The following is a 286,596-nucleotide window of genomic DNA, read 5'->3' as shown; positions in this document are numbered from 1 at the left end:
TGAATAAAATTTTTCATACAAAGTCATACAATATACACTAGTCACAATAACTGGATATGACTTGCATAACAATGTGGATGATATTTTGTTAAGCAAAATAAAATTACAGAAAAAGCAATTAAAAACTTATTCAGACAAATATATACATTATGATTCCAAGTATGATATAAGGTTCAAAAACAGGCAGAAAATTCTTTTATTCCAAACGAATTTTAGAGTGTTTTATAAAATGCTTAACAGTCAGCAAGACAAGTTGGAGCTGTTAACCAAGAAGTGTAAAATATGTGGAATAACAGGTATTCTTTTCATACTGTTTATATTAGCTACCACAAGTAAGAGAAAAATTTATCTTTTTGGGTCTGAGTTACCTCCCTAAGCATAATGATCTCTGCTTGCATCCATTTTGTTGGAGATGTCAGGATGTTTTATGGCTGAGCAAAATCCCATCAGACATGTTCAGCACGTTTTCTTTATCCAGTCGTCAGTTGATGGATATCTAGGTTGATTCCCTATCTTAGCTGTTGTGAGCTGAGCTGCTATAAATATGGGAGTGCAGGTGACTCTTGTGTGCTGATTTCATTTCCTGTGTGCATATTCCCAGGGGCGGGATAGCTGGGCCATATGGTAGATCAGTGTTTAGTTTTCTGAGGAATCTCTGTACTGTCTTCCATAATGGCTGTACTGGTTTCCATTCCCACCAGCAGTGAGTTAGGGTACCCTTATCTCCATACCTTTGTCAGCATTTGTTATTTTTTAATTTTTGGATGATACCTCATTGTGGTTTTTATCTACATTTCTCTGATGGCTGGTGATCCTGAGCATTTTCTCATGTGTCTGTTGGCCATTTGTATTTCAGCCTTTAAAAGATACCTGTTCATGTCCTTTGCTCATTTCTGAACTGGATTGTTTTGTTGTTGTTGAACTTCTTGACCTCCTTCTATATTTTGGAGATTATTCCTTTATCAGATGCATAGTTTGCAAATACTTTCTTCCCTTCTCTTGGTAGCCTCTTCATTTGCTTGTTTCCTTCACTGTGAAGAATCGTTCTTAGTTTCATGTAATCCATTTTTCTCTTTCTGCTTCTGCTTCCTGTACTTCTGGGGATTTATCCAAGAAGTCTTTTGCCTAGGGCAATGTCTCACAGTGTATCTCCTATGTTTTTCTTTAGTAATTTGATGATTTCACATCTTAACTTTAGATCTCTGAGCCATTGTGAGTTGATTTTCTTTTAAAGATTGTTTTATTCATTTTTGAAAGAGTTACAGCAAGAGAGAGAAAGAAAGGGAGAGACAGAGAGAGAGAAAGAGAACTTCCATCTGTGGGCTTACTTCTCAGATGTCCTAGGCCATGCCAAAGCCAGGACCTTCATTCAGATCTCCCACATGGGTGGCAGGGGCCCAAACACTCAGACCATCTTCTGCTACTTTCCCAGGCATATCCCAGGGAGCTGGATTAGAAGTAGAGCAGCCGGGAAATGAACTGGAACCCATATGGGGGTCAGCATCGCAGGTGGCAGTGTTACCCACTACACCACAGCACAGCCCCTGTGAATTGATCTTTGTATAGGGCATTGTGTAGGAGTCTTGTTTCAAATTTCAGCATGTGGAAATTTAATTTTTCCAACACCATTTGTTGAAGATACTGTTGAGTGATTTTAACTAGTTTGTCAAAGATTAGTTAGTTATAAGTGTGTGGATTAATTTCTGTGAAGTCTATTCTGTTCCAGTGGTCTACGTGGTTTCTCTTGTACCAGTACCAGGTAGAGCCATCTAGTATGTCTTGAAATCTGGTATTGTGATGCCTCCAGCTTTGTTTTCGTTGTTAAAATTGCTTTGGCTATTCGGGGTCTTTTCTGTTTTCATATGAATTTTAAAATTGTTCTTTCTAGATCTGTGAAGAATGTCTCGGTATTTTGATTGGGATCACATTGAATCTGCAAATTGCTTTGGGCAGTATGGACATTTTGATGATATTAATTCTTCCAATCCATGAACATTGAAGGTTTTTGTGTGTGTGTATCTTCTGTTTCTTTCATTAGTGTTTTGTAATTTTCATCGTATAGATCCTTGGTTAAATTTATCCCAAAGTGTTCAAAAAAAATTTTTTTGTAGCAATTGTGAGTGATACTGATCTTACAAGTTCTTTCTCAGCTAAAATGGTATATAAGAATGCTATTGATTTGTTGTGTGTTGATTTTATATTCTGAAAGTTTGCTGAATTCCCTCTTGAGTTCCAGTCGTCTCGTAGTGGAGTCTTTTGGTTCTCCTATATAAAGGGTCATGGCATCTACAAACAGGGATATTTTAACTTCCTCTTTTCCAATTTGTATCCCTTTAATTTCTTTTTCTTGCCTAATGGCTCTGACTAAAACTTCCAGGACCATATTGAATAGCAACGGTGAGGGTGAGCATCCTTGTCTTTTCCCAGATCTTAGTGGAAATGCTTCAAGGTTTTACCCATTCAGTGTGATACTGGCTATAGGTTTGTCATATATTGCCTTGATTGTGCTGAGGTATTTTCTTTTTATATCAAAATTTTAAGGTTTTTATCATGAAAGGACAGTGTATTTTATCAAATGCTTTCTCTGCACCTTTTGAGATAACCATATGGTTTTTGTCCCTCATTTTGTTGATTTGATGTATTACATTGATTGATTTACATGTGTTGAACCATCCCTGTGGGAAAAATCCTACCTGGTCTGGGTGGATGATCTTTTGCATGTGTTGTTGAATTCAACTTGCAAGAGTTTTGTTGAGGATTTTTGCATCTATGTTCATCATTATGCTGGTCTACAGTTCTCCTTTTTGGTATCTTTCTCTGATTTTGGACTTAAGGTAATGCTGGCCTCGTGGAGTGAGTTTGGAAGGGTTTCCTCCCTTTCAGTTGTTTTGAATAGTTTAAGAAGAATTGTGGTTAGTTCATCCTTAAAATTTACTACAATTCAGCTGTAAAGTCATCTGGTCCTTGGCTTTTCTTTGTTGGGAGGGTCTTTATTACTGATTAAATCTCAGCCTTGGTTGTTGGTCTATTCAGGTTGTCTATGTCTTTGCGCTTCAATTTTGGTCCATTGTATGTATCATAACTTTTTTTCTAGATTTTCCAATTTGTTGACATGTATCTGTTTGTAATAATTCTTGATTTTCTTTGTATTTCTGTGGTATCAGTTGTAACATCTACTTTTTTCATCTTTGATTTTATTAATTTGGGTGTTCTCCCTTTTTTGCTTAGTTGGGCCAGCAGTGTATCAATTTTGTTAATTCTTTTAAAAAACCAGCTCCTCAGCCGGCGCCGCGGCTCACTAGGCTAATCGTCCGCCTTGCGGCGCCGGCACACCGGGTTCTAGTCCCGGTTGGGGCGCCAGATTCTGTCCCGGTTGCCCCTCTTCCAGTCCAGCTCTCTGCTGTGGCCAGGGAGTGCAGTGGAGGATGGCCCAGGTGCTTGGGCCCTGCACCCCATGGGAGACCAGGAAAAGCACCTGGCTCCTGGCTCCTGCCATCGGATCAGCGCAGCGTGCCAGCCGTGGCGGCCATTGGAGGGTGAACCAACGGCAAAGGAAGACCTTTCTCTCTGTCTCTCTCTCTCACTGTCCACTCTGCCTGTCAAAAAAAAAAAAAAAAAAAAAAAAAAAAAAAAAAAAACAACAACCAGCTCCTCATTTCACGAAGATTTTTTTTACAGTTTTTAAAATTTCTATTTTGTTTTTTTCTTCTCTAATTTGCATTATTTCTTTCCTCTTTCTAATTTTGGGCTTGATTTGTTTTTGTTTTTTTTTTAAGGTCCTTGAGATGAGTTGTTAGATCATTTATTTGATACCTTCCCAATTTTTTGATGTAGGCACTAATGGTATAAGCTTTCCTCTTAACATTGCTTTTGCTGCATCCTGTATGTTTTGATACATTGTGATGTTATTTTCATTCATTTCAAGGAATTTTTGGATTTCTCTTGTGATTTCTCCTATGATGCACTGTTCATTCAGGAGCATTTTGCTAAGTTTCTACGTGTTTGTGTATTATCCAGAGTTTCGTTTCTTTTCATTTCTGGCTTCATTCCATTGTAGTAAGAAAAGATACATGATATGATTTCAGATTTTTTGGATTTGTTGAGACTTGCATTATGGCCTAATATATGGTCTATCCTGGAGAATGTTCCATGCACTGAGGAAAAGAATATATATTTTGCAGTTGCAGGATGAAATGATGAAATGTTCTGTAGATATCTGTCGAGTCTGTTTGGTCTATAGTGTAGATTAACTCTGGTTGTTTTTTTTTTTTTTCTTTCTGATTTTTTTGTCTCATTAATCTATCCATTGATGAAAGTGGGGGTGTGAAGTCCCCCAGTATTATTGTATTGGAGCTTAGGTCTCCCTTTAGATCCATTAACATTTGTTTTATAAAACTGGATTCTGTGGGGAGCAATCCGGACTAGACTGAGTTACTGGAATTAAGACTTATTCTATGCATCTGCTCTCCCACAATACGGCGCTGGGAGAGAAGTAAACAGCTTCCGCACAGCTGCCTCCAGTTCAACCAATAAACTGTAGGACTTGCTACTGATTGGAGGAGAGCAGCGTACTCGGCGTGTGGGCAGCCGAGTTAGGATTGGCGGAGGAGGACTATAAAGGAGGAGAGAGACGGCATGCACCAGGAACATCTAAGGGGAACATCTAGCTGAAGGAACACCTGTGCAGCCCCCGAGAGAGCCGGCCGGCGGTGTGCCGCTCCCCTGCGGAAGTGGGGAATGCGGCCAGGGGGAACTGCCCTTCCACGGAGGTGGAAGGGATAGTAGCCAACCCAGGAAGAACCAGCAGCAAACCCGGGGAGGGCCGAGCAGACAGAAAGAACAGCGCAGGGTCCTGTGTCGTTCCTCCACGAAGAGGGGGAGCGACATAATGGTGCCGTGACTCGGATATGAAGCCTAGGCAGAGCTTAGTGTCGTTCCTCCATGAAGAGGGGGAGCGACATAATGGTGCCGTGACTCAGATTAGGAAACCTAGCTCGGATAGGAAACCTAGGACGGATAGGAAACTTAGGATGGACAGAAACCTAGGAGGGAAGAAACGGGAAGAAACGGGAAGAAATGGGAAATTACCGGAGAGAGAGACTAGCAAACAGCCTAGGGAAAAGCCGGACGAAAAGGGTGCCGGAAGAAGCTATTGAAAGCCTAGGCATAGACTCAGATACGGACTATGGGGGGAAGCTGGGAGAAATCTCTAAGGTCAAAAGCGAAAGTGAAAGCTAGAACAAACAGACTCGGATGCGGACTGTGGGGAGAGGCCAGGAGAAATGAGGGAGGAATATCGTTGGAGGAAAGTTTGGGGAAACATACCGGGTAGAGAAAAATGTTAGGGAAATTGAAGCCGTGGGGGGCAGGCCAAGGCAGACACGAAAGCCACTTTGGGGTTCTCAAGTTAGCCCGGGAATAGGGGGCGAAAAGTTGAAACCAGAAGCTGAAACGTAAGCCAGATTGGGATCCGTCTGATTAGCCCGGGGAGCAAAGGACGGGAAGCCAAACCGTGGGGCGGAGACGTATGCTGGGTTGAATTCGCCAGGCTAGCCCGGGGAACTTAGATTGAATGCTAGTGGCGGACACGTAAGCTACGCTGTGTTACTCGCGGAAGCCGCCGCGTGCAGAGAGAGCGTGCGGGGCACAAGTAGATAGGGAACGGGGCTGGCGCGAGGCCGTGGTGCAGACGCGAAGGGCGTGGAGACCGCGGAGCACGCGAAGCCAAGCCGCACAAAGCCGAGCCGCGCAGATGAGAGGCTGAAGCGGCTCAGAGCCGGCGAGGCGCCGAGAAGCAGCCTCGGGGCGGGGCGAGGCGCCGGGAAGCTGCGCGGAGCCGTGAAGCTGCCGGCAGCGCGAGGCGCCGGGAAGCTGCAGGGATAAGAGAAATAGAAGTTTAGAAATAAAATGAGAGAAATAAGAATGCTGGGAGATAGAAGTAAAATGGGAGAAATAGGAATGCCCGGAGATAGAGAAATAGAAAGGCCTCCCCTCAACATGGCAACGAGAAAGTTTGGATTCGGTCTGCCTGATTGAGGCGATGAGCACGATGAGCACCTGCGGGCAGCTAGCAGCTTATGCGCCGCAGGTCACCGAAGACAGGCACGAATTAACATCAGTAAGGCTTCCCCACAATACAACAATGAGAAAGCTTGGATTCGGTCTGCCTAATTAAGGCGGTAAGCGCCAGCAAGCAGCTCGACCAGAGTATGAGCTGCAGGTCACCGAAGATAGGCACGAACCAACACTAATAAGTCTCCCCCACAATAAGGCAATGAGAAGGCTTGGATTCGGTTTGCCTGATAGGGCTTGTAAGCCCCTGCAGGCTCGACCAGAGCATGCGCTGCAGGGCACCGAACACAGGCACGCATCAGCGCCTAAAAACCTCCTCACAACATGGCCAAGAGAGGACCCGGATTCGGTTTGCCTGATTGATAGGACTTGTAAGAGCCTGTGGCAACTCTAGCAAGTAGAGCAGAGTGTGTGCCACGGGACACCGAAGACAGGCGCGTATCAACGCCAAAAATAAAAAGAAAGGGGGATCTGTGGGGAGCAATCCGGACTAGACTGAGTTACTGGAATTAAGACTTATTCTATGCATCTGCTCTCCCACAATACGGCGCTGGGAGAGAAGTAAACAGCTTCCGCACAGCTGCCTCCAGTTCAACCAATAAACTGTAGGACTTGCTACTGATTGGAGGAGAGCAGTGTACTCGGCGTGTGGGCAGCCGAGTTAGGATTGGCGGAGGAGGACTATAAAGGAGGAGAGAGACGGCATGCACCAGGAACATCTAAGGGGAACATCTAGCTGAAGGAACACCTGTGCAGCCCCCGAGAAGAGCCGGCCGGTGGTGTGCCGCTCCCCTGCGGAAGTGGGGAATGCGGCCAGGGGGAACTGCCCTTCCACGGAGGTGGAAGGGATAGTAGCCAACCCGGGAAGAACCAGCAGCAAACCCGGGGAGGGCCGAGCAGACAGAAAGAACAGCGCAGGGTTCAGTGTCGTTCCTCCACGAAGAGGGGGAGCGACAGGATTCCCTGGCACTGGGTGCATATACATTTACTATAGTCACATCTTCTTGTTGAATGGATCCCTTAGTCATTATATAATGACTTTTTTTTTGTCTCTCTTTGTCTTAAAGTCTATTTTGTTTGATATGAGAATAGCTACACCTGCTCACTCCAGATTCCCTTTTGGGTGGAAAATCTTTTCCATCCTTTCACTTTTAGTTGCATGTATCTTTATTAATGAAGTCTTGTGGGCAGCATATACATAAGTATTTTTAAAAATTATTTATTTTGAAATTCAGAGTTAGAAAGAGTGAGACAGAGATCTTCCATCTGCTGTTTCACTCCCCAGTTGGCCATGACAGCCAGCACTGGGCCAGGCAGAAGCCAGGAGCCAGGAACTTCATCCAGGTCTCCCACATGGGTGGCAGGGACACAAACATTTAGACCATCTTCTGCTGCTTTTTCCAGGCTGTTAGCATGGCACTGGATTGGAAGTAGAGCAGCTGGCACGGGAACTGGCAACCATATGGGATGCCGGAATCACAGGCGGTGACTTGACCCACTATGCCAGCCTGTGTTCTTGTGTTTTTATACATTCAGCCAGTCTGTATCTTTCCATTGGAGAGTTTGGTCCACTTACATTCACAGTTATTATTGTTAAGGAATGATTTGGTCTTGCTGTTTTCCCATAAATCTCCCTATTGTTTGTTCTGAGTCTCCTTTGTTCTTTTCCTAGGAGGTTTTCTCCATCAGCCTTCTTTCATGATGCTGGATGTCTCTAATTCTGTGTGTGTTACATCCTTAAGTGTCGTTTGTAAAGCTGGCTGGCTGGTGACACATCTTTGAGTTTTTACTTGTCTACCAAGGTCGTTATTTCACCTTCGTTTGTGAATGAGGGCTTCACTGGGTTAAGTATTCAGGGTTGGCAGTTTTGTTTTTTTTTTTCTTTTGAAGCTTGGACTGTGTCTCTTCATTCTCTGCTGGCTTGTAGTGTTTCTCTTGAGGAATCTGCTGTTAAACTGTTGGGAGTCTTTTTTTTTTTTTTTTTTTTTTTGACAGGCAGAGTGGACAGTGAGAGAGACAGAAAGGTCTTCCTTTGCCGTTGGTTCACCCTCCAATGGCCGCCACAGCCGGCTCGCTGCGGCCGGTGCACCACGCTGATCCGATGGCAGGAACCAGGTACTTATCCTGGTCTCCCATGGGGTGCAGGGCCCAAGCACTTGGGCCATCCTCCACTGCACTCCCTGGCCACAGCAGAGAGCTGGCCTGGAAGAGGGGCAACCGGGACAGAATCCAGTGCCCCGACCGGGACTGGAACCTGGTGTACCGGCGCCTCAAGGCGAAGGATTAGCCTAGTGAGCCGCGGCACCGGCTGGGAGAGTCTTTAGAAGTGATATGGCATTTTTCTCCTATAAATTTTGGGATATGCTTTTTATGTTTTACTTTTGAAAGTTTGACTATAATGTCATTGTGTTGAGGATCTTTTTTAAAAAAATTATTTATTTTATTTATTTGTTTCAAAATGCCTGTAGGAGGGCCCGCACTGTGGCGCAGTGGGTTAAAGCCCTGGCCTGAAGCACTGGCATCCCATATGGGCGCCAGTTCTAGTCCGGGCTTCTCCTCTTCCAATTCAGCACTCTGCTGTGGCCTGGGAAGGCAGTAGAAGATGGCCCAAGTGCTTGGGCCCCTGCACCCACATGGGAGACCCGGAGGAAGCTCCTGGCTCCTGGCTCTGGGTTGGCGCAGCTCCAGCCATTGTGGCCATCTGGGGAGTGAACCAGCGGATGGAAGACCTCTCTCTCTGTCTCTTCCTCTCTGTAACTCTGTCTTTCAAATGAATAAAATAAATCTTAAAAAAAAAAAGTGTCTGTAGGGTTTCTCTTGAAAACTCTGTTAATGTAAAGGGAGATCCTTTAAAAATGATCTCGCATTTCTCTCTCACAAATTTTAGGATATTTTCTTTATGTTTTACTTTTGAAGGCTTCACTATAATGTGTCATGGTGAAGATCTTTAAAAAATTTATTTGTTTATTTTTTGAAAGGCAGAGTTAGAGGGGGAGAGAGGGAAGGGAGGGAGAGATGGAGAGATGGAGAGATGGAGAGATGGAGAGAGAGAGAAAGAGTTCCACCATGGCTGGGCCAGTCCAAAGAGAGGAGCCAGGAGTATCTTGTGGGTCTCCCATGTGGGCGGCAGGGGCTCAGTCACCTGGGCCATCTTGTGCTGTTTTCTCATGCCATTAACAGGGAGCTGGATCAGAAGGGGAGCAGCTGGAAGACAAATCGGTAACCATGTGAGATACTAGCAGCATTGGCTGCAGCTGAACCCACTGTACCACAGTGCCAGCCCCAGTGCGGATCTTTTCTAATCATCTTTATTTAGATGTTTATGTATTTTCTCTATTTGGATGTCCATATCTTTCTCCAAATAGGGGAAATTTTCTGCTGTTTTATGTCATTGAATAGGTCATCTAAGCCATTCTTTTTTCCTTCAGGAACTCCTAAGATTCATGTATTTTGTCATTTGATGGTAGCCCATAGATCCCAAGCACTGGTTTTGGTCTTTCTAATTTTTTCTTTTTTTGTCTGAGATATTTCCTTTAAAAAAAAAAAAAAAATTGGCCAGCGCCGTGGCTCAACAGGCTAATCCTCTGCCTTGCGGCACCAGCACACCAGGTTCTAGTCCCGGTCGGGGTGCCGGATTCTGTCCCGGTTGCCCCTCTTCCAGGCCAGCTCTCTGCTGTGGCCAGGGAGTGCAGTGGAGGATGGCCCAGGTGCTTGGGCCCTGCACCCCATGGGAGACCAGGAAAAGCACCTGGCTCCTGCCTTCAGATCAGCGTGGTGCGCCAGCCACAGCGCGCCGGCTGTGGCGGCCATTGGAGGGTGAACCAACGGCAAAGGAAGACCTTTCTCTCTCTCTCTCTCTCTCTCTCTCTCTCTCACTGTCCACTCTGCCTGTCAAAAAATAAAAAATAAATAAATAAAATTAATTTATTTATTTGAATGGCAGAGTCATGGGGGTGGGGATGGGGGGATCTTTCATCCTCTGGTTTACTACTGAAATGGCCTCAATGGCCAGAGTTGGGCCAGACCAAAGCCAGGAGCCAGGAGGTTCTTCTGGGTCTCCCACGCAGGTGCAGGGGCCCAAGGACTTGAGTCATCTTCTACTGCTTTCCCAGGCCATAGCAGGGAGCCAGATCAGAAGTGGAGCCACCGAGACTTGAAGTGGTGCTCGTATGGGATGCCGGCACTGCAGGCATCTGCTTTAACCATTAAGCCACAATGCCAGCCCTCGAGTGAGGCATTTCAAAAGACTTTTCTTCTAGATCGGATATTCTTTCTTCTGCCTCACAGTCTGTTGTTAAGGCTTTCCACTGTGTTTTTTACCTATTGACACTTCATTTCTGATATTTCTATTTGGTTTTTCTTAAATATCTCTGTCTCTTTGCAGAATTTCTCATCCATGTCATGTACGGATATTCTTATTTCATTTAACTGTTTCTCCATGTTTTATTGATCAATCTTTTTTTTTTTAAAAAAAGGTTTTTATTTATTTATTTGAGAGGTAGAGTTACAGACAGTGAGAGAGGTCTTCCGTCCTCTGATTCGCTCCCCAAATGGCCACAATTGCCGGAGCTGCGCCAATCCGAAGCCAGGAGCCAGGAGCTTCTTCCAGGTCTCCCACGTGGGTGCAGGGGCCCAGGGACTTGGGCCATCTTCTACTGCTTTCCCAGGCCATAGCAGAGAGCTGGATCAGAAGTAGAACAGCCAGGTCTCGAACCAGCACCTATATGATATGCCAGTGCTGCAGGTGGAGGATTAACCTGCTGCACCACAGCACTGAGCCCTTGAACAATCTTATAATAATTCCTTTGAATTCCTTTTCAGGTATTTCTCAATCTCTCCTTCTTCATAGTCCAATATTAATAAATTATTGTGTTCTTTGGGGGGAATCATTGAATTCCTTGTTCATGTTTCCCGTGTTTCTACATTGATTTTTTAAAATTTTATTTCAGTTATACAAGTTTCATGTATCTCATCTATACATATTTAGGAATATAGTGTACTTCCCACCCTACCCTCCCTCCCCACCGCCCATGCGCCAACCCTTCTTTTATACACTTGGGGGATCACTTGTTTCTGTCTCCTCCCAGGAATGGGTTTTTTGTTTGATTTGATTTGATTTGATTTGATTATTTGATTTGATGTTAAGGGTTTTGTTCCTGGACTGTGTCCCTGTGGCTCAGTGGCATGCCTAGGGCTTACTCAGGAGTTTCAGGGGTGTGGACTGGGTGGGGCCGTGGAGTTCTGGCCAACACCGGTGGTTGAGGCAATAGTCCAGAATGACTCCCAAGTCGGGCATGGCAGAGCCCCTCGGGCTACAGTCCGTGGGGAGGGAGGATCTTAGAGCCCGCTGGTGCGCTCACAGTTCCAGCCCTTCTGCTTGTCAGGGTGAACCCGTTGATTCACAGCTTGGAGCGAGCTCACAGTGCCTCTGTGCCCCACTCACCGGTGCACGCACTGTACCAAGCACTGACCCGCTCCACGGTGTGGCCCCAAGCCCATCACAGGGTCTGTCTCCAGGCTGTAGAGAGCTCTGCCTTTCTTGCAGCCAGGCCACGAGCGTGCACAGGAAGCCAGCCACAGCCCGTGACCCTGCCGGCTCTGCTGCCCACGCCTAGAATCCTCACAGTCCAGGACACCGGGCACCTGCTCCACCCGACGAGCTCCCCCGTCCCTGGTGCAGGCGTCCACCGTTCCCCCAATGAGAGCAGAATTTGCCTGCAGCTCCACCTCAGCAAATGGGGAAGAAAGCAACATGGGTTCACACAAGGAGCAAAGTAGTTGCCCTGACCCCTGACAGCTCCCCAGGCCAGTCTCAAAGCCACTGGAGACCACAGAATTCTTCCTCAGTCAAAGCCACCAACTGTAAGGGCGCCAGCAACCTTGTCCCCCTTGCCCTTGGAAGATGGTGCTTCCCAGATGGCAGCCAGCCACGTAGAGGCAGGAGTGACAGCAGCGGGGTGTCTGTCCGCTTTCTGACTGGTCCACAGAGTCTCTGTTCTGGTCCGTCCATTCTCCACCGGAAATTCCTCTCAGTCAATTCCCTGGGAAGGTGGCTCCTCGTTCTGTGCACGCGGTCAGCGTGGCTCCTTGCTGCTCTGCCTTCTTGTATTCCCCTTGAGTGTCGCTTTTTATAATCGCGTCGTCCCCTCCACTTTGATTACTGACAGAATCCACCGAACCTCTCACTTTAAAACTGCATTTATATTGGCTTTCCCCCTTAGAAAAGGAGGAAATAACCGATTCTGTGTCTCACCTCTACATCTCCCTTTCACATCCATATTTTGCTACCTGCTACGAATGTTGCATCGTTAGACACCTCCTGGTATTTTCCATATTGATGTATCAACTTTGAACCACATCTGTTAACTTTCCTTATGGAAGATAGGGAAATCGGCAAGCTTGTTTATCTTCTAGATAAAAATCTCTATCTGGAGATGAAATTTTATTAGCTATTCTCCAATGAGTCCCTCCTTGTTTAACCTTAGTTTCCCATGCAATGGTTTCAATGTCATTTGTTATTGTGTGAACCAAAGTATTTCTGTTCACCATTTGGGTCACAGTATTTCAGCTGGTACTAATTTGTTCAAGAAATATACAAGAGAACTGCATTTGAAGATTCTGCCATCGAACTTGAATGGAAGCTCAGTAAAAATATTCGCTCCTTCTTCTCCTGTCTAGAAACACTGCATTGTCCCGCAGAAGTGAGATGCTGGGCTGATTCTCCTTCGGGGGGTCTGCATCGTCTCCCCACTGCCCACCCCATTCAGCCTTTGTGTCCTGCCGCCTTCTCAGTCCACCAGAGAACAGCACAGGGTGGGCTGGCAGGTTTTTGTCTTGTGTTCTGCACATCAGAGTCACTGATTTTGTGTAGGCCGACTCTCAGCTGTCCGTTTTCTATATATCGTGTTATATCCATGTCTGTTCATTTACTTAAGGAAACATGGCGTGGCGTCAGCAGTATCTATTCTCTTCGCTGCTGCAAGTAGTGATTTTTATTTTCATGATCATTTTGTTTTCCTCCTTTTTACCAGATCTCTCCTAACTTATCTTTATTTCCTTCTATTGTCTCATTTCTTTTTATGGTTCTGTATTTCTTCTTTTAACTGATTTTTATGGAGAAAATTTCTTCATTAAGTTATTTTATTTTTATGAAGAATTAATTATTTGAATATCATTTTTTACCAGATCATGGGATAATCTTTGCTGGTGTGTGTATTTTTTCTGCCTTTTAATTATCATGATACTTTTTTTTAGGATTTATTTTTATTTATTTGAAATAGTTACAGAAAGAGGTAGAGAGGTCTTCCATCCACTGGTTCACTTCCCAAATGGCTGCAATGGCTGGAGCTGTGCCAATCCAATATCAGGAGCCGGGAGCTTCTTCCAGGTCTCCTGCATGGGTGCAGGGGCCCAAGGACTTGGGCCATCTTCTACTGCTATCCCAGGCTATAGCAGAGAGCTGGATCAGAAGTGGAGCAGCCGGGACTAAAACCGTTGCCCGTGTGTGATGCTGGCACTTCAGGCCAGGGCGTTAACCCGCTGTGCCACAGCACCGGCCCAAGTGATACTTTTCTACTTTTCTCTGCACTTGACCTTAGCCAGAAAGCTGAGAAGCAATTCATTCTTGTTTCTCTTGCATTTTCACATAGATCCCATTATGAGTTTTGTTTGGTAATTGTTGCCCACCTTGAACTGAGGGGGAATTATTCTTGGTCCAGCTATTTGCCAAAGGACAGCATAGGGGCAGGTTCAGGAGCAAGAACTGGAGTACCCCGGAGCTTGTTTGGTTTGTTGGTTTGTTTGTTTTAAAGATTTTATTTACTTGAGAGGCAGAGTTACAGACAGAGGGAGAAAGAGAGAGAGAGGTCTTCCATCTGCTGGTTCACTCCCCAAATGACTGCAATGACTGGAGCTGGGCCGATCTGAAGCCAGGAGCCAGGAGCTTCTTCTGGGTCTCCCACCTAGGTTCAGAGCCCAAGCACTTGGGTCATCTTCCACTGCTTTCCCAGGCCATCAGGAGTGAGCTGGATTGGGAGTGGAGCAGCCAGGACTCAAACTGGTGCCCATATGGGATGCCAGCGCCGTGGGCAGATGCTTAACCTCCGATGCCTCAGTGCTGACCCCTTGGTTTTGTTCTCATAACTATACAATTCAAGTATTTTTAGTACATGTAGTGGGTTATGTAAGCACTAACAGTCTGTAGAGGACTTCCAGCAGCCCAGAAATGTTGTAGTCAGTTCTCACCCTCTGCTCTGCCTTCAGGCTGTACCGATGTGCCTTTCCTGGCTGTTTCATGCAGATAGAATCATAAATACGTGGTCTTTCTCTGTTGGGCATTAGCATAATTTTTAGATTAATTCGTGGTGCAGCATGTATCAGCAGTTCATTCTCATTTATTGCCGAGTAATTGTCCAGTTTCTGCCTATTGTAAATTATTCCACTACAAACATTCATCTAGAAATGTTTGTGTGCATAGAGGTTTGCATTTATCATGGATGGATACCTAGGAGTGAGCTTTAAATTTTTGTAAAATGTATTTATTTTCATTTTAGTTGAAAGACAGGGGAGAGAAAGAGGAATAGGAGGAGGAGAGAGAGATCTTCCGTTTGCTGGTTCACTATCCAGATGCCTGCAACAGCCAGGGCCGGGCCAGGCTGAAGCCAGGAGCAGGAGCCTGCAACTCAGTCTTAGCTTCCCACATTGGCAGAAGGGACCCTCGTGCCTGAGGCATCGCTGTTGTCTCCCAGGGTGTGCGTCAGCAGGAAGCTGTATTGAAAGTGGAGTTAGCCGCCGCCGCGGCTCACTAGGCTAATCCTCCGCCTAGCGGCGCCGGCACACCGGGTTCTAGTCCCGGTCGGGGCGCCGGATTCTGTCCCGGTTGCCCCTCTTCCAGGCCAGCTCTCTGCTGTGGCCAGGGAGTGCAGTGGAGGATGGCCCAAGTGCTTGGGCCCTACACCCCATGGGAGACCAGGAGAAGCACCTGGCTCCTGCCTTCGGATCAGTGCGGTGTGCCGGCCGCAGCCATTGGAGGGTGAACCAATGGCAAAAGGAAGACCTTTCTTTCTCTCTCTCTCTCTCACTGTCCACTCTGCCTGTAAAAAAGAAAGAAAGAAAGAAAGAAAGAAAGAAAGAAAGAAAGAAAGAAAGAAAGAAAGAAAGAAAGAAAGAAAGAAAGAAAGAAAGAAAGAAAGAAAGAGGAGCAGGGACTCAAGCCACGCGCTCCCATGTGGGATATGGGCGTTCCAAGCAGCTCCTTCATCTGCTATGCTTGCCGTATACCCAAGGTTCTCAGAAACTGCTAACTGGTCTTCCCACGTGCATGTCTACCATCTTACATCCCCCAGCACTGTGTGAGGTTGTGGCGTATCCACACGCTAACCAGCACTTGAGAGTGCTCGATTTTTCTTTTCCTTCAAAATTTTATTACAAAATTGTTCAGGTGTACAAAGATGTCTCCTCTGTTTTTGCATGCTTTATGCCTACAGGTACAGATAAATCTTGGATGACTAATGGATGAATAAGTTAAGGAAGTATCTATTTTTAAAATGACAGTGTTTTCATAATAAAGCAGTAGTGCCTTACTGCGGTTTTATTCTACATTTACCTAAGATGTCAGCTATCTTATTGTCCATTTGCTGGTCTTTAGTGAAGTTGGATTGCCACCATCTATTGCCCATTACTTAAGTGTTCTGTCTTATAGGTAAGTGCTAAGAGTTCTATATATAGTCTGGATCCACCTCCTTTATCAGATATGTGACTTGAAAATATTTTTTACCAGTTTGTAAGGCTGTTTTGAAGAGTAACAGTTTTACATTTTGACAAAGCGTGTTTTTTTCAGTTTGTTCTTTTATGGAGTATGGTTTTGGTGTCATGTCTACAAAATCTTCATGTCACAAATTCATTGTCACAAAGGTTTCCCCCAAAACATGCCAGAAGTTTTTGATTTTAGCTTGTATTTAGGTCTGTGATTTATTTTGAGCTGATTTCTGTGTGCCGTGGGTTTAGGATCCTAGGTTGACCTTTTTCCCTCAGGACTAGCTGTTGAAAAGACTGTTCCAATTGCCTCTCCTCTGAACTGTCTTGGCATCCTGATTGAAAATTAATTGACTATAAGTATAAGGATTATGTCTCAAGTATGACTTTCAGTCCTGCTTCACTGGTGTGTGTGTGTGTGTGTGTGTGTGTTAATCCTTACACTAAAATCACTCAAGTTTCACATTTATAGTAAGTGTCAAAATCAAGCATACAAAAATCCTATAGTATTATTTTTCAAAATTGTTTTTGGCTATGTGAGGCCCTTTCATTCCACATACATTTTGGAAACAGCTTTTCAGTTTCTGTTTGAACACTTGTTATTTGAATGGGATTGCATTGAATGTATAGATTTAGGGGAAAATTGACACCTTGACAATACGGAGTCTTCCAATTCATGAATATGGAATATCATCCCATTTATTTAGCTCTTTTTAAACTTGGCAGTGTTTTCTAATTTTCTGTGCACTAGTCTTTCATTAAATTTGTTCCTAAGTATTTTATTCTTTTTGATATTATTGTGAAAATAATAAGCTTCTTGATTTCACTTTTGGGTTGTTTTTGTTGGCAAAATTCAGTTGAGTTTTTCATATTGATCTTGTATCCTGAAAACATGCTAAATTAACTTATTAGTTCTAGGAAATTTTTAAAGACTTTATTATTTTGACATTATATAGGAACAAACACTCTTTCACTTCTTCCTTTTCAGCCTGTATGCCTTTAAACTATTTTTCTGGCTTCATTGAATTGCTGCAGTACACTGTTGAACAAATGGACAAGAGCAGACAATCTTGCCTTATACTTGATGTTAGTATTAGAGGGAAGAATGCCTTTCATCATTAAAAAAATGTTGGCTGTCGTTTTTTGTAGATGCCTACTTATAAGGTTGGATGATTTTTCTTCTCTTCCTATTATATTGAGAAGTTAAAACTTTAAAAAAATTTTAAATGATCTATGTTTATAAAGTACCATGTGATACTCATGTATGTGTACATTGTATAATGTTCAAATAAGCATAAACCTATCTGTCCCTTCAAATATTTATCATTGCTTTATGGGTAAAATTTTCAAAATTCTTCCTCCAGTATTCAAAATCCAGGGACAGGTATTTTGGTACAGTAGGTTGGGCTGCCACTTGGGATGCCCATATCCCAAATCAGAGTGCTGAGATCAAATCCTGCCTCTGCTTCCGACCCAGCCCCCTGCTAATGCACACCCTGGGAGGCAGCAGATGATGATGGCTCAAGGGCTTGAGTCCCTGCTGCCCACAGGGGAGACCTGGATGGAAGTCCAGGCTCCTGGGCTTCAATCTGGCCCAGCCCTGGCTATTGTGGGCACTTGGGAAGTCAACCAGAGGATGAACAATCTTCTCTTTTGCCTCTCCTCTCTTCTCTCTCCCCATGTCCCCTGTCACCTCTTCCCTCTTCTCTCCTTGTCTTTCTGTTCTCTCTCTCTCCCTCTCTCCCCCCTCCCTCTCTCACTCTCTCTCTCTCCCTCTCTCTCTCCCTCCTTCCCTCTCTCCCCCTCCTTCTCCCTCTCCATCTCTCCCTTTGTGCTTTTCAAATAAAATAAAAATACAGTAAATACAATTTAAAATATGCAGTCTAATATCATTTTCTATGGTCTCCTTACTGTGCAATAAAGTACCAGCAGTTCTTGTTCCTGTCCATCTGTAACCTGGCGCTTACGAGTCAACCTTTCCCCATCCCTGTGCCACGACTTTCCAGGCTCTAGTAACTACCATCCCCTTCAAAAGATTTTAAAAATTTTTTACTTAGGGAGGCGGAGAGACATAGGGACAGGGAGAGTCCCAGTCCCACCAGTTCACTCCTTAATGCCGCAGTAGCTAGAACTAAGGCCAGGCTGCAGCCAGGAGCCAGGAGCTCAGCGCAGGTCCCCACATAGTGGCAGGGACCCCGCTACGTTAGTCATCCCTGCTGCCTCTCAGGGTGAGCACTAGCAGGAAGCTGGATTCAAGAATGGAACCAGAACTCAAACCCAGGTGCTTCGGTGTGGGACGGGGGCAACCCCAACGCCGGACCGTACGCATTCCCATTTTACTCCCAACTTGTGGGGAACGAGCTTTGTCAGATTCCACCCGAGTGCGACCTTGTGATGCCTGTCTTTCTGTGTGTGGGCTCCTGAACGTAGTGCCCCATACTTCCTTCCACCTCGTAGTAAATGGCAAGATTTCAGCCCTTTCTGTGGCTGACTAGTTGTCCAGCTGCTATGCATATGTCTTCTGTACTCTTCTCAGCTGATACACACTTCGATTGTTTCTATGTCTTAGCTGTAATACATGAGAATTTATTGTTGTTAAAACGTTTTTATCTAGTCCTGTTAAAAGGATCGTAGGGTTTTGCACCGCGGCTCACTAGGCTAATCCTCCGCCTAGCGGCGCCGGCACACCGGGTTCTAGTCCCGGTTGGGGCGCCAGATTCTGTCCCGGTTGCCCCTCTTCCAGGCCAGCTCTCTGCTGTGGCCCAGGAGTGCAGTGGAGGATGGCCCAAGTGCTTGGGCCCTGCACCCCATGGGAGACCAGGAGAAGCACCTGGCTCCTGCCATCGGATCAGCACGGTGCGCCGGCCGCGGCGGCCATTGGAGGGTGAACCAACGGCAAAGGAAGACCTTTCTCTCTGTCTCTCTCTCTCTCACTGTCCACTCTGCCTGTCAAAAAAAAAAAAAAGGATCGGAGGGTTTTACCTTTTATTCTACCACCGCGGATTATCAGTTGATTTCTGAATGTTAAATCAATGTTACGCTGCTGGGATAAGTCCCATCCAGTCGGGATGCATGATCCTTTTTCCAGGTTGTTGGACTTGATTGCTTAATATCTGATGAAGAATTTGGGGTTCTGTGCTAATGAGGGATGTTGATCTCTGGCTTTCTTAACATGTTTCAGTATGGCTTTGTAATTGAGATGATACCAGACTCACAGAACTCCTAGGTCCTGGCTTCGGACTGGCGCAGCTCCAGACATTGCAGTCATTTGGGGAGTGAACCAGCTGATGGAAGACCTCTCTCTGCCTCTCCCTCTCTTTCTGTAGTTCTGCCTCGCAGATAAATAAAATAAATCTTAAAAAAAAGAATACATTTATATCGACTATTACACCTATATGTGTTTTTTTTCTTGTTTGTTTGTATTCTTTTTAAACTTTTTTATTTTATTTGAAAGGCATAGAGAGACAGAGAAAACGAGAGGTCTTCCATTGCTGGTTCACTCCCTCAGTGCCTGCAGCAGCCGAGGCTGGGCCAGGCAGAAGCAGAAGCCAGGAGCTGTCTGGGTCTTCCACAAGGTGTCCGGAACCTCAAGTGCTTGCTTCCCAGGAAGCTGCTTGGAAGCAGGGGATCCGGGCCTTGAACCAGGCATTCCAATAAGGGACATGGGCAGCCTACGCAGATTCTTAGCTGCTGCACCAAATGGCCACCCCTTTAGAAGTGTTTTTTTTTTTTTAAATTTTTGACAGGCAGAGTGGACAGTGAGAGAGAGAATAATAATGTTTTAAATCTACCACTACAGAATTAAAGTTGTTTTAAACAGTGTTACATCTTTTTTTTTTTTTTTTTTTTTTTTTTTTTGTACAGGCAGAGTTAGACAGTGAGAGAGAGAGACAGAGAGAAAGGACTTCCTTCCATTGGTTCACCCCCCAAATGGCCGCCGCGGCCGGCACGCTGCACCAATCCGAAGCCAGGAGCCAGGTGCTTCCTCCTGGTCTCCCATGCGGGTACAGGGCCCAAGCACTTGGGCCATCCTCCACTGCACTCCCAGGCCACAGCAGAGCGCTGGACTGGAAGAGGAGCAACCGGGACAGAACTGGCACTCCAACCGGGACTAGAACCCAGGGTGCCGGCGCCATAGGCGGAGGATTAGCCTAGTGAGCTACGGCACCAGCTGTGTGTACATCTTTACATGCATTCTATTTGCAGTATCTGTAGGTTAATCTTTTTTTTTTTTAATCAAAGCTGATACACTTTGCCCATCACTTCTTTGAACATCTTTCTGCCCCTTTACTCCTCTGTCTCTTTTTTGGGATTTCATGGCACAGATGTTGGGAGAGAAAGAGGTAGAGGGAGGGAGAGAGAGAAAAAAAGAGGAAGAAGAAGAGCACAGTTTACACCATGTTAAGAGGATGTTTAAGGGAGCTGGCGCTGTGGCATAGTGGGCTGAGCCTCCACCTGTGGTGCTAGCATCCCATATGGGCACTAGTTCGAGTCCCAGTTGCACCTCTTCCTATCCAACTTTCTGCTGTGGCCTGGGATAGCAGTAGAAGATGGCCCAAGTGCTTGGACCCCTGCACCCATATGGGTGACCCAGAAGAAGCTCCTGGCTCCTGGCTTCAGATTAGCTTAACTCCAGCTGTTGTGGCCATTTGGGGAGTGAACCAGTGGATGGAAGACCTTTATCTCTGTCTCTCCCTCTCTCTCTAACTCTACCTCTCAAATAAACAAATAAAATCTTTTTTTTAAGTATGTTTCGATAATTATTAAATAATTAACATAATTGGTAATTTTAATTCTCTGAATAATCTTTTAAAGCCACAGCTGCCTATTAAAATAACAAGTTAAAATGTGGTTTCTGGACATGAGTAGTATTAAGTGCTTATACCTGTGTGACACATACGATGTCCCCGAAGTAAGCTGCTTTCATATCCAGGACTCGCATCAAGCAAGCATTCTTTGGAGAAGCCACCAGAACTACCTGAATCTGCCAGCACTGTGTGACACTCACACCAAGCACATGATTTTTAGAAATGGGTCTTGTAGTTCAAAGGGATCATGCAGCAAGTGGGTCTTTCCGCCGTACCCACTCACGTAAACACTCCCAGAAAAGCGGCTCTTCATCTTGGAGTTGCCAGCTGAAACGTGGGGTGGAAAGAACTCCTTGAGCAGGGAACGGAAGGAGTCTGGGGGACCTGGCCTGGCTCCAGGAGCTCGGAAACCACACTGCCTGCGGATGGGCAGACAGCTTCCTTAGAGCGGACATGAAGGGGCTGGGGATGCTTCCTTTGGGGCAGAAGGGCCCAGCGACCTGGACAATATCTCTTCCTGGATATTGACATCAACAGCGTAATACTAGCTTACTACAAGGATCAAAAATACCACGCGAACGTTTCCAGATAAAAGAGCTAGATGGTGTCGATTTGACTTCCAGATGCCAGGCCTGCGTTAAATCGCGCCAACCCAAACACAGCCTTGAACGGAACTCATGCATCCATCAATGTGCTTGGCCTGATGTTTTATCTCGTTTTTCCTCTTTGCCCCCCCCCCATTTACTGCGAGCAGCTTCTCTCTCCCTCGCACATATCATTAAGTCCCGCTCAGCACGAGAGTCCATGCTGCCTCTCAGATTTTAATTGTTCACTTTTTCCAGAACGTTCGTGTAGTTGACGAATCCTCTTGTGAAACATTGCAGTGCGTGCCGTCTCTCTCGTGCTGTGGTCCAGTGTCCAGCTCGACTTTTGCCGGCGTCTACATCGGCCTTTGTACATCTCCCGGACTCTCTTCAGCCATTCCCAGGTTCCTTTTGCTGTTTTCCCAAGCTCTTTTCTTCTTATGCAGGCCGTGTCTTGCAGGTCGCTGTCTGTGTTCATTTTTCCTTGCATAATCCCGGGTTCATAAATCAGCACAGAGCCTGCTGTCTTGCTGCCACCAAAATGTTTACGGAGTCCAAATGCAAAGACTGCGCCTGGTGCTGTCTTGCACATCCTGACTTGTTTCTCCTGAATTTCTGTCTCATTCCTTTCTGTTGCCCTTCCAAGATAAAGGACGTCCGTGATGACCGTTTGTGTCCTTGGAATGAGTTCATTGTAAACATACACGCGGATGCTTTTCTATGCGTAGAATAGTAAGTGTCTAATAATTGCATCAAGGGGGAGAATGGGGGAGTCTGGATAAGGCCCAACAGTCTGTGAGTATACTGGCTGTGTGGAAGGCGTGAGGGCTGTAACCAAACTAGGGAGAAAAATCACATTCTATCAGGTTGTGAGAGACGGCACTCGGAAGAGCAGTGTTTCCAGTCCAGAGCGCCCACGTTAGCTCTCCAGGTGTTATCTCCTCTCAGGTGTCTTCCCATACCCGGCTGTCGCATGTGCCACTGTTGGGCTTTCTGTGTGAGGCTTCAACGCTCTATGACCCCCTGTCCATCTGCCAATGGCCCGCCTGAGTTGTTAAGCAGGGGGTGGCATTTCAAAGCACTGCTTTTTAAGTAAGTTAAATAAATGCACTTCCAGGCAATCTGATTGGAACACCACCAGCAAGCAAGTCCTGATCCGTCCAGGCTGGGCCCTGGGCCCAGACGCCGCAATCCACTCTCCAAGATGGCGGCAAGCTGGCCACATTGTGAACTCGTTCCCTTCGCAGCTCCTCTGCTTGTGTGCTGACCTAGTGAGAACTCTGAAGCAGCCATGGTTTCATTAAAGCTTTTAAGGTTTTTTTTTTTTTTGTCTCCGTTTTCTTTCTTAAGTTTTTCTAGTATGTTGAATAACTACAATGTGTGGTTAAGCCCAATTATAATAGAAGGGTAGATTCTTTTCCCAGTAAAAATAAGCATGCTGATTTATGGCTGCCTTGCTTTGTCCTGAAGTCGGTCTAGTGTCTGAAGAGAGCTCTTCCAACAGGAGAGGGCCCAAAGAGATGGCACAAAGACAACGCACTTTGTCTTATTTTGTGTCTTCTTGGTTTTTCCTGCACTTTGAGGGTGGCGAGGAAGTATAAAAGATGGCAAACATTAAAATGTTTCTGTTGATTTATTGGCTGACCCATGCTCTCCGGCGTTGGAAACAGTCCTTCTGCAGTCAGTAATTGAATCTTTCTAATATGTCCCTGTAACTGTACATTAATTTGCTCTTTTAAATGAATTTGAATCTCTGTGTCCAGAAAAGACAGGTGTGGCTTTGGGAAATTGAATAAAACCCATTAGAAGAATCAGGACGGTCTCACAGCCATCTTTCCGGGATTCCTCACACTGGGAACGTGAAATTGTACCCAAGAGCTTCTCACCCGGTCCTGAGAAGGCTGATTCAGAATTAGGTCAAACGAGCGCTTCTCAGCTGAGTCATCAACTCCTTTCTCCCTCACAAGCAGCCAAGAGCTCCATGCTGACACCAGAGGAGGGAGGAGCAACCTGCAGGAGCACCATTTCGCCATCAGTCGACGCCCCAGAGAGCGGCTGCGGCGGTTCCCAGTGCGGCTCCTGCCGGCAGCCTCGGCATCACCAGAGCCCAAGAGGAAGGCACCTTCTCGTGTCCCTCCTCAGCCCGCATGGATCAGGAGCCGCGGGGACAGCAAGTCCTCCAGGCAACCGGGGACACACACGAGTCTGGGCACCCCTATTCTATTAGTTAGTTAGATAGATAGAGATAGGTAAGTAGGTAGGTAGGTAGATAGATAGATATAGATAGATAGATAGATAGATAGATAGATAATAGGTAGGAAGCTAGGTAGGTAGGTAGATAGATGGTAGATAGATAATAGGTAGATAGATAATAGATACATATATCGATATATATGAAATATACATATTTATTCTGGGATATGATTTTGTATTCTGGGATATGATCATGTCAAAGAGAAAGTAGCGGAAAAGTGAGTTTCAACTAAGAAGACAGAGGAGATGATGGAAGAGATGCAGGATTGAAGGCCTGTGTCTCGGGTGCCCGAGCAGCTGCTGCATTCTATTTTTAGACCTCCTCAGTTATTTTTTGTTTCTTTCAACCTCAATATGTTAAGATTAGGTTTATCATAACCAGAAAGGGGTAACGGGGATGGGTGTTGTGGCCCAGACTGAGTTCCAGGCTCCTGGTCTTGGACTGGCCCAACCCTGGCTGTTGCAGTCATTTGGGGATGAACTAGTAGAAATCTCTCTTTTCTGTGTGTGTGTGTGTGTGTGTCTCTCTCTCTGTCACTCTGCCTCTCAAATAAATAAATAAATCTTTTTAAAAAGGGATAATATTCATACAGAATTAGTAAAGCCATTCACAAGCTAGCATCTGATCTGATTGGCTGGTGCACAGCCAATCTGTTGGGGAGACAGATCTGTCTCCCCAAACGGGGGTGGTAGAGAGTACGAACACCCTCATGGAGTTTAATTTACAATTAACGTAAAGCACAAGCGAAAGATGTATTATGAAGGTACCAGGGCAGGGCGCAGCAGAAAGAAGAATTCGCTCCAGATGATGGAAATGAGGAGATCTTGGTAACAGGAAGGGAAGGTTTTAGAGGCGTGGGCGAGATGGAGGGACTGGATTAAGTAAGGCCAGGGACCCAGAGGTGAGCAGCAGTGAACAGCCAACAGCATCCTTGGGTGGAAGAAAAGGAGAGAAGATAGGATCACTGGGCAAGATGCTGGCCCCACAGGGAGTGTTTCCATGGAATGTGCCAGTCGCTGCCCAAGACACAACTCTAAAGCACGGAAGGGGGAAAGAAAGATTCTGACACGCCCCTCTCTCCACTCTGCAGTCCCCTGCCTCCTTCCACTTACCAGGCTCAGCCAGAAGCCAATGGCAAGGGAGCTGGGGTGGTAAACCCACCAGGGTCCAACTCCCAGGCCATGGAGCAGGGTGACTGGGATGTGGAGACCAGCAGGTCAGCAATGGCTGAGGCCTTGGCTCTCGTTAATTCTACTTTGTGGGAACAAATGTGTCATAATAGGTAGCTTCTATGTTGAACTCCGGTTTTTAAAGGTCTCTAAATAAATATTTTAATATTGCATTCCCTCTAGCATCTGGGATCAAATTTACTAACCAGCATTATCAGAGACTTTGCTAACTTTTGAGGAGGAATGTCACTGGAACAATGCATGAAGTTAATTAGCTCTAAAACATGGTTTGTATTCCATGAGAACAGCTTGTAAAGGGCATTAGCATATTTTAATTGACACATTCTAGTAGCACAATTATATTTGTATTTGTTATCCTCCTGTTAACAGATAACTTTCAGACACATTTGGAACCCTGCCAGAGCGTTTTATTTGATATAAAACAGCTACAGAATTTGGCAACATGCATAGAGAGTTCTGTGTCAAAAGTCACATGTCAAGCTCCAGCTTGGGATTCTGGGGGGGGGGGGTGGATGAGTGGGTGAGCAGCGTGGAGGAGGAACCCATAGCCACCTTCTGCTTTGTGGGCAGGGACCAGCAAGGCCCACAGGGACAGGGCAGGCCCAGGGGCAGGCTGAGGCTTAGGATGCTCCGGAGAGAGCCGAGTCGCTGTTAGTAACTTTGCATGGATGAGCAGAAATCTGCCATGGTGGGAGTGCGAACATCACAGAAACTGTGAAAGCTACAAATGAGGACCTTACTTATTTATATATTTGTTTTATTGATTTACTGATTTAAACCCAGGGGCCTAGCAGACATTCCTGTGATGTGTTTTGTTTAGTTTTGCTGCCTGCACCTTGCTGAGGATGGCCCCTGCCCCTATGGTTCCCAGGGATTTAACTGTCAGAATCAACTCCTTGTGGGGGCTGATGATCTGAAAGTTTGTCTTGTATCTCCAGTCGGTACCTGCCTTGTCCTGCAGGGGGCGCCTTGCCAGGTGCCTTTCGTGTCACTATACTCTTGGCCCCTCAGCTGCCCATAGCAGGAAGATGCAGCCCTTGGATGACACCAGCCCAGGGGTAGAACTCAGCCTGCTCCTGCCCTGTGCCCGAGCCACTGTCCTCCTCCTACTTCCCTCTCCTTCTCCTGGTCTCCGGAAGCGCCCCGTGCTGCTTGACTGGCTCTCCCCAGGTTCCTGGTGCCAGAGGTCCCGATTTTCACTCATTTCACTATGTACCTCGTATTTGATTATGCCATCCCGCAGCCTTGACCTCTCACCCTCATTTCACTCAAGGAAAGAGAAAGAATGAAATCCAGTCTACCTTCAGGAGCCACGTCCACTGTGGCCACAAGCCAAGAGCCCAACTTACCCTAAACCACACTTGTTCTCTTAATACTTGGGACTTTGGCAAGTTCTGGGCTGCGTGACGGACAGACGCCATCTGTCCCAGGCTGCAGAGGCCATCATTGTCTAAATAAAATCATGTCTGAAATGAAAAGTCAGCTCATTGAACTCTTCCACGCCATTGTAATTCAGCATCCTTGTGAGCCATGGCACACCCTGATCATGATGATGTTTCTATTCAACATTGTTTTTTCTTACCCTTAACCCAAATATCATACTATTTAGCCAGACTCAGATAACAGGGACATAGAAGTCTTAAGAAGACATTACTTTCTGTAATCTTGACTAAAGATGAGCAGCCACACCGCCCCCTGCAGGTTGGTTTCCTGCCTTGCAAAATGGAAACCGTGGTGGTTCCCACCAGGAGAGGTTCGGGGAAGACCTAGAACAGAGCTTGCCGGGGGCAGGTGTCGCCGCACACCCATCTGCCACCTCCTCGGTATTCCTCCAGTGGAAGCCCCGGGTCCCCTTTCAGCCCCACTCTGAGGACCCAAGATCTGCCCGAGTTCAAACAGAGCGTCTTCGTGCCACTGGGCTCTCCTCCCTGCCTTGCAGGCTGGGCTTTGCGGTGCTGTGGTTGGACGTTTGTAGAGAGGGCGTGCGAACAGCAGGCATATTCACTCGGAGTGGCTCTCGGTCCTAGCTCTGCCGGGTGAAGCCCCCACCCCCACCCCCGATGCTCCGCGTGGTTTCACAGCCTCTCCCTCTGCCTTCCTCCACAGACCTGCAAACACACTGAAGAGGTTGCTGTTTGAGAGGCTGAGGTTGAAAGCAGGACAAAGAGAAACAGAACCCCAAAAAGCAATCACTGATTCACTTAAATGAACGTGTTCCCTTTATTTAAAAAAAAAAAATTTAAAAGTTTAAGGAAGTAAAAAATCATCATGCACGGACCTACCGCGTGGCAGCGTCATGGTGTAGCTGGGTGGATGTTTTCCTGTTCTTGGGCCACAGCGCCAGCCCTTAGCTCGGTCTTACTCCCAGGTTAGCACTCTTCCTCTCTCACAGCTTTCTCTAGCTTCAAGCTGAAACTAAGACTGCAGGCTCATCTACATTTTTATTGGTAATAATGCATTCAGTCACAGAGCAATTGACAACGTGTACTTCCTAAGCCTGAGGACAAAAACCCATTTGTCTGAATAGAATCAACCAGATGAAGGGAATTATAATTCGAATTCTGCCTTGATGAAGCAATACCAATGAGCCAAGTGTAGGCTGCTAGGACCAGCATGCTAGTGTCTCATTCATAGAGCTCTTTAACTTTTTAGATTTTATTTTTATTTATTTGAAAGGGTGACAGAGAGAGAGGGATCTTCTATCTGCTATTCCACTCCCCAAATGGCTGCAACAGCCAGGGCTAGGCCAGGTTGAAATCAGGATCAAGAACTCCATCAGGGTCTCCCACGTGCGTGGCAAGGGCCCAGCTACCTGGGGCATCTTCTAATGCTTTCTAGCTGCATGAGTAGGGAGCTGCATTAAAATTGGAGCAGCTGGGACTCGAACCGGTGTTCAGACATGGGATAGCAGCGGCGCAGGCGTGACTTACCCCACCCCCAGGAGACCTATTAAGGTCCCCGGTGTTCCTAAGTATTTCTTCCTCCTCGAAACATGGCCACTGAGAATGTGGTAGTGACCTCAAGGTGGACTGTGGAGCAGCCTCTTCACCTCACAGCACAGAGGGGCTGCACGTTCACTGGGCTACAGCCCTGACCCCTGGGGTGGGGCCGGCCCTTGTTGGAACTCTGGGCATACACGTAGCTGTGCACGGCCTATGCAGGCCATCTTGTTAGCTCTCCTAATGATCTGTTCTGTTTGAAGCAGGGGTAGGGGAGAAGGGCCTGTTACCTGGGAGGCAGACGGACCAAGCGTGCTTTCGACAAACTGGCAGAACAACCAGGAACCGCCCGCGGGAGCAGGATGGCAGGGTCCCGGCAGGTGCCGGCTGTGGATGAGTGATGGGCACCTCCTCCCCATGCGGAGCACGGCAGCTGGGTGCACACTGCCCTCAGCAGCACGTGTGTCACCAGGGGTATCCACACAGAAGGCCCTCCTTTGCCGAAAGGAGTCCAGAGCATGGTTAAATATAGCATCATCAGTAAGGAAAGAGCAGGTATTCTCAAGGTTAAAAAAAAAAAAAACTTACAGGTGTTTTTGGATATCAATGCCGAAGTTAAGAGTTTGTTTGTTTGAAAGGCAGAGAGATAAAGAGAGGAAGAGATCTTCATCTGCTGGCTCACTTCCCAGATACCCACAACGGCCAGGACCAGACCAGGCCAAAGCCAGGAGCCCAGAACTCAATCCATGTTTCCCACGTGGCTGGCAGGCGCCCAGCAGCAGGAAGCTGGGAGTGGCAGTAGAGTCAGGACTGAAAACCCAGGCTGCAATGCGGAATGCAAGCAGCCCATCATTGCTGCTGTGCCAGACAGCTGCTCCAGGAGCTTTTCTCTTTGGACAGAGACTACTGCTATGGGAATTTGCAGGATAAAATGGTAAACCAGGCAACAGGACCAGCTTTGAGCAAACCTGGAAGAGAAAGACCAGAATTAACAGGAAAAACTGTCCCCCCGAGGAAACAGCTACTAAGGTGGCAGCCTGGAGCTGGGGAGGAGCGCCCAGCATCGTCAGGGAGACGTCAGGGTATTTAATCCGTGCAGCAAAGGCAGGATCCCATAGAAAAGGGGCATCGGTAAATTAGAAGGGGATTGTCAAACGGAAAGCCAAGGCAGGCACTGTGGCTCAGCAAGTTGAGCCACCATTTGCGATGCCTGCATCCCATGTCCGAGTGCTTCTTCTTCTTCTTCTTCTTTTTTTTTTTTTTTTTTTTTTTTTTGACAGGCAGAGTGGACAGTGAGAGAGAGAGACAGAGAGAAAGGTCTTCCTTTACCGTTGGTTCACCCTCCAATGGCCGCCACGGCTGGCGCGCTGTGGCCAGCGCACTGCGCTGATCCGATGGCAGGAGCCAGGTGCTTTTCCTGGTCTCCCATGGGGTGCAGGGCCCAAGTACTTGGGCCATCGTCCACTGCACTCCCTGGCCACAGCAGAGAGCTGGCCTGGAAGAGGGGCAACCGGGACAGAATCCGGCGCCCCAACTGGGACTAGAACCCGGTGTGCCGGCGCCGCAAGGCGGAAGATTAGCCTAGTGAGCCGCGGCACCGGCCTCCTCTGCTTCTGATCCAGCTTCCTGCTAATGCACCCTGGGAGGCAGCAGGTGATGGCTCAAGTACCTGGGTCCCTGCCATCCATGTGGGAGACCTGAATGGAGTTCCTGCCTCCTGGCTTCCACCTGGCCCAGCCCCAGCTGTCACAGCCATTTGAGGAATAAACCAGCACATGGAAGACTTTCTCTGTCTCTGTCTCTCTCTCTCTGTCTCTCTTTCTCTGCCTTTCAAATAAATGAATAAATCTTCTTTTTAAAAATGGAATAACAAATTAGTGTAAGACTTGGAAAATGCAGCCAAGAAATTCTGAACAAAAGTGAAGCAAAAGGTCACAGAGCTGGAATGTGTGAATGGAAAACAGTAGGTGCTGACGTGAGTTAGGAGAGTCTTGTTCGGCAGCAGTATTCGAAAGAAAGCGGAGAAAATGGAAGAAAAGAAACCATTAAGAGCTACTGAACAAAGAAAGAAAACAGGACACAATTTCCCAGCATAGAAGAATATTGGGTTTAGTGCTAAAAAGGGGGGCGGGCACTGAATTGTATAGTGGGGTTAGCCACCACTTGGGACGCCTGGGTCAAGTCCCAGCTACCCTGCGCTTCAAATCCCGCTTCCTGCTAATGCGCCTGGGAAGCAGCGGATAATGATCCAGGTACTTGGGTTCCTGCCACACACACACACACACACACACACACCCGCCCCGGGGAGACCCAGGTGGTGTTATTGGCTCCTGGCTTTAATCTGGCTTAGCCCAGCTGTTGAGGGCGTTTGGGGAATGAATCAACAGATGGAAGCTCTGTGTGTGTGTGTTTCTGTCTCTCCCTGTCACTCTGCTTTTCAAATACATAATTTTTCTAGAAGACCTCCTTACACAAAAAGGACCCAGGTGTGTACAGGCCCTTCCTTTGTCCCAGCAGCTCCGGGTCGTGAGCCCGATCCATGTCTTTTATTGAATTCTCTCTCCCCAGACACCAAGGCCTCCCTCGGATTTTAAATAGTTTCCCACCACACAGAGAAAATCCAGCAATAAGAAAATATTTTAAAACTACACTGAAACCATAGTGCTGCCCAACCAAAGGGTGCCCTGGAGACAGAGACATTTAAAAAAAATTAGTCTGTTCTTTCAATAAACAAAAGCTTTTCTTTTGGAAAAAAACACTTTTACCAAACTTATGCTGAAAATAAACATAAAATAGGGTGCTTCAGAAAGTTTGTGCAAATGAAATTAAAAGATGAGTTTATTTTGGTGTAAAACATTTTGAAGTCCATGCATACAGGGAATCTTAAAAAGTTCATGGAAAATGAACTTTATGAAAAAAACTATCCATGAACTTCCAAAAATTTTGCACCAAAACAAACTCCTTTCTAAAATAACATTTTATTTATTTATTTGAATGGCATAATGATAAGAGTGGGAGATGCAAAGAGCTCTTCCATCCACTGGTTCACCCTCCAAATGCCCACACCAACCAGGGCTGGTCCTGGCCAAAGCAAGGAACCAGGAAGCCCATCTGGGCCTCCCACATGAAGGCCAGGGACCCAATTACCAGGGCCTTCCCCTGCTGCCCGCCAGGTTGATTAGCAGGAAGCTGGGTCAGAAGTGGAGTAGCTGAGACTCGAACCAGCACTCAGTATTGGATGCCAGCATCCCAAGTGGTGGTTTAACCTGCTGAGCCACAGTACCCACCACCCAACAACCTCCAATTGTATCTCTGCAGACTTTTTAAAGTTCAAACATGTATGTATGCACATATATATTTAGTTAATTGCATCACTCTAAAATGCCCTGAGAAGACGGAAATGCAGAGGACTATGGGAAAAGGAAGTGGGGGACTGGAGTTCAGACGCACTTTTCCTGAATTAGCCACGACGTGGAAAGCACCACAGAAAACCAACACACCAACCATGAAACAGTGCCTCGAGGACTGGGCGTTCCTGAGATACAGTCGATGGCTGCTTTTTGACGCGTGTACCAGAAAGCAGACTCTCAGGATAGCTCCCAGCTGTGCTCAGAATGAGCTTCAACTGGGACCCATCCCCTTCTTTTACGACTGCTTAGCAGTTACAGTGCTCTGACACTCCTCTGCTGGTTTCTTTGCGCATTGTAGCTTCCCTAAAAGCTGAGACTTTGTGTGTGTCTGGTACGTTGTAGGTGTGCTCTTGATATTTACTGAATGAAGCCTACAGATCCACCTTTGTATCTTAAGAGACTCCTCTGTCCATCCTGTCAGAGTTGTGTTGATTGAGTTTTGCATAACTACTTAGCCCTAAGCCCAGATTCAAACTTCTAACATGAGCTTCTTTCAAAGGTCTCATTCCTATTGTCAGCACCATTAGCACAGATATAAAAAGGAAACGTTGAGGGCCAGTGTTGTGGCATAGCAGGTAAAGCGGCCACCTGTGACACTGCACCCCATGTGGGCTTCAGTCTGCGTCCCAGATGCTCCACTTCTCATCCAGCTCCTTGCCTGGGAAAAACAGTGAAAGATGACCTGAGTGTTTGGACCCCTGCCACTCATATCGGAGACCCAGATGAAGCTCTTGGCTCCTGGCTTTGGCCTGGCCCAGCCCTGGCTGTTGTAGCCATTGGGAAACGAACCAGAGGATGGAAGATCTCTCTCTCTCTCTCTCTTTCAGATAAATAAATAAATCTTTTTTTTAAAAAAAAAGACAATATTTGTTACAACAAAATGCAAATTATTCATTGGCAAGTGATGCAGAATGTTGAAACTTGAAGGGGCCAAAAAGTAATACTGCTCTGTTTCCTTCAGAAAAGGGTTTTCTTTATTATTTGTTTTTGTTTTTCTAAAAATTTGAGAGGCACTGAGAGAAAGGGAGGGAGCCCCAGAGCTTCCACGTACTGGTTCGTGCCCCCCCCCCCCGGCCTCCGCCCCCCCCCCCCAGCCCCCGCCCCGACCCCATGCCCACAACGGCAAGGACTGAGCCAGGACAAAGCCAGGAGCAGGGAACCCAACCCAGGTCTCCCCTGTGGGTGGCAGGCACCAAATGACCTGAGCCGTCGCCTGCTGCCTTCCAGGGTGAAATGGAGACCACAGCTAACACACAAGCCCAGGCAGGCGCTCTGGTATGGGCGGAAGCAGCGTCACTGTGACTGTCCCGTGGGTGTCACTCATCAGACCCCACCCAGTACCACAGCCACTCAGAGGTGTCCCTCAAGCCAGACCCAATGCCGAGAGGGAGCCACAGCCTTGGCCACTGAGGGTCATCCCTGTGAGCTTTGTCAGCACCAGCCTCAGCTGACAGCTGCATTGAGAGCCCACAGCTGCACAGTCACTGGTGCCAAATCGACTTCGCCCCATCTAGCGCGCGCGCACACACACACACACACACACACAGCCAAGTGAAGGTCTTTCCACAGAGAAACCAGTGCCTACAGCCTGGAAGAGAGGAGACTGCTCCATCAAAGGCACAAACATCTACAACACAACAAGAAACACACAACCCAAGAAGACAAAACACCAAAGAGGATTACAGCAGTTTCGCAGGAGCTGACCCCAAATGAAATGGAGATCCACAAACTTCCTGAATTCAGAATAATTATTTTCAGGAAACTCAGTGAACTTCAAGGAAATTTAGAGAAACAGTGCAACAAGATTGGGGAAAACAGTAAATGTAAACTGAGAAATTCAACAGAGAGGTTGAAATAATTCTAAAAATCAAACTGTAATCCTGTAGGTGAAAACTACAATGAATGCAATGGGAAAACTGCAATAGAAAAACCAAGAGTAGAATTAATCCAGCAAAACAGAGAATTTGTCAATTAAAAGACAGGTTATTTGAAAATCTACATTCATTGAGGGTTGGCACTGTGGCATAGCAGGTAAAGCTGCCGCCTGCAATGCCAGCATCCCATATGGGCGCCAGTTCGAGACCCGACAGCTCCACTTCCAATCCAGCTCTCTGCTGTGGCCTGGGAAAGCAGTAGAAGATGGCCCAGGTCCTTGGGCCCCTGCACCCACATGGGAGACCTGGAAGAAGCTCCTGGCTCCTGGCTTTGGATCGGCGTAGCTCCAGCTGTTGCAGCCATCTAGGGAGTGAACCAGTGGATGGAAGACCTCTCTCTCTGCCTCTCCTTCTCTCTCTGTGTAACTCTGACTTTCAAGTAAATAAATAAATCTTTTTTTAAAAAAAAGAAAATATACATTCAATGAAAAAAAAGTGAAAAGAAATGAAGAAAGCTTATGGCATTTTGAGACAGCATTTTTAAAAAGCAAGTAGTTGAACTTTTCAAATTTAAGTTTAAGAAGGAGGAGAGAAGACAAATGGACCTAACATATGTGTATAAAATATTCTATCCAGCAGCTTCTTCTCAAGTGAACATGGATCATTTTTCAGGATAGATCATATGTCAGGCTACAAAACAAGTCTTGACAAGTCTTTAAGAAGGCTGAAATCACATTAAGTATATTTTATAACCATAATATGGAGCTGGCACTGTGGTGTAGTGGGAAAAGCCACCGCCTGCAGTGCTGGCATCCCATATGGGTGCCGGTTCTAGTCCCGGCTGCTCCACTTCCAATCCAGCTCTCTGCTATGGCCTGGGAAAGCAATAGAAGATGGCCCAAGTCCTTGGGCCCCTGCAGCCACATGGGAAGACCAGAGGAAGCTCCTGGCTTTGGATTGGCGCAGCTCTGGCCGTTGAGGCCAACTGGGGAGTGAACCAGTGGATGGAAGACCTCTCTCTCTCTCTCTCCTCCCTGTCCTTCTCTCTCTGTGTGACTCAGACTTTCAAATACATAAATAAATCTTTCAAAAAAAGAAAACCATAATATGAAACTAGAAACCAGTAACAGAAGGAATCCCTAAAATTGGCAAATGTGGAAATCAAATGCCAATCAAGTGGGCAGCATTGTGGCACAGTGGGTTCAGCGGCTGCTGTGACGCAGCATCCTGTATAAGTGCAGGTTCAAGTCCCAGTTGCTCCACTTCTGATCCAGCTCTCTGCTCAAGTATGCGGGAGACCCGGATGGAGCTCCAGGCTCCTGGCTTTGGCCCGGCCCAGCCCTGGATGTTGTGGCCATTTAGGGAGTGAACCAGCAGGTGGAAAATCAATCTCTCTGCTCTCTCTGTAACTCTGCCTATCAAATAAATAGATAAATCATTCCCCCCAAAAAATGCCAATCAATGGGTCAGAGAAGAAATTAAAAGGGAAAAAATACCCTGGGACAAATGAAAATGGAGACACAACATACCAAAACTTAAGGGATGCAACAAAAGAAGTTTTAAGAAGAAACCTTAGGGCCCCGCGCTGTAGTGCAGTAGGCTAAGCCATTTGGCATCCCAAATGGGCACTGGTTTGTGTCCTAGCTGCTCCTCTTCCCATCCAGCTCTCTGCTATGGCCTGGGGAAGTAGTGGAAGATGGCCCAAGTGCTTGGGCCCCTGAACCCACGTGGGAAACCCAGAAGAACGTACTGGCTCCTGACTTTGAATCAGCCCAGCTCCGGCCATTGTGGCCATTTGGGAAGTGAATCAACGGATGGAAGACCTTTCTGTCTCTCCCTCTGTCTGTAACTCTACCTCTCAAATAAATAAATAAATAATATCTTTAAAATAAAAAAAGGAAAGCTTATAGCAATAAACACCCAGATCAAAAAAGTAAGATCTCAAGTAAAAAGCCTAACTTTACTACTCAAAAAAAAAAAAAAAATCTAGAAAAAGAAGGACAAACTAAGCCCAGTAAGTAGAGGAAGGAAATCGAAAAGATCAAGAAACAAAATGAAATAGAGACTATAAAAGCTAAAGAAAAAAACAAATGAAAAGTTGGGTTTTTGAAAGGGTAATTTAGCTAGACTAAGAAACACCTTTTAAGAAAGATTTACTTACTTGATGGGCAGAGAGCGACATCTTTCCTCTGCTGGTTCACTCCCCAAATTTCTGCCACAGACTGGGCTGGGCCAGGTCAAAGCCAGAGCCAGGAACTCCATCCAGGTCTCCCACGTGGGTGGCAGGGACCCAGGTAATTTAACTGACACCTGCTGCCTTCCCGGCGCACTAGAATAAAGCTGGATTGAAAATACAGAGGAGCAGAGACTGGAACAAGGCACTGCCATATGGGATGCAGCTTCCCCCTGACTGACCCTGCCGAAGCACAGTGCCGGCTCCAAGAGACACTGAGGTTCCTCGGAAGAAGCCAGTAAAGCAAACCAGAGCTGGCTGTTGGGGTGCAGTGAGTTGACCTGATGCCCAGCCGTGCTCTTTCTAATCCAGCTCCTTCTAATGTACCTGGGAGACATCAGTTGAGGGCCCCAGGGGCTGGATCCCTGCCACGCATGTGGGAGACCTGGGTGGAGCTCCTGGCTCCTGGACTTGACCTGGCCTAGCGTGGGTTTGGTGGGCACTAGGGGAGTGAACCAGCTGGTGGGAGACCCCTCTCTCTCCCCCCCACTTCTCCTTCCCCTCCTCTCCCTCTATCTTGCTGTCACTCTGCCTTTCAAATAAATAAATAATTTTTTTTAATTTTCAAGAAACAAGCCCCAGACTGAGAGGAAAGGCCTTATATCTAGAATATATAAAGAACTAAAAATTTAAAAATTTAAAACTCAAAATTTTAAGTGTGCAAAAGACTTGAGACACTCCAAAAAGGAAATACACAGATGGCCAAGTGTCACCTAAAAGGATGCTTAACATCATCAGTGATCAGTTAAATATACATTAAAACCATAATAAGATGTTATTAGATGAAGTCCAAAAATCTGTTATATTTTTGCAGACTGCCAATAACTATATGGAAACTACATTTTTATAGATCTTCCAAAAAGAAAAAAATACAAATAAATCAAATAAAATATAGCATTATTTTAACATAACACAACATTACATTGTATGTGGAAAGCTACAAAGCACTAATGGAAGGAACCAGAGTAGATCTAATTAAATAGAGAGACGCACGTGTTCATACAGCTGTGAGTGCTCCTCAAGCTGATGTACAGATTGAATACAATTCCTATCAAAATCCTAGAAATTTGTTAGAAGATAAACAAACTATTGCAAAACGTATATGGAAAGCCAAAGGAGCTAGGGTAGATAGCTAAGACAATTGGTGAAAAAGTAGAGTAAGTGAGAGAAATTTCTCTACTCCACTAAAGATTTACCATGTAGCTATGGTGGGCCAATTTGTTACTGGTGGGCAGATAGGGACACATCGATCAGTGGAACAGAACCCACAAACAAAGGTGCAAAAGCAAGGGTAGCCTTTTCTACAATCATGCAGGAACAATTGGATAGCTACAGGCAGAAATAAGTAAGTAAACCTCAACCGAAACCTCGTAACTTAGACAGAAGTTAACCCAAAATGGATCATAGAGTGAAATGTAAATGATCAAACTTTTTTTAAAAATGGGAGAAAATCTGTAGGACCCCGAACAGGGGGAAGAGTTTTTAGACATGATGCCCAGTGATGAGCTTTAAAAGAAGAAACTAGCAAGCAGAACTCCATCAGTGATGATAATTTTGCTTTGTGAAAGACTAGATAAAAATCTGTCCTGTGTGCTAAAGATAGAAGATTACAAAAAGATGTGGTGTAAGACGCTGAATGAGCTCTTTTCCTGCCACCCTCGTTCCTGAACAAACAGGGACCTCGAAATCTGTGGCCAAGTTTGAGATGCACATTTTGTCAAGAAATTCTCAACAGTGGTCTGGATTGGCTTAGCCAATGCAATAATATGAGAGAAAGAGTTAGGAGGCAAAAGTATTCAAAAAAATTAAAAGAAATGAGTAGATACACCTGCCATGACTTATATTTGAATAAAGTTGGGTTTTATTTGTCCTCTCATCATTGGCTTGGGAGAAAATCAGCACCATTCAGGGTCTATAGAAGTACAGCAGAATGATCACCCTCAAATGTTACCACGGAGAAAATTAGCCGAGAGAATTACTAGGAAGCCATTTGATAATATCTCTCATGACCCTGTTTGTGTCCCAGCTGTTCAACTTCCGATCCAACTCCCTGCTAATGTCCTGGGAAAGCACTATTTGGGCCCCTGCAACCCAAATAGTGAGAGATCCAGAAAAAGCTCCTGGCTCCTGGCTTTAGCCTGGCCCAGCCCTGGCCGTTGCAGCCACCTGCAGAGTGAACCAGCAGGTGGAAGACCTCTCTCTGTGTCTCCACCTCTCTCCATATAACTCTGACTTTCGGATAAGTCAATAGATCTTTAAAATAAGTAACCAACAGAAATAGATGCAGACAACTTGAATGTTCAGAGGTTAGAGAAATAATCAATATAGTACAGTTCATCCTTACTTCAGAAGACTGTGTGGCTGTTCAAATCTATTCATATGAATATCCCAGACTGGAACAGAGGTTACTCTGGGGAGGAGAAGAATGTATTTTACCAGAGATGAAAAACGAAGCTGCTTTTCTGAGCTGTTGGAATTGTGTTAAGGAATACGTGTATTTTTGTGTGTTTAAACAGTACCACTAATGGGATCTGAAACAGTAGCTATAATCTTCAAACACCTGAAGAAGGTGAAAGTAAATAAAAATATAATCCATATACAAAAATAAGTAAAGGACATTCCAGGAGGGGAACATTAAGCACCATAACAGAAGACACGGTATTTTCATTAAAATAATAAAAAGTATAACTGAACCATTTATAAGGTTAAAAGTAAAGCAATCAGGCCAGCGCCAGGGCTCACTAGGCTAATCCTCCGCCTTGCAGCGCCAGCACCCCGGGTTCTAGGCTTCCTTCCCCTGGTCCACTTCCCAAATGCCTTCAAAGGCCGGGCATATCTGTCAATATATCTCTGACAATTGCTTTACTTTTTTTTTTTAACAGGCAGAGTGGACAGTGAGAGAGAGAGAGAGAGAGAGAGAGAGAGACAGAGAGAAAGGTCTTCCTTTGCCCTTGGTTCACCCTCCAATGGCTGCTGCGGCCAGCGCACTGCAGCCGGCGCACCGTGCCAATCCGAAGCCAGGAGCCAGGTGCTTCTCCTGGTTTCCTATGTGTGTGCAGAGCCCAAGCACTTGGGCCATCCTCCACTGCACTTCTGGGCCACAGCAGAGAGCTGGCCTGGAAGAGGAGCAACCGGGACAGAATCCAGCACCCCGACCGGGACTAGAACCCAATGTTCCAGCGCTGTAGGCGGAGGATTGGCCTATTAAGCCGTGGCGCTGGCCATTATTTTCTCTTTTTTTAAAAGACTGATTTATTTGTGAGGCAGAGTTACAGAGAGAGGGAGAAACAGAGAGGTTTTCCATCCACTGGTTCATTCCCCCAAATGGTTGCAGTAGCTGAAGCTGTTCCAATCTGAAGCCAGGAGCCAGGAACTTCTTCTGGGTCTCCCATGTGGGTGCAGGGGCCCAAGGACTTGGGCCATCTTCTACTGCTTTCCCAGGCCATTAGCAGGGAGATGGATCGGAAGTGGAGCAGCTGGGATTTGAACCAGCATCCGTATGGGATGCCAGCGCCATAGCCAGAGGCTTAACCTACTACACCACAGTGCTAGCCCCAGCTGTTATTATTTTCAAGAGCTTTTCCTCTAAATCCACACAAAAAAGATGTAAGTATTTTAATACCAGCATTATTGTGTTAGAGTGTTCTGAGTTTGCCTGTGTGCTTGTTTCCACCGGTGCGTTTTATATTTTCCTGTCTTTGTGTTACATCTTAGCATCCTTTGCTTGCAGCCGGAACCCTGTTTAGTATTTTGCAGTAGGTCTGGTGGTGATGCACTTCCATGGTATTGTCTGTCTGGGAGAGAACTTATCGTATCTTCATTTTTCAAGGACAGCTTTGCTGAGTAGAGTTGGCCTTCCACATCCATGGGTTCTGAACGAGTGAATTGAACCAACCATGGATTGAAAATAACTAAAAAAAAACCTTAGTGTCTGTGCTGACCATATATAGAAATTAATCTTGTCAGTATTTTCTAAGCAATATAGTATGGCAACTATGTGCATGGCTTCTATGTTGTATGAGGATGCTTCAAAATGTTTGTGGAAAGTAGAATTAAAAGATACATGTGTTTCCTGATGGCTGGTGATGTTGAGCACTTTTTCCTATTTTTGTTGGCCATTTGTATTTCTTTCGAGAACTGTCTATTTAGGTCCTTTGCCCATTTCTTAACTGAATTGCCTGATTTTTAAGTTGCTAATATATTCGGGATATTAATCTTTTGTCGGATAGGTAGCTTGTAAATATTTTCCCCCTCTCTGTTGGATGTCTCTTTACTCTATTGATCATTTCCCTTGCTGTGCAAAGTCCCGTTTGTTGCCTGTGCACTGGGGGTCTTGTTCAAGAAGTCACCCCTACACCAATGTCTTGGAATATTTCTCATAAGTTTTCTTCCAGTAACTTTATAGTCTCAGGTCTTAAATTTAGGTCTTTGATCTATCTTGATTTGATTTTTGTGTATGGTGAGAGGTAGGGATCTAATTTCATTCTTCTACATATATAAACCCAGTTTTGCCAGCACCATTTGTTGAAGGGATTATCCTCACTCCACTGTATGGTCTGAGCACCTTTGTCAAAAATCAGTTGGCTGTGTGTATGTGGATTAATTTCTGGGCTCTCTATTCTGTTCCTCTGATCTATATATCAGTTTAAAAAAAAGATTGATTGATTTGAAAGTCACAGTTACAGAGAGAAAAAAGGGACAGACAGAGGTCTTCCATCCGCTGGTGCACTCCCCAAATGACCACAATAGCTGGGGTTGGGCCAGCCAGAAGCCAGAAGCCAGGTGCTTCCTCCAGGTCTCCCACGTGGATGTAGGGTCCCAAGCACTTGGGCTATCCTTGGCTGCTTTCCCATGCACATTAGTAGGGAGCTGGGTCAGAAGTGGAGCAGTTGGGACTTGAACTGGCACCCATATCAGATGCCACCTTTGCAGGTGATGGCTTAACACAGTACATCACAACACCAGCCCCAACATGCCGGTTTTTATTACAGTACCAAGCTGTTTTAATTACTATAGCTTTGTAATATGCTTTGAAGTCAGGTATTGTGATGCCTCCAGCTTGATTTTTCTTTTTTAGGATCACTGTGGCTACGCTGGGTCTTTTGTGATTCTGAATGAATTTTAGGATTGTTTTTTCTAATTTTATAAAGAATGTCATTGGTATTTGGATAGGGATTTCATTGAATCTGTAGATTGCTTTAGGTAGTATAGATACTTTAATGGCATTAATTCTTCCAATCCATGAGAGAAGAGTATCTTTCCATTTTTGTGTGTGTTTCCTTGATGATTTCTGTCAACAATACTCGATAATTTTCATTGTAGAGATCTTTCACTTCTTTGGTTAAATTTATTCTTAAATATTTGATTTTTCGTGGCTATTGGGAATGGGATTTATTTTTTGATTTCTCTTTCCATGAGTTCTTCATTAGCATATAAACAAGCCACAATGATGTTGCCTCAGCCCTGTGAAAATGGCTAAAATCCAAAACACAGAGAGTAACAAATGCTGACAAGGATGTGTAGAAAGGGGAACACTTACACAGTATTGGTGGGAATGTAAATTAGTGCAGCCACTGTGGAAAACAGTGTGGAGATTTCTTGAAAAACTAGAAACAAACTTGCCCTATGATCCAGCAATCCCACAAACTGGGTTTGTACCCCACAGATATGGCCATATTGTATCAGAGACACCTGCACCACCATGTTTGTAGTAGCACTGTTCACAATAGCCAAAATTTGGAGCCAACCAAGGTGTCCCTCCTCAGATGAATGGATAAAGAAAATGTGGTATATCTACACAATGGAATATTACTCAGCTATGCAAAAAATGAAATTCTACCATTTGCAACAAAATGGGCACACCTGGAGGGTATCATGCTGGGTGAGATAAGTTAAACCCAGAAAGATAAATGCCACATGTTCTCCCTTATATGTAGGAGCTAAAATTTAAAAAACAAACCAACAAACAAAGAAGAAATGCCTGCATGTATAGTATTGCTGCAAATGTAGTTTTGTAGAACTTTGTTTTATACCTTTGTCAAACCACTGGTTAGGAGTGCTATACTACAGGGGCAAGCACTGTGGCACAGTCAGTTAGAGCCCTGGCCTGTAGTGCCAGGATCCCACATGGGCGCCAGTTCAAGTCTTGGCTGCTTCTATCTCCCTGCTAATGAGCCAGGAAAAAGCAGTGGAGGATGGCCTGAAACCTTGGGCCCCTGCACCCACGCAGGAGACCAGGAAGAAGTTCCTGACTCTTGGCTTTGGATCGGCTTAGCTCCAGCTGTGCGGCCATTTGGGAAGTGAACCAGTGGATGGAAGACCTCTCTCTTTCTCTGTCTCTGCCTCTCATTGTAACTCTGTCTTTCAAATAAATAAAATCAATCTTTAAAAAAATATACTACTACTATAGTTTAAATGATCTGTGGTCATTTAAAATTTACTGTGTATGGGTGAAATGGTTATTTTTTCCATTCAATTGCTGTTTGTAGCCATTGTCTATATTCCCACTAAATTAGGGTCTTTTTGCTTTTTACTTGTTAAACATTCAGGGAAATATTAAGCCTTTTTATTGTAATGTAAGTTTAAAATATGTCATCTCAAAAACTAAAGAAATAAAGGGAGAAGGAAGAAAGGTGGGGGGGAGGATAGAGGGAAGAAGGGAATAGGATTATGGTCTTAGAATTATCTACAGGGGCTGGCCCTGTGGCGTAGCAGGTAATGTCGCCACCTGCAGCGCTGGCGTCCCATATGGGCACTGGCTGGAGTCCTGGCTGCTCCACTTCCAATCCAGCTCTCTGCTATGGCCTGGGAAAGCAATAGAAGATGGCCTAAGATCTTGGACCCCTGCACCCATGTAGGAGACCTGGAAGAAGCTCCCGGCTTTAGATTGGCCCAGCAGGAGCTGTTGCAGTCATTTGGGGAGTGAACCAGCAGATGGTTCACTCTCTGCCTTTCAAGAAAAAAAGAAGAAAAATTGTAAATCATATTGAATCTGTTAAAAACTAATTTAAAGGCCAGCGCTACGGCCCACTAGGCTAATCCTCCGCCTGCGGCACCGGCACCCCAGGGTTCTAGTCCTGGTCGGGGTGCCAGATTCTGTCTTGGTTGCTCCTCTTCCAGCCCAGCTCTCTGCTGTGGCCCAGGAAGGCAGTGGAGGATGGCCCAAGTGCTTGGGCCCTGCACCCACCTGGGAGACCAGGAGGAAGCACCTGGCTCCTGGCTTCGGATCAGTGCGGTGTGCCGGCCGCGGTGGCCATTGGGGGGTGAACCAATGGACAAGGAAGACCTTTCTCTCTGTCTCTCTCTCTCTCATTGTCCACTCTGCCTGTCAAAGAAAAAAAACTAATTTAAAATTAAAATAAAAAACATTTTAAAAGATACTTATTTTGATGTAAAAATTTTAAATTCACGTATAATATTTTTATAAGACATATTTTCCATGAACTCTTTTATTTAAGAGATTTATTTATTTATTTGAAAGTCAGAGTTACAGAGAGAGAAAGAGAGGCAGAGAGAGAGAGAAAGGTCTTCCATCTGCTGGTTCACTCCCCAGATTGCTGCAATGGCTGGAGCTGCGCCAATCCGAAGCCAGAAGCTTTTTCCAGGTCTCCCATGTGGGTGCAGGGGCCCAAGGTCTTGGGCCATCCTCCACTGCTTTCCCAGGCCATAGCAGAGAGCTGGATCAGAAGTGGAGCAGCCAGGACTCGAATCAGCGCCCATATGGGATGCTGGCACTGCAGGTGGCAGCTTTACTGCTACGCCACAGCACCAGCCCCTCCCATGAACTCTTTAAAGTGCTGTTGTATTACATATTATGAGTAAGGAAGAGATGATTTAAAGATATAGAAGAATATGGGGGCCCAGCACTGTGGCTCACTTGGTTAATCCTCCGCCTGAAGTGCCAGCATCCCATATGGACGCCAGTTCTAGTCCCGGTTGCTCCTCTTCCAGTCCAGCTCTCTGCTGTAGCCTGGGAGGGCAGTGGAGGATGGCCCAGGTGCTTGGGCCCTGCACCCGCATGGGAGACCAGGAGGAAGCACCTGGCTCCTGGCTTCGGATCAGCGCAGCGCTGGCTGCAGCAGCCATTTGGGGTGTGAACCAATGGAAGGAAGACCTTTCTCTCTGTCTCTCTCCGTAACTCTCCCTGTCAAATAAATAAATAAATAAAATCTTTTAAAAAAGATATAGGAGAATATGCATGGGCCATATGCAAATACTATACGATTTTATGTTAAGGTTCTTGGATATTCCTGGATTTTAGTGCTTGCAGGGGGTCCTGGGGCCCTTCTGCAGTGGATATCAAGAGACGACCAGATAGTATTTCTGTTTAAGAGAATTTTTTCCTTTCAGGACTTTAAATATATCAACAAAACGGCTGTCAGTAATTACCTTGAATGTAAGAGGACTAAATTCTTCAGTCAAAATAAGTAGCAAGGCTTAATAAAGTGAAAAGGAGCCCTGAGATCCAATTCTGTACTTCCTACAGAGACTGTCTTTACCTTTAAGGATGTGCAGCGACTGAAGATCCAACAGGAAGATAGATCTCAAATACAACCACCAAATATCACGTCTCAAAGAACCAGGAGAAAGAACATCGTATACTGAGCCCGTGGTCAGTAGATGTGTCCATTGACAGATCAGTGAGAAAGCTGTGGTTCACATTTGACGTCTACGCAGTGCAGTCGTCTTCAGCCTTTGAAAAGAAATCCTGTCATTTGTAACAACATGAATGAGCTGGTGCAATGTTGAGAACTGTTATATCAATGTGATGAACTTTACACTCAGGGAAATAAGCCAGGAACAGAAAGAAACCACATTACCTCATTTATTTATACATGGAATCTTAAAAAAGTCAAACTCGGGAGCAGAGAGTAAAGTGTTTGTTACTAGGGCCTGGGTAGGGGAGAGTAGGAGGCAACTGAGATACAGGTCAGAGCATACACACTTTCAGTTAGGAGGAATACCTTCAAGAGACCGAATGTCCAACAAAGTAACTATGGTTAATTGAAACTTGCTGTTGGAAAATTTGATTAAATGCAACATCCATTCTTGATTGAAACCTCTGAACAAATGAAAGATAGAAGGGACATACCTCAATACAATAAAGGCTGTAATGACAAACCCACAGCCAACATTCCTGTTGAGTGAGGAAGGCCTGAAAGCATTTTCTCTGGGATCTGGAACCAGAGAAGAAAGCCTACTCTCGTTGTTTTTATTCAATATAGTGATGGTGGTCCGAGTACTTGGGTCCATGCTACTTACATGGGAGACCCAGAGGAGTTGGGGGCTCCTGGCTTCATCCCGGGCTGGACCTGGCTATTGAGGGCACTTGGGGTGAAGCAGTGGGTGGAAGATCTCTCTGTATGTGTCTGCCTGTCTCTCTGCCTTTCAGATAATCTGAAAATTTTAAAAACAACAGACATATGGACCAATGGAATGGAGTAGAGCTCCTGGGAATTAATCCATACATCTGCAGCCAACTGACTCACGACGAAGGCACCAAGAACATACAATGGAGAAAGGATGGTGTCTTCAATACATGATGCTGGGGTCTGAGCATTTCATGCAGCTATTAAAACTCCATTTGGGACATACACATCCCATGTTGGAATGCCTGGGTTTGAGTCTCGGCCCTGCCTCCATTCCACTCTGTTAATGTACGCATCACCCTGTGTAGCAGGTGGTCGCCCAAGTATTTTGGTCCCTGCCACCCATGTGAGAAACCTGCTTGCTCCTGGCTTTGGCTTGGCCCAGTCTCACCTGTTGTGGGCATTTGGAGACTGAACCAATGGATGGAAGATTCTCTCTCTGTCTTTGTCTCTGTCTCTGTCTCGCCTTTCAAATAAAAAAAAATGTTGATTCTTTTTATTTTAAGAAGTACAGGGAAAACTGGATATACATACACATAACATTGAATGCCCCCATCTCTCACCCTACACAAAAGCAATTCAAAATGGATTAAAGATCTAAAGGTAAGACCTGAAGCTACTGGAAGAAAACAGGGGGACACTTCAAGACATCAGTGCAGGTGCCACTATGTTGGATAAGACTATCAAAATACAAACAACAAGACCGGCACTGCGGCTCACTAGGCTAATCCTCCACCTGCGGCACCGGCACACCAGGTTCTAGTCCCGGTCGGGGCGCCAGATTCTGTCCTGGTTGCCCCTCTTCCAGTCCAGCTCTCTGCTGTGGCCCGGGAAGGCAGTGGAGGATGGCCCAGGTGCTTGGGCCCTGCACCCACATGGGAGACCAGGAGGAAGCACCCGGCTCCTGGCTTTGGATCAGCGCAGCGTCGGCCGTGGTGGCCATTTGGAGGGTGAACCAACGGAAGTAAGACCTTTCTCTCTTTCTCTCTTTCTCACTGTCTAACTCTGTCTATCAAAAAACAACAACAGCAACAACAAAAGCAGAATTAGACAAATGGGATTATGTCAAGCTAAGAAGCTTCTGCACAGCAAAAAAAAAAAAAAAAGGCAGTCAATAGAATGAAGAGAAGCCAACAGAATGGGAGCTTATTTTCAAATTATGTGTCTCTCAAAGGATTAATGGAATATATAAGGAACCGAAAAAACTCAAGGGAAAAAATGAAGCCATCCAGTTACAAAATGGACAAAGAATCTAAATAGACAAAAGAAAAATAGAAGTGGACAACAAGTATATGAATGCGTTCTCGGTATCCCTAGGCGTCAGGGAGGTGCACATCAACACCTCCGTGAAGGATCACCTCATTCCAGTGAGGATGGCTATTACCAAGAACACAAAAAAGTAACAAATGCTGGTGAGGATGTGGAGAAGAGAGAACCCTCCTGTACTGTTGTTGAAGGCAAGTTAGCACAGCCTGTGGGGAGCAACTGGGAGCAACTCGGACTAGACTAAGTTACTGGAATTAAGAATTATTCTATGCATCTGCTCTCCCACAATATGGCGCTGAGAAGGGAGAAACAGCTTCTACACAGCTGCCTCCAGTTCAACCAATAAACTGTAGGACCTGCTCCTGATTGGAGGAGAGCAGCGTACTCGGCGTGTGGGTAGCAGAGTTGGGATTGGTGGAAGAGGACTATAAAGGAGGAGAGAGACAACATGCACGAGGAACATCTAAGGGGAACATCTATCTGAAGGAACACCTGTGCAGCCCCCGAGAGAGCCGGCCGGCGGTGTGCCGCTCCCCCGCGGAAGTGGGGAAAAGTGGCAGGGGGAACCGCCCTTCCACGGAGGTGGAAGGGTCGGTAGCCAACCCGGGAAGAACCAGCAGCAAACCCAGGAATGGCCGAGCAGACGAAAGAACAACGCAGGGTCCTGTGTCGTTCCTCCACGAAGACGGGGAGCGACACAGCCAGTGTGGAGAACAGGATGTGCCTCAGAAAACGCAACACAGATCTATCACACTCCTCTTGCCCGCTGCTGGCTGTGTATCCAAGGAAGTGAAAGCAGGCTGCCCAAGGTGAACCTGCACTCCCAAGTTCACTGCCGCACAATTCACAGTGGCCAGTAGGCATCCGGGTGTCCATGGATAGATGAAAGGATAGCATATCCTAGCCATAAAGAAAGAATCAAGTCCTGACGTTTGCAGCAAAATGAATGCAATGGGAGGGGACTGTGTTAAGTGAGGCAATCCTGACACAGAAAGACAAATACCCTGTCTCTCCTTCTTACGTGGACGTTTTGAAGTCTACATGGGGAGTGGAGCTGAGCTTATCTAATCAAGAAGCACAGTTATGGGATAGGCTGGGTCCAGTCCATCCGTTTAAATCCGGGCAAGCTGCGTTCCATAGCAGGGGACTTTTGGCAGAACTCCCACTGTTTGCAATGGACTCTGGATAAGCAAGATTTGTTGACAAAGTGCCAAAAGGACTTAAAGTTTCTCTCAGAAGAAGAGTATTAGAAATTACAATTTTTTTGCCACTGTTACCCAAGCTTAGATGAACATCTTAAATTAAAACAACAAGTTCTTACCACTGCTGTGGCCCATTTCAAGAGATCCTATTACAGCTTTTCTCTTCAAAGTCCAGTTCCTGTATGAATGGCTCTATGTGTGTGTTGTTGGCCTCCAAGGTAGAGAAACTTGGAGTAGTCTCAAATACAAGATTGATTTCTGCTGCTTCTTCTGTTTAAACACTAGATTCTCGAATGCCTGTTCAAAGGGATTTTCTTATGGGAGAAAGCATACACTAGAATGTGAATTCTGTTATAACCAGTGGGCTGTTGTATCTCTGTAGACCCTCGCTCCAGTATGTGCGGGACACGGCCTTCCCTTTGCCTGGAAGGGGTGGATGCCACCCGTAGGTAGACAAACCTATGCTTCCTGTAGCTTCCCCTCCCAAGTGCCTCAGCTTGCCCACATGTAGCCCTGTTGTGCTGTGGAAAGGTGCCCAACGGTGCTTTGCTGGGTTTTCTGCAGATGTAGTCAAGATTTTGAAGACTGTCAGAGTTGTTTGTAAAACTGTATAAGCAGTGGAAGCATTTGAAGGTGAGGAAGGAGATGGCAGAGGTTCTAAGATGCTGAAACCAAAGCCACCTCCAAGGATTAAGGAGAGCACGGTCCAAATGGAAGCCAGAGCTCCAGCTACGGCCAATCTTAAAGCATTCCAGAGAATTCCATAGTGCACTACTGGGAAATAAAGTGTGGGATAGATGTCAATAGTGTCTTCGCTGGAACACAGATGAAAGTAAGCTTCTGTCAAGCGTGTTGGAAAGCGATTCTGTTTTTGCAAGATGAGTTTTTCCTTACCCAACTGTGGTGGAATGAGGTGAAAAGGTCATATCAAGATGGCCGCTGAGGTGAAAAGTTCATGCCAAGATGGCCACTGACAACAGAAACTGCCTGGCAACAGGCTGTGATTGGATGGCTTCGGAAACCACATGACAACAGAGCCTGACTGACAGCAGGCAGTGATTGGATGGTTTCAGAAACTGCCTGGCAACAAGAGCCTGACTGCAACAGGCTGTGATTGGATGGCTTTGGAAACTGCCTGGCAACAGGCTGTGATTGGTTGGGGCATAAACCGCCCCTTGACCGGATTGGCTGTGTTGGCTACATAAGAAGCTGTAGCAACTGAAATAACCGAGTCTGCCGGCTGCTCGCCTCTGGCCTGCTTTCACCCGACTCCCAGGGTCTGTGTGGTGACTCTGCGCCTCTTGCCCCCACCACGCTCCTCCTCTCAGAATGGACAAGAAATCAACAGCAACACTTAAGTTGATTCTAGTACATCATGGATTATACTATCCTGGTTTTAAAGGTTTGGAAAAGGGGCCAGACTTGTAATGTAGAAGAGTAAGCCTCCACCTGCAACATCGGCATCCCACATGGGCACCAGTTTCCAGTTCCAGTTGCTGCACTTCCAATCCAGCTCCCTGCTGATGCATCTGGGAAAGCAGCGGAAAATGGTCCGAGTGTTTGGGCCCCTGCACCCATGAGGAAGACCCGGATGAAGCTCATGGCTCCTTGGCTTCAGCCTGGCACAGCCCATTGGTTGTGGCCATTTGTGAACCAGCAGATGGAAGACACCTCTCTCTCTCCTCTTCCCCCTCCTCTCTGTAACTCTGCCTTTCAAATGAATAAAAAGTTAAAAAAAAAAAGTTTAGAAAGATTCTAAGAAGACCTACAGACAGACATACCGATACTTCAAAATGAATAGTTTTTGATTAGTATATTTCTTAATTTGGGTAATAGAAATTGTAGCAATTATTAAGCATAATTGTTTAAAGTTCTCTTTGGTCATTGAGAGACCCATATAGGCGCTGGTTCGAGACCCAGCTGCTCCACTTCCAATCCAGGTCTCTGCTCTGGCCTGGGAAAGCAATGGAGGATGGCCCAAGTCCTTGGGCCCCTGCACCCATGTGGGAGACAGGGAAGAAGCAACAGGCTCCTGGCTTCGGACCAGCGCAGCTCCGGCCATCTGGAGAGTGAACCATCGGATGGAAGACATCTCTCTCTCTCTCTCTCTCTCTCTCTCTCTCTCTCTCTCTCCTTCTGCCTCGTCTCTCTCTGTGTAACTCTGACTTGTAAATAAATAATCTTTAAAATAAAAAAAATTAGGCCGGCGCCGCGGCTCAATAGGCTAATCCTCCACCTAGCGGCGCCGGCACACCGGGTTCTAGTCCCGGTCGGGGCGCTGGATTCTGTCCCCATTGCCCCTCTTCCAGGCCAGCTCTCTGCTGTGGCCTGGGAGTGCAGTGGAGGATGGCCCAAGTGCTTGGGCCCTGCACCCCATGGGAGACCAGGAGAAGCACTTGGCTCCTGCCTTCGGATCAGCGCGGTGCGCCAGCCATGGCGGCCATTGGAGGGTGAGCCAACAGCAAGGGGAGGACCTTTCTCTCTGTCTCTCTCTCTCACTGTCCACTCTGCCTGTCAAAAAAATAAAAACAAATAAAAATAAAAATAAAAAATTAAAACTTACAAAATCCTGGGAGATTTTTTTAAAGCTTTTGTTTTTTATTTATTTGAAAGTCAGAGAGAGAAGTCTTTCGTCTGCCAGTTCACTCCCCAAGTGGCTATGTGGACAGGGCTGATCCAGGAGCTTCATCCAGGTCTCCCCCATGGCTGGCAGGGGCTCAAACACTTGGGCTATTCATGGCCACTTTTCCCAGGTCATTAGCAGAGAGCTGCATAGGAAGTGAAGCAGCTGGGACACGAACCAGTGCCCATGTGGGATGCTGGCACTCAGGTGGTGGCTTTACCTGCTATGCCACAATGCTGGCCCCTGAAAAATTTTATTTAAAAAAAAATTCTACATGAAGATGTTGGTAACGCAATCAGGAAACCAGGTGTTTTGTAAGCTTCATTGGAGAAAACACCATCATAAGGGTGAAATTTAGCATAGCTTTAATGTTACTTTTTATTCAGCTATGAAAATGCTTTTATAAGGTATACACACCCTAGTTCAATGCCGTTTCTCAGTGTGGAGTAGCAAAGGGACTACAGACGCCCGAGCCAGGAACACTGCCAGGTTTCAGCCAGTCTGCTCCCAGCTCCTTGTAATTCCCATCTGAGTGTGGACTTGAGGCTGAGGGTTACATCAGCCGGGCTGGACTGTCTGTGAAACCGCATGAATTAATTGCTTTTTTCAGACTTGAAACAGAGTGGTGAATAAAATTCAGAGCCATAGGCTATCAATGAACAGGTTAAGGATTAAGTTGGGTTCTTTTTTTTTTTTTTAAGATTATGTATTTATTTGAAAGGCAAGGAGAGGTCTTCCATCCGCTGGTTCACTCCCCAATCAGCTGCAATGGCCGGAGCTGCGCCGATCCGAAGCCAGGAGCCAGGAGCTTCCTCCAGGTCTCTCATGCAGGTGCAGGGGCCCAAGGACTTGGACCAAATTCCATTGCTTTCCCAGGCCATAGCAGAGAACTGGATCGGAAGTGGCGCAGCCGGGACTCGAACCATCACCCAAATAGGATGCCGGCACTGCAGGCAGCGGCTACATCTGCTAGGCCACAGCACCTGCCCCGGTTTTGTTTTGTTTTAATAAATCAATTGTGAACAATGGATTGATTAAATTAAATGTCTATGTGTATGTGTTCCCCCCACCCCCATCCCCAGTAGTATGTTCTCTAGCTTTAAAGAAACACTGCCAATTTGGACTTAGAGTGATGATTACCAGAGGCTGGGAAGGTGGGGGTGGGGTGGGGAGCTGGATAGAGAGAGCAAGTGGGGTGACTGCGGTGCACTGTGCCCCGATGGAAAACTCAGAGAGCAGAGCCGGCAGGCTGCAAGCATAAGAAAATATAAGGAACTGGAAATGCTAATCGCCTGCCTTGAGCAGTTTCTGCTGTATACATATGTCGAAATGCCACCCTCGGCCTCATCCAGACCCGTATTACATGCTAATCAAAAAAATTTGAGAATTTTAAAGTTACATTCCTATAGCCATTCCCATGGTAATTAGTCATAAAATAATGAATTGAGAAAAATACAATTGTCAGTTCAATAAAAATATACAGTCGTTAGAAACAAAGCTTTAATTGGAAGTACTGGGTTCTAATATGAAAATGCTTACATTTAATTGAGAGAAGACAGAAGAGGATTCAAAGAAATGGAGCTATTCTAGATGGAAAGACAATTTAGTGCTGATATCAGCTCTCACCAAATAAATCCTTTTACTTCCCACAATCTAAATACTAGCAGGGTTTTCAAGACTGAATAGAATTATTCTAAAGTTCATCTGAAAACATAAAATGGGAAAATCTCCAATGCTATTTTGAAAACCAGTAATAATCTTGTATTTAGTAACACAAGAAACATTTCCAAATCTATTCTTTAATGCAGATTACAGAATACTATGAGCATACAAATAAATTTTGCTAAAAATAAATTGGGCTTGAAAAGGGCTTGAGTAGATAGAGTAAACACAAGTGATATCTGGCTCAAAAATAGGTAACTTTTTGGTTTTTTTGGTTTTTTTGTTTGTTTGTTTGTTTGTTTTTTGACAGGCAGAGTGGACAGTGAGAGAGAGAGACAGAGAGAAAGGTCTTCCTTTGCCGTTGGTTCACCCTCCAATGGTTGCTGCGGCCGGCGCACCGCGCTGATCCGATGGCAGGAGCCAGGAGCCAGGTGCTTCTCCTGGTCTCCCATGGGGTGCAGAGCCCAAGCACCTGGGCCATCCTCCACTGCACTCCCTGGCCACAGCAGAGGGCTGGCCTAGAAGAGGGGCAACAGGGACAGAATCCGGCGACCCGACCGGGACTAGAACCCGGTGTGCCGGCGCCGCTAGGCGGAGGATTAGCCTAGTGAGCCGCGGCGCTGGCCAAAAATAGGTAACTTTTAAAGCTCATCCGTATGTCTGAAATTTTCTACAGCACACAGATATTGACAGTGTGCAGGGGAAAAGCTAAAGCTTTCACAGAAACTCAGAGCGCACCCTTACTCTTTCAGGAAGTCCCCCCGTATTTCACCCTCACCAGAGCCAGGCTAGGCGGCTTCACTGCTGATTTACTATCGCTGATGCAGTACTCGTACATCCTAATTCTTCAGCCTTCTCTGTTTTGTCTCTGTGTCTCGACCACAAAACCTAATAAATGAGCCGGCGCCGTGGCTCAATAGGCTAATCCTCCACCTTGCGGCGCCGGCACACGGGGTTCTAGTCCCGGTTGGGGCGCCGGATTCTGTCCCGGTTGCCCCTCTTCCAGGCCAGCTCTCTGCTGTGGCCAGGGAGTGCAGTGGAGGATGACCCAGGTGCTTGGGCCCTGCACCCCATGGGAGACCAGGAAAAGCACCTGGATCCTGGCTCCTGCCATCGGATCAGCGCGGTGCGCCGGCCGCAGCGGCCATTGGAGGGTGAACCAACGGCAAAGGAAGACCTTTCTCTCTCTGTCTCTCTCTCTCACTGTCCACTCTGCCTGTCAAAAAAAAAAAAAAACTAATAAATAGCAAGTCCTCAATAAGATTTATTGACTGAATAAATAAGAAAAAAATTCAAATAGGAAAAATTGCAACCTCGTTATGTTACCACTAGAGGACACCACATTCCTACCAAGCTAGCTCTAGGAGCTTAATGGATTTTTTTTCTTTTTTTAACAAAGCTGTTCCAATCTGAGAAACCTTCCAAAAGGCATTTCCAAGTCCCCCCCCCCCCCACCCCTCAAGGGGGAACTGAATTTAAATTCTTCATAACAATGAGGTATCTGTTCTTAGATAGTCCCAAGATACTCCACCTCATCCAAACTCGTCGTGTTTAATATCTGTTCCATCCACCTTGGCACTAATCAAAGGAATTTTTTTCGGTTGCCAAATTGTAATCTATGTCTCTGTCTCACCTCCAGGACAAGACGCAAGCTCACGGTGAAGCTCACTTTTCTCGTTAGCCAGCTCAGTTCCAATCACCGAGGGTGTGCAAAAAGTTACTTAATTAAATTAAAATGCTAACATTCTCCCTTGCACCGTGCGCCGCGCCAAGAAAATCTAAAAGGCAAAGTTCCAGACTTGCAAGAATTATGCGATGATTAAAAGAACATTTTCAGATTTATGGATGGTTTCAACACAGGATAGAAAGCCTGGGCAGAGACACTGCAAACGTGATCTTTGTTTAGAATTAAAGTGACCGTCACTTCTGTGAGAGGCAGGTGGCTGCTGATGGGGCGGTGGGTGGGTGCAGGGGTGCCTCCGGAGCAAGGTGCGACTGGTGTGCGTTGGATGGCGAATCGGAACAGGGAGAGCTGTTTGCACAGCTGCTGTGCTGTAAGGGCTGTGAGTCAGACCAGGGGTCTTGTAGCATCCCACGCTAAATGTGCATTACAGAAGAATCAAGCAGAAATTTCCCGGAACGTTCGTGTCAAAATACGCTTCTCTCTGAATTCGATTTTCCCGTGCGCTTGGGGAAGATCCCATGTACGTGAGGGGTCCCCGGTGTGTTCTTGTAGAATCTAGTAAGAAGGGTGCCAGCCCTGGCTCAGATCTCAACCCCACCCCCGAGGAGCTTGTGTGACCTGGAGCGAGTCACCCAACTCCACAGCGCCTCGGACCCCTACTGCAGAGGGTGTTCCACAGGAGTCCCTGAGGTGCTGCAGGAAAGCGCTTAGCGTGGTGTCCGCTACAGATGCCCACTGGTGCTGCCGACTCAACCCCTGGCTGACACAAACAATGTCCGCCTGCCGTGCCGGGCACAGAGCAGGTGCAGTGCTAATGGGGGCTGTCACTGGGACAGCAGAGAAAGACCCACACAGCTCCTCAGGGCTGTGATCCCTGGAGGCCTGCAGCTCCACCCTGCACAGTGAGGACGTGGGGTGGGGGAGCCTCTGACCCCCTCCGTCTGCAGGGAGCCTCTGTTAGGAAGTCAGTAAACATCTTACCAGGGAGGAAACGTGCAGGCACGGGGCTCCCACTGTGACCACCAGGCCACACCCAACAGCTTAGCGTGCAGAATGAGGTCCCATTTGCACTCAGGATCAGCGCGGGGGCTGCACGCCCCTTTCTGACCCAATTAGCAGGAGTGATGACTTTCTAGGCATTCCCCCCCCCCCCATCAGTATGCTTAAGGAAGTAGGGTTCATTCAATTCAGCCGGATAGTTTTTATTAAGTGTCAGCTGTGAACCAAGCACAGTTCAAGGCACTGTAGTGAACACTCTTCATGTACGCTCCCTGCATGCACACCTTCCCCGAGTCCTGGAAAGCCAGAGCTCTCTCTCCATCGAGGCCAGGGAGCCCTGTGGTCCAGCTCATCCCGCTCCGAGGCTCCCCCAAACCTTGGGTCTGCACCCTGTGGTCACAGAACCAAGCTTCCTCCCTCCTACAGCAGCAGCATCCGCCACCTGCTACATCTGCCCGTGATGAGTAGACGCGGTCCTCGGTCTTCGGTCCTCGGTCTTCGGTCCTCGGTCCTCAGTCCTCGGTCCTCGGCTCTCAGCCCAGGAGGTCAGCCCCGAGGTCTGTGGCGTGCCCGCCCAGCCCTGCCAATAGAATCCTGGTTCAGAGATGAGGAAACTTATCTGTGAAGATCCAGAGAATGTATTTTTGGGGTTTACAAACCATATAGGTTTCTGTCCAATATTCTTTTTATTTTACAGCCCATTAAAATATATTTTTTTACGTTCCTAGTTCCTGAATTGTCCTTAAACAGGTCTCAGACCACAGTTTGTTAACCCTAGCCCCAATCAGCTTACTAGTTACTTACATTAAAATGAGTAAGTTGTTCTCATGGTTTTATAACAGTCTGTTGTTGGGTTCTTTTTGTTGTTTTATTTAGCCTTCATGCGATATGATTACCTGCTATGTCCATGCAGAGTCATTGTAAGACCTAGCGCTCAGTGGGCCTAGCACACAGTAGGCAGTTTGTTGCAGGGTGGGAAGAGTATGTTTCCGGAACAGCAGGCACCGTGCTCCTCACCGGGAGGAACTCTTGCCTGGAGGGGAAGACCTGGACAGAGAGGCTGCCGTGCAGGTGCAGGGTGACCTGCACACTGGCTGCGAGGAGACGGAATCGCTGCCCTGCAGGGGATGTGGCTGGAAGATGGGCAGAGAATGGACGGAGAAAGGGGCATGAGGGCGGGGGACACGTGCGGTGATCAGCCTGTGAGGAGAGGATGCTGGACACACGCCCTTAGCACAGGGACCAAAGGCTACTATTTTCTAAAATATTTATTTGAGAGACAGAAACAGAGAGCCCCCGTCTGCTGGTCCTTTCTCCCCAAATACCCCCAATAGCCAGGGCTGGGCCAGGCAGGGCTGAAGCCAGGAGCCAGGAGCTCCACCCACATGTGCCTGTGGGTGGCAGTGATCTGACCACCTGAGCCATCACCGCTGCCTCCCAGGTCTGCATTAGCAGGAGTCTGGGGCCAGGGATTTCTAGAACCCAGGCATCTTAACCTCTAGGTTAAACACCTTCTCCCTTGCTGCCCAAAGACGTCTTTAACCGCCAAGACTGTCTGGTATTCCATTTTATTTGTGTTACTGAAATAAAGCCCCCTTCCAGACCCCAAATACACAGGCTTGTCTTTTCCCTCACTAGTAAGACTGGCTGACTTCCAGACAGCAGGATTGATGGGGAGACGTGGAACAGAGCATAGAGTTAGGGGACACGCTGCAGGGCATGGCTGGGAGACACAGCCCTGGCCGGCCAGCTGGGCTGCGAGCTGAAAGTCCTGTGCGTGGCTGGGAGCTCAGGAGCACCGAGCTGGTGCACACCCTACTGCCTCTGCTGTGTTCGTCACCATCAGAGGAGGGGTGCTTCCCAAAGCACACTGGGAGCAGGAGAGAGACATGGCACAGGCAAAGCAACAGATGGCCCCGACACCTGCTGCACCCACGTCCCTGGGAGTGGCACGTGAGGGATCTGGAAAAGGACAAAGGTCCTTGTTCTGGTCGTGTGCAGCACAAGGCAGGGAGCTGGCACAGGGACAAGCGCTCTGGGGGCTGGGGCCTCCGAGCTCAGTGTGACGCCCAGAGAGGAGCCTCTAGAAACCCACACACATCCCAGGAAGCTGCCGGAGATTTTCCGGAGATGCTGGGAGGAACTTGAGTGGCTCTTGTTACACATCTGGGTGATGGGTTATTTGCTTCCATCCGCGGCTCTGCTGGATCCCTACGATAGAGGGTCAGACCCGACATCTGGGACAGGGACGGCGCCTCCGAGGTCACTGCCTGAACAGCCAGCCAGCCTCAACCAAACAACGAGGGACCCAGCACCCCTCCCATCAGGAGGCTCAATGCTCACACACAGGCCCTAGGGCTTAGAATTAAGAAAGGGTCCTAGGAGATCCTCCACCCCTCCCTTCCTATTCCTGCGCACAGGGGTTCTGAGCCAGTGGGACTCAGGTGTGTTCCCCAGCCCAGCCTCAACAGTTTCAACCTGAGAACTTGTTAAAAATGCTCATACCGGGGCCCCACCCCGACCTTCCAAGTCAGAAAGCCAGGGGGCGAGGCCTGCGGTCAGTATTGTCATACCCCACAAGTGCTTCCGGGCCAGCCGCGACTTCACAGGAAACACTGCCTGTCAGGGCTTTGCCCTGACTCACAGGTGGTTAGGGAAGGGCAAGAGGCTTAGAGTCCACACCGCTTTTCTGTCTCACTTCAGCGTCTCCACTTTCTTTACGCACGGAGGACTAATATCTGACTCCAGTCAACCTGCACGTGGGACCCCTGGTAGTAGCTTCCTACACCCCTGCCCCTAGAACTAGTGCCGCTGTTGCAAGATTGATTTTTTTTTTCTTTGTTTCCAAAAGTCAACCCTGGCTCTGTCATTTTGGCTGTCGTCTTCCTCCGGTCATGTCCCCAGAGGTCCTGAAGCCCATTACTAATGTCCCTTCTCTTCCTTGCGCATGCTAACTTCGGTTCCCCTGTCCCTACTGTCCCAAGACACCTGTTAGAGTGAATGTTCAAGGGGACTCAGGGAAGGCCAGAGATTAACCTGGCTCATAAAACCCTCGACCATTTTCTGTCCTTGTGATGCGAGCCTGCAGTGGGCAGCCTCACCGAGTTCACAGGAAAACGCACACCGACCCTGTTTTTTTTTTTTTTTTAAGGATTTATTTATTTATTTATTTATTTGAAAGTCAGAGTTACACAGGGAGAGAGGAGAGGCAGAGAGAGAGAGAGGTCTTTTCCATCCGCTGGTTCATACCCCAATTGGCCACAATGGCCAGAGCTGAGCCGATCCGAAGCCAGGAGCCAGGAGCTTCTTTAGGGTCTCCCACGGGGATGCAGGGGCCCACAGCGCCAGCGATCCCATGGTTTGTATACATCAACAGCCTTTTCCCAGTGTTTTCTCCAAGCTTCTTCTCTTCACAGCACCACAGCAGTCCAGTTCCCAGGAGAAGCGTTGCAAATGTTGGGAAAGACAGAGTGTAAGCCTGGGACCAACAGGGGAACTTGGTTCTCAGAGGGAGCCACAGTTGTCTTGTTCTTCTCATTGAATTTGCTCCCTGAGACATACAATTACTTCTCATGACTTTCTAAATGCTTTTGGGTCATCCTGAGCCCCCCTGCTCCTCCTGGCTTCCCATGGGATCACCCCCAAATGCCCACTGTGGTAGACAGTAGTTGGTGGGAAAGGGATTACTCGGAATCACCAGGCAGTCCTGTAAGGGAGTCAGCTGTTAGTCGGCTGGAAGACAAAGGTTTAGAGGCAGAGCTGTGCGCCCCAGACTGGCTGTCCACAGCTTCTGTGCATGTGTTCTCAATCCACAGGGCGCCCACGGAGACAGCCCTGACACAGTGACCCTCTAGGTCCTCTGTCATGTTTTTTATACATTTTAAAGCAAAATGGGGATCATTCAGTACTTTGCGATACAATCTGTGTTTTCACTTTATAATTTACTACATATTTTTAGGTTGTTGGGAGGACTCCTACATTAACAACTTTTCACCTGTAAAACCTCCTTGATAACAGATAGGTAGTGGGACAAAACTAACCAGTCCCCTGCATGGGGTCACCTGTGTTCATGCCCATCACTTAGCACTGTAGAAATAGTTACGTTCATCCCATTTGATATTCTGGTCCCAAATGCTATGTTGTCTGATTTATTTATTTATTTATTTTGAAAGCTTTTATTTAACAAATACAAGTTGCATAGGTATAGCTTTAGGAATATAGCAGTTCTTCCCCTCATACCCTCCCTCTCACCCCCAGTCCCATCCTACCTCATATTCCCTCTCCCATCCCATTCTTCATTAAGATGCATTTTTAATTATCTTAAATATAGAAGACCAACTCTGTACCAAGATTTCTTTTTTTTTTTTTTTTTTTTTTTTTTGGACAGGCAGAGTGGATAGTGAGAGAGAGACAGAGAGAAAGGTCTTCCTTTTGCCGTTGGTTCACCCTCCAATGGCCGCCACGGCCGGTGCGCACCGCGCTGATCCGATGGCAGGAGCCAGGTGCTTCTCCTGGTCTCCCATGGGGTGCAGGGCCCAAGCACTTGGGCCATCCTCCACTGCACTCCCTGGCCACAGCAGAGAGCTGGCCTGGAAGAGGGGCAACCGGGACAGAATCCGGTGCCCCGATTGGGACTAGAACCCAGTGTGCCGGCGTCGCTAGGTGGAGGATTAGCCTAGTGAGCCGCGGCACTGGCCAAGATTTCAACAGTTTGTACCCACACAGACACACAAAGTATAAAGCACTGTTTAAAGACAAGTTTTACTGTTAATTCTCATAGTACAACTCATTAAGAACAGAGGTCCTCCATGGGGAGCAAGTGCACAGTGACTCCTGTTGTTGATTTAACAATTGGTGGTCTGATTTTAATATTAGCACACTGCATGGGTTCTCTTGGGCTGCATTTGTCTCCAATGGTTTTGTCACTTACTCTTCATCCTTCTCTGTCGACTCAGTGGTGACTTGTATTCTTTTGTGAGCAACGCCTGACTAAATTTCATTTTGTTCAGTCTCGAGAGCCATGTGCCTCGTGGTAGCATTTTTGAAGCCATTCACACTTGGCCTCCATTCTGTCAGTTCTGTTTTTGCTCTATTTTTAATACCGCCCAGGTTGTTTTTTTTTTTATTTCTGTAGTAATCAAATTGACTTGTTTCCTCTGTTCATGATTTGGAAATTGTGTGTGTGTGTGCTTAATTTAAAATGTATCAGTATATTTATACCTCTTTTTTCATTAATTTAAAAAAGTGTACAAGTAAGTAAATACACTTGTATTCTAGAAGTTCATCTTGGCTCAAAGCACACAGTTTCCTTTGCAAGCCCCTGATACTCCCCCCCCCCCACCGTCCCAAGAGATCCACTGTCTGAACTTGGACATCTGTAAGAGTACGTCCACACCTTTTTTTGGTCTGTGAATATGCAGATTTGTAGACTGAAAAAAATAACATGAATAGGATGAATATGCATGTTTCCTCCGCTCTCTTTTTTCATTAGATGGTTTATTTCCTAGTAAATAAAAGGAGTACTATGCTACTATATACTTAAGTAGGTGTCATTTGTACTGTCAGAATGGTACATGTTGGGGACTTACTTAATTTATCTAATCACTCCTCTGCTGATGGATGTTTAATTTGGTCCCTAATTTCCACTATAATACTGTTCTAATAAAAATATTTTATATACCTATTTGTGCACCTATGCAAGTGTTTTACAATATTAATACCTACAAGTGAAATTGTTAAATCACATGCAAATTTTTGATAGCTACCACTACATTATCCTTCAAAAATTACACCAGTTTATACACTGCGAAACTCTAGGGGAATGCCTGCTGTCTCATTCCTTAGCCCCATCACTAATGTTGGTTATTTAACAATCTTTAAAAGTTTGTCCAAGTGATGATGACATTATTGCTTTAATTCATAGCTCGCTGGTTGAGAGTCCTTTTATTTTTAGTGAGTGATGGATGTTAATCCCTTATCTGGGATAGTTGCTGAGAATGTATATTCACTGGTCAGTGGCATGATTTTTAAATTTGCTTCCTGTGGCTTTCATCCTGTTTTGTAGGATTGAAGTCTGTGGGTCTTTTCCTTCACAGCTTCTGGGTTCCTAACCTACAGAACAATTATATAATTTACACTTTTCACAATTTTAAATACACATTTCAGAATTTACATGCAGTAAAATTCTCTCTGTGGTGTTCCACTCTGAGTTTGAAAACTCACGCAGCCACATAACGAGCACCACCACTTAGAAAACACAGATCAGCTCTAGATGCCCCCCAAAAATTAACCCCTGCCCTCCTACCCACCCCCTCACCCCACCAGCCAGTCTTGGCAAACCCTGATTTGTTTTCAAGGGATTTCGCATACAAACGGAATCCTAAGGTAGGTTGCCTTTCCTCTGACTTCTGGTGCTTTGCCTGGTGTACTTGAGACCCATTGGAGCTGTTGTGTATCTCACAGTTTGGCCCTCTTCCTATTGGTGATTACTTTTCCATGGTGTGGAAGCACCGCCGCCCGCTGTGGGTCCATCCACCAGCTGATGGACGTGTGCGCTGTTTTTGCTTTGGGGCTATTATGAGTAAAATTGCTGTGGATTTACCATAAAGGTTTTTAAGCGAATGGAAGCTCTCATTTCTCTTGGCTAAGTGCCTAAGAGAGAGATTATGGGATCAAGTGGAGGTGTCTGACTTGATGAGCTGTCACCAGCGTCTTCCAAAGTGGCAATGCCTTTGAACCCCTCCCTGCGGTGTGTGAGTACCAGCTGCTCTGGACTTGGTGTCGGCAGCTTTGCAAACAGAAACAAATCCTAATAGGTGGACAGAGCTCCTCCATGGTGGTTTTAATTTGCATTTCCCTACAACTAATAGTAGTGGACATCTTTTTGTACACTTACCATCCCACTGCCTCTTCTGGGCTGAGGTGTCTGTTCAGCTATTTTGTCCATTTTTAAAATCGGATTACTTTTTAGTATTGAATTTTCAAAGTTTCTTATATTTTTCAATACAAGTCCTCAACTATGTCATTTTGCAAACATTTCTTCCCATCAGTGGTTTATCTTATTCTTTCAACAATGTCTGGGGGAGAAATTTTCGATTTTGAAGTCCATTTTTTTTTCTATAACAGCATAGGTGCTTTTAATCTCATATCTAAGACATCTTTGTCCAACCTGAAAGCACCATTTTTTTTGTCTTTTTTTTTTCCCAAAAGTTTTAGGTTTTTATATTTAGGTCTGTGATTCGTTTTGATCATAATTCTGCATAAGGTGCAAGATGAATTGTGATTCAGGTTTTTCTACTCATGGATGTCTGACTGAGAAGTGTCTATGACAAGACCACACATTTCCATTAAACTGTGTTTGCAACTTTGTCTAAAGTCAATTGGCAGCTAGCGCCGCGGCTCACTTGGCTAATCCGGTGCCTGCGGCGTCAAAACCCCGGGTTCTAGACCCGGTTGGGGCGCCGGTTCTGTCCCAGTTGCTCCTCTTCCAGTCCAGCTCTCTGCTGTGGCCCGGGAGTGCAGTGGAGGATGGCCCAAGTGCTTGGGCCCTGCACCAGCGTGGGAGACCAGGAGAAGCACCTGGCTCCTGGCTTCGGATCGGCGCGCCAGCCATAGCGGCCATTTGGGGGGTGAACCAACGGTAAAAAGGAAGACCTTTCTCTCTCTCTCTCTCTCTCTCTCTCTCTCACTGTCTAACTCTGCCTGTCAAATAAATAAATAAATAAATAAATAAATAAAGTCAATTGGCCAATCTGATCTCTTTCTGGAATCTCTCTTCTGTTCTCTTCATCTATATCTCTGTCTTGATTTCACTAGCCCCATGCTGTATAATTAATCACTGTGGTTTTACAATAATTCTTCATACCAAATAATATGAGTCCTCCTGTCACTTTCCCAAATCATTTTCATAATTTTAGTTCATCTATATTTTCGTTTCAATTTTAGGTATGATAGCTACAAAATAAATACCTAGGAGAGAGATTACTAGATCAGATGATGTGTGCTTAACTTTTTTTATTTTTTTAGATTTGTAACTAGCTGGCATTTTATTTTTAGTATGTATACAGCAAACTGATCTATTTTTGCTTTTGGGATTTTTTAAATTTATTAATAAAAAGGGATTGACTTTATAAACTGCTAAGCTATCTTCCAAACTTTTCTTCTAAAATTTGTCTTCCAAAATTTTCCCCCCATAATCCTACTAAGATTTCCATTAGGGTTGCATTGAATCTATGTATCAGTTAGAGGAGTGTTGATATCTATATAATACTGAATCTTCCAATTCTTGGAGGACTCTCCAGTTATTTAGGATTATTGTGTCTTTCATCAGCATTTGATAGTTAGTTACACAGATAACACATATTTCATTAAATGTATGCCAAACATCTCTCATTTTTTATGCTAAATGGTTTTTTGAATTTTTATTTTTATTTGTTCACTGTTAGTATACAGAAATACTACTGATTTTTGTATATAGCCTGTATTCTGAAACCTGAGTAAGATTACTTCTGAGTTCCCAAAACTTTTTAGTAGATGTCTTCGAATTTCCTGGAGGGTCATGTCTGAGACTAGAACTGGTTTTATTTATTCCTTTGCAATCTTTATGCCCTTTATTTAGTTTTCTTGCCTCATTTCACAGGCTAAACCTTCTAATACAGTGTTGCATACTAAAGGAAGGACAAACATCCCTGGCTTATTGCCAGTCTTATTTCAATCTTCCAACAGCCAATCATTGTGTCTTTCACCATTATGTACACTGTAGGTTTACTTTTGTAGCTTCCATTTATCAAATTAGAGACATTCCTTTCTATTTCTAGTTCTCTAAGAGGTTTTTGTTTTACCAGGAAAAGATCTTGAATTTTGCAAAAACATGTGTTTACCTTGAGATTATTCCAGGACTTTAAATTTTGTTTTTATGGTTAAATATCTAGGTCACCTGGCATTTATTTTTTTATTGTATGTGGAAGTGATGGAACTTTATTTTCCTCCAAATGTCTAGCTAACCATTGAACATTCTTTAATAAATTGGCTATCATTTTCCCACTCATTTGAAATAGTAGTTTTAATATATCCTGAACTGTCACATGTAAGTGGCTGTGTTGCTGAACCATTTCTTTTGTTCCATCAACTTGTTGGTCTGTTCTCATGCCAGTACCACACTGAATCAATTGCTAGAGCTTTATATCTTTTAATATCTTCTAGAAAAAGGTCATCCCTGACATTTTTCTCTCCCAGATGAACTTGAATCAGCATGCTGTATTCCAGCTAGAAATTTGTTGCTGCCTTGAATGGAATAGCCCTAAATGTACACATTTTGCTCATAATTGTTATTTTGTAGCACCATGTTTTTCTGTTAAGAAACAGTGTATTTCTCCACTGATTCAGGGGATTTATTTGTGAACTTCAGTTGCATACTTTTCCCCATGAAGATCTTTACAGAGTCACCCTACAAATATTTTACTGGCTCTCAAGTTTTACAGACATTATCTTGGGTTTTTGTTTAGATAGAAGGAAATATTATATGCAAAACTTAGCAGTTCTGTATCTTTCTAATATGTACAAGGAAACTTCAGAAAGTTACAAAATTTTTATACCAAAAAACTTATTTTTTAAATTCCATTTTCCACTAGTGTTAAGAAGTATCCTCCTATCTTTTTCTTGCCCCCCCCCCATTATTGCCTTGAATGGAATTTCTAGTTCAATGCCAAATATTAGCACAGTATACCCCTGGATTATTCCTAATTTTGGTAGGAATTCTTCAAGTATTTCATGGCTAAGCATTGGTTGTTGTAGGTTTTTCGTAGAAACTCCTTTTCAGATATAAGACACTTTCTTACTTATTTACAAGCTTGTTTTTTAAGCCAGGAATATGTGCTGCATTTTATCAGTCACTCTCTTTCTTCCCACCTATTGAGATAATCATGTTTTTTTCTCTTCAGAGAATACAATGAATCTTATTAACGAATTTTCTACAGTACAGCTACCTTTCTTCTGGGAAAACCTCAACGTGGGCACGATGCAGCACACTGTTGGACTTAGAAATATTCATAAGCAAGATTAACTGCTTTTTTGTTTTTTGGATCTCATCTCTTTTTTTGGTTTCAGAACCAGGGTGTCAGCTACCTGTTACGAAAGGCGTTCAATCTGTTTGATGCACTACAGCCATTCGTATAACATGGGAAATATCTGTTTCTCAGTTTCAGTAGCTCTAGGTTGCAAAACTACCCTGGTCTGGTGCTTTTATCTTTTCTTTCTAAAAAGTAGGTCTTTGATTATTTTTATAATAATTTTTTTACATAGTGGCCCATGGACCCTTTCTCCTTCTTATTGAACCAAATTTGATGATCTGTGTTTTTACGGGTCAAACATTTCGTTTTCATTTTAATTGTATTTATTTAAAGCTATACTTAGTAATGAGCTTTTTTCACATTTCGTGTTCCTCATGTTATTTGTCCCTTCTTTTTCTCTTAATCTTATTTGACAAGTATTAATCTATTTTATTGGTCTTGCCGAGAGGTAGTAATTGGTTTTATTCATGAAGTATAATTGTAAATTCTTTGATTTCACTTCTTTCTCCTTTTTCTTATCCTCTTTTCTGGGTGCGTTGTTCCTGTTCTTTCTCTGGCTCTGCAGGCAAACACCGAGCCTGTTTATTTTCCTCTCTCTGTTCCCCGGGAGCACTTCAGGCTGTCAGTGTTTCCTTCTGCACTACTTGCAGCACTCCTAGGGCTCAGGCTGCAGTGCACTCACCTGGTCATTTCTAAGCAGCCTGTCGTTTCCATTTTAATTCCTCAGTAATCCAAGTTAATTAGCAGTGTGCTTTCTCATTTTCAAGAGGAGAGTGTTTTTTGTCAGTTTCTTTAAACCATCTCTTTGTTGTTAAATAGTAATTTTATACACGGAGAGTAGTGAATGGGGTTTGTGTTAATTTCTACTTTATAGACTCTATTGAATTTTTCTTTGGAAATACTTCGTGTAAGAATCAACAGAATATACATATTATTTCTTGAGAATAAAGCTTCTTTATAATGTTATCCGAATTTTCTATTTCCTTATTTTTATTCTACTTGAAATGTCTGTTTGCTTTGCTCTGTGTGTGCACATAATTCTTATATTCGTTCCTTATTTTAAAATTCCTGGATCATTTTATTTTAGATGTTCCAGGTAGACAGCAGGTAGCACTGCAGAACTTGGGGCTTTCTCCCCACTCCCTGCCTTCTACAAACCCCAGTCTGGGGGCTTTACTTTTTCACATTGTGAGTATTAACACTTCAGACGAACGCTTATATTTTGTGTTTTCTATTTATCATACTTTTTAATTATTTCTCTCCCCCTTCCTCTTTGTGTTGAATTGATGGCATTTTCGTCATTTCATATTTTTTTCTCTTAATGGTTAGGAATTTAGATAGATAGATAGATAGTTTATGTGTGTATGTATATGTATGTGTGTATACACATATATGATTTCAGTTTTCCAGTGATTTTAAAATTTTTAAAGCACATACTTTTTTTTCAGCTGACACCACCAATTATTCAATATGAGCCCCTGCCAAAGCAGATCAAGAACCTTTTCATGCCTCTGGTTTCCTTCTGAGCCCCTGCTGCCCCCCAGGAAAGATGGTGAGGGCTTCAGCTCCACACGCTGTTCTCTCTTTCCCTCCCTGCCCCCTAATCGATCACTACTTTAAGTTTCAGCAAGTTTGGTCACCAGCTTTCATGTCCCTTATGCTCTCCTCTTTGACTCATTTTTCATTTCCAGGAATACCTTGTTTATTCTTCCAGAGACAGTCTCGAGTGGTCCATTTCCTGAAGCCTGACACATGGGAGAGTGTTTTTATTTTGCTCTTACACTTGAATGATGGGTTCGGCGGAACACACAGTTCTGTGTTCATGTCATTTTCCCCCAGAAGGCTGAAAGCCTTGCTCTATTGTCTCCCTGAATCCTCAGCGGCTGGGGGGGTCCCCTCCTAATGGCCTGTGTGCCCTCTGCACCCGCCCAGCCTGTGCAGAGCGCAGCGAAGCCCAGCTGGTTGCTCCTGGGCTGCCCTGTCCACACCACCTCTTAATCACTCTTCATTTAGCAGATATGTCTTGTGCAACCAATGTTCCAGCTCTGTTCTCAGCTTTTACCGACTAGAACACCTCACGCACAAGGCGAAAGTATAGAGCAGAATCCAGCAGTCAGCACTGCACTCACCACCCATACTGGTGAATCTTATCAGGTTGTCTTGTTTGCCTCAGTTTTTTAAGATTTAAACAAAACACTAAAGAATCAGTGGAACTCCATTCCCTTTTCTCCCACGGAAATAACCACTGCTCGAAATTTGGTGTTTATCACATCTATTGATGTATTGTTTTTAATGTATGTATAGTCTGTATTTGGCTGGACAGTATACAGGTAGATGATATATAATATGAATATTGTGCTCACTGTATACTAACTAAGTTCTCACTGCACCCAATGATACAGGTACTACTAGTATTGCCTTCTATGAATGAGGAAAGTTTCTTAGTCAACACCCCATAACTGGTAAGAGATGGAACCAGAAGCCGGCAGCCTAGCTGCAAAGACTGTACTGTTAGAAACCACAGTGTATGTACTAACACAGGAGTGGTTCCCACGCATTTAAACTTTGTACAAATGTTATCACATTAGACAAATTCTTCTAAAATCTGTGGAAAACATTATCTCTGAGCCAGCTGGGGTAGGTGGGTCATTTATTTTTACTAGTCTGTAGCGCTGCTGTGTATTTTTATGAATATTTAGATTGCTTTAAAAAATTACAACAAATGCTTCAGGAACATATTTGCAGACGTCTCCTACAGCCAAGTACAGGAGTTTGTCTAGAGGCATGCACCAAAGGATGACATTTCTCACGCGTGGGATGCATAGCGTCGTCTGGACAGGACATTGTCAAATTGCCACACCAAGTCGTATTCCCTTGGTGGGAAAGAGAAAGGTCCTGCATCTCACTTGAATCTGGCTTCTGTGGCTCCGGAGCCTCCACACAGCGCTGATGTGTTGGGCCATGATGCTGTCAGATCCTACACACACCCAGTTTTTTAAGTATTGACACCCCAGTCGGGTCTTTGCTCTGAGTCTCATTATGTCAAAGTCCTCATTATTTATTATATTCTTTTCCTGGCTACAGTTTTTTTTTTTTTTTGAAGCCCACAACACCGTAGGTACTGGACAGAACACATTTCATATTTGAAATCAGTCAGATAAAGGTTTGTTTTGAAATGCATAATATATTATTACCAACTATAGTTACTGTGCTGTGCAAAGGGACATTCATTCCTCCTGAGTGTAACACTGTATCTGCTGATTTAACACCATAACACCCTATATAGCTCCCTTAGGCTGGTAAATTAATAGGAGCCCGAATGTAGCACAAAAGAAGTTCGACTGTATCCAAAAGAAACCTGGCAACTAAGAACACAGGGTGTTTTTTTTTTTTATCAAGAATGGAAATTCAATCTGAAACATATTTAAACTGATTCAACTTTATAAATAGGAGATTTTGACTTTATAGTTTAACACAAAACTGTTAGTTTAATATATTCAGAAATATTCAGATAACCCAACATGATCATTATAATAAAAATTATTAAATAGGTAATTGTGGCATTTTGAAACTGAGAGAATTCCCATCCTCCAGAAATATGCATAGATATTCTTAATAGCTCAATCCTTTTATTTTTTAAAGATTTATTTCTTTATTTGAAAGTCAGAGTTATAGAGAAGCAGTAGCAAAGGCAGAGAGAGAGGTCTTTCACCTGCTGGTTCACTCCCCAAATGTCTGCAACAGCCAGAGCTGGGCCAGGCTGAAGTCAGGAGCCAGGAACTTCATCCAGGTCTCCCTTGTGGCTTCAGGGGCCCAAGCACTTGGACCATCCTCCACTGGTTTCCCAGGCACATTAGCAGGGAGCTGGATCAGAAGCAAAGTAGCTGGGACTCAAATTGGCACCTGTATGGGAGGCTGGCAATGCAGGCAGTGGCTTTACCCACTATGCCACAGTGCCAGTCCCCACAGCTTTTTTATTTTTAATCATTTTGTCTTACTGCTCAGCCAAGAACTTAGGTGGACCTCAAACTGCAAAAGCCTCTGCCTCAGAGATCTAACAGCCCACTCAGCACCTCCACTTAGATGACAAAGGGATCTCAAAGTCTCCAAAACCAGACTCCCAGTCTCCACCTCTTATATCCTGCTTCTTTAAAAAAAAAGAGAGAGAGATTTATTTATTTATTTGGAAAGCAGAGTTACAGAAAGGTAGAGGAAGAGAGAGGGGGAGAGGTCTTCCATCTGCTGGTTCACTTCCCAAATAGCCACAATGGCCGGGGCCGGGCCAATCTAAAGCCAAGAGCCAGGAGCTTCTTCCAGATCTCCCATGCAGGTGCAGGGGCCCAAGGACTTGGGCCATCTTCTACTGTTTTCCAGGCCACAGCAGGGAGCTGGATCAGAAGTGGAGCAGCTGGGACTCAAACTGGCACCCATATGGGATGCCGGCACTGCGGGTGGTGGCTTTACCTGCTTCTTCTAAGGTTTTCCCTGTGTTAAAACACAAAATGTATTCTTGCAGTTCCTGGGCTGAAATCCCTGCAATCATGTGCGCTCTCGCCCTCTCTTCTACCCTACACCCTGCACATCAGCAGACAGCCCTCACTCTCAACTGCCGACAATGCCCTGAATCTGACCATGGCTCCTCACCTTCACTGGCACACTCTGGTCCAGACCAGATCATCTTTCGCTAGGGTCTGTGCAGTGCTTCACCCAGAAACCAGGTGCACCCCTACAAAGTAATCCAGATCATGTCAGTGCTCAGAATCCACAAAACTTCCCATCTCTTCCTGTGTACTGTCTTAGAAAGTCCTCCAAGACCCACCTCTGCCCAGCCCAGAACCTGAGCTCATTCATCTCTTACCATAGGTCCCTTCACTCATTCTGCTTTGGCTGTGTTAGACAAAAGAATGGCTCCCCAGAGATGTCCACATCCGGGATGCCCAGAACTCAGGCAAATGCTACGTTTCATGGCAATGCAGAATTTAGACAGCAGGTGGAATACAGCTTATTAACAAGCTCACCTTGAGTAGGGACATCATCCTGGATAATTCAGGTGAGCTCAGGGCAATCGCCAGGGTCCACAGGTGTAGAGTGGGAGGCAGAAGAGGTCAGAATGTTGCAAAGCAGAGAAACAGAACCACCATTGCTGGCTCCACAGACAGAGGAAGGGCCAAGAGACAGATGCCTCCACCCATTAGGAAAGGGTGCAAGGTCACAGATCCTCAGCTGATATCTGCAAAAAAGAACGCAGCCCTGATGACATCTTGATTTTAGTCCCACAAGGACAGACTGTGGACTTTGAGCTGGAGAACTGTGAGAAAAGAAAGTGCTGTTTTTGGGGCCTCTCTGTTTATGGGAATTTGTTAACAGGAGCCGTGGGAAATGAACAGAAGCCTCTGAAGCAGCCAGTGCCCACACATGCTCCTGCCTTGAGACTTGGGCACTCTCCATCCAGGATGCGCTTCCTTCACGGCACCTTGTCTGAGTGGCCCTGCCTGACCAACTTCCGCAGAACAGCCCCTTCAGAGCTCACTGTCTCACTGACCCCCTGTTACTGCACCCATAGCATCTGCCACACTCTGAAGTACTATGTATTCACTTAGTTGCTTGTTGGCACTCACCTCCGCTGGAATGTCCACTCTGCGATGGAAGACACTGTTCTGCTTGCTGCTCTATCTCCCAGGTCTCAGGCTATGCTAGAGGGAACACAAGCACCCGGTTAACACGAGTGTGTGTCAAATTGAATAATGACTGTATAACAGAAGAAACACAGTGAAACCAGAGGAACCGACTCAGAGCACCCAGTTATTACAGCAGTTCGACCAAAAGAGGATGATGTCTTTATATTAGGTTATTGGCAAGGAAAATCAGAAAAGTGGATGGTCAAAATATATTTTGGAGGTAGAATTAACCAGACGTGAAGACGGATTAGACACGGGGCTGATGGACGAGGAGGCATCAGGCACCTCAGTTCCCTGGTTGAGGAACGGGTTAAATGGAAGTGCTGGGACTGTGCCAGTGAAGAATGCGGAGAGAAGACCTTTGGGATAATGACTGAGAATTCAGGTCTGAATCTATCGTTGGAGATCTCTGTGAGACATCCCGAAAGGATGAGGGAGTTATCACGTAGTCAAATGCATCACCACTATGTGGTATCTCTAGAATAGAGATGAAAGCTAATGATGATGTCATAAGTTGTGGGTTATTCAGCTACAGGTGCATCACAGAAAATATTCAGAAGTACCTAGAAAGAGTGGGTAGACCTGAGACGAGATGGCTTAGGCTAGAGTCCTTCAACACTTTAAATGGTAAAGGTTAGGTTAGGTAAAAGGAGAGGAATGAATAACTAAGACTTAAACTGGTGAGGGAAAGTTCAAAAGATAAAAAAGGCCGGAAGAATGTAGTATCACAGAAGCCAAAAGATGAGAAAGTTTCAGGAATTGCTCAACCGCTGTGAGAGTTCTAATTATGTGAGGATCAGATTTAGCAACAAGGGGGTCAATGTTGGTCTTTTTTTCTTTTTGAGGAATGAGAATTTTCTTTTTAATTATGGCAAAATATGTTTAGCATACAATTGACGACTGTAACCATTTTAAGCACACAGTTGGATAGTGTTCAGTACAGTCACACTGTTCTGTATCAATATTGAATTCAATAAGGATTTCTATAGGAAAGCGAGAGCTGACCGGTAACAGATGGGGTAAGGAAGGAGTGACAGAGAACACACCCACACTTGGAGAGACAGGAGCTTTGTGTCAGGTGTGAGCTGTAGATCCTGAGAAAGCAAGGGGTAATGAGGCTAAAACCAAAATGGACTGGCATTGGCCAAAATGGTGGGAAGGAGACTGGCCCAGAGGCAAACAGTCATCCAGTATATTAGTATTATGCTGATTTTCAAATATCCTTCAATGGCACTTTCTAATGTGTTGATAAAACTCTTGTATGTCAGCTTTTTTTCTAGGTTTTAAGCTGCCAATTTCTGTATTCCTTTTCATTTATTCATTTATGTGGAAGCAGGGGGAGAGAGAGAGATAGAGAGAGAGAGAGAGAGACACCTACTGTGTATACTACTTGTGACCAAAAAGCTCAGCCAGGCAAGACCTTCGGGAACACCTGTGTGACAGTGCTCCTGGAAGCTTAGGGAAGAGATCATCTTGGTGGCATCTAATTCAAGGACCCAGGACGCATCATGCTGAGAAATGCCCCTTATTCTACTTTCCATTTCCAGTCATTCCCAGGTAGACTTCCAGAGCCAGTCCCTGAGAGGTTTACACAATGAGCCCTGGTCACAGAATAGTTCGAGTGACACACTAGCAGGGGAATCCAGGGAAAGCGCCCTTCTGAAGACTTAAATGTTTAACAAAATGAGGAAACCCTTAGAACTCAATGGCAATCAAAGCTTTACTTTTTTTTTTTTTTTTAAGATTTATTTATTTGAAAGACAGAGTTACAGAGAGAAGTAGAGACAGAGAAAGAGGTCTTCCATCCACTGGTTCACTCCCCAGATGGCTGCAATGGCCGGAGCTGCACCGATCCGAAGCCAGGAGCCAGAAGCTTCTTCCAGGTCTCCAACGTGGGTGCAGGGGCCCAACGACTTGGGCCGTCTTCTACTGTCAAAGCTTGACTTTGAAAAATCGTAGAATACAGATGAAACAAAGGGAAATTCTCTTTAAGGGAAATTTATAGCTCTAATTGTATATTAGAAAATGAGAATAATTGGAAATTAATGTTATTTAACTTCAAAATCCTTTTTTAAAAAGATTAACATGTTAGATTCAATAAAAGTGCAGGCAGTTAATATTAAAATTAAATGAATGTTTAAAGACAAATATCAGCAAAAACTGCTTATTTGAAGAGAGACTTTTAGAAGTTTGTCTTAAAACACAGGAAAATATTTGCTACACAAAAATGAAAAAATTAAGAATTCATAAATATATATTGTCAGGAGTGAAAGATAATTTATAACTGTAGATATAGAGAATTTTTAAATATGAGAATTCTATGAGCAATATACCAAAAGTGTGAAGATTTTCATATAATACCTATTGTTTTTTGAAGTGTGAATTATCAAAATTGAATGAAGAAGAACCAGAAAACTCAAACCAACAATTATTAGAGAAATTGAGTTGAATTTTCAAATTATGATTTCACAGATGATATTTACAAACATTTGAAGAACAAATAATGTATTTTTTCACAAACTCTCAGAAAACAGATATATAGGGGAGTTTTCAAATGAATTTTTTATGAAGGTAATTTATAAACTTGATATCAAACATGGGCAAAGGGTAAGAAAGGAAAATGTCATTTAAGAACACAGATGCCAAAATTTTAAAATGAGCAGATTGCATGAAGCAGTGTATTTTTAATATAACAATACATTATGGCAAAGCAGGTCTTAGTGCAATGATAGATCCACATCAGAAAAATCAATGTGAACTGTTAAGATATCAAAGACAAAACCTATAATCATCTCAATAGTTTTAGAAAAACATTTAATAAAATTTCAATATTAATTTCATGGTGTAAAAATATTCCTACTTTAAGTACAAGTGGGTCAGAAGGAAACCACCTTAACCTGATAAAGTTGTTTCCACTACAAACTTAAAACAATCACAAATAATGGGAACAAATTAGAAACAGATACAGAACATAGACAGAAACAGAAAAACAATGTTTACTGTTTGTCTTACTATCAGATGTTAAATTGGAGGTCCCCAACCCATCCAATGAGATAAGGGGAACAGGCATCAGAAGTGTACTTTACAGATAATGGTTATCCAAAGAAAAATATGGATAATCTACAAATAAACTATTTAATAAGAAAGTTCACCATTTTTGTAAATAAAACCACTTTATTCCAGAATCTACAGCAGCAGCAAGAAACTTAAAAATTTAATAGAAAAAAGATCTGAATTTATAATAGCAACAGAAGTCGTACATAGAAAAAAATCTGACAAAGACATACAAGAGTTTTATCACCAAATTAGAAAATGTTTTTGAAGGATATTTAAAAATCAACATAATATTAATATATTGGATGACAGAATTTTATAAAGATGTCATAGCTCCCCAGATTGAACCTATACATTTAACTCAGCAAAATGTCAAAAAAGATCTTCAATGGAACTTGACAAACTGATACTAAAGTTAGTATAGAAGTCCAAAAATAGATGATACAATTCTAAAAATGAAGAAAGGTACACACCCTTCTACATATCAAAACTTTTTATTACACCACAGTCATTAAGAGTGTGGCATTGGCTCCGAATTGGTTTGATCAGTGGAAAAGGACAAACTGGGGACATATCCATGCGTATATGGAAACTGTACAATCATGGGGGCTGTAATACATTCATAGGGACACACTTGGCTGTTTGGCAAACAAGGTCATGACAGGCTTTCCATGAGGGTGAGCGGGAAGAGAAAAGTTAAATTGCTACTTTACACCATTCAAAAAGGTAAGTGCCAGATAGATCAGTTTCATGGGTGGAAAGCAAAACTTTAAAATAAGGAAAAAGAGGTAAGAGGGTATGTGGATGCCTCAGGTGTGAAGAGAGCTGTTTTTTTTTTTTTTTAACAAGGCACAAATGACACAAAGTATTAAAAAAAACACATCAACAAATATGATAATGTTTTAAATCAGCTACAGTGCAAAAGAGATCAGAAACAGTTCAGAGATGAGCTGCAGACAGAGACAATATATCTGGCATTTATATGCATCAGCTCCTACAAATCAAGAGCAAAAGAGAGAAAAACACACACAGCCCACTGGAGAAATGAACGGGGACTGTGAAAAACCCATTACAGCCTTTCATACCTAAATAGCCAATAAATAGAAGAAGAAAACCTCAGCCTCATTAGCAGCGAGGGAAATTCAAATAAAAGCAGAAGATAATGGGCTTTTGCAAACTCACATGGCAAATAAGAAAATTTAAGAAATGAGGAAGGTCTGAGTCTAGAAATTGTGAAAGGTTATGTGAGGAATACAAGGGTTTCCATGCACGGCTAAGGGTGCCCAGATCGAGAACCCCTTGGCAGACTTCATTAAAACTAAAAAATGCATGTGCAGCCATGCAGTTCCCCAGCGGGGCAGATACACAGAGAAATTCTCACATATGTGCAAGGAAAACATGTACAAGTAATTCCAAAATACTGGCAGCAGCTTAAATATTCATCAGGAGGAGAATGAATAAGCACCACACATTCATATGCATGCACCTACAATATAGCAATTAAAATGAATGAACCAAATCTATATTTATCAACAGGAAAAGAAAAAAACAAAAACACACTATGAAGGGAGGGGGGGAGCCACAGGAATGATATGTGCAGTCTGTCACCATGTGTGTAGACTTTAAAAATCACACAGGGCAATAGTCTGTGCTTTATGAGTTCACGTGCAGGAGAAGTGAGAAATCTAGTTTGGAAAGTTCCATACCAAATTCGCGATAGTGTTTGCCTTTGTGGAAAAGGGCGGAGAACGGTATTGGGGTGGAGTACATAGGGGTCTTCAATTGTATCAGAAATGTACAGAGTTCCACATTAAAAAAATAAATATGAAGCAGTTATGACAGAATGTTTACAGCTATTAATGAGGAGACAGACACATGGGTGCTTGCAAATTCTCCCTGAATCTCTGTAATATCGTTACATTTTTTCTAAATAATAAAATGTCAAGGAAAACAGCCACTATGCTGTCTCTGGTAGGATTTTAATGTATAGATTGAGAGTTCATCATCTAAAATTTTGAGACAAGGAACTTCAGCAAACATCAGTTTTAGAAAAGAATCTCTTTAAAAGTAATAAAGCTGACAATATGATTTAAAAACTGCTGCAATGAACAAAGTCATTCTATAGGTATCAACATGGATGATTTTTCAGAAATCACAGGACAGAGGAAAAACAAGTTGCAAAATGATGTGTACATACACTGCTACACTGTAAAAAATCTGCAATACACGAGCATGGATGCATACATATATATGTGCACATACAGGTAATTAAGTAATCAAGGTATAATAAGAAATGCTGGGAGAACACACACTTCATAATCGGGATGATTTAGGGGCACTAGGGAGGGAGGGAGGCGAATCAGACTGGGGACGGTGTAAAAGTGACATTCAACTCTATCTGTAATGCTTAATGTCAACAAAACATCTGAAGCAAACATTTTAAAAAGCAGCATTTGGTTGTTCTCAGCAGTAAACAACACAAACATAAGTTATTCTTGATGTATAGGAATACTTTAATTTTCAAAAAGGAAAGAAAAGTCCTGGAGAATTACAAATAAAAAGCAGATAATTCAAAAATATAGAAGTAAATCTGTGTACATGCAAAACTGTGATATGACAGTTTGTAAGAAATATCCTGTGTGTTCCCCTGTGTGCTTTTATATTTAGATAAGAAGGAGGGGGGAATGACAGCGATGGAGACACGTACCAGGAATTCTGTGACATATATTTGCTCGTAGGAAAGCCAGAGAAACCATCTCAAAACGCCATCTGAACAACTCTGTCATTTGCTGCATTTTCCTATTTTAAATTTTTCCTCCAAAGAAAAACAGAAGATGCTGCCTAATTGGAAACGTGACTTTCTATTATTAAAATTGTGGGAGTCCATTTTAATGTGTTTATCTCGCTGCTAGGCTGTGATTTATATTTCAGCGTGGAAATTTGTTTGTGCGCCTGTGACAGGTTAATGCAGTTTAAACATGCATTTTTCTCTCGCTGCTTGAATAGTTAAATCGTTACTCAAAGGATTTTTTAAGTTTCAATTTCAACCATGAGAGGATTCTTCGCGTTCGCAAGGATAGAGATGTTTCTGGTTGGAAACGCTGTTAATTAATGGCCGCGTCGTGGACCTACTTGGGGACTTGCTGCCGACCCTGGATTAACAGTTCCACTGCTGAATAAGAAAACTTTTTTTTTTTTTGAGGCGGACTTCGGGGATATTTTTCCATTTGGACTGAGAGCGGTGGACGCGAGCGAGACGCCAATTCCAAACCACTCCGCCAACAATCGCAATTACGGACCGAAAAGACAGGTCAGGTATTAGCCGTATATATCTATTTTTTCCCCTTTAAAAAAAAGTTTCTCTCGGAGCCGCCGGAGTCCCGGCTGGCGGCGGCCCAGCGGGCGCGGGGGGCGGGCCGGCCGGCGGCTGCCCAGAAGTTACGACCGGAGTTTTCGCTTTATTACAATTACCTGCTCGCCAGCCGGAGAGGGACCGCGGGAGACAAGACAATTTCTCCGGCCGCTAAAAATGACTTAGCCGGGGGCCGCGCGCTGCCGGGGGTGTCCTGAGGCCCGGGGCGGGTCCCGCCGCCCCCGCGGGCTCCGGTGCGTCAGGCGCGCGTCAGGCGGGGCGGGCTCCGCGCGGGCGGCGGCGGCGGCGGCGGCGGCGGCGGCGGCTGTGGCGGCGGCGGCGGCGGCTGTGGCGGCGGCGGCGGCGGCGGCAGCAGCAGCGGCGGCGGCTGCTGTGGCAGCGGCGGCGGCGGGCGGCGCGCGCCGAGCCCTCCGGCTCCTCGCGCCGAGGCTGCGGGACGGACGCTCCCGGGAACTCTCTGGCCCGCGGCCGGCCGCGCTCGGACGCCGCTCGCCGGCGGCAGCGCGTCCCCAGCATGTCGGCAGCCGTGGCGTGCCTGGACTACTTCGCGGCTGAGTGCCTGGTGTCCATGTCCGCGGGCGCCGTGGTCCACCGCCGCCCGCCGGACCCCGAGGGCGCGGGCGCAGCGGCAGGTTCGGAGGTGGGTGCGGCGGCGGCGATACAGCCGCCGGAGTCCGCTCTGCCGGGTCCGGGACCCCCGGGACCCGCCGCGTCGGTCCCCTCGCTCTCCCAGGTCCCCGCCCCTAGCCCCGGCGCGGGCGGTGGCGCGCCCCACCTGCTGGCTGCAAGCGTCTTGGCTGACTTGCGCGGCGGCTCTGGGGAGGGATCCGGGGACAACTCCGGGGACGCTCTGCTCGCTGCTTCTGCCTCCTGCGACCCGACCCCGAACTCCGGCCCGGCCCCGAGCCCCGAGCCGGGCCCCGCCTCCGGTGAGGCAGCGGTCTCCGGACCGGAGAGCTCCCCCGGCGCGCCCGCCGACCTGAGCGCACCTGCTGACCATGGCGCACCTGCAGTCACCGGCGGGGGGTCTAGGGGGGCCCCGGGGGCCGGCCGCGCCCCTGCTGCGGCCCCGACGCCCCGGAGGAGGCCTGTCACGCCAGCCGCCAAGCGCCACCAGTGCCCCTTCCCGGGCTGCACCAAAGCCTATTACAAGTCATCGCACCTGAAGTCCCACCAGCGCACCCACACAGGAGAGCGCCCTTTCTCCTGCGACTGGCTCGACTGCGACAAGAAGTTCACGCGTTCCGACGAGCTGGCCCGCCACTACCGGACGCACACAGGCGAGAAGCGCTTCTCCTGCCCCCTGTGCCCCAAGCAGTTCTCCCGGAGCGACCACCTGACCAAGCACGCCCGCCGCCACCCCACCTACCACCCCGACATGATCGAGTACCGGGGGCGCCGTCGCACCCCCCGCGTCGACCCCCCACCCCCCGACTCTGGCTCCGGCTCCGTCCAGGCCCCCAGTCTCACCACCTGCCTATAGGACAGTCACTGCTGTCTATTGTCCCCTCAAGGACGATCCCTCAGGCTGCTGTTTTCCTGCCTTTTGTCCGCCCACTCCTCTTTTCCAGGCACTCCTCTACACCCAGGCACAGACTGGTTCTCCACTCCGAGGGCGGGTCCAGGCGAGCTTGTGGGACACGGGGGAGGGACTGGGGGCGTGAATTCTTGCAGCACTCATAGCATCCTGAAAGGGGGTGGGGCTGCCTGGAGACAAGCCCCCCAGGAACTGGTGAGAAGGGATGAACTACGGTACTCGCCAGAGTACTGAAGATTCTCCCCTCCCTGGAACCAGAGGTGCGAAGCAGGAATTCTCAGATCCCAAGGAGCTCTCAGTCTCAAAGGACTCTGGTGTCTCACTAGGGTGGACCTTGGAAAGGGTGTCAGGGGTGGCAGTCTTGGAAATGTCCAGGACTGGGATGGTGAGAGGTTTTTGGAAACAGAAATGATTTCTATTTCTGTAAACAGCAATGTTTACTAATTTATTTTTAGTATCTTTTAAACAGGAATTCCAGGTTGATGGGAAGCTAATGCCCTTCACTTCCCCCAATTGCCCCCAGCCACCTCTACTGGGAGAGAGGCTATTTAAGTATCCATGTGGATGTGTGGCTGGGGGGGCTTCTTGCTGTCTGGGGAGTGGTGTCAGTCTGTTGGCAGGTCCTGTTGCATGACTTGGAACCCTAACTTGCGTCGCAGCCCTTCTACCCTTGCGGTGTCCTGCTTGGGGTTGATAACTTCCTGGCTTGCTTTTGTGGTGAAATCGTTAAAGGTGTTTGAAAATAATCATAAAATATCAGAAAGAAAAGGATGCTTCAGACTAGTTCCCCCTTAACTCAGATGGCAAATGCAAGCAACCTTGGGGGTGGGGCAGGGCCAAAGCAAAACCTTTAAAAACCATTGGTAATATTCAGGGAAATAGGGGCATGTGGCCCAGGCTGACCCTGTCCCACCCCAAATAATCTCCCCCTTTCCCCCATAAAGGAATCAGGCATCAATGGTATTTATTTTTTCTATATATGTCTCTGCTGCTATGGGTGAAATTGTTGACCACTCTGCTTGTGTATGTGTGGAAATATATATTTGTGATTCTTTCATTGGAAATGAGGCTGAAAGGCATTTTCTGTGCTGGTGAAATCCTCGCTTGTCCCCTCCTGAGTATCATGTAATATCAATTACACTTTTGGAAAATGCCATAATCTCAGACATCTGATTAAACAAACCACTTTCACCAATTTTGCAGATGAACATACTAAAGCCTAGATCATCTCAAAGTCATATGCTGAGTGGCTTGCAAGAGCCATGACTAGAACTTCGATGTCTGGCCTTCTGAGTGACTCCTCCCTTCACACTTGGTTACCCTATCTCCTCTCCCCCTCCCCCATCCTGGGACCTTAGTCAAAGGACACCACTCTGCCTTCCTGCCACCGGAATCCCTCCTACCCTATTCCCTCTCACTTCTATATATTTTCAACTCTCTGGTCTTTGCTGGGTGCTTTGCCTGTTGTGTCTAACCCAAAAATTCTTTCCTTAATGAGCTAAGTCTGTTTCCTTCCTCCACACTGCAGACTTAGAATGATTCTTTGGCATCCTGGGAAAGACCTTATCTTTGAACCTGCTAGATTAATTTTCAGTGCAAATTCTCCTTTTCCTGGTCCTGGTCCTGGGAGGGAGGGGTCCTTAGAACCAGAGGTTCTCACCTGTGACCCTGAAGAGGTTCAGTGTGTCCTAATGAGTGCTAAGAAGGGCAGGTGTCATGGTCCTTGAGTTACATATAGGATGAGGAGCCCCTCTCCCCCGCCCCCAAGGTGTGGAGGTCATTGTTGATAGTAGGAAGAGTCCTTTTTCTGTCTGTCTCCTTAGCTGGTGGTAGAGAGATGGGGCACTAAAGACTCTACTGAATGGTTTCCCCTGTTGTCCCCTTTGGTAGATCTGCCATTAAGTAAGTGGACCAAGGAAGCTAACAGACAAGGAATTTCCACTAACCATTCTGGAATTGGGCTCAGGAAATCTTGGCTTTTGCACCTATCCATGGATAAATAACATTTATTCCCAAGCTCCAAAATAGTGTCTGTATTTGAGCTCTTCTTCCATGAGGACTTTTACATGACGATGGCCTCTGACCACCTACAAGTGACATGTATTTCATTGACAGAACTGACTCCTTCAGGGTCTTGGTGTGCTGGGGAAGGAGACACCCAGGACCTCAAAGTAGAAATATGTTGGAGGCGTGATTTTTAGGCTTGTCTTTCTTAATCTGGGTATTGGTGTTAGCCTTTTCACTCCAGTGGCCACATAGTTATTGAAGTGTCTTGCAAGGGCTTTCTTCATTTTATTAGTGTTTATTTTGCTTCATTTTGTTAATCAGATGGAGCTCAGTGAGTGACTATGTCTGGGGTTTGGTTGGGATCAGCCTGAACCTCCAGATCCTTGCCCAGCCCGCGCCATACAAAGATTGGATGTAGGAATGACCTAGTAACAGAATATATGAATAGAAGCCTTCCTGATATCTGGGTTGGAAACTGGAAATTAATTCCGAGTCAGACTTTGGGCATGATTTGAACCCTTTGATCCTGCTGAGAAGTGAAGAGTGTAGGCTTTACTTCCACACCTGAGGCAAGAAAATCAATGGTCCCAATTTCCTTATTTTTCTACACACAGGAGCCACATTAAAATAGCACTCTTGACCCTGTCTCTACCTCTCACTTCTCCCCAAATGAAGATAGCGACATGAGGAGGGTCATTATACATACACATACATGCACTCTTAAATTCCCTTATCAGTTTTGCACCTCCCTACCTGTAGCATGTATGCAGTCAACTCGGATCCTGTTATCATGTGGTAAGCATACCTGCCGAGGCCCAGGTCTGACTTCCAGAAGCAGATCTGAAGAGCATCTCTCCTGCTTTGGGGGCAACTAAGTCCCTTGCCACTGTCTAGGTAAGTATTTCATTTGCATATCCCAAGACCAAGAATTGGAAAGGTTTAGGGAAGCAGTATATTAGCCCAATTTTGATCACGATACAGATTCATCAGCAAAGTACTAATATCTTTATCTTCATTAGTCTGGTCTGTTACTCATTTGGTTGAGAACTTGGGCAGGGAAGGGATATAATTAATTTTCCCCCTAAGCCTTGACACATTTAAATGTGCATTGTCTATTAAGTCTTAAATCAGCACTTCAACTAGAATTAAGGGCCAGAAATAATTTCTATGTGATGGTGGGACATCTGGTATACCAGGGCCTTCATACTTTAATGGTCTTGGGCCCTTCAGTTCTTTGGCCTTTTTAAGTTCTGCCAGCTTAGGGTAGCTAGTGTCTACTGTCAAGCCACTATTCTGTTAGAGGCACTGGGCATAGGCCTCTGCAAAAGAGGGCTGCACAAAACACTGTCGCTGATCTTAATTCCCATTGATACAGCTGAGGCAGGTTTACTGCAGAAGAAGGCACTGTCCCATCAAGTGCATCAATTTGTGCTGTCATTCTCAGCCAAAATTGCTGGTGAGGATTTTCAGATGCAATGTTGGAAGTTCCAAATATCCTTAAGAACAGGAGTGTGTGGCCAGCGCCGCGGCTCACTAGGCTAATCCTCCGCCTTGCGGCGCTCGCACACCGGGTTCTAGTCCCGGTCGGGGCACCGGATTCTGTCCCGGTTGCCCCTCTTCCAGGCCAGCTCTCTGCTGTGGCCAGGGAGTGCAGTGGAGGATGGCCCAAGTGCTTGGGCCCTGCACCCCATGGGAGACCAGGAGAAGTACCTGGCTCCTGCCATTGGATCAGCGCGGTGCGCCAGCCGCAGCGCACCGGCCACGGCGGCCATTGGAGGGTGAACCAACGGCAAAGGAAGACCTTTCTCTCTGTCTCTCTCTCTCTCACTGTCCACTCTGCCTGTAAAAAAAAAAAAAAAAAAAAAAAAAAAAAAAAAAAAAAACAACAACAAAAAACACAGGAGTGTGGAAGATTCTAGCCCATAAATTGTGCAGGCAATGATCAGGTAGCATTAGATCAGTTTTCACCTAACATGATCTCCCTTTATCGTGATTTGAACTGCATCACTTTATAGGGCCAGAGAGAAACCAAGCACTTTATTTCATATGGGATAGACTCACTCTCTAATTATGTACCAAATATTATATTCCACGTATATGGAATGGAAGTACACAGAGATTGGAGGAAAAGAGAAGCAATACTGATAGAATGTCAGGGATAGGACAACATTGTTCCTGGATGCTTCTCTCTGTAGGCATCGGGCCAATGTTGATTAAGCTGGAGGAAGAGAAGAATGTAGAAGAAAGGTTCTATCTTTAGGCGGTAGGATTGTTGGTATGAAAGCAGTATAAGAAATGCCTGGACCTAACTAATCTTAGAGATGAGATTGTAAAATGTGGTGGCATTTTAGTCATTATTAGGTTCCAGGAGCTGATTGGGGCCCAAAGAGATCTACCAGAAGGACAGAAGCAAGTTTTCATAGAGAAAATAGGAATGCCCACCTCCACCCCAGAGCTCAGGTCTGGGGAAACACTGAGAAGTACCTGCTTCAGTTTGCAGAGAAGGCCATGAAAAGTTATCCCTGCAACCCTGAGACAGGTATGCTGGTGGTTACAAAAATGCAGCTAGGATTGTGAACATTTTTTAGTGTTTAGTAATAGTACCATTATCAGTAGGCACTGAGAGTCATGGACTTGGAGATTGTACAGGATTAAGAGAAAAATGTAAGAAGATGTACATGAAATATATCAAGATAATTAATGAAAGGAATAGAAATAGGAAGGAAAAGGCACAATCATCTCAATATGTTCCGAAAGGAATACATATTAAAACTCAGCACCAAATTGTCATTAAAAAAAAGTCTGTAAACTATTGACAAAAAACTAATTTCTTAAATTGATAAATAGTATTTACCAAAAGCCTACTGTAAACATCAAGCTTGAATATTGAAAGATTGTTAGCATTCCTAATGTATATATGATAAGACAGTTTTTTTTTTTTTTTTTTTTTAAGAGAAAGAAGGAGAGACAGAGAGAGGTCTTCCATGTGCTGGCTCACTCCCCAAATGGCCACAATGGCCAGAGCTAGGTGGATCTGAAGCTAGGAGCTTAGTGCCTCCCCCAGGTCTCCCACATAGGTGCAGGAGCCCAAGCACTTGGGCCATCCTCTGCTGCCTTCCCAGGCACATTAGGGTGTGAGATAGAGTTAAAAAAAAAAAAAAAAAAAAAAAAAACTCCAGGCAGATAATAACATAAAAACACAACAAAAATGATGTCACTGAAAATTTGTACTTTTGCAAATGTATATAACTAAGATAAAAGGTGGAAATTAAAAATTTAGAACTTAATAAAGAATCGCCATACAGCAAGCAAACAACACCAGGGGAAAAAGTGTAATTTTTATTCTTAAACTTTTTATTTAGAAAAATATCGAAAGTGGATGACCTAAGTTTTCAACTTTAGAAGAAAAAGACAAAAACACTCAAAGAAAGTAGACAGAGACAGTCTATAGATTGTGCTTTCTCAGTTGCATAGCTATTGCCCCCCAAGAGAGAAAAAATTGTTTTTTATTGGGGAAAAAACACAATATATATCACAATGGTTGTGGCCTCCAAAAGGGCATACTACATCAGTAGATATCCACTTGATGTTTGGTTTAAGATTTTATAAGGGCAGGGGACAAGGAGTGATTAGGAAAAAAAATAATTCTAAATGAGTTATGATGAAAAATATTACCATAAATGAAAATCAGAAATTAATGCAACAGAAGAAATTAATGAGTACAGCTGAGTAAAAACTCTTTTAAAAGCTTTAAAAATGGATTTTTTTTGGCAAATAGGAATTAAAATTAAGAGAGCTGGCACAAAGAAAGTCATCAGGAATTTTAAAATGACAAAATCCTAATCCATGAGTAGATTTTTAATTATGAGACAATAATACAAGTAGCTTAATATCAGTAGAATTGAAAATAGATGAATACTTTTATGAGAAAACTGAAAAATTTAAAACTGGTCTAGAAGATATAGAAAATCTGAAATAGAATTAGTAGTCTAAGATCTGTGCCCTCAAAAGACACTATGTTTGGGCAGTTCTATAGGCAAGTTTTCTAGACTCAGAAGAAGCTAAAAACTTCCCTTTTTTTATAAATTTCTGCTAAAGATAGAAAAATTAATTTGCATAATTAACTCTGAAACCAAAACAAGAAAAAAATGGTCAATTTTCTCTAGGAAAATGAGTGTAAAGATCCTAGGTAAAATTCTAATTCAGAAGGGAGTGAAAGAGTAAAGCTTTATGCTCGTGTGACATTTATGTCAGATTTGAAGATTAATTCAGCAGTAGAGATAGCAACATAATTCTTACATGTTTTAAGAGATTTATTTATTCATTTGAAAGTCAGAGTTACACAGAGAGGAGAGGCAGAGAGAGAGGTCTTCCATCTGCTGGTTCATTCCCCAGTTGGCTGCAATGGCCAGAGCTGGGCTGATCCCAAGCCAGGAGCCAGGAGCTTCATCCAGGTTTCCCACGTGGGTGCAGGGGCCCAAGGACCAGGGCCATCTTCTACTGCTTTCCCAGGCCATAGCAGAGAGCTGGATTGGAAGTGGAGCAGCTGGGACTCGGCGCCCATATGGGATTCCGGCACTGCAGGTGGTGGCTTTACCTGCTACGCCATAGCACCAGTCCCACATTTATTTTTAAAAATCGGGGCGCTGGATTCTGTCCTGGTTACCCCTCTTCCAGGCCAGCTCTCTGCTGTGACCAGGGAGTACAGTGGAGCATGGCCCAAGTCCTTGGGCCCTGCACCCCATGGGAGACCAGGAGAAGCACCTGGCTCCTGCCTTCAGATCAGCGCAGTGCGCCGGCCGCAGCACACCAGCCGTGGCGGCCATTGGAGGGTGAACCAATGGCAAAGGAAGACCTTTCTCTCTGTCTCTCTCTCTCACTGTCCACTCTGCCTGTCAAAAAAAAAAAAAAATCAATTAATGTCTCATGTGCCAGCAATCATCAATCAGAAAATATAGTAGACAAATGATTCTATATATGGTAGTAACAAATAACAAAGAATCTTTATAGAGAAGATGTTAAAAATTTTACTGAATAATATGAAAGAATATAAGTGGATAAAAATATGTATCTGTAGATGGCAAAATTCAATATGATAAAGTAATCCTTAATGCAGTTCCAAACAAAATCCAGAGTGATTTTTAAAGATGTATTTTATTTATTTATTTATTTATTTGAAAGGCAGAGTTAGAGAGAGACAGAGAGAATCTTCTATTTGCTTGTTCAGTCTGCAAATGGTCACAATGGCTGGAGCTGGGCTGATCCAAAGCCAGAAGCCAGGCGCTCCCTTCGGGTCTCCCATGTGGGTGCAGGGATCCAAGGATTTGGGCCATCTTCTGTTCTCCCAAACCATTAGCAGGAAGCTGGATCAGAAGTGGAGCAGCCAGAACTCTAACTGGCAAACATGGGATGCCAGTACCACAGGGGGAGGCTTCAGTGCTTCACCACAGTGCAGCCCCCCAAAAATGATTTTTCAAAGATTTTTCTCTTTTTTTGTCTTAAAGATTTATTTATTTATTTGAAAGGCAGAGTTACAGAAACAGAAGGAGAGACAGAGATCTTCCATCTGCTGGTTCACTCCCCAAATGATCTCAACGGCCAGGGCTGGACCAGGTTGAAGCCAAGAGCCGGAGCTTCTTCCAGCTCTCCCACACAGGTTTTAGAGGCCCAAGCACTTGGGCTTTTCCAGGAGTACTAGCAGGGAGCTGGGTCAGAAGTGGAGCAGCTGGGACTTGAACCAGCGCTCATTCGGCATGCTAGTATTGCAGGTGGCGGCTGTATCTGCTATGCCACAATATCAGACCCTTCACAGAGCTTTTTCAAGAAAATATCACATGGAAAGGAAAGGAAAAATGCTTTTTAGGTACCAAAATATTACAAAGCTATAGTGATTGACACAGTGGTATAGAGCAGGAAGAGACAAATAGATAATAAGCAGAACTGAGCAGAGATCAGAAATAGGCCTGCAAATACAGGAACTGGTGGATGAGACAGAGTTTCCTGTAAGTAAAGACTAATGGATAAATGTTGTTGAGACAGTTGGCTCTTCAAGAGGAAAGAAAACAAAGCACTACTTTCTATTTCAAACCTTTCATAAAAAATAAATTCTAGGTGGAAAATGCCACTCCCATTTTTTTTTTTTTTTTTTTTTTTTTTAGAAACAGTAAGGGAGCTTCCGTCTCCTGATCTTCTCCTCTAGATGCTTACATCAGCCAGGGCTGGTTACAGCTGGGAGCCAGAAACTCAATCTAGGTTTCCCGTTATGGAGGCCAGGGCCCAACTACTTGAGCCGTCACCTGCTGGCCCAACTACTTGAGCCGTCACCTGCTGCCTCCGAGGATCTGCATAGCAGGAAGCCAGAACCGGGAGCCAGAGCTGGGATGGATGTCCAGGTACTCTGGCAGCCAAACACCTCCCCCTAAACCTTTTTTAGGTATGAAGAATATTATCTGAACGTACGGATAACTCTCTCAACCATCGTTGCATCAGAAAAATCATTTAGGACACAAAAAATGTTTAAATAAAAATATAAAGGAAAAAGATTTGATTGCATCAAAATTCAAAACTGTTTTTGTATCTAAGAGCACCCAAAAAATTAAATATCCAGTGACACTCTGAGAAAATATTTAATAGGAATAAGATTCACATTCAAAATACATAAAGAATCAAAGATTCCAGTGATAAAGCCAAAAAAAGAAAATCCAAGGAATAGTAATAATCAATTTAAATAAATTGGTGGTTAGGGGCTCTTTAGCCTTATAGAGAATGCCTTAGACAGAGCTGCCATCTGCTGGCTCCTTCCCAAGATGCCCACAGTACCTGGATTGTGCCAGGCTGAGGCCAAGAGCTGGGAACTCAATCTAGGTCTCCCATGGGAGGTGGCAGGGACCCAGCCACTTGAGCCATCACTGCCTGCCTTCTGCCATCGGTACTAGCAAGAAGCTGAATTGGAGAGCCGGAGCTGGGAATTGAACCTGGGCACTCTGGTATTGGATGAGGGCATCTTAGCAGCTGGGCCAAATGCCCATGCCCAAAAGAAATATGCTGCGGCGGCCATTGGAGGGTGAACCAACGGCAAAGGAAGACCTTTCTCTGTGTCTCTCTCTCTCACTGTCCACTCTGCCTGGCAAAAAAAAAAAAAAAGAAATATGTTCATGTATTTCTTGCAAAAGTTAAAAAAAACACTTTAAGTATGTTAAAGAAACAAAATAATATTAAAAAAAAAAAGGCAGATTGTAGGGTAGGGAATTACATACCAGGCAAATGTTAATAAACACAGGCAAGTGTGACAAATTTAATATCTGAGTGGGAGCCCCCATTGTGGCACAGCAAGTTAAGCCACTGCCTGCAACACTGACAATCCCATATGGGCGCTGGTTAGAGTCCTGGCTGCTCCACTTCCAATCCAGCTCCCTGATAATGTTCCTGGGAAAGCAGCAGAAGATGGTCCAAGTCCTTGGGAGACCCAGATGAAGTTCCTGGCTCCTGGCTTCTGGCTGATCCAGCCCTGGCTGTTGCAGCTATTTGAGGAGTGTAATAGCAGATGGAAGATATTCTCTCCCTCTCCCTCCCTCTCCCTCCCTCTCTCTCCCTCTCCCTCTTCCTCTCTCTCTCTCTCTCCCTCTCTCGTGTCTCCTCCTCTCTCTGTAATTCTGCTTTCCAAATAAAAAATAAATCTTAATATATCTTAGTGAAAATACAATTCCAAGTACAAAATATTAGTGGGACAAACAAAGTTTCACACACTAGGACACCAAAACAATGTTTTTGATGTATCTTTAGGGTGACAGCTTGGGAGCCCTGGTGCTTGTCCTAGGACTTGGGCACAGTCTTCCCTCATCGCTCATGAGCAAATCCGAGACCTGTTTTCCATCGTGTGAGCTCATTGCAGTGGCAGAGATAGAGGGAGTCCAACAGGCGAAACCACGCAGGAATTATGCCCAATCTGAACTCCCTCCTCAGAGTCTCCCTCCACCTCTTCTCCTTCAAAACATACTTTTCTGCTTTTATTTTCCCATAGTAGCTCTTGAGGGTGCAAAGCTTCACCCCTCTCCCCTCCAGTGCCAGTACCCCTTCTGGAAACATTCTAGTTTAGCAAATGGAAAGAAAAGCAGAACCAGGAGGGGTGGCAGGTGTTGAGCATGGCAGTTAAGACACCCCTTGGGATGCCCATATCCCATATCAGAGTGTCAAGTTCAAGTCCTGGCTCCTCCGCTTCCCATCCAGCTTGCCAGGAGGGAGCAGGTAATGGCTCAAGTACTTGGGTTCTTGCCACCCACATTGGAGACCTGAATGCAGTTCCAGACTCTCAGATGCTGCTGGGGGGCCGGGGGAGGGGGGTGGGGAGGGGGGAGGAGGGAGGAGGACGAAGGAGGAGGAGGGGGAGGAGAAGGAGAGGGAAGGAAGGAAAGAAAAGGGAACAGTTGAAATGTACAAACATTTGCAATTCAATTTGTAAGCAAACATTTTAACTTTATTATCTACAGCTGCTTGCTTCTTATTAGCAACTCCCACTCCTGTTAATGAGGGAGGAAAATCCTAAAGCTGTCAATTCAGGTAGCTTAGTTACACTGTAGTTAGTCATTTTCAGTTTAAAATGCCCCCGTTGAATTTCATGCAGTGTCTCTCCAAGCTGCCACCTCCCTGCAGCCTCCGCTCCTTCCCCCACGGGTTCTGAATGCCAGGAGCTCACGCCAGCTTATCACACAGCATAAAGAAGAGCAGAGCCAGGGCAAGTGTGTTGTTCTCTGGTCCTGTCGTTTGACTATTCTGGGCAGACAGGGCTTGGGCTTGGTGGATTGGAGCAGGTGTGTTGTTGGGTTCTCTCGGCCCTCCTACAGAAAGACATTCTGGCTCTCCTCCATACCACACCAAAACCACAGGGAACTGGGGTGCAAAGCCGGGTGCATCTGTGTAGACACCCCTTGGACATGTAAGGGTTACCTCTTGATTGGCACCATGTTGCTGAACATGGAGCGGAAGTGAAGGGCCCGCCCGGAAGTTCAAGTTTCTACCTCAATTTATCTGGGGTTCCTAATGTCGGGGCCATCCACCCCCATTCTGGGCCAAGGCCTGAGGAATGGGGCTGATGGGATCCAAGCACCGAGTAAATCTCATCCCAGCCCCTCTTGACCACCTCCCTTTCTTTCTTTGCCTCTTCCAACCAGGAGAGCACTTTGCTCCCTTCCCTTCCTTGGTGGCAGCTTCTCGCCATCATGCCCCACGTTTGCTCAGCTTATTGCTGATGGTGACACTTTATGACCAGGTTCCACGCCTGCTTCTAATCATAAGATATCTCAGAATTTAGAGTTTCCTTTGCTTTCCCCATGAAGCTTTCCAGACCGTTATTTAGTAACGGGTTTCTGGAGTAACTTACATTCCTACTGTAACAACCATGATGGTGGCCAGCGCCTTGGCTCACTAGTCTCATCCTCCGCCTGTGGCGCCGGCACCCCGGGTTCTAGTCCCGGTCAGGGTGCCGGATTCTGTCCCAGTTACTCCTCTTCCAGGCCAGCTCTCTGCTGTGGCCAGGGAGGGCAGTGGAGGATGGCCCAAGTGCTTGGGCCCTGCACCCCATGGGAGACCAGGAGAAGCACCTGGCTCCTGCCATCAGATCAGCGCAGTGCGCCGGCCGCGGCGGCCATTGGAGGGTGAACCAATGGCAAAGGAAGACCTTTGTCTCTGTCTCTCTCTCACTGTCCACTCTGCCTGTCAACAAAACAAAACAAAACCCATGATGCTGTCTGAGGCAAAAGAGCACCTCTGGTTGGAAAGGGAATGTTGGAGGGAAAGAAAAGAAGAAAAACAAATCATGTTAATAAGCTGCCATGTATATCTCCCTCATGCCAATTTTTAGTCTGGTTAAAGATTATTAGTTCTGAAGGTGGCACCAAGAGCAGGATTTTTTTTTCCAACTAATTTGGTCCTTGTAGAGAAGGCAACAAGTAAAATGAAATAAAAAGAAACTTTAATCTGTCCGCTGTAGCTGCCTAGAATTGGGAACTACTCAAGGGAGAAACAGGTTATGGTTACCACCATGCTGTAAGTAGGGCTCGGCACAAGTAGAGGCAGAGAGGGTACCAGCAGTATCCCATCACTCTGCCAGTCCCCAAGGTGTTCCAGCTCCATTTGTCCCGTCAAGGGAGGGACAGCAATGTGGTCAGTGGGTTCCAGCAGGTGTCAGCAATGGATTGGTCTGGAGCGCATCTCGCAGCCCACGGGCAGGGCTAGCAGTTTCCCCCCTGGGGCTGTGTGGAGTTCCAGCTTTTAGCTGAAAACAAAAACAGAAAACAGGCTTTCATGGGTGGGACATACAATTCAGTAAAGATGTATTGAGCGCTTACAACATGACAGATACTGTTACAGGCACTTGGGAATACAACAAAGATCCATACTTTCATGATTTTATATACCAAGAAAGGATGTAGAAAATAAAGAATAAGTAGATGACAAAATATTTTAGGTGATAGAAGACACTGGCATTAATGAAAAGCAGAACAGGCCAAGTGGAATTATGAGAGCTGTGTGCAATAGGGGTTAGGTTGGGGTAATACATAGGTGATCTGGATGGCCTTCATTGTGCAAATCAGACAGGAGCAAAGACTGGAAGGGAGCTGAGGAGCTGAGCTAGCAGGTAGCTGGAGGAAAAGTATCCCAGGTAGAAGGCACAGTTAAAGAAACAACTTTAGGGGCTGGCATTGTGGTGCAGTGGGCTCAGCCGTCACCTGCAACACCAGCATCCTGTATAAGCACCCGTGTGAGTACTGGCTGCTCCCCTTCTAATCCAGCTCCTTGCTAAGGCACCTTGGAAAGCAGCAGAAGATGACCCAAGTATTTGGACCCCTGCTACCCACGTGGAAGACCAGGGTGGAGTTCCAGGCTCCTGGCTTCAGCTTGACCCAGCCTCGATAGCCATTTGGGGAGTGAGCCAGCAGATGGAAGATCTCCGTCTTTCCTTCTGTTTCTGATTTATCTATCATTAGTGGTATTCCTATCATTGCCACCATATATTTATTTGCACAAAAAAAAAAATCCCATCAGGTGATATAGAAGACAAGAACTGTATGCAAAATATAAGGTAACATTGAGCCATATGTTGGCCACCACCAAGGCAACAAACCACTGCATTTGCTCTGATGATCTAAGTCTTCATTTTTTTTGTAGGGAGAATCAGATATTTTCCCCTATAAAGGCTAATCTACATTATAGGGGCCCCTTCGTTGTTCAGTTATGAATCTTTTTTTTTTTTTGGACAGGTAGAGTTAGACAGAGAGAAAGAGACAGAGAAAGGTCTTCCTTTTCCGTTGGTTCACTGCCCCCACCACCACCAGTGGCCACTATGGCCAGCGCGCTGTGGCGATCCAAAGCCAGGAGCCAGGTGCTTCTCCTGGTCTCCCATGTGGGTACAGAGCCCAAGCACTTGGGCCATCCTCCACTGCCTTCCCGGGCCATAGCAGAGAGCTGGACTGGAAGAGGAGTAACCAGGACAGAACTGCTGCCCCAACCGGGACTAGAACCCGGGGTGCTGGCACTGCAGGTGGAGGATTAGCCTAGTGAGCTGCAGCACCGGCCCAGTTATGAATCTTAAACCTATGATGAGGCTTCCATCTTCCCCGAGGAATTTCCCATTGAACAGCAAAAGAAAAGCACCTACCAAGAGTTTTGAGGTATTAAGTTCTGACTGGCAAATTGTACCTTTCTCCGTAGATGGCAAATACTTCTTTTCCCCAAACCATGTTTAAGGCTGAGCAGGAGGTCGGCGCCGCGGCTCAACAGGCTAATCCTCCCCATAGCGGCGCCGGCACACCAGGTTCTAGTCCCGGTCGGGGCACCGGATTCTGTCCCGGTTGCCCCTCTTCCAGGCCAGCTCTCTGCTATGGCCCGGGAAGGCAGTGGAGGATGGCCCAAGTGCTTGGGCCCTGCACCCACATGGGAGACCAGGAGAAGCACCTGGCTCCTGCCTTCGGATCAGCGCAGTGCGCCGGCCGCGGCGGCCATTGGAGGGTGAACCAACGGCAAAGGAAGACCTTTCTCTCTGTCTCTCTCTCTCTCTCACTGTCCACTCTGCCTGGAAAAAAAAAAAAAAAAGGCTGAGCAGGCATTTTGATCTCCTTTACAACCAGAGTGCCTAAGACAGGCCGGGTCTTCTCCATTTTGGTGACATTACTGTCCTTGCCACAGGTCATCTCGCCTTGTAGCTGGGAGGCCCTGGCTGTGGACTCACCCATAGGCAAAGGATCCCTGTGATTGTGTTCCTAGTCTGACCATCCTGATAGAGTTGCTACGTACAGAGGTGACCGCTGTTCTGGAGCCCTAGAACCATCCCATCGTCCCAGGTGCTTGTATGGATAAAGCAAAGACACTTTTCCCACACAGTAAGTAGCTTATTGGGTGATTGACAAGGACGTAGTGATATTCCCAAGGGATATTCATGCGATGTATCATTAGGACCTCACTGTGGGTTGTATAAATCTAGGATCAGTACTACTGTTTACACCTTGGTGGAGACCCAAGGCACAAGACGCTGTATTGACTAAGTAACAATAGACCAACCTTCCTGATATTCCCCAGAATAGTCCTCACACATTAATATTCCCACCTCACAGCTTAAGTTGGTGCAAGTCCCCTTAATCCCTTGAGTATACTTAGCAGCATTCACTCGATGAGAGCAAAGGAACATCATGCTTTAGTTCCATTTAATACCATTGGTTGGGCTGCTTGCCACCAAGAAGCCCCAGAAACATCCTTGAAGGCTTTCTTTAGTTGGCTCAGTTTTGTTAATCAAGGAGAATATAGGCTGAAAAAAGCCGTTATTGGGGAAAAATCCTGCTTGCTTTCTGGACCATCAAGCCACTGAGTACATGCCTGGACCACATGCTGCTGTCCTACCTGCCTCTCTCTGAGGCACTACCCAACTGCACCTGTCCATGGACACTGCTGGCACAGACCCCAGACCAAATTTCACGTCCAGTGCTTACTGTGGGGGAAGAGAGAACCACCCTCATTCCCACACTGATGTCCCGTGGACCACACCTTGAAACTCCCAGCATGTTGAGTCGAGGACTCAGCTAGAGGCCAATCTCATTGTTCCCCAGTGGGGACAGTGGGCTGTGAGGATTACTGAGTGCCAACAGTTTACACTTGCAACTCTCTGATCTTTCTAGAAGGAATTTGGTGCCCATCTAGGTTTCGTTAGTATTTGGGGTTGATCCCTTGGCCATCTCTGAGAACCAACCTAAGGTTTAGATCCTTGAAGGAAGAGATATTAGAAGCTTCCATTCCCTCATGGAAAAGATTTGTATGTTAAAACCCTTAATTTTTTGGCCAGCGCCACAGCTCAATAGGCTAATCCTCCACCTGCGGTGCCAGTACACTGGGTTCTAGTCCCGGTCGGGACGCCAGATTCTGTCCCGGTTGCTCCTCTTCCAGTCCAGCTCTCTGCTGTGGCCCAGGAGTGCAGTGGAGGATGGCCCAAACCTTGAACCCTGCACCTGCATGGGAGACCAGGAGAAGCACTTGGCTCCTGCCTTCGGATCAGTGCGGTGCACCAGCCATGGCGGCCATTGGAGGGTGAACCAACGGTAAAGTAAGACATTTCTCTCTGTGTCTCTCTCTCTCACTGTCCACTCTGCCCGTCAAAAATGAAAAATAAAAACCCTTAATTTTGCTAAAGCACCTGTTTTTGGTACAATTGCTTTTGGCTGCAAGCAACAGAAAACTCAACTGTAACTTAACCAATACAGATTTGGTTTTCTTCTATAACAAGAAATATGGAGAAAAGTGAGAAAAGTATGGTGCTGGTTTTTGCTCAGTAACTCTGTGCAGCAGGGTCAGAATCCCTTTCTTTGTCATATCATGCTCATAGTTCAGGCAGCCCAGCTCCAGGTACCTTGCTTGCATTTAATTATGGAAGAGAGGGAAGGTGAGACCTCCAGCATCTCTCCCTTTTTACCATGAATGTAGACAAAAGCTCTCCAGAATTGTTCCCGTCAACCCAGCTGGTGGATGGTATTTCCTTTTGCCCCTCAAGGGCAAGAACTGGGTCACATAACTATGTTTAGCTGCAAGACAGTCTGGGAAATTTATGAAAGGACTGTTGTAACTAAAAGCCTAATTGTGTCTCCCTGAACAATACTGAGATTCTCTTGAAAGCAGCAGAGACATGATGTGCAAGGTACTTAAGACATTCATGGAAAATGGTATTTAAAAAGAAGATTACTTGGGTGCCAAAATTTTTTGAAATTCATACATAGGAGGGGTCTTCAGAAAGTCCGTGGAAAATGTGGAGTGTATTATGAAAAAATTGTGCATGGATTTCAATTTTTTTGCACCAAATAAACTTGTATTTTAATTCCATTTCCCACTGATGTTTTGAAGTCCCTTCTTATGTTTTGGGTAGGAAATAGTCCTAGTATCCCGTTGACCTTTTGGCGACATCAGGCCCCACTTATGTGCCAGCCTGAAGTAGTCCTTTATCTTCCTATGGGCTAATGTCCACACCCAAGATTCAGGCTTGTCATCCACCGTATGTAGCCAACTACCAACCTATTTAAAAAAAAACATGCTGTAAATGAGTGTATTCTGAAGCACAAATCCTTTTATTTCCTAGAATGCTTAATGAACCTATAACAACAGTCTTTTGAGTATTTATAATCACTTGAATTACCCTTGCAATTTGAAGCACAGGATTTGGTAAAGCTGGCGAACCAAACAGTAACACGCCTGCTGTTTATTATTACAGACATCAGCATCTGAGCTCTTTTAGAAATTGCACATACACATTGTTGCGACAAATATCAAACAACAATATATTCCCCCTTAACACACTCTTCCAAACAAATAGAGAGCAGGTAAATGGAGAGGGCGGGCACACACGTCTCTTACTTTCTGCAGTCGCTAAGTCCTAAATGATAAGTAGCTTCTCCTCCCTCTGACACCCAGTCAGTGCCTCCTGGGCCTTTAGTTAGGACCTCTTGTTGAGAGGGAGGGTGGCTTTGGGCTCTATATCAAGAATCTTTGAGCAGGGAATTATCAATTTTAAAAAAAAATTTTTTTTAACTATTTAAGAGACAGGGAGAGAAGGAGAGGGAGATCTTCCATCTACTAGTTCAATCCCCAAATGCCTTTGACAGCCAGGAGCCAGGAAATCAACTCAGGTCTCCCGAATAGGTGGCAGACTCACTCACTCCTCTGCTGCTTCTCAGGGTGTGGGGTAGCAGGAAGCTAGAATCGTTAGTGGAGCCAGAATGTGAGTCCAGGCACTACAATACGGGGTGCAGGCATCCCGACCAGCATCTTAACCATCTGGCCAAACACCTTCCCCTGTTACGTCTTAATTGCTGATTACACAAATTTTTTTCTTTTGAAGACACTTTCCCTTTAATGGTACAGAAAAAAAGAAAAATTCTGTAGGCAAACGGCGGCACATAGGAGGTGGAGTTTCTGATAGTTAAAGGGTTGGGGGCCGGAACCAGCAAGGTTATTGAGCTTCAGAATACGAGGAGGCACAGTGACTAGAGTCGCAAAAACCTAGAGCCTTCCTTTGATCGGGACTGGCATGCAGAGGAGCAATAGGAAGAATCAGGGCGAAGAAGCAGGTGGTCTGAGTCTGCACTGTGTGTGTAGATCTGGTACCCAGTAGGTCAGGCGGCTTTCCTCCTGCCCGAGACTGACTCTAAGCTGCAGAGAAGTGAGATTCTGGTTACTAGATAAGAGGTGCAAACATCCTGGCATGGAATGAGGTGAGTTCCATAACACTGATGGCAGAAGGGGCAGTAACTGTCTTATAGGGAAAACTGGCATTGAACCTGGTTAGACTCCTCTGGTTCTAGGATAGGACTCAGGGTTCTCCAGAGAAACCCATAGGAACCAATGGTGGTGTGTGTGTGTGTGTGTGTGTGCAGAAAGAGATCTCTTATCAGGAATTGGCTTGTGCCATCATGGAGGCAGACAAGTCCCAAGATGTATAGTCAGTAAGGGGAAGACCAAGGAGAGTTGACATGGTTCTCAAGGACTCACAAAGTCTGGAGTCGCGAGGCAGGAAAGCCACAGATACCCCAGCTTGAAGGCTGGCAAGCAGGAACAGTTCTGCTGTGCTTGAGAAAGGGTCAGCCTTTTTGTCCTAGTCCGGCCTTCCACTGATAAAAGAGACCCACCCACACTGGGGAGGACAGTCCACTTGACTTAGTCTACTGATTCAAAAATTACTTTTATCCAGAAACACTCAGAATAATATTTGACCAAGTGTCTGGGCACCCTGCGACCCCATCATGTTAATACATAAAATTAGCCATCATGGTCCGTATGTTCTATCCTGAGAAGGGCTCCAAGAAGCCTAGGAGTTTTATATATACAGTTCATCTCACAGTGGGACTCCAGGCAAGCAACTCAGAGACGCAGCTGTGCCACGTGAGCTTATGGAAGGTCCACATTCTCAGCAAACCCTCAGCCTGCTTGAGAAGGAAGAACCTTCCTTAGCCTGCAAAATCCCCAGGGTCTGAAAAACTTTGTCCACACCCTTAAGGTGCCAGAATGTGCAGCAATAGCTGAGTTAATAGCAAACCTGCTCAGAAAGCAGCAGAAGATGGCCCAAGTGTTTGGGTTCCTGCCGCCCAACTCGGAGATGCAGTTGCAGCTCCTGGCTCCTGGCACAGCCCAGCCATGGCAGCCACGTAGGGAGCGAAACAGTGGTTAGAAGATCTCTCCCTGTTTCTCCCTCCCTCTCTCTCTCTCTCTCTCTCTCTCTCTGTAATTCTGACTTTCAAATAAATAAAACATATCTTTAAAAAAAATAAAAAGGAAAGGATCAACAAGAAAAATACTTCCATACCACAAAGTGGTGCAGATCAAGAGAATTCAGGCACTTCTGGGGAGGTATTCTGAAGATGAGCACTGAGCTCCACAAGTGGAAGAGATATTGATGGTTGGATGGTTGGAGTATGGAGAGATCTAAAGGAAATCCTTGGCCATATCAATGGTAGCCAATAATTGTTGTTGATGCCAAGTTAAAGACCTGCATAACCAGGAGCTTGTGTTGTGGTGTAGTGGGTAAAGCTGCTTCCTGCAATGCCAGCATACCATAACGGGCACTAATTCGAGTCCCGGTTGCTTCACTTCCAATCCAATTCCCTGCTAATACGCCTGGGAGAGTAGCAGAGATGACCTAAGTGCTTGGGCACCTGAACCCTCATGGGAGACCTGGATGAAGCTTCGGGCTCCTGACTTCCACATTCCCCAGCCTTGCACTTGTGGCCCTTTGGGGAGTGTACCCAGAGATGGAAGATATGTTTTTCTCTCTCCTCTCTCTCTCTCTCTCTCTCTCTCTCTCTCAACTGCATTCCAAATAAATAATAAAAAGGAAAAAATATTTTTAAAAAGATTTTACTTATTTATTTGAGAGGCAGAGTTATAGGAAGAAAAAGAGAGAGAGAGAGAGAGGGAGAGAGAGAGAGAGAAATGTCTTCCATCTGCTGTTTCACACCAAAGCTGGGCTGATCAGAAGCCAGGAGCCAGGAGCCTTCCCCGAGTCTCCCACACACTTGCAGGGGCCCAAGCACTTGGGCCATCTTCCACTGCCTTCCCAGGCCATAAGCAGAGAGCTGGATTAGAAGAGGAGCAGCCAGGACACAAACTGGTGCCCATATGGGATGCCAGAGCCACAGGCAGAGACTTAGCTTACTACACCACAGTGCCAGCCCCCAAAAAATTTTTTAAAAATTTAAAAAACAAAAGACCTGCACAATCACCTCTGTGAGTCATCTGTGGCCAAGCTCATTAAGAGGCTATGGAGAAATGACCCCTAGTAAAGGCTGTCAGACACAATTGCTGAATTGTACTTCAAAACCACAAGGTACAAGACTTGCCGTGTCATTTAGGGTCCTAACAGAAAACATGGCATGCTTAAATTGGATTAAGAGATGAGGTGGTAACAAGATGATGCAAGCAGAGGTCACACAAGGAATCATTCAGAATCCTGCAGCTAGTAACATGGGGTAAAGAAAAATAATATGAGCTGCCATTGCCCCTCTCTTAGAGCTGTGTGCAGAGGGCCACCTTGCAGGTGCAGGGTTGTAACTGAGGGAATGATGCAAATCTTAACAAGCTTTCAAGGACAGAAACAAGAGGAAAATTCACCAGCTGTCACTCTTTGTTACTTGCTCACCATTGGCCAAATCCAGTGAGAACATTTTGACAAGTTCAGTCTTCTGAGGAAGAAGGAAGAGAGAGCAGAGATAGCTAGAGAATGGGTATGGAGGGTATCAGAAGATACCCAGGAAAATATCAGCAGTTTTAAAGGGAATGCAACAGGCAGAGTTAGACAGTGAGAGAGAGAGAGACAGAGAAAGGTCTTCCTTTTCCCATGGTTCACCTCCCAAATGGCTGCTACGGCCGGCGCACTACACCTATCCGAAGCCAGGAGCCAGGTGCTTCCTCCTGGTCTCCCATGCGGGTGCAGGGCCCAAGCACTTGGGCCATCCTCCACTGCACTCCCGGACCACAGCAGAGAGCTGGCCTGGAAGAGGAGCAACCAGGACAGAACCGGCACCCCAACTGGGACTAGAACCCAGGGTACCGGCACCGCAGGCAGAGGATTAGCCTAGTGAGCCGCTGTGCCAGCCAGTGGCCTTCTTTTTAACACTTGCTTTGATCACGGAGCGAAACATCCTCTATCCACTCAGAACTGGTGAACCTGGAGCCCGCATTCAGAACTCTGTGTCTAAGTTCCCTTCCCCACAAAGAGCACTGACTGTCATGTGGCTCATGTGCAGCAAGATCAAGTCTCTAGTATCACCTCCTACCAGGGAATTCTCTCAACGTTCATTTGTCCTTATTACAGAGCAAAGGCAATATGTCCCATCCCAGAACATTTAGGAAAATAGATAAAAGGAGAAAATAAAACTTTTTGTATCTCATATTATTATTTTTTTTTTTGACAGGTAGAGTGGACAGTGAGAGAGAGAGAGACAGAGAGAAAGGTCTTCCTTTTTCTGTTGGGTCACTCCCCAATGGCCGCTGTGGCCGGAGCCCTGCGGCCGGCACACCACGCTGATCCGAAGCCAGGAGCCAGGTGCTTCTCCTGGTCTCCCATGCGGGTGCAGGGCCCAAGCACTTGGGCCATCCTCCACCTCACTCCCAGGCCACAGCAGAGAGCTGGATATTCTAACAATAATCACTGCTAATGTTATTGGGACATGGTTTTTAACAGTCTTAATCAAAGCTTACATATGGATGTGTGTATTTTTCTACTTTTTATTTTCACATAATTTTAGAATGACAGAGAAATTGCTATCATATTAAGCAGCGTTGTCCTATGCCCTTTATGATGGCTGTCTAAATGTTCTGTATTTATTACATTTGCTTTATACATCCCTATCTCTCTGCATGTGGCCACCTGTGTGTGTATTAGTGCACAGACACACATGCATATGCAAATATGGTTTATACACACTGACATCTTTTTTTTCTGAATCATTTAAGAGTAATCAACTTTAAAATTTCCACAGAGGCAAGTTAAGCCAATAACCTCAAAACATTCACTATCTTTAATTACAATGAGCAATCCTCAAAATTAAGAATAATAGTGACATCAAGCCATTTCCATCAGATCAGAACAGATTTAAGTAGAAAGTAGATATCCAAAGGCTTTTATAAACATTCCAGAATCTTACTGAAATCTTTAGACAGACTGGGAAGGACCCTGGTTGACAAATGCCCTGCCACACTCTTAAGGGGGTGCAGATTCTTCCGAGCGGGCCTGCCCAAGAGAGCTTGGGTAGCCATTGGAGGGCTCCGTAGGTCATCTGTGAGAATGCCCGGAAGTACGGAGCTGGAGCATGGACAGCAAGCCTAATGATGCTCCATTTCAAAGATATTCTTGGGCGGCCTCCCATCTAATTTAGAATCTAGCAGATCATTTTGAATAAAAGTCACTTCCAGGTGTCCAGTTGTAAATGTGCGGTATCAAAGACAGAGGGAACAGGTTGGAAATCAGTCGTTCTGGCCAGAGCATAAACAGTCTCCCCCCACAGTGGAATCACTAGGGAAAGAATCGAGATGAAGGCCTTCTGTTACCTGTCAGGGGCTGATTTAGGTAGAATAATGTGTTGGGACTGGGTTCAATAATTTTTCAGGCATAGCGTATCACCTTGAGTCTTGGCATAAAGCAGAAGCAGATGCTAACGTGCCTTCCTGGATTGTTTCCCCGAGCTGGGCCTGTTCCCCAGAGGTCTACACTTGAGATGATCAGGTTGTCCGTGCTGCAGACAGTCAAACAGCAAAAAGGCTTAGCAACAGGGGTGACACATTACAGGATGACCCGAGGCTCCATGTCAACAGAGAGCGAGTCAGGAGACCCTCTCTCGGGCTTTTCCAAGAGGAGGGCATGCCTACCTGAGCCCACGCTTGGCTGCTTGTCCCCTGCTTTTAAAGAATATTGCATCATTTCCCTTGTAAGCTGAGGCTTAGCAGGCAGGTGGCACTCCAAGGAATGTGTTCATAGCCAGGGGACTGCCAAGAGACTGCCCCTGTGCTTTGGGATCAGGAGAAACACATGAAGAAGGGAGGGTCTGCTGAGGCCAGCAAGGAGGACAGGAGGTGAGGCCTCCTCTCTCGCATGTTAGCAGGAGGAATGGTGTGGGAGTCCTGCCGATGCCTCTGAACCCAAGAGCTCCCTGCACTGGGGCATTGGGATCAGAGGAATGACCTGGGGGACCCCAGCTAGGATTTAGTCAAGGGAGAGGATGGCTTGAGAGGAAGCCTGCTGTGGAGCCTGTTGAAACTATCCCCTTGTTGAGGGGCCGGTGCTGTGGCTCACTTGGTTAATCCTCCGCCTGCAGCGCTGGCATCCCATATGGGCACCGGGTTCTAGTCCTGGTTGCTCCTCTTCCAGGCCAGCTCTCTGCTGTGGCCCAGGAGGGCAGTGGAGGATGGCCCAAGTGCTTGGGCCCCTGTACCTGCATGGGAGACCAGGAGGAGGCACCTGGCTTCAGATCAGCGCAGTGCCGGCCGTAGCGGCCATTTGGGGAGTGAACCAAGGGAAGGAAGACTTTTCTCTCTGTCTCTCTCTCTCTCTCACTGTCTATGACTCTACCTGTCAAATAAAAACAAAAAAAAAAAAAAAAAAAAAGAAAAGAAAAAAGAAACTATCCCCTTGTCTCCATACCATCCCCCTAGAGTAGACAGGGAGCTCGAGACAGGACTGGAATCCCTTGATGGCAATCCCAGAAGGTTTTGACCTTTGCTACCCCTCTTCCCCCTTCCATCATCAGAGGAGCGTGTGTTGGGGGGAGGGGTGACAAGTGAGACTGCCTCCATCCACCCAAGCCACAAGCAAACTGGGGTGAACAAGGGGCTTAGGGGAAGACTTTGCTATATGTAAGACTGAAATTGTCAAATGAGCAGCATCAAGATGTAAGAACTGAAAAGGACTGTTAACAAGAGATGACAGTTACTGAAAATTATCGAGCCGATAGGAGAGGAAGTTTTCGAAGACAACAAGCAATAGCAGTCGCTGGGGAAATTTTTTCCACTTTGCTTCAAACAAGCAAAACCCACAGCAGTGGAGAGGAAAAATGAAAATGTTCAAAGTGGTAAGAGACTATCACTGCAATATTGACCCTGACCCTGGCTCAACTCCAACAGACAAAGTTCTTCTCTAGAACTATGACACTAGACAGGCAGGTGCTTATTACCTCCTCCAAAGACACCCACGCTCCGTATATGTTCCTCCCTCCATTCCTGCCATCTGTGCCCGGCAGTAACCTTATTGAAGAACGAATGCACACTGGCCAACATCGTGACGCCCTTTGTAGCCTGTTTTCCCAGTGGTATGCACAGAGGCCAAATTCAGCCAAAGGCCAGAGACAGCACCACACAGATCAGTTCCCCAGGACGGAGAGTGGATGGAGAGAGGCAGCCAGCACTCATTTCTTCAAAAAGCATTTATTGAGTACTTTCTATGTGCCAAACACTATTCCAGATGCTGTAGACAAAGCACACACACACACTACAAGCTGTCAACTTTGTGGAGCTCACAAAATAAATGATACACATACATAAAATACATTGCACGTTAGATATTCCCAATATCCGGGGAAAGCAAGCTGTACACAGGGAACAGCAAGTGGAAAGACCATGAGGGGTCTGTGTTCCTCGTTAGTAGGTGAGGCCAACTGAGCGAGAGGCACAGTAGCAAAGAGAAGCAGCAAAGGGAGGCGAGGCAGAGGTCAAGCCTTGTGAGGCTTTGTAGGACGTTGTCAGAAATTTGGCTTCTTTGAGGAATGATCTGGAAAACCGGTGGGGAGTTTTGAATGGAGGAACAACCTGGTCTTGCCCGTGTCTGCCTGGCCGTCTTGGCTGCTGTGATGGGACAGACTGGAGTGGTACTGAAAGGAGGCAGGAGAGTGCTGAGTGACTCAGTCATGTGACTATGATGCCACAGACCACAGGGTAGCAAGGCTGTGGATGGTGAAGCTGTCAGGATTTGCTGAAGTGTCAGATGGGGGTTTGCGGAAAAGAAAGGTTGACTCCAAGGTATTTCAGCTACTGGAAAAAAAGTCGTCACTGCTTACTCAGAAGGAATGGCTCACAGAAAGTCTGGGTTTGATGTACGTGTGTGCTGGATGGATGTCAGGCTGTCGGCTTTGGACATGTTTGACATCCCAGAGGAGGTGGGAAGGTGCTGTGTGGATATATATGAGTCTAGGTTTTAGGAGACCTGGGAAGGTTTTAATATGCAGTTGGCAGTATGGAGCCTTGGACACCAAGGAGAGGTACTGTGTGTGTGTGTGACATGGTCATTTTTCCATTCAGTTATTGTTTATAGATAGCCATTGTCTATATTCCCACTAAACTGGGGACTTTTTGCTTTTCGCTTGTTAAACTTTTAATTTGGTGAAGTATTTAGCCTTTTTACTGTAATGTAAATTTAAAATATGTTATTTCAAAAACTAAAGAAAAGAAAGGGAGAAAGAAAGAGGGTAGGAGTGAGAGAAAGGAAGGGAAGGAGAAAAAGAATATTATGTTCTTAGAATTGTGTCTACAAAACACATTGAATCTGTTAAAAACTAATGAAAAATAAAATTTAAAAAAGCTTTTTAAAAAGGATTTGGATCTAAAGTTATCATTAGAAGGGGAAATACACATGACTTTTTTTATTAAAAGATTTTATTTATCTTGAAAGAGTTACAGAGAGAAAGAGAGAGAGAGAGAGAGAGAGAGAGAGAGAGATCATCCATCTGCTGGTTCACTCCCCAGACGGCTGCAATGGGAAGTGCTAGGCCAGGCAGAAGCTAGGAGCCAGGAGCTTCGTCTGGGTCTCCCACATGGGTGCAGAGGCCCAAGCACTTGGACTATCTTCCACTGCTTTTCCAGGCCATTATTAGGAAGCTGGAACTGAAGTGGAGCAGATGGGAGATGAACTGGTTCCCACACGGGATGTTGAAGTCGCAGGCAGTGGCTTTACTTGCTACACCACAATGCTGGCCCTTACACCTGACATTTATAAAGAAGCTTAAGTATTAAGCTGGCTTTAAGTGTGCTTTAAAAAATGCAAGCAGAATGGCTGTGGAGCTGGTGCTGTGGCACAGCGGGTTAAAGCCCTGGCCTGAAACACCGGCATCCCATATGGGCGCCGGTTCTAGTCCCAGCTGCTCCTCTTCCGATCCAGCTCTCTGCTATGGCCTGAAAAAGCAGTAGAGGATGGCCCAAGTGCTTGGGCCCCTGCACCCATGTGGGAGACCTGGAAGAAGCAACTGGCTCCGAATCAGCTCAGCTTGAGCCATTGCAGCCATTTGGGGAGTGAACCAGCAGATGGAAGACCTCTCTCTGTCTCTACCTCTCTCTCTAACTCTGTCTTTCAAATACATAAAATAAATCTTTTTTTAAAAAAGAAATTTTGTTGTAAAGGAGAGAAATAGAGGGGGAACTGGGGTCAGAAGTTTTTAAGACAAGAAATTTAGAAAGTCTCTTTCCTAAGTCTCATGGTCACCAATCCACCAGTCTTACTGTTTCCAAGTCTGACTGTGTGTCCAAACCAATAGGCACTACCATGATTCAGGATAAATCTCTCCTCAAGGATCTGCCTGTGTGGTGGTGGGTTTGCTGCACCACATCATCTCACCTTCAAGATAGTAGGTGAAGGTCTGGCGCCACGGCTCACTAGGCTAATCCTCTGCCTGCGGCACCGGCACCCTGGGTTCTAGTCCCAGTTGGAGTGCTGGATTCTGTTCCGGTTGCTCCTCTTCCAGTCCAGCTCTCTGCTGTGGCCCGGGAAGGCAGTGGAGGATGGCCCAGGTCCTTGGGTCCTGCACCTGTATGGGAGACCAGGAGGAAGCACCTGGCTCCTGGCTTCGGATCGGCGCAATGCGTCAGCTGCAGCACGCAGGCCGCGGCGGCCATTTGTGGGGTGAACCAATGGCAAAGGAAGACCTTTCTCTCTCTCACTGTCCACTCTGCCTGTCAAAAAAAAAAAAAAAAAAAAGACAGTAGGTGAAGACAGCAAGACAATGGGCTGTCCTGCTTGGGGTCCACCCAACTGGACTGTTCCCCTCTCTATCCTGAAAACACTCTGGAAAATTTCCTTTCAAAATTACCCTTGAGAGGGACTACAGTGTCACTGCGTTTTGCTTGTGGGTGGTGCATTTACAGGTGAGGAGCCTCCTATAAAGTAGAGCCATGCTTTTCCTTCTCACGGGACTCCTCATGAGAAGAAACAGGTGTGGGTTGAGGCGGATCCACTTGTGGGGCACAGCTAAAGGGTTCTCCTAAATGCATGTATCCAGAAGTAAAGAGAAGTCATCCGTAAATACAGAGGATATTCAGGTGGCCAAGAGATGGAGAAAAAGTTGCTCAACTTCATTAATCACCAGGGCAATACCAATGAAAACGCAGCCAGATGCCACCACAAACTTACCAGAACAGAGACCATGAAGAACAGAAAACATCAGGGTGCGTCTTAAGATACAGAGCAACGGGAGCCCTCAGCCCACGGCGGAGTGTGTAAATGTACAATCACTCCAGAAACTTGCCTGGCAGTATCCACTAAAGTTGAAAAGACGCACACCCAGGAATTTCATTCTTTTGACATATGCCAAGCAGAAATAAGTACATCTATTCATCAAAAAAGTTATCAACTGCAGCACATTCTGTAATTATTCCGAACTGAAAACTACCTAAATACTTGACAGCCATAGAATGGAAAAAGGTAAATGGTGTTAGATTCTCCCAATTCAGTGTTGAAAATGATATAAGTGGAAAATATACAACTGTATACAAAATATGAATGGGTTTCACAGACCTTAAGTTGAGCAACACAAACCAGACACAACAAGATATGTACTCTAGGGTTCTGTTTTTATGAAATACAAAATCAGACAAAGCTAATCTATGCTATTAAGAATCAGCAATAGTGATTACTCTTGGAGGTGGCTAGTATGAAAAAAAATACATGAGCTAAAAATCCAAGACACTGACAAGGCTAATAGAGAAACAAGACGGGAGAAAATGATAATGACAAGGGCAGAAATCAACAAGTTAGAGAACAGAATCAAAAGCTGCTCACTTGAAAGCATTAATTAGATAAGTAAAAAGAAGGTGTAAAAAAATACAGGGTAGGGGGCAGTGCTGTGGCATAGTGGGTAAAGCCACCACCTGGAGTGCCGGCATCCCCTATGGGCACCAGTTCAAGTCTCAGCTGCTTCACCTCCAATCCAGCTCTCTGCTGTGGCCTGGGAAAGCAGTAGAGGATGGCTCAAGTCCTTGGGCTTCTGCACCCACGTGGGAGACCCAGAAGAAGCTCCTGGCTCCTGGCTTCGGATCACCACAGCTCTGGCCATTGCGGCTAATTGGGGAGTGAACCAGCGGATGGAAGACCCCCCTCTCTCCTTCTCTCTCTCTCTGCATCTCCTCTCTCTGTGTAATTCTGACTTTCAAGTAAATAAATAAATCTTAAAAAAAAATACAGGGTAAAAAAAGGAAATAAATATAGACAGAAAAGATTTCAAAGTATTATAAATTGTTTATACATTTATTAATTCCTAGAAAGATATGAAATGTTAATTTTAGCACAAGAAAAAAATAGAGACCTTAAATAGGTGAATAAATATTAAGCACATTTAAATGACAAAGGTTTCCCTTCTTGCCCCTCAGAGACCCCTCAAATCCACATGTTTTTCATGGGACATTTCTTTTTTTTTTTTTTTTTTTTTTTTTTTGACAGGCAGAGTGGATAGTGAGAGAGAGAGACAGAGAGAAAGGTCTTCCTTTTGCCGTTGGTTCACCCTCCAATGGCCGCCACAGGTGGTGCGCTGCGGCCTGCGCACCGCGCTGATCCAAAAGCAGGAGCCAGGTGCTTCTCCTGGTCTCCCATGGGGTGCAGGGCCCAAGGACTTGGGCCATCCTCCACTGCACTCCCTGGTCACAGCAGAGAGCTGGCCTGGAAGAGGGGTAACTGGGACAGAATCCAGCGCCTCATGGGACATTTCTACCAAAATTTCAAAAAGCAATTCATTTCTGCCCTGTGTATAAAATTTGTTCTGGAAAACAGAAAGTGAGCAAAGCTCCTCATTTGGGCGCTATTTAAAAAATGAGTATAACATAAGAACAGTATGTAGCTATTACATTTACCAACAATAAATAACATTTAAAATAGCCTCTTGGCTGTAATAGAGATTTGAAAAACAATACATCAGGATCGATTAAAATGTCTCTTAGAGGGCAGGTGCTCAGCAGAGCAGGTCAGACGCCCGTGACCCGGGCAGATGCACTGTGCCCAGCTTTGACTCCTGCCTCTGACTCCCAGTTCCAGCTTCCTGCTAATTCAGACCCTGAGAGACAGCAGCAATGGCTCAAGTGCCTGAGCGCCTGTCACCATGTGGACACGCTGGCTTGAGTTCCTGGTGTCTGGCTTCCGCCTGGCCTGCTCCTGGCTGTTGCTGCAGGCATGTGGGAAGTGAGTCAGCCAAGGGAGCTCTGTCTGTCTGTTCAAATAAATATTTAGTCCTGGTCTCAGTGCAGCAGGCAAAAGGGTGACAGGCGAGTGAGTGTGCTGCGTTCACAGCAAATGTAGTGTTGTCTCTGTGCATAATCCGGGACTGTCCCAGATTCACCTGGAAGCCACTGAAATGCCACTGTTGGCCTATTGGGGTGAAGCTGATGGTGGCCATCACCTGTAGACGCAGTTATGTTAGCATAGCGCGTGGAGGAGACTTAAGAAGAGGGAAAGGAGAGTGGAAAAAACTGTTCTACTTGAACTACATTCCTTTTTCAGACATTCTGTGTTATCCTATTTTAGGTGTGTATATGCAAACTGTCCGTGGCTGGGTTTTTAAGAAATTCAACCTAGAAATGGCTTTTTCATAGGTGAGCTTAATTTTACTATGTTTATTGTGGTTGTTGAGTTATTTGAATTTATTTTTATGCATTATTTCACTTTATTCTTTTTCCTTTCTTGACTTACAGTGCATCAGTTTTTTTTAAATACCCTTTTATTTACTTTAAAATTATAAAGTTATTTGCATGCATCTCCTACTTAAGTCACTAATCCTTTTCTGAAAACCAGATGTTATATATAAAAATGCTAAGCCAGAGTAATTTCCTATCATTATAAATCAAAAATATTACAGTGGGCTATTTGTCAATAAATAGCTCTCAATCAATTCCTAAAGCATAGCCCAAGACACCTAGTAATCGTTGATTGATAAGTTATCATGTTAGAAAGAGAAATGTTTTAAAATTGAGTTCTGCCCAGGAACAATGACTATAACTGCTTACAAACCGCTGATTTGATGCAATGGTTTGGCTGCTCAGCTCTAGAAACATCTGAAATTCATATCCTTTGTCAATCCTTACGCTTTATAAAATGACTGCATGTGATTTCCACATTCTGCTAATTATACTTGGAATGTGGATCAAATTATTGCCTGCACATTTTAAAAATAAATGTCTTAAAGTTGTATTGAGTTTCGGAGACAGGAATACAAACTTTCTTAAACAATGCATGAAAACATTGCGTTGAGAGCTATACACCCCTGTGAAATTTAATCTTTAAGGCAAGGAAGCCGTCACAACATTGACAAGCAAGATACTCTGTGGGAAATATTTTATCTTCTTTTAATAAAGTTTTTCCGAGGTTCGTTTCGGGTGAAAAGAGGCAGAATTGGGTCACTGCAGTGACCCTGTAGTTATTCTGTTCTGTTGCTGTCTGGTCCCTTGTGGGGCTCTCATCCCCTTAGAGTTTTATCTCTGTACCCTATTTGGATGTGTTCCTCATGGTGTGTGCGGGTCCTGAGTCCCTGCTTCCAAACCTGGGTCGTCCTGAAACATGTCAAAGCATGCCGGGAGTATTCTCTGGTCACTGCTGGAGCCTTCTTCCTGTAAGCCCAGAGTTCCCATAACCAACTTGAGTAGTCGTCCTCATCCGCAAACGAAAGGCCCCCAGCTGTTCTCATCCAGGACTTGCTGTCTGTCACCATCAGAGGGCGACTATCATTAATTTCCTGGATCTCCCGGGTTCTCTCCGGGTGCGATTCCAAATTGCTGATGTCATTTTTCCTTCTTCCAATAAGTCTGTCTTGGACCCAAGTATTTTTCCAGATAGACCATCTGCAAAAAATGTCTCCTCGGCCCCTACCTAGCCTGGTCCCTAAATGTGAAAGCAGTTAGGTACAGATAGAAAAGCAGAGAGACACCCCCTCTTTTTCTTTTATTTGATGAGTGTTGATGTTTCTCATCTCATGTCTTTCCGAATATCAGTCTCTCTTCATTCATTCACCTGCTGACACATCCCCCTGTTTGCTTTTGGTTGTTTCTCTCTCTCTCTCTCTCTCTCTCTCTCTCTCTCTCTCTCTTTTTGATAGATAAATCAAATAGATAAATAAATCAGATAGATAGGTGTAGTGATTTTTCCACCTTGGGGATGACATGGTTTTATTCTTATTAGAGGAGGCCTCTTTCTGGCTATTGCTATGACAGTCACAAACGTTATCGGGTCATAACCAACGAATGTACCAGGAACAAACTGAGAGCTCAAAGAGGATGGGTAGGGAAGGACATGCCTCACAGGGGCAGTGGATAAGCCCTGTAGTTCCTTTGATGTTGGTTCTGCCTGATTTTTTCTTGGCTTTCATATGTCTTTTGTAAGAACAGGATAAAAAGGAAGAATATTTGAAAGGACCATCAAGTACTACCAATGATGCCTAGCACTACTAAATCTAAAGTAAAACTCACATGTCGTGTTGAGTTCTCAGTCAATCAACAAATGTTTGCTCATATCTACCAAATGTTACTGCTCCAGGCACGTGGGATATTGTAGTGACCCAAAATCTTTGCAACATTGGAGAATACATTCTTGCAAAGGAGATGGATGAATAAATGTGAGATAACTACAGAATAAATAAAGGAGATAAATGCAGAAATGTGTAAGGAGTAAATTCAAAGATTTGGAAGAATAATCAAGCATAATAAAGATAACATGACCAGGAGAGAGAATCTGAGTATTGGGATAGCTAAAGATGGTCTTTAAAAAAGATTATTTATTTATTTGAGAGGTAGAGTAATAGACAGAGAGAGGGAGAGACAGAGGGAAAGGTCTTCCATCCACTGGTTCACTCCCCAAATGGCCACAAAGCCTGGGAGCTGGGCCAATCTGAAGCCATGAGCCAGGAGCTTCTTCCAGGTCTCCCACACGGGTGCAGGGTCCCAAGGACTGGACCACCTTCTACTGCTTTCCCAGGCCATAGCAGAGAGCTGGATGGGAAGAGGAGCAGCTGGGATACAAACTGGTGCCCCTTGGGGCAGGTGCCACAGGCGGAGGCTTAGCCCACTATGCCACAGCGCCTGCTCCTGGAAGATCTTTTTAAGAGTGTGACATTTGAGCAGAAAAAATGAACAAAGTGAGGGAGTATGCAGTAGGAAGTTTGTGAGAACACAAGTAGCAAAAGCCCCATAGAGGGAATGACCTTAACACGTTCGAGGATTAGCAGGAAGTCCATGCTGGCGGGAGTTGATGACATGCCTGGTAGGAAGCGAAATTAGGAGGGAACAGGGAGAACCACCCAAGCCTGTTACATAATGTGGCAAGGAGCTTGAATTTCATTCCAAATGTGATGGGAAAATGTGAGCAGATTTTGAGCAAGAAAATTCTTTGGTTCTTTTTTTTTTTTTTTCTGTTAAAAAAAAAATCCATCTCCAGAAGTAGATTTATTTTCTGTCTGGGCTTACCTAAGTATTCATGAGGACATAAGTAAAGCAGACCCCTCTTGCAAACTCTGGTAAATGGCATTGTAGTCGTCTTCTTAAAGCTTGTAGCTCTCTTCTTAAAGGCCAAGCATCAGATAGACTCCTTTCTTATAAAATGTGTGTGATTGCTTCAGGGACACAGAGCTGGTAAGAAGCTATAACATGCAGTCCAGTTGCTGTACTCTGCAACATCACTTCCCTTTGTTCCCCTCTGCCCCGAAGCACAGTCTTCCCAAAGACAACTACCGCTGGTTGAAGCAGTCCAAGGTAAAGGGAGCTTCAGCTTGGACCAGGGAGGTTGAAAAGTAGTCTGATCTGGAATATATCTGGAAGAGAGACTCAATAGCAGTTTAGACTGGATATGTAGTTTGGGAGAATAAGAAGAATCAGAGCTAACTCCCAATGTTGCTTGCCTAATTAATATAATCTACGGCAGTGCTGTGCACTGAGATAGGAAAGGCTTGGGGGGAAATGGGTTTGCAGGGGAGGGAGAGCCAAGAGTTACTTTGAAGCTGTCAAGTCTGAGATACCCATTTAGTCATTCAAGAGCAGATATAACCTACAGTTGCATCCAGCTCCCAGCCAGAATGTAAGCTCCATGAGGAGACACAATTTGTTTATTCTCAGAACTGAACGAGGCCATGCCACGTAAGAGGGTTCAATAATATTTGTTGAATGAGTGAACAAACACATGAATCAATATTAATGTGAGGCTTTTGTGGTTTGAAGTTCTGGCCCTCAGCCCTTGCTGACCACAGAGATCACTTATCAATACCTGGAACTTAGAGAGCAACCACAGATGGGCCAGTGGCTCTTGCCAAAGAGATGCTAACATGAACTGGGAAACAGGAAGGACCTTTTTCCCCCGTACTCCAAGCTCCCACTCATCTCACCTATTGGCAGAACCTATACAAAGCGCAGTGGTCAAAGGGGTGTGAGAAATACGGTTTGCATCTCAGAATGGGGCTTAGAATGGGGGAGGGGGCTTGGAGCTGAGACACAGTAGGTAGATAACTGACCCAGGAGGCCACTCACATATAGTGTAGAGTCCGGTGGGCCTTCTCCCAACATCTGACCTCAAACCTGTGTTGCAGAAATGGAGGCCAATAGAGTAGAAGACCAGGACCTGAACAGAGAGCAAGTCAACCCCACTTATGTGGACTTTCATTATATAGAGACCTCCCATAAGAGAAAAAGAAAGCCCAAAGAGTGATATGAGTTTCCTTCTTGAGAAAACTCAGAGTGAGAAAGTCAGGAAGAACAATTTCCCCAAGAGCTCCCTCCTCGCCCTGAGCCCCCATCACCCCAACTCTATGAACACTGATATTTGTAAAATTTTTGGTGATATTTAAATTCAATATATGATTTGCTAGGAAAGTTGTGACATTATGACTTTCGTATCAGGGAAAATTCTGTAATATTAGAAATTTGCTTGCCTTGTTAGTCAGGAGCATCTGAGCTGATCACATCTAGTGCCTAGATCATTCTGTGTTACAACAGTGCCCTTGACTTGAAAGCTAGGAAGCTGCCTAACAGTTAAGAATCTGAGGTGTCTTGAATGGGAAAGCACTTCCAATGCTCACTCATACATTTATGTATTTATTTGAAAGTCAGAGTTACACAGAGAGAGAAAGAGAGACAGAGACAGACAGAGAGAGAGAGCGAGGTCTTCCATCTGCTGGTTCACTCCCCAATAGGCCGCAATGGCCGGAGCTGCGCTGATCCGAAGCCAGGAGCCAGGAACTTCTTCTGGATCTCCCACGCGGGTGCAGCGGCCCAAGGACTTCTGCCATCTTCTACTACTTTCCCAGGCCATAGCAGAGAGCTGGATCGGAGGTGGAGCAGCCTGGGCTCAAACCAGCACCCATATGGGATGCAGGCACTGTAGGTGGTGGCTTTACCTGTTATTCTACAGTGCCGGCCTTTCACTCATACATTTGAAACATTTTAGAAATTTCTACAGTGGGACTCCCTTGAGGTTACCTTCTATCTTTTACTGTGCCCCTCATTTTTTTTTATAAAGATTTATGTTTTATTTATTTGAAAGACAGAGTCACAGAGAGAGGTAGAAACAAAGAGAGGTCTTCCATCCGCTGGTTCACTCCCCAGATGGCCACAACGGCCGGAGCTGGGCTGATCCAAAGCCAGGAGCCAGGAGCTTCTTCTGGGTCTCCCACATGGGTGCAGGGGCCCAAGCACTTGGGCCATCCTCCACTGCTTTCCCAGGCCATAGCAGAGAGCTGGATCAGAAGAGGAGCAGCTGGGACTAGAGATGGCGCCCATATGGGATGCTGGTGCTTCAGGCCAGGGTTTTAACCTGCTGCGCCACAGCGCCGGCCACATCTCTTACCTCCACAATTTCCCTGTTGGTTCTTCCTTTGGTCCTTGTTTCCCTAATGGTCCAATAGTAAGTTGAATGGAAGCTTGCAGTCTCTCATACATAGATTTCCCCACATTTTTAGATGTACAGACAGATTTCAGGGCCTGGATTCCCCACTCCCAGATCCCAATCTCTTACTCAATCACCACGTTTCTCCTTTTCTGCTAGTCTTTCTTAGCTCCCTCTAGGTGCCAGAGTGACTCTTGCTATTTTTTATATAAAATTAATTCATTCCAGAAATCACTTTCCATTCATTCATCTCTGAATAATGATAGTTCTTTTTAAAAAAGATTTATTTATTTACTTGAAAGGCAGAATTACACAAAGAGAGGGAGAGGGAAGGGGAGAAGAAGAGGGGGAGAAGAGAGAGAGAGAGAGAGAGAGCGCGCATCCATCTATTGGTTCACTCCCTAAATGTTCACAACAGCCAGGGCTGGGATGGGCTGAAGTCAGGAGCCAGGAACTCCATCAGATTCTCCCACATGGACAGCAGGGGATACAGCACTTGGGGTATCTTCTGCTGCTTTTCTGGGTACATTAGCGGGGAGCTGGATCAGAAGGGGAGCAGCTGGTACTCAGACTGGTGCCCATATGGGATGCCAGCGTTATCGGCAGCAATTAAACCCACTGCACCACATCACCAGCTCCTGAATAAGGCTAGTTAGTTTTACACTTGGTTTTGGTCAATAGATGGGGAGACTGGCTTTATGGACTCTGGTGCCATTCCTTGCCAGTAGATGCAGAGCTCTCTGCTCTATTCTGTTTCTAGAAGGCTTTCATGTTCACTTTGCTAAGGAGATAACTTTCTGAAACAACCATTTGCTACTTCTCTGGTATCTCAAACCATACAGCATATTAAAATGTGAAATCTACAGTTGCATCATTCACAAAATCCAGGATGTTGAAATGTGTAAGGTGCCAATACCATCTCTTCTCCACACAGGTTCCAAAGCAATTAATCAACTTGTGCAAGAATTAGGTAAGTTCATAATAGCAGTTTTTGTTAGAAGCTGGTTTGGAGACTATGGCTGGGAGTTGAACAAAAAATGGGCCTCCTATTATACCCCATAACTGGAAAGACTTATCTGGTCACTAATGAACAACGGACCTCTCCCTAATAGAAGAAAATCTTCACATGTTGCTGGCAGGCTGTTTGAGGAAGGAAGAGCCACACAAGGGAGGAGCTACCCTTGCCCAGCTGTTGCCCGGGGTGTGAAGACTCCATCCAGACATGGGAAGTTGTATAGGAGAAGGGATGGGAGAAGCTGTTCAACACCCAAAGGGCTGTAGGAAGGGAAAACCACTCTGAGGTTTGGTTGATGCAGCCCCCATGTCTGAAAATGAAGACAAGCTGTAGGGATTCTCATTATCGTTATCAGCTGGTCTCTTTCTTCAAGCAAATCCTGACCCTCCCAATGAACTCCATCCTCATGGGCTTTTTCAAGTCTAGATGTTTCTGCCTTGCGGTTGCCACATTGAGTTGTTTATTGAGCTTTTGATTATTTTTGTGATGTCTTTTTTATAGGCCATCAAATCTGCAGTTCAGTTGCTGCTTTAAGCTGGAGGTTTTCTTCATTTTTCATGATACCAACTCTTCCCACAATTCCTGTGGCCACTTCCTCCTGTTCTGCTCCAACCTCTGGCCACTCCTTCTCAGTATCCTTCATCCCATCCACCTCTGATGCTCCTCCTTCCTTCCACAGCCCGGAGCTCCATCCTCAACCTTGGTCTCTTATCAATCCACCATTTTCCTTGCTTGGTCTCATCTGCTCCAATGGCTTCAGTGAGCCTGTATACTTAAGGCTGACTCCCAAATGTGTTAGTTCTATTTTGAGTCTTAGACTATTCAGACAGCTATAACAAAATGCTATAAACTGGGTGACTTATCATAGTGATTTATTTCTCACAGTAGTGGAGACTAGGAACTCCAAAATCAAGGTGCCTGCAGATTTGGGGTCTGGGGAAGACCTACTTCCGGGTTCACAGATGGCTGTCTTTTGCAGTGTCCTCATCTGGCAAAAGAGGCCAAGAGGCTCTCTGGGACTTCCTTTTTTTTTTTTTTTTTTAAGATTTATTCATTTATTTGAAAGTCAGAGTTACACAGAAAGAGGAGAGGCAGAGAGAGAGAGAGAGAGAGAGAGAAAGAGAGAGGTCTTCCATCCACTGGTTCACTCCCCAGTTGGCCGCAACTTCAGGAGCTGCGCCGATCCAAAGCCAGGAGCCAGGAGCTTCTTCCAGGTCTCCCACACGGGTGCTGGGACCCAGGGAGTTGGGCCATCTTCTACTGCTTTCCCAGGAAATAGCAGAGAGCTGGATCAGAAGTAGAGCAGTCAGGTCTCGAACCGGCACCCATATGGGATGCTGACACTTCAGGCCAGGATGTTAACCCACTGCACCACAGCGCCAGCCCCTGGGACCTCTTTTATAAGGGTACTCACCATCTCCCAAAGGCTCCAAACTCCAAATATCCTCACATTGCAAATTAGGCTTCAACATAAGTCTCAAGGGGACATAAACATTTTCTCCTTGTGTCTCTTCCTGGCTACACTGTGAGCTCCTTAAGGTTGAAGACTACATCTGATTTATGTGTTGTTCCCATCACTCGGATGGTATCTAATATGTTGTAAATGTTCAGTAGATATACTGAAAGAAACAAACACTGATTTTAAATGTCTAGCATTTGCAAATATGTAGAAAAATCCAGTTTGCACTTTTTTTTTATTTGACAGAGTTATAGACAGTGAGAGAGAGAGAGAGACAGAGAGAAAGGTCTTCCTTTCGTTGGTTCACTCCCCAAAAGACATGCCCAGAAGAAAAGCCTAAGTAGAACCACAGGATACTTTGTAACAATTACATGCACAGAAAATGATGACTATAGGCAAGAGTTTGGGGTTGGATTGATGTGGAAGTCTTCTCTTTAGAAGAAAGATCTAAGAAGTCTTAGAAAGACGATTCAAATGGTTGAAGAGGTAGGGGAGAGTGTTTTAAGTATGAGGAATAGGAGAGAAATTCTGTAATTCTGTGTTTGAAGAATGGGGTGAACACGTTAGTGAAGGCAGAGGTTCAGGGGTGGTGTAAAGGCCAGTGTGCATGTGTGGAGAAGTTGTAGGTTGGAAAAACAAACAGGGCTTCCAGCAATGTTGTGTGAGTATACCTTGGTCCTTTTTTTTTTTTTTTTTTTGACAGGCAGAGTGGACAGTGAGAGAGAGACACAGAGAGAAAGGTCTTCCTTTGCTGTTGGTTCACCCTCCAATGGCCGCCGCGACCGGCACACCGCGCTGATCTAAAGGCAGGAGCCAGGTGCTTCTCCTGGTCTCTCATGGGGTGCAGGGCCCAAGCACTTGGGCCATCCTCCACTGCACTCCCGGGCCACAGCAGAGAGCTGGCCTGGAAGAGGGGCAACCGGGACAGAATCCGGTGCCCCGACCAGGACTAGAACCCGGTGTGCTGGCGCCACTAGGCGGAGGATTAGCCTAGTGAGCCGCGGCGCCGGCCTGTCCTTTTTATTTTCTGTCTCCACTATAGAACACCTCAGCATTCTAGATTGCTTGTTCATCACCAAGTCTTTGTCTCCTCCAGAATCCAGAAAGAATAATCAAGATATTTTCAAAATGGAAAGTTTCAATACCATGGAATTTTGCTTTCCTCCTTCAACTATGATTTCCTGACTTCCCTAAAGGTATCGTACACCAGATATGTCTGTTCTTCTTTTAAATGTAGTTTTTGTGTTCATGTGAATTTTGTGTTTCCAGCCTTGGCTGCATACAATATAAGACTTGTAACACACAGCCCCCACCCCATTCTGGTGGCTCCCTTTTATTTTGGTTCCAACATATACGCAAACTGGACTTACAATTCCAGAGGAACTAAATGTGGAGAAAAAAAAAAAAAGGCGAAAAGCTTGTTAAAATCTATTTGCCTGGAAGGGACCTTTTAGGATTTAGCTCAGTCTAGTCATAAATTCTAGACAATTATCTTCATGGTTTATGTCTAGATAGTCAAACTAGAAAACAAGACATAAACCCTAAAACAATCACACAGCAACACTATTAGTGCTAACACGGACCTCTCCCTGGAATTTGAGCTAAGAGGTCTTATCAAAATCCTACGCAGTTGTCAAAGGTGCCACAATGTGATCCCATTCTCTCTACCCACTTGCATTTCTTATGGCTTAGAACAACATCAACAACAAGTAATCTTTCCAGTTAGGGAGCGCACACTCCATCCTGCAAAGTTTCATTGGCTTCCCCTTTCTCCAAATGGTGGTTAGATGTCATCAGCTTTTATTGTCCTAATCTAATTGTCAGTATCAAAAAATTTCCCCATTCCTGAACACACTTTTCCCAGCTTCCCAGGCCCATGTTATGGGTGAGCATTGTTGTATTGACAGGAGAGGTAAATTAAAAGATGGCTGCTCCTCCAACTTTCCCCTACTGTTGATACATGTGAATTAATTTTATTTCAGGTCTGCATGTAGGTAAATCTCACCACTTTCAAGAAATTGAAATGTCACCTTTAAATCATTGGATTAATGCTCTTCATTTTAGGGTAGAAGAAATTGAGACCCCTAAGAAAAGAAAGTGACTTACCTAATATGTTGCCATGTATTTGTCATTACCGTTTCACATTATCAATCACATCCTCTCCTCATCCCCCTTTGTCAAATAAACTTAATTCCTTGAGGGTAGGGTTCATCATGTCTGTGCACTTTCTGCATCTATAACAGCACCTGTCAGTCTTCTCTCATTTCCCATACAGGATCAAGAACGGGGCTGGGCACACAGTGTGTGCTAAGGAATGAATGTTTGGATTGAATTGAACCCCCAAAGAACGTGGACTATTCAGAGACACTGAATTTGGACTTGGGAGAATCCCTGCCTCGGGTTGGCCCAATTAGCAGTGAACAGCAATGGGCCAAAAGAGATATGCCAAGTGTGTAGTCGACTAAGTTTTGAATACCACCCTGTACTAACTTACTTAGTAGCCCAGTGCACTTTGAGTAGTGGTAATCACAGAGCAGAAACGCATTAAATTCAATTTTAGTTGGATGGCTGTCCCCAGATCAAAACCCTTGTCTTGTTCTGTGTTTCTTGCAGCAACTGGAGTAGCTTTGCCAAAAAGAAAGTAGCAAGACTGTTCAAGGTGGTCACTGTTGGGCTGAGGAAGTACTTTTCATATACCTTTCTATACCTTCAGTTGGCCTTAAAGAAGAGAGTCTGGAACCCTGTGCTCCCTTTGAGATATCAAAGAATTGTTTTTGAAGAGTGCTACAATAAAGACCATATTGGCGGGCGCCGCGGCTCACTAGGCTAATCCTCCGCCTTGCGGTGCCGGCACACTGGGTTCTAGTCCCAGTCGGGGCGCCGGATTCTGTCCCGGTTGCCCCTCTTCCAGGCCAGCTCTCTGCTGTGGCCAGGGAGTGCAGTGGAGGATGGCCCAGGTGCTTGGGCCCTGCACCCCATGGGAGACCAGGATGAGCACCTGGCTCCTGCCTTTGGATCAGCGCCGTGCGCCAGCCGCAGTGGCCATTGGAGGGTGAACCAACGGCAAAAGGAAGACCTCTCTCTCTGTTTCTCTCTCTCTCACTGTCCACTCTGTCAAAAAAAAAAAAAAAACATATTAGTAATTACTAGATAACTTAAGGCACTAGGACTAGAACACAGACTTGAAAGTGTTATGTTATTTGATGAATTTATTTTGGATAATTTCATTATGGACTATCCACAGTAGGTCTCCTGCAGTTAAGACCTCTGACCTGATTTAATGGTGCGGCTGGTGACTGATAGCAGGTGGAAGCCAGCAGTCCTTGGATAGAATCTGATACTGACTTTGGGAGTATGTGCACCATGATCTAGCCCGTTAACGTGCCAACTGTATAACTTGGCTATTTCTACATTTTTGATGTTGGGTCTTATTTTGCTATCCTCATTTTTAAAGGAAAAGTGTCTCATTGAGGTAGTTGCAGAATTGTTATTAATTTGAGCTAGTGTAATCTGACAATGGAACTATCTGTAAGGAGGAAGCGGGCCATTTACTGTCATCGTTAACCCAATTTTACTGATCAGCATCGTCCACTCTGTTCAGGCAATAAATGGGTTTATAAAGAACCAGTCAGGGAATCCAAAATAATCCATTATTAAACACATCAACTTCTGCTCCTTCTTCCCCCTTCCCCAAAGGGAGCTGGTATGTGAGCAGGAGGAGGGGAACTAAGTGAAAGATCCGAGTACAAAAATATTTGCCATCGATGGTTATTTTCATTCCTCTAGTTCTAGAAGAGAAACCTTGAGATGGGGTCAGGAAGATGAGAGAGCCAGGAATCCGAGCCAGGTGATTAAGAATTGGAAACTAGAGGTTCTGCTGTCTGTATTCCTTCTGAGGAATTCCTTGGCTAACGCTAGCCAATCACTGGCAAAGGCAGGGTCTTTGCACAGAAAAGAGGAGTTGTGTGGGTTGGCATTCAACATAGTAGGTGAGCTTTAAGAGTATTATGAGAGCCTTGCTGTCCCAAAGGATGTTCTTAAGCATAGACTACAGCCCTTCCCTGGGCAGTCGAAACCCTTATTTTAGAGGAAACCAGGGCATCAGAGGACCCCACTTCTCTAACCATTCAAACTGAGGTCTTCTTTCTCCCGAGTATGCAGGGTGGATAATGGGCCCTATTCTTTACACATTCCTTTTGTAATCATCCAAGCCAGACTCTTCTAAGTTAGGCTCCCAAACTTTGTGGAGGGGCACTGAGAACATGCAGCAGGCCAGGACTCTGAGTCAGAAAAGGCAAGTGGACATTCGACCTCTGTTTCAGGTTTGAATATGGCAAACCAAAGACTTCAGAAAATAGACCAGTTAAACAGAAAGGAGTCATGGTCGATGGTGATGAGGTAAGGGAGAGCATTAGCAAATGTTCGTTTATAAGCTTACTTTGGGGTTGCTGAGTACTTTCTTAGCTGGGTCTACAAACTTCCTATTGGAAAGCAAAACGGGGTTAAGATTTATATGGAGAACAAAGTTAACTTATCTAGTTTTATGAAAGGAAAACAGAGGCATAGGAAAAAAGAGGAGTCAAGGACATATCAGCAACAAATCAGGGCATGAAATTCAGGGACAACGATTATAGGGAGTAAGGGAGTTAAACCCTGGCCAATCTAGGCTTCACAATTAACCGCTGGTAGCAGAACTCTGTTGGGTACTTTGGTTTATTTTCCCAGGCTTATCATAGTAAATGGATTTTTCAGGTCTACTTTTATGTCCTTAGCCAGAGATAATGCAATTCAACATACCAAAACTAAAAACAGATTCCAATTTGGACAATCTTGCAGGCTTAGTCAACTCTTGGAGGCTACTTTGGAACAAAGCCGCAGAAAAGTTCACTAGTAAAGGCCGGCGCCGCGGCTCACTAGGGTAATCCTCCGCCTGTGGCGCCGGCACACCGGGTTCTAGTCCCAGTCGGGGCACCGGATTCTGTCTCGGTTGCCCCTCTTCCAGGCCAGCTCTCTGCTGTGGCCAGGAGTGCTTGGGTCCTGCACCCCATGGGAGACCAGGAGAAGCACCTGGCTCCTGCCTTTGGATCAGCGCTGTGCGCCGGCCGCGGCAGCCGTTAGGAGAGTGAACCAAGGAAGACCTTTCTCTCTGTCTCTCTCTCTCACTGTCCACTCTGCCTGTCAAAAAAAAAAAAAAAAAAATTCACGAGTGAAAACATTTCCCCAGGGATTTTTTTCCCTCGAATTAACTTGTTTTAAAGCCTGTAAAAGAAAGTTGGGGGTGAGCATTTGACCTAGTGGGTGAGTCACCCACATGCTACATTCCCCTACCTGGGTTCTATTCTCAGCTCTGGCTCCTGACCGCAGCTTCCTGCTAATGTGTCCCCATGAAGCAGCAGTGGGTGGCTTACACGACAGGTCCCTGCCTCCCACCTGTATGGTAGACCAAGTTGAGTTCATGTTTCCTGACTTTGGCCTGGCCAAGTCCCATCTGTTTCAGGCATTTGGGGGAGTAAACCAGCAGGTGGGAGTGCTTTCTCTCTCTCTCTCTCTCTCAAATAAATAACTTTTAAGTATCTCTTAATAAAAGCAAATTTCACACTTTTCCCCCCAATTAAATTTTTCTTAGACTTCTATGATCCTAAACATCTGTGTCATGTTTGTGAAATAAGTTATTCGTTATATATTTTTGTTTTGAACAAATAGGTTCTGTGTTCCAAAAGGTAGAAAAACTAAGGGTAAGCATCTGGCTTACTTGTTAAGACCCTGCCTCAAATAGCTGAGAACCTGGATTTAATTTCTGTCTCTACCTCCTGACTTCAGCTTCCTGCTAATAGGTACCCTAGAAGGTAGCAGTGATGACCCGAGTAGTTGGGTCTCTGCCTCTCACATGGGATACCTTGATTGAGTTACTGGTTTATGCTGTCTTGGACATTGAGGGCATTTGAGGAGTTAACCAGGGGTGGGAGTTTCTCTCTCTCCTCTCTTTCTCTCCCCTCCCTTTCTCTCCTCTCTCTCCTCTCTCCCTTCCTCCCTCCCTCCCCCCCGTCTCTCTCTCTCTCTCTCTGTCTCAAATAAATAAATAAAATTAAGCTAGAGATCACATTTTAGTGACACTAAGGTGAGGTCAAGAATAGAATTCTGTTTAGCATGGGTGCAATTGGGAACTGCTAACTTTGCTTATTGTCTTTAGAGTTTTGATCCAGTTGAGCCATCAAACTTTGTCCTGGGGAATCTTCAGGATTACAAAATCCATCCAAATTTGGTAGGTAAAGAAGCCGTCTTCCTGAGATGGTAACAAGTTGCAGCAGCAGTGCAGTGTGTCCCTAGGGCCTCAGTGCCCCCCAGCTTCTTGAGCACACACGTCGAGGCCAGGGAGGCTGACCTGCTCCCGGGAACCTGTGCCTGAGACCGAGCTGGGAATCCTGATGGGGGGGGGGGGGCACTGGGAGGACAGTGGTTCCTGCAGCTAATTTTTTTTATAAGTTGAGAAAACGTATTTATAATCAGGGAAAACATGTTTATAACCTATCCTTTTTGCCTTCCCCTTTTTGAGGAAAAAGTAAGTTTGGTGGGACTGCCTCTTCCCCACCCGCACCTTAAGAGATATGTTGGGTTTTGTGACGGCTTTTCCATTTTAAAGCTGTGCTTACAAATACCTATTAAGGTGCTGGTGGGTGGGAGGGTGTAACTAAGGGGAGGTTTGGGTGCTGGACGGTGCAGGCTATGGGAGAATTCCTGGAGAAGGAGCTGTGGGCCTTGGCAGTTTCTTCCCCTGCCTCAGAGGGAGTTGGAGAGAGAAGGCCAATTAGGTCTAGCCGCATAGAAACCTGTCTGTGTGTCCCGCTAGGTAGGACATCGTGTTGCACTAAGTCATCTCCTTGCTGGTGCTGTGGGCAGCGTTCTGTCACATATTCCCAGCCCCTTCATCTGTTTGCAGGGGAATGCTCCAAGGGAAGACAGGGACAGAAAGTTTCAAACAAATTTGGCAGTGAATTTTTCCAACCCCGCCCCAACCCTACAGAAGCAAAAGATTAGTCAACCAATTCTGTTCATCTCCTCTTGACCTAATCGCTTTGTCTCTGGAAATCTCTCTTTCTGCTTAGGCCAAGTACTATGAGCCTTTGAAGCCCACTACACAACAGAAATTCCTGAATCAGAGCAGGAAAACCAGAAACTTCATGTTAAAAGTAACAGAGTACGATCAAGATATGACCTTACTGATTATGACCAACAACCCACCTCCCTACCTGATCAATCAGCAGGAAAAGGACAGCACATCCAAATACTTTTCCAAGGAGCTGCTGCGTGAGGTAGTGGTGCCCCGGGCAGTTCTCTGGAATCCTGCATGTAGACCCTGGAGAATAAGGAGTTAGCTTGGAGAAGGGCACAGATTTAACATGGAGAAATGGTACCCAGGAAACAGCTGGTTCCTTCTTATTCCTGGCCAGAAGTTTCACAAAACAGAATCTGGAGAGCCTGGGAAATTCTGAGTCAGAATTCAACCAGCTTGGGTCATGCAAATTCCGTGCAGAGAGAAAAGGGGTCTTAACTGACAAGTGTTCTTCTCTGGCTGAAGATACTTAGTTTGTAAAGGACAAAGGGTGCAACTCGTCAGGAATAAAGTAGTAGAAGATGAATCAGGAAACGAGGAATAAGGAACACAAGTGAATGTCTGAATGGGAAAGGTGTAAAGGGTTATGGTTTTGCTCTTGGGTATCAGGAGAAGGGAATAGAGAATTTATAATCACGGTAGCCAGACATTTAGAATTCTATTAAAAAGAAGTTTAAATGCCATTCTGTAAGCACCTGCTGAGCATACAGTTAGCTAAGAATCAGACTATAAAGATGACCATGTAACAATCTACCTTGAAGGAATCTAGAGTCTGATGGGGGGAGAGAGAGAGATTGGTAAGTGAGATATATAAAAGTAAGTATCAAATACCAGGATCTATGAGTAGTAGCAGAACATACAAGGTAGTGTCAAATAGAGACTGCATTTGTCTTGGGGAAAAAGGAGCAGTCCAGAAGGTGATCTGTGACTAGAGAATAAGAGAATATTCCAACCAGAGGGAAGTGCAGGGCCAGGGAGACAGGAGACCATGAGAGGCAGCAGGGAGATGTCAGAGAGTAAATGGCAGGAGATAAAAGGATGTATGGAAATTTGCATTTTAGAAAGACCATTTAGGAAGGCGATACAAGGTGCATTTGCTGTGGAAGAGACAAAAGCCACAAAGATTGGTTACAAGGTTACTACAATAGTCAATGTGAAAAAGATTGAAGACATGAACTAAAATCAGTAGCAGAGGAAGTGAAGAAAATTGATCTAAAATATCTCTAGGAATTAGGCTCTAAAAAAAATTCCTGATAGCCTGGAGAGAGGGCTATTTTAATCCGAGAAGAAGAAACTAAATGAGGTAAGTGAAAGTGTAAACCAAAGAATCGAACAGCTATTTGATGCTGGGAGTAGGATTATCTAAAACAGACTTTGTACTAAAACATGGTGAATTTTGAATTAGTGTTTCTTTAGTTGCTAGATGGAGGACAATGAGATATTCCTCTCCAACTGGAATATCTAATACGCTAATACTCAATCGCATTATAGTAATATAAGAGTATTATAGTAATATCTGACAGTGTTATAGTAATATCTAATATGCTAACACTCAATAGTATTCACTGCCAAGGAAGTTAAATTCAGTGCCTCTGGTCTCCTGGGTCTCAGAATTTGAAGGTAAAGTCAGTGGTGTATTCTCTGGATAGTAGCCATAATATACACTGAAAGAGGGTACACGTGTCAGGGCAGGGTTGTCCTGCTCGAGGTGAGACAGGCAGAACAAGGCTGTCCTGTCAGCTGTGTACAAGAGAACTTGATCACTTTCGTGAGCAGATTGCAGTACTAGTTAAATTGTATTAATGGGCAGAGTTAAGGCTTTCATGACTGAAGTCTGGCACCATGGCAACTTTAGGGCACTATTTGAAAGAAACCTAGGACGATCCAAATGCCAAATAGCCACAGTGCCTCTTTAATATTCTTGCTGCATGCCCGTCTTCCCTTGCTGGATACATGCAAGGAACTTTTGAGAACCTAGGATCCTATCCAAGAAAAGCATTCTTTTGCTCTACCCAGGCACATGTATAGGAAGTGTGGGTTCCAGATGGCAAGTTGACAGTGACTGTTGTACTCACAGCATCTTCCAAGTGGAGTCTGCTTGAGAGGGGAATGTCTCAAGGGGTCCTGTTTGGTACAATGTGATCCTGTCTCTACTCTCGCCAGGGACCCAAGGAGGATACTACACACAAGGAAGCCAAGTTAGGAGACCAATCAACCTGCCAATAGCCAACATCCCTCAACCAAACAGATTCTCACTTCCAGACACCCGGGTGGGGAAATGAAAAGATTGAGCATTAGGAATGAAAGCTGAAAGACATACAGAATGAGGCCAGAAAGGAATCAAAGCACGGGGAGGGGGAGTAGTGGTGTGGGGCGCATGAAAATCGAGCATGGGGAAGCTGATGCTATAAGGAAAGTAGAAATAAATAGGCAGATGCTGTAGTTGAGAAGGTTGTACGTGTGACATGAACAAGACAGAGAAAGGGGAAGGAGCAGAGAAGCAGACGGGAGAGATGGAGAGATCTGTTAGTGGTACGCTAAGGTCAACACGTGGCTGAGCAGGGCTGTCTTGGATTCCAAATAACTTGTCAGTATCCATTTTTCTTTTATAAGGCCCAGCTCTGATAAGGTTTCTGCTCTTCTTATGGCTGGATCATTACCTTTGTCTTTGTTTTTGTTAGCTATGGGCCCCAGGCACGTGTGCTCTTGCACGAAACATCCTTAAAACTAGAAGAGCTTGATAAGAGGGATTCAGAATTACAAAGGCATGGTTCAGCAGTGGCAGAGATTTTTAAAAGTGTTTAAAATTCTGAAAGGAAAAGGTCTATCAATTAATTAGATTATCAAGTATATAAAATATATAATTAATATATATCAATTGGGCTTTTTAGTGAATTCTCAAGTTTATTCTTTTTAGTAGAGGTAGTAAGAGTGAGTTTATTTTTTCACCTAGAAATCTTTTATTTAAGGTATACAAACTTCATACATTTTATATATACAGATTTAGAAACAGTAATGCTTCCCACCCACACTCCCACCCTTCTTCCTCCTCCCTCTCCTGTTTCCATTCTTATTTTATACAAAACCCTATTTTTAATTAACTTTATATGCAAAAGATTAACCCTGTATACTAAGTAAATGGTTCAACAAATGGTATGGAAAAGTAAAAAAGAAAAAAATCTGTTCCTAAACAGTCAAGACATGGGCTGTTCAAAATCATCACATCTCAAAGTGTCAATATCACGTCAATAGATTACCTTTTAGTAACTCTATTAGTTACCACAGATCAGGGAGAAAATATGGTATTTGTCTTTTGGGGACTGGCTTATTTTACTAAATATAATGGTTTCCAGTTGCATTCATTTTGTTGCAAATGACAGTGTTTCTTTCTTTTTTTTTTTTTTTTAACCACTGTGTGGTATTACCTGGTGTACATAGACCACAATTTTTTTTATCCAGTTCTTCAGTTGATGAACATTTGGGTTGATTCCATATCTTAGCCATTGTGAACTATTAATTTTTTCACTCATTCAACAAATATTTATTGAGTGCCTACTATTTGCCAGATACTATAGATGTGCTACAGACATAGCGCTAAGCCAATGTTTGCTCTAATGAAGTTTAATTCTGGTAAGGTTGACAGGACACAAGCAAGTAAGTGATCACACAGATGATGTATACTGTGATAAGTGCCCTGACAAAGCAGAGTGATGGACTGTTCCAGAGAGTGATGGGGTTTGAGTGACAGTTTTAGATGGTAGTAGTGGGGGAGGTGCTCTCGGAGGAGACACTGGCTTTTGAATAGACACTTTAATGGGGTCAGGGCCAGGCTGTGTGATTGCTATGCCTGACTTATTGTTTTCATGTGAGATTGCCATACATTAGGAGGAACACAAATTGTATCTTTCTCAAATGAGACAAATTAGGAGGATAAGGGAAGCTGAAGCCGTGTCGTAGGACGAAAAGTTGCAGATAATGATCATGTTTACCCCCAGAAGAGAGCATTTAGGAGGAACATGATGGATTTCTTCAATGATTTTTAGGACTTTGTAGAAGAGGGACTAGATTTGTTCTCTTTGGATTTCATGGTAAAATGTATAGGGTGATTGCTTGGTTGATCAAAGATGAAAACTTTTTCTAACGTGCAAGAATATTGACCACTTGCTAGTGAGATTGTAGACGAGATATGAATAGTTAGCCTGGATGACCATTGAGATTGGTGTCTGAGCCTTTGACTGTTGGGAATGATGAAATTGTTACCTCACAAAACATCCCATTCTATGGCCTTTTCGCTGCAGGCATAGAAAGGCATGTGAATGCAGCAGCCATCTCTGGGAAAGGAAGGTAGTGTCCCATGGTTCTGTTTCCCAATCCATTGCCAAACGTTTGGTTTCCGGGAACTCGGCGACTTCCTCTGTCAACCCTTGCAAAGTCCAGTAGGCGGGTCCGTGTCGTAGGAAACTGACCAAACTTCACACAAGTCACCCCGCCCAGGGAACAGCTTCCTCCCATGCTGGTTGCTTTTTTTATTTTAATTTTTTTAAAAAAAGATTTATTTGTTTATTTTGGAAGTTAGAGTTCCAGAGAGAGAGAGAGAGAGAGAGAGAGAGAGAGACAACGAGCGCACATCCATCTGCTGGTACGCTCCCCAGATGAACACAATGGCCAGAGCTGGGCCAGGCTGCAGCCATGAGCTTCATCCAGGTCTCCCACATGGGTGGCAGGGGCCCAAACACCTGGGCCAACTTCTGCTTTTCCTAGGTCATTAGCAGGGAGCTGCATAAAAGTGGAGCAGCCGGGAGAGGAACAGTGTCCATAAGGGATGCTGGTGTTGCAGGGGGAGGCTTAACCCTGATTCTGATTTCTGAACACCTACCTACTTCCCTTTCTGATGGGTTTGCGGCATCATGTTAGGAGAATTGGAACTTAGTCTTGGAGCTTAGTCCAGCTTTTAAATCCAAACAGACTCAGTGTACTCCCTTTCTTACTCTTTGCTCTAACAGGAAAGTCAGCCTCAGCCCAGGCCCACTGAAAACCTGGGCCTGCCCTTGATGCCTCAGAAAAAAAAGCTAAGATCTGGGATGAAACCAGTCTTCCCTGTGAAGCATTTGGACGATCCCACATCCAAGCGGGAACAGTGGTTCAGGTGAAGTTCTGCCTCTTGTACTCATTTTCTTTCCTGTCCTTTCCTTATTCAAGTTACAGTCCCCTCTCAGTACAATTTAACAGAATGTTTTTGGTTGTAGGGAACATATGTGACATACACTGATACTATATATAGTAATACAATAATGCTATCTATGCTATACATAATGCAATATATACTAATACTGCATGGCCAGCACCATGGCTCACTTGGCTAATCCTCCGCCTGTGGCACTGGCACCCAGGGTTCTAGCCCTGGCTGGGGTGCCAGGTACTAGTCCCGGTTGCTCCTCTTCCAGTCCAGCTCTCTGCTGTGGCCTGGGAAGGCAGTAGAGGATGGCCCAGGTGCTTGGATCCCTGCACCTGCATGGGAGACTGGGAGGAAGCACCTGGCCCCTGGCTTCGGATCGGCGCAGCACTGGCCGTAGCAGCCATTTGGGGAGTGAACCAATGGAAGGAAGACCTTTCTCTCTGTCTCTCTCTCACTGTCTATAACTCTACCTGTCAAATTAAAAAAAAGGGAAATAATATATATTAATACTGCATATACTAATACTACAATACAACATATATTAATGAGACACAGTTTCTCTACATGACCCTCCACTTCATTAATACTCAAATGAAAGAGAAATAAAAGTAATGCAAACCTGAGGTTTTCCACTGCCAAGTTATTTTAAGAATGAAGGGAGCCAGCGCCGCGGCTCACTAGGCTAATCCTCCACCTAGCGGCGCCAGCACACCGGGTTCTAGTCCCAGTTGGGGCGCCGGATTCTGTCCCGGTTGCCCCTCTTCCAGGCCAGCTCTCTGCTGTGGCCAGGGAGTGCAGTGGAAGATGGCCCAAGTACTTGGGCCCTGCACCCCATGGGAGACGAGGAAAAGCACCTGGCTCCTGGCTCCTGCCATCGGATCAGCGCGGTGCGCCAGCCGCAGTGCGCCGGCCGCGGCAGCCATTGGAGAGTGAACCAACGGCAAGGGAAGACCTTTCTCTCTGTCTCTCTCTCTCACTGTCCACTCTGCCTGTCAAAAAATAAAAAAAAATAAATAAATAAATAAAAAAAGAATCCAGAGCCATACCTTTAAAAAAAAAAAAAGAATGAAGGGAAGTACAATGTCCCTTGCTATGGCTGTAGGATTAGTTCCAGGGCCCCCAGTGAATACCAAAATCTGTGGAAGCTCAAGTCAGTGTGATATTTGCATATAGCCCGTGTAATGCTCCCAACTACTTTAAATCATTTCTAGATAGTTTATAATACCTAATAAATGTAAATGCTATGTAATTGTTGTTAAAATGTATTTCTAGGGAATAATGATAAGAAACAAATGTCACGTTCAGTAAAGATAGAACTACCTAACTATAGCACATATCAGCAACACCTTGGGGGTAATATTTTCCATCAGTGCTTGGTTGGATATGCAGATGTAGAATGCCTGGGCATGGATTGGCTGTATTCAAAAGTCTGTGCTTTGAGAAAACAGAAAAAGAATGTCAAGGGTTATAGTACAGGAACAATATGCTATGACAACACCAAGACAAGGAATTTCATCTGCAACTAGTTATATTGGGGCCAGTGTTGTGGCACCATGGGTTAAGCTACAGCCTGTGAAGCCAGCATTTCATATGGGCACCGGCTGGAGTCCTGGCTGCTCCACTTCAGATCCAGCTCCCTGCTAATGCACATGGGGAAGCAGCAGAAGATGGCCCAAGTACTTAGGCCCCTGCCACTCACATGGGAGATCAAGACAGAGTCCTTGGTTTCTGGCTTTGGCCCGGCTCATGCCTGGCCCTGGCTGTGGACAGAAGATCCCTCCCTTTTTCTAACTCTGCCTTTCAAACACATAAATAAATCTCTAAAAAAAAAAAAAAAAAAAAAGAATCTATAGGACAGCCTATACCTAGCTTGATAGGAGATTTTGCAGTTCCTTCAAAGATGTACAGTGCTAAGTTCTGGAAGCATCCCTAGCTACTGAACAATACTTCCTCTCTACACCAATCCACAGCCCCTTGTCATTGTCATCTCTGAGAATGGAACCTAGTGCCACTACCCCCTGACCTAGGATCTGCTAACAGGACTGTCTTTGTTAAGGTTTTCTACTGATGATGACTTCAAGTGTGAAGGGAAGTACTCCAAGATCTATGCTTTGAGGAGACAGAAAAAAATGTACCCTCAGCTCAATTTTGCTCCAGTCTATGAAAGAGAAGCGAGGAGAGATGGTAAGCCCCTCCCCCTAGGCAATGGTTATGAGGCTGAGATGGGCTGGGGTTATGATTGACAGGGATCAGGGATCTGGCAAGCTGGCATCTCCTGCCATGGCTCTAGACTCTCATTTCTGGGTAGCATGGAGGCGAGGAACCAACAGAGTCTCAGGGGGTACTTAGCTTTGAACTCTGTTTAAATCCTCAAATGTCAAGAAAACTCAGTGTTTCCTAAAGACATCACCTGCCACTTTGAGCGTTTTTGCCATATTGTTGCATTATTTGCTCTATTACTTACTTAGGATTTTTCTTTAAAAGGATTTTTAAAAAAAATCTTGTCCTAAATCATACTGTCAATGACTTTCTGGTTTTGATGTACAAATTGTTGTGTTTTTCTTCCTGCCATACATTAAATTGGATTCCCAGTAATTCGATAGTAAAATATTCATCCATGTCAAAGCGGTGTGCATCTTTGTACTTAAATTGCTCCTCATTGAGGAGTAAAGGGTCAGGCCAAGAGTTTCAGAGTCCACAAGTCTCTCTCTGTGGCGGGCTAGAATATGGGGTGGAGGGGGTTGGAGTTGAGGTTGTATGGAAGACGGTCCAGTGAGACTGCTCCTTGCCTATCATCATCAACAACATGTTTAGGGTCCTGTAAGTTATCATGCACTAGGACGAGCACATCTGTTATGTGAGACCGATGGGCTGGAGCGTGAAGGTCCTTGTTACTATATAAATGAGGGCAGCTGGGGCCCACAGAAGGGTTTGAGAGCAGTTTTGTGCAGTGCCTATATAGCTGATAGGCCCCCAGACGTCAGACAAGCGCCGTTTCTTTACTGCTGCTGAGTTTTCCTCCTGAAGCAACGTTGGAGACTCCCGAAGGCATCCTAACCAGCTCCCCGAGGCCAGCCCCACTGATTGCTGAACGCCTTTGCCAGCTGGCCTGGGCCCAACCGGTCTCGGGTGCAGAGCCCCGAGGTCTTGTCATGCTGCCCCTGACCCAGCTCCTCAGACTTCCCTGCTGCACCCCCACCCCAGACTTACTTGCTAACCCACTCCCTCCCTTCCCTTCCCCCTGCCTCTCTTAACTCCCCATGGATGAGCTGACACCAACCTGCGGTACCGAATGCAACTGCACAGGTGTGGGGAAAAGCTGAGGACTGCCAGAGAATACCTTATCTTGCTTTAAAAGGGGGCTACACCCAGCCTTGAAACCCGAGCTCAGTTCTCCCATGCTTCCCAGCAGGCCCAGTGTGGAGGCTGTCCAAGTTTATCTACACTGATCCCCGGTGCAGGCTCCTCCTAACCCTGGAGGAGGAAGAGGGTCTCTCCTTCGCCAAAGCCCCGTTCACTGTCAGGCCTAGAATAAATAAGACATCCATTTCCTTCCAGCGAAACGCCACCTGGAAAGCATAGTTGGAACTCTGTAAGCCGGATAAGGCGAACCTAACGGGTAATAGTACATTTAGTCAAGTCGGAGTTAAATCTTAAGTGATACCATATGTAAGGATAGCAACAGTTCAGCTTAAATCTGTATATGGGGGAAAGAATTAGCTCTAGAATCCAGAATCTAACCTAGACTGAATGTTTTTCATTTTGCCAGGGCACGGATCCCATTAAGAACACGCCCAATTTACATTTCTAAACAGAACATTGACTATCTGCAGCACCTATTAGATTTATGGTGACTTTACAGTTTCTCTCAAGAAAAGCAAGCGATTACTAAGATTACTTATGTATCCATAAGTATCTGGTGCATTTGCTAAACAAAGGCAATCCATCAGGAACTCCAACCGGTGTCTCCACTCCAAGCAAGAAAGACAGCCGGTCCCCCTTCCTTTCCCTAGTAATGCTCCATGTTTAACAGGCATCCAAATAAAGATTAAGTGGAGAACACTTCGGACAGGGGCCAGGAGGCTGGTGAGGAGGCCTTCCAAGAGACTGATAATAGGATATGAACTAAGGTGAGAGCAGTAGGGACAGGCAACAGAGTCAAGGGATATGTAGAAGGCCTAAGGCATCCGGGCAGTGGGCTGAAGGGCAGCAAGATGTCATGATGGAAGCTTCCAAATAACAGAGGTTAAAAGACAATTTGGATAGAGAGAAGCCACGGACACCAAAGGTAGAGTGTCAGAATGATACAGGAGTACGACAAACCAACCTACGCTTGGGAGAGGCCAAGAGGAACAGAGTGAATGCGAGCCCCCTGTTCTGTGTCGGTGTGGTTGCGGGGGGTCGGGGCAGTCATTTGAAGTGGGTGAGATGGAACAAAGAAGACTGAGCTGGCCAGTGTGTCTTCCACTGGGCCTTGAGAAACGGACGCCCTCTGGACGCTCAAGTAGGGCTGGGAGTCCGATGTCCCAGATGCAGCTTCCCGGTGGCAATGGACCGCTGGCCGGCTGGTGCCTCCCTGTGGGCCTCTCCTCACCGCCTCACGTTAGCGGCCCCTGAAGTCCTCCTGGAACCCACATTCGTTCACCATGATGCCCTGTGCTTCGTCCTAGCTTCCAAGAGCGACAGGCCGCCTTCCAGGGTGACGTGGGAACCGCTCACCCTCGCCTCGCTGCTGGAAGACACATGCACCAGGACCGCGACCGGGCCAAGCACCTTCCGCCGAGGCAGGGCCCAGCAGTGGATCGTCGAAAACGTCTCTGTCATTAAGTGAAATCTCACCCAGAGGCCTGCACGAGTCGCCACCCCAATAAAACCACCTTCCTGCTGCAGCGGGCGTGGCCTACCGTAGGGGGCGGGGCGGGCCGCCGCGAGCCGGGGCAGCGCTGGCCCCGCCCCCCGCGTGGCTGCGTCCCCGGGGGCCGGGGCGGACTGCGCGGCCCGAGGCGGGGCGGGCCTTGGCCCGAGTGACGGCCCGACGGCCCAACCGGCGCGAGGGCGTGGGGCTGGCCTTCCTGCAGCCTCTTCCGCTTGCCGGCTGCGGCGCCTGGGACGGTTGCGGTGGGGCGCTTGGGAAGTCGTCCAAGATGATTAAAAAATTCGACAAGAAGGATGAAGAGTCTGGTACGCGCGGGGCTTTTGAGGCCCACCCGCAGATGCGGTGGGGGACCGCCTCCACTCTCCTCCGCCCCCGCCGCCTCTTGATTTCGGGACGGCGGGGCCGGGGGCGTGGGCGCCACTGTGCAAGGGGGCCGGTGTGGGGGGCCGGCCCCTCTCCCGCGCTGCCGCCGGGGCCTGCCATGGCCCCTCCCCCGGGCTCCGGAGCCTCCCCTGGGGTCCCGCGCAGCCTCCGGCTGCTCGGCGGCCCCGCCCCGCACCGCCCCCGCACCGCCCCTGCCCGGGCGCAGTCCCTCCCCGCGGGCCCTGGCGGGGCAGTGAGGCGCGGGGCGCTGAGGCCCCGAGGGGAAGAGCCCGGCTATCGGGCTGGGGTCGACGGGCGCGTGCTATGTGGATGCACTCTGGTGCCGTGCACCGTGCAGCCTTCTTGGGGACCCCCCTCACCCCTACTCACCACCTCCCCGCCCGGCTCTGTGGGACCTCGGGGGCGGGCGCAAGATTGTCCCGTGGGACGGAGGGCGCCTTGAGTCCCCAGGACCGGTCTTGGAGCTGGGGCGAGTGGGGAAGATGCCAAACCGCCCTAGAGAACACGAGCCGTGCGTGAGAAGTTGCTGTCCCCGAAGCGTGGTGGAGGGTTGGGTTTCTTAGCCTCCGGCCTCGCACGGTCAGCTCTCACGTTGTTCTCACTCCCTGCAGAATGCTGCGTGCTTCTGCCTCGGGAGTCAGGGCCGCACACAGGACAGGGCTTGCTCGCAGAGAAGCCAGCAGTGCCCACCGTCACCTCAGTGTTCCACACGTGCAGCATTCTCGGAGACACAGGGCAGGGACAGAAAGGTGCTCATCTGGGGCAGGGGCTTAGGGCGTGGCCGAGTCAGGGTCAGGCGTGTGCCCGAGAGCCACAGGTCACCCCGCTTAGGAGAGCGCTCCCCAGCTTTCCGTACCCTTCCTTAACAAGGAAGTTCCGTGGGACAGCTGCTGAAGACGTTCCTTTGTTTTGTGATACAGGTAGTGGCTCCAATCCTTTCCAGCATTTGGAAAAGAGTACCGTCTTGCAGGAGGTACGGCTTCCCGGTGGAATGTGGGCTTTTCTGTGGTAGGGCGATGGGCTGGGAGGCCCTGCGGTGCTCCCCTCGGGACATCCACAGTAAGGACTCAGGCTTGAGGGAAAAGGAAGGGGGATCACCTGTCGCAGGAGAGTCTAGAACTTGCAGAAATGAAAAGAAATGCAGGCTCCGCCCGGGTCGGGAATTTTTAGTAAACCTTCAGAAGAGGTGTTAAGTGCAAGGTGATTGAACGAAATTAGATACTAAGCTCGTATTCATACGCTCTAGATCGATACGGGGCACCTTATTTGATAGGTGATGCCTGTAACGTTGGAGTGGTTGACCCAAGGGGATGCGTTAGAAAGGAGGAGGGGAAAGCAAGGCCACGTCTCATAATTTACCATATTCCGTAGTACGTTGAGATCCGTGGACGACTAACACTAGAATATTGTGGTTAATCTTTACTGCAGCTGATTAGCTGCAGTTTGTGATAGGGAAGGTGCCAAGCACACTGTATGTGACAGACGTTCTCATGTTTCCATAGGCTCGGTTATTCAACGAAACACCCATCAACCCAAGAAGATGTTTGCATATTCTTACAAAGATCCTTTACTTACTGAACCAGGTAAATCATTTTGGGTTTCTTCAGACTGTGCCCTGGAAGAACATGTAACATGCAGTGAAATACTTTCTGAAAAGTTTACTTACTGATTTTTGAAATTTTTATTTTATTTTTCAAATGGACAATGTCTGGTTAAAACAATCATTCGTGAAAATTCCTAAGCACGAGGACCGTGATGCGGCTTCTTTCTCCTTGAGGTGTTGAAGCAACAGAGCACGTGGATCCTCACCAGATACTTACTGATTTGAGCTTACCCAGCTCTGGTTGTACCACATTGTTCAGGTGTATTATGTCCCACTGAAAATATAGGTCGAAGTCAGACATTTTAAATATTTTAACTTTTCTTTGTATGGTAGTGATGTTCTAAAGCTCTGATTTTAATATCCAGATTTTATATTTTTATCTCCTCTCCACCATCACCAGCCATATGATTCTGGGCAAGTAACTTCAGCATTTTGTGTTTTAGCGTCTACTTCCATAGGTGGGAATTCCGGTAACCTGTATTATAAAGTTGTAATGATTGAAAGAAATAATAAACATGTAGCACTGAAAATAGAGCCGGATATATCATAAGCATTTAGGAATAATTTTCATTCAGTCACTCAACAAATAATTATTGCATACTTGTTGTGTCCTGTGCAATGTTCTCAGCACTGGGTATATAACAGACAAAGCCAACAAAAATATTTGCAGTCATGGAATGTAGATTCTGCTTGCAATATATATTTAATTTTTCTTTTGGCTTTTTGTCTCAGCCTGTTAAAAAAAAAAAAAAAAACTCATGAAATGTCAAGGCCCTTAGAAAATATAATTGTGTTTCAGAGATTCTTCCAAGTTCATGGAAAGTGCATATTACGAAGAAATCACCCATGGGTTTCGAAGTGGTTTGCACCAGTATAAACGGATCTTTTAATTTTGTTTCGCCTTGATTTTTGAAGTCTCCTCGTATACGTTGCATGCCTCAGGTGGTTTCCATGTGATGCTAAGACAGTTACGATTCCTATCTGGATTCTGTGCTTCAGGACTGAAGGCCGCATCACACATTGTGTCCCGATTAGCTGAAGCTATTACCTAAACAGGGTTTTAGAGTCCTCAGAGTTGATGGAAAGTTGTCTCTACTTTCCCATGGCCAATACGGCCTCCACAGGGCAGTTTATGTTGAAACATTTAATTACCTTGATACATTTTCAAGCCTACGATAAACATCTTCATAACAGGTTTGGGAAGAGTCATCTTATCTCTGCCCAATGCTTGGTAGAGCTCTGTGGAAAACTACTTTTAACTTTCTACCAGAGGTAACAAATCCATATATTGTCTGAGTTTCAAGTCAAAAAGTGGGAACTTGAGACTTTCACTGAGACTGAGAGGTACGTGGGCTTCTGGGTATTCAGGAAATACAAATGTTTAGGAAAGAAAGGGAAGTCTGTTGATGAGTAGGTTGGATTCTCATTTAGTTAGTTGCAGACTCTTAAACTTTGTTTTTCATTTCAAACTTTCAGTGTTTGTCATCACAGTTTTTTCATGATACTGATGGCAAGTGGATTGAACTAGTTACATTTTATATGAAATCTGAAGTTCTGACAAGTGAGGCCAGCGTATTCCATAGGATTGCTTTAATGGAGGAAGTGGAGCCTGGCCTGGCAGTGTGCAGGTAGCCTGTGGTCTGAATCGTTTAGGAAGTGAGTGAGCTGGATTACAGACGATCTGTTTTTGCGTCTCAGAAACGTGATTCCCACATCAGCAGCATGCGCATCACTGGGGGCTTGTTGGAAACGTGAAATCTCGGGCTTCCAGGACTGCACTGGATCAGAGCCTGCGTGTGGGCTGCTCCCCAGACGCTCTGTTATGCTCGGTGAAGTTGGTGAAGCTCTGGAACGGAGCGTATTTTAGGGGCTCGAGCCAGCATCCTGTTGTCTGTTGCAGCCCCTTGCACGTTGTTTCATAGGACAAATCTAGTTCCTGCCCTGTTGGTTGGATCCCCTTTCGCCATGTTTGCTGGGATTCCTAATGGAAAGTTCTTTACGGTTGAATATTTATTAGGGTCTTCTGATAACGTCAGGCATCGTGCTGGGCATTAGACTACAGGAACCTGTAAGGTAAGGTCTCTGCTGGCAGGCAGTATGATAAAAACACGCCATTGTGATGAGAGAGCCTGCTTGCTGGCAGTGGTTTACCCCTCATAAGCCACAGTTACTCAGGAACGTTAAAGCAGTGTCTGCCGCAAGGTGTGAAACCTGCTCCAGAGCTTTAAGCACGGCGTGTGATAGAGAAGGGTTTTAAACAAGGAGTGGACAGATAAATGGCCATGCAGGTTTATAAATTGAAAGCCAGAAAAGTTGGAAAGAGGCAGAATGTTTACAAAGAGATTTTTCCCCTGAGTTTCACAAGTTTTACGTAAATCTAGAGAAGGTCCTTTATATATGTATACATGTGTATATATATTTTTAAGCTGAAATGTTATTTTAAATTTTGCTTAGGGTGAACACTTTGGAACTACAGAAGCCACGGAGGCTTTCTTTGCCATGACCCGCTTGTTTCAGTCTAATGATGTAAGTCACTTTTATTCTGAGATGAAAAGCTCCTGATGCGTGTTTCTCTCGGGGAACCTTGGGTATTGCAAATTATGGACAGTTGCTTGAAACATTTAAATTAAAAGCTGTTCATCTTCATAAGACTTTAGAATTGTTCGTTAAAGGGTGTGAAGATGTAAGAATTGCCGTATGTGGTTTAAAGCTTTTCCTGGGGCGGGCATTTGGCACTGTGGTTAAGATGCTGCATTGGGGGGGGAGGGGGGGCAGCGCCATGGCTCACTAGGCTAATCCTCCGCCTGCGGCGCCGGTACTCCGGGTTCTAGTCCGGTTGGGGCGCCGGTTCTGTCTAGATTGCCCCTCTTCCAGTCCAGCTCTCTGCTATGGCCCAGGAAGGCAGTGGAGGATGGCCCAAGTGCTTGGGGCCCTGCACCTGTATGGGAGACCAGGAGAAGCACCTGGCTCCCGGCTTCAGATTAGTGCAGTGCCGACTGTGGCGGCCATTTGGGGAGTGAACCAATGGAGGGAAGACCTTTTTTTTTTTCTCTCTCTCTCTCTCTCACTGTCTATAGCTCTACCTATCAAATTAAAAAAAAAAAAAAAAAAGATGCTGCATGAGATGCCCACATCCCATGGAGGAGTGCATGGGTTTGTTTCCTGGCCCCGCTGGTTTCAACTGCTTGCTAATGTGCACCCGGGCAGGTAGCAGGCAATGGCTCAGGTGCTTGGATCTCTGCCACCATGTGGGAGAACTAGCTTGAGTGCCTATATTCCAACTTGGGGCCAGCCCAGTCCCCGCTGTGATAGGCATCTGGAGAGTAAACCAGCAGATGGAAGACCTCTGTTTCTCTGCCTTTTTTCCTTTTTTTGTTTAGAGATTGAAAGTTAGAGTTATATATTTAGAGAGGGAGAGACAGTGATCTGTCATCTACTGGTTCACTCCCCAGATGGCTGTCATGGCCAGAGCTGGACCGATCTGAAGCCAGGAGCTAAGAGCTTCTTTTGGGTCTTCCACATGGGTGCAGGGTTTCCAAGTATTTGGGCCATCTTCTGTTACTTTCCCAGTTGCATTAGCAGGGATCAGAAGTGGAGCAGCCTGGGCTCAAGCCGGTGTCCATAGGAGATGCTAGACTTGCAGGCGGTGGCTTTACCCGCAATACCATAGTGCTGGCCCTACTCTCTTCCTTTAAAATACATTTTTAGAAAGACTATTTGTATTTGAATAGTAGAGTTACAGAAAGAGGGAAAGACAGAGAGATCTTCCATCTGCTGGTTCACTTCCCAAATGGCTGGGCCAGGCTGAAGCCAGGAGTCTGGAACTTCATCTGGGTCTCCCTTGTGGGTACAGGGGCCCAAGCACTTGGGCCATCTTTCTCTGCCACAGCAGAGAGCTGGCCTGGAAGAGGGGCAACCGGGACAGAATCTGGCGCCCCGACCGGGACTAGAACCCGGTGTGCCGGCGCCGCTAGGCGGAGGATTAGCCTAGTGAGCCGCGGCGCCGGCCTAGATGATTTTTTTAAAAGATTTTTATTTATTTATTTGAGAGGTGGAGTTACAGACACACAGAAGGGGAGAGAGAGAGAGGGAGAGGGAGAGGGAGAGGGAGAGGGAGAGGGAGGGAGAATGAATGAATATGAATGAATGAGAGAATGAGAGAATGAGAGAATGAGAATCTATCTTCCATCTTCTGGTTCACTCTGCAAATTGCGGCAGTGGTTGGTGCAGAGCTGATCCAAAGCCGGGAGCCAGGAGCTTCCTTCTGATCTCCCAAGCAGGGGCAGGGGCTCGAGTTTCTGGGCCATCTTCCACTGCTTTCTCAGGCCATTAGCAGGGAGGTGGATGAGGAGAAGAGCAGCCGAGACAGGAACTGGCATCCATATGGGGTGCCTCTGCTGCAGGCAGAGGGTTAGCCTACCACACCACGGCGCTGGCCCCAGTAGATGATATTTTTTGATGCTGTTGTATTTGTATTGTTTGTTGACAGTGTTTAGAAATTACGTAGATTTTTATATATTGGCCTTATTTCTTATGATCTTGTTAAATTCATTTATTAGTTTAGGAATATTTATGGGTGATTCTCTAGGATTTTCTATATGATTGATCATGTCACCTTCAAAAAAAGATTTGCTTTTTCCTTTTCAATCTGTTTTCCTTTTATTTGTCTGTTTTCTGACTTCTTGCACTGTTGTATGTGGATGATGAAAATGATTGCTGGTAGAGGAGAAACATTTAGACTTTCACCATTAAGTTGGTTGTTGGCTGGAAATTTTTCATAGGTGACTTTTGTCAGATTTAGGAAGTTCCTTTCCATTCCTAGTTTGCTGAGAGATTCTTTTCATGAATGCGTATTGAATTTTGATATTGGATTTCTATATCCAGTGGATTGTCACATGTTTTTTCTTTTTAGTATATCAGTATGGTCCAACGCATCGATTCAGTTTCATGGGGAAGAAATCCCTTGCTATGTGTACACACAGAGACTTGCCAAGTAGTTTTACCTAGGGTCACTAAACATTGATCTGTAGTTTCTTCTTAGGATGTCTTTGCCTGCTCTTTGTTTTTAGATAGTGCTGACCTCATATGAGTTGTGAAGAGTTTCTTCCTCTTCTGTTTTCTAAAAGAGTTTTTGTAGAATCTTTACTAATTTTCCCTTCAGTGTTTATTTGAATTCACTATTGAAGCTATCCTTTTTATGTGTTTGGTTTTTTAGCTTAATTAACTCCATTAAAACATTAGTTATGATGCTACTCAGGTTATTTGTCTTCTGGAATCTGCTTTGGTAGTTTGTATTTTTCAGGGAATTTGTCCATTTCATCTAAATTATTGAACTTGTCATGAAATTCATAATATTCTCTTATTCCTTTAAAACTGTATGTATGTATATATTTATTTATTTACATACTTAATTTGAAAGAGGGAAATAGAGAGAGAAGGACATACAGAGAGGCAGAGAGAGAGCTTCCATCTGTTGTTCACTCCCCAAATGCCCACAATAGCTGGGTTGGGCCAGGCTGTGTGCAGGGTCCCGAACACTTGATCCATCACTGCTGCCTCATTAGCAGGCAGGTGTGTGCACATTAGCAGGCAGGTGGCATGGGAGAGTGGAGCTGGGACATGGACCCAGACTGCTATGGAGTGCGGTATCCAAAGTGAGTGACACTTCCACCAATGTGCCAGAGCTCCTGCCCCTTAATTCTTCTTCTTCTTCTTCTTCTTTTTTTTTTTTTTTTTTTGACAGGCAGAGTGGACAGTGAGAGAGAGAGACAGAGAGAAAGGTCTTCCTTTTTTGCCGTTGGTTCACCCTCCAGTGGCCGGCGCACCACGCTGATCCTATGGCAGGAGCCAGGTACTTATCCTGGTCTCCCATGGGGTGCAGGGCCCAAGCACTTGGGCCATCCTCCACTGCACTCCCTGGCCACAGCAGAGAGCTGGCCTGGAAGAGGGGCAACCGGGACAGAATCCAGCGCCCCAACTGGGACTAGAACCCGGTGTGCTGGCGCCGCAAGGCGGAGGATTAGCCTAGTGAGCCGCGGCGCCGGCCTTAATTCTTTTTAATGTCTATAGAATCTTCAGTGATGTTTCTTCTTTCAATCTGGTATTGGTAAATTCTATCTTCTTTTATTCCTAGGAAGTTTGTCTAGTGATTTGTAAACTTAAAATTTTTTAAGTATTTATTTAAATTTTTTTTGAAAAGCAGAGACAGAGGAAGAAAGAGACAGAGAGAGGTCTCCCATCTACCCATTCACTTCGCAAATGCCCACAACAGCTGGAGCCGGGCCAGTCCAAGAACTCGATTTGAATCTCTCATTTGGGTGGCAGGGACCCGAGTACTGAGGCATCACCTGCTGCCTCTCAGGGTACACATTAGCAGGAAGCTGGAATAGAGGGTGAAGCCAGGGCTTGAACCAGGCCCTCCGGTAATGGCATAGGGGACATCCCAAGCGGTATCTTAACTGCTTGTGCCAAGGGCCAGCCCCTGAAGTTTATTGATCTGTATACAGTACCAGCTTTTTATTTCATTGGCTTTCTTTTCTATTAGCTGTTTTTCTCTTCCAAACTAATTGTGTTAAAAGAATACTAAAAAATCAATACAGAAGAAGGGGACAAAGGGGAGGAAAAAGAACATAGATCAAGCAGGATGAACATAAATCATAGAATAAAGTGGTAGATATAGACCTGAATATATCATTGTCTACACTAAGTGTAAACAGAGAGCACACAGAGCTCTTACAAAAATAAGCTATCACTGAACCATAAAGCTGGGCACAGTGGACTTCAGAGGAGTGGGATCATGGAGACCTCAGTTATTACGTTGTGTTCAGACATGAGGTAATGGGCATCCGAGGGTGGGTTCTGAAGAAGGGGAACAAGCAGGATGAGGCCCAGGAGTGCGCTGCTTCCCTGCCCAGAGGCAGACCGCAGGCCCAGGTCAGCACGGGCAGGCTGAGTAGGAGCCTCCTTCACTCTGAGCTGCCAAACACGGAGAGGCTGGGAAAGCCAGGAAAGCTTGAATTTGCAGGGTGGAATAGCAGAGAAGAGGGAGAAAGGGGGTGGGGGGGAGGGGAGAGAGGGGAGGGGAGGGGAGGGGAGAGGAGGGGGAGAGGGGAGGGGACGAGGGGAGAGGGGAGAGGAGAAGAGAGATCTCCAGCAATCTGCTGGGAACTGTCCTTTGAGTCTTCAGATAATTCCTGATATGTGTATATGTAGGCAAGGGCAAGGGAAGAGTGAAGAACAAATGGCTGAGAATAGGTCACACTCTCACCATTGAGACTGGCGAGACCTCGCATAGTTCTAAGGAGGATATCACCTACTTAATGGGAATATGCTAGTCTGAGGTTAAAGCTTAGAGAGCTTAAAAGTAGGCCGATGTGGGTGATCTCTGCCTGGTGGGGGTCTGCCCACCACCCTCCCCTTGCAGGAGGGTGAGAGGGTGTGGCACACCGTGCCTCCCAGGAAGGACCCCACAGCCTGACCGCTGCTGGTGGCAGACCCCAGGCACGTTCCCCACCCCTGCTCTGTGTTAAAGGGCCCTGTAATTGCATCAGGTGAACAGCTCCCCCGAGTGGCCCAGGGTTAGGACCACCTGGAAAGCTAGCCCAGCTCCGGGACCTTCAAGCTGATTGGAGAAGCGTATTGGTGCCAGTATGGATTCTATCCTATAAAATTAGTGTTGCCCTGAATTAGTTACGCCCCTTCTGCCTGCTCTTTAAAAAAAAAAGCAGACATGCTCACCAGAACTTGTCTCCAGCAGTACACCAGCCTCAAAGGAGAAGAACCGGTGCCAGGTAATTTAACCTCAGGACAGAACAGAGTTCAGTACTATATAGAAGAGTACAACGAAACCCAGCACTTAATATCTTCACTTCACAGTGTATAGCATCTAAGAAAACATTGTCAGGCATACAAAGAAGCAGGAAAATACGAGGGTACCTCACAGACTTCGTGGAAAGTGGAATTAGAAGATTATTTTCCTATAAAACATTTTTTTAAAAAGATTTTTATTTATTTATTTGAGAGGCAGAGTTACAGACAGAGAGAAACAGAGAGAGAGGTCTTCCACCCATTGGTTCACTCCCAAATGGCCACAATGGCCGGAGCTGGGGCAATCAGAAGCCAGGAGCCAGGAACTACTAGGTCTCCCACGCAGGTGCAGGGGCCCAAGCAACTGAGCCATCTTCTACTGCTTTCCCAGGCCATAGCAGAGAGCTGGATCAGAAGAGAAGCCAGGACATGCACTGGCACCCATATGGGATGTCGCAGGCCTAGGCTTAGCCGACTATGCCACAGTGCTGGCCCCAGTGTAAAACATTTTTAAAATACAAGTCATCAAGGCTGGCGCTGTGGTGTGGCAGGTGAGGCCAACACCTGCAGTGCCGGCATCCTGTGTGGGCACTGGTTTGAGTCCCGGCTGCTCCACTTCCAATCTGGCTCTCTGCTATGGCCTGGGAAGGCAGTGGAGGATGGCCCAGGACCTTGGGCCCCTGCACCCCTGTGGGAGACCTGGAGGAATCTCCTGGCTCCTGGCTTTGGATTGACGCACCTCTGGCCGGTACAGCCACTTGGTGAGTTAACCAGCAGATGGAAGACCTCTCTCTCTCTTTGCCTCTCTGTAGTTCTGCCTTTCAAATAAATAAATAAATAAATAAATCTTTTTTAAAAAAGTCACCTTCCCCAAGTTCATAAAAAAATGGATGTTATAAAAAACTATGTGTGCATTTCAAGCAAAATGAAGAATGTCAACATATGGGATAATAGTTTGGAAATTCTTTTAGTGGTCACCCTAAAAATTGGAACATAGGTTTTTGACTTATCAAAGTCTAATATTCATCTTTGTCTTTTCTTTGCTTTGGGGAAGTTGAAGAATCCTAGGGCCCTTTTATTCCTTATATGCATATGAGCTTCTAAATATAAATGTGTAACCATGCATAGACATATACACATTGCCATACATATGAATACTTAAATTTTATAGTTCATAGTTTTGGTGTTTTGTTATTATTGTTGTAAATTGAGATTTATTCAAGTCTTTACCACCTTTTAAAAAACTCTTCATTCCTTGCAGTATTTGTGAGTTATTATTTGAAATAATTTTTCTTGTGCCTGAAGAATATACTTCTATAGTCCCATTCTTCCTAGATTTTATGTACTGTATCCCATGCCGCTGAGGTCATGGACTTCTGCTTTATGGTTGTGAGTGTTTGGTTTAATTTTTGGCATCTGTGAATTTCTTTTTATTTTGCCCTTGGCTACATATTTAAATTTTTGATTCATATTTTGTTTAGCATTGTCTGTATGTTTATGCACTAGGTTATAGTGGTTAAGAAAATATCTCTGCCAATAGTTTGTATTGATATTGTTTTGAGTGCTTGGTATTTTATTGTGTGTGAGATGGTATCTGAAATGTGTGTTGTTTGTTTGTTTGTTTTTTAAAGATTTATTTACTGGGGCTGACACTGTGGCACAGCAGGTTGATGCCCTGGCCTGAAGCGCTGGCATTCCATATGGGCACCAATTTGAGACCTGGCTGCTCCACTTCCGATCCAGCTCTCTACTATGGCCTGGGAAAGCAGTGGAGAATAGCGCAAGTCCTTGGGCCCCTGCACCTGCGTGGGAGACCTGGAAGAGGCTCCTGGCTCCTGGCTTAGGATCTGTGCAGTTCCGGCCGTTGCGGCTAATTGGGGAGTGAACCAGCAGATGGAAGACCTCTCTCTCTCTCTCTCTCCCCCCCTCTCCCCCTCTCCCCCTCCCCCTCTCCCCCTCCCTCTCCCTCTCTCTCCCTCTCCTCTCTCTGTGTAACTCTGCTTTTCAAATAAATAAATCTTTTAAAAAATAAAGATTTATTTATTTATTTGCAAAGCAGAGTTACAGAGAGGCAGAGGCAGAGGCAGAGAGAGAGATCTTCCATCTGCTGGTTCACTCCCCAAATGGCTGCAACAACCGGAACTGGGCTGATCCAAAGCCAGGAGCCAGGGGCCAGGAACTTCTTCCTGGTGTCCCATGTGGGTATAGGGGCCCAAGGGCTTGGGTCATCTTCCTCTTGACTCACAGTGTCAGAGCAGAAGTTTGTCTCTGTAGAAACTCCCATGTAATGAAATTCTTAAATTTTTACTTGTTTTCCAGTGTGTCAGCGCATCCATTATTTATATTTATAAAATAGTTATATTCTTAATATTTTGTCACCTAGATATTTTTACATTTGGGTAGATGAAAGTCTTTTAAAGTACATCTAGATAGATCTTCTTGTGGTCATCATTTCAAACAATTAAAAAGCCTTTTCATTATGTGTAATGTGTTGCCTCTATAAATACTTTTTCAGCAAACTTTGAGGAGAATGTGCTACCTTACCATCAAAGAGATGGCTACTATCTCTGAGGATGTGATCATTGTCACAAGCAGGTAAGTGACCGGCCCGTGTCTGGCATGGATTGTTGGTGTTTGGTGGGATATTTACCGTTCTCTTTCTGTGTTTTGACTGTGAGAATGTCAACAGGAAGTTAGAAGGGTGTCCTGTGCTAAAGCATTCTTCTATAAAATTCAGTTGTCATCATGTGACAGCTCTCCCTGTCTGATAAAGCAAAGAAAGAACTCACAAAGGAAATGCCTCTCATAGATTTGATTGTATTGAAAAGTTGGTAAAGATATGTAAATTAAACCAAAAAGTGATATATATGGAAATATTTACAAGAAACATATCCAGAGTCTAGTATCTTTTGTATAAAGAACTCTTATACTTAAAAGCTGACAGACAATTCATAAAGTAAGCAGTATGAAGAACCCAAGTATCTTTAGTCAGTTATTCTTACTAGGAGCCAAAAAACTGAAATTAAAAATTCAAGAATGAGTTACAGTATTCTTACTCACTTTGACAAAAAAGCAAACAGGCAACATTTGGTATTTTTAAGGGAGTATCACCTTTTTTTATAGAACTTAGAGTAAAAAATTGATTCAGTTTTTCTAGAAGTTGGTGGCATTTGTTGAGTGATTGGAAAGGCTTTATCCCTTTGACTTACTAATACCACATCTGTGGGACTGACCCCAGAAAATAACTGGACATAGCACAGAAAAACTTAGTACATTGATGTGTGCTGCAGCACTGCTTATATTAGCTAAAAGGACAAAACAACTTACCTATCTACTGATGGTAAAATTATTTAATCGGGGACGGCGCTGTGGCACAGTGGGTTAAAGCCCTGGCCTGGAACACCAGCATCCCATATGGGCACTGGTTCGAGACCCGGTTGCTCCACTTCTAATCCAGCTCTCTGCTGTGGCCCGGGAAAGCAGTGGAAAATGGCCCAAGTCCTAGGGCCCCTGCACCTGCGTGGGAGACCCGGAGGATGCTCCTGGCTCCTGGGTTTGGATCGTCGCAGTTCCAGCTGTTGTGGCCAATTGGGGAGTGAACTGCCAGATGGAGGACCTCTCTCTCTCTCTCTCTCTCTCTCTGCCTCTCCTTCTCTCTGTGTGTAACTCTTTCAAATAAATAAATAAATCTTTAAAAAATTATTTAATCAACTTATATTATGAAATATTTTAAGTGTTTGAAAATATTTTTGAAAAATCTTTTATGATATAGAAAATTCCTCAGTAAAGTGCTAAATAGGAGTTGGATTCAATCTGTGTATTTTATAGAGTTTCACTTTAAAAATTACTTTATGTGTGTGTGGTAAAACATGAATTGTAAGTATGAGGGTACTTCCAAAGTTAATGGAAAGTGGAATTAAGAATTTATTTTGGTGCAAACATTTTGAAATCCACACATATGAAGGTTATTAAAAAGCTTAATGGACAATGCACATATGAAAAAAAATTTTTTGCACCAAAATGAAGTTATCTCTTATTCCATTATCCATGAACTTTTTGAAGTTACTGTGTACCCTGACATATTACCAATAGGCTATATATGGATGTTTGGGATTCTGGTTATTTATTTTCTTTTAAGTTTTGATAATTTCCAAGTATCCTTAAATGTGTATATATAATTCATAGTTCTAAAATACATGATAAGTGTCATTTAAAAATACTTGCCTTCTTAATTATTGATTGTAAGTCGTCTCAGTGTATCTGTTTTTTGTGCAACAAAGACACTTGCACATTTTTGGAGGGGAGTGCTTATGTTTAAGCAGCAGTTGTATTGAAGATAGTTCCTATTCGCAAAGCTTTCAGTGAAAAGCTGGTGTGAACTGAGACTTACACGAGATGGGAGTTTGTCTTTCCTCATGAAGCTCAAGTCTGGAGGCCTAGAAGAGCTGGTGCTGGCTCAGTACTTCCGCAGGGTCAGGGCTAGTGTCTTCAGTCCTTCTGGACATGGTCCGTTATTGCAGAGTACATGCCTGCCTCACGGGCAGTGAAGTGCCGTCAGCCAGGAGGGCTGCTGGGAGCGGCTCGGGAGTGCCAGCACCATCTGTCTCTTACCAGGAATGCAATGGCTCTTCCCAAGGCAGTTTTTAGATTTCATTTGGCACAATTGTTAACATGACTCTCCTTAGGAGGCTAGGAAAGTGAGTATTTAGCTTTTATAACCCAAGTATTATGGGCAGGCAAGAGATAATGGGTTAAAAATTGGTGTTGGATTAGTTAACCAACATTGTCTGCCCCAAGTCGGAAACAGAAAACCTCAAGTTGCATGGCTAGGTTAACTAAATAAACAGATCAGTCAACTATTGATTCTTTTGTTTGTTACTTATAGCCATTAATACTTCCCTCTGAGTCTTGTTAGGTCACCTTGACTTATGGTTTACTTTTTGTTTTTGTCCACTTGAAATGATCAGTAGCTGTGGTAGACAGAATCATGGCCCTCGGAGTTGTCCAGGTCTCAGTTCCCAGGACCTGTGGATCTGTTGCATCACATGGCAAAGGGGAGGGAAAGCTGGTGAACAGCGGATAGGGAGGTTGTCCTGGATTATTCAAGTGGGTCCTTTCTTCTTACGAAGTAAACGTCAGAGAGAGAAAAAGTCAGTAAAGAGATGTGAGGAGGCGGCTGGGTTTAAGTGGAGGAAGGTGGCTCTCAGTGACCTCACTTCCTGCTGCTGGGCCTCACCTCTTAAAGTTTCCACCGCCTCAGCACCACACCCTGGGGACCAAGCTTCCCGCACATGAATCCTGGGGGACACCGTCAAGCTGTTTCAGAACCAGAGCAACCCATGGAGCCCCCACAAAGGGATGCAGCTTTGCTGCAATCTTGATTCCAGCCCAGTGAGACCTGTGTTACACTTCCTTCAGAACTGTAATATAACTAAATAAATAGATTTTTTAAAAAGATTCATTTATTTACTTGAGGGGCAGAATTACACAGAGAGAAGTCTTCAATCTACTGGCTCATTCTCCAAATCTCTGCAATGGCTGGAGCTGTGCCAATCTGAAGCCAGGAGCCAGGGGCTTCTTCCAGGTCTCCCACATTGGTGCAGGGGCCCAAATACTTGGGCCATCTTCTTCTGCTTTCCCAGGCCATTAGCAGAGAGCTGGATTGGAAGAGGAGCAGCCAAGACTCAAACTGGTGCCCTTATGGGATGCCAGTGCTGTAGGTGGTTGCTTAGCCTACTATACCAAGGTGCTGGCCCCAATAAATTATTTTTAAAGATTTATTTATTGATTTGAAAGTCAGAATTGCATACACAGAGAGAAGGAGAGGCAGAGAGAGAGCTCTTCCATCCACTGGTTCACTCCACAATTAGCTGCAATGATCAGAGCTGCACCGAACCGAGGCCAGGAGCCAGGAGGTTCTTCCAGGTCTTCCACGTGGGTACAGGGGCCCAAAGACTTGGGCCATCTTCCACTGCTTTTCCAGACCATAGCAGAGAGCTGGATTGGAAGTGGAGCAGCTGGGACTTGAACCAGCGTCCATAAGGGATACTGGTACTGCAGGTGGCGCTTTACCTGCTACGCCACAGTGTCAGCCCCTAAGTGTTTTCTTACGTTATAAGTTTGTGGTACATTTTTACAGCAGCAATAGAAAGCTAATGGAAGTGAGGTGCTCCAGTAACAAATACCTAAAAATGTAGTGTTGGCAGCGAGCACATGCTAAAAGCATTTTGCAGAGTATGATGGGAAAAGCCTAGATTGCTGTGAACAGACTGTTGGTACAGCGATGAATGTTGATGACTCTGACAGGCTCAGAGAGAAGTAAGGAGAAGAGCAGAGAACCTATCCGTCTTTCTCGAGAATACCTAGCTCATTAGAAGCAGACTTGCTGGAAATACGGGCAGTAAAAGTGCTGCTGGTGGAGACTCAGAGGAAAACGAGGAAAGCTGTTGGAGACGAGAGGAAAGGGGGTCCACGTGATTGTAACGGCAGAAAGGGTGGCAGAACTGCGTCCTGTAGTTATGTGAAAAGTGTATGAACTGGCTTTTATTTATGAACAATGAGCTCGAATTTTAAAAAAAAACATTTGAAATACTTTATTTGATAGGGGTGGGCAGTTGGCAGAGTGGTTAAGTTGCTTTTTGGGATGCCTGAGTGCCTGGGTTCAGGTGCCAGCTCTGCTTCTGATCCCGCTTCCTGCTAATGCTCACCCTGAGTGGCAGCAGTGATGGCTCAAGTAGTTGGGACCCTGCCACCCACATGCGAGACCTGGATGAGTTTCAGGCTCCTCACGTCCACCTGGCCCAGCTCTGGCTATGAACCAGGGATAGGAAGAGCTCTCTCTTCCTTTCAAATAGGTAAATTAATTAAAAAGTAATTAGATTGAGAGGAAGAGAGAGAGAGTGCGCGCGTGTGCCCAGCTCCCGATTGATTCCCTAGTTGCCCACAGCTCCCATATGGGATGTGGGCATCCTGAGGGGGATCCTAACTACTAAACAAAATGCCTGGACCCTGAACTTGGATATTTGATTGATGAGATTTCCAAGAAAAGTGTTGAAGGTACAGGTTGGTTTCTTTGCTGCTTATAATATAATTTGAAAGCAGAGGAATAGATTAAGGGAAGACCAGTTAAAAAAAGAACCAGGGCTTGATGATTTCGGGCATTCTCAGCCTACTTGAGTGGCAAAGGGTGCTAAAATCAAGAGGTTAACTTCAGGAAAGTGTTCTCTAGAGGAAAAGCCAAGGAGTCACTGTATAACTTGTTGCTGGAACCACAGAAAGATCCAAAGATCTGCGTGTTCACTTACACAAAGCACTCTGAAGACATTGAGGGTATGACTCATAGATTCCCTCGGCATCTAAGCAGAAGCCACACATAGAGATGGGATTCTCTAGGCAAGATCTGTGGAGGAGCCTCTGGTCTACTGAGTGAGGATGTGTACTTAGACACGAGGTTCTTGAGAACCTTACGCCTGTGGAAACACAGCTAGCTTGGATCCCAGGGGACAGGCAGGGGCTGGCGTGAAAGAAGGCTGTCAGTGCCACAGAGTTCTCCAGGCAGGAGGAAGGGTACCCAGGTACATGCCAGCCACCCTTCCTGGAAAAGGAGGCTGTTGCAGCAGAGGGACAGGCGTGGGGTGGGCTGGGAGCGACACGGGGTTCTCCAGGCAGAAACCTGCTGCGGTTGCTGGTTGGGTTTCAGAAGTGCCCGAGACCATGACTTCTTGCCATTTTCTCTCCTGATCGGGAGTATCTGTAATTCTCACCCGCTGGAAGTCACACCCTTACACTTTGGGACAGGGACTCGTTGTCTATTTTCATAGGTTCACAGATGGAGAGGAGTTTTGCCTCAGGAGGGATTATGCCAGGAATCTCAGTCAGATCTAATTTAGATGACTTTGATAACAGGGTTGGAACTTTAGAGTCAGAATTAGATGAGATTTTGGGCTTTGAATTGATGCTGCAAGGTGTTGTATTGAGTTTTGGGGGGATCTTGGGTGGGGTGAATATATTTTTGCATATGAAATACCATACCTTTGGCTGGTGCCTCGGCTCAATAGGCTAATCCTCCGCCTTGCAGCGCTGGCACCCCGCGTTCTAGTCCTGGTCGGGGCGCCGGGTTTTGTCCCGCTTGCCCCTCTTCCAGTCCAGCTCTCTGCTGTGGCCAGGGAGTGCAGTGGAGGATGGCCCAAGTCCTTGGGCCCTGCACCCCATGGGAGACCAGGAGAAGCACCTGGCTCCTGGCTTCGGATCAGCGCGGTGCACAGGCCGCAGCGGCCAGTGGAGGGTGAACCAATGGTAAATGAAGACCTTTCTCTCCCTCTCTCTCTCTCTCTCTGTCTACTCTGCCTGTTGAAAAAAAAAAAAAAGAAAAAAAAGAAATGCCATACCTTTGATGATACAATGATTTTTAACTCAGTGAAACCTCTACTCTGTGGGACTGTAAGATAATAAATTGTGTTGTTTTAACTCACTAATAGTAATTTTGTACAGTAGGACTGTAACGCTGATACTATAGATGACCATTCTATGTATGTAGACAACTATATTAGATGGTAGGAGACAAGGGAGATTAAGAAAACCAATACTTATGAATGACCAATAAGTACATGGAAATATTAACGTTATTAGTCATCAGGGCAATGCAAATTAAGCCCTTAATGAGATGATATGCCACTAAAATGGTTAAAATGAAAAAATCCTGATAGTGTCAAAATCGAAAAGCCTCTACAGCAATACCAAGTATATAGAACAGTTGGAACTCTCATATGCTGTAGTTAGAAACGTAGAATGGGTACAAACACCTTAGAGGAGATTTGGCTGTTTCTCATAGTTACACATAGACCCACTATGTAACAGTAATACTTGTAGCACTTCTAGAATGGAAACATCAGCTACAAGAAGATTGTACAAGGATTTGCTAGCTGCTTTTTTGTGATTGTCCTAAACTGGAAACAAGCCACGTGCTCATCTTTAGGAGAGTGGGTAAACAAATTGTGGGATAATCAAACCATGGACTGCTACTCAGCAAGATTCAAGCAACAGTGTGGATAAACTTCTGAAACATTGTGTTGGAACAAAGGAAAACAGACACAAAAGGACTCATGCAAGATGCTTCTGTTTGTATAAACTACTTCCAAAAACAGCCCAAGCTCATCAGTGGTGATAGAACCAGAAGTTTGGTGGGTTGGAGGAGATTGACTGGAAATGAGGACACTTTCTGAGGTGATGGAAGTGTTCAGTGTTTTATTTTGGATGGAGGTTACACGGGTGATCATACTGTCAAAACTCGTCTGAGGGGCCGGCGCTGTGGCTCAGCGGGTTAACGCTGTGGCCTGAAGCGCTGGCATCCCATGTGGGTGCCAGTTCGAGACCCAGCTGTTCCACTTCCCATCCAGCTCTCTGCTATGGCCTGGGAAAGCAGTGGAAGATGGCCCAAGTCCTTGGGCCCCACACCCAAGTGGGAGACCCGGAAGAAGCTCCTGGCCCCTGGCTTCGGATGGGCGCAGCTCTGGCCTTTGCGGCCATTTGGGGAGTGAACCAAGGAAGACCTCTCTCTCTCTCTCTCTCTCTCTGCCTCTCCTTTCTCTGTGTAACTCTGACTTTCAAATAAATAAATAAATCTTAAAAAAAAAAAAACTCATCTGAGTGAACACTTGTTTTTAATGTATATAAATTACAACTCCGTTAAAAACAGTGAAGAGATTTAGTTATTGGATTAAGAATGGTCAAATATAGGAGCCAGCATTGTCTTGTAGCAGGTAAAGCTGCCACCTGCTGCATGACAAGTCCTGGCTGTTCCACTTCCAGTCCAGCTCCCTGCTAATGCACCTGGGAAAGCAGCAGAGGACGGTCCAAGTACTTGGGCCTCTACACCCACATGAGAGACCCAGGTGGAGTTCCAGGCTCCTGGAACCAGTCCCTTCTATTAAAGGCCATTTGGGGAATGAACCAGTGGATGGAAGAACTCTGTCTTTCAAATAAAATGAATCTTTTAAAAAAAAAGAAAGAATGGTCAAATATATTGGCAATTTGGCAGTACTGTCCTACCCATTACTAGAAGCCAAACCCCTTTCTGATTGAACTCAGCCCAGTGGAAGTCTACATGTGAAGATTGCTTAGAATTCTGGAATTCTGGGGAAATGATCGCTCACTCATAGTAGAGTAGTGTGGAGGGTGGGTGGTACCAGTGTGTGGTAAGTTACATCTCTGGTCTCTGAAAATTAAATGATCAGTGTGTAGATTCTGATTGAGGAAAAAATGAATGGGTTGTAGAGACAGCACGCAGGCAGTTTTGAAATCAGTTGTAGGGATAATGTGTGAATTTGGGAAGAGGGAGAAAGATACTTTGAGATTCCTGGGGAATCTTAAGTCCACAGACTTTCTTGGTAAGAAAAATACAAGGCTGGGACAACTTTTCTGTCTGAATATGCAGCTGTCCCTGTGTGACTGCTCTTGCAGAGTTTCTGCCAGCACTTGGCTTAGAACAAGAAAGGGGATGAGATACTATTGTCATCAGAGGTAGCAGCCACTGTAGTGAGCTCCTCTCTCAAAGATCTCTGGAAACCTCTCAGTTGCAAAATCTGAATGAAATTTCAGTCCACATCTTCCCACACCTCTGCCCCAGTGTTAGCTTGGTTACACATGTCTTTTTTTTTTTTTAATTTATTTATTCGTTTATTTGAAAGACTTACACAGAGAGAGAGGAGAGGCAGAGAGAGAGAGAGATCTTCCATCTGCTGGTTCACCCCCCAGTTGGCTACAATGGCCAGAGCTGCACTGATCCGAAGCCAGGAGCCAGAAGCTTCCTCCGAGTCTCTCACGCAGATGCAGAGGCCCAAGGACTTGGGCCACCTTCTACTGCTTTCCCAGGCCATAGCAGAGAGCTGGATTGGAAGTGGAACAGCCGGGACTCCAACTGGCGCCCATATGGGATACTGACACTGTAGGCCGCAGCTTTACCCACTACGCCACAGCGTCGGCCCCACACATGTCTTAAAGTTTGCCATTCTTGGCTTTCAAAAACCACAGTCCTCCCGTCTCTAGTTGTTCCATTTTCTGTTTCTTCACATGTTGGCTGCTTTTCTTCTACCAGTCACGTAAATATTGGCATTTCCTGGAGTGCCTATCAGTGTTGTTGCAAGTTCCCAAGCTCCTCATGCTATTTGGTGCCCTGTATCTTTGTCCATGTCTCTCCCTGTGCCTGAGATTGCCGGTTTATATTTTCCACATAGCTCAGATACATATCGCATACGTACTGTCTTCCTGGTGGTTCTTGGCAGATTAGTCATTATCTCCTCTGCTGTTCTTAGAACACTTTAACTCCCATTTTAGTATTTTACATTATACTATAATTATTGTTTTTTTGCTTTGTGTTTTAAACTCTTGGCTGGGACTTGACTTTGCCAGGGAACCAGGAGCCAAGTTTACTTCACCTTTTTGTGCTTTGATTTTTCTTTTGTTTTTGTTTTGTTTTGTTTTAAATATTTATTCATTTGAAAGCCAGAGTTATAAGAGAGGGAGAGGCAGAGAGACATCTTCCATCTGCTGGTTCACTCCCTAAATGGCCATGATGGCTGGGGCTGGGCCAGGCCAAAGCTAGGAGCCAGGAGCTTCTTCCAGGTCTCCCATGTGGGTACAGGAGCCTTAGCTCTTGGGCCATCTTCTGCTGCTTTCCTAGGTGCATTATCAGGGAACTGCTGTCTATCCACGTGGGGTGTCAGTGCTGCAGGCACAGGCTTAACCCACTATACCACAGTGCCAGCCCTTGATTATTTCTTTATACGTTTTTGTTATTGAGAGCAAGAACTTATCTTGGAGGGAGGGGCAGGGCGAAGCTTGGACCATGGGTACACTTGTGAAGGAGAGATGGCTTTCTCTCTCCCTTTGTTATAAAAATGAGAGAATAGCCGGCGCCTCGGCTCACTAGGCTAATCCTCTGCCTCGCAGCGCCGGCACACTGGGTTCTAGTCCCAGTCGGGGCACCGGATTCTGTCCCGGTTGCCCCTCTTCCAGGCCAGCTCTCTGCTGTGGCCCGGGAGTGCAGTGGAGGATGGCCCAAGTGCTTGGGCCCTGCACCCCATGGGAGACCAGGAGAAGCACCTGGCTCCTGCCATCGGATCAGCACGGTGCGCCGGCCGCAGCGACCATTGGAGGGTGAACCAGCGGCAAAAGGAAGACCTTTCTCTCTGTCTCTCTCTCTCACTGTCCACTCTGCCTGTCAAAAAAAAAAAAAAAAAAAAAAAAAAGAATAATAAACTTCAGGTAGCAGGGGAAAAGTAATTTAGAAGACACATATAGGTAGCTTGTGGTGTTCACTCCCATTTGTTGTTCTGGGACGGAGAGATTAGTGAGTGAACCACGACAAGGCAGACGTGGTAACAGCAGTAAAACTAGCTTTGCCTGGTTCTCTGAATGGCGGCACCGAAACTCCAGAGCTCCAGGTGGCAGAGTCATGAAGTGGCCAAGTTTGTTGTGACGTCTCCCACCTCTTCCTTGGCTTCTCCTGTTCTCTTTGTCTTTGCTTCCTCAGGTGTTTGTGGTCCCCATTTGGGATCCAGAGTCTCAGAGCATCTCCTCATTGGTTCCTTCTCAGGGGTTCATTCACCCTGCCCTAACTCCCATCAGGATCCCTGTCACTGCCTTCTGTTTAATTTTCAAAAATTGTTTTATCATAACATACATTTTTATGGGATTCAGTGCAGTATTTCAGCACGTGTATACAGATTAAGGTGAATAGTATCCTCGTTTTCTAATCTTTTCTTTGTTTGGAGTCTGCCAGCTCCTCTCTCTAAGTTCCTCATGTGGTCTTTGATCCATTATTGTGAATTATAGTTGTCCCTTTGTGTGGAACCCTAGAGCTTGTTATCTCTGTCTCACTGTGTTCTGCTACCTGATATTCCCCCTCTCCCCACCCTTCCCAGCCTCTAGTAATCACTATTCTAAGATTTTTTTTTTGAAGATTTTTATTTATCTGAGAGGTAGAGTCACAGTGAGAGGGAAGGACAGAGGAGAGAGGTCTTCCATTTGCTGATTCACTCCCCAGATAGCCACAACAGCTGGAATTGGGCCAATCTGAAGCCAGGAGCCAGGAGCTTCTTCTTGGTCTCCCACGTGGGTGCAGGGGCCCAAGCACCCTGGGCTGTCTTCCACTGCTGTCCCAGGCCATAGCACAGAGCTGGATCAGAAGTGGAGCAGCCGGGACTCAAACTGGCACCCATATGGGATGCCAGCACTGCAGGCAGCGGCTTTACCCACTATGCCACAGTGCCAGCCCGAATTTTTTTTTTTTAACTTGCACAATATAAGAGAGAAGGTGCAGCAATGTCTTTCCGTGTCTGGCTTATTTCGCTTAACATCATGCCCTTCAGTTCATTTTGCTGCAGATGTCAGGATTTCATTCTTTTTTCTGGCTGAGCCATAACCCATTGTGTGTATGTTCCACATTTTCTTCATCCGCTCATCCATTGACAGACATCCGGGTTGATTCCATATCTTGGCTGTTACGAATAGTGCTGCAGCGAGCATGGGAGTGCAGGTGTCTCTTTGATAGGCTGATTTCATTTCTTTATATACTCAGAAGTGAGATAGCTAGGGCTTATGGTAGATCTACTTTTAGTTTTTTGTGGGACTTTGATACTGTCCATAATGGCTGTACTAATTTACATTCCCACAAACAGTGTGCAAGCATTCCTTTTTTTCCATATCCTTGCCAATGTTTGTTATTTTTTGTCTTTTTGATAATAGCCCTTCTAAACGAAGTAAGATAGTATCTCACTCGTTTTGATTGTTATTTGCCTATGGCTAGTGATATTGAGCATTTTTTTATGTATATATTTTTTAAAGTTTATTTATTTACTTGAAAGTCAGAATTACAGAGACAGATATCTTCCATCTGCTGGTTTACTCCCCAAATGGCCTCAGTGGCCAGAGCTGGGCTGATCTGAAGCCAGGGGCTTGTTCCAAGTCTCCCATGTGGGTGCAGAGGCCCAGACATCTGAGCCATCTTCTGCTTTCCTGGGTGCATTAGCAGGGAGCCGGATCAGAAGTGGAGCAGCGAACCAGCACCCATATGGGATGCTGGCACCACAGGTGGCAGCTTAACCCACTATGCCACAGCGCCAGCCCCTGTCCTGCAGTTATAAAAGCCTCTTGGCGGAGTCTTTAGGTTCACTCTATATGGAATCATGCCATCTGCAAACAGGGATAATTAGACTTCCGCTTTTCCTATTTGTATGCCTTTTTGTTTCTTTCCCTTGGCTAGCTGCTCTCAGGCTTCCTGCTATATTGAATAAGAGCGGTGAGAGTGGCATCTCCGTGTGGTCCTAGGTCTCATGATGTGCTTTCGGCTAAGAAGATATCCTGTGTAACTTTAAATCGTCGCTATCTGGAAGAATGCCTTGCACGCATTAGGCGTACAATTGAAGTTTGTTTTATGAGTCACACAAAGGATGATACATTTTCTTTTTCAAGCATGGAGACTATACTCATTAGGATTATTTATCTTTCTCTCCGTCTTGAGAAAGCACGCACACGTGGTCAGAAGTAGAGAAAGGTGGGTTCAGTGGACGATGAGAAACCTTTACATCTCCTCCTTCCCTCTCCTGCCCTGTTTGCAAGCCAGCAGCCCTGATTAACTTGAATTAACACGTATTCTTTTTTAAAATGAAATTGCAGCAGACTTTCGAGGAAAGGTAATGAGGTGATGCCAAGTCATAAAACTTCCTTCTCCAAAGCTTAGTGAAAAGAACATCGTGAGTAAAAGTAAGAGACAGGGAATTTGTTTCCAGCTGAGGTGAAATAAGGCCACCGTGGCCCGTCTTTCCCAGCGATTACAACAGAAACATCTAGACAACATTACAAAATCCAACTGCTGGAGGCATTTGGAAATAATAGCAAGCGTTGGGGAGAGAACACAATGCTACAGGATATCTCCAGTGAATTTCATGGTGATTTTTCCTCTTTGTACCCTGAGTTTGACCCCAAAACCGTTGAACTGGGAACTGTGTTAATAAATGTCGTTGACAGAGACACAGATGAGAGCCGTCTCTCTGGCCTGCACCCTGCTTTTCCCCCCATTGTGCGCCAGTTCAAAAAGACTCCCCTGTGCTGCGATAGCTCACAGGACCTGTTCCTGAGAAAAGGGGCTCTGTGTGCAAGCTGCTGGAAACCACATTGTTACTTTTCTGTCTTCTCCTCCCTCTCTGTCCTGACTGTGGCTCTTCTTGCCTAGAACTGTACAGTGGGAGCGGCAGCTAAGACTCTGAGAATACTCTGCATTTTTGGCTAGAAGAACTGGAAAGGAGTCTTCAACATCCAGCAAGTACAGGGACAGTGACAAGAGGAAAGACCTCACACGGTAGCTCATGTGCAGAATATACCAGGAGAAGACAGCGGCAGCTGTGAAATAGGGACAGACATTTGAACCAGCATGCACAGGCCACCAGGCAGACTTGTAGTCTGCAACTAACTGAGTTGATTTCTTGCTAAAACAAAAAGTCAGTGTTCCCCAGAGGCTTTTAAATAGGACTCTAGGTCTCATGATATATTCAAACTGTCCAGCATCCAAAATCAGTCAACCAGGAAAGTCTGACCAACTCTCAAGGGGAAATATAATGGTTGCTAACCCTGAAATGACCCAATTGTTGGTCATTACTTTAATCCAGCTAGTTCAGCCTTGCTCCATAAAGGTGATTCCTCGTGCAATGTGTAGAAAGAAATTCCTAGCAGTTAACTGTGTGTGTGTGTGTGTGTTTGGGGCAAGAGAAAGAGAGAGAGAGAGAGAGAGAGAGAGAGAGAGAGCCAAATGACAAAGTATAACATGTAAAGTTAAAAAAAAATTAATCAGCCGGCCTTGATATCAGTATTGAGATGTTAGAGGAAGGGTCGGTGAACTTGAAGATAAGCTGGTAGAAATAATATCAAGTGAGAACAGAGAAAAAAGATTGAAAACAAAAATAAACAGCCCTGACCATCTGTATACTGTATCACATGGCCTAATATGATTCATGTCACTGAAGTCCCTGACAAGGAGGAGAAAGCGATTGGTTCAGAAAAAAATAAAGAAATAATGACTGAAAACTAGATAGGATAGATTTAAAATTTCAGATTCAGGAAGTTGAGTGAGACCTATATAAGATAAATTCTGTGGAATCCATAGCAGGATATATAATGAAACTGCTGGGGCCGGCACTGTGGCGCAGCAGGTTAAAGCCCTGGCCTGAAGTGCCCACATCCCATATGGGCACAGGTTCTAGTCCCGGCTGCTCCTCTTTTTTTTTTTTTTTTTTTTTTTTTGACAGGCAGAGTGGACAGTGAGAGAGAGAGACAGAGAGAAAGGTCTTCCCTTGCCGTTGGTTCACCCTCCAATGGCCGCCGCGGCCGGCGCGCTGCGGCCAGCGCACCGCGCTGATCCGATGGCAGGAGCCAGGAGCCAGGTGCTTTTCCTGGTCTTCCCATGGGGTGCAGGGCCCAAGCACCTGGGCCATCCTCCACTGCACTCCCTGGCCACAGCAGAGGGCTGGCCTGGAAGAGGGGCAACCGGGACAGAATCCGGCGCCCCGACCGGGACTAGAACCCGGTGTGCCGGCGCCGCTAGGCGGAGGATTAGCCTAGTGAGCCGCGGCGCCGGCCCCGGCTGCTCCTCTTTTGACCCAGCTCTCCGCTATGGCCTGGGACAGTGGTAGAAGATGGCCCTAGTCCTTGGGCCCCTGCACCAATGTGGGAGACCAGAAGAAGCTCCTGGCTCCTGGCTTCGGATCAGTATAGCTCCAGCTGTTGTGGCCATCTGGGGAGTGAACCAGCGATGGGAGACCTCTCTCTCTGTATCTACCTTACTCTGTAACTCTGTCTTTCAAATAAATAAAAAGAAAAAAAAAAAAAAAAACTGCTGAAAACAGAGGTAAAGGGAAACTCTTAAAGCAGCCAGAGAAAAATGACATGTTGCATGTGGGAGGATTTCAAGTTGGATGACTGTGGATTTCTCACCAGGGAACATGAACATCAAAAAGACAATGGATGGTACCTTAACAAAGCTAAAAGAAAGGGCCTGGGGGCCGGCGCTGTGGTGTAGCAGGTAAGGCCGCCTGCAGCGCCGGCATCCCATAGGGGCGCTGGTTCGAGTCCGGCTGCTCCAATTCCAATCCAGCTCTCTGCTATGGCCTGGGAGAGCAGTAGAAGATGACCCAAGTCCTTGGGCCCCTGCACCCACGTGGGAGCACCCGGAGGAAGCTGCTGGCTCCTGGCTTTAGATTAGAGCAGCTCTGGCCGTTGCGGCCATCTAGGGAGTATACCAGTGGATGGAAGACCTCTCTCTCTCTCTCTCTCTCTCTCTCTCTCTCTCTCTCTCTGCCTCTCCTCTCTCTGTATAACTCTGACTCTCAAATAAGTAAATAAATCAGTCTTAAAAAAAAAGAAGGGGCCTGATGACCTAGAATACTGTGTCCATTGAAAGTATCTTCCAGGAATGAATGTGAAGTGAAGGCTTCCTCAGATTAATGTGAACTAAAGGTTCTTGTTACCATAAAGGAATGTTTTTTTAAATTTATTATTTTATTTGACAGATAAAGTTATAGACAGTGAGAAAGAGAGACAGAGAGAAAGGTCTTCCTTCCATTGGTTCACCTCCCAAATGGCTGCCACGGCCGATGCTGCACTGATCCAAAGCCAGGAGCCAGGTGCTTCCTCCTGGTCTCCCATGCGGGTGCAGGGCCCAAGCACTTGGGCCATCCTCCACTGCACTCCCGGGCCACAGCAGAGAGCTGGACTGGAAGAGGAGCAACCGGGACAGAATCCGGCACCCATATGGGATGCTGGTGCTGCAGGCGGAGGATTAACCAAGTAAGCCACAGCACCAGCCCCTAAAGGAATATTAAATGAAGTTTCTCAAGGTATTAGAGTGATTGATAGAGCAAGCACCAGAACAACAATCTTGATAGTGCTGAAAGAATAACTCTGGAAATATTAATACAGAGTGCTATTCCCAGCAAAAACGTCTTTCAAAAATGAAGGCAATATAAAGGCTATTTCAGACATTAAAAAGCCGAGAGTTCCTTTCTAGCAGATTTGTGTGTAAATATAAAAGGAAGTTTTTCCAGAAGAAGGAAAATTATATTGAATGAAATTATGGATCCATGCAAAGAAATGAGGGGTACTGGAAATGTTAACCTGAGTAGATGTACAAGAAAATTCTCATAAGATTAAAATTTCCTTTAGAGTTAGTTGAGGGCAAGTGTTGTGTGCCACAGTGGGTTAAGCCACTGCTTAGGATGCCTGTGTCCCATATTAGATTGCTGATTTGAGTCCCACCTACTGCACTTCCAATCCAGCTCCCTGTCGATGTGCTTGGGAAGCAATGGAAGGTGGCTCAAGTACTTGTGTTCCTGCCACCCACGTGGAGACCTAGCTGGAGTTCCTGGCTCCTGGCCTTAGCCTGGCGCAGCTCCAGCCATTGCAGCCAATTGAGAAATCAACCAGTGGATGGAAAATCAATCAATCAATCTCTCTCTCTCTCTCTCTCTCTCTCTGCCTTTCAGATAAATTGATCAACATATCTTAAAAGAAAACCAAGTTAGTTGACTTGAGACAGCTAAGACACTGTTTAAAAGCGTGCACATTACATCAGTGGTGTATATTGAGTATATTCTAGTGCTTTTACACCTGTGACAGGGTTAATAAAGAATAGTAGCAGCCAGTGGTCCAACACAAGACTCAGGTCCTTTGGGATACAGACTTGGGTCACCTACTGGACTAGCAGCTACAAACAGAGGAATTGCTGGCTCAGAGGGAGGGAGGGAGACTGAGAATGAGTGGTTCAAGGAAATAATGAGTGTCATTTACAGCCTTAGAATGAAATGTGGCTCCAAGAGGTGTTCCTTTTGTGGGAGTAGTAGATGGTTACCATTACCAATAAATGAACTCTCAGTAGAGGAGACTTGACGGAAGGCGTGTAAAGTGTGAAGGCTGTACGTGGTCTCAGGCCCCGCTTTGGGTTACCTGCGTGGTGTGTTGAGCCCTTCCGTGGGAGATCAGCTCCCTTGGATGAACAGTGCCTGCCTTCAGAATGTGTGCTGTGTTTTGTTTCTTGCCCGCTCAGGTTGGCACTCACTTGCAGTTTACAACCCAGAAGTATGGGGAGTTAGCACTGTGAGGCTTATAGGGCTCAGCCCGGCATGAGGTATATTTCCTAAGACCCCTCAGAAGGTTGTTCATTAAGTAACCAGTGTCCAGCATCAGCGGCCGCTCAGGAAAGCTGTCTTGTGTTGATCTGACCTCCTTCCCTGTTCACTTCCGTGTCCTTCACTTACCCCTCCGAATCTGTTCCCAGGCAAGCCTTTGCTGTCAGTGCAGCCCGAGCTAGGATGTAGCATGCGGGCTTACACTCCGGGCTCCCAGACAAAACTGCTGCCCAATTCTGTAAATAGTTTTATTGGAACGTGCCACAGCCATTTTTAATGTGTTGTTTGTGATTTCTTTTGTGCTGTAATGCCAGAATTGGCTAGTTTCTAGCCGGCGCCGTGGCTCAATAGGCTAATCCTCCACCTAGCGGCGCCGGCACACCGGGTTCTAGTCCCGGTCGGGGCGCCGGATTCTGTCCCGGTTGCCCCTCTTCCAGGCCAGCTCTCTGCTATGGCCAGGGAGTGCAGTGGAGGATGGCCCAGGTGCTTGGGCCCTGCACCCCATGGGAGACCAGGAAAAGCACCTGGATCCTGGCTCCTGCCATCGGATCAGCACGGTGCGCCAGCTGCAGCGGCGGCCATTGGAGGGTGAACCAACGGCAAAGGAAGACCTTTCTCTCTCTGTCTCTCTCTCTCACTGTCCACTCTGCCTATCAAAAATAAAAAAAAATAAAAAAAAGAATTGGCTAGTTTCGGTGAGACCATATACCCTGCAAAATGTAAAATGCTTACTGACCTTTTCAGAAACAGTGTGCCAGTCTTGTATAATAATTTTCTGATGCTGCTGTAAAAAGTTACTACATACTTGGTAACTTAAGCAATGAATGTGGTGGCTTGAAATAGCACAGCTTGGAAGCTTTTTCTGCCAAGGGCCTTTGGATATTTGTAACATCATTTGCAGGCTGTCCAAAATTGCCAACTTAAAAATTAGCCTGCTATAGATACATTGCATTTTGAGTCCTGCCTGCGGTTGCCTTGGCAGGGCCAGACATTCTGCACCCCTGCGCACAGTTCGGGAGGTTAGAAGTCTAGAGTCATTTCCCTGGGCTGAATTTGGAGATGCGGGTAGAGTCGATTCCTTCCGAGAGCTCCGGGGGAGAATCTGTTTCCCTGCCTTTTCTAACTTCTGGAGACTTCTGTGGGAGATGCGCTCCCTTGGATGAATGCTGCCTTCCTTCGGAACCTGTACTTGCACTCCCCAAACCCTAACTCCTGCTCCCCCTTTCAAGCCCCACTCCTGTTTCTGGTGTCAAATCTCCCTCTGTCTTGGCCTTATAAAGACACTGTTATAACATTCAGGACCCACCCAGATAATACAATGGAATCTCTTGAGCTCAAGATCTTTAACTTAATCACATCTGCAAAGTACCTTTTGCTACATAAGGTAAATTTGTATATAGATTCCAGAAAGTAAAGTCCCAATACATTTGGGAACTGTTACCTCCGATCCTCAAAGATCCATTCTACATGCCAAATACATTCACTTTTACATCACATCAATTTAAAGTCTAAAATCCCAATAAATATTCTAGGCCTAAAGTCCCAGATCTCATCATCTAAATCCTGAATGCTGAGTTGTGGGATGTGATTCCTCCTGGAGAATTCCTCTCCATCTGTGAACCTGTCCACCTGTCTACCCCAAGTCCACTCTAGGGAGAGGGAGAGACTAGCAGTTGTAGACATTCCCATTCCAAAGGGAGAAAATGAAATGAAAGCTCCCTTAGTTTTTTTTTTTTTTTTTTTTTTAAGATTTATTTATTTATTTGAAAGAGTTACACAGAGAGGGAGAGGCAGAGAGAGAGAGAGAGAGAGAGGTCTTCCATTTGCTGATTCACTCCCCAGATGGCCACAACATCCAGAGCTGTGCTGATTTGAAGCCAGGAGCCAGGACCTTCCTCTGGGTCTCCCACATGGGTGCAGGGGCCCAAGCACTTGGGCCATCTTCTACTGCTTTCCCAGGCCATAGCAGAGAGCTGGATCAGAAGCGGAGCAGCTGGGACTTGAACCAGCGCCCACATGGGATGCCGGCACTGCAGGCAGTGGCTTTACCCGCTACACCACAGCGCCAGTCCCACTCCCTTAGGTTTTGAGTCTTGGGAATGACCCTCCAGCGCCCGTACGGATCTGTGGGTCTGAGGTGTATCGTGGGTGGCTGCTCTCCTGCTGATACAGCAGAACTGAGTAGCTGTGAGGCAGTGACTTAGCCTGCAAGGCCTGCAACATTCACTAGGCTGTCCTGTATCAGAAAATACACTTATACGGGGCAGGAATCTGCGTCTTTCTCACTAATGTATCTTAAGGGTCAGAACAGTAGCTGACGTGCAGTAGATATTGAAGTACAGAACAGAAAGGAAAATATTAGAGTCATGTAATAGAGATGAGAGGGCAAACCATTTGACATTGTTGAAACAGAAACTCAGTGTGTCGGTGAAGAAAACATTGAGGTAAGAGAAGAAATTTCCTGACAGGTGAAGAAAGAAATGTATACGTTAAAGTATAATATTGTACTCAAATAAAAATTGTAACAGAATGACCAACAGCAAGACGAATCCTGGTGAATTTCTACTGTGGAGAGAAAAACTAATCATCTCACAGTGGAAAAAACCAAGTCCAGCTTCAGCCATTCATGACAGTTTTCAGTGTCAAAAAAGAATAGAGGAGCCAGTGCTGTGGCAGGGTGGGTAAAGCTGCCGCCTGCAGTGCCAGCATCCCATATGGGTGCCAGTTCGAGTCCTGGCTGCTCCACTTCAGATCCAGCTCCCTGCTACGGCCTGGGAAAGCAGTAGAAGATGGCCCAAGTGCTTGGGTCCTGTACCCATGGTGAAGACTGGGAAGAAGCTCCTGGTTCCTGGCTTCGGGTCAGCTCAGCTCCAGCTGTTGAGACTATCTGGGAGTGAACCAGTGGGTGGAAGACCTCTCTCTCTCTCTCCCTCTCTCTCTGCCTCTGCCTCTCTCTAACTCTGCCTTTCAAATAAATAAATAAATCTTTAAAAAAAAAACAATAGGGACAGTGTCCATCAAATTTTAAGAAAAGAATGAAGGGTGGTCATTTGGTGCAGCAGGGAAGGTGCTGCTGGGACACCCACATTCCTTATTGGAGTGTCTGGGGTTGAGTTCTGTGGCTTATGATTCCTGCTTCCTGCTAATGCATACTCTGAGAGGCAACAGATGATGGCTCAAGTAGTTGGATTCCTGTCATCCACATGGGACACCTCCATTGAATTCTGGACTCCTTGGGGGACTCCCCACCTGTTGGGAGCATTTGAATAGTAAACCAATGGCTGGAAAGAGCTGTGTGTATGTGTGTGTGTGTGTGTGTGTGCACGCACGTGCGCCAGCCTTTCAAATAAAATGGAAATACCTATTTAAAAAACACCAAAAAACCAAAATATTCATTCAAAAAAACAAACAAGAAAAAGAATGAAATTCAGTACTTGACTAGCTGAACAAGTTATCATTCAAGTATAGGGACAACAAGCAGTCTTTCACACTTGAAAGAATTCAGGTACCATAGTACTTACAAGTTTTGCTTGAAAAATAAAATTAAAAATTCTAATAGTAGTCAAAAAAATAAATTTATTTATTTATTTATTTTAAAGGCAGAGCTACAGAGAGGTAGAGGCAGAGAGAGAGGTCTTCCATCCACTGGGTCACTCCCCAAATGGCTGCAATGGCTAGAGCTATGCCGATCCAAATCCAGGACCCAGGAGTCTCCACATGGGGGCAGGAGCCCAAGGACTTGGGCCATTCTCTACTGCTTTCCCAGGTCAAAGCAGAGAGCTGGATCACAAGTGGAGCAGCCGGGACTTGAACTGGCATCCACATGGGATGTTAGCACTGCAGGTACCTACTACGCCACGGTGCTGACCCCTCAATTTATTTTGAAAAGTAAGCGAATAATACCTAGATATATCAAAATGGGAAAAGGAAAAAGCTCAATTTGTAGGTTAAAATAAAATGAAAACCAAAATTGCAAGCTATAAAATACTATGATTAAAGAAGTATATGATTTGGGGGCCGGTGCTGTGGCATAGCAGGTAAAACCACTACCTGCAGTGCCAGAATCCCAAATGGGCACTGGTTCGTGTCCCGGCTGCTCCTCTTCTGATCCAGCTCTCTGCTATGACCTGGGAAAGCAGTGGAGGATGGCCAGAGTCCTTGGGCCCCTGCACCCACGTGGGAGATCCGGAGGTGGCTCCTGGCTCCTGGTTCGGATTGGCGCAGCTCTGGCCATTGCAGCCAATTTGGGAGTGGACCATCGAGTGGAAGACACCTCTCTCTCTCTCTATCTCTCTCTCTCTCTCTGCCTCTCCTCTCTCTGTGTAACTTTGACTCTCAAATAAATAAAATAAATATATTTTTTATTTTTTGAAATAAATCTTTATTTGAAATACATCTTTTTAATTTATTTGAAATGAATCTTTTTTTATTTATTTGGAAGTCAGAGTTACACAGAGAGAGGAGAGGCAGAAAGAGAGAGAGAGAAAGAGAGAGGGAGAGGGAGGAGAGGTCTTCCATCCGATGGTTCACTCCCCAGATGGCTGTAACAGATGGAGCTGTACCGATCTGAAGCCAGGAACCAGGAGCTTCTTCCGGGTCTCCTACGTGGGTGTGGGGGCCCAAGGACTGGGGCCATCTTCTACTGCTTTCCCAGGCCATAGCAGAGAGCTGGATAGGAGGTGGAACAGCCGGGTCTCGAACTGGCACCCATATGGGATGCGGGCACTTCAGGCCAGGGCATTAACCTGCTGCGCTATAGTGCTGGCCCGAAAAATAAATCTTTAAAAATAAAAAAAGATGTCTATGATTTGAACTAAAGCTGTATTCAGAGGAGTAGTCATTAGCATTAATAGCCATTAGCATTTAAATTGCCAAAGGATTGCATTGGTCAGAGTTTTGTATTGCTGACAATAAAATCTAGTTCATAGATCCTCCGAAAAATCCAGCAAACCAAGCCTGCTTCCTACAGAACCAGGAAAAGCACATCAGGGGAAGATGCTATAGAACTTTTTTTTTTTTTTTTTTTTTTTTAGCAACACAAAATTGTTGTGACCACCACTTGATAAGCTCAAGACTACATGTCCAAAGTTCCACCACAGTCATACCTGAAAACACAGTTGTCCTTGTCTCAGGACCTTATTTTCTTGCACACTGACCACTTTGTATCCAGGCGAGTCTCACCTGGATCCGCATGGAAGACCCTGGGCCATTTGTGTGTATCCCAGCTACTGAGGCTCTAGGAATTTTGAGTCTTAGTTTTACAGCTAACAAAGGGAAGTGAACAATGTTAGGCTGGTTATAATGTGTCTTCAGTATTCCAACTTACAGAATCTGCTGCAGTTAGAAAATACTAAAAATACTAATAATAAAAAATAATAAAAGCAGGGGCCAGTGCTGTGGCACAGCATGTAAAGCCACCACCTATGCTACATGGGCATCCCAGATGGGCACCAGTTTGAAGTCCTGGCTGCTCCATTTCCAATCCAGCTCCCTGCTGATGGGCTTGGGAAAGCAGCAGGGGATGGCCCAAGTTCTTGGGCCCTGGCACCCATGTGGGAGACTGGGAAGGAGCTCCTGGCTGCTGGCTTTGACCTGGCCCAGCCCTGACCATGGTGGCCATTTGGGGAATGAAGCAGTGGATAGAAGACCTCTCTCTCCCCTGCATCTCCCAACTCTGCCTATCAAATAAATAAAATGAATGTTAAAAAAGAGAAAATAATAAAAACAAATGAATTTAGTATTCTATTTATAAAGTTAGAATTATAAAGTAAGTCTAGGGAAAGCAGAAGGGACAGAATAATAAAGCAAAAATTAATGCAATTTAATATAGAAATATATAAGATTACTAAAGAATAAAGCTTTTTTAAAAAAACTAATATAGAGAAAACAACAAATCTTGCATAAAATTAGAACAAAGGAGAAATTATGACAGATATGGAGAAAATTCATGTAGTTACTCTGAGAATGTTTTGTAAACCTTGATGTGAACAAATTCGAAAAATGTTTGAAGTAAGTGATTTTCTATAAAAATATCAGTTTCAAAACTGACTGCAGAAAAGTTGGGAAACTAAGTAGACCATATCTGTAGAAAAAACTGATTCTATGTAAATGTTTTCTTGAAAAATAGTATTGTAGAGAAAACTACAGAACAATTTACGTGTAATTTCTGATAGAAAAGTCCTAATTAAAATTTTCACAAATAGAATTCATCACAATAATTAGTGTTCATTCCATGGGTTATTTAATAGGAGCTATGCCTGTGAGTGAGAAATAGCCCTTGAGTTCATCATTTCGTTAATTTCATTTAAAATAGTGTCTGGACTGATGGGCTTTTGGCATCTTAGGGGATTTCAGCCTGGGGCTTCCTCTGTGTTCTTTTTTTTTTTTTTTTTTTTTTGACAGGCAGAGTGGACAGTGAGAGAGAGAGAGACAGAGAGAAAGGTCTTCCTTTTTGCCGTTGGTTCACCCTCCAATGGCCGCCGCGGCCGGCGCGCTGCGGCCGGCGCACCGCGCTGATCCGATGGCAGGAGCCAGGAGCCAGGTGCCTTTCCTGGTCTCCCATGGGGTGCAGGGCCCAAGCACCTGGGCCATCCTCCACTGCACTCCCTGGCCACAGCAGAGGGCTGGCCTGGAAGAGGGGCAACCGGGACAGAATCCGGCGCCCCGACCGGGACTAGAACCCGGTGTGCCGGCGCCGCTAGGCGGAGGATTAGCCTAGTGAGCCGCGGCGCCGGCCTTCCTCTGTGTTCTTTATGCTAATTATTAGTGTCTAAAATTTGAATTAGGCGTTTTTGTGAGATTGTTGTCTCTGTTCTCACTAGAGTGTAAGCTCCATGAGGGCAAAGAACATTGTTTTGCTCATCACTGTGTAAGATTTAGCACAGACTTCTACCTAATAGTTTTAGCACTTAACACACAGAATATACTCCATAAATATTTGTTGAATCAGCAGCATTAAGATACTTAGAGGGACAGCTGACAGTCAGCTAGGAGGTTTTGATTTGATCTCATGTTACCTGATTTGATTTTCCTTAGTCTGACTAAAGACATGACTGGAAAGGAAGATGTGTACCGGGGTCCAGCCATCAGGGCCCTCTGCAGGATCACTGACGTAAGTTCTCTGTTCGTGTCACTTATTTGAAGGAACACTGTTTGCCCGTGGCCATGGTTAGAAAGATCTTGTAGTCAGATTTTTTGAATCTTCAATATAAGAGAAACGTGACTACCAGAAAGGCTTTTGTGACTCCAGCTTTTTTTTTTTCCTTCAGATTGTTTTTTCCTTTATTTATATTATTCTGTTTTCCATTTTTGCCCCCTTGAGCCGTTGTGTTCAGAAAACCCTTTTGAAATGGATTAAAGAAAACACCCGAATTGTGGGACACAGATCTCTTGGAATTTGAGATATTCTTAGAGCTAGACAGGAGAGCAGGAAACAGGGCAGCTCTAAGGAACTCAGACAGTCACTGTGCTGATCCATCCTGTACCAGCCCTCAGCCCACTTGTTCAGATGAGCTGGTAGTGTGTGTCCAGCCGGCTCTGTGCCAGGTTGTTAACCTGGGCCTGGTCTGTTGTATCTGGAGGGACGAGACCACGAAGTATCAGACTGTGCTTGTCTAAGAACTCTGAATCGGAAAGGTTGAGATGAAGAGCAGGCCAGGTGTGGCCGAACAGTTTGAATAGTAACTAGATTTCAGGCCCGGCTATAGTTTACGTGTAGGTTTACAACCCTCAGGTTTTGAAGGGTGGTAGGATCAAGTTGTAAATCTGGATCCTAGAAGGAATAATAGAAGTGATGTAATCTTTTTTGCTCTCCTGTTTTGTTTTTGTTGTTTTTAGCATTAACTTGGCAGTGTAAAACTTAACCCTGCCAGTATTAGCCAAAGAACCTTTCTTTTTATCTGAATATCGATCATGGTTATTTACTCATCTTTATCTGCCGCTGCTTTCCCAGTGCTAAGCTTTTTCCCAGTTAAAGTTAAAAAGAGCTTTAGTTTCCAGAGGATCTCATGTTGAGGGTGCATTGTTGTAGCATGTTATCTGAAATAATCAGGGTTTGCATTATTAATTCATATGATTCTCTGGTTCCATACATAAACGTGGAGAGGTAGCTTCAGGGTTTCAAAAGTAGCCTCCATCCCTGTGCGGGAATTTCTTTGTAACGTCCCTGAGAGAGTCAGCCCTGCCCTGTGAATTTCCCTCAGACAGGTATTCTTCACCTAGACAGTGTACTTCACTGTTACATGGATTCTTCTTTAAGTTCAATGGTAAATGTTGTTTCTTGAAACTTCTGAGTGGTTGCCTGGTTCTGTCATCTGGGATATCATTACGGTATTATATGGTAATCTTTTTCATCTAAATGTCTGCATGAAACAAATATATGGCTGGTTTTTGTAAACGATGTTGAAGTAGTAATTTTTTATGAAAATGTTTTGCTTCAAGACCTTTTTCTTTTTGAATGTATTAGGGAACAATGTTGCAAGCCATTGAAAGATACATGAAGCAGGCCATTGTGGATAAAGTGTCCAGTGTATCCAGTTCAGCATTGGTGTCTTCCTTAGTAAGTGAGCAGTTAGCGTTCTCATTTTTATAGGTGGTACAGTTTCTAGTTGCAAAAAACAAAGTATCACTGTGGTTCTTTTATAAATGAAACACTTAACACACGCTTCTGTTTATCCAAGTGTATTCAATCTCTAGGAGCATTGAACAATTAAAATAGGCTGTTAAAAGCATGAACTTTTCATAGATTTAAAGGGTTTTGGGAATCTGAACGTTATATTTTACATAAATGAATGTGTGTGTGTGTGTGTGTGTGTGTGTGTGTGTGTGTGTGTGTGTCAGGGGGAGGGAGGGTGGGTAAGGGCCACAGGGGACGGGGACAAGCCAAGGGTCGTTCTGTTTTAAGATCTTCCTTGATGACTGCGCATGTGTCTGTCCTCTCTTTGCTCATGTCTTTGCCCTCAGCTTCCCTTGGTCCCCTAGGAACCTGTCTGTGTCTTTTAATCAAAGTCTCCTGTAGCACTTCTGGGTTTTTCTCCTGGGAAGCAGTCTTTGTTTTAGTAATAGGTTTTTCTGTTTTTCAACAAAACAAAATTTATTCAGTTAAAACTATTGGTTGTGTTTGATTAAAATCAGTTACCAATGTGGGACTGCATCAGGGTGTCTGAATCAGAGGAGATCCTGATTCCGGAATAGAACTGTTTGAGTTTTACAGCAGGGGGTATATGTAAGGGGACTTCAAAACATTTGTGGAAAAATGAAATGAAAAGTTTATTTTGGCACAAAAAAATTGAAATCCATGCATACTTGTACTCATGTTTGCAAAGTGGTACTGGGGAACGTGTTTCTGGTTTACCAGTTGCCCCAGGAATAGGACTTCATATAGACTACAAAGATACAAAATTTCCTTTCTTTTGGAATATTTCTGTTGATTTTCCAAGAAAGCTGACTCATGTTTCTCTTTATCTGTTGCCACTTCCCCCGTCCTGTGTTTATTAGCACATGATGAAGATAAGCTATGACGTGGTGAAGCGCTGGATCAATGAAGCCCAGGAAGCTGCATCAAGTGACAACATTATGGTCCAGGTACTGTCACCCTCATTCGCTTGTCTCAGGATCAGCTTTCTTTTAAGCCTGTGTTTTAGGGGCAGTGTGTCGGTTCCTCCAGATGAGCGTTATCTAGAGGCACATTCTTTGGCATGTGAGGCAGCCTAATTGTGCCTGTGGTCAGGTAGGTGTCTCACTACCCCTGTCAGGACTTTCGCTGGTGCCAGAGCTGTGGCTCAGGACCTAAGCCACCATGCATGTCACCAGCTTCCCATTTCGTATCCTTGGTTCAAGTCCTCACTGCTCACATTTCTGATCCACCGCCCTGCCACTGCACCTGGAGTAGCAGTAGAAGATGACCTAAGTACTGAGGCCCCTGCACCCACGTGGGAGACCTGGGTGGAGCCCCTGGCTCGTGGCGTTAGTCTGGCCCAGCCCCCAGCTGTTGTAGCCATTTGGGGAGTGAACCAGCAGATGGAAGATCTTTTCCTCTCCCTGTTTCTCCTTTTCTCTATGTCACTTGGCCTTTCAAATAAATAAATCTTTAGGAATAAATAAATAAATAAAATCGTTAGGAAGAGAAAAAAGAGCTTAGAAGGAGCTAGATTACCCCTGTAGGGAGGGAATGTTCAGGACACATTGTTAGATGCAGTAATAGATCAGAGGCTCATTCCCAAGCTCCTTCACATGGCATTGCAGTCTTTTATTTGAAAAATAAATTATGTGTAGGATGTTAATTCCAGGTTTATCAGGCCTTGATTACAGACATAAAAATAAAGAACAGGATTTGTTTTTGTGAAACTTTAAAACCATTTTGTCAAAAAGATATCTTTTTGATATTTATTAGGCTATTCCTTATTAAAATGAGCAAGATTAAATTTTTAACTGACAATTTTATGTACAGTACTCCATATGTATTCAAAAGTGCACTTACTTGCGCCCACTCAATGTTGAAAACTTCTCGTGTCAGCATATTCAGTTATGTGGAAGCGAGCATACTGATTTTTCCTTGGGAAACGTTCACCACCTAATAACTGATCGTTTTGTTCATGCAAAGCATCATGGCAACGGTACTTGTTTAGTCTACTTTAGAAGATTAATCATTGGGCCACTAACATGGCCACAGGTGATTGAAAGCCATTGAAAGAGACTGGAAAAACTTGGTACTGAGAGCCCTTGTGCTAGGGATGTGTGGGCCAATGTTGCACTGGCCAGGGTCATCTTCAGGTTGTGTGTCAGCTTCTGTGTACTTGTTCTGTCTGAAAGTATAACTTCTGAAGTAAATTGGAAACACTTATCCTTTTTTTTATTTATTTATTTTTTTTTTTTTATTTTTTGACAGGCAGAGTGGACAGTGAGAGAGAGAGACAGAGAGAAAGGTCTTCCTTTGCCGTTGGTTCACCCTCCAATGGCCACCGCGGCCGGCGCACCGCGCTGATCCGATGGCAGGAACCAGGTGCTTTTCCTGGTCTCCCATGGGGTGCAGGGCCCAAGCACTTGGGCCATCCTCCACTGCACTCCCTGGCCACAGCAGAGAGCTGGCCTGGAAGAGGGCCAAACGGGACAGAATCCGGCACCCCGACCGGGTCTAGAACCCAGTGTGCTGGCGCCGCAAGGTGGAGGATTAGCCTAGTGAGCCGCGGCACCAGCCACTTACCCTTTTAGTCATGCTGGTGTTTAGTGTGAAAAAGAAATTTTGTTATTGTACATGTGATTTGGTATCTTTTTATTAAACAATCTTTTTTTAATTTAGCCATGTGATTTCTATTTTCTGTTTTGTCTGTTTTCTAATCTGTGTGCTGCGTTCTTTTTCTTGTTCTGTAGTACCACGCACTGGGAGTCCTGTATCACCTTAGAAAGAATGATCGTCTTGCTGTTTCCAAGATGCTGAATAAGTTTACTAAATCTGGGCTCAAGTCACAGTTTGCTTACTGCATGCTCATCCGAATTGCCAGTCGCTTACTTAAGGAGACCGAGGATGGGTGAGTGTTCTGCCCTAAACCTGAGTTATTTTCCACTTGCACGTTAATGCATCTCAGAGTTTACTTCTCTTAAGAATAGTTTCTGAGCAGTGCTGACTTTATAGATGAGTTTGATGTTTTCCAAACTTAAAAAAAGATTCCTAGTAACAGCATTTCTTTTACCTTAATGTGCATCCTCATATAGATGCTTAATAGATTATGGTTACTAATAATACATCAAATTGATATATATCGTAGTATGTACAAATCATTAAATGTGAAGGCTGGATGGGACATGAAAAGTCATGTTGTTTATCCATTATTTTATAAACAAGAATGTTGAAATACTGCATTTAACGGTTTTCCCAAGATGGTCCTATATGTCTGAGGTACATGTGACCTTATCAAGTGTACTTTACCAGCCTTTGGGGAGCCGGGGCAGGGGCAGAAACAGGAGAGGTTTTTGAGGTGTAGGAGGCTGGAGGTGAATCTAGGGAACAAAGACCCCCTTCCAGAGCCGACAAAGCTCATTGCTGAACTTGTACAGAGGTTTCTGTGTGACCTGGAAAGCTGAAGTGTAACTCATAGAATGATCTCTAGACTCTGCAGCTATTCAATACCAGAGCACTGCTGAGAGAGGAAGCCGTCTGTCCTTCACATCACTTATAAACAGTAGAGAGCTGAATCATTAAAGCTGCAGCAAAGTGCAAATCCAGATTAACTAGGATCTGCTAACAGCAAATAAGGACCTGCACTTTTCTAGTGATTAGAGTTATGTGCCTCAGTCTCTGCTTTGTTAGCAGTGTCTGGCAGACAACCAGAAAGAGGTACATAAGCCAGGAGATGTGACCTATTAGCAAGAGAAAGAGAGCAGTCGGTGGACTCTCACTCTCAGACAATCCAGATATTTATAGGCAATGACTTTAAAATAATTGTTGTAAAGATACTAAAGAATATAGTGGACAAGATGGACGAAATGTGTAAGTGGATAAGAAATTTAGCAGTGAAATAGAAACTAGAAAAATACAGTTATTTTTACTTGAAAGACTTAAATGTCGGATGAACATAGCGGGAGATTAGAGAACTTGAAGATAAAACATTAGAAATTGCCCGAACTCAACAAATATGGAAAAAATTAAGTAAAAAAGGAATGGAAATCTGAAGCTTTTAGAAAATAAAAAAAATTCAACATATGTGATGAGTCTCAGAAGAAGAGAAAGAGAATGGAACAAATTTAATATTTGAAGAGATGATAGAATTCTAGAATTCATGAAAAGCATCAGCCAGAGATCCAAGAATATCAGTGAAACACAAGTTAGATAAATAAAAGAAATATCTTAATATATATCCTAAGTAAAAGGTTGAAAACAAAAAAGGAAAGAATAAGCAAAACCTTGAAAATAGTCGAAGGAAAAAATGTTACTTCATATTCAGGGAAGTGAAAACTAGAGTAACAATAACTTCTTATCAGAATGGATGCCAGAAGATAACAGATATCTTAAATTAGGTGAAATAAGCAGCCATCAACCTGGAGTTCATGCCCTGTAAAAATATCCTTCCAAATAAAGGAAAAAATGGAGAAATGTTCAACAGGAAAACAACTTGAAAGGATTTGTGTTGAGAATACCTGCATTATAGAAGATGCTAAACAAAGTATTTTGTGCCCCCACCCCCAAATATATAATAGGTAAATGCCTGGATCTTTGGGGAGGATTTAAGAGCAATAGAAAGGGTGAATATGGATCGAAAGGCCATGGTGGGGGAGCCAATGCTATGGCACAGCGGGTTAAAGCCCTGGCCTGCAGTGCTGTCCTCCCATATGGACACTGGTTTGAGTCCTGGCTGTTCCATGTCTGACCAAGCTCCCTGCTAATGTGCCTGGGAAAGCAGCAGAGGATGGCCCAAAAATCTTTGGGCCCCTGTACCTACGTGGGAGACCCGGAAGAAACTCCTGGCTCCTGGCTTTGGATCAGCTCAGCTCCAGCCATTGTGGGCATTTGAGGAGTGAACCAGCAGATGAAAGGCCTCTCCCTCTCTCTGTCTCTATCTCTCTCTGTAACTGTGTTTCAAATAAATAAAATAAATGTTTTTAAAAAAAAAGACCATGGGAAAATTTTAAATGCACAAAATTATGTCTCAAAATAAAAGTAGATTTGGGGGTTTATAATACATACAGAAATAGATTACAATAATATAAGAAGCTTGTGGGAGAGAATAGAATTAGACATTTGTAAGGTTTTTATGTTGTTCATGAAGGAGTATAGTACAGAGTGATAGGTTTAATGTTGTGATCTCTTAAGGATGAATATTGTAACCACTAAAAAAAAAACTATGAGAGATAATTATTTTAAATGTCAACAGAGAAGATAAAATGGAATACCAAAAAAATATTCAGTTGAGTTTTCTGCTTCCAGTAATGATGATGTAGCTTGGTCAGATTAACTCTCCTATAAATAATGATTGTATCGTTAGTACAAAAACATGCCCACTCCCAACAAAGAAGATGTAGCACTCTCTGAAGGTAGTGGGAGGTGGTTGGTGATGGTAGGCAAAGGTGGCAGGAAGACGTGCCCGGAAGATGGCTACACTCTGTCAAACTTGTATTTTTCCAGTTCTTCTTCTTCTTTTTCTTTTAAGATTTATTTATTTACTTGAAAGATGGGGTGGGGGAGACAGACCAGACAGACAGACACACCTTTTATCCACTGGTTCACTCCCCGCCATGGCTGTGTCTAGGCCAGGCTGAAGCCAGGTGTCTGGTGGCGGGAGCCCGTATACTTGTGTCGTCCTCCAGTGTCTTCCCAGGCACATTAGCAGGAAGCTGGATTGGAAGCAGAGCAGCCAGACCAGCACTCTGCTATGGGATGCCAGTGTTAGAAGCTGCAGCTTAACCTCTGTACCACAGAACCACCCCATGTGACTGTCCTTCTGAGAGCATTCTGTAATTCCTGGGTGTGAGAGGGCGGAAAGCTGCAGTTTTTACTGGACAGAGTGGTCAGAACGCAACTGGAGCTTGGAAGAATGACTCAACACTTAGGATGAAAACCCTAGAAAGGAAGGAGCCACAAAAGAAGTGAGTCCCAAAATTTTAAACTTTGTGGAAAATTATTGGCTGACCACTGAATCGTGCATTAGGGCTCCAGGAAAGCGAGCAGGAAGCAGGAGCTGCAGGCTGAAAGAGCTGATTGGGGCATTTGGCTGCCGCATCCTGGGGCTGGGGGATGTTGGACTTGGAGCCCAGCTAGGCGGCCTGCTAAAGAAACGTGAGTTTTACAGTCTGCGGTCTTTCATTCACAATGCCTAATAGACAGTAAGAAATTACATGAAGTGTAAAGAACTTGACAGATGTGACCAGTTGTCAACGAGAAAAAATAATCATGACCCAGACATTGGAATGAGCAGAAAAAAACATAGTTTTTTTTTAAATCTTTTTATTTTTATTTTTACTTGAGAGGCAAAGAGACAGAAAGAGCTCCTGTTTGGTGTTTTGCTCCCCAGACGCATGCAATGGCTAGAGTCCACTCAGGCTGATGCTGGAAGCCAGGAGCCCAGTTGAGGTCTCCCCTGTGGGTGCAGGGACCTAACCACTTAAGCCGTCACCACTGCCTCTCTGCTCTGTATTAGCAGAGTGCTGGCATTGGGAGCTGGAACTCAACCCAGGTACCTAATGTGGGCGTCCTAATTGGCAGGTCAACATTAGGCCAAATGCCCTTTCCAACCAACAAAAACATTAAAACCTCTATTAGAAATCTGTCCAAGGCTTTAATGGAAAATAATTACCATAAGTGAACAGGGAAAATGGAAACTGTGAAAAAGAACCAAATAGATATCTTAGAGCTTGGAAATACTCAGAATTCAACCTGAGAAGGAGAACTCAGATGATGAAAATATATGAAGAGATTTGTTACAAGGAATTGGTGTGTGCAATATCTTTTTTAAAGAGTTGTTTTACTTCAAAGTCAGTTACAGAGAGAGGAGAGGCAGAGACAGAGGTCTTCCTTCCGTTGGTTCACTCCCCAATTGGCCGCAACGGCCATAGCTGGGCCAATCCAAAGCTACGACCCAGGAACTTCTTCCAGATCTTCCATGTGGGTGCAGGGACCCAAGCACTTGGGCCATCCTCCACTGCTTTCCCAGGCCATAGCTGAGAGCTGGATCAGAAGAGGAGCAGCCGGGACTCGAACTGGTGTCCATATGGGATGCCAGCACTGTAGGGGGCAGCGTTAGCCGCTACGCCACACCGCTAGCCCTGGTGTATGCATATTGAGACTGGTTAAGCTGGTCCAGAGTCCACAGGGTAGGCAGTCAGGAAGGGAAGGCGGGCACAGGCAGAACTACTGTCTGTGTGGGGGACTGCTCGTCTTACATCTTCCTGGATGCAGCAGGATGCTACTGGGGTGCACTTTCATCTTCACAGCCTCCTCAGGTAAGTATCCGAGCTCATTGTTAGTGAGATTTGCTCTCCACCCAAGTGTAGAACACAAATACGTAGCGCAGATCCCCCTCACTCCAGCTCACGGGAACTCATTCTTCACTGCTTTCCGAGCCCTCGCCGCAGCGTGTCCTGGAGGTCCAGGCTTTACAGGCAGTCTCTGAAGCCCCACCAGAAGTGTCCTTAAAGACCAGATTCTAGTAACAGCCTGTTCAGAGCAGTGTGGCTGAATCTGTCCTGTTCCTCAGGAGGCTTCCAGCTTCCACTACTACCTGATTCCAAAGGCAGTTCCACAGATTCATGCACTTCACCCACAGGTACCAACAGCTGGGTGTGTTTTTAATGCTGCCACAATACATTCTCACAAATATGACAGCTTATAATAATGACCTTATCTCAGAGTACTCCAGGTTAGAATTTCACTGTTGGTCCTCTGGAACTAAAGTCAGGGTGTTGGTAGTGTGCCATTGCTCACTAGAACTTTGGGGAAGAATCTACGTCCCGTGTCATTTACATTGTTGGTCTGGTTCATCTGCTTGTAGTTGTAGGTTGCAGGCTTTTAGCCCCAGGTGGTCTGTGCCCATATAGGCCGACTACACTCCTCCTCATACTTCCAGTGAGCTGCCGAGAGACTCCCCTAGTCCTGTGCGTGCCGGGTTCATGTGAGGGAGAAGCTGAGGACAGAGTGGAGAGGGCGCATTTGAGGGAGAAGCTGCAGGTGGACAGAGTGGAGAGGGTGCATGTGAGGGAGAAGCTGAGGACAGAGCGGAGAGGGCGCATGTGAGGGAGAAGCTGAGGACAGAGTGGAGAGGACACATTTGAGGGAGAAGCTGAGGATAGAGTGGAGAGGCTGCATGTGAGGGAGAAGCTGAGGACTGAGTGGAGAGGCTGCATGTGAGGGAGCAGCTGCAGGAGGACAGAGTGGAGAGGGTGCATGTGAGGGAGCAGCTGAGGACAGAGCGGAGAGGGTGCATGTGAGGGAGCAGCTGCAGGAGGACAGAGTGGAGAGGCTGCATGTGAGGGAGCAGCTGAAGACAGAGCGGAGAGGGTGCATGTGAGGGAGCAGCTGCAGGAGGACAGAGTGGAGAGGGCGCATGTGAGGGAGAAGCTGAGAACAGAGCGGAGAGGGCGCATGTGAGGGAGAAGCTGAGGACAGAGTGGAGAGGGCACATGTGAGGGAGAAGCTGAGGACACAGTGGAGAGGGTGCATGTCAGGGAGCAGCTGAGGACAGAGTGGAGAGGGCGCATGTGAGGGAGAAGCTGAGGACAGAGTGGAGAGGGCGCATGTGAGGGAGCAGCTGAGGACAGAGTGGAGAGGGCACATGTGAGGGAGAAGCTGAGGACAGAGTGGAGAGGGCGCATGTGAGGGAAAAGCCGAGGACAGAGTGGAGAGGACGCATTTGAGGGAGAAGCTGAGGATAGAGTGGAGAGGGCGCATGTGAGGGAGAAGCTGAGGACTGAGTGGAGAGGGCGCATGTGAGGGAGAAGCTGAGGACAGAGTGGAGAGGGCGCATGTGAGGGAGCAGGTGAGGACAGAGTGGAGAGGGCGCATGTGAGGGAGAAGCTGAGGACTGAGTGGAGAGGCTGCATGTGAGGGAGCAGCTGCAGGAGGACAGAGTGGAGAGGGCACATGTGAGGGAGCAGCTGAGGACAGAGCGGAGAGGGCGCATGTGAGGGAGAAGCTGAGGACTGAGTGGAGAGGGTGCATGTGAGGGAGAAGCTGCAGGTGGACAGAGTGGAGAGGGTGCATGTGAGGGAGAAGCTGAGGACAGAGTGGAGAGGGCGCATGTGAGGGAGCAGCTGCAGGAGGACAGAGTGGAGAGGGCGCATGTGAGGGCGCAGCTGAGGACAGAGAGGAGAGGGCGCATGTGAGGGAGAAGCTGAGGACAGAGCGGAGAGGGCGCATGTGAGGGATCAGCTGAGGACAGAGCGGAGAGGGCGCATGTGAGGGAGCAGCTGAGGACAGAGCGGAGAGGGCGCATGTGAGGGAGCAGCTGAGGACAGAGCGGAGAGGGCGCATGTGAGGGAGAAGCTGAGGACAGAGCGGAGAGGGCGTATGTGAGGGAGAAGCTGAGGACAGAGCGGAGAGGGCGCATGTGAGGGAGAAGCTGAGGAAAGAGTGGAGAGGCTGCATGTGAGGGAGAAGCTGAGGACAGAGTGGAGAGGGCGCATGTGAGGGAGAAGCTGCAGGAGGACAGAGTGGAGAGGGCACATGTGAGGGAGCAGCTGAGGACAGAGTGGAGACGGCGCATGTGAGGGAGAAGCTGAGGACAGAGTGGAGAGGGTGCATGTGAGGGAGAAGCTGAGGACTGAGTGGAGAGGGCGCATGTGAGGGAGAAGCTGCAGGTGGACAGAGTGGAGAGGGTGCATGTGAGGGAGAAGCTGAGGACAGAGTGGAGAGGGCGCATGTGAGGGAGAAGCTGAGGACAGAGTGGAGAGGACGCATTTGAGGGAGAAGCTGAGGATAGAGTGGAGAGGCTGCATGTGAGGGAGAAGCTGAGGACTGAGTGGAGAGGCTGCATGTGAGGGAGCAGCTGCAGGAGGACAGAGTGGAGAGGGCGCATGTGAGGGAAAGCTGAGGACAGAGTGGAGAGGCTGCATGTGAGGGAGAAGCTGAGGACTGAGTGGAGAGGCTGCATGTGAGGGAGCAGCTGCAGGAGGACAGAGTGGAGAGGGTGCATGTGAGGGAGAAGCTGAGGACAGAGCGGAGAGGGCGCATGTGAGGGAGCAGCTGAGGACAGAGCGGAGAGGGCGCATGTGAGGGAGAAGCTGCAGGAGGACAGAGTGGAGAGGGTGCATGTGAGGGAGCAGCTGAGGACAGAGCGGAGAGGCTGCATGTGAGGAGCAGCTGCAGGAGGACTGAGTGGAGAGGGCGCATGTGAGGGAGAAGCTGAGGACAGAGTGGAGAGGGCACATGTGAGGGAGAAGCTGAGGACACAGTGGAGAGGGTGCATGTCAGGGAGCAGCTGAGGACAGAGTGGAGAGGGCACATGTGAGGGAGAAGCTGAGGACAGAGTGGAGAGGGCGCATGTGAGGGAGAAGCTGAGGACAGAGTGGAGAGGGCACATGTGAGGGAGAAGCTGAGGACAGAGTGGAGAGGGCGCATGTGAGGGAGAAGCCGAGGACAGAGTGGAGAGGACGCATTTGAGGGAGAAGCTGAGGATAGAGTGCAGAGGGCGCATGTGAGGGAGAAGCTGAGGACTGAGTGGAGAGGGCGCATGTGAGGGAGAAGCTGAGGACAGAGTGGAGAGGGCGCTTGTGAGGGAGCAGGTGAGGACAGAGTGGAGAGGGCGCATGTGAGGGAGAAGCTGAGGACTGAGTAGAGAGGCTGCATGTGAGGGAGCAGCTGCAGGAGGACAGAGTGGAGAGGGCACATGTGAGGGAGCAGCTGAGGACAGAGTGGAGAGGACGCATTTGAGGGAGAAGCTGAGGATAGAGTGGAGAGGGCGCATGTGAGGGAGAAGCTGAGGACAGAGTGGAGAGGACGCATTTGAGGGAGAAGCTGAGGATAGAGTGGAGAGGCTGCATGTGAGGGAGAAGCTGAGGACTGAGTGGAGAGGCTGCATGTGAGGGAGCAGCTGCAGGAGGACAGAGTGGAGAGGGCGCATGTGAGGGAGAAGCTGAGGATAGAGTGGAGAGGCTGCATGTGAGGGAGAAGCTGAGGACTGAGTGGAGAGGCTGCATGTGAGGGAGCAGCTGCAGGAGGACAGAGTGGAGAGGGTGCATGTGAGGGAGAAGCTGAGGACAGAGTGGAGAGGGCGCATGTGAGGGAGCAGCTGAGGACAGAGCGGAGAGGGCGCATGTGAGGGAGAAGCTGCAGGAGGACAGAGTGGAGAGGGCACATGTGAGGGAGCAGCTGAGGACAGAGTGGAGAGGGCGCATGTGAGGGAGAAGCTGAGGACAGAGTGGAGAGGGCGCATGTGAGGGAGAAGCTGAGGACTGAGTGGAGAGGGCGCATGTGAGGGAGAAGCTGCAGGTGGACAGAGTGGAGAGGGTGCATGTGAGGGAGAAGCTGAGGACAGAGTGGAGAGGGCGCATGTGAGGGAGAAGCTGAGGACAGAGTGGAGAGGACGCATTTGAGGGAGAAGCTGAGGATAGAGTGGAGAGGCTGCATGTGAGGGAGAAGCTGAGGACTGAGTGGAGAGGCTGCATGTGAGGGAGCAGCTGCAGGAGGACAGAGTGGAGAGGGCGCATGTGAGGGAGAAGCTGAGGACAGAGTGGAGAGGCTGCATGTGAGGGAGAAGCTGAGGACTGAGTGGAGAGGCTGCATGTGAGGGAGCAGCTGCAGGAGGACAGAGTGGAGAGGGTGCATGTGAGGGAGAAGCTGAGGACAGAGCGGAGAGGGCGCATGTGAGGGAGAAGCTGCAGGAGGACAGAGTGGAGAGGGCGCATGTGAGGGAGAAGCTGAGGACAGAGTGGAGAGGGCGCATGTGAGGGAGAAGCTGAGGACAGAGTGGAGAGGGCGCATGTGAGGGAGCAGCTGAGGACAGAGCGGAGAGGGCACATGTGAGGGAGAAGCTGAGGACAGAGTGGAGAGGGCGCATGTGAGGGAGAAGCTGAGGACTGAGTGGAGAGGGCGCATGTGAGGGAGAAGCTGAGGACACAGTGGAGAGGACGCATTTGAGGGAGAAGCTGAGGATAGAGTGGAGAGGCTGCATGTGAGGGAGAAGCTGAGGACTCAGTGGAGAGGCTGCATGTGAGGGAGCAGCTGCAGGAGGACAGAGTGGAGAGGGTGCATGTGAGGGAGCAGCTGAGGACAGAGTGGAGAGGGCGCATGTGAGGGAGCAGCTGCAGGAGGACAGAGAGGAGAGGGCGCATGTGAGGGAGCAGCTGAGGACAGAGCGGAGAGGGCGCATGTGAGGGAGCAGCTGAGGACAGAGCGGAGAGGGCGCATGTGAGGGAGAAGCTGAGGACAGAGTGGAGAGGGCACATGTGAGGGAGCAGCTGAGGACAGAGTGGAGAGGACGCATTTGAGGGAGAAGCTGAGGATAGAGTGGAGAGGCTGCATGTGAGGGAGAAGCTGAGGACTGAGTGGAGAGGCTGCATGTGAGGGAGCAGCTGCAGGAGGACAGAGTGGAGAGGGCGCATGTGAGGGAGCAGCTGAGGACAGAGAGGAGAGGGCGCATGTGAGGGAGAAGCTGAGGACAGAGCGGAGAGGGCGCATGTGAGGGAGCAGCTGAGGACAGAGCGGAGAGGGCGCATGTGAGGGAGCAGCTGATGACAGAGCGGAGAGGGCGCATGTGAGGGAGCAGCTGAGGACAGAGCGGAGAGGGCGCATGTGAGGGAGAAGCTGAGGACAGAGCGGAGAGGGCGCATGTGAGGGAGAAGCTGAGGACAGAGCGGAGAGGGCGCATGTGAGGGAGAAGCTGCAGGAGGACAGAGTGGAGAGGCTGCATGTGAGGGAGCAGCTGAGGACAGAGTGGAGAGGGCGCATGTGAGGGAGAAGCTGCAGGAGGACAGAGTGGAGAGGGCACATGTGAGGGAGCAGCTGAGGACAGAGTGGAGACGGCGCATGTGAGGGAGAAGCTGAGGACAGAGTGGAGAGGGTGCATGTGAGGGAGAAGCTGAGGACAGAGTGGAGAGGGCGCATGTGAGGGAGAAGCTGAGGACAGAGTGGAGAGGACGCATTTGAGGGAGAAGCTGAGGATAGAGTGGAGAGGCTGCATGTGAGGGAGAAGCTGAGGACTGAGTGGAGAGGCTGCATGTGAGGGAGCAGCTGCAGGAGGACAGAGTGGAGAGGGCGCATGTGAGGGAGAAGCTGAGGACAGAGTGGAGAGGACACATTTGAGGGAGAAGCTGAGGACTGAGTGGAGAGGCTGCATGTGAGGGAGCAGCTGCAGGAGGACAGAGTGGAGAGGGTGCATGTGAGGGAGAAGCTGAGGACAGAGCGGAGAGGGCGCATGTGAGGGAGCAGCTGAGGACAGAGCGGAGAGGGCGCATGTGAGGGAGAAGCTGCAGGAGGACAGAGTGGAGAGGCTGCATGTGAGGGAGCAGCTGAGGACAGAGCGGAGAGGCTGCATGTGAGGGAGCAGCTGCAGGAGGACTGAGTGGAGAGGGCGCATGTGAGGGAGCAGCTGAGGACAGAGTGGAGAGGGCACATGTGAGGGAGAAGCTGAGGACACAGTGGAGAGGGTGCATGTCAGGGAGCAGCTGAGGACAGAGTGGAGAGGGCACATGTGAGGGAGAAGCTGAGGACAGAGTGGAGAGGGCGCATGTGAGGGAGAAGCTGAGGACAGAGTGGAGAGGGCACATGTGAGGGAGAAGCTGAGGACAGAGTGGAGAGGGCGCATGTGAGGGAGAAGCCGAGGACAGAGTGGAGAGGACGCATTTGAGGGAGAAGCTGAGGATAGAGTGCAGAGGGCGCATGTGAGGGAGAAGCTGAGGACTGAGTGGAGAGGGCGCATGTGAGGGAGAAGCTGAGGACAGAGTGGAGAGGGCGCTTGTGAGGGAGCAGGTGAGGACAGAGTGGAGAGGGTGCATGTGAGGGAGAAGCTGAGGACTGAGTAGAGAGGCTGCATGTGAGGGAGCAGCTGCAGGAGGACAGAGTGGAGAGGGCACATGTGAGGGAGCAGCTGAGGACAGAGTGGAGAGGGCGCATGTGAGGGAGAAGCTGAGGACTGAGTGGAGAGGGCGCATGTGAGGGAGAAGCTGCAGGTGGACAGAGTGGAGAGGGCGCATGTGAGGGAGCAGCTGAGGACAGAGTGGAGAGGGCGCATTTGAGGGAGAAGCTGAGGACAGAGTGGAGAGGGTGCATGTGAGGGAGCAGCTGAGGACTGAGTGGAGAGGGCGCATGTGAGGGAGAAGCTGCAGGTGGACAGAGTGGAGAGGGTGCATGTGAGGGAGAAGCTGAGGACAGAGTGGAGAGGGCGCATGTGAGGGAGAAGCTGAGGACAGAGTGGAGAGGACGCATTTGAGGGAGAAGCTGAGGATAGAGTGGAGAGGCTGCATGTGAGGGAGAAGCTGAGGACTCAGTGGATAGGCTGCATGTGAGGGAGCAGCTGCAGGAGGACAGAGTGGAGAGGAAGCAGGTGAGGACAGAGTGGAGAGGGCGCATTTGAGGGAGAAGCTGAGGATAGAGTGGAGAGGCTGCATGTGAGGGAGAAGCTGAGGACTGAGTGGAGAGGTTGCATGTGAGGGAGCAGCTGCAGGAGGACAGAGCGGAGAGGGCGCATGTGAGGGAGCAGCTGAGGACAGAGTGGAGAGGGCGCATGTGAGGGAGAAGCTGAGGACAGAGCGGAGAGGGCGCATGTGAGGGAGAAGCTGAGGACTGAGTGGAGAGGGCGCATGTGAGGGAGAAGCTGCAGGTGGACAGAGTGGAGAGGGCACATGTGAGGGAGAAGCTGAGGACAGAGTGGAGAGGGCGCATGTGAGGGAGAAGCTGCAGGAGGACAGAGTGGAGAGGACGATTTGAGGGAGAAGCTGAGGATAGAGTGGAGAGGCTGCATGTGAGGGAGCAGCTGAGGACAGAGTGGAGAGGCTGCATGTGAGGGAGCAGCTGCAGGAGGACAGAGTGGAGAGGGCGCATGTGAGGGAGCAGGTGAATACAGAGTGGAGAGGGCGATGTGAGGGAGCAGGTGAATACAGAGTGGAGAGGGCGCATTTGAGGGAGAAGCTGAGGACAGAGCGGAGAGGGCGCATGTGAGGGAGAAGCTGAGGACAGAGTGGAGAGGGCGCATGTGAGGGAGCAGCTGCAGGAGGTCAGAGTGGAGAGGGCGCATGTGAGGGAGAAGCTGAGGACAGAGTGGAGAGGGCGCATGTGAGGGAGCAGCGGAGGACAGAGAGGAGAGTGCGCATGTGAGGGAGAAGCTGAGGACAGAGAGGAGAGGGCGCATGTGAGGGAGCAGCTGAGGACAGAGCGGAGAGGGCGCATGTGAGGGAGCAGCTGAGGACAGAGCGGAGAGGGCGCATGTGAGGGAGCAGCTGAGGACAGAGCGGAGAGGGCGCATGTGAGGGAGAAGCTGAGGACAGAGCGGAGAGGGCGCATGTGAGGGAGAAGCTGAGGACAGAGCGGAGAGGGCGCATGTGAGGGAGAAGCTGAGGACAGAGCGGAGAGGGCGCATGTGAGGGAGAAGCTGAGGAAAGAGTGGAGAGGCTGCATGTGAGGGAGAAGCTGAGGACAGAGCGGAGAGGGCGCATGTGAGGGAGAAGCTGCAGGAGGACAGAGTGGAGAGGCTGCATGTGAGGGAGCAGCTGAGGACAGAGTGGAGAGGGCGCATGTGAGGGAGAAGCTGAGGACAGAGTGGAGAGGGCGCATGTGAGGGAGCAGCTGAGGACTGAGTGGAGAGGGCGCATGTGAGGGAGAAGCTGCAGGTGGACAGAGTGGAGAGGCTGCATGTGAGGGAGAAGCTGAGGACAGAGTGGAGAGGGCGCATGTGAGGGAGAAGCTGAGGACAGAGTGGAGAGGACGCATTTGAGGGAGAAGCTGAGGATAGAGTGGAGAGGCTGCATGTGAGGGAGAAGCTGAGGACTGAGTGGAGAGGCTGCATGTGAGGGAGCAGCTGCAGGAGGACAGAGTGGAGAGGGCGCATGTGAGGGAGAAGCTGAGGATAGAGTGGAGAGGCTGCATGTGAGGGAGAAGCTGAGGACTGAGTGGAGAGGCTGCATGTGAGGGAGCAGCTGCAGGAGGACAGAGTGGAGAGGGTGCATGTGAGGGAGAAGCTGAGGACAGAGTGGAGAGGGCGCATGTGAGGGAGCAGCTGAGGACAGAGCGGAGAGGGCGCATGTGAGGGAGAAGCTGCAGGAGGACAGAGTGGAGAGGGCACATGTGAGGGAGCAGCTGAGGACAGAGTGGAGAGGGCGCATGTGAGGGAGAAGCTGAGGACAGAGTGGAGAGGGCGCATGTGAGGGAGAAGCTGAGGACTGAGTGGAGAGGGCGCATGTGAGGGAGAAGCTGCAGGTGGACAGAGTGGAGAGGGTGCATGTGAGGGAGAAGCTGAGGACAGAGTGGAGAGGGCGCATGTGAGGGAGAAGCTGAGGACAGAGTGGAGAGGACGCATTTGAGGGAGAAGCTGAGGATAGAGTGGAGAGGCTGCATGTGAGGGAGAAGCTGAGGACTGAGTGGAGAGGCTGCATGTGAGGGAGCAGCTGCAGGAGGACAGAGTGGAGAGGGCGCATGTGAGGGAGAAGCTGAGGACAGAGTGGAGAGGCTGCATGTGAGGGAGAAGCTGAGGACTGAGTGGAGAGGCTGCATGTGAGGGAGCAGCTGCAGGAGGACAGAGTGGAGAGGGTGCATGTGAGGGAGAAGCTGAGGACAGAGCGGAGAGGGCGCATGTGAGGGAGAAGCTGAGGACAGAGCGGAGAGGGCGCATGTGAGGGAGAAGCTGCAGGAGGACAGAGTGGAGAGGGCGCATGTGAGGGAGAAGCTGAGGACAGAGTGGAGAGGGCGCATGTGAGGGAGAAGCTGAGGACAGAGTGGAGAGGGCGCATGTGAGGGAGCAGCTGAGGACAGAGCGGAGAGGGCACATGTGAGGGAGAAGCTGAGGACAGAGTGGAGAGGGCGCATGTGAGGGAGAAGCTGAGGACTGAGTGGAGAGGGCGCATGTGAGGGAGAAGCTGAGGACAGAGTGGAGAGGGCGCATGTGAGGGAGAAGCTGAGGACTGAGTGGAGAGGGCGCATGTGAGGGAGAAGCTGCAGGAGGACAGAGTGGAGAGGGCACATGTGAGGGAGCAGCTGAGGACAGAGTGGAGAGGGCGCATGTGAGGGAGAAGCTGAGGACAGAGTGGAGAGGGCGCATGTGAGGGAGAAGCTGAGGACAGAGTGGAGAGGGCGCATGTGAGGGAGAAGCTGAGGACAGAGTGGAGAGGACGCATTTGAGGGAAAAGCTGAGGATAGAGTGGAGAGGCTGCATGTGAGGGAGAAGCTGAGGACTGAGTGGAGAGGTTGCATGTGAGGTAGCAGCTGAGGACAGAGTGGAGAGGGCGCATGTGAGGGAGCAGCTGCAGGAGGACAGAGTGGAGAGGGCGCATGTGAGGGAGCAGCTGAGGACAGAGTGGAGAGGGCGCATGTGAGGGAGCAGCTGAGGACAGAGAGGAGAGGGCGCATGTGAGGGAGAAGCTGAGGACAGAGAGGAGAGGGCGCATGTGAGGGAGCAGCTGAGGACAGAGCGGAGAGGGCGCATGTGAGGGAGCAGCTGAGGACAGAGCGGAGAGGGCGCATGTGAGGGAGCAGCTGAGGACAGAGCGGAGAGGGCGCATGTGAGGGAGAAGGTGAGGACAGAGCGGAGAGGGCGCATGTGAGGGAGCAGCTGAGGACAGAGCGGAGAGGGCGCATGTGAGGGAGCAGCTGAGGACAGAGCGGAGAGGGCGCATGTGAGGGAGAAGCTGAGGACAGAGCGGAGAGGGCGCATGTGAGGGAGCAGCTGAGGACAGAGCGGAGAGGGCGCATGTGAGGGAGCAGCTGCAGGGAAAACTGCAGTGGAAGGTCTTGGGAAAGTAGTGGAAATGGCCTGCACCTGACTGGACGATGCCGATGCACAGCAGCAAGCGTGGAGCACAAACACCGCAAAGGACCCAGCAGCCTGTTCTGGCGCGCAAGGTGAGGTCGACCGCCCTGGCCCACAACACCGTTACAGCTGGAGGGAGAGCCTAGGAGACTGCACCATGTTTGAGTCCGGCCAGGGATGCTCAGGGGAGCTGGGCGACTGCTCACGCAGAGCGGGGAAAAAGTGGTGTGCTTGCCTCTCTACTTCTTTCCACACCAGCACCCTGTTTCTAGCTGCGAGAAGGCCAGCACCATTCTGGACATAAACAGGTAGCAGCTGTACCAGCTCTGCTGTGTGCACTCAGCAGGTAGTGGGGACTGTTGGCAGCGGCCGCCACAGCAATTCAAGTCAGCTGGTGGGGTCTGACCCACCTTGTCATCAGGGCAACAACACCAGCCCCACTGTGCCACCTGGCAATGCGTGGGGACGGGGAGCCATCCCCACTGAAAGGAAGTGCTGCCCATGGGGACTGTTGTACCCGCCAGCACAATTGTGAAGGAACCACAGGCCTGTGATCCGGGGATGTTACCAGAGGGGAAAATCCATATTCCCCACAGACTTTGAGTCTGGCTGAGGGGATCTGCCTCAACCTGCCCAAGCAAAACACACATGGGCAGTGGCTCTGAGAACCTCTCAGTCTCTCTGTGGGTGAGACAGGTCAGTAGGATGGAGTGGACTCTCTTGCACTTCTTGACTGTGGGAACCCTGTGTGTTGAGACCGTGGAAACACTGTGACTACATGAGAAAGGGCAGGATGTAGCTGGGGTTTCTGGGCAAGCTGTGGGTGCAGAGCCACACTCACAACTCCTTGGTTGCCAGGACAGCTCATTGCAGCTGAAACTGTGCTCACAGGGAGGCCTGCACAGATGATTCACGTAGATGAGTGCTGAACACACTGGGGACTAACACCAGGGCATCGCTCAGCTTAAAGAAGAGGAGGTGATGGAGTGATCACACCAGCAGACATAAACGACCATACCCCCTTCTGTTGATAAGAGGAGAGCTACCAGCACCAACTTGGGTGTCACCTTGGATATTTGCTCCACCCTGGAGCCCTGACAGAGCTCCCTGGACATACCTACCACACACCTCTTGGTATTCACTGAAAGCACAGATATTCCACTAAGCCACAGAGACACCGCTCAAAAATAAAAGCCATGGGGGTGGGGGACAACAAAAATTAACTCCATAAATGCCTAAAAACAAATGCAGAAATTCAAGAAACAAGAATAAGGAAGACACCATGAGCCCCCCACCCAGCAAAGGAACACAATAAAATTTCAATATTAGAATGTGAAGGTGAAGAGACAGATGAAATGCTGGAAATGGATTACTCAAAAGCAGTCAGAAGCAAATCGACAAGCTAAAGAAAAGCATATGTGACATGAGTGAAAATTTTTCCCATGGAATTGAGATTTTAAACAGAAATCAAAATGAAATATTAGAAATAAAGAAATCAGTAGATCAAATAAAAAATGCAGTGGAAAGCCTCTACAGCAGACTCAGTGAGGCAGAAGAAAGAATATCCAAGCTAGAAGATAAATCTTTGGAAAACTTACAGTCAGACCAAAAATAAAAATTAAAAAAAGAAAATGGAAAACTTAAGTGTTGGAGATTTATAGGATACTATCAAACAACCCAACATACTTGTCTTACGAGTTTCTGAAAGTGTGGAAACAGAGAATGGGCCAGCAGGCCTATTTAGTGAAATGATTACAGAAAACTCCCCCAATTTGGAGAAATAAAGGGACATCCCAGTAAACACATAGAACTCCTAACAGACATGACCAGAAAAGATCTTCACCACTTCACATTGTAGTCAAACTCCACAATAAAACAGAAAGAAAAGATTCTGAAGTGTGCACAAGAGAAACTTCAGATTACTTTCAGAGGATCTCCAATTAGACTTAACAGCTAATTGCTCATCAGAAAGTCTACAGGCTAGAAGGGAATGGCGAGATATATTCCAGGTCTTAAGAGAAAAATTTTGTCAACCCAGAATACTGTACCCTGCAAGCTCTCATTTATGAATGAAAATGAAATAAAGACCTTCCATAACAAACAGAAACTATAAGAATTTGTTGCCACTCATCCAGCCCTACAAAAGATGTGTACAGATGTGCTACACACAGAAACACAAAAACACAGCCATCATTATGAAAGAATGACAAGGCAGAAGATCCCCTCATAGAAGTACAGAAGAAATCCAAAGAAAACAATAGGAATATTAATGGGAAAATGGCAGGGCCAAGTCATTACTTGCCTCAACTTCACAAAATTAACCTCTCTACTATTTTCTATAAACATTATAGTTTCAGTTTTCATGTTTCAGTTTCATAATCTACCTTTTTTTTTACTTGGATATGGTATAAGGTATCCATTTGATTTTTTTTCCATGTGACTACTCAGTACTTTCAGTACCATTTATTGAAGTGTGTCTTATCCAATGATATGCACTATCACCTTTGTCATGAATCTGGAGTCTTTGTATGCATTAGTCTGTTTCTGGGCTCCTGTTTTCCATTGCTTTCTATTCATGTACCCAAGCTAACAACATACTGCTTTATTATAGTAGCTTTATAAGAGCATGAATATATGTTAGAGAAAATATTCCTCCCTTATTCTTCCCTAAGAGCCTTTCCCAGCTCCTGGTTTATGTTGGTATGTCTGTGTGTCTGTATAATTTGATGAGGGATTGTTTAGTTTTCCCTCCCATCGACTTTGCCCCTTCCTGGGAGATTCTCACCAATGCCAGTAATAACAACCAATGTGTTTTAACCTGGGCAATCATATCCTCCAGATTTTTCATTCATGGGTCTTGAGGACTGTTTTCCACAAGCAGGTCTATCAGTTTCCACAATGACTGACCAGGCTGCCAAAATGAGTCTTTCACCTTGAATATTTTGATTCACTTCCCAGAAAGCCACAGCAGAAACTTGACTTTATGCCCAATTTGCTGTGACAGTTTGTATGCAATTAAGCACAAATGTGGCCGGCGCCGCGGCTCACTAGGCTAATCCTCCGCCTTGCGGCGCCGACACACCAGGTTCTAGTCCCGGTCAGGGCACCGGATTCTGTCCTGGTTGCCCCTCTTCCAGGCCAGCTCTCTGCTGTGGCCTGGGAGTGCAGTGGAGGATGGCCCAAGTACTTGGGCCCTGCACCCCATGAGACACCAGGAGAAGTACCTGGCTCCTGCCATCGGATCAGCGTGGTGCGCCGGCTGTGGCGGCCATTGGAGGGTGAACCATCGGCAAAGGAAGACCTTTCTCTCTGTCTCTCTCACTGTCTAACTCTGCCTGTCAAAAAAAAAAAAAAAAAAAAAAAAAAAAAAAAAGCACAAATGGCCAAGGCCAAGCAGAATTCACATAGAGCCTGGAGTACTAAGCATTGGGGGAAACTCACAGAAACTGAGTAATACCAGATGCACTGGTCCCCCCATTGCCCATTCATTCTAGGCCAGTGGGAAGAGGTCAGCAAGACAGTTTTCATAACTTGGAAGAGGCACAATGCCCTGGAGCTTTGAGGATTTTAAGTTGAATTAAGTCCAGAAGCTCCAGCTACTTACTTTGGTTACCAAGGTGGGATGCGGAAGCTGTACCAATGTGGCATAATTTTGGCCTCCGCCCTTTTTTGACAGACTAGTATAAATTTTGAAGGGAACTAGTCTGTCATAATCAGGGGTCTGGACCCAAATCTTACACCTACCTGTATGACTGGGCATGTCAGTAGCAAGAATGTTCTGCTTGGACCCCTTGCAGGTGGAAAGGAGCTGGAGTCCAGGCTCTGTGGGGGCCAAGACTGATTGCCTCACACATTTGGCTGAATCCAGTTGTTATGGAGGTTAACAGGGATCCAGCTCATTTTCTGGGAGCCCAGCAGATCCATTTTGGACAAAATGACTCTCACAACTCACCTCTTAGATTCATTTGTTAATTCTCTTAATTTCTTCCTCCTTTTTTTAAAAAAAAATGTTTATTTATTTGTATTTTATCTGAAAGGCAGAAAGGAGACAGAAAGAGAAATCTTAATTAACTGGTTTTCTCCTCAAATGCCACAACAGCCAGGCCTGGGCCAGTCCAAACCCAGGAACCTGGAATTCATCTAGTCTCCCATGTGGGTGTCAGGGATGGAAGTACTTGAGCCATCCTCCGCTGCATCCAGAGTGAGTATTACCAGAAAGCTGGCTCTGAAGGGAAGGTGGAACTCAAACCCAGGCACTCTGATAGGGGATGCAGGAATCCCAGCAGCAGCTTAACATGCTGCACCACGATGCCTGACCATCAGTTCTTTGGTTTTCTATGTACAATTTTGTGTTTGCTTAACGATACATTCTGAGAAAGGTGTCATTAGGTCATTTTGTCATAATGCAAACAACATGTACAGTGCCTGTGATCCAGCAGTTTCTCTTCTGAGAGTCTGCCACAAATACTTGCCCGTGAGTACAAGGAAACAAATAGAAAGGTGTCAGTTCCATTATTTATATCATCAAAGTTGAACTAAGCATAATGGTTTCCAGTTGCATCCATTTGGTTGCAAAGGACAGAATTTCATTCTGTTTTTATGGCTGAATAACATTTTCTTTATTCAGTCATCAGTTGATGGACACCTGGGTTGATTCCATATCTTAGTTATGGTCTAATTGAGCTACAATAAACATGGGGACAAAATAACTTTCATATGCTGATTTCATTACATTTGGGTAACATCCTGGAGTAGGATGACTGGGTCATATGATAGATCTATTTACAGATCTTGACAGATCTCCAAAATTTGGCAACAGCTGGGGCTGAGCCAGGTCAAAGCCAGGAGCCAGGAGCTTCCTCCAGGTCTCCCACATGGGTGCAGGGACCCAAGCATTTTGGCCATGTTCCGCTGCCTTTTCACGTGCATTCGCAGGGAGCTGGATTGGAAGTGGAGCAGCCAGGACTCAAACCAGTGCACATATGGGATGCCGGCAACACAGGTAGCAGTTTCACCCACTCTGTCACAGAGGCACTCCCACTTTGGCCATTTCTTAGCTGGACTTTTTGTTCTACTGTTGTTGAGTTTCTTGAGTTCTTTACAGATGCTGGATATTAATCCTTTGTCAGTTGTATAGTTTGCAAATACTGTCTTCCATTCTGTCAGTTGCTCTTCACTTTGTTGAGTTTTCATCGCAGTGCAGAAGCTTCTTAGCTTGATGCAATCACAGTTGTCTGTTTTTTTCTTTATTGCCTATGCTTCCTGGGTTTTCTTCCAAGAAGAAAACTGCCTATGCCACTGTCCTGCAGAATTTCCCCAATGTGTTCCTTCAGTAATTTGATGGCACCGGGTCATAGATTTAGATCGTTGACCCATTAGAGTTGATTTTTATATAAGGTATAAGGTATGGCTAGTATGGACATTTTGATGATGTCAGTTCTTCCAATTCATGGACATCAAAGATTTTTAGAATGTTTTGGTGTCATCTTCTATTTCTTTCTTTAGTGTTTTGTAATTTTCATTGTAGAGATCTTTTACATCCTTGGATAAATTTATTCCAAGGTATTTAAAATTTTTTGTAGGTATTGCAGATGGTACTGATCTAACTAGTTCTTTCTTAGCCCTAGTGTTTTTTTGCATATGCAAAGGTTATTGATTTTTGTGTGCTGATTTTATATCCTGCAATGTTACTAAACTCTCTTAAGAGTTTCAATAGTCTCTTAGTGAAATCTTTGGCTTCCCCTATATATAGGATCATGTCATTTGCAAACAGGGATAATTTGCTTCCCCCTTTCAATTTTGTATCCCTTTGATTTCTTTTTCTTGCCTAATGGCTCTGGCTAAAACTTCCAGAACCATATTGAATAGCAGTGATGAAAGTGGGCACCCTTGTCCAGTTCCAGCTCTTAGTGGAAATGCTTCCATCTTTACCCCATTCAATATGATGCTGGCTGTGGGTTTGTCATATAACACCTTCATTGTGTTGAGGCATGTTCCTTCTATATCCAATATGCTTAAGGTTCTTATCATGAAACGATGTATTTTACCAGATGCTTTCTTGTATCTGTTGAGATAATCTTACGGTTTTTATTCTTCAATTTGTTAATATGAGGTATCACATTCATTGATTTGCATATGCTGAACCATTCCTGCATACCAGGGATAAATCCCTTTTGGACTGGGAGAGCGAGCTTTCTCATGTATTGTTGTATTAGATTAGCTATTATTTTGTTAGGGATTTTTTTTTATCTATGTTCATCAGGGATATTGGTCTATAGTTGTCTTTCTTTGTTGTATCTTTTTCTGGTTTTGAAATTAAGGTGATGCTGTCCTCGCAGAAGGAGTTTGGGAGGATTCCCTCCCTTTGCATTGTTTTAAATAGATTGGGAAGAATTGGAATTAGTTCTTTTTTTGATTAATTTTTTGAAAGGCAAAGTTACAGAGAAGCAGAGGCAGAGAGAGATGTCTTCCATCTTCTTATTCAATCCCCAAATGGCTGCAACAGCCAGAGCTGGGCCAATCCAAAGCCAGGAGCCAGGAGCTTCCAGTGGTCTCCTCCATGGGTACAGGGGCCCAAGGACTTAGGCTACCCTCTACTGCTTTCCTAGGCCATAGCAGAGAGCCGGATCAGAAGTAGAACAGCAGAACTCGAATCGGTACCCATATGGGATCCCGGCACTGCAGGTGGCAGCTTTGCCTGCTATACCACAGCGCCGGCCCCTAAGCTTCCCTCTTAACACTGCTTTTGCCATATCCCGTAAGTTTTGATACATTGTGTTGTCATCTTCATTCATTTCCAGGAATTTTTTATTTCCCTTTTGATTTCTTCTGTGACTCACTATTCATTCAGGAGCATGTTGTTTAATCTACATGTGTTTGCATATTTTCTAGAGTTTCTTAAATTGTCAGTTTCCAGCTTCATTTCACTGTGGTCAGAAAAGATATGTAGTATGATTGCAGTGGTTTTTAATTTGGTGAGACTTGCCTTATGGTCTAGCATACGATCTATCCCAGGGAAAGTTCTAGCACTGATGAAAAGAATGTTTTTTTCTGCAACTGTTGGATGAAATGTTCTGTAGTTATCAATTAAGTCCACTTGGTCCATAGTGCAGACTAGCTCTGTTGTTCCTTTGTTTATTTTCTGTCTAGTTGATCTGTCCATTGATGAAAGTGAGGTGTTGTCCCCTCTGTTATTGTATTGGAGTCTGTGCTGCCTTTTAGATCCATTAACATTTGTTGTAAATAGCCAGGTGCTCTGGTATTGGGTGCATGTACATTTACTATTGTGACAACACCCTGTAGAATTGATCTCTTAAACATTACTACTATGGCCTGGGAAAGCAGTGGAAGATAGCCCAAGTCCTGGGGCCCCTGCACCCATGTGGGAGACCCAGAAGAAGCTCCTGGCTCCTGGCTCCTGGCTGGTGCAGCTCTGGCCATTGCAGCCATTTGGGGAGTGACTCAGCAGATGGAAGACCTCTCCTTCTCTCTCTCTGTCTCTGTCTCTGTCTCTCTGCCTCTCCTCTCTCTGTGTAACTCTGACTTTCAAATAAATAAATCTTTTAAAAAAATGATAAAAGTCTTAGGATCATGTTACAAGATGCAGAAAGAGCATTCAATAAAACTTCAACATCCATTCATGATAAAAACTGAAAAAGTATATGTTGAGTGGGTGTTAGACACAGAGGTTAAGTTGCTGCTTGGGATGCCTGCATCCCATATCAGAGTGCCTCCGTAGGCAGAGGATTAACCAAGTGAGCCACGGTGCTGGCCCCTCAAATAAAATTTTAACAATTTTAAATTATATAGAAGAAGCATTCCTCAACATAATAAATGATGTGTATAACAGACTGACAGCCAACATTATGCTGAAAGGTTAAAAGCTGAAAGCATTCCCTGTAAGATTTGACAACAGAGAAGGCTGTCCACCCCACCACTCTGAGTAGTAAAGTACTGGAAGTTTTAGCAGAGCTGTTAGGTCCAAGAAGGAAGTAAGAGGCCTTCAGACAGGACAGGAGGACAGTAGGTTATCGCTTTGTGCAGGTGACATGATTCTACAGAGAAACCTGAAGTCCCCACATGGAAACTATTAGCACTGATGAACTAACTGAGCAGAGATGCAGGATGCAAGATCAACCCACAGAAATCACTCAGGTTGTTCTACACCATACCAAACTCACTCAGAAATTTTACGAGCAGTCCTACTCACTATAGCTATAACAAATTACCTTGCAGCAAATTTAACCAGGAGTATGAAAGACCTCTCCAATGGAAATTACAAAACACTGTTGAAACTGAAGAAGACTTAAAGGAGAAAAGTTCTGATGTTTACAGACCATAAGAACCCATATTATTAAATTAAAAGTCCATGTTGAGGCTGGCGCCGTGGCTCATTTGGTTAATCTTCCGCCTGCATCCCATATGGGTGCCAGGTTCTAGTCCTGGTTGCTCCTCTTCCAGTCCAGCTCTCTGTTGTGGCCCGGGAAGGCAGTGGAGGTTGGCCCAAGTGCTTGGGCCCCTGCACCTGCATGGGAGACTAGGAGGAAACACCTGGCTCCTGGCTTCGGATTGGCACAGCGCCGGCCGTGGTGGCTATGTAAGGGGTGAACCCACGGAAGGAAGACCTTTCTCTGTCTCTGTCTCTCACTGTCTACCTCTGCCTGTCAAATGATAAAAAAAAAAAAAGCCCATGTTACCCACAATGACTGACAGATTCAGTGCAATCCCCACAATGTACCAATGGCATTTTTCTCAGAATTAGGAAAAATAGTTCCAAAATTCTTATGGAACAAGGTGCTGGATAGCCAAAGAAGTCTTGAATAAAAGTTGTAGGCATCACAATACCCAATTTGGAGACAAACAACAGATTTCTTAAAACCAGAACAACATGATACTGGCATAAAAGCAGACACAGAGACCAATGGAACAGGATAAAGATGCCAGAAATTAGCCCACATGTCTACAGCTGACTCTTGACAAAGTCACTAAAAAAGCAGATGCTATGGAAAGGAGAGTTTCTCCAGTAACTAACGGTGATGTAACTGGATACCAACATGCAGGAATGACACATCCCCACCTCCCAGTGCACAGGAGGATCAACTCAAAATGAATCAAAGACCTAACTCTGAGAATTGGAACTGAAATTATTAGAAGAAAATACAGGATAAATACTTCAAGATGTTGCCATAGTCAACAAGTTTTTTGGATAAGACCCCAAAACACAAATAGCAGTAGCAAAGCTAGATAGATGGAATTAAACTAAGAAGCTTCTGCACAGTAAGAGACAAATTAACAGAGTGAAGAGATAACTGATAAGAGTAGGAGAAAATATTTTCAAACTATGCATCTGATTATCAGTTCACCAAATATAAAGGATTTCACACAACAATAGAGCAGACAGTCCAATGAAGAAATGATAAAAAATTGAATAGATTTTTTCAGAAGAAATACAAATGGCCAGCATATAATACATGAAAAAAAATGTTGCATATCATTAGCTGTCAGGAAGATGCAAATCAAACCCCAGTGAGGTATCCTCTCACCCCAGTTAGAATGGCTTTTGTCCAAAAGGCAAAATTGGCAAATATGGAGAAAAGAGAACCCTTATGTGCTGTTGTTAGAATTGTGAATTATTTTGGCAGTTGTAGAGAACAGAGTGGCGGTTCTGGGAACAAAGAGTTGGAGGGGAGATAGGGAGAGAGGAGGAGAGAGGCTGGGAGGGAGGGACGGGAAGAAAAGAGGAAAGGAAGAGAGAAAGGAAAAACGAAAGAAAAAATTCTACCATATAAGGTAACACTTCTAGGTATAGATCCAAAGGAAATGAAATCGGCGTGTGAGAGGGATCCCTGCACCCACATGTTCATTGCAGCACTATTCCCGGTAGTGGAGACTGGAGCCCACCTGGATGTGCATCAGGGACTGAATGGGTAAAGAGAATGTGCTCTACCCAGTCAGTGGACTATTACTCAGCCATGCAAGGAATGCTGTCCTCGCAGCAGAATGGATGGAACTGAGGAGCGTGTGAAGTTAAATAACCAGGCGCAGATAGATAAAAGCTGTATATTCTTATATGTGGAAGTGAAAAAAATCTGAAATTAGATAGTGATTACTAGAGGTTGGGAAAGGGAGGGAGAGAGGCTGGAGGGAGGTTGTGTACCAGACATCGACTGAGTCACCTAGACGTCCCAGTGTCCCCGAGCAGTTGCGCAGCTGTAGTACGCTACAGTGTTTTATGTACTGTGTGAAGACCTGAAGAGGCATCTGGTAGACTGCAGACATTGGTTCATTTGGTTCCACTGTGTATACGTGCTGAAACATTGCACTGTACCCCTTCAAATGGGTGAGTATTACACATGAAACATTTAAAAAATAATTTAAAAATGCATGAAAATGGATTTAAATGGGAAGTTTATTTTGGTGCAAAAAATTAAAAATCTCTGCATAGTTTTCTTTTTAATAGTAAGTATTTTCCGTGGCTGTTTTGAGGACTCCCACTAGGCATGTATTTCATAGCTTTTTGCACCAAGTAAACTTACATTTTAATTTCATTTTCCCACAGACTTTGTGAAGTACCTTTGTGTAAGGTTTTTCAGAGTTGCTCTATGTTGACTGCTCTTAAGTGCTGTGCATATCCATATGAATTTTAGGATCAGGTTAGAATTTCTACAACAAAAAGCCTGATGGCATTTTCTAAGAATTGCAGTGAATAGAATAATTTGTCTCTTTTGAGTAAGTGAATTTGGAAGAGTTGCCATCTTGATAATATTGGATCTTCCAGTGTGTGAACAGACTAATTCTTCATTTAATCAGATTTCTTAGAAGGATTTTGTGATTTCACAATAAGAGTCTTGTGTTCTTTTATTACGTTTTTTACATTTTATTACATTTATGTATTCTTATGCTATTATTAAATTTTGTTTTGGGGGTTTATTGCGTTATATATATATAAATATATTGTGTTCATATATATATGTGTGTGTGTGTGTGTGTGTGTGTGTGTGTATACACTTGCACAGAGTCTCAATATCAAGCGTAAGTGAGATTGTGGCTTTGTTGGTTCTTTGCTGGGCATTTGATCATCCCTCCACACGTGACTCCTGGATCCTCTGAAGTACCACAGGAACTTTCAAAGCCCTGACATGCGACTCATTCCCCAGATTCTCCTTCTAAGGATTGTTGCCAGTCTCTTGGTTGCCTCATCTGGAATTGCTACTTCTAGCAGCTGCAGTATTAACCACTTGCCACTGTTGGTTTTGGACAAACTCCGTGAGAATAAGACTTTCCTCACTAAATAAGCTCTAAATTGGGTGAAGTCAGGATTAGCCTTTGAGTGAGGCTTCTCTAGGGCCACCGGGCAGTGAGATAGTGACAGTTCTGTGAGGATGAGCCTGCCTCCTCTGGCGGCTGCTAGGATGCCAGTCCTCACGGCTGCTCTGGTTCTGTAGTGCTGCTTTCTCAGCTCCTAAGGAACAGGGAAGAAGGGGGATGGAAACTGGGACTGGGGCAAGTTAAAATACCAGAAAATTCACCAAGATTTAATAATACTCCTTAGATTGTTGCATGTCTGGTTAATTTCTAGAGTTCTGATAAAGTTTATAGTGATCCGTTTTCTCATTATTATAATGTTTTGAGAAGTGGATTTTCAGTTACTTCATCCACCCTTCCGGAAGTCCTCCTGGATCTCTGTGCTTTTAGCCATCATGCATATATCGCCTGTCTGAATAATGACCTTTGTGTATTTATTGGCAGCCATGAAAGCCCACTCTTTGATTTCATTGAAAGCTGCTTGAGAAATAAACATGAAATGGTTATATATGAAGCTGCTTCTGCCATCATCCATCTCCCTAACTGTACTGCCAGAGAGTTGGCACCTGCTGTTTCAGGTGAGGTGTATGTTGGATCAGTGGCTTTTGCTTTTGTCTTAAGTTCTGTGGATCTGCATAGTAGATATCAAGAATGACTTTTGAACCTCAGATCTGTGTGTATATGTAGCCTTTGGGTTCTAGTAGCTTATATACATTATAGATAATTTGAGTTGTTCTTTATTCTTTTTCTGAAATTTGTATTCCCAATATAATACTGTTGAAACAATTTTACATAGATGACAGATACCATTAATGTGTTCGGTTTTTGGGTTTTTGTTAATGTTTAGAAAGTCCATTTGTGCTTACAACTACCAATATTTCTACCATTTGAATTCACATATTAAGAGATGTCTAATTATTTTACAACAAAAAGCCATTCTTCTATTTTTTGATGATGTGTTTTCATGTGAATTTTTGATACTATGATCTAATTTCCCTTTGCATATTTTGAATATAATTCATGAAATATTTGTTTTTAGTCATGTGATGTGTGATAAAATGAGCAATGAACAGTGGTTTTCTTTGTTTGCCTTAGTTCTTCAGCTTTTCTGTAGCTCTCCTAAGCCGGCCTTGAGATACGCAGCTGTGAGGACCTTGAATAAAGTAAGTGTCCCATTGCTAGGTGCTGACTTGTATCTGTGTTTGATTGAGACACACCAAGTGAGAAGTGCTGGGCTTGTTCCTCAAGGTTAGTGCCTGTGGCTTACGGCTGTACTTCTGTGATACTTCATTTGTGTGTTACCTGAAATTCGGCAATTTTTTATTATGCAGCTGAAATTATAATTCACTTCTGGCCTCTGAGTATTTTATATTCAAAAGCCATGCCAGTGGTAGCTGTTAGCCCCAAGAGATTTTGAATTTCAATTAATTAAAATTAAAAATCCAGGTCCTCAGTCTCCTAGTCACATTTCCTGTGCTCATAGCCACATGTGGCTCTTGTGTTGGACAGTGCAGCTTTTGGAAATGTCTATCAATCATTCACCTATAATGTTGGAGCCAGATAAATCCCACAGTTCAGTTTTTATGAATTTTAGAAAGATGATATGGTGCTATTATATTTGAACCTGAATTAGTACCCCCACATTTCAGATACATTTTACCCCTAAATCATTTGACTGTTCTTGCTAAGTGAGAAATACTAAGACTTAATGTACTTTTACACTAGTTTAGGTTGTGTTTTGCTGTTAAATGAATTTTGCCACCAGTACTTTTCAGAGTGTTTTCAAACGTTCAGAATTATGAGAGGAGATTCTGAGTCAATAGTGGAACAACATCAACAAAAGAAGGAGGCAAGAGAGTGACAGACATATTTTACTGACTACAGATAGTCCAGTTTTGCTGGTTTAAGTATGGATAAGATACTAACAGTCTCTGTTGAGCAGTGTTTACCAAACTCGATCCTGTTCCCAGAGATCCTAATATATAGTAGAGTAGACATACATGGACGCATGTACGGTAAGAAGCACAGTCCAGATTTAATAAAGACAGGCTGTGATATAGTCCTGTGCTATACCATGGCTGTTACTCATTTAACAGTTGATTTATCATACCTTATTAATTGGAAATGCTTTTTACCTATCTGTCCCCTTTGGATTGCCACTGACCTTAATTAAAATTTGAGTGCTGACCTTTATCCACAGCAATTTGCTTACTCTCTGTTTTTCTTGCCCTTCCACAAGGTGGCAATGAAGCACCCTTCTGCAGTTACTGCCTGCAATCTGGACTTAGAAAACTTGATCACAGACTCCAACAGGAGCATTGCTACGCTAGCCATTACCACACTGCTCAAAACAGGGAGTGAGAGCAGTGTGGACAGGCTCATGAAGCAGATCTCTTCTTTTGTGTCTGAAATTTCAGATGAATTCAAGGTAATAGTTTAAACACAATTATGCTTTCCCCCAGTCTGTGGCTTACTCATTTCTTTTGCTAACAGTGTCTTTTGAGGTGCAGACATTTTTAATTTTTCGAAGTCTAATTTGTCAGTTTTTTTCTTTGACATTTGTTAAAAATTGTCTCTTCTAAATAGTGTTTACCTCCATTTCGTAAATATTCTCTCATGTTTTATTCTAAATACTGTATGAGTTTAGCTTTTACATTTTGGTTTATATTACAACCTAGTGTGTTTTTCCAGTATGTTGGCGTCTTTGTCTGAAAAGCAACTAACCATACACCGTCAGTATATTTCTGGCCTATTTATCATGTTCCACTCATCTGATTGTCACTCCAATGTTCGTACCACACTGTACTGATTGATGTAGCTTTATGAAACTTTTTAAATCTCTAGTATGTTCTTCCAAGTTTGTTTTTTTCATTTTTTTTTAAAGATTTATTTTTTATTTATTTGAAAGGCAGAGTTAGGAGGAGAGACAGAGATACAGATAGAGATAGAGAGAGAGAGAAACCTTCCATCCTTAGAGAGAGAGAGAGAGAGAGAAATCTTCCATCCTTTGATTCACTCCCCAAATGGCCGCAATGACTGGGGATAGACCAGGATGAAGCCAGGAGTCCAAAGCTTCTTCCAGGTCTCCTTTGTGAGTGCAGGGGCCCAAAGACTTGGATCATCATCTGCTACTGTTCTAGGCGCGTTAGCAGGGAACTGGATCAGAAGTGGAGCAGTTGTGTCTTTAACCAGCACCCATGTAGGATGCCAACATCACAGGCAGATGCTTAACCTGCTATGCCACAGTGCTGGTCCCATATTTTTTCATGTTTTAGTTCCTTTGCATTTTCATAGAACCTTTGGAACCAGCTTATCAATTTCTATGAAATGCAGCCTGCTAGGATTATGACCAGGATTGTGCTAAATCTGTAAATCAGTTGGGACAGAACTGATGTATAACAAAATTAATTCTTCTAGTCCATGAATATGGTATATCTTTCTCTTTAGGTCATCTTTAATTTTTCTGAGGAGGTTTTTGTAGTAATTACAAGTCTTACATGTGTTTTGTTAAGTTTATTTCTAAGTATTTTAGGCTTTTTAGATATCATTTCATTAAAATTTCTACTTTTTTGTTTATTGCTAGTGTCTAACAGGCACTTTTTAAAGCTTTCTATGCTAACTTGATGTGACCTTTGACTTTGCTGAGTTCCCTTATTTGGAACTAGTAGTTGTAACATGTATCCCTTGGGATTGTTTATATAAATAATCCTGTCATTTGTGAATAGAGGCACTTCTTTATTTCCAATCCAGTTGTCTCTCCCTTCTTTTTCTTGCCTTATTAAAATAGCTAGTATTTAAAATACAATGTTGACCAGAACTAGTAAGAGTTTGTTAGAGATGATCATAAAAATGATGTTAAAATGTGTGAATGTCATGTTGAGTGTGTTGCAGGAAATTATGCCTTGATAGCATTCATATAACTACTACAAAGTAAGCAAAACTGAACAATTGGGGTATATATTAAACTGAAGAAAAGGTAACTGGTAAACCGGGCCAGGAGAGTGATCCTCTCTGAGAAGGAAGTAGTGGGATGTGATCAGGAGCGTGCAGAACTTTCAGGAGGCAGAAGCACTCTTTTGTAAAAGCTGTGTGATAGGGGCTGGCGCCGTGGCTCACTTGGCTAATCTGCCGCCTGCAGTGCCGGCATCCCATATGGGCGCCAGGTTCTAGTCCCAGTTGCTCCTCTTCCAGTCCAGCTCTCTGCTGTGGCCCTGCTTGAGCCCCTGCACCCACATGGGGAGACCAGGAAGAAGCACCTGGCTCCTGCACCTGGATCGGCGCAGTGCACCAGCCATTGCAACCATTTGCGGGGGTGAACCAACAGAAGGAAGACTTTTCTCTCTGTCTCTCTCTCTCACTGTCTATAACTCTACTTGTCAAATAATAATAAAAAAAAGCTCTATGGTAAATGCACATGTGTTTCTTTATGTAATCATATATTAAATATATAAAAGTATTGATGTATCATAAAAAAGTGGGAGAAAAACCATTGCAATTGTTAAACTAAACTTTTCTACACTTGACAGTAGCTCTTCCTATATGACTAATTGGTCTCTCTCTCTTTTTTTTTTTTTTTTTGAAAGATTTATTTATTTATTTATTTGAACGGTGGAGTGAGTGAGAGAGAGAATCTTCCATCCACTGGTTCACTCCTCAGATAGCCAGATCTCCCACATGGGTGCAGGAGTCTAAGTACTTGGGCCGTCCTCCACTGCTTTCCCAGGCACATTTAGCAGGGATCTGGATCAGACGCACTGGTGCTTTGATGTGGTATATCAGCACCTTAACTCACTGTGCCACAATAGTGGTTCTTTGTCTAGTTTTTAACCCTATAAAATAAATCCACCAAATTGCAACAAACCATTTGTTTGCAAACAAACTATTGAATGTCATTTGTACTTTATCCAACTCTTATTTTCTATGACTATATGGAGGTGTTTTTTTTTTTTAAAGATTTTTATTGTATTTATTTGAGAGGTAGAGTTACAGTGAGAGGGGAAGACAAAGAGAAAGGTCTTCCCTGTGTTGGTTCATTCCCCAGATGGCTGCCAATGGCTGGAGCTTTGCCGATCCGAAGCCAGGAGCCAGGTCCTTCCTTCGGTCTCCCATGCGGGTGCAGGGCCCAAGCACTTGGGCCATCCTCCACTGCCCTCCTGGGTCACAGCAGAGAGCTGGACTGGAAGAGGAGCAACCGGGACTAGGACAGGCGCCCGTATGGGATGCCGGTGCCACAGGAGGAGGATTAACCTACTGCACCGCTACGCCAGCCCCTATATGGAGTTTTATTATTCATAATGGTTGGGGTCCAGTACTGTGGTGTGGCAGGTAAAGACGCCGCCTGCAACACTGACATCACATATGGCCAGTGGTTCAAGCCCCAGCTGCTCTACCTCTGATCCAGCTCCCTGCTAATGCACCTGAAAAAGCAGCAGAAAATGGCTCAAGTGCTTGAGCTCCTGCACCCATGATGGAGACGCTGGTGAAGCTCCTGGCTCCTGGCTTTGAACGTGTCTACCTCTGGCCATTGTGGCCATTTGGGGAGTGAGCCAGCGATTGGAAGGTATCTCTCTCTGTGTGTCTCTCTCTTCCTCTCTGTAATTCTGTCTTTCAAATAAATAAATAAATAAATAAATCTTAAAGCCAAAACAAAGTGGTTGATTACCCCCAATATCAGTTTCATTAGGTTTCATTGGATATGCTGCTACCTCCAGCCCTCTCTATATATTTTTCATTTTGATTTGTTAATATTATTTGAAAGGCAGAGAGATAGATGGAAATAGATCTTCATCCACTGATTCATACCCCAGATGCCCACAACATCCAGGGCTGGTGCAGGCAAAAGCCAGGAGCCTGGAACGCAATCTGGGTTTCTTGTGTCAGGGCAGGAACTCAGGAACTTGAGCCATCTTCCACTGCCTCCCAGGGTAACCATCAGCAAGAAACTGCAGTGAAGAGGATATCTATCTGGGGCTCAAGACAGGCACACCCATACACGATGCATACTGCTGCACCACACCACAGCGCCCCCTACTGTATGTTTCAAAAATATACTCCCCCCTTTTTTTTTTTAACTTTTATTTAGTAAATATAAATTTCCAAAGTACAGTTTATGGATTACAATGGCTTTTCCCCCCAATAACTTCCCTCCCACCCGCAACCCTCCCATCTCCCACTCCCTCTCCCATTCCATTCGCATCAAGATTCATTTTCAATTATCTTTATATGCAGAAGATCAATTTAGTATAAATTAAGTGAAAATTTCAACAGTTTGCACCCACACAGAAACACAAAGTGTAAAGTACTGTTTGAATACTAGTTATAGCATTAAATCACATTGTACAACACATTAAGGACAGAGATCCTACATGAGGAGTAAGTGCACAGTGACTCCTGCTGTTGACTTAACAAATTGACACTCTTGTTTATGGCATCAGTAATCCCCCTAGGCTCTTGTCATGAGTTGCCAAGGCTATGGAAGCCTTTTGAGTTCACCAACTCCATTCTTATTTAGACAAGGTCATAGTCAAAATGGAAGTCCTCTCTTCCCTTCAGAGAAAGGTACCTCCTTCTCTGATGGCCCATTCTTTCCACTGGGGTCTCACTCGCAGAGATCTTTCGTTGAGGGTTTTTTTTTCCCCCCAGAGTGTCTTGGCTTTCCATGCCTAAAATACTCTCATGGGCTCTTCAGCCATATCTGAATGCCTTAATGGCTGATTCTGAGGCCAGACTGCTATTTAGGACATCTGCCATTCTATGAGTCTGCTGTGTATCCCACTTCCCATGTTGGATCGTTTTCTCCTTCTTAATTCTATCAGATAGTATTAGCAGACACTGGTCTTGTTTATGTGATCTCTTTGACCTATCATTGTGATCAATTGTGAACTGAAATTGATCACTTGGACTAGTGAGATGGCATTGGTACATGCTGCTTTGATGGGATTGAATTGGAATCCCCTGGCACGGTTCTAACTCTACCATTTGGGGCAAGTCAGATTGAGCATGTGCCAAACTGTACATCTCCTCCCTCTCTTATTTGCACTCTTATATTTAACAGAGATCACTTTTCAGTTAAATTTAAACACCTAAGAATAATTGTGTGTTAATTACAGAGTTCAACCAATAGTATTAAGTATGACAAAAAAAAATACTAAAAGGGATAAAGCATTAAGTTATTCATCAACAGTCAGAATAAGGGCTGATCAAGTCACTGTTTCTCATAGTGTCCACTACTTCCTTCTAAAAACTTTATGCAAACATACACGATTGTTTAGGAAGGAAATAAAGAAGGGAAATGGATATTTTGGGGATGCAGACTTGAGGAGTCAGGGTGCATCCTGAATTTTGAGATATATCAAATAGCACCAAAACTTTTTAAAATAAACCAACTTACTGTAGGGTCTGTTTAAAACTTTGTTTACTTGTTTTTGTTTTTATTTTTTGCCTTTTCTGACATTTGGGAGTTCAATATTGAGTTAACATAAAATGGTTATTGTAACATGGAAATTCATCCATTGGGTATCCACATGGAGAAAGAGGAGGATCTTAACCACTCCTCAGTTCATACACTCAGGTCGGTGCTAAATGCATTGTAGATCTAAACGTACAAAAGCAAAAAACATGTTTTAGAGAAAACATAGGTGCACTAGTTAATGATCCTAGAGCCAGAGAAATATGTCTAGAATAAGATACAAGAGGAGATTCTGAGAACTTCGACCTGGTTGACTAAGCATCTAGAGTCTCAAGCAGACTCGCTATGCAGATAATAACTCACAGTCCTCCAGGAAGCAGAGTCAGAGTCGTGATGCGTGGCACACCACAGACCCTAGAACGAGTGTGTCAGTGATGCCACGTTTGGTGAGGATGTCGTTCCAGGCCCTGTCCTGTCGCCCACACCCAGTACTGAGTGGGAGTGTTAGGTTGTCCAGGCTGTGCACAGTCGCCCACGCCCAGTACTGAGTGGGAGTGTTAGGTTATCCAGGCTGTGCGCAGTCGCCCACGCCCAGTACTGAGTGGGAGTGTTAGGTTGTCCAGGCTGTGCACAGTCGCCCACGCCCAGTACTGAGTGGGAGTGTTAGGTTATCCAGGCTGTGCACAGTCGCCCACGCCCAGTACTGAGTGGGAGTGTTAGGTTATCCAGGCTGTGCACAGTCGCCCACGCCCAGTACTGAGTGGGAGTGTTAGGTTATCCAGGCTGTGCGCAGTCGCCCACGCCCAGTACTGAGTGGGAGTGTTAGGTTATCCAGGCTGTGCGCAGTCGCCCACGCCCAGTACTGAGTGGGAGTGTTAGGTTATCCAGGCTGTGTGCAGTCGCCCACGCCGTGTACTGTGAGTGGGGACGCAGTGTACCCTGAGTGGGAATGTTACATTACTGCAGACATTTTGGAAAACTCTGGCAGTATCTCTTCAATCTAAATGAATCTCAACAGTCTCACTCCGCAGTCTATTTTTGAAAGAAAAATGCACACGTACAAGCAGTTGAGTCAGAAGTTTGGAAAGCAGTCTATGGTGGTTAAAAGAATGACCTCTAGAGTCATAACCTCTGGCTTTGGAGGCCAGCGCCGTGGCATGGCAGGTAAAACCCCCTGTGATGTCGGCACCCCATACGGGCACTGGGTCGTGTCTGGCTGCCCCACTTCCAATCCAGCTCCCTGCTAATGTGCCTGGGAAGGCGGTGGAGGATGGCCCAGGTGTCTCTGACATCCATGTGGGTGACCCTAATGAAGCTCCTGGCTCCAGGCTTCATCCTGGCTGAGTCCTGGCCATCGTGGCCATCTGGGGAGTGAACCAGCGGATGGAAGACCTCTCTGGCTCTCCTTCTCTCTCTATAACTCTGACATTCAAATAAATAAATAAATCTTTTTAAAAATCTCTGGGTTTAAAATCTGAAACACATGTTAGACATGTGACTTCAGGTGAGTCACACAAATTCTTGCTGCCTCAGCTTCCTTAGCTGAACTATGGAAGTGATCACATCCCTCACTGAGAAGTCTAACTGGGATCATGCTGAGCCAGTGTGTTTCAGCTTAGTTTCTGTTGCTGTTTCATGTGTGTAGAGTATACAAAGAACTACACGTACAAAGTGATCTTCTAATGTCTGTACACACAGAGTAGTTGAGTACAGACTGGGCTATTTGCATTCATTCTCTTCTTTTATACCTTTCAGTGCAGTTTACATGAATCTTCGGAAATCTGACCAGAGTCATTTGTTTCAGGTTGCTTTCCCCTGCACATTAATCATTTGCAGATGGACTGCAGATCTAAATATATGAGAGCAAAACCACTTCAGCATGGTGGTTTGCGTGTGTTAATATGTTTACGTGTATTTATTAATGGGACACCGTGTGATCTTTAGATACATGTGTACAATGTGTGACATCAGTGTGAAGTCAGGGTGAGGTGAGTGTGTCCATCGCTTCAAACATTTAACATTTCTTTATGGTGAAAACACCCAAAATCCTGTCTTCTAGATGGCTTGTCTTAGAGAGGCAGATGGTACACGACATCATTAGTCACGCTGTTGTGTACTAGAATGCTAGAATTTATTTTTTAAAGATGTATTTATTTATTGGAAAGGCAGAGTTACAGAGAGAAGGAGAGACAGAAACGGAGAGACTTTCCATCCACTGATTCGCTCCCTAGATGGCGGCAACAGCCAGGACTGGGCCAGGCCAAAGGCAGGAGCCAGGAGCTTAATCCGGGTCTCCCACATAGGTGCAGGGGCACAAGTACTTGGGCCATCCTCCGCTGCTTTTCCAGGCCATTAGCAGGGAGCTGGATTGGAAGTGGAGCAGCCGGGACTTGATCCAGTACCCATATGGGATGCCAGCATCACAGGCGGCAGCTTTTCCCACTGTGCCACAATGTTGGCCCCAAATTTCTTACTCCTGTGTAGCTATAATTTAATCCCCGCTAATCAATCTCTCTCCCCATCTTTCCTTCCCCGCTTACCTCTCCAGCCTCTCATAATCACTGTTATAGTTTTAACTTCCAATATAATATTTTTTGATGTGTAGACCTTTATAATGATTCCAGAAGTCAGAACGATACAAAGAAGTATATTTAGGAAAGCATTGCTTTCTTTCTTTCTTTCTTTTTTTAATTTTTTTGACAGGCAGAGTGGACATGAGAGAGAGAGACAGAGAGAAAGGTCTTCCTTTGCCGTTGGTTCATCCTTCAATGGCCGCCGCGGCCAGCGCGCTGCGCTGATCCGAAGGCAGGAGCCAGGTGCTTCTCCTGGTCTCCCATAGGGTACAGGGCCCAAGCACTTGGGCCATCCTCCACTGCACTCCTTGGCCACAGGAGAGAGCTGGCCTGGAAGAGGGGCAACTGGGACTAGAACCCGGTGTGCCGGCACCGCAGGTGGAGGATTAGCCTAGTGAGCTGCGGCGCTGGCGGCATTGCTTTCTCTCATAGCTCTTCCAGCACTCTCCTAAGTGACCAGCTCTGCTGCTCTCGGGTTTGTAAGGCACAAGGGATACTCACGTGCTTCTTATTCTCTTCTACCGTCAATGGAAGAGAGCATCCTATATGTGCTCTTTTGCACTTTGCCCTTTCAGCACCAACAGTTTATACCGGAAATCACTGTATTCAGTTCACAGGGATATCTCATTGGTTTCACAGCTGCACAGGACCCTGGCAGGTATATGTGATGTCGTTTATTAAACATTGTGCGGTTGTCAGTAATGCTGGTGTGGGTACCGTGTGTGTATGTTTTCTTCTAAAACAGTGGTAGTGTATCCTCATCGCAATTTCATTTGAGTCCATGTGCTAGGTTGAAAGATAAATAAGTAGTTTGTAGAGAATGCCAAGTTCTACCCGTGATGTATGAAGAATGGTGGTTTTCCCATAGTAGTGTATGTTAGTAAGCTCTGGATGTTTTGCCATCTTTTTGGTAAAAAATACTATTTCAGTGTGGTTGTAATATGAATTTTTTTAAATTTATTTATTTGAAAGGCAGAGACAGAGATTGGGGTAGGTTATCTTCCAGGTGCTGCCTCACTCCTCAAATGCCTGCAATAACCAGGGAGGAGCCAAGCTGAAGCCAGGAGCCAGGAGCTCCATCCTGGTCTTCCCAGGTGTGTGGCAGGAGCCCTAATCCATGAACCAACATCCATTGCCTTTCTAGGTGCATTAGCAGAAAGCTGAATGGGAAGCAGAGTGGCTGAGACTCAGACCAGCACTCCAGTGAGGGATGCAGGTGTTCCGAGTGTCGGCTTAACCCGTTGCATATAGTGTGTGTTCCCAAGGTGTCTTAATCTGTTCAAATCTAGTTTTGTGTCTCTGAAGGATGTTTTACACTATCTTTATATTGGTTTTGAGTGTTTTCTAAATACTTATTCCTAAATGTTTTTGCTGTGATTATGTGTATTTAAGCCACTGTATCTTCTAACTTGTATGATTCATGTATGTGAATGTTAGTGTTTTTGTATGTTAATTTTATATCCTGCTACCTTGCTGAATTATTGAGTTTTATCATTGATTCTCTAGGGTTTTCATGTCATCTGAAAATACAGGGTTTTTCTTCTGTTACTTGTTCCTGTAACTTTTTTTCTGTACTTGAATTGACTAACATCTCCAGAACACTGTTAAATACTAGTGGCATCCTTGCACTATTTCTAACCTTAAGAAGTGCCTCTTGGTGTTCCCTATAAAGTAGTATGCTAGCATTAGGATATATACATATATATATATATACACACACGCATATACATATATATTATATACTTTAGCTTATGAAATTATCCATCCATATTTCTGATTTTTAAGAATTGTTTTTAGGATTGGGTGTTAGATTTTACCAAAGCCTTTTCAGCATTTTGGATATAATTAGCCTGTTTGGACTCATTAATATGATAAATAATATTAATCAATTTTCTAATGTTGACCATCCTTGTAATTTTGGTGTAAATCATCATCATAGTATATTATTTTCTAACTGTAGTGTTGGAGTTTGTTAGCTGATCTATTGCTTGGGCTTTTCACATTAATATTTATAAATTTTTTCAGTCTGTAATTTTTCTTTCTGTGTATAAATGCCATCTTTATTAGGTTTAGGTGTCATTGCTTCCTGAAAAGATTATGAACATTTTGTTTTATGATGTGTGCTTTGAGACACTGTGTTTGGATATGCGGCTCTCCGGTTGCTGGGAGAGAGTCCTCAGTTCTCCAGGGGTCTCTGCACTTCTGCAGATCTTGCAAGTTAGGCACTAACTGTCCCTTATTTCCTGCCATCCCCGCCCTGCTCCCTCGGTGTAGTACAAGGTGTGTTCTGGCCTTAGCAGAGAGAGAGACTCTCCCTGAAGTAAAGGGCGGTTTCCTTACAGCTCCAGAAGAAACAGTGCTGTCTCCGGAGCGGACGCAAACGCGCTCCGTAGCTGGTAATGTCCTTCGGAGCAGGGGAGAGCCGTGCCTGCTGTCCACGGTGGACACACCTGTGGCACTCCGCAGGGTTCCTACCTGTGATGCAGCCCCCTGCAGAGCCACAGGCTACCTGGCTTCTGGAAACCAGCCCCAAAGGCTGCTCCTCTGGCTCCCGCTGTTGCTCTGGTTAGCTGTCTTTCATCTCTGACCCAGCATCCATGAAATTTTGGCTGGTAAATTTATTAACTAGAAGAAGCGTAAAATCTCATAGCCCTCACCCCCTTTGACAATGTTCTTTAAGTTGTGCCTAAAAACCATTTTGTGAAGTAATTCCTTGTAGCTTTCTGTATTTCTATGAACGTCAGTCCGTTCGGGCTTTGTATATTTACTGTTCCCTTTAAGGAGTTTTCTATACTTGCTTACTTGGGGCAGAGACATGGGATCTCTTTAATATAATAAACTTCATTTTTAATTTTCTTTTGCGGTCTTCTCATCATCTTGCTTACCTTTCGTGAAGAACCATCACTGTCATTTTAGGTTAGAGTGCCGCCTTGGCTTACAGCAAATAATGGGCAAAGCATGTTTAGCAGCTCGAGTTACAAAGGTGACTGTCTGTTCTGTGTTTGTTTTCATAAGTGGCGGTTGGACAGTGACTACAGATGTGCGTGTTCTGCACCCCTTCCCGCAGGTGGTGGTCGTACAAGCAATCAGTGCCCTCTGTCAGAAGTACCCTCGGAAGCACAGCGTCATGATGACCTTCCTGTCCAACATGCTTCGCGATGATGTAGGTACACTGCTTTCCGACCACGGGAAGTGACTCTCAGATTCTTAAGATTGCTGGGCTTAAGGTTTCACAGTGTTTTAAGTACATTTCTTCACGATCTCACCATGCTGCTCAAGTAGTAGCCTCAATTCTGGTTGCTGTTTCGTCATTACTAGACAGCATGTTGCTTTGCTTGTTTCTTTCATTCAGGGAGAGAAATGAGATTTGAGTTGATCAGTGTGAGCCTTGGAGTGTAAGCACTCCTCTAAAAGTGTCCTTAGAGTGAATGACAGTCTCCTCTTCCCTTCTGCCAGGGAGGCTTTGACTACAAGCGGGCCATCGTGGACTGCATTATCAGCATTGTGGAAGAGAACCCTGAGAGCAAAGAGGCAGGGCTGGCCCACCTGTGTGAATTCATTGAGGACTGCGAGCACACTGTCCTGGCCACCAAGATTCTACACTTGTTGGGCAAAGAGGGCCCCAGGACCCCCATCCCCTCCAAGTATATCCGCTTTATTTTTAACCGGGTTGTCCTGGAGAATGAGGCTGTCAGAGCTGGTGAGTCATTGGAACACTGATAGTGAAGTAACTGTTGATCTTCTGAAATGCTGAACTCAAAAGGATGGTAATGACATTGGAAAATCCAGTTGCAAGATCTGTTTGACAGTAGCATCTTGGAGCAAACTTAGGGCCTAGATATATAGTTTTTTTTTTCTTTTAAATACTTATTTATTTATTTGAAAGTCAGAGTTACCCAGAGAAGGAGAGGCAGAGGGAGAGGTCTTCCATCCGCTGGTTCACTCCCCTGTTGGCTGCAACAGCCAGTGCTGTGCTGATCTGAAGCCAGGAGCCAGGAGCTTCCTCCTGGTCTCCCACATGGGTGCAGGGGCCCAAGGACTTGGCCCATCTTCTACTGCTTTCCCAGGCCATAGCAGAGAGCTGGATGGGAAGTGGAGCAGCTGGGTCTTGAACCAGCACCCATATGGGATGCCAGCACTGCTGCTGGCGGCTTCACCCGCTGTGCCATAGACAGGCCCCAGGCATATATTTATTTATACTACAGTGCCCATCCTGATTTTTGCCTTATATTAGAGATAAAGAACCCTTGGCTTTCCAGATGTAGAATTTGTGTGCATATTTATTTTTTTAAAGTACTCTTCAGCTGAAATCACTTCTTCCCACTTAGCATATGAACCGGTCAAATTCCCATGAAAAATGTGACCCAGGGGCAGGGTTGTGGCACAGGGAGTTAGGCCCCATCTGGGGATGTCTGCGTCCCGATCAGTGGGCCTGGCTTCAAGTGCCAGTTCCACCTCAGCTCCCAGTTTCCTGTTCTTGCACACCCTGGAAGACAGCAGGCTCAGAGACTTGGGTTCCTGCCTCCTGTGAGAGACCAGGACTGAGTTCCTGTCTCCCGGCTTGGAGGCTGTTGTGAGCATCTTGGGAGTGAGCCACTGGATGGGAGATCTCCCTATGTCTGTCTGCGTCTTTGCCTTTCAGATGTTTGCAAAGTAAACCCTCATGTGAGCGTTTGTTTCTCATTTACTACTGACTGCTCTGTTGCCTCTGAGATAAACTTGAAGTTGACTTACTCTCCTCAATTCAATACAATCTGGCCCTTCCCTTTAAAAATCCTCTGAAGCTATTTTTTTTATTACTTACAAACTAGTGGGAAATTAAGCTAGACACTTTAAAGTTCTTATTTTTGTTCCCCTCTTGGTCAGTTTCGAGGTACTGTTGACTAGACACTCCGTAAAACCTTGTCCCCTAGTTTCCCTAGGAGCCTGCATTTTTCTGTCTTTCCTGTTTTACATATGGAGATTCTCTTCCCAGGTTGTTCCCTTAGGTTATTTAGTTGTCTTTAAAGATTTTGTTACACATTATTCCTGGTGCTGTTTTCAGACTCTGCTAATATGCTGTGACATTCCAGTAGTGTCCTGAATTTGTATTTCCAACTACTGAAGGCACCTCAAATTCAGTCTAAGCCAAGCCATAATCCTCACCGCTATATCCACTGAGAAACTTACCCACTGTTTCACAGCTCCCTCTGATCTTCAGCGAAGCTCTGTCAACTCTGTCCCCTTAGCACTAGTTCATCTCCTCTGCTCTGTATCCTCCTGGGTGCTGACTTAGGCTGTCAGCCTTCGGATGCCTGACCCATGAGGCTGCTTCTGCTCTCACAAATATCCCAGTCCATTTTCAGTGCTATGCAGAGTAAAATACTCCTTCAAATACAGTCTGTCCCGTAGTTAATAATGACTGGGGTTAACCACACCCTGTTTCTGTCTTCCCTCTCCTGCACGCAGCCTGTGCAGTCACAGTTCATGCTGTCTGCTCTGAGCAGAGGTGTTTGGACTTGCCGGGCTCCTGCCTCAAATATTCTTACTTTGACTTTTCCCTCTGGCTAACTCTGCTTGTTCTTCAAATTTTAGTGCAAAGAAGTGCCAGCTTCCTCTCTTACTTTTCCACCACCAATTCTGATTTTAATTCTCTTCTGTTCACTCACATAGCATCCTGGATATAGTTCTACCATGGACTTCCTGTGCCATTTTGTAATTATCTCTTTACCTGCCTTTTGCACTAGAATATAACTCTTTGAGGTCAGACACCATTTTACCTTTCTATCCCTGGTATCTAGCACAGTTCCTGACAAAATTAGGTGAGCAGTGAATCTTTGTTGAATGAGAGGAATTTTAGTAGTAGATGTTCTTGGTATGCCTGGGGTTAGTTGTTTGCCTTTAGAGCTTGATAACATTAATTGATTTATTAATGGGGGTGGTGGGATGGCAGTGTAGCTCATACAGAAAATATATATGCTGCTTTTTCCTCAGTGCATGGAGTATTTTCTATTCAGAGCTTTCTTGGGCCTGCAAAATTCTATTTATGCTTAAGTGTGTCAAAGAAGTAAGATCAGGAAACATTCAGTGAAACAAGAGCATTTACCTCTAGCAAACATGGGATGCTTCTGTAAGTCTTTTAAATGCTGTGGCCTCACCCTGAGAGACTAGTACTTATGCTCCTGCATGTATGCTTCGTTGTAGCTGCTGTCAGTGCTTTGGCAAAATTTGGGGCTCAGAATGAGAATCTTCTCCCAAGCATCCTTGTACTCTTACAGAGGTAAGTACAAGACTGTATTTTTTTTAAAAAAAATTATAAGAATTCTACAAAGACCTCAAGGCACCATATTGGATGCATTGCAGGGCCTAAGCATGGAGCTGATGGAGTAAGTCAGGGACAGATGACATACCCTTTCTCTCCCTAGTAATTATGTATGTGCTAGGTACATGCCAAATTTGTCTTTGGATTTCTCTTACATTATTTTGGGAAACTGACTTAAATACATGTACATCAATTTGTAAAACAGAGGCTTAACTTCAAAGAGATCTTAAGCAAGTCATCATACAGAGTTGAAAATATTAGCTTTTCATGATCTGCGTGATTCGCTAGTCAATGGGGAAAAGCCTGGCTTTAGTAAATACTCTGTGATAGGATCTTGTAATTAAAGCAGATAAATCACGGGCTAAAAGCTGGCTGGTAAAAAAAAATGCTTTTGGGTTCTGGATGCTATTTATCTTTTTAGTATCATTGGAAAGTGTGATATTCCCATTTGTTACCTATAGAGAAATCTGAAGTTTCCATCGGGGCCACGTGGTTAGAGTCAGATGGATCCCAGCTGCTCTTTCCTGTTACTGTGCTCCTAGTTGTTCCAGTGCCTGCTTACATACGTGCTGCTGTTCATGGTAACAGGATTTTTTTAGTAATTCAGAACAGTGCCCAAGATTTGTGGAGCGTGCAGGAGCCAGTGTTGGCTGCCGTTGAAGTCTCTTCTAAAGGTGGTATCCGAGGACCTAACCTGTCTGGAGGGTGCTGTGCCATGCTCGTTCTCCCTGGCAGGTGCATGATGGATACTGATGATGAGGTGCGGGACAGAGCCACCTTCTATCTGAACGTGCTGCAGCAGAGGCAGATGGCCCTCAATGCCACTTACATCTGCAATGGTCAGTGAAAGCCACGACTCGACATAAAGATACTTTTGTTCCCCTAAGGTGTTTTGGAAGCATGTTTCACTGTGGTTTGTGAATGAGTTTACTCCGCTAGGCAAACGCTTGGTATTTTGTCTTTGGATGTACTTCCTTTTCTATAGAAACCTGTGTTCACAAGGGTGTTTTCTTATTTGCTATTGGTAATTCGTATGAAACAATCTATAAGGATTTCCGTCCTAAAGTACAAAAGAGCCTAAAGAGTATTGCTTCTTCCAGTGCTCCTTGAAGTCCCCCTTGGATGGGTTAACGTTTTCCCTTTTCTTACGCTATCGTTGCCCCCACATGGCTCACTGATGTTCTTTTCTGGGCGTTGCTTACATTTGGTTGAAAATTTTTATGCTCTGTTACCATGTTTCCTTGAATGAAATAAGACAATTGATAAGTTTACATAGCAGCCTTACACAATAGCCTTTATTTTTAATTATTTAGGCTATAAAACCGATAGCTGTACTTTGCTCTTTGTTCAGAAAGCTAATATTATAGATTTAGACCTGTCTGTATCCAAGGATTGACAGGAGGCTATCATGCTAACTTCTCTGTTTTTCACAGGTCTGACGGTGTCTGTACCAGGGATGGAGAAGGCTTTACACCAGTACACGCTGGAACCTTCAGAAAAACCCTTCGACATGAAATCAGTTCCTCTGGCCATGGCTCCTGTCTTTGAACAGAAGGCAGGTAATGAGGACAGTCAACTCTGCTAGGTTTCCTGTGTGTGAGCAGCTTTTCAAATATTAGCATATTTTCTTCAATACTTATTTTTATTGTCACTCCCCCAAATTTTTTTTTAAAGATTTATTTATTTGAAAAGCAGAATGAGAGAGAGAGAGAAATTCTCCATCCACTGGTTCGTTCTCCACATGGCCACAAGAGTCAGTTGTGGGCCATGCTGAAGCCAGGGCAGTGAACTGCATCCCACATGGGTGCGAGGCCTAAGCACTGGGGTCATCTTCTGCTTCCTTCTCAGGCAGGGAACTGGAAGTGCAGCAGCTGGGACTCGAACCAGCATTCCAGTATAGGATACATGTGTCGCAAATGGCAGATTAACCTGCTGCACCACCATGCCAGCCTCATTCCCAAATATGTTAAGTCTTACGATGACTTTATTAGGTTTTTCTTTAATCTCCTGATTTTTGCTTAGAAGTGAGAATATGAAGAGTGTCCAAAATGGAAAGTTTTTCTTTTCCTGAACGTAGTGCTAGAGCATTAGAAGCCCGTTGCCACTGTGTGTCTCAGAGCAGTAATTGTGCTGTCCCCTCCTATTTCATTTTCTTAATTTTGCTATTAGAGGTGGTTTTCAAAGGTATAGGACAAATATCTGACTTTAAAACAAAGAGGAAGGAAGAAAGTGTCTAGTGGTGAGAATACAGAACTGGGAATGATAGATCTTATGTTTAATTTTCAGCATTTTCAGTTTTTCTTTTGATTCTATATAGTGATATTTCCTATTTTGATCCTGAAAATATTTGTTTTATAGATTGTTCCTCCTTTTATGAGTATTTGCTTTTGGATGTGCCAGTCCATTTAAAGCAAAATCTATGTTAGGACTTACTTCACTATTTCAAAACATATGCTCACTGAACACATTTTAATTTGAATGTGCCCCCCCCCACCATTTGACACAGGCCCTATCGGTATGATTCAGTAATAGCTCAGTATGTATCTGCTGGAAGCTTCTACTCATTGCATACTGTCTGTGCTGTTCACTTGATTGCTCCTATCTGTATTTTATAGAAATTACACTTGTGGCTACGAAGCCCGAGAAGTTGGCTCCTTCCAGACAAGACATTTTCCAAGGTAGGATTTGATGAGTAGAAACATTGATCCTGCGCCTAGGCACTGTCAACACATAGTAAGGTCTTCCCTACGTGGCAGAAAATCGTACGTCATAGCTGCTGAGGCTACCGAGTTCCCGTGGAGGACTTGCTAACTTACTACAACTGTTGTTTTATATGTATCTTGTTGCTGAACAGGGAACGCAAATTCTTAGAAACTGGGAATTTAGTTTTTTCTCTTTTAATAATTCAATGTATAAACTCCTGTACTTAAACAGGTTCTTTAACTGCAGCTTGGGGACATCCGAGTTGAGTGTTCAGCTACAGTGAGGTGATGGAAGCTAAAGCGTTTCAGGCATCCAGAGTAAATTCCCTGCCTTTTGTCTGACGTGCCTTTCCTTTCTCCGTGCTAGAACAACTGGCGGCCATTCCCGAGTTTATGAACCTAGGGCCCTTGTTCAAGTCCTCTGACCCTGTTCAGCTGACAGAAGCAGAGACAGAGTATTTTGTTCGCTGTATCAAGCACATCTTCACCCACCACATCGTGTTCCAGGTGAGAAGCCGCCGGGGCTCCTGCAGGGACCCAGCGTAGACTGGTAAGCTGTGGGACAAGTGTCACTCCCTTTGGATGTATGATTCTAGTTCTTTTGTAGAGAATTAACTTGGCAGCATCTCATATTTTCTCAGCACCAGAGATTGCTTCATAGGATGGGTAACTTGTAATGGTTAAAATCCAGGAGGACATAGAATGGAAATGTCTGAGGTTGGACAACAAAGTATAACCTATTTAAAAAAAAACATTTTATATCAGGGTAAATCAAGTGGATTGATCAGAGAGCTTACTGTTGGGCATCAGATTTGTCTTTAAGTTAAGCTCAGTCTCAGGGAGGAGAAACTGATGAATAAGGTAAAGAAAAGACCTCGAGACCAAGACTATTCATGTTACCTACAGGAAATCTTCAGAGAGACCCATAGTACAGTTCATTTTCCACTTTTTTTTTTTTAAAAAAAGATTGTTATTTACTTGAAAGGCAGAGTGACAGAGAGGGCTAGACAGAAAGATCTGTCTGCTGGCTTACTCCCCTAATGACCGCAATGGATGGGGTTGGGCCAGGCCAAAGCCGGGAGCCTGGAACTCCATCCTGGTCTCCCACGTGGGTTGTAGGAGCCCAGCTACTTGGGCCGTCTTCTGCGGCTTTCCCAGGTGCATTAGCAGAGCGCTGGGTCGCAAGTGGAGCAGCTGGGACTTGAATCAGTGCTCTGATACGGGATGCCAAGCCTCTGTGCCACAGTGCCAGCCCCCCCCCCCCCCACTGTGTAACTTAGAGAAGGTACAGGGGGCACCAGAGCCGAGGCATAGGTTACTAGTGGGAAGGAACAACTTGTTGGAGTCATCTCTTTTCTTCACACCTTTTCCATCTGCCGACTTTTCAGTTTGACTGCACCAATACTCTCAATGACCAGCTACTGGAGAAGGTAACAGTGCAGATGGAACCGTCAGACTCCTGTGAGGTGCTGTGTTGCATCCCAGCCGCCAGCCTCACTTACAACCAACCAGGAATATGTTACACCCTCGTCCGTTTGCCTGATGACGACCCCACAGCAGGTACTAACCCCAGAGGGGAGGAGATACTTCTATGGCTAAGATGGCCATACTTCTTAAGCTCTTACAATGTGGGGACACATGGTCAGGCGTCAAGAATATAGTTCTTTTCCAGAATTTAATGTAGTGATGGTGGGTGGGTGTGTGGGTGTGCGCGTGTACACATGTATGCTTGTAAAACTGGAGGGAATAGTAACTTTAAAAACTAAGTGAGTAAAATTTGCTGAATGTTTAATCTTAAAAGTGAAACTGAATATATACAGTGGTAGTCCAGAAAAGGAACTCGGGCTTTCTGTTGGAACATCAAAACTATTGATGAAGGTTTGCGCCCCTCATGGCTCCTTGAAGGATCCTGGCCTGTTTCTTTCAGTGCATCTAGGAAAACTTCAACATTTAGTAAATTATTGGCAATGTAAAAATACATAGTTTGTGAAGGGTTTGTAGCATAAGGCTGATGACTGAGCACCCGTGAGAAATGCTGTCTTTCTCTACTTGATGCTACCCAGTCGGGGTGGGGAGGGGGAGTGCTGCTAAGAGAGAGGCAGCTGCTGGTGCCGAGGGCAGCATTTACGAATCTGGGGATTTGGGAAGGCCTTTGATCTCTCATATATGTCAGATATTTGTTGTGCTTGATTTCTTTACCCCATTTTCCCAGCTGAGTTCTTCTCTTCCCACATTCACTGCAAAACACAAAATTACGCAGTTTTCATAGAAATAAGCACACGTGTCACATTTATATTTTGAACAATTTTTTACTTCTAATAAGTACAGGAAAGTCGGAGGTTAACAAAATTAACAAACACTGGGGAAGTTACAGAGTTACAAGAAATCAAAAAAGTTCGAGTAAGCCACTTTCCCTGGCCAGCATTCCGTGACATCTGGGGCTTAGCCTGCCTTCTCGTGGCCCTCTCCTGACTCTCTTCTTCGGTGGGGGTTCCTGGGAGCCCCTGCCCAGTCTTGTCTGGATGGGGTCATGGACCAGGCTGCTCAGACTCCAGCACGAGGTAGATTCAAGTTGGCACCATTGCTGAGTCTGAGTCCCAGGGCGGCCCCTCCGGCCCTGGTTGGAGCTGCACGTCTGCTCTGCAGTTCCCTGGCTCCACAGCCCCCGGGGTGGGAAGGCACTGTCCTATCCAGCCTCCAGTGTTTCTCCTGTGAGCTTCATTTAGGCCACCTGACTTTAACCTGTAACTGCCTCCTTTAGCCCTTTGTGAGGTTTTTCTAGTTCCTTTTCCTTGTACCTTCACTTTCTTTCCAGCTCTGTTTCTCTCATTAGATTCGTCTGAAGGGTGCCCACGGGCCAGCAATGAAGCTGGCCGAACATTTAGGTGAAGCTACTTTTCTTTACCCTTGTTCCAGACTAGTACCTGGGCTCAGCCTTAAATGTAGCCCCGTGGCTTCTGCCATCATGCTGGGAGACTCTCTACTTTTTCTTGTAGCCATCTCACCTTTTGAAAAAATTGCTCCCCCTATTTTTAAGTTTGTTTTTTAGGGGATGCCACTACTGAATTTCAGAGGGAGGTAAACTGCTGAACCCATTGAAGAATCCTGCCCTTCCCAGTGGAGAAAACCATTCCCTCCCCCAGGTTCACTTTGATCATGGATAACTCAGGTACTCACAGCCCAGGGAGCGGCAGTAACAGAACCCAACCAATGCAGTTGTACAATACTAAAATGCACAAAACAACAATACTGAAATTACAGAAGTTACATAGACTACTATATTCTAGGAAAACAGCAACAACAGAAAACATGTCCACCGTGAGAGGAATAGAGGAGATGTTCTCGCCCCTCTTCTTTTTAAAACAGTTTTTAGAAATTAGCCCAGAGGTTTCAACCTTTGGTCTGCTGGCTATGGACTCTTTTGCTTGACGGTTGAGTTTTATTTATAAAAATTTGGTGTTTAGAGAATTTTATGTTAAACTCAAAAGTTTCCTGATCAGTGCCAGAATGTAGTTACCAGGTCTTGTCTGTGCGTCTTGGAGGAAAAAAGTAGAATTGTGTTTCAAAACTGGGACCTATAAACTTTGGCTACCAGTTAATTTATATTTCACCCGTCCGATAGCTGTTTACAAACAAACTCCTTTCTATTCTTTAGTTTTAGTCAGAAATCTAAAATTTGTAATCTGTGGCCAATCCAAAGGGTTAGCTTTGCAGTGGAAGAAGTGAAGTACCAGAGCATAGATGGTAACAGGAGTCTTCCCCCTTTCTCTCTGTTTCGCATTTCCCCTTCTAGCCATCACCTCAGACCCTCTGCACTGCCCCTGCAGGGCTCCTCTCAGAACCGCTTTCCTTGTAACCACAGGGGAAACCCAGGTTGTGATCTTTTCTAGCTCGAAAACAGCAGAGTAGAATAGCAAGGAATACTGGTTTTAGCAAGCTATTTGAATTCCTGGCCTGCTGCATGCTACCTGGGACCTTGAACCAGTTATTTGATTTGTGTAAACCTGGTAGGATATCTATAAAGATGAAATGAAATGAAATGAGATGATTAGCATGGCCCCAGACACAGGGTATTTGATCAATCAAAGCTGTTACTGTTTCATTTTGAAACTCTCCGCTTCCTGCCCCTTGTCCTCCTCAGCACATCCAGTTTCCCGCTGTTCAACAGACACTCGCCCTCCAGGCCCCTCAGTTCGCCTTTCCTTCCACGGTGTCCTGAACCTTTGCTGCTCCCATTGATTTATAAATGCACAAAAATCTACCTTGTCTGGAAAACATTTGCTTTAAGTAAACACCATGATATGTGGGCAGTTTGTTGAAAAAGTTGATCTCCTCTCCTCCAAGAATTCCTCACTTACCCGGACCATGTCAGAAAAGCATTCGAGGCGGCATTCCTGTGTCGCATCCACTCTCAATGAGCAGCTCTCCTTCCTGGGCGCTTACTGGGCCGGTCCAGTGTGTGGGACGTTCTGCCAGGGGTTCCTGCAGAGGCCCCTCCCTGTCTAACCGCTCTGTCCCACCTCCTGTGCAGACCACAGAGCCAAGGGCCATTTTTATTATTGGACCATTAGGCTTTACTGCATCATGTTTTTCAGCCTCTCAACCCATTCCAACAAATGCCAGTCGCTCAGTTGGAAGTCTTCCATAGAAGATACCCGTACCGAGATCACCGAGTTTGTTTTCTCTGTTCATTACAAACACTGTCTGTCATGTGACAGTTCATCGTTCTTTCATCTGACTTCAGTTAATGAGCCCATCTCTCCAGAACGTCACTGCACTGTGGTATACCCACGCATTTTCATTTTTTCACCTCAGGGAAAACCCCTGTCCGGTGCCTCCCAGGCACTGTGCACTCTGTCATTGAGTGGACGTGTGAACTCCTTTCCTGACCTGCTGTCCGTGTTGAGAACGAGCGTGTAACACACCTGTGGCCTAGGCCATGGGACTTTCTGAGGACTGCTATTGCGGGTCCCCTTGGCACTGCCCTGCAGAAACGAGCCTTTGTGATCAGGCCTTCTCTGACCACCTGATGCGATGCAGAGCCAACAGCCTCCTTACCGACAGTTTCTTTCCATAGACGTTTGCTGTTTGCCTTCGTCTCCTGCTCTAGATCAGGCTTACATGGTTACAGGACCGGTCTTGTTAACCCTTTCGAGACCCTTCTCTGACGGTGGGTGCTCGCCCTATCTGCAGCCTCATCCCCTTTATCCTCCCGATGCTCTTTGGCTCCCCGGTTCTCTCGCCCACACCATCGGCTCGTCCTCCATGGCCTATTCCATCCGATTCCCAGTCATATCCTACTTTGTGGTCACTGCCAGGCCGTCTTGGCACAGCTCATTCCCTGGCCCTCTCAACATGCCTTCTCCCTCTTAGTTCTCAAGTTACATCTCCTCTTTCTTTTATTCTTACCCACTGGGCTGCCCCCTACCCCCACCTGTCATGCTCTCACCCATCCTGTCCCGCACTCAACTGCTGGGCCCAGGTTGGCAAATCCTGCTGCCGCCTCCTCTCCTGCAGGACAGGCGACCATCACACCTCCCCCTGCCCCCACCCCCAGGCAGCGATGCAGCCGGCCTCCCAGGGTCACCACCTCCTAGACCCATCCCTGCACCTGTCCTGCTGCCAGCGCCACACAGACCCCACTGCATCCACGCACCCCAGCCAGCGGCCCCTGCTCAAGCCCCCGTGGCCCCGGGTGAGGGTTCCCTCCGGCTCCGCACAACCTCACGTTTCTCTGTGGATCCTTTCTTTCCCATTTTGAAAATGCACTCTGGGAGCACCTGCCTCATTTTCTCCCACCCGGCCCACATCTCTCTTCTCTCTCAGGCCCCCCTCGGCCCAGCATCACCTGACACGACGCCCCCTCCCCCCTCCTCACACTCCTCCCTCATCAAGATGCTGCCCTCCCTGTCCCCTCATCCCTGCCTCCCTCCCAGGCACAGCCACCACCGCCCTGTCCTCACCCACACGCCTGTCTCAGCCTCACTGCTCACTCAGCCCCCACCCCTCCCCCACCCCCGGGTGCCTGTCGGCTACATCCACGTGCTCGCTGTCAGCCTCGTCGTCCTGTCTCACAGGCCCTTCCCCCGCGTCTGACAGTCTAGACTCTGGTGCCCCAGCTCCCAGCACCTCTGCCCCCACTCCCCTCCACCAGGGACCCTCACCCGGGGTGCACGGCCCCCAGGCGGCCCATTGCACTCAGCCTCTGGGGTCGGGTGTTGCTGCTGTTTGTGGCTCTTTGGGTTTCAGTTGCTGTGAGCAGGACTCTGTCCCCTCCCCCCCCATGTGTAGCTAGGCCTCCTGGGGCCCTGCCCGCAGCCCCACCCGGGGCATCACTGCTGTGGACGCCACCTCCCCTCCCTGTGTCCCTCTTACTGCATTTGCTCTCCTCACCCCTGGACCTCAGCGCTCCCCTCTGCTGGGGGCCCCTGCTCTGGGCCTGGAGCCTCCTGGCTCCCCCATTCCCTCCCTGCACGCCACTCCACCCCGTCTAAATGAGAATTGTGCTTTGTTGCACATCTGGCCCCAACCCTCATGCCACCAGCTGACTGGACTCACAGGTGTTCACTGTCAGCATCTTTGGCCCCAGCTGGTCCCTCTGGGCACTCACTCTTGTCCCTCTTCCTTAGCACATAGCACTCCTGTCTTTGAACCCAGCAGAAAACTCCTTGGTCCTCTTTTCTCCTGTTTCCTCTGAAGCAGCCTCTGCCTCCCCGCCCCGCCTGAACTGCCTCTCTCGCCTCTCTAGGTGGAATAGGGGGTCTCCGGGCCTTCACTCATCCACCTCAACGCTAGACAGACTGTCCACAAATTCATGTCCTCTCGATACCTACTGATTGGCTCCCACCTTCCGCAACCCCCACTGCTCCTAACCTTGCCTTCCTCTCCAACGCAGGCAGCCCCAACCCCATCCACGCCCCTGTTCCCACCACCAGTCTTCCGCCGCTCGATCAGTAGTGAAGAGCCCGGCCCAGACTTGCATCTTTCCAGCCTCATTCAGTGCTTTGCGAGCACCCATCCCTCCCGCCCACCACAACCAGCCCTGTACTGCCTGTGCCTCCCTGAGCCGAGACCGCCCTCCAGGCCTGTGACCTTGACCTAGTTGCCTACCCTGGGCCCTTCCCCTCCCCTTCCTCCTGCCGCTGCCTGGCCTGTCTCCCGTCCACTGCGTCTTTCAGGGGGTACCTTTTGCAACTCTGCATGCTCTAGGTGACCTCCTGCCGTACTGCGTCATGGCCACACATTCACACTCCCGTGTCCTTGTCACACGTGACCCACTCCCTCCTGCCTGCTGGCCGGCCTGTGACTCCCAGACGCATTGCTCTTGGCTCCGTGGGGTGTGCACTTCTTGGAGCACCCTCCCTGCCTAGGCTCTTTTCCAGCCTCTCCCTTTGCTGCCTTCCCTTCTGGAAGTACCCCCTCCTGTCTCGGGATCTTCCGTCGATTCCAGCCACCCCTTCCTCCAGCTCTCCCGTTCCAACCTTTCCCATCCTTCCCTCTTCCTGTCTCCTCCGCGGGTTCCTCTCCCCATCACTTCCCTTTGCCCCCAGGAGGACCCCTGCCCCCCACGCTCCTCTAAGGCCCTTGCTTCCGCTCACTCTTGGCTGCACTACTTTAACCGTTGCTGTGTTCCAGTCTGAAGACCCCTTCGTAGTAGGGACCACTCTCCTCTTGTTTTCCCTGCTCCCTGTCAAATGGATGAGGCCTGAGAAAGCAAACTCCCCAAACCATACTCCTTCCACTGGGGCCTCCCCTGGGCCAGCGTCCTGGTGATCTCACCTTGACCCTTCTAACCTGTGCGGCCCTCCTCCCTCACGAGTCTGACTGCGGCACCCTTGAAACCAGAAGCACACATCGAAGAGTCGCTCTGAAACGTCCATTCTGCGTTAGTTCCTAATGGCTCCTCTGCCGTCTGCAGGCACACCTCTGCCCGCACGCTGCACTCAGCATGAATCCATCCCAGGCCTGCGCTGACCTACGCGTGCTCTCCGCAGGTGCCGGTGTCGTCTCGGTGAGCAGCTGCCCGGTTTCCTCCCTTTACCCCGAGTCACGCTGGCCTCTGTGCTCTCTCCTAAGGAAAAACTTCTCCAAACCACTAGACGTTTGCTTCTCTAAGGAAAAGCTTTGCCTCTCTTCTGTGTTCTGCTCCTGTACACTGACCTTGATACCACCCATTCCACTGACTTCCCCCGAGAACTGTGAACTCCCTTAATTTGGGAGGCTGGACTCCGTCTTCCCCCTTTCCAGACTTTTCCCTCTACAGAGCTTGACCCACCACAAACTCGTGACATTCTTTGCCGTCTGCAGAGCCTCCTGCCGCTTTGCTTTTCCAGCAAACACCCGCTCCAACTCATAAGCCACACAGCACTCTGGCTCGGCACCCAGGTCCACAGGGGATGCAGAGTTCCCCCTCCCACCACCCAGCTGTCTGTCAGTCTCCAAGGGCCCCTCCTCTATTTGCAACACCCACCGTTCCTCCTGTGCACCTTCACGTGCAGGACAGACGTGGGAATCTCTTCCGTGACAGCGGGTGCATTCCTGATCTTCCCTACCGATGTCACCAAAGCCAGCCGCTCTGTCCCCAACTTGCCGAACTGAACCCAGTTCACCCGTCACTTCTCAGCATGCGCTCTTCTGCCATGGCGTTGCCAGGGTGCCACACCTTGGTCCACGACCGCATCCTCCCTGGGCCTCATCCCCCTCCCGCGTCCTCTCTCGCCTGACTTGCACCGTGCTCTTTCTCCTGTATGCGTTCTGTCGTGCACTGTGCCCCACGTGCTGGACAGTTTCTGGATTCTCTGTTCACCTTCTTCTTGCTCCTCGCCCTGCCTCCCTGGCCCCATGGTCGCCGCTCTCAGCATGCCCTGCTCTCCGTCACCCTGTGCACGGACTGCACACTCACCTCCTGGGCCTGGGATGTTCCTTTCTCCTGCGTTCCCTCCCCTGGTGCCGTAGCTCTCCTATCTGTCGTACCCCGCCCACCTGCGGCGGTAGTGGCCTCGGTGAGTGCCCTGTCCCAAGTTGCTGCCATGGTGAGCGGGGGTACTCGGCTGCACTGCACCGTGGCCTCCCTCTGCTCCAGGCAGCAGCCCCTGCTCTCGTCTCTCTGGCCTCAGGGTGTGAGCCCCATCCCGCTGCCCTGACCTTTCGTGTCTCCTTTCTTCCCCACCCGGGACAGCGCACTGAGGGAGCACCTGCCTCGGACTCTCCCACCCAGCCCACATCTCTCTTCTCTCCCTCCAGGCCCCCCACGGCCCAGCATCCCCTGACACGGATGCCCCCTTCCCCCTCGTCACACTCCTCCCTCATCAAGATGCTGCCCTCCCTGACCCCTCAGCCCTGCCTCCTCCCAGGCACAGCCACCACCACCCTCACCCACACGCCCACCTCAGCCTCACTGCTCACTCAGCCCCCACCCCACCCCACCCCACCCCCGGGTGCCTGTCGGCTACATCCACTTACTCGCTGTCAGCCTCGTCGTCCTGTCTCACAGGATTTCCCCCGCGTCTGATGACAGTCTGGACTCTGATGCCTCCTGGTGCCCCAGCTCCCAGCACCTCTGCCCCACCCCCACTCCCCTCCACCAGGGACCCTCACCCGGGGTGCACGGCCCCCAGGTGGCCTGTCGCACTCAGCCTCTGGGGTCGGGTGTTGGTGCTGTTTGTGGCTTTTTGGGTTTCAGTCGCTGTGAGCAGGACTCTGCCCCCCCCCCCCCCACCATGTGTAGCTAGGCCTCCTGGGGCCCGGCCCACAGCCCCCTCGGGTGAAGGTGACGGCCACCCCCACCTGGGGCGTCACTGCATGGACGCCTCCTACCCTCCCTGTCCCTCTTGTCGCATTTGCTCTCCTCACTCCTGGACCTCAGCGCTCTCCTCTGCTGGGGGCCCGTGCTCTGGGCCTGGTGCCTCCTGGCTCCCCCATTCCCTCCCTGCACGCCACTCCTACACCGTCTGCAGGAGAGTCCTCCCTTGAGTGCAGGGCTTGTGCCCCGCCCACCTCGCTGAGCGGACTCACAGGTTCGCTGTCAGCGTCTCTGCCCCAGCCTGGTCCCTCTGGGCACTGACCTAGTCCCGTTCCCTCAGCGCCTGCTCTCTTCGGACTGCCAGGGTGCCCTGCAGAGCCCACTCCTCCGAGCCTTGCGCCCCTCCCTGCTTCGGCCTGACAGCTCTGTGAAGCGACTGCGCGCTCTGCGTGGTCTTCCCTGCTCTGCTCTTCCTGCTCAGTACAGGACGCGGAGTCACTCCCATCCAGGACATGACACTGTTCTAGTGTCAGCTCTGCCCAGCCCCACCTGTTGCCATGTAAAGTAATGATTGACAGGTGAGAACTTAGTGTTTCTACTTAACACAGGTTGACTCCTTCCGTTCTTTCCCCTTCCTCCTCTTTGCCAGTTCGGACGATCGTGGTACGTTGTGAACCCCCGATATAACCGCTCCTGACCCTGCCCTCCATTCCACCCTCACCAGCCAAACCCTGTCCACACTGCTCCGTGAGCCAGGACTCCTCGCCCTCTCGGCAGCACGGGGAGTCCCCCTGCCCATTGCCGTCTGCCTCTTCTGCTGTCCTTCCGCAGGCTTCGAGCGGCAAGCTGCCGGTGCTTGTACGTCCCCTCATTCCCACCCTGCGCCACTGTTCCCGGCAGGCCCCTCCCTACACCTGCTGTCTGCTGGGCGTGTTCTCCCAGCGCCTCTTGCCACCCTGGCTGTAGGCGCTTCCCTGGGTGCTGACTTAGCTTCCCACACATTCTTCTTCCAGCCTTTCTGTGTCTGACCCATTTCTTCCGTTTGTTGCCTTGACCCAGGGCAGTCTGCCTTCCTCTCTGTGGCTCCTACACTTTCAACTCCCCGATGCCTTTGTCGGAGTCCGTGCTCTTCCCTCTGTGGGGCGTCTACGCTTTGACCTGCCCTCACCCCTCCGTCTCCTCCCGTCCTCTCCACTTCCCGCCTTCCCTGGCAGCACTGACTGTGCCTCATCTGGTCTCCACTGGCTCTAGCCATCGCCTTCCCTTCGCCGGCCTTTTCCTCATCCTCTGCCCGTGACGTCTCTTCCTCTTCCTCTGCCGTCACGTGAGTTCCCACAGACCGGACAGCCCGTCCTGCCACCTCCCACTCGTCCCCCGGTCCTCTCCTCCGTTGGTCTGTCTGCCCAGCAGGGCCCCGTGCAGCTAATGCACCTCTGTGCCCCCGCCTGCCCTGCCGTCGCCCTGGGACCGGGCAGTGTTTCCTCTGCTTGGCCACCGCACTCACCACGCCTGTGCTCGTGGTTGAAGACTCTCCCTCTAAAGGGACCACACTGCAACCTGTCCTGCCTTAGCCTCCCCCTCGTCCTCTGGATCAGGCCTCCCAAACCTGAAGCCCTCATGTCTTCGACACCAGGCCTGCGTCTCCTGCAGTTCCGATTTGCACCTTCCATACTTCCTCCTCTCGGTTCACGGCCCCAACCAACATGTGCTTCGGCGCATTCCTGTGCAGTCGGTCCACCTCGCGTGCCGCCTCCCTCCCGGCAGCCATCCTTACACAGCACAGAGAGGGATCCCGTGATCGCTGCAAGTGTGTCCTCGCCCTGGCCCCAGCGCTTCCCTGCCGTTTGCAAGCAGCTTTCTAGGCACAAGCCGGGTTTGGTCAGCACGAGGCTGCCTGCTGGTGTGCCCCATGCATGTTAAAGATGCCCAGCGTCCCTGCGGCCCTTTCCCTGCTCTCAGGAGGGCCCACTGCTGCTGGTGCCTCCTGCTCCGAGACAGAAGCATCTGCCCGCCTCCTCTGAGCGCCACCCGCTCATCCCCGAGATCACCCTCCGGTGCCTCTGGGTGAAGTGTGCAGTACACTCCCCCTGCCGAGGACCCCGGGGCTGTCACTCACGACGTCCCGCCCCTCACGCACCTCTGTCCTTTTCTGTTTCCAGTCACATCCTCAGCCTCACCTCCAGTGTTTCGGGCCTGATCCGGGCAGTCCCCAGGGCCTCTCGTCTCCGCAGCGACACCTCCCAGGCCAGCGGAGCACAGGGCGTCTGCCCTGGCATCTGCTTCCTTCCTCAGCCGGCCGCACTGCCGCCGCCGTGGCCTGTCCCCCCTCACCTCCTCCAGTACTGAGCCCCTCTGGCGTTTTGACTCCTCCCATCATTGGAGACACTTGTTCCACCTTATGTGCACCCGCTGGGTTTGCACCGCTCTACACTGTCATGACGATCCCGTGTCTGAGGGTGCCACCACCTCACTCTCCGCCTTCTCTCGTCTCCCTTGTTCCCACGCCATGCCCTGTCCTTCAGACTGTCACCTGGTCCTCCGTGTCCGCGGCCTCCTCGCGGGTCCCTGTCATCCCAGACTCTCAGCACACTCTGCTCTCTCAGCTGCTGGGCTCCAGCGCCTCTTTCTCCTCCTCCTTCCCTTGGGAGCCCTCTCCTCGGCCATGCAGGGCACGTGCTGCTGCCAGCTCCCCCGCTCTCCATCTCCTGGGCGCCTCCTCTCCCGCAGCCCAGAGCACTATTGAACCGTCAGTATGGAACCGTTCCCGTCGCCGTTCCTTTACCTGCTTCTACAGACCTTCCACCCCAGGATCTCGCCCCAAGCCTCTGCCCCCCGACACTGCTCCGCCGGGCTGCAGGGACCCTCACGCGGCAGGCGGCAGCCCCTGCTCGCAGCCCCGTGGATCTGTCCCGGGCACTCTCCCTGCCCGCACGGGGCTCCCTGGAGCATCTCTCCTTTCTTTTTTTTTATTTATTTTTTTTTTATTTTATTTTTTTGACAGGCAGAGTGGACAGTGAGAGAGAGAGAGAGAGAGAGAGAGAGAGAGAGAGAAAGGTCTTCCTTTTGCCGTTGGTTCACCCTCCAATGGCCGCTGCTGCAGCCGGCGCACCGTGCTGATCCGATGGCAGGAGCCAGGATCCAGGTGCTTTTCCTGGTCTCCCATGGGGTGCAGGGCCCAAGCACCTGGGCCATCCTCCACTGCACTCCCTGGCCATAGCAGAGAGCTGGCCTGGAAGAGGGGCAACCGGGACAGAATCCGGTGCCCCGACCGGGACTAGAACCCGGTGTGCCGGCGCCGCAAGGTGGAGGATTAGCCTATTGAGCCACGGCGCTGGCCGCATCTCTCCTTTCTTATCACACCTCTCTTTACACTCTTCTGAGTCAGCTCTAAGGGCACAGTGCCTCTGATCCTTCTCCACTGTTCCTGCCCACAGCACATCTGCCTTCTGCCCTCCCCAGGCCCCAGACCCCAGACCAGCCCACCTTTGCACACACGAATGCCCCAGCCACAACCTAACTCTCCTCTATCCCAGAATGTCACTTCCTGGGCATCAAGACGCTGGCGCCCATCTCCCCTCATCCCCTCAGCCCTGCCTCCCTCCCAGGCACAGCCACCACCACCCTCACCCACACGCCCACCTCAGCCTCACTGCTCACTCAGCCCCCACCCCACCCCACCCCCGGTGCCTCTCAGCTACATCCACGTGCTCACTGTCAGCCTCGCCGTCCTGTCTCACAGGCCCTTCCCCCGCGTCTGATGACAGTCTGGACTCTGATGCCTCCCGGTGCCCCGGCTCCCAGCACCTCTGCCCCCACTCCCCTCCACCAGGGACCCTCACCCGGGGTGCACGGCCCCCAGGCGGCCCGTCGCACTCAGCCTCTGGGGTCGGGTGTTGGTGCTGTTTGTGGCTCTTTGGGTTTCAGTCGCTGTGAGCAGGACTCTGTCCCGTCCCCCCACCATGTGTAGCTGGGCCTCCTGGGGCCCTGCCCGCAGCCCCCTCGGGTGAAGGTGACAGCCACCCCCACCCGGGGCGTCACTGCATGGACGCCTCCTACCCTCCCTGTCCCTCTTGTCGCATTTGCTTTCCTCAACCCCTGGACCTCAGCGCTCCCCTCTGCTGGGGGCCCCGTGCTCTGGGCCTGGAGCCTCCTGGCTCCCCCTGGCTCCCCCATTCCCTCCCTGCACGCCACTCCACCCCGTCTGCAGGAGAGTCTGTGAATGGTCCCATTACCCTCCCCTGTTGCACCACCCACACCCCCTGTGTGATCCCAGGCACTCTGAAAATATACTGTGCTGTCATTCTCCTCCTGAGCACGCAGTACTACCCGTTTTCCTCGGTCCTCACCCCTCCTCTTCTCAAACCAAGTACACGGTGCAACTGCAGAGCCAGACCTCTGTCCTCAAGTCCTTGTGTCACTCACACCAGCCCTGAGGCTGATCTACAAGACTGCTTGGGGTGGTTCTCACCATCAACACGCAGCTCTCATCTCGCAGCTACCAGGGAAGCAGTTCTTTCTCAGCGCCTGGAACTCAGCTCATCCCCCCGCTGCACAGAACCACTGCTCACCCCATTCCCTACTCCTTTAATCCCAGCCCTGCCCCCCATCTAACCCATCATCCCAGCCCTGCAGCCACCCTGTGCCGGCCCCCACCATGCCCCCTTTACCACCAGATCCTTAGCAGAGAGCATGGCCCAAACTCCTCGCCCTCACAGAGAAGCTGGGGCGGTCAGCACCCAACACACCCTGCTCCTGCCACTGCCTCCCAGCGCTCTTCCACTTGGCGTTCCCACGCTGAGGCTCTCAGGCCGCCCTGCACGCTCAGCTCCGTCTCCCTCTTGGCCCTTGCTGATGCCATCCGCCCTGCACTGGGAACCCCTCGCCACCATGCCTTTTGTCCACAGGTGTCTCCCCGCTGCCCAGTGTTACTGTCCAAGTCTCATTCTCTCTGTGCGTGGCCCGTTTCTCCAGGCTGGGCCTTTTGCTAAGGGAAGGCTCCCTCTGCTGCTTCTCTTCAGCCCACCCTGTCTGCACCACCCAGTGCCGGTCACTTCTGCACAGTCTCTCCTCTCTGGGGAGTAGGAGCACATTTCTGATCTGCGGTCCCTGGGCAAACTCTGTCCGACCCGATGCTGCCTTCTGCTCCGGAACAGGTTCTGCTGCCTGTGGCCGCCGCCTCCCCTTGGGTTCTCCTTATGTCTCCTGCTCCTTTCTTCCTCTCCCCTTTTCCGGTTGCATCCAGCTCATTCCCGCAAGACTCTACTGCCAGCCCCTCCCCTCCCACACCTCCGCATGCCCCACAAGGGCCCCTCGTGCCTCCTCCCGCCACCCTGAGGCTGGCTGGTTGCTGATGTGTCCCCTCCTCACTGTGGCCACGTGCAGGTTGTCAGCCCAGGTCCCAGGCCTTCACTCTCGTCCTCTGCGTCAGATGACTCAGAGAAGAGCCCTCTGCCCCCAGCCCTGGCGTCTGTCACCCTAGACGTGCTCTCTCCCGTTGGCTAATTTGCTGCTTATCCTTCTCACACTAAGTCAAAGCCCACCCCCCGAGTTTTAAAGGGCTCCCCTGCGACTCGGCTGACAGTGACACACTGCAGCGTTGCCTATAGCACAGGCACACTGAACGTGGGGGACACAGCCCGTGGTCACCGCAGCACGTCTTCACCACAGTGCTTGACCACTGCTCCTCTGCCATTTTTAGCCTTCTTTCCACTCACATGCTGGGCTCAGTCCAAACGAGTCCATCCCCAGTCCCAGAGATGACTGTTAGCACTTCCTGTGTGCGTGCCGGGTGACTGTGCAAAGGGGCGCAGTTCCTGTTTCAATGAGGTCACTTTGGCCACTTAGCGCACTTTCTCCAAAGGGGCTGCTCTGACAGTGCCTGAACTTTTGCTGCTTTCTGTGTTCTACTCCCGCGTTCAGACCTCAGCACCACCCATCCTACAAACTTGCCCCTTGGGATCCGCCCACGACTGCAGAGGGGAGCACACACTTCTTCCCCTCCTCCACGCTGACAGCCTTTTCCAGGGATGAGCAACCCGCAAGTTCAGGGCGTTTCTTCCATCTCCTCCACCCTCTGTCCCATTCCGTCTCATCAACTTCCCTCAGCCAACACCGCGTTCACATTCCCATGGCAGCTGGACCCTAACTTCTCTCTCACCTGGACACTGATTTAAAGCCATGCCGGGCCCATCTCCTGCGTGCTCCCCACTGCAGTCCGGGGACCCTCCTCTTCCCCTCTGCCAGCCAGTCCTGCTTCCCCTGCCACCTGCAAGTCAGCCAGTGCACTCAGCAGTCTGCCTCGACGCCCGCTCCCTTGCTGTCCTGCCCACACTGCTGCCACCATGGCCAGCCTCTTTCCACCACCCTGCGACCCTGAGGCCATCTGCTATATGAACTCACCCCTGCACATCCTCCATTCTCAGTACCACGTCCCCCCACCTTTGAGTGACTCTCAGGCCCTCTGTGGACATGGTGATCCCCGACATTCTGAGATGCCACTCCTGCAGCCTCATTCTCCTTAGTCCCCTCCCACCGCTCCCTGCGCGCTCGCTTCCCCTCTGCCTGCCTCGTCCCCAGTCCTCCATGTCCACCCTGCCCCTCTAGCTTGGTGCAGCGCATTCCCAGATTTCCTCAACACACACTTCTGTCCTAGCTCCCAGGCTCTGTCCTGCATCAAGACGCTGTCTTCAATGACTTCTCCGTGCCTTCAGCCCTGCCTCCCTCCCAGGCACAGCCACCACCACCCTGCCCTCACCCACACAGCCCCCACCCCCACCCCACCCCAGGTGCCTCTCGGCTACATCCACGTGCTCGCTGTCAGCCTCGTCGTCCTGTCTCACAGGCCCTTCCCCCGCGTCTGACAGTCTAGACTCTGATGCCTCCCGGTGCCCCGGCTCCCAGCACCTCTGCCCCGCCCCCACTCCCCTCCACCAGGGACCCTCACCCGGGTGCACGGCCCCCAGGCGGCCCGTCACACTCAGCCTCTGGGGTCGGGTGTTGGTGCTGTTTGTGGCTTTTTGGGTTTCAGTCGCTGTGAGCAGGACTCTGTTCCCCCCCGGCCATGTGTAGCTAGGCCTCCTGGGGCCCTGCCCGCAGCCCTCTCGGGTGAAGGTGACGGCCACCCCCGCCCGGGGTGTCACTGCTGTGGACGCCACCTCCCCTCCCTGTGTCCCTCTTGTCGCATTTGCTCTCCTCACTCCTGGACCTCAGCGCTCCCCTCTGCTGGGGGCCCGTGCTCTGGGCCTGGAGCCTCCTGGCTCCCCCATTCCCTCCCTGCACACACTCCCACGCTGTCTGCAGGAGAGTCCTCCCTTGAGTGCAGGGCTCGTGCCCCGCCCACCTCGCTGAGCGGACTCACAGGTTCGCTGTCAGCATCTCTGCCCCAGCCTGGTCCCTCTGGGCACTGACCTCGACCCTCTTCCTTCATCTCTCCCAGTCAGGTGCCCCGCGCGGTACCCTTTGGTCCTCAAATCCCTCCTTGTTTCCTATAAACCCATCCTTTACTTCTCCCTTCTGGGTCTTGGGTGGATGACTGTTTTCTCCTGCAGGTATTCGTTGGCCTCAGCACTCCACATGTAATTGTTCTCTATCTCTGATTAGTAAGGTTGTTTCTCATACCCTGGAGCTTGGCTCTTATCCCCTGTACCCCCCCACCCCCACCCCTACTTACCCTATCCCCACCCCACCCCTACCCCCACCCCCACCCATCTCCCAACCCTGCCCGCCCATCCCTCCCAATTAACCCTGACCCAAACTCCATCCCGAATCCCACCCCCGCCACCCACCCTACCCGCCGGATCCGTGGTAAAGAGCCTGGCCTAAAATTTGTACCCTTCCAACAACAAGGTTTGAAGAGGCCACTTCCTCCTGCCCATTGCCATCCACCCTTCGCTGTGCCAAGACTGGCAAACTGGCCTGCAGTCTGCGTCCCTTCCTGCCTACTCCAAGGCCGCCCCGTTCCCAGCCCCCATTGCTGTCCAGCGGTTTCCCCTCCACCCTGCGCTCTGCGCTCCACCTGTCCTGGGCGCCTGTTCGCAACATGTCTGCCTGCGGTCGGTCACTCCCTGTGTCCTGCAGTACTGTCCCAGCGTCACAGCCATCTTTGCTGCCTCTCTGCAGGTCAGCCACTCCTTCCTTGCCTCCATGGCCCAGGGACCCTCACTGCCTCTCAGCTGTGTGGGATGGGGCCATCCTGGGAGGCAGTGGTCCACACCACAGCTGCGCCTTCCTCCCCAGCTGTGTGCACTCACCTCTCAGACGCGTTCCGTACTTTCCTAGACCCCTCTCCTGCCACCTGTCTGGATCCTCCATTGATTCCACCATGGCCTTCCATGATGTTGTCTTTTCCTTCACCTGTCCCACCCCAACCTTTCTCTTTGCCTCCTGCTGCACTAGGCAGGTTCCCACCAACTCTGCCACCAGTTCACAGTTTACTGTTCTGCGTCCTGTCCTCTGCACCATCACCTCCATCCCTCTGCAGGTGGCTTCACCAAGTCCTTTAACCTTGCCCTCCCACTGCCCTTTGGAGCCAGCCAGTACCATTCCCTCTCCCCTGTGCAACGCTGCAGCACCAAGTTCTGATGCCGAGAACATATTCACACACAGGAACCGCTCGTCTGTGTCCTGGCCTGCCTTTCCCCCTCCTCTCCACTCAGACCACCTAAAAATGCAGCCCAGCTCCCAGAGCCGTAAGTGTTCACTCCCTTGCAGGCCTTTCCACCCTGACCCTCTGTGCCCACTGGATTCGAGGGGTCCCCACCCTGTACCTCACTGAGCCCCGCCGTACGGCCAGCCGTCTTCACCACACCCTGCCCCTCCATCCTTTCAGCCCCCCTCCAACAAGGGCACAGCCACAGTGAAGCGTGCACACCGTCTCCTCCGCGTTTATTCCCTGCCACGCCTTCACCACCTGCCCACGCCCAAGACTCAGTCAGACTGAGCCCATCCCGGGCCTCGAGGTTGCCTCTCACTGCAGATGGCCAGATTCCTCTGTGCAATCAGACACCTGGGGCCGCTGGCCCCCTTTCTCCTGTGGGCCCTGTTCTGCAAGTACCAAAGCTTTGCTTCCTCTCCCTGCTTTGCTTCCGTGAGACCACCAGCCCACTGACTTGCCTCCCGAGATCTTGGTTTGGGATCTCTACATTCTTACACAAGGCACCTTTACCATGCTGAGCCTCGGCACCGCCACTCCCTAGGGAAATACAGTTCACGAGAATTCACTAGCCTGAGGCACCTCCTACTCCATTCTTTTGTTTTAAAGATTTACCTACTTTTGAAAGGCAGAGAGAGAGGTCTATCTTCCAGCCTCTGGTTCTCTCCTCAAGTGGCCGCAACAACCAAGGCTGGACTAGGAAGAAGCCAAGAGCCAGGAATTCCATCCAGGTCTCCCACTTGGGTGGCAGGAGCCCAAGGACTCAGGCCCTGCCCAGGCACATTAGCAGGGAGCTGGACAAGAACCGGAGCAGCCGTGATTCAAACCGCTGCCGATATGGTATCCTAGAGTCTCAAGTCTCTATGAAACCCTGTATCTAATGGCCGTCCACCTACCACCTTACATGTCAGCCCAGCTCCAGGGGGTGTTGTTCCAGGCTGGATACCAATCCAGTGTCCTGGGCTACCCACTGTGCTGTCTCCTGCTGTTCTCTTCCTGCACTGACACTTCAACATCCCATCATCCTTGCACTGCCACCTCCCTGTCAGTCAGTGGACTGCACACACTGCCACCACCTTGCCATCCTTTTTCCCCAAACGTGCTGTGCTGATGCTGTCTGCTGTCTTAAGTTCAAGGCCAGCCATCCACCTTCTCATTCCTGCACCGTGGAGACCATCCTTTTAAGTCCTGGAGCCATTCCTCCCGATTTTTCCTGGTCTTACACTGCCCTCCATCGCCACGTGGTCCCAGAGTCTGAGCCATCATCATCTCTGCAGTGTCGTGCTCTGTAGGCCTCCGTCACTGCCCCTGGGCTCCCCAGTTCCCTCCCGCGGGCTGACCCTCTCCTCACGTGGCTCCTCGGTTCCCTCCCACTGCACCTTCACCTCTGCCATCGCAGGGCATTCTCCGGTCCTCTGACACCACTCTGATCCTGTACCTGTAAGGCTCCTCCCCCGCCGTACCACCTCTTTCCCCACTGGGTCACGCCCCCCCCCCCCCCCCATGCTCTCACTCATCCTGTCCTGCACTCAACTGCTGGGCCCAGGTTGGCAAATCCTGCTGCCGCCACCTCTCCTGCAGGACAGGAGACCATCACACCTCCCCCTGCCCCCACCCCCAGGCAGCGATGCAGCCGGCCTCCCAGGGTCACCACCTCCTAGACCCATCCCTGCACCCGCCCCTGCACCTGTCCTGCTGCCAGCGCCACACAGACCCCACTGCATCCACGCACCCCAGCCAGCAGCCCCTGCTCACACCCCCGTGGCCCCGGGTGAGGGTTCCCTCCAGCTCCGCACAACCTCACGTTTCTCTGTGGATCCTTTCTTTCCCACTCTGAAAATGCACTCTGGGAGCACCTGCCTCGTTTTCTCCCACCCGGCCCACATCTCTCTCTCTCTCAGGTCCCCCATGGCCCAGCGTCACCTGACACGATGCCCCCTCCCCCTCCTCACACTCCTCCCTCATCAAGATGCTGCCCTCCCTGTCCCCTCATCCCCTCAGCCCTGCCTCCCTCCCAGACACAGCCACCACCGCCCTCACCCACACGCCGACCTCAGCCTCACTGCTCACTCAGCCCCCACCCCACCCCACCCCACCCCCGGTGCCTCTCGGCTACATCCACGTGCTCGCTGTCAGCCTCGTCGTCCTGTCTCACAGGCCCTTCCCCCGCGTCTGATGACAGTCTGGACTCTGATGCCTCCCGGTGCCCCGGCTCCCAGCACCTCTGCCCCACCCCCACTCTCCCCTCCAGCAGGGACCCTCACCCATCACACTCAGCCTCTGGGGTCGGGTGTTGGTGCTGTTTGTGGCTCTTTGGGTTTCAGTCGGTGTGAGCAGGACTCTGTCCCCCCCCCCCACCATGTGTAGCTAGGCCTCCTGGGGCCCTGCCCGCAGCCCCCTCGGGTGAAGGTGACAGCCACCCCCACCCTGGGTGTCACTGCATGGACGCCTCCTACCCTCCCTGTTCCTCTTGTTGCATTTGCTCTCCTCAACCCCTGGACCTCAGCACCTCTGCTGGGGGCCCCGCACTCTGGGCCTGGAGCCTCCTGGCTCCCCCATTCCCTCCCTGCACGCCACTTCACCCCGTCTGCAGGACAGTTTGGGAATGGTCCCATTACCCTCCCCTGTTGCACCCACACCCCCTGTGTGATCCCAGGCACTCTGAAAATATACTGTGCTGTCATTCTCCTCCTGAGCACGCAGTACTACCCGTTTTCCTCGGTCCTCACCCCTCCTCTTCTCAAACCAAGTACACGGTGCAACTGCAGAGCCAGACCTTTGTCCTCAAGTCCTTGTGTCACTCACACCAGCCCTGAGGCTGCTCTCCATGACTGCTTGGGGTGGTTCTCACCATCAACACTCAGCTCTCATCTCGCAGCTACCAGGGAAGCAGTTCTTTCTCAGTGCCTGGAACTCAGCTCATCCCCCCGCTGCACAGAACCACTGTTCACCCCATTCCCTACTCCTTTAATCCCAGCCCTGCAGCCACCCTGTGCTGGCCCCCACCATGCCCCCTTTACCACCAGATCCTTAGCAGAGAGCATGGCCCAAACTCCTCGCCCTCACAGAGAAGCTGGGGCGGTCAGCACCCAACACACCCTGCTCCCGGCATCTTGTCGCATTTGCTGTCCTCAGCCCCGGACCTCAGCGCTCCCCTCTGCTGCAGGCCCGGTGCTCTGGGCCTGGAGCCTCCTGGCTCCCGCATTCCCTGCCTGCACGCCACACCCTCTCCGTCTGCAGCAGAGTCCTTCACAGGTTCGCTCTGTCAGTTGCTTTGCACCAGCCTGGTCCCTCTGGGTACTGACTCGTCCCTCTTCCTTCATCCGCCCTCACCTCTCCCGGTCAGAGTGCCCATGCGGTTCCCTTTGGTCCTCCAATCCTTCCCTGCTGTGTCAAGCCGGCCCTTTGCCTCTCCCTTGCCGACAGCCACGGCAGACCCCCATGTCTCCCAGTGTGGACTCGCAGTCTTTCCCGACTTGTGCGTACCTCCCTCAGCGCTCTCCACTGGCACAGCACACGGGGCTGCTTTGCTCACTGCCTCGGATCGAGTTAGTATTCCTCACCCTCACCCTCACCCCCACCCCCACCCTGGCACTCCCAGCTCCTCCCCGCCACCCAGACCAGCCAGTCCTGACTGATGCCCCCTGCTCACCCTCCTCCATGTTCCCCTCCAGGTCTGTAATGTGGAGTTCAGCCCGAATTCTGACCCTCACAACAGCATGCGGGGTAACGTGGAACTCCTGCCCCTGCCCATTCCACCTGCCCCTCGCCCAGTGCTCTCACTGCGCGGAGCCCTCGTGCTGGCCTGTGCGCTCTGAAGTTCTTCCCCTCCTGCCCTGCCCTCCGGGAGGCTGTGCAGCCTGCTGCCCTGTCCCCTGCCCTCCCTACCTGGTGCCCGTTACAGCTCACCTTCTTTCCTAGGGACTTCTCGTCTCTGTGGCCAACAGAAGCCTCCCTGCCACATCCCTGTGGCCCCATTTCTCCCCTCACCAGTGCCAGTCCCCGCCCGACGAGCTCCTCCTGCCCCATGGGGCGTGTGCACTCTCTGAGCTGCTCCGACCTCTCAGCCTCCAGCTCGCCTTTCGCGCTGGTCCGTATCGCCCACGGATCCCGCAGCAGTCTCCCCGAGGCCGCCTGTTCCCTCCCGTCTCCCCCGAGTGGATCCCCACAGCACTCGGCAGGCGGTTGGCTCACTTTGTCTTTTCCTCTGCTCCTCACTTCGCCTGCCGCCATCCAGCAAGTGAAGCCCTGCTCGGAACATGTAGCTCCCTACTCTGTGGGCCCTTCTTGTTTGTGTTGGCCTCTTGGCCACACTGCGTTACCACCCCCGTGTTCAGGCTTCAGGACCCACCTCTCCATTGTGTCCTGCGTCAGGGCTCTCTTACTCTCTATCAAGACACCCGAAACATACCTCCAGAGCACAGTGACATGTTGATACCTCCTGCCCTAAACCTGTGATGTCCCACTGGGTGCCAGGGTTTCCAGAGCCCCTGCCTTCCCGGTGTCCCTCTGCAGGTTTGTTCACTACAGGCTACACCTCCCTCCTCTCAGCTGTCCCTGAGCAGCCTAAGTAGGGCTTCAGTAAATGCCACCCATCACCGCCTCCTCACTGGTTCTCCATCTCTCTCCACCACTTGCAGCATCTTCCTACCCAGACGCGGGGCTCAGTCTGCCTGAGCCTGTCCCCAAGTCCCCGACACTAACGGACAGTGCCATCTCAGCATGCGGTACATCCTGGTCTTGCCGGTTAGCCTACATTCTCCTGATGGAGCAGTTCTGCACCTACGTGAGCTGTGTTGCTCTGCTCTTGTCCTATGGCCTAGCCTGGATACCACCCATCCCACTGCCCAGCCCCCTGCGATCTGCTAGCACCCCAACTTTGCAAGCTGCATCCTTCCCCTTTATTGGCACCTTCCCGGATGCTCATCCCTTCCCCCTGAAGTCATGTGATGTTTCTGCCACTGTGGTAAGACCTCCAGCCTCTCTTCCGACTCCCCTTGCCTCCCACCTGCCACATGCCCATGGCAGCCAGATTCCACCGTCTCTCCACTCTGTGTTAAACCTCACACAGCCCATCTCCAGCACGCCTTCCTCTGTTGCATGCACCCACATCAGCTGCTGGAGACGCACCCTCGGTGCGCCGCCTCTGCACTCTCTCTCTCTCATTTTCTTGAGTTCATCCTTGGTGCTGCCATCTTGGCCACAGTCACTTCCTGTCTCAGTTGCTCTCCCTGCCCTCTCATTGCCTCGCCACAGCCTTCCTTGAACTGGTCGTTTCTAGCAAGTCCCGGGACCACTGCCTCTGCAGCTCTGCTCCTCGGACGTTCTCCTGCCTCATGCATCGCTCACTGGCCTTCGCCACACCACGTTCTTTTCTCCCACGGGTTTCCTGCATGCTCGGGTGTGCGGCCTCCATGCTCACTCTGCTCCTTCATCCGGGCCGGGTCGCCCTTGGCACAGAGCCTAACCAGATCCGTTTCTCCTTGCTCTGCTCTTTACCATAGCTCCTGCCACTGGGCCACCTGTGTTCCGCCATCAGCTCCAAGAGACTTCAAAGCTCTCACCTCCTCCCCCATCTCCCGAGAAAGGTTCCTTATTTTTGTGGCTTTCCTCCCCTACTGCATAGCCAGGAACCAGCGTGTCCACGATCTGCCAGATCTGGGTGCTGTCCGAGTTCATGAACTTGGGGTCAGTCACTAGTCCTCTCAGGTGTCTTCCCGTCTTAACCTGCCCCGGTCCCGCGCTGGAGCGCTCAGGCAGTTCAGCTCAGAGACTGCACCGAGCCAGGTCCTCAGCAGGGAGCAAGGCCCACAGCCCCGAGCCCTGTAGGGTTCATTCAGCTCTGCACAGCGGTGCTTCCCTACGAACTCCAACACCTTTCTTCCCCACCCGGGACAGCGCACTGAGGGAGCACCTGCCTCGACTCTCCCACCTGGCCCACATCTCCCTTCTCTCTCTCCCTCCAGGCCCCCCACGGCCCAGCGTCACCTGACACGGATGCCCCCTTCCCCCTCCTCACACTCCTCCCTCATCAAGATGCTGCCCTCCCTGACCCCTCATTCCTTCAGCCCTGCCTCCCTCCCGGGGCACAGCCACCACCGCCCTCACCCACACGCCCACCTCAGCCTCACCGCCCACTCAGCCCCCACCCTACCCCACCCCACCCCACCCCAGGTGCCTCTCGGCTACATCCACGTGCTCGCTGTCAGCCTCGTCGTCCTGTCTCACAGGCCCTTCCCCCGTGTCTGATGACAGTCTGGACTCTGATGCCTCCCGCTGCCCCCGCGCCCACTCTCCCTCCCCTTTCCTGACACTGCAGTATTTATCGTTTCCACCCCTAACACAGATCCGTGCCTCTCTTTGCCTCTGTTCCTGTCACTTTTTCTGCATGGCTGTTGACACTTCATTTCAGTTTTGCTTTTCTCGGGGACTGCGTTGGTCCCCTGTGCATCCTAATTTGGCATATCCATTCTGCACTTCTTTCTCTTCTGACATCCTGAACACCGCTTCACCCCACGCCCAGCCCACGCCGCCCCACCATTTGCTGACCGCCGTCTCTGTGCGGCAGCCGCAGTCCTGGCTGGATACGACGTGTGAGTTCCAGTCCCATCCTGCAGCTCCCTGTCCCCACCCTCCCCCTTCTCCTCTGTTTGGCCTTGGACTTAAATATTCCGCTTAGCCTCGCGTTTGCACTCTGTTCCCGAGATTCTGCGCTGACCCTCAGAGCTGTCTCCTGGCCGCTTCCTCTCCATCCTCACCCTTTTTCCCTAAAACACTCTTGGTCCATCTTCAGCCCCATGCCCCCATTCTTGTGCAGACCTCATCGTTGATGGGTTTTCTTACTGGGATGCTGCATAGCCCTGTATTTACTCAAGTTAACTCTGCCATGTGGTTAAATCCCAAAGCACTCTTATCGAGTTTCCTTCTGCATTTTCCCTTGTTCCTCTGATAAGATTACAGTGTCAATTCTTGTTTCTTGTCCATCATCCTCACATTACTTTTCCCATCTAAAGGTAAATTGAACACTGACTTTTTACCCACTTTCTTGGTCCTCCTATTCTGCTCTGGGAGAACCTGTTTTACCAACTGTGCAGACACTGTGTAGCACTCCTGTACACGCACAGATACCCCCCAGTAGTACTTGCTGTCTTGCAGTCTTTCCTGCTCCCATCCTGTTTTGGGCCTGGCAGGCCGTCGGGCGCTGGCCTTACGTCCACTGCACTGCCATCATCTCCACTTTCCTCTGCACGCTGCACTTGTCATGAAAACACACTTTCCTGGCCACTGCCCTGCCCGCGTCTGAATCCCAGTTACCGCTGTTACCTCCTCCCTTTCTTCTAACAGCCACCCCACACGGTCCCATAAAGCCTCCATGCTTAAATAACAATGTCTAGTAGTAAACACGTTGCAGTTCCTTACCTTTGAAACAGCCCTCCTCCTCCGGCTCCCTTTAAAAACCCAACCTGTTTTCTTAACCATCACTAAAACATTATGATAAAAACATTTAAGTATTTTTTTAAATTATTCAAAAGGACAACGGCCTAATTCCTGTAATCTGTCCACTAGCATACACGCATGTGAGTGGTACAAAATGATCCCGACGCAAATGCATACACATCTTCCTAATAAAATATAGAAAGGAATATTCTGGGAATGCTTACTTACCAGTGGGCGAGTTGCTTGAGCTGTCACAACCATATTGTGGGGAAGGCACACGTTGAAACCCTTGAGCATAGGAAGTGAGCCTAGTGGTAGGAGAGCTAGAATCGCAACATACGCATATCACGCACAGCCGTATGTGTGTAAAAACTCTTCACATTATCAGGTATTTAAATTGTGTGAAGGTGGTCTCAAGTCATATTTGCCACTTTACACTCTGCCGATTCCAAACCCAGCCTAATCCATGCACTTTTCCTCTCCATCCAACCCTCTTCTTTTTTTTTTTTTTTAAATGTACAGTCTCAGTTACTTGTCTTACTTTCAGCCACGATTTCTTAACTTCTTGGCCAATTTTGCCTCACACTTGGGTGGGTCTTTAATAGCTGCCTTTGATTATTTCTCCACCAAATTGTCAACATTTCACGTCTTTCACCCTCACACATACATAAATGCCAGATTCTGCATAACGAGGGCCACCTCCTTATGCTCTCAGCCAGTCCTCATGCAGCAGCATTCATCTGTCTGTGTAGAGAGTATCCACGCCACACCCAAACCACCTGACCCGGGGTTGTAAAGGTTTCCACCAGTGGCTGCTCCGCAGGGCTCTCGTAACCTATTGCAGTCTGGCCTCACTTCAGTCCCACCTTGCCCGCCGGGGGCCAGCCCACCCAGCTCCTTCCTCCTCAGACTGCCTGCACAGTCTAGAGCCAATCCTTCCAGCCCAGGACTCTGGTTTCTTTAATCACGTCGTATCCGTCTTGTCATCACAACCTCTCAGCTCCCTCCAATCCATGCCGTGTTCCCCTCACTCCCTTTTTCTTCTGTCGTGACCGTGAGCAAGTATGGAACAATAGCCATTTCTCCCGTCAACCTGTGCGACTCCCTGTCGTAAACAACTTGCACACGGCTTTCTTACTCCTCTCTTCTTTCCCTCGTGCTGCAACTCTGTTCCCTTCCTCTTGAAGCAGGGTCATCCCAAGGACTGTGATCATCTCTTTTGCAAATGTGTGCTCCTAATGCTGAGCCTCAGTATTCCAGCCTCCTCCATGCTCCTTGTCGCCTTCACTCTGGACTGAATCTGTCTCCAGCCTCCACGCAGCCTGCACTTTGCTAGGGCCCCTGCACTGGCCCGTAGTCCACATGACGGTCCCTTTAACCTCTCACTCTGTTGACAGCACCAGTGGCTTCGGACCTCTTTCCAGCAAAGCCATTTGGGCAGTGACGTCTCCTACTCCAGTTCTTACTCCCTCATGTTCTCACCTCCCTGTGTCCTCCCTTGACTGCTGTTTGGTTTTACATACAGCTCTCACTCAACTTCCGATCCTCATGTCGGTCAGTGCCTTCCATCCTGGCCCTTCTTACCACCTTCCTTCCTTAACCTTATACCAAACTGCAGGCTCTGCTCCCTAGCCTAAATCCTACACCTCTTTGCTTTACTTAAATATTAGCTTCAATTTTATCTACTTGGTCCTCCTGTCTTTTTATACATTGACACCCAGTTATATTATGACAGATATGAACATCATACTTGAGCAAGTCCTTCCCAATTCCCTTTGATCATTTGCATGTTCATATGTAGTAGCGCATCATCAGCGTGTCTGTAAGCAGAGTGGCAGACATGCTTCTCGTGAGGTGTGCTCCTCCCACTCTCAATACAGGTCCTCCTCACCCCTGCACACTGCTCACAGCAGTAGTTCCCAGCTTTTTATCAAGATTCTATCCTTTCTTATCAACAAGACTCAAACTTTACAGCCTCCAAATTCACATACCCACTACACTTCTTCACATCTCTGCCATATCTGCTTCAGTTTTTAAAATACTGTGTGTGTAATCAAGACTTTTGTAACACTCCCTACGATAATTTACCTCTCTCCCTTCCAAGAGAAAAATCACTACATGAATTTGATGCATTCTCATACATGTTTTGTAAACTTTAATGAACACTTATATATCCATAAATGTATGTAATGGGATCTTCAAAGACTGAAATGCCTGTGTATGTATTTGAGTTTTCCCATCAGAATTTCAAGAGCTAGTCTGCCTTTAGTCTATAACACAGAATATTTAACGTGTTCGACCCCTGAGCTCTGCCACGTTTCTCCACCCCAGGTTATCTGCCTTTCAGCTCCCTGAGCCCTGAGCCCTACCCTAACTTATGCAGTGCTCACATTATTTCAGATTAAAGTCCCTCTGCTCCTTCTCCCTTATTCTGTTATGTTCTACTGTATCTTCCCTACCTACTTTGGTTTCTATTGTTTTAGCATAGCAGTGGATACCAACACTCTGGAGGTTTGCTTCCTTCATGATTCCCAACCATTCCTCCAGAAATACAAGGGGCCTTTCATGGCCACACCAGCCCCCATGCTCCCTAACTGTACAGGCTTGATGTATTTTAAGGTGCTGGTAATACCCTCTTAGGAAAACTCATCTCAGTAAGACACCTTCAGCTTTCCTGTTAAGCAGGTGTTTGCTGAGAGAGTTGTACCCGTGGAATTAAGAGCTAGTCTACTCCAATCCCCACTGCCAGCCAGGGCCTTCCAACTGTATTAGAGACACCGTCCGTCACCACTGAGCCTCCCCTCCAGTTCTCCAGTGGGAGCCATTTTGAGCTCTTCCTGGTTTCTGTGTTCGGGATCTCTCGTCACCTGACCTGGCTCCCTGCATGTCACTCCCTCTGCCGCTTTTAGCTGGTTTCCTGCAGTAAACCTCGCCTCAGCCGACTCACGCGTCCTTCCTACTCCACCAGAACCCAGGTCCAAACGAGGTACCGTAGACCACCAGTCAGTACCTGGCACTCTTCAAATCGCCCTTTCCCATCAGTGGGCAGCTTCACCTTGTTCCCTGTTTGGCCCTAGAAGACCAAGCAGCCTCATCTTCTGTCTGTGTTGCCCCTGCCTTCAGCTGCTGCGTGTGCGTCGCTCTAGCAGGTCAGGTGGCGGCTCTGGGCTCTTCCCTCGCAGTGGGCACGCACCGCTCAGCCCCCCGCCACTTCCCCTCGTGCCCACCACTCAGCCCACTGCCACTTCCCCTCGCGCCCACCGCTGCTTCCCCTCGTGCCCACTGCCGCTTCCCCTCTCACCGCTCAGCCCACCACCACTTCCCCTCACGTCAGAAGTTCTTTTCTGCGTGCACTTGTTCTCAGTTCAGCCCAGGCTTCCACAGGCTCCTCGCCAGCGGCCGCATCTTCTGCCCTTTCCACCTGGCCTCTCTCTCCCATCTCACTCTGCCGACCACACCCATTACGTGTATTTTTCCAGCAAAGCTTCCAGGACAGCAAAAGCACATGCGCCCAGCTCGCACTCTGCGTCACTCCTGGTTAGTGCACAGTTGTCAGATTCCCAGCTCGTGTTTCCTCTTGTTCCCACTTAGCCCTCTTTGATGCCCGTCTGTACGTGCTCTACTCTCCCGCGTGTTCTGCCCCCTAGCCTGACGCACGCACCCTCATCCGTATGTGCTATCTGGCCGCCATCCTTGGCTTTTTCCTCCTCCTCTGCTGCCTCTCTCACTTCCAGCAAACGCTCCTTATGCAGGGCTCCCTCTACATAGTTGCCAGTCTGTCCTCTTGCCTCGTTAACCATGACCACCTCTGGTGCTGCCGTCTCCCTGCTGTCAGCACCTGCCCGTCTTCAGCTGACCCCATGTTCTCTGTAGGCTCTTCCACTGCTCGCTGTTACCCACAGCACTGCTTGTCATCTGCTGCCTTTTGGCATTCTCATGGATCTGCTCATCTCGTCCCTTCCTCCATCCCTCCTCCCCATTCTCGATACGTTTGCACTCAGTTTAGTCCAGACCTGCACAGAGTTCCTGCCATTGGCCAGCGCTCAGATCTGTCCTGCTTGACTTCTTGACTTTCACTCTGTTGGTCACATTTGTTGCTGTATCACTCACGCAAAGGTTAACAGATGGCGTGCCCTCCTAACACCGATTCTTTTTTTGACAGGCAGAGTTAGACAGTGAGAGAGAGACAAAGGTCTTCCTTCTGTTGGTTCACCCCCCAAATGGCCGCTACGGCCGGTATGCTGTGCCGATCTGAAGCCAGGAGCCAGGTGCCTCCTCCTGGTCTCCCATGCGGGTGCAGGGCTCATCCTCCACTGCCCTCCCAGGCCACAGCAGAGAGCTGGACTAGGAAAGGAGCAACCAAGACAGAATCCGGCACCTCAACCGGGACTAGAACCTGGGGTGCCATCGCCGCAGGTGGAGGATTAGCCTAGTGAGCCGCGGCACCGGCCCACACCAATTCTTAAATGGCCACTTTCTCTGTCTTTGGTTATAATCTAGCTAACTCACATCTCTCTACTAAATATGCAACTCTGCCACTTGTCAGGTTTCCTAATTCTGGCCCTCCTTAATGCCCTTCCCTTCCTAAATTTTGTATCCTGTACCCCAGCCCAAACCTTACTTCTTACCTCATCTTTTTTTTTTTTTTTTTAAGTTTCTAGCCCCCAGCTTCTCTTTCTCCTCCTCTGTGATATTTTCCAATGAAACACCTGTCACTTTTGACCAGTCCTTGCCTAGCAGGTGACTTCCGAGAGCAACGTCAGCAGCACATTGTGCAGTTATACTGCAATGCCATAGCCACCAGTCATCCCTGACATCCACCTCTCCACAGAAGAAACGGAGGCAGAATTTGTTCTCCAGAGGCCCTCCCTCCTCGTCTACCCACTCCCCAGCCGACAGCAGCACCCACTCTCTGGACACACTGCCCGCCTCTCCTCACCCTCTGTGAGCAAGTACAGGCTCTCTGGAGTTGCCAGGATAGTCCTGCGTCAGCACTCGCCCTCGGCGCACCCTCGCGCACTTGGCCTTCTCGTCAGCTTCCCGTCAGCTTCCCTGCGGAGCCTCAAGAGCTGGCCCAGTGCTTCCTCCTGCTTGGGGCCTCCTCATCCTGCCTGCCTCCCACGCCTGGACACCAGGCAGACCTACCTGGGCTGACAGGCTGCCGTAACTTCCGGCTGAGGCCTCCCCCCGTACGATTGCCTTCCTTTCCTTCCAGCCTGTATTACTCCTCTTCCCCAAGGAGTGCCGTCTCCTCTTCCGCTCGAAACCTTCGTTCCTTAGTGACCGACTGCCCGACTGCTTTTCACCCGAGGGCCTCTTCAGTGCCGCCTCTCCCCGCCCCCCCTCCCTGCTCCCCCTCAGCAGTGCCCCCGCCCCGACTTCCTGGGTGGGTGCACACACCCCGTGTTCGGCACTTACTCTGACCGGCCTGGATCTCCTGCACACACACTGCTTCTCTTCCTTTCCACTTCAGCCTGCACTGCTGGGCTCCGCCTGTTCCAGAGCCTTCTATCACCTTCTGTCTCATCTTTTGCCCTGTTGACACACTTTTTCTTTAATCAGTATTTCAATGAACTCTCTGGAGTCGTCAAAACCCCGTGACTTATTTTGTCATGGTCTCCCCTCCAGTGGTGGAGGATGACCGCTTCCACGGGTCACACTGCATGTTCTGTGCCTCAGCCAGGTTCACACGTCTCCCTCCTTACTTAGCTTCCAGCATCCGTAGTTTAATTCTGTTTTCCTGAAAAATCTCTTCAGTAATTGACTCTCATTTTCAGTCAGTCCTCACAAGACAAGCCCCATTTCTGAAAACAATTCTCACGTCAGAACTCAAGACATTCATTCTTTCCTTATCCCCTGTGATGATCTGTGACCTGGCCTTGATCATGAAGCTGACATCGTTAGATCGTGACACTGGATGCAGGGGTGTCCTCTTGCCCTGGGAAGGCCCCTCTGACCTTCTCTCCTCAGCAGCTGGCAGGGTTGTCCCCGCCACCAGTGCTTCTACCCGAGTTCACTTTAGATTCCATACAACCTCTCATTGTACCAGCCAAACCAGTTAACTAAAAACCAGCCACAAAGCTGTCAGAAACAGTATCCCCACTAACACCATTCTACCTAATCCTCATCCATTTCTCTGTATCATGTACATAATGTTGGTGTCTTCGGTCTTACTTAGTCTTTGATCTACCATTCATCCTGATTTTCTCCCATTTCTCTTGCCACTCCTTAACCTGAACCATGCTGGTCACAGAGCTTATTTCTCAGTGTCTGTCCCGATTCGTCACCCTTACGTGACCATGACCTTCCTCCCTGCCATGTCTCTTTCACCTTTTTAACACTTCAGTGACCTGGTCTAATTTTGTATTAAATTCCACTTATCTTTTTCCCTTTTCCGCTAAAGAAAATCCTACCTTAATTTAAACATTGTTTCTTCTGCCCCCTTACCACACAGAAATAATTCTACAGTCTTGATACACTCTTCCTCTTTGGGTTAACCTACTACTCTCATCTGTTTTCAACATGGTCTTCTGAATTCTCACCCGTTCTGCAGTCTTCCCACCAGAGTGTGAATTGGGCAGTATCTTCCTTAGCTCACCTCTGTCTCTTCACTGCTTCAGCTCACCAGACCCCCTTGGAAAATCATTGGAATCAGAGTACTTTGCAGTTTGTTCTCAGCAGCACTTTTGCCTTAACATCCTCGTGGTATTTCCAACCACTCGTGCACTTCCTAGCCACTTCTCTTTTCTACTCCTGTACCTTCCTCTGCTTGCCAAAGATCTGCTGCATTTTTTAAGATCCAATTAAACTGTTGTATCCTTTCACAACTTTTTAATAGTTTTCCCAGGCTCTTCATCCTGCAGCTGTACACAGCACTATACTAAAACTTACATCCTAGAATCTGTGGCATTAAATTGTAATGTCAAATAGATATATGGGCAGCCTGTGTGAGTGCACACTCCCCCCCCCCCACCCCCATACACACAAACCCTACTCTTCAACTCCTTGACAGTCGGGTCTGAGGTAGATAGAAAGATGACTGAAGTGTCTGACACATTACTTTCCACCTTTACATAGTGTCAGCGTGTGCTGACACTGCAGTTGGATGGGTGGGTGGGTGGAGTTTAAAGTTAAAATTCCACGGTTTAAAGTCCGACTGTCCAACCTGACATATACAAAAGGGTCTTCAGAAAGTCCAAGGAAAAGTGAAATTAAGATACATTTAGTTTTGTGAAGACAGTCTGAAATCCAGATTGTTCATAACATACATTTCCCACGTGCTTCTTGGAGACCCCTTGTTATCATACGCTGTCTCCATGGTTCTAGTCTCCTCTCCTTGCCTGTCCCCAGATAACTTTCCAGCTTCCCAAGTTCGCATTTTTGTGTAAGTTCTTTAGACCATGGATGGAGGGATTAGATCCTAAATGCCTTTTCTTCATCCATGCTTGCAAAATGCACTCCTTCAAGCAGCTCAGAAAATCCTATTTTCAAGACTTCGCTTTCCAAAAATGTAACCCCCACTGTTTCCTGTCACCTCTGCCAGTCATCTCAGAACATACGGGTACCTACTGGCTTTTCTGCCTTCAGACACTGGCTTTACCAACACTCGGACTTCATTATTAACTTATTCATTGTACATTAAAAGTTGACTTAAAGCCAAGTCCATTCTGGCGATCTGTGGCCCCACTGTCAGTCCACAGTCCAAAGATAGCATTACTGTTGACATTGATGTACTTGGCCAGTGGTAATTTGACAATCTGTAGGCTCTCTACCTGGTGGTTTTTTACTGTACTTATTTTTCAACATATAGACCCTTTGACAGGCAGGCAAAAAGCCCCTGGATGTTTAACCCTGCTTTCTTCATACAAATACAAAATCGAGTTTGGCCATGACAGCTTTTCTGTACTATTCTAACCCACAATGCAGAACAGACTTTAAAATCATACCTGTTGGGACCACTTTTCTGCCCCATTAGCAGACTGTCTTTGAGCGATCTTGCCCTAGAAAACAGGTCACGCACATGTTTAACTTGAAAACGTGGAACACGGCGCGGGGTGCAGATCTGCTTCCGCAGAACTGACATAGGCTTGCCTACGCTCTCTCTCAGTTGCAGGCACCTTTAGCTGTACCATGAGGTTCACCGTCCGGGACTGTGACCCTAACACTGGGGTTCCAGATGAGGATGGGTATGACGATGAGTATGTGGTGAGTCTCCCCTGCAGACACGGTCTGACCTTTGCAGCATCAGGCACTGCTGCTCCGACAGCATTTGACTAGGGACGTCTGACGTGAGGTTTCTGGTCCCGCACAGATTACAGTTAAGGAGGACCTCACTGAATCCCGTGACGGATGCCAAGGAGAATGGAGATTGACCACTGGATAACTAAAACGCTCCTTTTCCTTTATGATGGGATAATTAAGAGATGAAAATAATTACATGATGTTCATGCAATTATAATATACGAAACAGGCTTTATTCAGAATGGTTTTTGATTTTGTTGCTATTCCAGCAAACAAGCTAAGTAGCCAGATCGTGACCTGAGAACCCTCCACAGAATGGAGGCAGCAGCTGCCCGAGAAGTGCCACCCTGTGCTGGGTGCAGAGTTCAAGAGGTGCAGGGCGGTCACGTGGGGCAGCCTCACTGCCTCGTACCTCAGGCCTGCAGATGTTGATCTGAATTTGGCTCGTGTCAGATGTCCTGTTTTCTTGCTTTCCTTTGCTAAGGCCTGTGGCAGTGCATTTATCCAGACTACGCAAAGTATTGTGGGCATGGAATTTTTCATAGGTTTCTGCAGGGATGTTAGCACAGAACGATGAGGGATTAGTCCCTTCCACTTCTGTTTGTGCGGAAAGCACTTTTGTTTGACCCCTGCTGCTTGCCCGCCAGCTGGAAGATCTGGAAGTGACTGTGTCTGACCACATTCAGAAGGTACTGAAGCCTAACTTCGCTGCTGCCTGGGAAGAAGTGGGAGATACCTTTGAGAAAGAGGAGACCTTTGCCCTCAGTTCTACCAAAACCCTTGAAGGTGAGAAGGGTTTTGCTAACGAGGGGTTACATAATAGCAGTGTTAAAACCTACAAGGCTATCTGTTAAAGAAAACAAGAACTCTCATGTCTCTAAGGGCTTGATAAATCATTTACTTAGAAGGTCCTCATCGTCCGAGTCCAGCCATCTTACCGTCCTGTAGCCTCTCTCCACAAATCACAACCCCGCCCCCTGAGCTCCCAGCATACACTGGTGCAGAGGTGGGCCCCCACCTTGTCTAATGCTGCTGCATGAATCTTCTCCACACAGAAGCCGTCAACAACATCATCACCTTTCTGGGCATGCAGCCGTGTGAGAGGTCAGATAAAGTCCCAGAGAACAAGAATTCCCACTCGCTCTATCTGGCAGGTAAGAGTTCCACTGGACTTCCCATCTGTTTTTGTTGGAAAATTCAGCAGAACAGGTTGTAGGTAGGGCTCCCACGTCCTGCCGTCATCCTTTCATCCCATTAACGAGTAGCAATTTGAAGCTCAGTCAAAATGAACACTTGGCTTGCATGCTATTCTTATTTTTTTAGGTTGTACATTTGGCCTGTCCTACAGATACTAATCTCACCCCACCCCACTGTTGTTGAGTACCTTCTATGAATCTGGTCTCATGGGAATATAAAAAATAAATTTTAAATTTATATGTAGGATTCAGTTCCCACAAATCACTAGAAAAGCTCAACTAAAATAATAGAAAGGAGATCCAAGCAGGGCATAATCAGTCGCGTCATTCAGAGCTTGTTTTGCAATAATATGGTTTTCAATTTTTTTCTTTCAGGTATATACAGAGGTGGCTATGATTTATTGGTGAGGTCCAGGCTCGCCTTAGCAGATGGAGTAACCATGCAGGTGACTGTCAGAAGCCAAGAAAGAACACCTGTAGATGTTATCTTGGCTTCTGTTGGATGAGATCTTCCTGGGCAAGAAGTTAATGGACACTTCGCTGTAGGTGGGTTTTAGGCTACTGGCATGAAGTTCCCAGAATCACCCCTTCAAAGGGTAATGACTTTGGAGAAGCAAATTAAACATTCAGCCCCGAGCCAGCAGATCAAGCAAAATCTGTCCTTATGCATGGATTCTGTTTATTTCCTTTTTCTTTTTCTTCACTTGATATGACAGCTTTGGTATGACAGTGCAGCATTGGGTGAGCTTGAAAATCAAATACTATTCTGTCCTTTGGCTGCTTAACTTCATTATATTATTTTCTTTTAACGTGTGTCTGAAAGCTCCTGGCAATGTTGGAAAATTTTATCCCCGAGGGGTGGCGAGAGGGGGGGAGGGGAAGCCAGAGTCCACTTTTGTCACAATTCATTTTTATTAATAGAAAATAAACACTTATTCCAGTTTCAAAGTTGTTATACTTGAAGTTGCTAATAAAAAATGAATTTAAAATAATCACTTAATAATCCTGCTTTGACTTAGACAATGAAAGTGTGGCTTTAAAAAAAAAAATAGTATTCAGCACCATTTGCTCATAGGTCTGTCAGAATTTGTTCTAAAGTTCCTGGAACTCTCGTGCATTGCTGAGAGCGCCCAGCGTTGCTGAGCTGTGAGAAAGCCACCGGGACGTTAAGCAGTCATCACGAGACTCAGTGCACGCTCCACAGGGTCACTTGGACTGTACACCAGCCCCTCCCCTCCGCTTTGGCTCAGGAGGGCCATGCTTCCAAGCACTGAGCTCTGAGGAGGCAGACTGTTGTGTGCTGTTAGAGTGGTCTTCCCAGCTAATAACAGCACATCTCTGCCACAGATGGACTTGGTCCTTAATGTCCTACGATTTTCAGAAATTCTGTAAATCGTTTGGGTATTCAAAAACTGAGCATGTTTCAGAAGGCTCGTTACTCTGGCAGAGTGAGGGTCTGCTGGTTAGCTGGATCAGGGACAGGTCAGTCAGTCCTGAAGCACACTGCGAATCCTGTGTTATGTAAACCAATACCTACGTCAACTAAGTGTCTATAAGTAGAAGTAGCTGATGAAACTAAGTCTAACGTTACAACAAGGGGGACAGAAAACTATGAAAAAGCACGTGTCCTTAAAGGCATCCCAGAAGACGTACGCAGGCCCCTCCCCATCCTTTGCTAGAGGATTCAAAGAGACTGGGCGAGAGGAGGGCACTTCTGGGTATTTCAGCAAATTCCCACAAGTGTCTCCTGTGCAGAAGGTTGTGTGCCCTGTGCACCACTGGTAGTGCCCGTCAGAATTTCCTAAGAACGCACAGACAGCGGCAGTCAGACATGGTCAGATGCCATCAGAGGGATGGGAGGAGGACAGTGCTACGTCAACTCAGCGCCTCTGCTGGCCTCTTCCCGTACACTGCCCACCAGTGTGAGGGGAGTGACTTCTGTGAGGGGACAGTGGGTGGCCAGGACCTCTTTTGGGCATCTCCTCCTAAGTGGAACACACACAGATAGGACTCGGGGGAGGTCAGACAGGGAGGCTACGCTTTCCAGCTCAGAAGGAGTTGATGAAGCCCATGTATGCATTCAAGAAGCCCATGGGGTCCTCTAGCTGTGGGTAGTGGCTAATGTGGTCATCCAGAATCGACACTGTGGACCTCGGCAGCGTTTTCCTAGTGGAAGAGAACAGCAGGTAGGTGAACGGAAGGCTGGGGGGTGGGGGGGAGCCAGTGGGAAGCCCCAGTAGAAACGCCCTTGCAGACACACCGCACTGCAAAGAACCAACAGCACGTTGAAAATACAACACTTCCGCGACAATGGCCAAAGCAGGATGACATCCCGCGCCTCAGAAAAGCGGGACGCATCAGACAAGCAGATCCCCTCAGCAAGTCAGTGCCCAAGCCAAGAAAGCAAAGGACCTTCCTATTAATTCCAGGAGATGAGAAGAGGGTATCTGGTTTAAAAATACACGTGAGCCATTTACTGCCGCGTTGTGTCCACGCAGCCATCGGAAGGCAGGGGAGATTCTTATGCGATACAGTGGAGATTTCACACTGCCGCGCGTTCTGAGTAACTCCCTACGGAGTAAGAGCCGGCGAGAAGGCGCCCTTCCACAGAGCGCCCATCTCCAGCTCCTGCAGCGTGCGTCGCTCAGGCTACAGCATTTCTTAAGATACAGCCACTGTCGCTCTCTGGTTCACACGGTAGCTTTCTTACCTGTACACCAAGGAACAGGTAGCAGCCACTCCAGCGAAAACAGACTGTACAAACCAAGAGAATATGTAACTGAATCTCTCCACCTTTATGTTTATGTTAGAATAGACGCCTTGATTCGTCTTGTTCCTGGATGAACAGCCAATGACGTCAGAGACAACGGCTACAGCTAGCAACTCTCAACAAGTGATTTTGTGTGCCACTGTCAAGATGAAGTCGTAACAAAGAAGACCTCCGCGACTCACCTGTACAGTTCCAAAAACTCTGGATAGGGATTTATAGGATCCAGTGGCCCATAGATAAAGTGAACTAGGGAAGAGAGAGGGGGATGAGTCACTAACAGCTCGCCTGTCTATTCTTCTCCTATACTAAAATTTTAAGAATTTTTTTCTATAAATAAGTCATGCTTTAGGTAGGCAGTTTTATCAAGTAGGTTCTAAAGAACTGTTGGGAACAGTTCTCTTAGGGACGGCCGTTTGGTCCATCCTGCAGCCCTTATGCCCCACTTGCACCGCTCCCTTCCTGGCCATCCAGGACACTGCCATTCTTGACATCTCTTCAGCTGTAAGTGGCCCTATTCATTTAAAAGTCAACAAATAGTTTCCCGAGCACTAACTACTGTGTTTGAGAGACCACACCGATTTTCTTTTTAAATCTGTGAGAATAAAGAACGCAAGAGCACAAACCACCAGCAGCCGACCGATCAGTAACCGAAGCAGCCTTTGTCCCACAGTCAGCTTCTAATGTGGCAGTCACTGACGAAGCACACACAGAGACCAGGCACCCCGGCCCCCGGCCCTGCACGCTTCACCCCACACCCGCCGCGGGTGTTCCAGAGGTGCAGGGCAGGGGTACCGAACAATACAGGGCTCCCGGGGAAATGTGCATTCCCGACAGGAAAATGATTTTGGGGTGAGGGTGCACGTGTGTCCCAATATTGAACAGCACAAACTCACTACACTAAAAAAAGCTGTTATTTACTTAAAATTTTATCTGCTAAATCGGGTAACCCTAACTGGGGGTGACAGAAGTTTAACGCCACAGTCTTTCAATTTTCCTATCAGGAGGGAACATAAAAATACTCACTGGGAATAGTTACGGAGGCAAGCGCTCCCACCCAGCGTCTTCTAAACTTCTTCCTCTGGTTGATGTACTGTAAGAGACTGTAGGACAGGAGAGTCAGAACGGGCAGAACCAGAAACCTGGACCCGTAGGCAAAGGCCTAGAATGAACCAGAAGGAACACAGGATCTACATTTGCTTAATACTTGGCATTCCTGGCAGCGGCCTGCTTGATTTATCCATTTTACAGAGCTCCAGCAGTGGCCACGCCTACTCTCAACGCCAGAATGCGCAGCTCTGTGTGTTCACCGAGAAGGGGATGTGATCTAGAAGGCAGACGGTTGGTTTGGATTTTACGTGACAAAAGCCTGGTCTAATTTGGCTCTACTGCTAACCAGCTCTGTGATTCAAGGGTGTAACACACATCTTTTGACTTCAGGTTCCTTGTTTTTAAAGCGAGATTGAAACACAGCAGTGAAGATGCCCCGATCCCACGGTGGAGTAGCTGGGTTGAACGCCTGTTCCACTCCTGCTTTCGGCTTTCTGCTAACGCGCACTGGTGGAGGCGGTGGGTGATGGCTCAGACAGCCAGTTCCCCGCCACCCCCATGGGAAACGTGGGTTGTATCCCCAGTTCCCAGCCGTCGTGGGCACTGGGGAGTGAACCACAGATGAGAACCTGCTCGCTCTCCCTCTCTCAAATAAATAAAGACTGAACTGCGTGACCTGTCCGTGGACATGTGCCTCCAGGACTCTAAGTATAGAAGTCCATGCACACAAAGCTGCCTCCTCCGACCACAGGAAGGAACGGAGGAAATCCCTCTTCCTCCAAGGTCAGGTGCCAGAGCCGCCTCTTAGAATTCAAACTCATGTGTTCTAACTGTTCTGTCTCCCTGCCAACCTCAGAACTGTTATTTTTGTAACTTCAAATATCACACCTCTTAGTATTTACATTTTGGGAGGAAAATTTAGCAGAGAGTCTTGTATTTCAGTTTTTTAACGTTAACGAGAATCTGCAGGGATCCCGTGAGAGTCAGGGTGGGAAGAGCAGTGGCTCCCAGGCGCGCACGGTTCTCAGCAAACCCATCACTGAGCACCCTGGACGCACACTGACCCGGCTGGCAGGAGCACCGGGCTTTATCTCAAATAGTTCCAGATAGCTCTATCTGTAGATTTCTCTGTGAAAGCCGCCACATTCCCATGGGAACCAAGGGAAGGGACTTCTTTGTAAAGACAGACATCTCTCTGTCACTGTTACTACAGAGAAAACTGCAGAAAGAAGAGCTCTGGGCTCAGAGAGGCACTAAGCTCATTTTCCACGCTCTGGCTCCACGCTCTGAAGCGTTTAGTATCCCTACAAAGTGCAAACCGCTTGCCAGAGTCCGTGGGCCACCTGCAGACTGCGATAGCATCGCAACGTGCAACTGGTCCTCCAGAATTCCCGGGGCTCACTCTGGCTGCTCCCTTCTTGCAGAGGGCACACCAGGCGTGGTTTGGGCTTGCTCCTCAGGTCAGAAGCACCCTTGTTGTGATAGCAAACGAGCCATCAAGCCTCCCGCCCCTCCCCAACACAAGCCAAAGGGGTTTCTCACCTGTCGATCACTAGGTTTCCATCGTTGTTGCGGACCCCTGCCCACATGTCCCACAGCTCACTTTCCGAGGGTCTCGTGTAGGGCCCGAAAACGGGCGTGAGACTGAAAGAGACCAAAATGCGGAGAGGGAAGTGTGAGTGGATGGAGGGTGGCACACGGGACCCGAAGCTCCAAGGCCGCGCAGTTTGGCCCTTAACTGACTTAGGAATAGGCGGCCAACACCTGTGCTTTAAGACAGCAAACTGTAGGATGTGGCCCAGAACTAAAACGGCAGCAGCTTTTCCCCGCTTCGTGCCCAAGTCATGGTTCCTCTGACAGTGACTTACCCTCGAGAGAATATGAAGAAATTCATGAGCCGCGTGAGGATGGGCGACAGCACACCTCCATCTTTGAGCAGCTGCCGACAGAGGAGCAGTTGTGAAAACCCAGGCTCCGGGGCGCGACCAGCAGGACAAAGGGTTCTACTCGAGCAATGGAAAAGCTATCTAGCCAAATCCACCGAACTGCTTGGGACTTCGGTTTTGTGGGGTTTTGTTTTACCTGCCCTCGTTCTCTCACGGAAGACACATCTATCTTCCCTTAAATTCTGTTCTTCCCTAACTAAATCCCACTTTGAGTTCCGACACATGGACGTTGAGACTGGAATCCAAGTTTGTCCAGACGTCAAGTATCCATGTTGACAGAGCTGTACTGCTGCGAGTATGTCTTCATTTTTATTCTCAAAAGGAGCTCTAAGTGTTCTGTAGGAGCCCCACCACCGTATTTGCCCAAATAGAGGAAAGCTAAGTGCATTAACACAATTCCGTGAGGAGAACTTCCGCTAGGACCCCCTGCTGTCAACATGGCCCTTAAAGTGTCCCAGCATGCTTTGGGTCTGCACACATCTGACAACAGATGCTCCCATCAGCGAAGTGGCTGACCTTTTGAAGGAGGAGAGGCCGGTGCGTCTCAGGAAATATACCTGCAGGAGAGAGGAGCCTCTTAACCCTGTACCGACAACCACGGGTCGAGCCTATCGTGAACGCTAGCATTTCGGGGGCTTTACTGCCAAGACAGAATTACAAATAGAAGCCCATACAGGCGCGTGCAGCACAGTGGACTGCACGCAGTGACACCCGTGTGCCTGCGGAACTGTGTCTCCGAGTGGTGCAGGCACCTTGTTTGTCCCAGCGACTCTGCCATGTTCACACATTGATAGAACTGACCAAGGACAGCTCTTAGCACACATACCCATCATAAAGGACCCATGACTGCACCGTCACCCAATTGCTTCTCCAGGGAATGCTGGGTCTAACTTGTCCAACTGTAACCCACTGGAATTCTCTTCCTCATTTTATGTTACTTTTTTAAAAGAGATTTATTTTATTTGAAAGGCAGATAGAGATCTTCCATCCACTGATTCATTTCCCAAATAGTTGTAATGGCCAGGACTGGGCCAGCCCGAAGCCAAGAGCTTCATCCAGATCTCCCACGTGCATGCAGTGGCCTAAGGACTTGGGCCGTCTTCCGCCACTTTCCCAGGCTATGAGCAGGGAGTTGGATCGGAAGTGATGCAGCTGTGATTCAAATTGGCACCCATAAGGGATACCGGTGCCACTGGCCGCAGCTTCATCTACTACAGCACAACACTGGGCCTATTTTCTCATTTTAAAGTAAGAGAAACTAGGTGGAAGGAACTTACAGGGCCCCTCCGTGCTGATCAAGCTCTGACTCCCCCTAGCGTCTCCTCCCATTTCTCAGAAGACAGTATTGTTAATGACTCGCGCTGCAAACAAAATCTAACATTTACAGAGAGAGAGGTCTTCCATTCCACTGGTTCATTCCCCAAATGACTGCAATGGGCAGAGATGAGTTGATCTGAAGCCAGGAGCCAGGAGCTTCTTCCGGGTCTCCCATGCAGGTACAGGGGCCCGAGGACTTGGGTCATCTTACTGCTTTCCCAGGCCACAGCAGAGAGCTGGATCAGAAGTAGAGCAGCCGGATCTCGAACTGGCACCCACATGGGATGCTGGCACTGCAGGCAGCAGCTTTACCAGCTATACCACGGCACTGGCCCCAGGTTTTTCCTTTTCTAGCTCCCTCTCCATTCAGTGGACGACAGCCCTATGTTTATGACGAAGGGATGGCTAGACTGCTCTCCTAATCTGCCCATAAGGAATTCAGAGGACATTTGGATATTCATGGACTTAATAAGCTGGGCTCAATAGGATACAAAGAAAAAGAAACATCTCCAAAAGGTCTAATCAAGGGTTCACTAATTTCTGGCTGAAACAAGGCATTGCCATCAATAAAGAATTTAGGAAGGGGCCAGTGCTGTGGCTGGTGGGCTAAGCCTACGCCGACAGTGCCGGCATCCCACAAGGGCACAGGTTTGAGCCCTGGCTGCTCCACTTCCAACCCAGTGCTCTGCTAATGGCCTGGGAAAGCAGTGGAAGATGGCCTAAGGGCCCCTGCACCCACATAGGAGACCTGCAAGAAGCTCCTGGTTTTGGATCGGCTCAGCTCCAGCTGTTGCAGCCATTTGGGGAGTGAACCAGCTAATGGAGGACGTTTCTCTCTGTCTCTTCTCTCTGTAACGCAGTCTTCAAAAAAAAGTTTAGGAATCAAATCCTAAATACTCCATGCAATCAGAAGCACCTCCTGTACTTTACTCTGTGCAGCGCTTACACCCCTCACTGTGCCCTCATCGCGGTCAACACCAGACACTGCTTTCTCTCGCGCGGAGATGGAGGCGCGGCTTACTAGAACGCAGCTTATCACTGACCATAGTCAGTAAAATCACATTCCTTGTAATCATGTGTATTTTACACATTTAAAACATTATTCTGAGAAAGTGTCCATAAATTTCACCAGACCACCAACGCGGTTTGTGTCACCAAAAAAGTACCGCTCCTCTGTTTAACTGTCTCCCTGCAGGGTCGTCAGATAACCATTTCGATGGCGCGTGGCCCTTCGTGGCTACACCCCATTTCCACCTCCCGCCAGGCAGGGCAGTTACCTCCATTTGACAGGCAGAGACTCTTTATGGTAAGCCGACCGGATCGATTCTGCTTGTACCTAGAACAGAGGGTGAAGCAACAGACATTTAGCTAAGCAGAATTAACGCCAACATGGAGCTGAGGACAGATTCCCAAGAGAGAAAGGGTTCAGGACCCATGTGCAAGGATCTGCAAAAAGTTCATGGAATATATAAAGAATGTATGTATATTATGAAGAAAATTAACCCATGGATCTAAAAAAACATTTGCACCAAAATAAACCTAACATCTTAATTCTGTTTTCCATGGACTTTTCTGTTTTTTGAAGATTTACTTTGTTCTATTTAAGAGACAGACTTAGAAAGATAGAGCTTCCATCCACTGGTTCACCCCCCCAAATGGCTTCAGTGGCTGGGGCTGGGCCAGGCCGAAGCCATGTGGGTGCAGGGGCCCAAGCACTTGGGCCATCCTCCACTGCTTGTCCCAAGCCATTAGCAGAGAGCTGGATGAGAAGAGGAGCAGCCAGGACTTGAACCGGCAGCCATCTGCTGGCGTCACAGGTGGTGACTTCGCCTGCTAAGCCACAGTGGCAGCTCCCTGCCTGGCATCTTAAACTGCACACCCTGTGAGGGCTCCAGCAACTGTGGCCTCACTGACCTGTAGAGCAGCTCCTGAGCCACGATGTCCCCATAATCGTGAGACAGAAGGTTGACCCTGCGGTTCTGCAGCCCCAGATGCCGCAGGAGCGACTCCACGATGCTGGCCTGTTCAAATATGGAGTAGTGGTGCGGTCTCTGCGGGAGGAAGAGCCGGGTGGGCAGGGTAAGGCGCGCAGGCAGCGCTCCGCCAACTGACCCCTCGGTCCATGCGCACCCCTGCCCCGAAACCAGACCCTTCCGCTGCAGCTCACCGGTTTGTCACTAAAGCCAAAGCCTAGGAAATCCAGGGCAATCACGCGGTGGAACCTCAGGGTCAGACCTTCCCAGATCTGCAGGGAAGAAAGGAGGACTTGAACTCCGTGCTCCCGCCCCCCCTACCCCACAGCAGCACAGAGCCCCGCCCCTTGTTCTCTGCTAATTGGGCAGATTTGACAGTAAGAACAACTTCACGAAACCACCACAGGCCCAGCGGATGATGGTCTTGGCAAAGTGCTTTATTCTAGTAATTAATTTCTACTGAGAGACAAACTCCTGCTTTCTTAACCTGGCAGTTCTTTCTTGATTGCCAGTGTTTGAATCCCTCACGGTAAAGGAGAAACAGTTCAACATTCCAATCCTCGATTCGGGGCGTTTAAGACCAGCCGAATGCAGAACGCGGACGCGTTTACCTTGTACCAGTCGTAGCTGGATGTCGGAAAGCCATGTAGAAGCACAACTATCTCTGGGCTCCCAACCACACCCACCGAGTCTGGGGAGAAGAGAGGTCAGTTAGGCTCGGGCCCTCGCAGAGAGCCTCCAAGACACTAGAATTCCAGTCTCAGACAATGACAAGGACGACCAAGTCCGTGCTGTTAAAGTGGTGCGTGTCTTTTGAAAAGCCAAGTTTATGAGGTCAGAAATGCATTTTCTCCCATTTTATCTGTATATTAAACAATTGTCAATGGCATATTTTAGGTGAAAATACTCGAAGGTAGTTTACTTTCATTTAGAGTTTTTTAAAAGCATATCCCTGTTTTTATATTACTGATATGCAAATTATTTTTCATAGTAAAATGAACCCACAGGGAAACACATAGTCACCGCACATCCACTACAAGCTCCTTGGGCCTCGCTAGTGGGCTCTCAAAAGTTCTCTCAGGCAGCAGCTGTGGCTGTCAAGCGCCTGGGCTGACGCCGCGGGGCCCCTGCTCACTCGTGCAACGGAGGGGACCCAATGACACGCGTGACACAAACGGTCACAAAGCTGCCAACCATAAAAAGGGCAGTCAACAGACATATGAACTTTTTAAAATGCATATGACCATAGGGAATGTTTAAATTCGCCAAACGTTTAGATCGTAAAATGCTTTATAGTATTGGAATAAAACTGATATATACTGCCCACGCATTAACATTCGATAAGGCTTTCAAAAATCATTTCATCTACAGTTAAAAGCTTTGTGTATTTTAACTTTTATTTAATAAATATAAATTTCCAAAGTACAGTTTGTGGATTACAATGGCTCCCCCCCGCCATAATCTTTTCTTGAGCATCATTCCGTTTACATGCATAGGACTGTTTGAAAATTTAAGGAAAAAATAAACAGCACACATGACGCTCACGCATCCACAGGAACTGTTCAAAACACTGAAAACCAAGAAACCACCAACATGGAAATCGTGTGTCTACTTACTTGACCGACTATAGCAATGAGAGGAGGTCAGGAGCAATAATGAAAAACGGTTTATGACAAACATTTTTCGTTATTGCTCTTGACTCCCGCCCAAAAGAATTCTTTTCCAATCTGCATCTCCGTTCCGTCGCCTATTTAAAAGCAGATTAAAGGCACCTTTCTCCAGGTGCAGTTAAGCATAAGTCAATGCCTGGTATACAACAGTTACTTGAGCAGCAAGCAAAATAATTATATTTAACAAGTTATTTTGCACAACAGTGTAAGATTCAAATCACATGGAGTTACATATACAACGATCTTTATAAAGAACAATTCAATAAAATGAAATCGGGGCTGAAGAGAGAACCAACGGTAGTTAACCTAGGAGCAGTACAGTTGTCACCTAACACTAGGGGCGTTCCAAGAAGAAAACTAATATCGACACAAGTCCGGTCAAGAGAACTTTAGTAAAACATGGAGTCTAAGCAGACTGGCATCTCAGTTCCACCCCCCAACCCTGCCAGCGTCATCCCGTGAGCACCCTCCCCCCACACACACACCCCTACACCCCTCGTTCCAGCACCAAGGGGCGACAGTGAGCAATGGACACACCTCACACCCACACGTGGCAGCCGTCTGGTCCCTTACCCTGGTAGAAGATGCGCAGCCCCTTGTAGGTGAAGAATTTGCCAGAAGACTTCCACGAGTGAAGAGCAGGGGACAGCTGAGGGGGCGGGATGTGCAGGTAGGCGGCCAGCAGGGGCACGGCCAGCAGCCCCACCTGGACCCACCACTCCCTCATCCTGCGGGAAGAGCAGTCACGGTGACACGGCGCCCTCTTCTGCCGTCTGGCCGCGCCGCGCCTTCGGGCCACCGCAGGACCTCTACAGAGAAGGCCGCCGGGGGGGGCCCTCCACCCACCCCTCCAACTCCAGGGAAGAAGTACAGTGCTCAAAGGTGTGATCTCCACTAATTCAAACCCTCAACCCCTCCCCTGTGCTGACACCTGCTGAAAAGGTGTGTATGTAAATTAAAGAGGACTCAAGTATTGTCCACCCTTTCATTGGCTCTTAGCAAGTCTTGGGGGGAGGGGAGGGGAAGACTCCCCTCCTGTTTCCTCTAAAAGCTATACCACCTGCTCACCAGCCCCCACCAGGGATATGTCTAAAAAATAAATATGTGCTACTGGCTTTTTGTTGTTTTTTAAAATATCAAAAAGATATGTATGCGCTGCTAGTTTTTTTTTTTTTTTTTTTTAAACGCTATCGTTTGACCTGGGGCGGGCGGGACACTGGCAGGTGTAGAGTCCCGGTGAGAAGCAGAGGAGCCGCGCTGCAAACGCCAGCCTAAGCAGCTTTGTCATGACCCCGAGCGTCTCATCTCCAGAGGCCGGGGCAGCAGATTATATTTCTGCTTTTCTTAGCAGGCTCCTGAATGCCCACTTAATTAACAGGGCTCTTCCCTGGCCACCCGTGCCTGCAAATATCGCAGAGCGCATACCTGGCACGTGCTTTGTACACCCCCCTCTCCCATGCCCAGGACTCCAGAGGTCCCCTCCGTCTGCCCACAGTGACCTGTGCCCAGTAGGGATAGGAATCGACTTCCTGTTTCTAGTCTGGGGCTTCTGACGGCCACCAGGTTGAACGGAAACTCAACAACAGCCCGAATACAAAGAATACCTTCCAGAACTAAACCCGCCAAGAAGATGGAGCTGTACGTGCAGGGAGGGACCCGATAGCGGGCGGGTGGCCGGAGCTCGGGTGGTTACCTGGGATCTGGCCACAACTCCCACCCAGGGCGCGCTGATCCAACCCACAAAATGCTTTCTTTTGTCTTAGCTCTAAAAAAAATAAATAAGCCCGTGGCGCCACAGTGGTGAGGATTCCCGGCTTTGAAAGACACTCGGATCTTGTGCCTAAGGTTTAGGCGGCACGAAGAGGTCATGTGCTTGTTTTCCCTTACAGAGTACCTGTGCGTAAAACAGACACGCTAATTTGCTCCAGCCTTTTGGATAGGATTGCAAGGGGCGCCGGAACAGGGGTAGCTCACCACCTTAACCCCAGCAGCAGCAGCCTACATCCCAAGGCCTCCTCGTGAGGGGAGACGATAGGGAGCGGTGGGTCCCAGCCCTCGCCGCCGCTGCCTCGGCCTCGGCCTCCACCCCAGCTCGTGCGTCCTCGGCCGGCGGCAGCGCCCTGCCCCACCTGTCTGGCGTCGCCTTCGTTCAGGGTCCGCAGTGACTCAGCACGGCCCGGGGAGCGGCTCCTGGAGCGGGCAAGGGGCAGGCGTCCTCGCAGGTGCTGGGGGGTCGGGACGAGGCGCCCCCCGCCCCCGCCCCGCCCACCAACCCTCGCTTGGTCACTCCAAGAAAGCAAACAGGCAGCCCCTGGGGTGGCCGTCGCCTTAGTCACCACAGCAAGTCCGTAGGCAAAACAGTAAGACAATTTTTTTTTTTTTAAACCACCATCGCCATTATTTGGCGAGCCAGGATCCAAGAGAATAAATTCAATGAATTCCAGTCACAAACTTTCCGAGCCCCGATTTCCTCATCGTCAACACTCGGGACGCCACCTTACCCGCCCACCTGCGGATGGCGGGAGACCCGCTCCGGCCAACGCGCCCGCCCCACAAAAGGAGTCTCAGCGCGACGGTCACAGCCCCCTGGCCCGCCGCCAGGCCCCGCGCCGCGGACCACCGAGGGCGGAACCTGCGCCCGCTGCGGGAACCCGGCGCGGGCTCGGTGCACACCTCCGCGGGAGCACGCGCCGCCCTGACGCCGGCCTCGGAAACCCTAAACCGCGCCACGTCGCCGGGGTCTCGAAATCGCCATCGCCCCCAGCGGCGACACCCGGGCTCTCCAGATCTGAAATCGCGCCCGCGGCAACACCCGGGTTCTCCAAATCCCAGATCGTGCCGCGGCATCATCGTGCCAACGGCAACAATAGGTCTAAAGCTCAAACATCGCGCCAGGGAGATTCGGGGGTCCAGAAATCTCACGTCGCGCCACCACCACGGTGCAGTCTAACTACCGGGGGTCTGGAGACCCTCGGTCGCATCAGAGCAGTGACCGGCTGGGAAAACCATACATCGCGTCAGGGGCATCCCAGGGTCCAGAGATGCTAAAAGAGGGCTGCGTGCAGCATCCACACCCACCCACAGGCGGGCGGCCCCCAGCCCGGACGCGGGCTTTCCGGGCCTGCCGGCCACACCCCCACCCCGGCCGCGCACACCCACCTGCGGAGGCGATCCCGGCGCACCATGGCCGCGTTATCCCATGCCGCCCGCCGCAGCGTTGCGGTGCACCGGGGCGCCGCAGCTGCGGGCGCCGTGCGTGGGACTGGCAGCCGGGGCTCGGCCCACGGCAGAGGCACAGGCAACCGGGCCCCGACCCACGGCGGGCGGCAAGCGCCGACCTGCAAGCGGCACTGCACCAGCCAGGCGGCTGCCGCAGAGGAAGCCGGGGCTGCAGCACCCGCTGGGATGCGCTGGCTGCCGCGGCGGTGGCAGGCAGACGGGCGCCCATTTATAGAGCCCAGCCACGCCCCGCCCCCGGCCCCGGCCCGCCCCCCGCGCCGCAGTGCCCCTCCCACCCGCTCCCGCCGCAGAGCCCTCCCCGCGGCCTCGCTGCGGCACAGATGGGGCGCCCCTCGCAGCAGCTCCTCTAGGGGGCACTGAGCATGCCAGCCCCCAACCAGGGCTCTGCTGCTCTCTCAAGACCCCCCAGTTCTGCACTCCAGGGTCTGCGGCACAAACCTCGCTCGGCACGTTAACTCTGCGGAGGCGGATGGCGGACCCCCAGAGCCCCCTTCAACCACCCACGGGCCTCCAGCCCGTGCAGGGACCCACTCAGACGGTCCCGGTTGTGGCGCCTGATCCCACCCCAGCCCCGAATTGTAGCAGCGAGCCCGAGAACCTGACAGCCCGCTAAGTGGTCCCCGGCCATGGTGACAAGCAAGGGTGCACCAGGGTCCCGGGAGGCGAGCCGCCGAACACAGGGCCAGCAGCAGAGAAAGCCGCCCTTCTTGGAGGACACGATCCCGAGACGCAGGGGCCCCCAGGGGCGCAGGGAAGCGGGGCAGAGTTGTCAAAAGGCATCTAGGAGGCCTTAGTCAATGGCAGAGTAGCAGCATCCATGTTCCTTTTCTGTCACCGGGGGTTCCAGTGGACACGCAGGCTGCGGGAGGGCCAGCGCGTGCGGCGGCGGCGCGGGGCCTGCGCGTCCAGCGGGGGCGCTGCAGACCTCTCCAGCACTGCGCCCCGCCACCCACAGCCCCGGGAGGGGTCTCCGCAGGCCGGCTTTGCCCGGCCGGGACACCACAGGGCTCCAGGCCACCTATCAGACACCGCCCGGGAGCCTGTCACCAGAATGTGTGTGGCGCGACAGCGGGTACACTTCTGCAGGGGGGACCCGTGACAGGGCCACGACAAGACGCCTCCGAGCCCTAACATTTCGTCCCTAGCCCGTCAGACCCTCACAGGCTGAGTGAGCGCAAGCATCGGGCACCTTTTCGTACCCCCCGAGCCCGCCACGGCGCCGGCCACAGAGCGGGCCCCTAGGAAATACTGCAGGAGTAAGTACAAACACAGGAGGTGCACAGGGGAGGTAGTGGGGCTTGGGCTGTCTCGCCCGAAGAACGGACGTTTGCCGGCCGCGAGACAAAGGGCATTGCCGCCGGAGGGGACGGCGGGCGTCCGCAGAGCGCGGTGGCTCGGCTCGGGAGCGCTCAACCTTGGGGGCAAACAGGCAAGAGCGGGGCACCAACAGGCCAAAAGAAAAAAAAAAAAAAGAAAGAAAAGAAGGCTAGAAAGAGTACTGCCGGCCTGGTAAGGAGTGTGGAATTTGTCCTAAACAAAATGAGAAGCCACAAGTGGATTTAAACCCTTTATGGCATTAATTGGTGAGTTAGAATTTAAATGAGTCTCTTTATTACTTTAGGATTACCCATTTAAGCCAACCACAACCACCTTTTAAAGAGTGAATTACTTAGCAAAATTTAAGTCTGTCCTTCGACAGACTAACGGCTTGCTCCCTTATTCTACCAACACCTACAGCGGTCTTGCAGCGTGTGTTTCTCGTATTTAGCATCAGTGGACTCTCGGAGTCCCCCACTTGCCTTCTCACACGGCTAGCAGCATCAGTATCCACCATACTGGCCGCTTTCTCGGTCAAGGACCAGGGGCCACAGGGACCAAGTTCCCGATGGGAGGAGGAACGGTAAGTGCAGGGGGACAGCAGAGGCCAGCTCCCTAACCCAACAGCAGTTCCCCGACTGGCCCTCCCGCACACGGTGCCTAGGGCAAACTTGTTTGGAGGGGTGAACCCACACCTTGGTTGGGCAGAGAAGCCCCTCTGCTTGGAAGAACCTCTGGCACAAAGGAGAGGTCAGCTTGGCTAAAGCCGGGAATGTGCTTCCAGTAGTGGAAGGAGAAAATGCTGGCCGTATCCCTCCCCCTCCCCCCACACCCCAGAAGTCGAAGAGTTAAGGGCTCTTCGAAGTGTGCGGGACTGACTTCCAGAAGGGAGCTTGCTCTGAAGGGGTCGCACCACGGAGCAAAAGCGCAGCGCAGCCGCACAGAAATTCAAAGCCGGCCTCTGGCTGGCTCCCGGGGCAGCCCTCGCCTTTTCCTTGCAGATCAGATACTACCCTTGAGCGACGACACTGGCAGCCGGCAGCAGCTTTCCCGCCGCTGGTGGCTTATCAGACATTCCTCTCACACTCAGCTTCTAACACACACCCACATCGTAAGACCTCAGATGTGTGCAAAAGCCGGCGTGCAAAGCACTGCACTTAGTGTGTCACTGGTACACATCACAACAGGAGCAGACGGCCGGTGGGACCAGCACCCTGGGCTCTGTTTGCATACCCCAGTCTGAGGACCCCCCCCCCAATCCAACAAAGACATTCATGGAGGTGATGGGGAGAACTGTGACTGCCATCGATATAAGAAAAACGCAAAGACGCTCAGGATAGGGGAAGGCTGGTTGAACAGCAGCACGGGTTAGAGACGCTGGGGGTTTCAGCAGACACATTCAGTGAGTCAGTGTGATAAGGCTCCCTAAAAGCTGCTGTGATTAGACTCCGGAGAAGCACTGGAATAAGCTAATCCCACGCTGCTGCTGGCCAGACCTCTCAGAAAGGGCTCGATTCTGCGCTTACAGAGACAGGCAGCAATGTTCAGAGCCGACCGGCGAAACCACATCGCAGACCGTGTCCCTGAGGTGTGACAGCTCTCATATTTTAAGCTCCTACTATGAACATGGATCTTCACCCAATTTCTCCCTAATCCTCACAGTGACTCGCGTGGATGAGTATTTTCATTCACACATTTCAGGGGGAGAGAGAGAGAGAGAGAGAGAGAGGCAGCCGCTCGGAGCGCGGAGACTAGGGACTGAACACGGAGGTGTCTGGCTCCAGCGCTGACTTTCTTTCCACTACCCCTCACTGCCTCCCAGTTTGAAATAACTGGGCATGTGTAGCTTGAAGAAAAGGAGCCTTGTGCAGTGAGTGGAAGAAGGAAATGTGTTAGCAGTTCTCAAATATTTGTGGAAGCAGCATTAGACGTTTTACTCTGTATGGCTCCAGTGAGTGCAAATCGTAGAGAAACAGATGTCGATTCAACATAAAGAATTTTCCAACCGTTGGGGCTGTCTGGAGAGATCTGCTGAGCTAACAAGTTCCCTGCCACCGGGGGCGGGGGGGGGGGGGGGTGCTGGGCAACCCTGTGGCAGGTAAGGCGACCCTGTGTATATGACTGAACGCCCTTTAAGATCTTTTCCCATCTGATAGAAACTAGGGTACAGGGAGGGATTAGAATGAGACCACGGCGACCCCCCTACTGGAGGGGACAAATCCAAAGCTCTGTCTCCCCCCCACCCCCACCACTCTGTGTACAACCTGCTGCTTCGCGCCAAGGGCAAAACAAAATTAAAGAAATTGACAAAAACCACATTAACCCCTTTATCAACTAGATTTTTTATTTGACAGGTAGAGTTGTAGACAGTGAGACAGACAGACAGAAAGGTCCTCCTTCCAATGGTTCACCCCCCCCCCCAAATGGCCGCTGGTGCTGCGGCGATCCAAAGCCAGGAGCCAGGTGCTTCCTCCTGGTCTCCCATACAGGTGCCTTCCCAGGCCACAGCAGAGAGCTGGACTGGAAGAGGAGCAATTGGGACTAGAACCCAGCACCCATATGGGATGCTGGCACCGCAGGCAGAGGATTAACCCAGTGACCCACGGTGCCGGCCCCCTCTCTCAACTAGATTTAACCAATGTACCCCCTAAGGGGAATGGCACCTTCTTCAACGCTCATTTTTTGGTATACATTTTTGGCTGCAAAAAGCTCCAAGGATGAGTGGTAGAGGAAGCGAAGGTGCTAACTCCGCCTGTAACCAAATAAGAGGAGCCTAACTGGCAGCCGCTGCAGATGTTTCTCGAGGTGACTGTATCACTGGGCACCCCTACAGTTAGGGGCGCCCTAACTGTATCTGCACACACACGGAATTCTACGCCTTGTACACCTGCGACCTGGAACTCCTGCCCTACTGTCCCACACCTTACAGGCCATCTTAGCCACTCACATGGATGAACAGGCTACAGGATCCCAATTAAGTAATAGCATCGGGCACCTCTGTCACTTTCTGCTCTCGCAGATGCGTGTTATCTTGATGGATGCGTCCCGTCGTCCCCAGAGGAAAACAGCTCCTGTCTCTCGGACAGGCAATTTCCTGGCTGCTGAACAGCAGACAGGACGACATGGCTCTCACGCACGCTTGTTTGCCCATTTTTTTTAAACCACTTTCTGCATTCGATTATTCCTGTTTAGCCAGATGAGTCAACCCAGGAGCAGGTGTTCCTGTTTTCCTCCAATGCTGTCATCACCTCACACCTCCTCCAGCTGTCTGCGTCCGGCCGTCCAGGGCTCAGCACCCACGCCACCCCCCTGCTGCCCTCGGGACCCCCATGGTGGCCACTGGCCCCGCAGCTCCCCTTCCTCGGCCCAAGCCCCGGGGGACAAAGGATCTACACCCCGCCTCACCCTCCACCCCTTGGTCACAGCCGTGCACCTGCGACCTTTCCCAACGTCGCGCTGTCCCCACGCAGGCACACGCACCCCCAGGAAGACAAGCCCCAAGGCCCAGCCCGCTGACCCATGGAGCCTGCAGCACCAGGCGGTCAGGCCTCAGGCCACGGCCGAGTGACTTCTGCGTTTTCGTCCACCCCGCGTTCTCGTCCACAGAAAGTGGGAGCCCCACTTTCTGTCAGTTTCTCTACCTTTCAAGTTAAAAAGAAAAGTTTTGTAGAATTAAAATGACACATGAAAATTCAGATCGTTTTTTTAAGTATTAATGCTCACAGTTAATTTCCTCTTTTAAAGGGAAAACAGCTTTTTTTACTCTATGGGATGGAAATGGTATGATCTAACTTAATTGTATTTTTTTTAAAAAATGATGTATTTATTTGAAAGGCAGAGTCACAGAGAGGCAGAGAGAGAGGCAGAGAGAGAGAGAGAGGTAGAAAGAGAGGCATAGAGAGAGGGGGGGGCATAGAGAGAGAGGGGGGCATAGAGAGAGAGAGGCAGAGAGGCAGAGAGAGAGACAGAGAGAAAGGTCTTCCATCTACTAGTTCACTCCCCAAATGGCCGCAACAGCCAGAGCTGGGCCGATCTGAAGCCAGGAGCTTCTTCCACGTCTCTCACGCAGCTGCAGGGGCCCAAGCACTTGGGCCATCTTCCACTGCTTTCCCAGGCCCCAGCAGAGAGAGCTGGCTTGGAAGTGGAGCAGCTGGGACTCAAACCGATGCCCCCACAGGATGCCGGCACTGCAGATGGTGACCTCACCCACCACACCACAGCGCTGGCCCCTTAATTTTATTTTTAAGAGGCACAGAGACAGAGCAAGAGTTCCCATTCCCTGGTTCACTCCCCCAAATGCGCACAACAAAGGGCAGAGCTGGGATCACAGTCAGGAACCCTATTACTTGGGCCCTCACTGCCGCCTCCGTGGGTCTGCATCAGTGGGACAATGGAATCGGGACCAGATCCAGGACTCGCACCAGGCACTGCGATGTAGGCTGTGGGCATCCCAAGTGTGTCGTAACCACCAGGCCAAACACCTGCCCCCGAGGGTTCCAGTTTAAACTGATGCTATAGTAGGCCAAATACTCTTGGTGCCAGGTTAAATGAGAAAACAGTCCTATTAATCTGTAGATCTGTTCTTCATGGAATAAAGTTAGGGCTATTTTCGCTAAGGGACTGCTGTGAACCAATGAGGTTTTCTTTTGAAAGGTGCTTCTGGATAAGTGGAAGAAGAGTGATCTAAGTTTATAGTCCCCACAGGATGTTTGAGAAATTGCAAAGGCAAGGACACCGGGATATTGTGAGGGACTGTGTGAGGCCTGTGTGGGTTCATCCGGGTAAGGCACAGAGGACCCGGCGTATAGGAATCTTACGGCTGTTGCCACTGTTGTTAGGAAGTGGCCAAGATTGCTAACAAGCAATGTGACACATGACATAACGCAGCTGTGATCAGAAGGTCCCAGGGGAATGGGATCTCCCAGGGGACGGGGAGGGTGGCAGGGAAGCAAGGTGGCACGCAGAGCTCCCACAACTGGAGAGTGAGCAAGCTGCTGGAGCAGCAGCAACACCACGGCACGCGAAGGAAGCATTTCATCTGTTGGTAAGCGTTTCACAACTGCAGGTGCTGTTTCTTTAGAACCCATCATGTTTCCAGTCCCCCCACCGTTCCGAGCATTCCTTTGCCTCGGAGATAGAGGGAAACGTGGCCACTGCCCAAAGGAGCCAGGCTCCCACCAAAACAACAGGAGAGGATGAGCAGGCGAAGAGGCCGCTGAAGCTTATGGCAGAGTGGCTCGGTCCTCACAGGAAGTGCCCAGCCCCATCCCAAAGTCCACCCGGGGCAATCAGAGCTCAGCAGGGAAAAGTGCCTTCCCACCCCACTGCCGAGCCCCGACCGCCTTCCCACCCCACTGCCGAGCCCCGACCGCCTTCCCACCCCACTCGCCCCAGCTCTGACTGCCCCCAGCTGAGGGGAAGCACTAGAATGCCTATGCTGAGCAGCAGGGATAGGGCAGGGCGGGAAGGCTCTGGTCCGACTTGGCAGGCAATGCCCAGGAAGGCCCACGTTTTCCTCCAAGTGCACGCCAAGGTGTCCGGCACACTACGCCAGTGTTCCCCCAGCCCGACGGCGCTGAAGGCTGCTTCAAAGTCTGCATTCTTTACCACAGGCCATTAACTTTATGTAGGCAAAACATATTTATGTTCCCCCAGTCCTTCAATAAACAGAGCAAGACACTTTCTGTGGGTTGTTCACTCTGGACCAGGGGAGAGAGGGCGGCTATTCTGATGGGAATGACTAATGAGACACATGCAGAAAAAATATTGCAAGATCCAACAGAGGGACAGTGTTGGTGGAATTAAATAGATATGACTGTTTGGGAAGGCATTTGGGTGATAGCTGTCAGAGCGAACCCAGCAATTGCACTTTGTCAGATGGATCCAGTGTGTACATTCCCTGACACATGTCCAACCACGAACAAGGATACATTCTCTGGAAAAACCTGTTTTTTAACGGGAAGCAACCTCAATGCCTATCTATAGGGTGCCAGTTATGGTGTTGTCTAACTACGGAAAACTTCATCACCTTACAGGAACAAAGTCAAAAACAGTATCTGTGTTACAATTCTGCTTGTGTAAAAACATACACACCAAGTATCTGTTTGTATCTGTAACATGGATTTTTTTATATATGTATGAGAACCGTCTGGAAAGATCCAGATGTGGCAAATTGGTAGCCCAGGGACAAATCTGGTCTGCAGGAAGATTTGTTCGAGTTTTTCTTTTTAATGTAAATAAATGCCTTTAGGAGGGTCTCCCACACAGTCCCCAGTGCTCCCCATCATCCTACACCCTCGCCCTCCCTCCCTCATTACCTGGTCGCTAAATGCAAGTGAGAAGAGAAATGAGGTCAGGTAATGGGGAAGCCGAGGGCTGTTCCTGGTTTTTACCTTCATTTCTATACTATAACAAAACATGGCTTTTATAACTTAAGGGGATACTGAGGTAGGAATTGCCATCTTTTCATGTGTGGAGTTACTTCACACACACAAACACACACACACACACACAGAGAGAGAGAGAGAGAGAGAGAGAGAGAGAGAATCTTCCATCCTCTGGCCGACTCCCCAAATGGCCGCAACAGCCAGGGCTGGACTGATCAGAAGCTAAAAGTTTCTTCCAGGTCTCCCACGTGGGTGCAGGGACCCAAGTACTTGGGCCATCTTCCTCTGCTTCCCCAGGCGCAATAGCAGAGAGCTGGATCAGAAGTAGAGCAGCTGAGACTCGAACTTGAGTCCATATGGAATGATACCGGCACCACAGGCAGCGGTGTTATCTGCCAAGCCACAATGCCAGCCCCAGATAAATGATTTTTGGGGGAAAGAGTGCTTGGGGTCCTTGTTTCTCGGTCCTCCTTCTCCACCAAGGAAACCCACAGCCTGTGGTTATTTCATAGCGCCATGGAACCATGCATGAGTCTAACGGCTCACAGCACTTCCAACAGTCTCCTTCTCCCCTGCCCGTGTTAACTCCCACTCCTTACTGTGCTGACACCAGCTGTGTGGGAAGCAGGCACTATTAGTGCCAAGGCTCTATGGAAGGCAAACCCAGATGACCCTGAGCCAAGGTCTACCAGGGAGTGCAGTGCTGGCCCACCTTGTCCACCACATAGGATGTAGGATCCGAGATTTCCACAGATAACTTTGAGATAATACTAAAAACTCCCCAGTCTGCAAAGTAAAGATTTACCTGAAAAATCAGAACACAGAATCCCGCAACTGGAACCTTCTCTTGGCTTTAGTAGCAGCTACGAGACACATTGGTCCGAGTTCTGGAGCCCATACCGTGCTATTTCATGTCCTGCAGGAATTCTGCAATTGAAGGAAATTTTCTATGGAAATGTTTCCCTGAATGGACACCTGGGTTCCAGAGACTTTGTCTTCAGTAGTCTGAATGGGAGGCAGCGCAACATGGCGCTCACTGAAGGAGACTGGCCATGAAATTAGTCAGACCCCGGATTTACCCATCTCTTCAGTGAGTTCATTTCTCAAAAAAGAAAAAAATTCTACGTAATATTGAAGAACTTTTCATCTGTAACCCGCTTCACCCCTATTTCCCACAACACTATGCTTGTCGGAAACAATCAAGTACTTAAGCAAATCCACTGAGCTCGGAGGTAGCAGGTGATAGCTCAAGTTCTGGGGTCCATGCCAACCCCATGAGGGACCCAGACCGAGTTCCCAGCTGCTGGGTTTGGCCTGGCCCAGCCCCAGCCATTGAGGGCATTTGAGGAGTAAACCAGCAAATGAGCTCTCTCTAGCTCTGTCTCTATCTCTGTATCTCCATCCCTCTCTTTGCCTTTTAAAATAAGTAAAATAAATGTTTAAATAATCAAAATTATCTGACTTTTTAAAAAGTTCTTTAAAATTTTGATGGCCAGGCCACTATCAGGGAGTGGGATCAGAAGTGGAGCAGCCTGGACTTGAACTGGTGCCCATAAGGAATCCCAATACTGCAGGTGGAGGCTTTACTGTAACTGCAGATTTTTAACAATCCTTTAACAAATGGTAGAGAAGTAGGAAGAAAATCAGGATATAGAACACTTGACAACATTGTCAATCAACTTGAACCTTTTGTCATTTAAAGAAAAGTCCACACAATGAAAGTAGATTTTTTTTAACCTTACATGAAATAGTCACAAAGATAGGTCATATTCTGGACCATAGAACAGGTCAACAAATTTTGAACTCACATGAGATATACTTCAATTCTGTTGTAGCTATAGAATATAAGTCAATAATAGGAAAATATATAGAAATCTACAAATATTTAGAAAATAAACTGAAATAATCCAAATTATAAAAGAAATTATTTTAAATATTTCAAACTAAATGGAGACAAAAATATAACGTATCAGAATTTATAGGATGAAGTTAAGGCTTTGGTTAGAAAGAAATTTATAGTAGTGAATTATTATATACAACAAGAATAAATGTCTCCAGTGAGAAATCTAATCTTGCACCTTAATAAACTAGAAAAAGACCAAAGTGAACTCAAAGTAGATAGAAGGAATGGAATGATAAAGAGCAAGATTAACGATATAGAAAACAGAAAGCCAACAGAGAAAAATCAATGAAAATAAAAGCTGATCCTTTTAAAAGATCTGTAAAATAAAGCTCTAGTCAGATTAATGAGGAAAAATTTTAAAAGGCCAAAATTACCAACCTCAAAAATAAGACAATATTGCAGATCCTCAGACATTAAGAGGACAAAAAGGGACTATTATAGATTATAGACAACATCATGAATAAATCTAGCAATTTCAATGACACAAATTCCTTGGAAAATGCAGATTACCAAGGCCCACTCAAGAAGAGATGAAGTAAATATTCCTGTATCTACACAACAGAAACAGATTCATAGCAAAACCTCAGAGCACGTAAGCTTGGGTGACTTGATCTGTGAGGGCTACCAAGCGCTTCAGGAAGCAGCAACTTCCATTTTCTCAGAGCCATCCAGAAACAGAAAAGGAGGGAACACTTCAACTCAGTTTTACGAAGCCAGCATTATTCAGTGGCTAAAACAAGGCAAAGACATTATGAGATGAGAAAATTATACATGAACTTAGGTGCAAAAATCCTTAACCTCGTAAGTGGTGAATTGAGCCTCACAACATAACGAATCAGACATCATAACTAAACAACTTCTATCCTAGGAATGGCAAAATTGTTTTGACATTCAAAACCTATTAATATAGTTCATCACATTAGCAGACTAAAAAAAAGTCAATAGATTTAAGGAGGCACTTGGCAGGCAGGCATTAACCTAATGCCAGCAGGTTGAGCCGCCCCTTGTGACTCCCATATCCGGGATAGGAGTACTGATTCTTGAATCCTGGGTGCTCTGCTTCTGGTCCAGCTTCATGCTGGTGCACCTGGGAAGGGTACGGGATCTGAGGAAAGTGCTTGGGTCCCTGCTGCCCATGTGGGAGACTGGGGTGGAGTTCCTGGCTTCAGCCTGGCCCAGTCCCAGCAGTTGTGGGCATTTGGAAGTGAGCCAGCAGTTGGAAAATCTCACTCGGTCTCTCCTTCTCTGTCACTCTGCCTTTCAAATCAATCTTTTAGAAAAAAAAAGCAATTTGAAAAATTCAGAGTCCATTTTTGATAAGAACTCTCAGCAAACTGAGCGTTGAAGGGATTTTCCTACTCAATGGAAAACATTTATGCAAAAAACCTACTGCTAGCATCATTCATGATGTCCTCTCTCCTAGTACAGAGAACACAGCCAGAGTGTCTGCTCTCACACTTCCGTTCAACATTGTACTGGACCTCCTAGCCAATGAGTAATGCAAGAAAAAGAAAACAACAATCATACATATTAGAAAGGAAGAAGTAAAACCACCTCTGTATTTACCTAGAGGCCTGATTGTATATATTGAAAATCCTAAAGAACCTGAAACTACCAGACCTAGCAAGTTTGCTAAGGTTTGTAGACTACAAGGTTTGTAGGCTACAAAGTTAACATACAAAATTAACTGTCTATTTACTAACAATTAGCAATTAGAAATTGAATAGTAAACAATGCCATTACAAGAATATCTGAAAATATGAAATACTTATGGCTAAATGTTATAGGATTTGTACACCTAACACATTGAAAAAAAATCAAGATCTAAATAAGAGTTATACGTATTTAGGAATTGGAACACTCAGTATTATTAAACTATCAGTTTTCCCCACATTGATTTATAGATTTAACATAGTCACAATAAAATATAAGCAGATATTTTTGCAGAAAATAAATTGATTTTAAAGTTGATGTGGATCAGAACCAAGATGGCCGCTGAGTCAGAGGCTCGGGCAATCACTCCCCAGAGGCACCGCTGTGCAGAGCTGTGCACACATCAAGATCCGTCACGAGAGTTACCAAAGCCAGGGAAGAGACCATGGTGCCACCTTTTGTTATAATCCTAAGAAAAGTCACACTGAAGAAAGCAAGAAGCAGAGTTGCCTGCATCACCCCTCTCCCAGTTCCAAGGAGCGTAGCATGGAGAGATGTTTCCTGCTGGGGAGAGGGAGAGCTAACAGAATCCTAGTGTCAGGACCACCGAGAAAAAAAAAAAAAAATCAGACGGGCTGGGTCCCCCTGGCCCTAGCCCCCAGGACCATACCTGTGGAATAAATATTTGGAGCTCCCACAGCCAGCTAACTTCAGCCACTCCTCCGCCAATCGGCAGCAGAAAACAAAACTCGAACCCCAGCACCTGACGATGTCCAGAGGCCACAGTCCCTAGCCAGTGCTCAAAGACCAACTCCCTACATTTGTCTGGCATAAGCAGAGACCTGTCCTCCAAGGGGCAGACTCATTTTGGCATGTGTCTCTGGTGGGCTTAGCATACTCCCTGGACACTGTGTAGGGACTTATATGACTATGGCACCCAGGGGGGGCCAGCCTGAGGCCAGTCTGGCTGATCAGAGGGCTATCTTTTTCCACTATCCTCCTATCTCGGGCAGAGCAAAGGGCCACAGGACAATGTCTTAGGACTTGATGCTGGGCCAATAAAGCCCAATGCCTGGCAGATCCTGCCAGTTTCTGTGCCGAGGCAAGCACCTATGGACAGGGTCTCTGGACTTGCTCCAGCATCAGGAGGAGACTTGTGCCCTGGTGAGACAGACACATTTGAAGTCTTTTGCAGTCCTAGTGTGTATCCCCATGATTTCACAGGGTCTGGTGATCCACCTAGGACCTGCCTGAGTAGCTGGGAGGCTGCCTGTATTAGCCCATCCTACAACCTTGGGCAGACAGTAGGGAATCGCAGGACAATTTGGGGACTCAGTGCTGGGCTGAGAAAAAACAGCATTGAGCAGATCCTGTGGTCCCTGCTCCTAGGCTAAAGCCTGCAAACAGAGCCTCTGGGCCTGCTTCAGTGCCCATCCGAGGCCCATGGTCCTGGTTAAGTAGCCCTACACCCCAGCCTACATCACTAGTGGCTGATAAGTGTATCAGGCAATGAGCCCAGCTTGGTGGCAGAAAAAGCATAGCAGGGTGAGCTTGGTCCTGCACGCAGGCTGCACTGGTCTTGGTGGGCTGAGGGCTCCAGTTATGATCTGTTTAACTTTGTGGCACTCATGGACACAGGACAAGAAACCTGAGCCTACCACAGGCCCAGGAAGAGCTTATAGGAATGGACTACTCCTTTTTAGGCACATCTCCAACAACACTGAACACATAGATTGGGGCAAATTTGACTTTGGGGAGTATTGTAAGTCTTAATCAGTTAAAACCATGAACAGCAAGCTGCAACTTAGGGTACTATCTAGTGCAGAAGTAGCAGATGTATCCATAAGCTCAGAGAAAATAAACAGGTTCTTAGAATTTCTAGAAGGTCAGCCACAAGTGAAACCAGATTATTACAATTAATCCTTTAATGCACAGATGATGTGGTACACCAAGAAGCATCAGGAACTTCCCTGGAACCCTAACCTCCCCTACAGAGCAGAATTAGATGCCAGAAACAACCATCCAGGAATTGAAATTTCCCAGTGCTTGGATGAGGATTTTAAAATAGCAGTTTTTAAAAAACTCAGCAAAAGTCAAGAAAGTCCAGAGAAATTACTCCATTTCTAACAGAAATTTGAGACAGATGGAAGTAATTAAAATGCAAGCAGGAATCCTTCAACAAAAAGGTACACTAAATGAAATTAAAAATGTGATAGAAGACATCAGTAGAATAGATCAAAAGAAAGAACCAGTGAACTCAAAGATTGGTCATTTGAAAATATGCAGTTGAATGAGAAAAAAGAAACAAGGATCAAGAGGTATGAAGAAAGCTGATGAGAAACAGGAATCATAAAAAGAGCAAGTATCTGAGTTATTGGGATACAAGAGGGCCTTGCCAACGAGGTAGAAAGCACTTGCAAAGAGATATTGGCAGAAAACTTCAAGCTTAGAGAAAGACAACTATCCAGGTACAGAAGGTCAAAGGTCACCAGAGTCACCCCAACCAAGTCTACCCCAAGACATACTATAGTCAAACTCTAAGGTTAAAGATAAGGTGGGGGTTCTCAAAGCGGCAAGAGAAAAGCCATTACCAAATGAAGGGGTCCCAGTCGGCCCAACTGCAGACTGCTCATCAGAAACCTTACAGGCAGGAGGGAGTGGGATGAGACTTACACTACTGGGAAAAAAAATTGCCAGCCAAGAATACTGTTCCCAGCAAAGTCATCCTTCAGATATGAGAGAAATAAAGACATTCCCCAACAAACCTGAGCAGATGTGTCAGCATCACACCTGTGTTACGTACAAGATATGCTAACGGGAGTTCTACAAGCTGAAAGAGACACTAGCAAGGAGATGATATCAAGAAAATCTGCAAACAAATGCTCTAATAATGTAAATATGGTGTGTAGGCCATTTGTACCTTTATAGGCAAAAAGTTATAATCACTATATTAAAATGTTAAGAGATGGGCATTAACATAGGTCAAATGTAACATCAAAAATCCAAACTGTGGGGAGGCATGGCACAAAAATTCAAAGCTCATAATGAGGATTTCTTGTCTTCGGTTTTTGTCTCTTCTGCTATCTTTATGATCAATGTTGTTATCAACTTCAAGGTAGCCCGTTATAGCCAAAAGATTTTTGTGAGCCTCATCGTAAGCACAAAGCAAGATCCTATTATTGGAAAAAAAGTATGTAAGCAAAGAATCAAAGTATACCACTAGAGAAAATCAGTTATCCACAAATTTAGATTGTAAGAGAGAGGAACTAAAATAAAGATACAAAGCAAGTATGAAGATGGCAATAGTAAGATCTTACCTATCAAAAAAAAAAAAAAAAAAAGCTCTTACCTATCAATAATTACCTTAAATGTCAATGGACTAAATTCTCCAATTAAAAGACATAGAGTGATTGAATGGATTAAAATCAAGACCCAACTCTAAGCTGCTTATAGGAAATTCACTTTACCTTAAGACACAAATAGACAGAAAAGATGGAATGAAATATTCCATGTAAAAGGAACCCAAAGAAAATAAGAGTAGCCATACTTCTATCAGGTAAATTTTAAATTAAAAAAAAAAAAAGAAGAAAGTCATGTAGCAAGAAGAAAAAACAGATAGAAAGATAAGGATGTATGTGTACACACACACCAATTTTTAACCTCCAAATGTACAAAGCAAATATTAGTAGACCTAAGGGTAGATATAGACACCAATATGGATAGTAGGGTACTTTAACATACCACTTTCAGAAATGGACAGATCATCTAGATAAGCAGAAAATCAAGGAAATGACACGGTTAAAGTGCACCCTCACTCAGCTGGACCTGACAGACAAGCACTTTCCATCCGACAGCTGCCAATTACACATTCTTATCAGTGCATGGAGCACTTTCCAGGACAGATCAGCTCGCGGGTCACAAAACAAAGCTCAGCAGATTCAGAAGAGAAATCACATGGAGTGTCTTCTGCGGCCACAGCACAACAAAGCTAGCCATCAACGGTGAGAAAAACTTTGGAAATTACAAAAATACAAAGAAATTAAACCACTGAGTCTTGAACAGTCAACTGATCAAGAAAGAAATCAAGGAGAAAATTTTTTAAAGTTCTTGAAATGAAACATAACACATGAAAACCTACAGGAGAGAGCAGAAGTACTAAGTTTATAGAAATCAATATCTGCATCAAAAAAACAGCAAGGTATTATATAAACAACTTATCATTGCACCTCAAAGAACAAGATAAACAAGAACAAATCAAATCCAAAACCAATATAAGAAATAGGGAAACTCAGAGCACAAATGAATGACTTACAAACTAAGAATACACACACACACACACACACACAAACCAAGCACTTGTTCTTTGAAAGCCTAAACAGTGATCAGCTCTTAGACTAACCAAGAATCAAATACATAGAATCAGAGATGAAAATGGAGAAGTTATGACTCACACCACAGAAAAACAATGGATTATTGAGATTACTGTAAACAATTATATGGTAACAAATTCAATAGTCTAGAAGAAATGAACAAATTCTTGGATACAAACTCTTTACCAATATTGAATCATAGGGCAGGCGCTGTGGCATAGTGGGTAAAGCCACCACCTGTGGCACCAGCATCCTATACAGGCGCCGGTTCAAGTCCCGGCTGCTCCACTTCTGATCCAGCTCCCTGCTAACATACCTGGGAAAATAGCAGAATATGGTTCAAGTGCTTGGGCCCCTGCATCCACATGGGAGACCTGGAAGAAGTTCCTGGCTCCTGGTTTTGGACCAGCCTAGCTCCAGCCGTCATGTACAAAAATCAATTCAAAATGCATTACAGTCCTAAGTGGGAGACCAGAAACTTTTGTAAGGATTTATTTATTTTACTTGAAGGTTGATTATATAGAGAGGAAAGGCGGGGGGGGGGGGGGTCTTCCATCCACTGGTTCACTTCCCAATTGGCCGCAATGGCTGGAGCTGCGCTGACCCGAAGCCACAAGCCTCTTCCGGGTCTCCCACGTGGGTGCAGGGGCCCACTCTCTAGGGCCATCTTCTACAGCTTTCCCAGGCCATAACAGAGAGCTGAATAGGAAGTGGAGCAGCCAGGACTTGAACCAGTGCCTATATGGGATGCCAACACTGCAGGTGGCGGCCTTCCCACTGACCAGAAACGAGAAACTTTGAAACTATTTGGATGCTAATCCAATTTTTAAATGGGTGGTAGGTTGAAACAGACATTTCTCAATAAAAGGCATATAAATGACCAGCAGGTAAATGAAAAAGATGCTCAACATCACTAACATCAGGAAAATAAAAATCAGAACACAATGAGATATTGCCCTTCTCCAATAAGGTTGGCTGTTATCAACATGACACAAGATGACAAGCGTTGGTGAGGATGTAGAAAAAAGGGACTATTGGTAGGAATGTAAATTAGTACAGCCATTGTGAGTACTGTATGGAGTATGGAAGCTCCTCAGACTGAAAACAGGACTACCCTATGTTCCAGCTATCCCATTCCTGGGTGCTTATCCAAAGGAAGTGAAAGGCATTTGTCAAATGGGCATCTGCATGGCCAAGTTTACTGAAGCGCTATTCACCACAGTCAAGGAAAGGAAGAAGCCTGGGTGTACATCCACCAATGAATGGATGCAGAAAAGGTGGAACATATACACAGCAGAACATTATGCAGTCGTAAGAGGATGTAGTCTTGTCATCTGCAGCACCAGATGGAAGTGGAGGTTACCCTGTGAAGCGTAGTAAGCTCTACAGAGGAAGAGAAATACCGCCTGATCTCACTCATGTGTGGATCTAAAAATTAGGTGATCTCACAGTAGTTACAAATATAATGGCAGCTGACAGGCTGGGGGAGCAAGTGGAGAGGGGGCAGGTGAGGCAAGTTTGGTTGACAGGCATTAGGTTGTAGCTAGCTAGGAGTAAGGGTGACTACAGATAATATACTGTGTATTTCTGTATTTAAAAAAAATCTAGAAGACAGGATTTTAAATGTTGTCACCATAAAGAGATGCTAAGTAATTCAAAGAATGTTTATTGGTGTTATATAATGTATACACATAACATAGTACCCCAGAAATAGGCATAATTTTTTAAAAATAATAAAAAGAAACTTTATAGGGAACTGCAAAGAACCTAAAATAGTCAACTCAATTTTTAACACAAACAATGGGGGGAAGCATTGTGGTGCAGTGGGTTAAGCAGCTGCCCGAGATGCCTAATCCCACATGGGTGCCAGTTCCAGTCCTGGCTGCTCCACTTAAAGAGAGATTTAGTTAGTTATTTGAGCAAAGTTACAGACAGACCTTCCACCTGCTCGTTCACTCCCCAGATGGCTACAACAGCCAGGGCTCGGCCAGGCTGAAACCAGGAGCCAAAAGCTTCATCCGGGTCTCCGATGTGGGTGCAGTGGCCCAAGCACTCGGGCCCTCACCCACTGCTTTCCCAAGTATATTAGTTGGGAGCTGGACTGGAAGTGGTGCAGACGAGACATGAACAGGCACATATATAGGATACCAGTATTGCAGATGGCTGTGCCACAACACTGGCCCACTGGCTGTTCCACATAGGAGACCTGAATGGAGTTCCAGGCTCTCCTGGCTTCGGCCTGGCCATTCGGTCAGCTGTTGGAAGATATCCTCCCTCTCTCCCTCTCAAGTAAATAAATTTTTTAAAAGTTAAAAAATTAAACAATTACCATATTTACACTCTTTCATCTCAAACATAATATAAACGTACGGTAGTGATGAAAAAGGGATGTGGATGTCAACACTGACCCAGAGAGCAATGCAACAGAGAATATTTGATTTGCAACAAAGTTTCTGGGACAATCCAGTAGGCAAAGTATAACAGAACAATTGGATATTCATAGGTAACACACACGCAACCCAGAAAAACCTTAGACTCTGCCATCTTTCACAAAATTTAATTCAAGATGAATTGCACACCACATTAACATTTTCTTCCAGAGGGAGCACATGCCCAGGTACTGGGAGAACTCTAACCATGATCATTCTGGAAGAAAACAAAACTCTTGGTGGATCTTGGTTACGTGAAGGTCTCTTAACAAGGACATAGAAAGATGAAAAGCAACTCTTGCTGTTTCACTCTGTTACATATTATCTACGAGGTTTTATCTTTCTAGGAAGGACTTTTACCTTCGTCAGGATTCTTTGGCCGCTAATGACAGCTGCCCACCTTGAACACACTTGGGGAGGATTTTACTGCGTCATGTGCCGGGTGCGTTCACGCACAGCTGCACCTGCGTGTGCTGATGAGCTTCCTGGGAAGCGGCTTTCCCCTCTGTTGGCTCGGCTTTCCCGGTGTTAGCTTTGCTCTCAGGCCGCCTACCTCCTGGGGATGCTGACAGTGCAGCCTGGTAGCTTGGCAACCCCAGAGGAGAGCACACATGCTAATGGTCCCGACAGCCCAGGGTGGACACGGATCCTGGATATGAGGGCTCTGATGACCAGGCCTGGGGTGACCGTGGAACTGAGCAGGGACAGGGTGCAATCAGCCTCCCACAGAGGAGTGCTTCCCAAAAGGAGAAGTGAGCGATAGAGAAGCAGAGTATCAGAATAAAGGCACTTTGAATATTACAGTGTAGGAGGAAAAAAGCCCCGTTTTGTTTTTTATCTCAAGAATAATGGCAATGGGGGCAGGCGCTGTGGTGTAGCAGGTAAAAGCCGCGGCCTGCAGTGTTGGCATCCCATATGGGTGCTGGTTCAAGTCCCGGCTGCTCTACTTCCAACTCCCTGCTAATGTGCCTGGGAAAGCAGGGGAGATGGCCCAAGTGCTTGGGTCCTTGCACCCACGTGGGAGACCCAGAAGATGCTCCAGACTCCTGGCTTCGGATCAGCCCAGCTCCAGACGTTGTGGCCATTTGGGGAGTGAACCAGAGGATGGAAGCTCCCTCCCTCCCTCTCTCCCCCTGCTTCTTTATAACTTTGCCCTTCCAATAAATAAATCTTTAAAAAAAAGTCACATGAGGCAGAAGCAATGCCTCTTGGCAGTCTGGTAATAGAGCATGACATTGAGGAGGAGAGAGGCGTTCTCTGGCCCAGGAATCTGAATTCTGAGATGGCCTGGAGGAGACCTAAGGAAGAGGCCACCCAAGAGGAATTCTTTTTCTTGCCCAAACAGAAAGTAGCTTGTAGGCAAGGGTAGAGGAAGGTTGAGGGATTTGGAGAGGATGGTGTTGTGCCCTAAGGGAAATGGCACAGAAAGTTGGCCAACTGCAAATGAAGGTTTTCCAGCTGAAGGGCGCAACTTGTCTGGGGACCTTTCTGGGTCTGGCAAAGGCTGAAACCCTGTGGGGCCACTTCCTATATACCACTTGCACCCGGCTCCAGGGTACAGGTCTTGCACTTCTGAAGGTCTGATTTTTGCTCGAGGGTAAGTCATTTTGAAAATTTTTATATCAAAACAAATGTGCATAGAGTATGGAGTAGAATGCAAACATTGCACAGCTTTTTAAGATCAAGCACAAACATCTGGCTTGAAACGACGCATTACGCTGCCTTTCACTGTCCCCTTTCTGTCAATTCAGAACTCTTCTGCCATTAAGAATGCTTTTGTT

At 47.3% G+C, this 286,596-nt stretch overlaps 4 protein-coding genes and 1 non-coding gene across 15 annotated transcripts; 3 read left to right on the top strand and 2 right to left on the bottom strand.

Moving 5' to 3' along the window:
- Positions 1–76,509: 76,509 nt before the first annotated feature.
- On the top strand, positions 76,510–78,749 carry KLF14 (KLF transcription factor 14). Its single transcript, XM_017343229.3, has one exon. The coding sequence runs from the start codon at positions 76,608–76,610 to the stop codon at positions 77,574–77,576; it is 969 nt and encodes a 322-aa protein (XP_017198718.3). The 5' UTR covers positions 76,510–76,607; the 3' UTR covers positions 77,577–78,749.
- A 23,368-nt stretch (positions 78,750–102,117) lies between these two features.
- TSGA13 (testis specific 13) lies at positions 102,118–131,910 on the top strand. Of its 6 annotated transcripts, none has more exons than XM_051848992.2 (12): positions 102,118–102,167; positions 106,927–106,994; positions 113,195–113,230; positions 115,831–115,930; positions 117,010–117,183; positions 118,521–118,581; positions 119,057–119,132; positions 120,925–120,996; positions 121,838–122,047; positions 126,849–126,991; positions 129,078–129,205; positions 131,692–131,910. In XM_051848992.2, the coding sequence occupies exons 6-12, from the start codon at positions 118,556–118,558 to the stop codon at positions 131,850–131,852; spliced, it is 816 nt and encodes a 271-aa protein (XP_051704952.2). In that variant the 5' UTR covers positions 102,118–102,167; positions 106,927–106,994; positions 113,195–113,230; positions 115,831–115,930; positions 117,010–117,183; positions 118,521–118,555; the 3' UTR covers positions 131,853–131,910. The 6 variants fall into 6 exon arrangements, with proteins under 6 accessions (XP_051704952.2, XP_051704954.2, XP_017198168.3 ...); XM_051848995.2 differs by having other exon boundaries at positions 102,123–102,167; positions 121,838–122,044; XM_051848993.2 differs by lacking the exon at positions 102,118–102,167 and adding an exon at positions 102,176–102,241.
- Positions 131,911–132,047: 137 nt separating this feature from the next.
- On the top strand, positions 132,048–253,786 carry COPG2 (COPI coat complex subunit gamma 2). 2 transcript variants are annotated; one of them, XM_070071310.1, is made up of 24 exons: positions 132,048–132,202; positions 133,202–133,254; positions 133,784–133,864; positions 136,339–136,410; positions 144,206–144,285; positions 167,898–167,973; positions 169,327–169,419; positions 170,358–170,444; positions 172,230–172,387; positions 198,989–199,122; positions 199,640–199,707; positions 200,784–200,972; positions 211,593–211,688; positions 211,982–212,225; positions 214,709–214,784; positions 215,562–215,665; positions 216,260–216,385; positions 217,442–217,504; positions 217,896–218,035; positions 218,917–219,088; positions 251,465–251,562; positions 252,246–252,384; positions 252,654–252,752; positions 253,170–253,786. In XM_070071310.1, exons 1-24 carry the CDS (start codon positions 132,166–132,168, stop codon positions 253,298–253,300), a joined length of 2,616 nt encoding a protein of 871 aa, XP_069927411.1. In that variant the 5' UTR covers positions 132,048–132,165; the 3' UTR covers positions 253,301–253,786. The 2 variants fall into 2 exon arrangements, with proteins under 2 accessions (XP_069927411.1, XP_069927412.1); XM_070071311.1 differs by lacking the exons at positions 251,465–251,562; positions 252,246–252,384; positions 252,654–252,752; positions 253,170–253,786 and adding an exon at positions 225,447–226,560.
- MEST (mesoderm specific transcript) lies at positions 253,688–266,900 on the bottom strand. 5 transcript variants are annotated; one of them, XM_070071312.1, is made up of 13 exons: positions 266,677–266,900; positions 264,091–264,245; positions 262,459–262,538; positions 262,042–262,119; positions 261,789–261,925; positions 261,152–261,210; positions 259,074–259,114; positions 258,480–258,550; positions 258,154–258,255; positions 256,588–256,664; positions 255,747–255,810; positions 255,505–255,548; positions 253,688–254,960 (listed from the first exon to the last, which is right to left on the bottom strand). In XM_070071312.1, exons 1-13 carry the CDS (start codon positions 266,700–266,702, stop codon positions 254,896–254,898), a joined length of 999 nt encoding a protein of 332 aa, XP_069927413.1. In that variant the 5' UTR covers positions 266,703–266,900; the 3' UTR covers positions 253,688–254,895. The 5 variants fall into 5 exon arrangements, with proteins under 5 accessions (XP_069927413.1, XP_069927414.1, XP_002712141.1 ...); XM_070071313.1 differs by lacking the exon at positions 255,505–255,548 and adding an exon at positions 265,647–265,707 and having other exon boundaries at positions 266,677–266,888; XM_002712095.5 differs by lacking the exon at positions 255,505–255,548 and having other exon boundaries at positions 266,677–266,888.
- On the bottom strand, positions 263,489–263,546 carry MIR335 (microRNA mir-335). The gene has a single exon (NR_162607.1). It is a non-coding gene; the product is annotated as a microRNA mir-335 (primary transcript).
- Positions 266,901–286,596: the final 19,696 nt, after the last annotated feature.

The sequence above is a fragment of the Oryctolagus cuniculus genome, chromosome 3, assembly GCF_964237555.1.
Source record: "Oryctolagus cuniculus chromosome 3, mOryCun1.1, whole genome shotgun sequence".
In the NCBI taxonomy this organism is placed as follows: Eukaryota; Metazoa; Chordata; class Mammalia; order Lagomorpha; family Leporidae; genus Oryctolagus; species Oryctolagus cuniculus.
The sequence above is the reverse complement of the archived record's forward strand: the minus strand, read 5'-3'. Positions and strand labels throughout refer to the sequence as shown.

Bases quoted from the DNA above. Each gene is read 5' to 3' on its own strand.
- KLF14 (XM_017343229.3), top strand. From the start codon at position 76,608: ATGTCGGCAGCCGTGGCGTGCCTGGACTACTTCGCGGCTGAGTGCCTG.
- COPG2 (XM_070071310.1), top strand. From the start codon at position 132,166: ATGATTAAAAAATTCGACAAGAAGGATGAAGAGTCTG. The intron at 133,255-133,783 runs GTACGGCTTCCC...ATGTTTCCATAG, and splicing joins AGAGTACCGTCTTGCAGGAG to GCTCGGTTATTCAACGAAAC. The intron at 251,563-252,245 runs GTGAGTCTCCCC...CTTGCCCGCCAG, and splicing joins GGTATGACGATGAGTATGTG to CTGGAAGATCTGGAAGTGAC.
- TSGA13 (XM_051848994.2), top strand. From the start codon at position 118,556: ATGAGAGAGCCAGGAATCCGAGCCAG. The intron at 118,582-119,056 runs GTGATTAAGAAT...CCTCTGTTTCAG, and splicing joins GAGCCAGGAATCCGAGCCAG to GTTTGAATATGGCAAACCAA. The intron at 122,048-126,848 runs GTGGTGCCCCGG...TTGCTCTAACAG, and splicing joins AGGAGCTGCTGCGTGAGGTA to GAAAGTCAGCCTCAGCCCAG.
- MEST (XM_002712095.5), bottom strand. From the start codon at position 266,702: ATGGTGCGCCGGGATCGCCTCCGCAG. The intron at 261,926-262,041 runs GTGAGCTGCAGC...TTCCTCCCGCAG, and splicing joins TTGGCTTTAGTGACAAACCG to AGACCGCACCACTACTCCAT. The intron at 255,811-256,587 runs GTGAGTATTTTT...TCTCTTCCCTAG, and splicing joins TGCCTCCGTAACTATTCCCA to TTCACTTTATCTATGGGCCA.